The 278,268-nt window shown below is 41.0% G+C and overlaps 4 protein-coding genes and 2 long non-coding RNA genes across 12 annotated transcripts; 3 read left to right on the top strand and 3 right to left on the bottom strand.

The window, feature by feature from the left end:
* Positions 1-52,777: 52,777 nt before the first annotated feature.
* HHEX (hematopoietically expressed homeobox) lies at positions 52,778-58,948 on the bottom strand. Its single transcript, XM_082721971.1, has 4 exons — positions 58,431-58,948; positions 56,149-56,327; positions 55,887-55,937; positions 52,778-53,899 (listed from the first exon to the last, which is right to left on the bottom strand). The coding sequence occupies exons 1-4, from the start codon at positions 58,795-58,797 to the stop codon at positions 53,681-53,683; spliced, it is 816 nt and encodes a 271-aa protein (XP_082578097.1). The 5' UTR covers positions 58,798-58,948; the 3' UTR covers positions 52,778-53,680.
* A 1,603-nt stretch (positions 58,949-60,551) lies between these two features.
* Positions 60,552-78,469, top strand: LOC309860230. The gene is made up of 3 exons (XR_014309270.1): positions 60,552-60,736; positions 68,628-68,712; positions 78,308-78,469. It is a non-coding gene; the product is annotated as an uncharacterized lncRNA (long non-coding RNA).
* KIF11 (kinesin family member 11) lies at positions 75,165-120,619 on the bottom strand. Its single transcript, XM_082721932.1, has 22 exons — positions 120,210-120,619; positions 115,860-115,992; positions 115,058-115,155; positions 114,892-114,970; positions 113,358-113,543; positions 113,118-113,242; positions 109,671-109,761; positions 108,150-108,392; positions 106,291-106,386; positions 102,111-102,199; positions 101,139-101,226; positions 99,081-99,269; positions 98,245-98,452; positions 96,687-96,859; positions 94,727-94,852; positions 94,075-94,233; positions 90,995-91,101; positions 85,189-85,468; positions 82,443-82,665; positions 79,849-80,000; positions 78,476-78,592; positions 75,165-76,589 (listed from the first exon to the last, which is right to left on the bottom strand). Exons 1-22 carry the CDS (start codon positions 120,284-120,286, stop codon positions 76,458-76,460), a joined length of 3,171 nt encoding a protein of 1,056 aa, XP_082578058.1. The 5' UTR covers positions 120,287-120,619; the 3' UTR covers positions 75,165-76,457.
* A 24-nt stretch (positions 120,620-120,643) lies between these two features.
* On the top strand, positions 120,644-252,860 carry IDE (insulin degrading enzyme). Of its 4 annotated transcripts, none has more exons than XM_082721936.1 (25): positions 120,644-120,850; positions 170,191-170,375; positions 171,377-171,584; positions 176,056-176,225; positions 195,226-195,348; positions 200,761-200,873; positions 201,597-201,759; positions 202,608-202,700; positions 203,126-203,217; positions 204,813-204,893; positions 206,637-206,740; positions 215,180-215,282; positions 217,950-218,072; positions 225,117-225,199; positions 228,647-228,791; positions 231,306-231,416; positions 232,765-232,885; positions 236,001-236,092; positions 237,500-237,611; positions 240,825-240,992; positions 242,425-242,697; positions 243,724-243,785; positions 246,762-246,834; positions 247,723-247,790; positions 248,543-252,860. In XM_082721936.1, the coding sequence occupies exons 2-25, from the start codon at positions 170,216-170,218 to the stop codon at positions 248,636-248,638; spliced, it is 2,937 nt and encodes a 978-aa protein (XP_082578062.1). In that variant the 5' UTR covers positions 120,644-120,850; positions 170,191-170,215; the 3' UTR covers positions 248,639-252,860. The 4 variants fall into 4 exon arrangements, with proteins under 4 accessions (XP_082578062.1, XP_082578059.1, XP_082578060.1 ...); XM_082721933.1 differs by lacking the exon at positions 120,644-120,850 and adding an exon at positions 137,384-137,954; XM_082721934.1 differs by lacking the exons at positions 120,644-120,850; positions 228,647-228,791 and adding exons at positions 137,478-137,954; positions 229,293-229,437.
* Positions 252,861-264,362: 11,502 nt separating this feature from the next.
* Positions 264,363-268,858, bottom strand: LOC309858706. The gene is made up of 3 exons (XR_014308320.1): positions 268,556-268,858; positions 266,369-266,849; positions 264,363-264,570 (listed from the first exon to the last, which is right to left on the bottom strand). It is a non-coding gene; the product is annotated as an uncharacterized lncRNA (long non-coding RNA).
* On the top strand, positions 266,844-273,874 carry LOC309858705 (uncharacterized protein). Of its 4 annotated transcripts, XR_014308319.1 has the most exons (4): positions 267,441-268,476; positions 268,558-269,001; positions 269,982-270,451; positions 271,266-273,868. XR_014308319.1 is itself a non-coding variant. In XM_082719043.1 (3 exons), exons 1-3 carry the CDS (start codon positions 268,175-268,177, stop codon positions 271,345-271,347), a joined length of 828 nt encoding a protein of 275 aa, XP_082575169.1. In that variant the 5' UTR covers positions 267,441-268,174; the 3' UTR covers positions 271,348-273,868. The 4 variants fall into 4 exon arrangements, 2 of the variants coding, with proteins under 2 accessions (XP_082575169.1, XP_082575170.1); XR_014308318.1 differs by lacking the exon at positions 267,441-268,476 and adding an exon at positions 266,844-266,955 and having other exon boundaries at positions 268,558-270,451; positions 271,266-273,874; XM_082719043.1 differs by lacking the exon at positions 269,982-270,451.
* Positions 273,875-278,268: the final 4,394 nt, after the last annotated feature.

Below are 278,268 nucleotides of genomic sequence, written 5' to 3'. Positions count from 1 at the left end.
CATCCCTTTGGGTCATTAAAGAGGTTGATTGAGTCTGGATAAACACGTATCGGAAATGTTGCCAACCTACCAAAGAAGGACTAAATAAACTCTATCATATGTAAAGAGCCAGTAAGAGTTGACTGTGCTGGGAACTGAGTGCATTCATTCATTCATTCGCTAATTTGGCAAATACAAATTAGTGTGTGTGCTAGGAAATACAAGAGCAAAGAAAGAAAGAAAGAGCCCCTTCCCTCAAGGACTAGTTAGGGAGACAGATGTTAAAGTAAACACACAAATGCACGTAAATCACAAAGCATACTGACTGCTTTGAAGAGAAAAGGACAGGGTGGCCTGATTTTGGTTTTGGATGGGGTGGTCATTTCCCTGATGTGAGATTTGGGCCTGAGTCATCCAAAGAGACCGAGAGTGAGGGAAGAGATTTTCAGCAGAGAAAACAGGCCATATCAAGGTCTTGGGTTAGGAGAGAACAAGGTGCCCTCAGGAACTAAAGGAAGGTGGTGTGTCCAGAATAAATTGAGCAAGGAAGAGAGAAGCTTAGGACATAAGTCTAAAGTACAGAGGAGCCAGGTCAGGCAGGGGCCCTGCAGGCCATGGAAAGGAGTTTGGCTTTATTTTGAGCACATAGGATTGTTCCATAAACCACCGCTAAACCTCTCATATGTTTAGCTTCTAGATGGTTTTCTAGGCAAGGATCGCTAAGAAATGCAGCAACCCCAACATTCTTTGGGGGGAACTGTGAAATAAAATCTCTACAAGTAATTTAGAGCATCAAAGGTATTCCCCTCAGTTCAGCGAGTTCAGCCAAGCCACAAACTGGGATAAGAAAAAAAATCAGGGTGATAAAAAAATTAATGAATCCCACTTCATTTCATTATTTTTTAAAAAGATTTTATTTATTTGTCAGAGAGCGATACACAAGCAGGCAGAATGGCAGGCAGAGGCAGAAAGAGAAGCAGGTTTCCTGCTGGGCATGAAGCCCAATGCAAGACTCGATCCCAGGACCCTGGGATCATGTCCTGAGCTAAAGGCAACAGCTTAACTGACTCAGCCACCCAGGCATCCCTTATTTCATTATTTTAATATGATTACAGAGTAACATGGTAGCACCCTACCATGATAGATAGATTGGCCATTGGGACCAATCTTCTTGTTTTACAAGAGAAGAAAACAAGCCCAGAAACAGACTTGGGAAATTCCTTTGCAGCAGTCACTGGGATGCGAAAGTAGTCAATCTGCTGGTGCTGAGCGGCTCACCAGCCTATCACTGAAGACAATGGATCTGAAAAACTGGGCTTCTGACGTGCAACACCAGCTTCAAGTTTTCCCTCTTTAAGGCTTCTTAATGTGTTGGTTTTATTCCACAGTCAAGTGATTTAAAGAGCCTTAAAGCACAGGGTAATAAAGTCATGTTTTCCTTTTGTGTGTATTTCCAAGTGCAGACCCCCTCAGCTACCAGACCTGAACTCTAGGGGGTTTGAAGTACTGAGTATGAGGAGAGATTTCCTTTTCATTCTGAGGCTCTTGACAAGAGATCCTGGCTTCCTTCAAGTGAAGCTACAGAACTTACTGCTTTGAGATTTAATCATGTTATTAAAAAAAGGACTGACCCCTCCAGAACCAATGAGACATCACCTTTGCTATTCTGACAGCTTTCCACTTGAGCTCACTGAATCCCTGCTATGTGGTAGCTCTCTGACCTCAGTACAGTTTCACTTAGCTGACCTCAAATAAAACTCCCTACCTCTCTGGGCCTCTGCTTCTCTTCACATGATGTCTAAGATCCTTACATGCCCAACATGTTTGTGCCCAAGACAAATAAAAAAAAAAAATTAGAATCTTGACAGAAAATGACCTTAATACCATCACTTTAGGATGGAAGGAAGGAAGAAGGGAGGCAGGGGGGAGAAGGAGAAAGTGGGATAAGAGGAGAGGGAGGGAGGGGCAGAGGAAAGGGGGAAGGAAGGAAGGGAAGGTTAAAAAAGAAGGAAAAGTGGGAAGAAGTCATTAGTGAACAAACTAAGGAAGGAAAAGAGGGGAAAAGCTGTGCTTTCCAAACCTCTCTGCAACCTTAACAGAAATATGCTGGGCTTGAGTTGTGAATAAGTTATTGCTTATTTAGCCATCAAAACACAGCCCAGTGGAGTATGCCTAAGCACCGGTTACAGATTTTGACTCTGGATAACCTTATGCGTCAGCAACTTCTGTTTAAGAAAACAAATGAAGTTTCAAGAAAAAAATTGTTACAGAGGAGTAATGCTTTTTTAACTTTTAAATTTGAAATACTTTATATTGCAAAGATTTTGTGAATTGGTGATATCTATGAAAATCACTTAGCCCAGAGCCTAGCACTTAGTAAATGCTCAGTAATTGTTATATAATGCTTATACTATGGAGAACCCAGAAAGCCCAAAACCCAGACCTCTGAATTGCTATGTGACTTAAGCAGATGTCTCCATCTCTCTGAGTTTGTTTTCTAAATTTGTTAAGAGGAAAGGATTGGATTAAATTGAATGAGGTGGTATTTAGGGCTTTTCCAGATACTATTCTACAAGTCCATTTCTAATGTGTTAGGGCTCCTACATTTGAGATGAACATTCACATCATTTTAATGAATAATTTGGGGGCATCAGGGTGGCTCCATTGGTTAAGCACCTGACTCTTGATTTCGGCTCAGGTCATGATCTCCAGGTTGTGAAATTGAGCTCTGTGTGGGGTTCTGTCCTGGGAGTGGGGCCTGCTTGAGATTTTCTCTCTCTCTTTTTCCCTCTACCCTTCCTTGCCTCCCTCCCAAAAAATTGGAAAAAAAAAAAAAAAAACAATTTCTTTTTCACATCATAGTATATTTTTTAAACTTTTTTAAAAAAGATTTTATTTATTTGAGAGAGAGAACACAAGCAGGGAAGAGGGGCAGAGGATGAGTGAGAAGCAGACCCCCAGCTGAGCAAGGAGCCTGAATGCAGGGTTCAACGTGGAGCTTGACGTGGGGCTCGATGTGGGGCTCAATACGGGGCTCGATCCCAGGACCCTAAGATCATGAGGTGAGCCAAAGGCAGATGCTTAACCAACTGAGCAACCCCGGCGCCCCATCTTACATCATATTATAAAGCACCTACATAACTGTGCAGATTTTGGAGCATTAAAATTAAAGAGAAGTCAATGGGATTAACATTTGCTTAAAGCACCAATCGAAGGGGCAAATTCTGGGCAACTAATTTAAATGTAAATCCTCTTAAGAAATGTCAAGTTAGTGAGTCTGGTCCTAATACTGCATTGTGGTATTTGCCTCTCAGAATTTGCCCAAGCTCTGCTGGCTCTTAATTTAATCACAACTTCTGCTCAAGACTCAGGACTTCCTACAACTGGAATTTAAACACCCCTAGGAGACTGCCCTTTCCCTGAGGGCTGCTCTTCAAGTAAAAATGTTTTTGCCTCCCAAATTGAGTCAACACATCTGTTCCTACCTATCTTAAAAGCTTCATCAGTTCAATAACTGTCCAAAAGGAAGAGGGGAAAAAAAAAAACCTATTGTGTGATGAAAAATTTTGGCAAATCTTATGAAAACACATTCTTAAAACATCTCTCATTTCTGAGAAACAAAGTAAAATGTATGAATTGTTTTTTGTTTCATGACTAACAAAATGATTCATTGCTACAATGAGGTATTTTGACCATATCTACATAAAACAAGTACGAACATTCAATTGAAAAAATAAAAATAACTCAATTAGAAAAATAAACTTTGACTACCTCCTCTCTAAAAGGCATTGAACTTGGCCTCAAACAGTAGGCAAGCTGTCATGCTCAAGTTTAAGCTATTCAGGTGTTAGCTGTAGCTTCTACGCACTGAGAAGTTTCTTAACAACAACTCCTCTGTGCTGACACAGTAGCCACCAGCCACATGTGTCTACTCAGCATTTGAAATGTGGCTAGTCAGATTGAGATGTGTGGTAAGAGTAAAATACACACTAGATTTAGAAGACTTAAAACAAAAAGAGAAGGCAAATGTTTCGTTAATTTTATATCAATTATATATTGAAATAACACTATTTTGAATATGTTGTATTAAAAATATATTGTTGACTTAAATTCATCTGTTTTCCTGATTTTCTATTAGAAAATCAACATAACATATATAACTTGAATTTGGTTCACATTATATGTCTTTGGGGAGCTCCCAGCTTAGCCTCTTGGCTTATTATTTATTCTAAGGCTTAGAATCCACCTAGGAGTTCTTAGTCACAAACACCTTATTCTTATTTCAAGAAAGATTCTGTCTAGTGTCGACTTATATATTTGTAACTAGAAATCAAACTTGTAAAAGTACATCTGGAGTCCTGAATATTTATTTAAATGAAAAGATACTCATATTAAATTTGTTGGGAAAATAAAGGTTTAAGAACAGCATTTAATGAAGAAATACCCTCACTTGTTTTTTTAAAGATTTTATGTATTTATTGGTCACAGAGATAGACAGCACACAAAGGGGGAGCAGCAGGCAGAGGGAGAAGCAGGCTCCCCACTGAGCAGGGAGCCTGATACGGGGCTGGATCCCAGCACCCTGGGATCATAACCTGAGCTGAAGGCAGATACTTAACTGACTGAGACACCCAGGCGCCTCTCACCCTCACTTATAATTAAAGAAATATACCTAAGACAAAACAAGGCAAGTACTTAAAAATTTCGTAATAACTATTGTTAATGGTGATGATGGGAAACAGCATTTGCATATGCTATTTGTGAGACTATAAATTGGTACAAGCTCTTCGGAGGGCAATTTAGCAATAACTATTAATATTTGTAATGTACATACATGTCAATTCAGGGTTTCCATTTTAAGGATTTTACCCAACAGTGATATGGACACATTCATGCAAATTTTATAACAGCAAAAGACCACAAATGATCTAAAGGTCCATAAATAAGAAACAGTATATTCATATATTGGAATACTATAATGCCAATAAAAATGATGATAGTCTCAATATTAGTAGTATTAGTAGTAAGAATTATAATATTAAGGGGCGCCTGGGGTGGCTCAGCCATTAAGCAGCTGCCTTCAGCTCAGGTCATGATCCCAGGGTCCTGGGATCGAGCCCCGCCTAGGACTCAGTGGGAAGCCTGCTTCTCCCTCTCCCGCTGCCCCTGTTTGTGTTCCTTCTCTCTCTGTCAAATAAATAAGTAAAATCTTAAAAAAAAAAAAAAAGAATTATAATATTAAGAAACAATAAATTAAAAAGGCACAGTGCAAGAATTATTTACTCAGAATTATCTGAGATTATGTTTTCTGCCATCAGACAGAATGGAAGTTTCAAATAATGATTAAATTGAATTTTAGAAAAAAGTTACACTTTTCTTCACCAACTGAATTTAGGGGACTAAACATTTATTATACCTGCTACATGTGTGTTTGTAGAGGTCTTTCTGAAATCAGGACAGGCTAAAGAAGAGCAGGACTAGAAGGCATCTTATGTGAGGGTCTGGTACACGGTAAGCACTTTATAAATGCCTGTTGTCAGTATTTGGCATAATCGTTCAAGTTCAGAGAGACACAAACTAAACCAAGGTAACAATAGCACTGGAGGGTGGCGGCGGGGGGGGGGGAGCGAGCCATGTAATAGCTATAGAGAAAGCAGAATCGACAGGACCTCGTGACTGAAAGCAGGCAGGAGCTGGTAAGCTAGAGCAAAGCCTTCAGGATCATTTCAAAGGTGGGTGGGAGGAGCCAGGTGGATGATGGAGCCCATCTCTGAGTCAGGACACTCAGAAGAATGTGAAACTTTAAGGAAAAGATAAATTCAGTTTGAGACATTATAAATTTATTTTTTAAATATTTATTCATTTGAAATACAGAGAGCAGAGTGAGAGAGGGAGCAGGAGCAGAGGGGAGCGGCAGAAGGAGACTCCCCACTGAGCAGGGAGCCCCATGCACGGCTCCGTCCCAGGACCCTGAGATCATGACTTGAGCCAAAGGCAGACACTTAACCAACTGAGCCATCCAGGTGCCCCTAATTTTTTTTTTTTTTTTTTTAAGATTTCACTTATTTATTTGAGAGTGAGAGCACGAGCAGGGGCAGGAAGCACAGAGGGAGAAGCAGGCTTCCTTCGCTGAGCAGGGAGCCTGATATGGGGCTCGATCTCAGGACAATGGGTTCATGACCTGAGCTGAAGGCAGATGCTTAAACGACTGAGCCAGCCAGGTGCCCTGGGACATTATAAATTTAGAGTCCTATGAATCGCCAAACATAGTCCCTGAGTCACTGGATCCATCTCTCCAGAATTCAGTGGGAGAAGATTAAGTTACAGTATCTGTCCTCACTGTAGGAGCGGTGTGGAAGTTAAAGCTATGGGTTTGGATGAAGCTCCTCAGGGAGAGCTGAAAACAAGACCAAGGGAATACAATGCTTAGAAGTGTTGTGGGTTGAATTGTGTCCCCTTCCTCAGAGCCATATGTTGGAATTTAACCCCTAGTACCTTCGAATGTGATGTTATTTAGAATTAGGGTCATCACAGAGGTCATTAAGTTACAATGAGGTCTCTAGGGGTGGGGAGGCTAATCCAATATAACTGGTATCCTTATAAAAAGGGGAAACTTAGACACAGGGGCATGTTCACAAGGAGAACACCACAGACAATAAGGCAGACATCAGGGTGATGTTTTTACAAACCAAGAAACCAACCTTCCTAGCACCTTGATCTCTGACTTTAAGCCCCCATAACTGTGAGACAATGAACTGTTGTTCAAACAATTATGTAGTACGTTCTTATGACAGCCCCAGAGATACATACAAAAGATAAACAGAATGAAAATTGTACAAATGACATTTAGATGGTTGGGTCCAAGAAAGGAAGAAACCCAGAAAAGCATGTAACACCAAGCCAAGAACAGGAAAGAATTTCCAAAGGAGGTCATGACCAACAAAATCAGATGTTTCCAACAAGTGAAGCAGGAAGACAGAGAATGTGACCCCTGACAAAGCAACAGAGAGGTCATCATTGACCTTGAGAAGAGTATTGCCATGGGAGTGAAAGAGATGGAGGCTAGACCATAGTGGAGTAAATAAGATGTGAGAAGAAAAAATGGCTTTTCAGAAGTTTAGAGAAGGAAAGTAAAGGGTAGAAAGCAAGTTAAAGAGAGATCATTGGCTCACATATTTCTTTAATGAGGAAGACTTGGTACAGCTACCTGACAGGGGCAGTGAGCCAGTGGAGAGGGAAAGGTTGAAGAAGAAACAGAGTTAGAGATGATACAAATGGAGATAGAGACAGAGATGAGACATGGAAGATGGAGATGGAGACAGAGATGAGAGATGGAGATGACAAGTGGAGCTAGAGATGGAAATGGAGATGAGAGATGGAGATGAAACACGAAGATAGATGGACACAGACATGAGAGATGGAGATGAAGATGGAGAAGAGCGAGGAGATAGAGAAGTGGGGGGACAGGAAAGGGAAAAGGAGAGACGGGTATTATGGAGATAGAGAGATGATAAGGAGACAGACAGAGAAAGAGAAGGAGAAAAAAGAAGGAGGAGGAGGGGGGAGGAAAGTGAAAGAAGTAGAAGGGGATGAAGGGAAGGAGAAAGATCTTGAGGAGCCATTCTGATGGCCAGGTAAGTGTGGTCAGGGACAGCCACAACACATTTCCATCAAGAGCGACAACAAGGCCAGGGTCAGGGTCTGGGGTGCACCTCTGGGAATGAGAGTGACAGAGGCAATGAGGCCCACCAGTGATAGAGGGCGGCAGCAGCAGTGTCCTCATCACACTGATTTCAGCTATGGCCCTGGTTGCTGCCCTTGTTTCTGTTTTCTGAGCTACTTCTCTAGCCTCTCTAGGGATTCTGGGAGCTGCCCATCATTTTTTTGGTTCATTCTTTTTGTTTTGCTCTACCTGATAGCTTCTGTTGCTTACAACAAAGAATTTTGCCTATTTCAACCATGCAAGATGCTTAGCACTTTTTAATTCTCCCAGCAAATCTGAGAGGTGGATTTATATTATCATCTCCATCTTCTCAATGTGGAAACTGAGACATGAGGAGCTTAAGTCATGTGCCCAATGTCACAAAGCTAGCAGATAACACAGGCCAAACTCAAGCCCAGCCCTAGCTGCCCCCAGAGCGGTTGACAGCTACATATCCTCCTGTCCTTTACTTAAGCAAGTCCTGTGGTTATTAGAACCACACGCCCTCCACGCCACCCCTGTGTCCGCTCAGCTCCTTCATGATGCTGAGGTGGAGTTGGGAGTGCAGGAGGCTGAGAGAGGGAGGCAGCTGTGAAAGATAAAGGAGGGGGCTGGGCGCGGAGAGCCTCAGATCACAGATCTGACAAAATCTCAGCCAGGGCTTTGGTCTCAAAGTGGGGCTGTGGAGCACAAAGACTGCTCATTCGAGGAGTCCCACGTTAGAATGCTAGCCCTGCCCTCACTGTGCTCTGTTGCAGGCTGGGGCTGCCCAGGAAGAGCACAGCCGCCACTCCAAGCCCATGGTGGATGCGGTAATGCACGCTCCTCCCAGCTGAGACTCAGGTTCCTTGAAGGGAGAGCTGAGCGACACACATCCATTGCAGCCACACCTACCACTCCCCTTCCTTCCTCTTGGAATGCGAGGGACTTAAAAAACTCTTAGGGGGCGCCTCGGTGGCTCAGGAGGTTAAGCATCTGACTCTTGATTTTGGCTCAGGTCATGATCTCGGGGTTGTGGGATCCAGCCCCACGTCAAGCTTCCTGCTCATGAGGGAGTCTGCTTCGGTCTCTCTCTCTCTCTCCCTCTGACCCTCCCCCCTCCATGGGAGCACACATGAGTGTTCTCTTTCTCTCTCTCTCAAGTAAATAAATTTAAATCTTTATTAAAAAAAAAAACAAACCAACTTTTAGAGAAGCTCGTTCTGCTCTCCTTCCACCATGGTTTGTACGGAGGTTGGATTCCCACTGCACCTGCTCTGATCTACTTGGTCTTACACACATGGGTGACCCCACATCTTCAGAGAAATATAAAGTAGCTGCACCTCCAATAACAACACCACTTATACTAGAGATCTGCATCATAAATACTCATTTATAATTCTAATTCACTAGCAAAACTAAACTTTCACGTACCTCTGAGACTTCATATCTCTTTTTTCAGTTTTGCAACAAAACTTAAAGGAATCCTAGCAGTTCGTATGTTGTGTGAACGGCCAGGCAACTTCTCAAAATGGCCCAAACACTTGTTGATGGCACAACATTGCAGAAGACATTAAACCTGAGTGAAGCCTCAAATGTCCATTCCTTGGTGTAGACTGTTGGGGTCCGTTTCTCAGTGCTAGTGAATCCAAGTCTGGAGGAGAGAATAATCATTCTTTTCACAGAACTTTACTAAGCACCCACAATGTGTCAGATACTGAACCAGGGGCTGAAGTTATAGAGGTTGTAATGATTTTTAAATATGTCTGCAAATTCTTTTACAATTATTTTTTCAAATGATAGCGCTAATCCTCTTCCCTTGAGTGTGGGTCAGACTTAGTGACTTGCTTTTAACAAACAAAGTGTGGCAAAAGTGACACTATGACCTCTTAAACTAAGTCATGAAAGGCAATGTGGTTTCCTCCTTGATCTCTCTTGGATCACTCACTCTGGAGAAAACCAGCTGCCATGTCATGAGGATGCTCGAGTAGCTCTATGTAGAGGTCCATGTGGTGAGAAACAGAGCCCTTCCACCAACAACGAAATGAGGGAGCCATCTTGGAAGGGGATCATCCTGCTTCAGTCAAGCCTTCAGATGACTGCAACCCCAGCAACATTTTGATTCCAACTTTGCCATCTGGTCAAGCTTCTTCCAAATTTCTGACCCACAATATCTATTGTTGCTTTAAGCCAGGAAGTTTTGGGGTAATTCGTTACATAGCAATAGATACACTCGTAGATAAGACAAACATGGTTCCTTCTCTCATTCTGGGAGCAGGTAACAACCTATTGTTGCACAAATGTAGAAACAACGTGAGTCAAATCATGCCAACAAATCTGTGCAAATGCTATGGTGTTCCATCAATACAAAGGAGATTTGTTATATTACTTTATTGGTTGTGGCTAGGATTTCAATTTGGAGTCTGCTTTGTCACCCAAACGTAGAGCGAGTCTTCATGCCATGATCATTGTAGAGACGGTGGCAAATGATGGTGGGCTCTGGGGCTATAAGATCTGGTGAATTCAGGTCAGAAAAAAATGCCATGGCAACCCAAACCCAATGCAAATCTTGGTAAAGGGAGAGCAGAAGCCAAGAGCCTCACAGAGAAAACTGGTCTGCAAAGAATAAGCAAAGGCAAGAGACTATGTGTCTACAGGACACATAGTTCTAAGAAAAGCAAAGGCAAGAGACTATGTGTCTACAGGACACATAGTTCTAAGAAAAGCAAAGGCAAGAGACTATGTGTCTACAGGAAGAGAGATACATAAAGAGAGCCTGATGACCATCCATCTCCTATGAGCCAACAGGACTTCCAGGACTGCATTCTGTAAAGTATTCATTTTTTTAAAAAACTCATTTCCTTTTTACTTGTGCTAACTAGCTGAGTGGACTAAGTTGTGGCATTTAAACAATCTCAGAGATACTTCTCCGCAGCCTCCTACTTCTCTCCCTGGCTCTAGTTTTGATACTTTCCAATGTACTTCACATGGGAAACCAAAGGAGTCTTCTTCAATCATTGCTTCATTACATCACTTTCTCCTCCACATACACACAAATCTTACCTAGGTTCCCACTTGTATAGGTAAAGTATCTCAGCCTGGCATTTACAGCTCTCCTCGCTTTGGTTCCAATTCACTTTCTTATGACTCCCTTACTTATACCCCACCCCCATCTTTAGATAAACAAAAACCCTTGAAGTTTCCCCAATGTTCCTTGCTTTTCAGCTTTCAAACCTTTTGTCACATCTCAACCTGGAAGCCTATTCCTGCCCTCATCCACCTCACTTTATTCTAGCTATCCAACAGAAATGTTCTCAAATGCTTCTCCATGAAACAGTCTCTGATCCCCTTAGTTGGTATACTATTACTCTCTTCTGGATGCATCATTAATGGCATTGGTAGGATATAAGTCCTCTTCTGTCTATACTGTAATTACATACATATATATGTAGCTCATCACTTCTACCAAATTTCTTATAAGCTTCTTGAAGACGAGAACAAGGTTATTCATCTTTATATTAACTTGGTCCTAAACCTCCTTCTCTTTTCACTCTCTTCTCTCCTTAAATGATCCATGATATTAACTCCATCCATCATCCACACAATGATACCTCTAGCTCTGACCTCTGACCTCTACAAACACTTGCTATGTGATATACTCACATGGGTGTCTCAAGGCTCTTCACTGTCAAGATGTTCAGTGAAAACTCATTATAGTGTCCCCCCAACTCAGGACTCCTCCATGTTTCCTTTCTCAGTAGATGCCACCCAGCCCCCAACCAGCCTTCCAACTATACAAGGGAGAATCTAGGGGTCCTCCTCGAACCCTCCTACCTGTCAACCACTGTGTCTAATCCATCACCAAGTCTTCTTTTTTTTAAAGATTTTATTTATTTATTTGACAGGCAAAGATTATAAGCAGGCAGAAAGGCTGGCAGAGAGAGGGGGGAAGCAGGTTCTCCACTGAGCAGAGAGTCTGATGTGGGGTTCAATCCCAGGACCCTGAGATCATGACCTGAGCAGAAGGCAGAGGCTTTAACCCACTGAGCCACCCAGGTGCCCCTCCATCACCAAGTCTTACTGATTTTACTAAGTAGTATTCAAATCCCACAACTTTCCTCCATCTCCATTGCCATTCCCTGAATCCAACCTATCATCAGCTCCTATCTTCTACCATCTTCTGCCTGGTATTCTAGCCAGCCTCCCCACATCAACTCTAGCCTCAAATCTCCAAACCATTATAGGTTATATGGATGTAATGGCCTTTGGGTTTTAAAACTTAAATCTGGCCAGGTCATCGTTAAAGGCTTAAGATCTTCAATGACTTTCCATTGTTGTTAAGACAAATACCCAAGTCCTTAATATAAACTGACCACAGGGCCCTGCATCATCTGGCCCATTTACCTCTCTAGCCTAATTTTGTCCTCAATATTTCAGTCATAGCAGGCTATTTTCAGTTCCTCAAAAGTGTCCTGCTCTCTACAGTCTTGAGGTCTTTACACATGTTGTTTCTTCTCATGCCCTCTACCAATTTTGCCTAATCAACTCCTTTTTGTCCTTCTAGTCTTAGCTCAGACCTCAGCTCTTCAGAGAAACCTCCCCAGACCAGATCTGGTCCCTCATTTACAGGAAGTCAACAGATTCTCAGGTTCCGGGTGCCTGGTTGGCTCAGTGAGTTGGGCGTCAGCCTTCAGCTCAGGTCATGGTCTTGGGGTCCTAGGATCGAGTCCCACATTGGGCTCTCTGCTCAGCAGGGAGCTTGCTTCCTCCCCTCTCTCTGCCTGCCTCTCTGCCTACTTGTGATCTCTGTCAAATAAATAAATAAATAAAATATTAAAAAAAAAAATTCTCAGGCTCCTTCTAACTTCTTTCTCTGACACTCTTAATGCCTGACTTTCTTCCTCAAAATTAAAAGCTGGGCTGTCACCCCTACAATAAGGCATTCATACTCCAAACAGAAAGAAAAGGAAGGGTAACAGGCAAAATGCATGTGCCAACCGGACTCATCTCTTTTTATCAGAAAAACAAAAAATGGTTTTCCTGGAAGCCCCACATAGGAAACTTTTACCTGTATCTCTCTGGCGAGACTAGGGTTGTGGCCACTCTAGCTTCAAAGGTATGTGTTCTTAAAGAGACATACTGTCTTCAACACAACTGGAAGCCTGGTAGTGAGAAATAAAGGGATACTGGATATAGGGAGGCCACCCAAGAGTGTCTGTCACACTACTGTCACAAACAACCAGAATAACTGCATTTCAAGGTTCTGACTCAATCTAAGAAGCCTAGATGAAAGTGATCTTTTTCAAGTTGGAATTTTGAGCAAAGAAGTTCAGGCTATGCATGTATGGAGCTAAGTTATACAGATGAAAAGTGGAAAATTCTATCAAATACATGGTGGTTTTATCTATATAATACTAAATTTATCTGCTTAAACTGAACATATGGCATAATCTTCCCTCCTTGAAATGATATTTTTATCACTGTTTTTTGGTTTTTGAGAGAAAGTGACAGAGAGAGTGCACATGTGCATGCAGGAGCAGGGGATGGGGAAACCAAAAACAGAGGCAGAGAGAGAGACTCTTAAGCAGATTCCACATTCAGTGCAGAGCCCAACATGGGGCTCAATCTCATGCCCCTGAGATCATGCCCGAGCTCAAATCAAGGGCTGGATGCTAGACCCACTGAGCCATCCAGGCATGCCTTATCCCTATATATTCTTTTTCTTTTTTTTAAATTTATTTATTTGACAGAGAGAGATCACAAGTAGGCAGAGAGAGAGAGAGAGAGAGAGGGAAGCAGGCTCCCTGCTGAGCAAAGAGCCCGATGTGGGACTCGATCCCAGGACCCTGAGATCATGACCTGAGCTGAAGACAGCAGCTTAACCCACTGAGCCACCCAGGCGCCCTCCCTATATATTCTTAATTTAAAAATTAACTCTGAGGAAGTTGTCACTATCAAAGCTTAAGCCTGCAATTCAAGCCTGCTACCCTAGAGGTCACTCCTTTACTCATGCAGTTTCATTCTACCTTTCATTCAGGTATTTGTTCAGGTCCAGAGGGGGGAAATGGGACTCCGCCACACAACCATTACATTAAAAATATAGACTAAGCATGTAGCCAATTCAGCTGTAGTTAAAAACTAAGAAATCAGAAGGCTATGTAAGAAGAATTAAGAATGCAAGGGATCTATAGAGTGACTGAGCCCATTCTAGATAGAATGAGGGAAGCAGAGTGAACTGTGGGGAGAGGTTTCATCAATGAGGAAATGACAAGTTTGATAACTCAGAGCAAGAACAGGTGAAATATGGAACATAGGCAACAAGAATACAGCAAACAGGACATGCTTGCTTACTCTGCGGTAGAATCTGTTTTTCAGTTGGTATCATTGCCTTTAATTAGTTCAATTCAACTAACATTGACCATCACCCATGTGCCAGAAATTCTGGGAACAATTGGTATTCTTCCTTGCCCTGCTGGGAAGGGTAAAGAATACTATCGCTAGATGGAATTTTGGAGGGCACATATTCTTTCCTTTTTAAAGATAAGAATATTAAGACCTAGAAAAATTAAATGATTCTCCATTGTCACCAATTAGTTAACAGAAAGCCATGACAAAATCTAGGGTCTTCAGAATCTCATCCAGACAAAATCCTTACAACATAAAAAGAGGCAGTCTCTATGTCAGGGTAGTTCCTCACTTTCAGAGAAACTGGGGTTTTGTTGTTGTTGCTTTTATTTTGTTTCTTTCTTACAAACTATTTATCACATACAAAGACATGCCATTCAGAAATTCTCCCTGATTCTCAAAGTTGCCATGATACTTTTCTTCATCAGCATCAAGCAGTATCAGCAAGCTTGGGTGAACCCACCCAATGCTGACCACTCTACTCTCCCCCCCATTCTTCCCATACCTCTTCCTCTGCCTTCCTTCATCGCCTTCAATGCACATCCGCCAGTCTGACTGACACTTGTTAATTAATGGTTTCAAGATGCTCCAATGTTGTGTCAGAAGCTATCTCTCAATTTCCTTTGTAAGCTCCAGAAAAACAAACTTCTCAGGACCTCAAGGTCCAGAATGAGAAGAACGTGGATTACAAATAGAGCTCTGCCATTTTACTGTGTAGCCTTTGGAAAATTATTTAACATCATTAAACCTCAGGCTGTTTGTGTGTTTAGTGAGGAAAACCATATCGACTTTATAAGGGTTATGAAAGGATTTAATGAGGTACTGCTCCATGAGCACTGAGCGGCATGAAGTTACATGCCGGTATAAAATCGGGCCTCGATACATGTTCATCACTTTTTTATTTGTTCCCACCTTCTCTTCTCTCCAAGGAATACCTAACCTGTGTCATTGGTCAGACCTGGGTTCAAATCTTAGTTCTTTCACTGACCAGCTATACAATCTTGAACAATTCTCATTACCTCTCTGAGCCTCCTGGAACAAAGCCTGGCTTGTAGGTCATAGCCAGTATTTTCTGACTGAAAAAGATATAAATTCCTTATAAATAACACCGAGATAATAAATCTCACCTCACGTGATTGTTAAAGGAGTTAAATGAGATGTTGTAAGCAAAATACACCTGCTCTGTTCCCTCCTTTAGCTTACTTGATAAATGATTGCCTGGGAAGGGGGTGGATTTATTGGATCCTATATCAAGAGTCTTTAATTCATATGATATCTTTTTATTTTTTAAGATTTTATTTATTTATTTGACAGACAGAAATCACAAGAAGGCAGAGAGAGAGGAGGAAGCAGGCTTCCCGCTTAGTAGAGAGCCCAATGCGGGGCTCGATCCCAGGACCCTGGGATCATGACCTGAGCCGAAGGCAGAGGCTTTAACCCACTGAGCCACCCAGGCACCCCGATATCTTATTATTTACCCATATTTCTTTATTTGCCTCAGTAGTTCCTGGGGAAAGGTGTAATAAGGATACATAGTAGCTCTCTTCTCCATCTGAGTTGTAAATCAACTGAGAAAGAAGACAAAGGATAATCAGTAAGGTTCAAGGTATTCCCTCTATTAAGCTGCTGTGGAGACTGGGTTTATGTGAAGCAAGAGACAAGGTGGCACTGAACCTGTTAGGCAGCCTTAAATACCACCCAGGGCCTCCCCATCCTCACCCCACAGAGGAGACCTGCCCCTGAAGGAGCAGATCAAAGAATATGGTCTCTACAGGCAGAATGCAACCCAAAGAAGGACTGGGAGACGGAAGATAGCCATGCAGGCTCCAGTCCCCTCCCATTCAGGTAACACTCCATCTCCCCAGGGGAGAAGTGAAGGTGGGACAGAGGCCAACATGTTTGGGGAAAACCCCTAGTCTTGGAAACAAAAAGGTGGCAAGAAGCATTCCAAGCATTTGCAGCCTAATAAGCTCTACATGCAAAATGGATTGCCTAGGCATCCTTACTCCCTGCGCCCCCACCACAGGAATTCAGGAGTACAGGGAATAGAGGTTAAGAGCCCAGCCTAGAGGCAGGCTGCCTGGTTTTGAATCCAGGCTCTGCCCCTTACTAGCTCTGTTTCCTTGAGCAAGTTATTTACCCTTCCTGGGCCTCCCTCTTTTCTGTAAAACACAGGTACTGACAGGGTGTTTGTGAGGATTAAAGGACAGGTCTGCAATGTGCCCGAAACAATAAAGGGTAAGAGCAAAACGAAGGGGAGTCGTTATTACTGGTGAGTTTGTCTTATAAAAGCTATGGGCTCCTTGCCCACAGCATAGAGGAAAAGGCGAAACAAAATGCCATGCCACTCAAGAATGGCAAACCAATTATCTAACTCATCTCCCTTGAACCCAAAGCAAAAAATAATTACCATCAACTCCTGATCATACTTGTGATCTCAGGACCATGAAAGCCATCTCTCAGTGACACTAGCTCCTGCCCCACCCACTATTACATTCTTCATCCTTTTCAACTCCAGCCTCTTTTATCCCCTCCAAACAGAATTACACACAACTCTCTCATCTTAGTCCTTTCAAACTACTCACCTCCCTCATGGACATCGGTGAAGATAATGTCAAAGAGAAAAATCCTACAAGATTTTGTATATTCTTAGGTCAGAGCTTTGGCTGTGGTTGACACAGACAAAAGGCTGGGATTGGTTTGGGGTTTGTGACTTAACTGTGAGCCGGGGTTATGCTAAAAGAGAATGGTCTGTTGGCTGAAATCCCCAAGAAGGATTTCTGGCCATCAGTTATACATTACGAGGGCATCAGATATTTAAGGAAGGAAAGCTGAGAAAGACCTAAATTGGAGGAGACTGGAAATATTTCATGGAAGTCTGAAATCTGTGTGTGGGTACTCTGATCAGGATAGGGACCTGAAAGCTAACTGAATAGATCTCTTCTCCTAAAACAAGAGGAGCATAAGATGGTGGTGAGATGTGCAGGTTTGGGAGTCAAATAGACCAGGTTCAAGCCCCATTTTTAGCCACTTCTTTGTTCTAGGACCTTGAGTAATTCAAACGTCTGTGTCCCTGTGTACAAAACTGAGATAAGAACACCCTCTTGAAAGACCATGAAGAGAATTAAATAAAGCAATGAGTGTAACATTCTTAGTACAAGGCCCTGCATGTGTTTGTGTTCACTAAATTAAAGTTATTGATACTATTATACACAATAATAAAAACAAATAAGGGATTAATATCCAAAATATATAAAGAACATATGTAACTCAATAATAAAGAGACAATGAATTAAAAAGTGGGCAGAGGAATTAAACAGACTTTTTTCCCAAAGAAGACATCCAAATGCCCAACAGGTACTTGAAAAAATGCCCAATATCACTAATATTCAGGGAAATGTAAATCAAAACCACGATGAGATATTACTTCACACCTAATAGAACGACTATCATGAAGAAGACAAGAGATAACAAGTATTGGCAAGGATGAGGAGAAAAGAACGCTCGTGCACTGTTGGTGGGATTGTAAATTGGTACAGCCACCATGGAAACGGTATGGAGTTTCCTCGGAAAATTAAAAATAGAACTACCGTATGGTCCAGCAATTCCACTTCTGGAAATATATCAAAAGGAAACAAAAACAGTGTTGAAGAGTTACATGTAGTGTTATTCCAATAGTCAAGATACGGAAAAAGCCCAAATATCTGTCAAAGGATAAATGGATAAAGAAAAAGTGGTATACATATACGTGATGGAATATTACTCAGCCATGAGAAAGAAGGAAATCCTGCCATTTGTGACTATACGGACAGAACTTGACTATATTATGCTAAGTGAGATAAATCAGAAATACTGTATGGCATCATTTATATGCAGAATCCAAACAAGCCAAACTCCTAAAAACAGAGAATACAATGGCTGTCACCAGGCCCTGAGGAATGAGGAAATAGGAGAGATGTTGTTGAAGAATACAAGCTAGCACCTAGTAAATAAACAAGTCCTAGAGTTCTAACACACAATATAATGATTATAGAGAACAATACTGTAGCATAAACATCACACTTGCTAAGAGACTAGATCTTAATTATTCTTACCATAAGAAAAGAAATAATAATTACATGATGTCACAGAGGTTTTAGCTGACACTACAATGCCAACTACATTGCAATATATAAATATATCAAATTGACATGTATATCTTAAACTTACACAATATTACATTTCAATTAAAACCCAATTTTTTAATGGAAAATCTTTGGGTTAATTCATAAACAGCTTTGATATGTCTGGGGGGCTGAGTCACCCAAGCGTCTATCTGCCTTCGGCTCGGGTCATGATCCCAGGGTCCTAGAAACCCCAAGTCAGGCACCCTGCTCAGTGGGGAGCCTGCTTCTCCCTCTCCCTCTTCTATTTCCCCCACTTGAGCTCTCTGGCTCGCTGTGTGTGTGTGCGTGTGTGTGTGTGTGTGTCAAGTAAATAACATCTTTTACAAAATTCATAGATGGCTTGGTAATTATTATTTTCTTCATCATATTTTAAAGATTTTATTTATTTATTTGAGAGGCAGAAAAAGAAAGCATGAACGGGGGAGTGGGAGGGCAGAGGAGAGAGAGGGAGAAGCAGACTCCCCGCTGAGCAGAGAGCCGGGCACAGGACTTGATCCCAGGACCCTGAGATCACAACTTGAGCAGAAGGCAGATGCTTAGCCAACTGAGCCACCCAGGTGTCCCTACTGTCTTCATCATTATGATGAGATGATCTACTCAACTCTAGAAATTAAGTCTAAGAAAGGAACCAATAATTGAAAACTATTACTAATTCTTCCCGTTATTTCCAGTTACATGGCAGGAAGTTTCTTTTCTTTACTTTCTTTCTTTTTTTTTTTTTTTTTAAAGTAATCTCTACCCCCAATGTGGGGCTCCACAACCCTGAGATCAAGAGTCACATGTTCTACTGACTAAGCCAGTCAGACACCCCTGGCAGGGAGTTTCTTAAGCCATAATATATACCCTTTAAATGTTACGTTTTTAACCGTGATGCATTTTTCCTATGTTGAACCAATACTTGCATTCTTACAGCCATCAAAACCTTAAGGCCTTTGGGTGATAATCACATGTCAATGTAAGCTCATCAGTTGTAACAAATGGACCACTCTGGTGGGGGATGTCGATAATGTGGGGGCAAAGGGTATACATACATCTCTGTACCTTCAACTCTATTTTGCTGTGAACCTAAAACTGCTCTAAAATGGCCATGATCACAGCCGTAATCTCAGAATCATGAGATTGAGCCCCACCTCCAGCTCTGTGCTCAGCGCAGAGACTACTTGAAATCATCTCTCTCCCCTTCCCCTCCTGCCCTCCCCCCCCCCAACTCATGCTTTCTCTTTCCCTCTCTCCAAAATAAATAAATATTCTTTTTTTAAAAAGAAAAGAAAAGAAATGTCTATTAAAAAACAAACACCTGGGACACCTGGGTGGCTCAGTTGGTTAAGCGACTGCCTTTGGATCCTGGAGTCCCAGGATCGAGTACCATATCAGGCTCCCTGCTCAGCAGGGAGTCTGCTTCTCCTTCTGACCTTCCCACTTCTCGTGCTCACTCTCTCTTTCACACTCTCTCTCTCTCAAATAAATAAATAAAATCTTAAACAAACACCTGAAGTCCCTCCAGTGGGACTTCTCCTGAGTCAATGGGAGACATGAAGAACACAAATGGTAAATTTCACAAAACTTCAATGTGACAGGGCAGTTTTAACTCTCTCCCTTTCCATTCTTTTCCTAGCTCTACCAAGAGGGCCACGTCAGGCTATGTGATGCCTCTGTGGCTCTGCAGTGGGAAACCTGGGGGAAGAAGAGGGCACCCCTTCCTCAGGGATGTCCAGCCTTGGGCCAGAGTCTCAGTGCGGCAAGTGGGGCTCAGGCTGGATGCAGCTCCAACTGGCCTCCTCAACCAGGTGTCTTTGTGCAGTACACTAACTGCATAACAGTACAGAACAGCCCTGGTTAGCCATCACAGTAATTTTGAATTACAGATCTTTATCCTTCTTCTGCCCAATCAGAAATGAAAGCAGTACTGCTTCAGGTAGTCATGAAGCAGATGGGAAGAAAAAAGTTGATGAGGTCTCCTCCCACAGAGGAGACCTGTGAATAGTAGAGTCAACTCTTGTGAACCCTCTGTATCAGCTGTTTCATCTCATTTCTCCCAGTCGAAACCCACAGCCTCAGCTGAAAAACCAAGGGCATATTTACATAGGATGGATTCAATCACAAACTATCCGAATTAATGTTGGAGGATCTGGAACTTGACTCTGCTCCACTAGAGCAAGGACAGTATTTATTTTTTTTCTCGCTGTTGTTTTCCCAGCTCTCAACCCAGTGCTTGGTGAATAGAAAAAGGGCTCAATAAACATTTAGTGGCTGAGTTAGTGTTTTTATAGGAGAATAATAAAGCCAATTGCCTTGCTCTTTTCACAGACAGGAGAACATTTCCCTTACAGCTTAGGCACAATAAAAAGGCTTCAAACATTTTTCAAGTCTGTAAGGCATGAAGAAGGAGGACAAGTCAGAGAGATGTGTTCTTGATATGGTCTGCAGCAAGCACTCTGGTGGTTGAGAATCTGGACTTTGGAGTCAGAGACCTGGATTCTAATCCTAGCTTTTCCATCCACTGCACAGAGTGACACTTAAACTGTCTCCGTTTCCTCATCTCTAAGATGGGGATAATAATACACGTTTAGCAGGGTTGTTGAGAGGAATAAATAATACTACCCATTAGAAACACTTAACACAGTTATTAGCACAGAGTAAACACTCAGTAAACGGCAGCTATCATTCACATTCACATCTTCAGAAGGCTAGGAAAAGAAGTAAAGTAAAAGAGGGTAAAACTATACAAATGTGGCAAAATCTTGATCACTGGTGAATCAAGATAATGTATATTGGGGTTTGATGCATTGGTCCTACTTTTATGTACATTGAGGATTTTCCATAAATTTTTTTAAGTTAAAAATCAGAAAATACACACAAAAAACAACTGTCTCCCATTAACCAAATATTCAGTCAAGACTACCTTCTTCCCTCGGTAAATCAGTGCTGGACACCCCATGCCATCTGTGTGGGATGCTGAAGTCCCTGCCCTCAGAGAACGTCCAGGTTAGTTGAAGACAGACATTAAACAGAGTCACTCAAATAAACCTATAACCACAAGTTGAGAAGATGCTCCACAGGAAATGTGGTCAAAGAGACAGACTTCATTGAGAGAAGTCAGAAAGGCCCCTCTGAGGAAGCTGTATGAAACAAGGACCTGAGGAGCTAAGCTGGACCAGGGAAGGCGAGAGAGCTCTCGGGTGAAGGACACACCACGGATGGGCAAAGGTCCCGAGGTCAGGCCGGAGGGAAGGCCTGTGTGACTTGAACGCAAGGCAAGGAAAACTGTGGCTCAAAGGAAGACTGGACAGCTGGGCAGGGCTTTGGAGACCCTGCAGGAGCTCTGGGTCTTGGTCCCCTGTGTATTGGGAAGGCTCAAAAGTGACTGACAGATAGCTGTCTAGTCACTCAATAGCAGTGGCTGCCTCTGGGGAACGGAACTGGGAGATTAGATAAGAGAGGTTTAAGGAAAACCATCTTCACTATATATGCTCTTTTGTACTATTAATCGTTTTTTATTCTTTTTTTTTTTAATTTTTATTTGTTTGAGAGAAAGAGAGAGAGCATGAACAGGGTGTGGGGTGGTGGGAGAGGCAGAGGGAGAGGGAGACACAGACTCCCCGAGCTGTGAGCTCCACATGGGGCTTGGCTAGGTCCCAAGACCCTGAGATCATGACCCCAGCAGAAAGCAGACACTTAACCCACTGGGCCATCCAGGCACTGCCCACCCCCCACGCCAGCATTGATGGTTTTCTCTTAAAAACAAATCAAGGGGTGCCTGGGTGGCTCAGTCCATTAAACACTGGACTCTTGATTTCGGCTCAGGTCATGATCTCAAGGTCATAATATCGAGAGCCAGACCGGCTCTCTGCTGAGCACTGAGACTACTTAAGATTCTCCTTCTTCTTCTTCCCCACTACTCCCACACATTACCCCCCCCCACCATGTGCACACAAATTCTCTCTCTCTCTGTAACAAAAATAAACATATCAAACTATCAATTTAAGAGGGAAAACATCCACTACCCTCAAAGGAATAAATATCTAAGTCACACATGATGAGGGACACCTGGGTGGCTCAGTCAGCCTTGCGTCTGCCTTTGGCTCAAGTAATGATCTCAGGGTCCTGGGATGGAGTAGAGTCAGGTTCCGCACTCAGCAGGGAGTCTGCTTCTCCCTCTCCTTCAGCCCCTCCCCCTGCTTGCACTTTCTCTCTCTCAAATAAACAAATAAAATCTTTTTTAAAAAATCACACATGACGAAAATACACAACAGTGGGTTACACAACAGTACAGGAGAAGATAGTCTGACAATAGACTTCAGCCCCAACAAAAGCTTTCTCAATAATTGCTTGACTTCAGATTTCCTCATGTTTTCCAGGGATGCAGCCTTTCAGAAGGCCCAGGTGGGGTGGCTTCCAGAGAGAACGCAGAAGTTTTGAGAGCCCTATAAGGCTGTGGCTCATGGAGTGCTATCCAGGACAGAGCACCAGGAGAGCACGTTCAGGCACACAGGGCACGGCTGACTGGCTCTGGGATGGTTCTGAGGGGCGTGGGGTTGCAGGGTTTTCAAAAGCCCTTGAGGGGTGCCTGGGTGGCTCAGTTTTTAAGCGTTTCCCTTCGGCTCAGGTCATGATTGCAGGGTCCTGGGTTCCAGCCCTGCATCATCGGGATCCCTGCTCAGTGGGGTGCCTGCTTCTCCCTCTCCCACTCCCCGTGCTTGTGTTCCCTCTCTCACAGTCTCTCTGTCAAATAAATAAAATTTTAAAAAGAGACAGACACAGAGAGAAAGAAAAGAAAAGAAAGCCCTTGAGAGGCCTTGCTCCAGGTTCGGGGGAGGGCATTCAGAGCAAGGCAGAGATGATACCTATGGTCAGTGGTCAAGGAGGGGCCTCATGGTGCCCTGTCTTTGGGAACAGACATGCTGCTTCCTGTAAAAGTAGGAGCTTATTAACACGGTCAGACAGCGGCTAATACAAGGGTTGATCTGGCTAATTCTCGCCTCACCATGGCCTCTTCTTTCCGCCCCCCTTCTGATCTTGTTCAACCAATCATTTGATTACAATTCTCTTGAAGATTTTGTGACCTGCAAGAGTATGGTTCACAATATATAAATAGTTGGTTTCGCTCTGCAGTGGGATTGTCAGTTATATTGTTACTTTTTCTTTCTTATTTTTAATTCTTCTCCAGTAAACATGTTGACTTTGGTAGTACAGAAGGGCATGTGGAAATCTTCTCCAATGTCTGCATACAATTTTGCCACCAAGAAATTGGAAAACACACCTATCTCCTTGTGCTTTTGTATTAGAAATACAAAATGAACAAAAACAGGGTTTTTAGGACAGGTCCAGGGATAGATATCGCCAAGGCTTCGGACCCATCTGGGTCCATGTTTTTTTCCCTCCCACCTTCTTCAAGGATCAAAGGTTCCACTTATTTTTCGATTCCCCAGCCCTACGTTCCCCACCCCCACCCTATTCCCCTACCACCTGCAAGCTGGGGCACCCTCTTGAACCATATTCTTCACTTCAGCTGCCTTTACAAATGAACTTTCTAAACTAGGAAAGCAATACTCCACACCGCTAAGCAGAGGCAGTTTCACTAAGACAGATGGAAACAAGGAAACGGGACCACATTCGCTTAAAGATTTGCATACGCTCAGACACTGAAAGCTGGGGCCTCGAGAATTCAGCCGAATTGTTCTTACAACTCCTGAAAAGTCACCTCTCCCCTTGGTCCCCAGCCCTATCCAGTGATCTTCTCCCCCTTCAGGACTACAGCTGGAGGCATAAGGGCTGGGTGCCCTCCCCACGGTCAGATGGCCTGGGCTCAAATCCACACGCTGCCGGTTCAGCTCCGGGGACGTGAACAAATCACTTCACTAAACTTCTATTTCCTCATCTGTAAAATGTGGGTAACATCTGAATTAATTAAGATAATGGATGTGGTGTCAAGCAAGCGCTTAATGAATGTGGGCTTCTTTTTTTTTTTTTTTTCTTACCTATATTCCTTGTTTTACTTTTCATCTCCACAACTTAGGTATTTTCCAACTGGAAGGTTGTACCTCTCTCTTACACCTTTCACCTATTTCACCCATCCCCCTACCCTCTGGCAACCACCACTTTGTTCTCTGTATTTAAGAGTCTGTTTTTTGTTTTGCTTGTTCATTTGTTTTTCAGGTTTCACATATAAATGAAATCATATATTTGTTTTTCTCTGCTTGATTTCACTTATTCACTCATTACCCTCTAGGTCCATCCATGTTGTCACAAATGGCAAGATGTCATTTTTTATGGCTGAGTAATATCCAATTGTATATACACCACGTCTTCTTTACCCATATTCATCCACAGATGGACACGGGCTGCTTCAGTATCTTGGCTATTGTAAATAATGCTGCATAAATATAGGGGTGCTTCTACCTTTTCAAATTAGTGTTTTTGGGTTTTTTTTTTTTTTTTTATAGTAAATGCCCAGTAATGGACTTCCTGGATCATATGATATTTCTATTTTTATTTTTTTGAGGAACCTCCATGCTGGTTTCCACAATATGCACCAAGTTACATTCCCACCGACAGTACACAGGGTTCTCTTTTCTCCACAACCTTGCCAGTACTTATTATTTCTTGTCTTTTTGATACTAGCCATTCTGACAGGTGTGAGGTGATACCTCATTGTGGTTTTGATTTGCATTTCCCTGATGATGAGTGATACTGAGCATCTTTTCATGTGTCTGCCAGCCATCTGTATGTCTTCTTTGGAGAACTGTCTATTCAGTTCGTCAGCCCATAGAAGTGAGCTATTTTAAATTTCAGCAATTCTGCCACTTCTTGCTGCCTCTCAACCTATTTAACTTGCTATTATTTAGACATTTATTTTAAATTAAAGAATATTCATTTTCTCTCTGAATAGTTAGAGGGATTTTGTCTAAACTGCCTCTGAGGTGTCACAAACCCAAGGCAGAAAGAATTCCCTTTAGCAAACTGGAATTGACAAGCTGTTTAGTACAGTGTTCTGTGTAGAGGGAAGAGCAGGAGAAGAAGACAGTGTAGACTAAAGGTCTCTATGTAAAGAGATCAGGGAAGGAGCAGTCCAGGTGAGAAAGGGCCTGCTAGAACTAAATGTTTCATTTTGTCTTCAGTAATATGATGAAATCAGGTCAGTAGAAATATGATGAAATCGGGTCAGTAGAGAGTCATAATAGGTTATTTGAGATTTCAGAACTATACATCTAGAACAGTCATTCTCAGTTGGGCAATTTTGTCCCCCAGGGGACACTGGTGAATGTCTGAAGATCTTTTTGGTTGCCATAGAGGGTTCAGGGGACAGTGCCTGGCATTCTTCTAGATAGAGGCTAAACACCCTATAATACAGGGATAGCTCCCCACAAGAAATAAGTCCTCAATTCAAAACCTCAGTAGGGCCAAGGCTGAGAAGCCTGGATCTAGATTTCCACTTTTCTGACAGAAATGCATACTTACTTACCTTCCTTTGCCTTGAAAAGATGGGTATTCATTGAAGTTATTTATTAGTAGTATTTTCAAATACTTTTACCCTGACAATAAGACACTCTTTTCAGGTTCAGCTGCTAGCAGCATCCTCCTTTCCCTTCCCTGCTTCTGGCGCTCATCTTCCCTTAATTCCTGCCTTCATGCTACAAACACTTCCTTCATTTGAAGAAAGGAATCAGCATGCAGGGAAGCAGCATCCACATGTGTTAATGATTACATGATATCCCAATAAATTTCCAGGCCAGGTAGCCTTCTCATCAATGCCTCTTTAGATAAGTCAAGACAGCATGGGCTGCTGTCCAAGCAGATTAAATTAGAAGAGCTTGTAACACATGACAAAAAAAAAACTTATCAACATGATTAATCAGAAGGAGTTTTACTAGGTTTGTTAATGTGTTTCCACAATCCAACAACTGAGGAATGTGACTGCTAGCTGTTGACCCCAGTAACCCAACACCACTGCGCGGTGTTAAATTGATAAATTAGTTTAAAAGAATGTTTACCTCCCTTTACTGTACAACTCTCTGCTTGGTGGAGAGGCAGAGAGGATGAATCTGGCTTTCAGGAGCCCAGTTTCTTTGCCTTAGTCTAGTAAGTCTCACACAAAGAAAGTGAACTTGGGGCACCTGGGTAGCTCAGCGGGTTAAGGCCTCTGCCTTTGGCTCAGGTCATGATCCCAGAGTCCTGGGATAGAATCCTGGGATCGAGCCCTGCATCCAGCTCTCTTGCTCAGCAGGGAGCCTCTTCCTCCTCTCTCTCTGCCTGCCTCTCTGCCTACTTGTGATCTCTGTCTGTCAAATAAATAAATAAAATCTTAAAAAAAGAAAAAAAAGAACGTGAACTTACAATGAACATATACCCAATACACTGGAGACCTGGCCTCCCCAAAGCCCCTTCAGGGCTAAAGGCCGTGGGTCCCTTTTCAGAATCTGCCCCTCTGCTCATATCCACTAAGGGAGAAAAACAAAGGTCTCCTCAGGAAGCTATGAACCTCTCGGGTGGGAACACTAGGACATGCCCTCCAATCACACTTTTCTTCCAAACCACTTCACTTCGGTAGCTAATTCAGATCTGAGACGCACCGTTCAAACACAAATGGCATTCCAAACAATCAACCATCACTGACCAGGAATTTAAGTAAAACAATCGCTTATTGGCATTGGCAAGAGCCACCGAACGTGGGCAGCCAAGGCTAAGAGGGTGGCTTAAGAGCTGAGTGTTTCAAAGGAGCTGCTGCTGGGGTCAGGCCCAATGTCTTAATGACTAACGACAATTGCTACTGCTCATTGAGCTCTTATTATAGCTGTTGTACAAAGTATTCTCTCTCCATTGTATCATTTAATCCTTGCAGCCAGTATTATTATACTTCCTTGATTTGCAGATGAGGAAATGGAGCTTCTGAAAGACTGCAGTGTCAGCCTTCCTTGAAAGGATCTGGAGGTGGGGGTGGGGTTAGGAGACTGCTCCCTGGGCAAACTTTGCCTGTGAGCAGACTTGAATGAGTGGTGGGGAAGGCAAACCACAAAGGCCCAGAGACTTGTAGAAAAGCCCCGGGAGAGAATGTAAGACAGCCAAAGCTAACCTGGGAAGAGATGTCTTGGGCATTCAAGGTAAAGCCAAGGTAGAATCAGACAGTCTGGATTAGACAACCATCTGCAAGGTGCAGAGCTCCAAACTGTGGATACAACTACTGTGCATTAAATAACAATAAATCACTTCAAGAGACTTTTAGGTCTCTAGCTTTTCAGTTCAAGATTGGTTGTGTGAATTTAAATCAAAGGGGGAAAAATGTGATTTTGGTACTAACGTGTTTTTAAGTTGCTACTTCCTTTAGGGGAAAAAAAGGAGGGTGGTGCCTGGGTGGCTCACTCAGTTGAGCAACTGATTCTTGGTTTCTGCTCAGGTCGTGATCTCAGGGTTGTGAGATCGAGCCCCACATTTGGCTCTGTGCGTAGCTGGAGTGTGCTTGGGAGACTCTCCCTCTCCTTCTGCTCCTCCCCCATGCCTGCTTACTTGCTCTCTCTCTCTCTCTCAAATAAATAAATCTTGCGGGGGGGAAGACAAAACAAAGAAAATACAAGTCTTAGACTGAGATGCTTAATAGGAAATTCAGCTAAAATTTAAGAACATTGTTTTGTTTTCCATCGTATTTATTTTTATAGTTACCTTCCATTTAGGTCAAGTAATACTGGTTTTCTACTTACGGTAATAATTTAAAGCTCTCTCTGTGGGTGAGGGGATGGGGTGACTGGGTGATGGGCATTAAGGAAGGCACCTGATGGAATGAGCACTGGGTGCAATTGATGGATCCCATTAAACTCTACCTCTGAAACTAATATACTATATGTTAACTAACTGAATTTAAATAAAATATAAAAAAATAAGTAAAAGCTAAAAAAATTTTTAAAAGTTCTCTCTGATGATGATTTTATAAGCGACCTGATATAAAGAAGACTGGCTAAGTGATAGAAAGGATGATACATGGATATGGCTAAAAGTAGGAGACTGGTCTGGGAGTGACTGAGTTTAGGAAACACTACGGCTGAACAAGAAATATTTTACGCTTGGTATAGAATTAAGACCAGGAAATCAAAGGACTCATCAGGAGGACTGAAGGAAGAAGAGAAAGACTGAGTGTCAGATTAGATATTTATAGGAGAGAAAAGAAACAAAAGAAAGTCTCACTTTGAATTTGTATTTGTTTGGGTAATACACCTAAAAAGCAATTTAGCACAAGTTCTCTTTGTCTAAGGTTATACAACACAATAGTGACTAGTTAAAAAGGGAAAAATCTTCCAATAAACTGCTGTTTTATTTACATAAAGGCAACTGACAGCAAAGCACACAGCACACACCCAGATGCCTGAGGTGAGGAGCTGTTCTGGTATCATTCTAAATTGCTTTGTGCAGGAACAGAACACGAGAACACGGACACAAAACCGATCTTTTCCCTGCAACAAGGGAGGAGCTTTGCACATGGTGGAGTTTGAGGGGTAGTGTACAACCTTCATCTTCCAACAAAACATGCTCACCAGCTTTCCCACTCACATCCGCAGGTCTGATGCACATGCCATTTCGTTTATAAGCAGAAGCAGGAATTGAAATTAAGCTGCCATCAGCTGTTCATACCTCAGGTCGAACTAGTCACAAGATGAAACCAGGAACCCTGGAAAAATGAGTCAAGTCCTTGCAGAACGGAGGCCCTGGATAGCGGACGAACTTGAGAGGGAGGAGGATAGCTCTCCAAAGGAAGAAGGGTGCGGTCACACAGCCGGAGGGCCACTGAAGGCCATTTTGCCTGCTTCCCTATTTTGATCAGGGTCATGCCAGCTGGGATTAACATGAACCAATCAGCTGGCCTTTGTAAATGGTAGCTTAGTTTGTTGTTGCTGTTATCAAATATTCCCAAAATATAGGAACTCGAAGGAATATTCTAATAGTCATTTCTTTATTCATCACCCAGACTGAATAAATATGAACACTTTTTTAACCTTAGTCCATGAGCCATCATTGTAAAGAGTATTGGAAGTATGTTTCCTCAGGGGGGGTCTGGGGCAAATCTTGTAATGAGACCTTAGATATCACCCAAGGCCATCCCACTCTACAAATGGGGTGGGATGTAAAGAAGGCCAGGAGTGGTCCAGCGACTCACCAGAGGTCTGGGGTCTGCAGAGAACCAACCCCCCCGCCAGTGCTCCCCATGCCACCGGCAACCCACAATTCTCCAGCTCTCTGCCTGCACCTCCCTCTGCCTCTTTTGAATCCCCAAGCCTTCTCCTGAATCTAGCTACTCTCTTTTTTTCTTTTATTTCCTTTTTCCTTTTTAAGATTTTATTTATTTATTTGACACAGAGAGAGAGAACACAAACAGGGGGGAGCGGCAGGTAGAGGGAGAAGGAGAAGACAACCCCTCCAAGCAGAGAGCCCAGCGAGCGGGGCTCGATCCCAGGACCCCAGGATCATGACTTGAGCCGAAGGCAGATGCTCAACCCACAGAGCCATCCAGGTGTCCCTATTTACTTCCTTTTTTTTAAGTCAAATTAGGATTTACTACTGGCCTCCTCTCAGGAAGACTGTTTGGAATACGGCTAGCTCCTGGCACACAGATCAGAGAGCCATCGTGCTTCTTTAAAGTCATAACGACAACAGTGATGATGAGAATAACTAGCACGTATTCAACACTCACTGTGTGCAGAGCCCTCTGCCAGCTGCTCTGTGGGCACTGTCTATTGAATCTTCACATGAATACATGGGGGCCATCGCCATGATCCCCCCCACCCCGCCACGGTGAGGAGAAAACCAAGACTTTGAGATGTTAAGATGCACCCATGGACAGACCTAGAAAGCTCTGGAATGCCATGTACTGCTGACCCCACTGGGCATGCATGGAGCTAATGTCCTTTGCCAACAAGACTTCTCTAGTGTCCTCTATATCCCCGTGACCTGAACCAACAGGATCCCCCAAACCTGGCTATGCACAAAGAGCCCCTAGGGAGTTTATGAAAAATAAGATGCTCAGGGCCAGTGTGCACTTACGGAATCAGAGTGTTCTAGTCTACAGCCCACGAATCTGTCTTAAAACAACTTCTCCTGTGCTGCTAGTACACGCTGGGCTTGGGAACCTCTGTTGAAGGCTGTTGACTTTTCTGGGCGACTGGAGCCAAAGAGTCTAAACTTTGAGACCTCCTACCCTTCTCGTGCCTTCCAAGTGGACTGCTTCTGTAGTTCCATGAGAGCAAGGGTGCTGTGTTGGGGCTAGGGTCCTGGCAATGCCTGGTTGCTTAAGAAAATTCCGACTTCTGGGCCCACCTGCCACTTGCCTGAGGCCCAGAGAGAGAGTCCTTACATCCCAGTAGTGACCAGCTGGCCAGGAGACAGGGGAAGGCACAGCCACAGCTGGCTGCTCGCCCCTCTTTCTGAGGAGTCACTCAGACCCCTGTCAGGCAGCTGTCCTCCTGCCAGAAGAGAAACACTCTTCCATGTGTTCCATGTGTGGCCATCAGTGATTCTAGTCAGGTGGTGTCCCGCAGAGCTGGGGTCAGAAAGTCCCCAACAGCTTGGGCAGTAAGACTGAATTGACTTCACAGCATCTCGGGGGAGGCAGATTAGCCAGAGGAGGGCCTGAGAGTCCGCCTGGTCATGATAGCTGGGAAACTGAAGCCCAGAGGGGAAAACAGAAGGGAAGTACTGTATTTTGAGCTGTATTTATCTATGAGAAGATTCAGGCTCAGAGATGTTGAGAGGCTTACCCTGAATCAAATAGTGTCAAATAGGCAAGTAGGTTAGTTAGTTAGCTCTCTAAAACAGAATGGACCTCGGGTTTACCAAATTAGCTTTCGACACTACATGAACATCTCTCTCTGTCTTTCTGGTACATACTGATTAGATAGGTTTGGAAAATATGACACCTGTGTCAGTGCGTACAGAACTATTTGGAACTCATTCTCAGGAAGCATTACACATATTACCTGTACTTCTTTTTCTTTTTTTTTTTTAAGATTTTATTTATTTTGGGGCACCTGGGTGGTTCAGTGGGTTAAAGCCTCTGCCTTCAGCTCAGGTCATGATCCCAGGGTCCTAGGATCAAGCCCCACATCGGGCTCTCTGCTCCATGGGGAGCCTGCTTCCTCCTCTCTCTCTGTCTGCCTCTCTGCCTACTACTTGTGATCTCTGTCAGTCAAATAAATAAATAAAATCCTTTAAAAATATATATATTTTATTTATTTACTTGTGAGAGAGTGTGTGGGCACACACACAAGTGGGGGAAGGGACAGAGGGAGAAGCAGGCTCCCTGTGAGCTAGGAGCCGGATGCAGGACTCGATCTCAGAATCCTGGGATTGTGACCTGAGCCAAAGGCCTACACTTAACAACCGAGCCACCCAGGCAGCCCACTAATATATTTTTAAATTATAGACAAATCAAGTGCCACATAGTTTCTTGACTACCCTGTAAAATCTCCAGTTTTCAGGAAAATAATAGGCACTATTCGTTGAACATTTTCTACGTACCAGGCACTGTTCCAAGTATTATACATGCCTTATCTTATGGAACTTTTGCAACAACCTTTTGACGTAGGTACTATTATTATCCCTACTTTATATAGTAAGGAATCTGAAACTCAGAGAAGCTCTGTAACTTGCCTAAGGTCCTATGGCTGGGATTAAAACCTTAAAAAAGGTCTTACTCTGGGACCTACCTCCTTGACCATCATGTCCATCATGTCCCTCATAATTCTGGAAACAGGATTTGAGATATTGAGACCCATCTACCTTATAAAAATTTCAGTGAACATTTAGTGAGTGCTTTTAGTAGGGAAGGTGCTATAGTAAACACTATAGGAGATTTAAGAGATAGCCCTTCCTCTTACAGAGAGTCAAACATGTATTCAATTAATATAATAAAAGGCAGACAGTCCCTAAGGGCAACACTGGAGGTACTGATAAAGTGTGATAAAAACACATAAAAAGAATAGTCAACAAGCAAGCAATCAGCAATGACTTCCTGGAGGAGGCGGCAGAAGTAATTTTAAATGATGAATAACACGCTACTGGTAAAGATGAGGGAGTGCAGTACCTATCTTCCAGGCAGTATGGTATAGTGAGTGGGCTCAAATCCAGATGTCATCCTTAAACTACCGCTTCATCTCTGAGCCCTGGGTTCCTTATCAGGCCAAGTGGAGGTAGTCACATGGACCTTTCAGGGCTGTAGTGATTGTTGTGGGCATAATGCAGATGAAAATCTAGAACAGCACCCAGGAAGGCCTCACTAATGGGCTGTTCCCTTCTGGGTGCACTGAGTCATTTCAGAACCCACTGCTCTGGGGCCACTGTCCATCAAAGTCCAGTCTGCGTTCCTCTGAGAAAGCATTCTCGCCAAGACACCATTTCAGTCAATATTCAAAAGCAGACTACTTCAACTCACAGCAGAGTCTGTAAAGGAAATGAGCACTGAGGCTTAACTCCAGTGGCGTGGCAAGGAGCTACTGTAACAGAACAAATGGACTGTTTATCAGCTTTCTATCTGTCCCTAACAAAACCATGTGAAATGAGGCATTAAACTCCCAGGTTTCTTTAAAAAGATGACAAACACTGGTTAATTTACTGGAGTAGAACATAGTGAGCCGAATGTTTAGTTTTGCATTAAATCTATATCTAGCATTTTCATTAAAAGGGGTAAAATGTAGGCTTTATTGATGCTTCAGTGCCCATTTCAGATTAATGCCTCCCATTTAAAACCGTGCATGAAATTGCAAATGTATCAGCAAACACAGAAGAAGGGCCAGACTAAGTGCTGTGTGCTTATTCACAGCCAGCCATCTCCGAGGCTGCCGGCGTGTTATTGCGGGGTTATTTGCCCCACACTTGCCGCGGCTGTGAAGAGTTAATATCCCTGATTGCTTACTTAAATACCTTTTTAGACTGAGAGAGAGAGAGGACATGGAAGAAATAGGGATCATATAATTTTTGTGTAATGAACAATTAAGTCATGATATCCTTCTTGATTTATAGTTGATATTTCCAGGACAATGAGGGCAGTATCCTTCTGGAAAAAGGCTGTTAGCTTCCTTAATCGTTATTCATGGCCACAGTTTAGCCAAAGTAGCTAAGGAATAAAAAGGACTAAGGACCTTAGACTAAAAATAATTATTTTTCAAATAGAACCAAATTTTTGCCACCACCAAAACAAGAAGATGAAAACGTCCCTCATTATGAGATGAGAACTTTTTTAAAAATAACGTTGTTTTGGGGCGCCTGGGTGGCTCAGTGGGTTAAAGCCTCTGCCTTCAGCTCAGGTCCTGATCCCAGGGTCCTGGGATCAAGCCCCCGCATCGGGCTCTCTGCTCCGCAGGGAGCCTGCTTCCTCCTCTCTCTCTGTCTGCCTCTCTGCCTAGTTTCTCTCTGTCAAATAAATAAAATAAAATAAAAAATTATTTAAAAAAATAATAACGTTGTTGTGTTTCTCTGTAATAGAAGATATTTCACTACATAGAGTAATATAGAGTAAATGTTATCTAAACGAAAAGTGATACAATTTGGAACTGGAAAGCAAGCTTGTGTAATTTTTATGGAAGTAGGTTTTGATGTCAGACTCTGTGGGTTCAAATCCCAAATCTGGCAGCAATTACCAATTGGCAGGCCCACGTGAAGATGGTGGTGGAAGAAGAGAATATGGGGAGGAGGTGTCTCAAGATGAGAAACGAAAGAGATACAAGGAGGTAGAAATGTCAGATGTCCAGGCTACTTGTAGCTGAGGGATGGAGGATAGGGACAAAAGGTCCACTCCCAAATTCACAGGACAGGGCCTAGAAGCTAAAGAATTTAAAGTTGAGGCTGAAGATTCATTTCCTACTTACATGAGGAGCCACAGAATAGGTTCACATCCAGCCTTACTATACAACAGCAGCTCCATATTTGGGGTGGGCCCCAAACACTTCAAGGATAGTGACTACTAGACTTCAGAGCAAGTTTTATAAACAGAGCACCCAGGAAGAGATTTATGATTGATTTCAGAGAAAGAGGTGGGGCAGGTCAGAGCTGAGAGCCCGTGGAATGATCTACAGACTTCCAGACACTATTTTGACCTTGTATTTAATCTTGTATCTCATTCATTCAGGTGTTCTCTCTGAAGTCATAGCATACAAGATTACACACTAACTACTGACTGGGGCCATTGCCAAGGGCCTCAGCACCACCCAGCACGCCAAACCAATCTGTAGGATGGTTTCCTTCTTGCAATATCCACAGGGATTCTGATACTTTCTTGAGGGATCTCTGCTTTCTGTTTGGTTTCCAGGTCCCCCAGAGAATAAAGCATCAATATCTAGGCCTCTATTTTCCGAAAAGAATTCACAGAATAGTAGTTCTAAGGGAAATAATGGGTGCTACACAAGAGGGGTTCCATGGTCTTTTTTAAGTAATTTTTTTAAGTAATCTTTTTTACTTTACTTTTACTTTACTTCTTTACTTTAAAAAAGTAAACTTTTTAAAGTAATCTCTACACCCAACATGGAGCTCGAACTCACCACCTCCAGTCAAGAGTCAGATGCTCCCCAACCGAGTCATCCAGGAGCCCCTACACAAATTCTAAAGATACACTGTTAAAGTTAAATTTATTTCTCTATTCTGCAAGACTTCTCAGAGTCTTTAAGGTGTTAATGTTCCATGTAAATATCCAAAAGAGAATAAGATATGCTAAATCTCCAAGCTTATCTGACACAAGCGTCTTTTCCACAGACTAGTATTTTTCTAACAATGACTTTGAAAATTATTTTTCGAAGCTTCGAACTGGGAAATTCTACGTCCACCTAGGATGTAGAAAGCCTCAAGGGAATGCTACTCCCACACTAGCAACAAGAGAAAATATGGATAATCTGCAAAACTCTCACTTTGTTGAGCCCATTAGAGAACTGAGCTGCAAAGAACCAGGGAACTGAATTCTAAAAGATGATCAGCCATTCTGAGGAGAGACACGAGATGTGACAACTATTTTTCTTGTGGCAAAGAATGGGAAGAATAGGTCATTACCACAGAACTGGGTAAGAAGAAAATTTCTTTTTTTTTTTTTTTTTAAAGATTTTATTTATTTATTTGACAGAGAGAGATCACAAGCAGGCAGAGAGGCAGCAGAGAGAGAGAGAGGGAAGCAGGCTCCCTGCCGAGCAGAGAGCCCGATGCGGGACTCGATCCCAGGACCCTGAGATCACGACCTGAGCCAAAGGCAGCGGCTTAACCCACTGAGCCACTTAGGCACCCCAGAAGAAAATTTCTTAAAGGCCGAGTGAAGGTAGCACGACAGCTGAAAATCCCTGAGCACTCCAGACACAAGAGAAATGCCGTGCTGCTCACCATCTCATTTCCATCGGCTTCCACTTGGTATCCAAAAGAAAGACTATACGCAGGCAGTAGACCTAAGAGAGCCTTTCTCTCTGCTATAGTCCTGCAGTCGCTGCCGAGGTCTGGGGGTGCGGTGGAGTACCTGGGGAAGACTGTTCACACTCTGAGCCCGGTATGAGGACAAGGTGGCAGCTGTCCGCCCCCTTACAGGGCAAGAGAAACACCTGTGCCCAGGACTCAGTTCGGACACAAAATTGAGGTCTGCTGCTACTGGGTAAGGGGCAGGAAACCCCACTGGGCCCAGATCCAGCACCAATTCAAAGCAGGGTTTGATTTAGCTAAGGAGAGAACAGGACATCGCAGTGGATATTAGGGCGGACCCTGAAGTCACACGGACCTGGCTTGGGATCCAGGATCCACCACCCAAGAGCCAGTGACCTTAAGCACATTATTGGAGGCCCTGGCCTTAGCTTTCTTATGTAAAATAAGGACAAGAGTAATTGATCTGCCACAGAGAATGGCTAGGAAACCTGGAGTCCTGCAAAACACAGCACAGCCCCAGCACAAGGGAAGCAATGGAGAAAGGGCCGTTTTTGCTTTGATTCCAGCAGTTGTTGGAAACTGAGAAAGAGAGGTTGAGAATTAGTCAGATAGTGCCATCATAACAAAATATCTTAGCCACGGTGGCCCACACGACAAAAGATGTATTTTCTCACAATTTTGGAAGCCAAAAGTCTGAGCTAGGGTGGCAGCATGGCCAGGTCCTGGTGAGAGCTAATGACTCTAGTTTGCAGATGGCCACCTTCTCACTGTGTCCTCGAACAGCCCAGAGGGCAAAGAGACAGAGAGAGCTGGATCTTGGATGTCTTTCATTATGGGATCATTCATCCCCTCCGGAGGGACTCACTCTCATGATCTCCTCTAAATCCGATTATCTCCGAAAGGCCCCTGCTCAAAACACCATTAGAGGTTAGAGCTTCAAAAATACAAATTTGAGGAGGGGACACAATTTAATTCATAGCAAGTTACAAAGAGCACTTTCCCACTTGCAGTAAAAATTAGTTGCTTTTTGGACACCTGGGTGGCTCAGAGGGTTAAAGCCTCTGCCTTTGGCTCAGGTCATGATCTCAGGGTCCTGGGATCGAGCCCCGCATTGGGTTCTCTGCTCAGCAGGGAGCCTGCTTTCCCCTTTCTCTCTGCCTGCCTCTCTGCCTACCTGTGATCTCTGTCAAATAAATAAATAAAATATTAAAAAAAAATTAGTTGCTTTTACCTGACAATCTTTGGCTCCCCTTTTTTCTATTGACATCTGCCAATTTCTCTCCTAGAAATCCACTTACGCACTCTCAATTCACTTGTTTCAGGTGAGACTGACTCCTTCCATGTCTACCTTGAGGGGTGGGGACATGACCCAGGCCTGGCCAACAATCATATTCCATCTCCAGGCTAAAGTGATCAGTTCAGAGATAATGCATATTCGCCAAGGCAGTTCAATGAGAGAAAAGTCCTGTAACTTTTTTTTTTTTTTTTAAGATCTTATTTATTTATTTAAGAGAGAAAAAGAGAAAGAGTACAAGCAGGGGGAGCAGCCAAAGGAGAGGGAGAAGCAGGCTCCCTGCTGAGCAGGGACCCACATATGGGATTCAATCCCTGGACCTGGGATCATGACCTGAACTGAAGGCAGACACTTAACCGAATGAGCCACCCAGGTGCCCCCAAAATTCTGGAACTTTTGAAGTGACTATTGGGCAAGAGAAACTCCTCTTTCTCCTGAAGTTGCTATGTCTGGAGTATTTATTTATTTATTTATTTTAGACAGAGAGATTAAGAGAACAAGCACAAGGAGGCGCAGAGGGAGAAGCAGACTCCCCAGGGAGCAGGGAGACTGACATGGGACTTCATCCCAGGACCCTGGGATCATAACCCGAGCCAAAGCCAGATGCTTAACCCACTGAGCCACCCAGATGCCCCAAGGCTGGAGTTTCTAACTGTGAAGACAGACTCTGTCTGTGATGGAAGCCTGTGTTCTGAGGAAGGAAGAGCTGAGAGGTGATGATGAGGTCCTGAACACACTGAACGCTGGACCATCCAATAATTCAACTGAATTAACATCTTTATAACATGAAATGAACCCAAGCATTTTCTCTCAAACCAACTTGCTATTTGACCCAGTTCAACCTTTGCCGTTTCAAAACCACATCAAGAGAAAAATCTTTGTGACCTTGGATTGGGCCGAGTTCTTAGATACAACATCTAAAGCATGAGCCATTAAAGAAAAAATGAGTAAGCTGGACTTCAACAAAATTTTTAAATTCTGTTCTCTGAAAAACTGGTTAAGAGAATGAAAAGATAAGCCACAGTCTGGGAGAAAATATGTGCCAATCACCTACCTGACACAGGATTTATATCTAGAATGTAGAAAAGAACTTTCAAAATTCAATTAAAAAAAAATAAACCAAAAAGAAAAAAAAATGGGGGAAAGATTTGAACAGACACTTTACCAAAGAAGATATACAGGGGGCAAATAAGTACATGAGAAGATGTGCATCATTACCAGTCATTACAGAAATGCATATTCAAACTACAATCAGACACCACCACACACCTAATAGAATGGCTTAAAAAAAAAAAAAACCACAAAATTTGACAATAAGAAGTACTGATGGGAACTGGGAGCAACTGGAACTCTCACAAACTGCAGGGGGTAATGCGATATGGTTCAGCCCCTGAAGTGGACTGAATAAGTGTCCCCCTCAAAACTCTTGTCCACTCTGAACATCAGGATGTGACCTTTGGAACTAGAGTCTTTGCAGATATAATTAGTTAAGATGAGGACATCACTCATTAGGGTGGGCTCTAAATCCAATGACAGGTGTCCACAAAAGAAGAGGAAAGGACACAAACAGACGACGAGAGAAGACCATGTGAAGACTGAGACAGAGATTGAAGTAACACAGCTGCTAGCCAAGGAATGCAACAGATTGCCAGGAGCCACTAAAGGGAAGAAGAAGCGAAGAAAGATTCTCCCACAGAGCCTTTGAAGGGAGTGTAGCCCTGTCCATACCTCAACTCCAGACTTCTAGCCTCCACAACTGTGAGAGAATAAAGTACTGGGGTTTTTTGTTTTTTGTTTTTTTTTTTTCATTTTTAATTTAAATACAATTTAATCGACATATATTATTAATTTCAGAGGTAGAATTTAGTGATTCATCAGTTGCATAGAATGCCCAGTGCTCTTTCCATTTTTTTGTTGTTTTTATTTTTAAATTTTATTTATTTATTTGACAGACAGAGATCACAAGCAGGCAAAGAAGCAGGCAGAGAGAGACGGAGAAGCAGGCTCCCTGCTGAGCAGAGAGCCCGATGCAGGACTCGATCCCAGGACCCTGGGATCATGACCTGAGCTGAAGGCAGAGGCTTTAACCCATTGAGGCGCCCCTCAAGTGGCCTTCTTACTGTCTATCATTCAGTTACCCCATCCCCCCCCCCACTTCCCCGCCAGCAACCCTGTTTGATCCCTATAGTTAAGAGTCTCTCGTGCTTTGTCTCCCTCTCTGTTTCATCTAATTTTATTTTCCCTTCCATTCTTCTATGTTCATCTGTTTTGCTTCTTAAATTCCACAGATGAGGATACCAGGGTGGCTCAGTCAGTTACCTGTCTGCCTTCAGCTAAGGTCATGATCCCAGAGTCCTGGGATCCAGTCCCACATTGGGCTCCCTGAGCAGGGAGCCTGCTTCTTCCTCGCCCTCTCCCCCTCCTCCCTGTTCGTGCTCTCTCTCAAATAAATAAATAAATAAATAAAATCTTTTTAAAAATTCTGCATATGGGTGAAATCATATATTTGTCTTTCTCTGACTGACTTCTTTCACTTAGCATAGTACCTTCTAATTCCAAGGGTGCTATTATTTTAAGCCATAAGTTTGTATTAATCTGTTACTGTAGCTTTAAGAAATTGAAGAAAAAAAAAAACAGTTTGACAGTTTCTCAACAAATTAAACCTGAATTTATCCTGTAACTCAGAAATCCCACTCCTAGATATCTACCCAAGGGAAAACTTACATTCACACAAAAACTTTCACATGAACTGTTTATAGCAGCTTTATTTGTAACCACCAAAAACTGGAAACAACCCAAATGTCCTTCAAATGGTGAATGGGTAAACAAAGTATGGCACATGCATACTATGGAACAAAAAAGGAAGAAACACAAGAACATGGAGAAATATCAAATGTATTATGCTAAGTGAAAAAAGCCACACTCAAAGGGCAATACCATATGTTTCTCTTTATATAACATTCTAGAAAATGCAAAAAACTGTAGGGACAGAGAGCAGATTAATGATCAGGGACTGAGGGTCAAAAGAGGGACTGACTAGAGGGGGCAGCATGAGAAGGGAATTTCTCGAGGGGCAAAATTGTTCTTTGTCCCAAGGGTGGTAGTAGTTATACAACTCTATGCATTTGTCAAACCCACAGAAGTTTATACAGCAAAGAGTGAATTTTAACAAATGTAAATTATATAAATCAATCAATCCATCAATCAATCAATCTACATCAAAGATGTAGAAGCAGCTTGCCAGTATAAAATGTTTGTGTATTTGCTTTTAAAGTTATGCACTGTTGGGGCGCCTGGGTGGCTCAATGGGTTAAGCCACTGCCTTCGGCTCAGGTCGTGATCTCAGGGTCCTGGGATTGAGTCCTGCATCGGGCTCTCTGCTCAGCAGGGAGCCTGCTTCCTCCTCTCTCTCTCTGCCTGCCTCTCTGCCTACTTGTGATCTCTCTGTCAAATAAATAAATAAAATCTAAAAAAAAAAAAAAAAAAAGTTATGCACTGTTATGATGGCAAAATATTCATTTGCATATTTGTTTGATACACCTAAGGTCACCAAAATTTCCTTCAACAACAATTTAGTTGAAAACATCAAGCATCACCCCTACTCAATGGTTTCCTGTCCAGTGAAGGAGACTAATAGGAGCTCATAGTATTGACAGTGTGGAGGGCTTCAACAGGAACCACTCTTGAGCTGTTGTGATAATAAATCAGATTTGTGTAATTTTCTCAAAATAGAAAATAACCTCAAAACATCCATCTGAAAAAATAAGATCACAAAAAGAGGAAGGTGGAGGAGGATGCAAAACTGTCTGAATAGTAACAAACCTTAGAAAAATTAAGTACTAAATGTGAAAGGAAAAAATGGGTTTCAGTGTATCTATTACCAGATCAGTCTGACTGTGGGTTACCAACTGAGAAATGTTTGCTAGTACAGATTTCTAACCTTTTACCTAAAAGAGAACAGTGTTTTTAAGCTCCAATGACACCTGATCTTTGACAGAGACAGGCATATAGTTCTTGAGAAAATAGGATCTGGGGTTAGATAATCTTAGTTTTAATCTTAGATAAACTACCAGATTTGTAACCTTGGCCAAATCACTTAACCTGTAAAATGTGGATATTAATATCTATATTAGAGACTTGTCAAATGAATCATATAACATAACATGTAGTAGTATTTGGAAGACAGTAGTACTATCTGCAAGATAATAAACCTCAGTCAAAACAATCTTGAAAAAGAAAAGAGTTGGAAGACTCAAGTGTCACAATTTCAAAACTTACCACAGAGCTACCGTAACCAAAATAGCACAGGATTATCATAAAGATAGACACCTAGACCAGTGGAATAGAACTGAGAGACCAGAAACAAACCCTTGCATCAATGGCCAGTGCTCTTTGACAGGGATGCCAAGACTATTAGATGGGGGAATAAAGAAGCTCTTTAACAAATGGTGCTGAGACAATGTGATATCTGCCTGCAAAAGGATGAAGTTGGACCCCCACCTCATGCCAAATATAAAGACTAACTCAAAATTTATCAATGACCCAGATATAAGAGCTTAAATCATAAAACTCTTAGAAGAAAACATAGGGCTAAATCTTTATGACCACAGATCTGGTAGTACATTCTTAGATATGACACTGAAAGCATGAGCGACAAAAAAAAAATGCAGGTTGGGCTTCATCAACATTTAAAATTGTTGTATGTTCAAGGGCATTACCAAGAAAGTGAAAAGAACCTATGCTGTGGGAAAAAATAAGTACAAATCATATACCTGATAAAGATTGGTAAATGATATGATTAGCTTATCCAGAAAATGTAACGAACTCTTACAACTCAACAACAAAAAGGCAAACAACCCAATTTAAGAAGGATAAAAGACTTACACAGACACTTCTCCAAAGAAGAGATATAGATTGCAAATAAGCACATGGAAAAAATATTCAACATCATTAGCCACTAGAGAAATGCAAATCAAAACCACAATGAAATAGCGCTCACATCGACAAAGATGACTTAATTTGAAGAAAAAAAAAGGAATATAGCAAGTGTTGATGAGGTTGGAGAAATTGGAATCCTTTGACTTTGCTGGTGGGAATGTAAAATGGTATAGCTCCTATTCAAAACAGTCTGGCAGTTCCTCAAATTTTTAAACAAAGAACTACCATATGACCCAGCAATTCTACTCCTAGGGACACACCGAAAATAACTGAAAACAAGTACTCAAATACTTGTACACACATATTCATAGCAGCACTATTCACAATAGCCAAAAGGTGGAACCAATCCAAATATGTACCAACTGGTAAATGAATAAGCAAATTATATATACATACAATGGAACATCATTCGTCCACAAAAAAGAATGCTATATTGATATATGCTACAGTGCAGATGAACCTAAAAACTATGCTAATGTTCTAGAAGCTAGACCCAAAGAAGACCACACCTTGTATTATTCCATGTATGTGAAATATCCAAAAAAGATAAGCCCATAGAGAAGAAAGCAGATTGGTGGTTTCCAGGAACTGGACAAAAGAGGGAATGGGGAAGTGCCTGCTTATTGGGTACAGGATTTTATACTGGAAAAACAGAAATATTTGGAACAGAATAAAAGTGGTAGGGGCGCCTGGGTGGCTCAGTGGGTTAAGCCGCTGCCTTCGGCTCAGGTCATGATCTCGGAGTCCTGGGATCGAGTCCCACATCGGGCTCTCTGCTCAGCAGGGAGCCTGCTTCCTCCTCTCTGCCTGCCTCTCTGCCTGCTTTTGATCTCTCTCTGTCAAATAAATAAATAAAATCTTTAAAAAAAAAAAAAAGAATAAAAGTGGTAGTTGCAACAACATTGATTGCACTAAATGCCACTGAATTGTTTACTTTTAAGTAATTAATTTTTTTAAAGATTTTATTTATTTATTTGACAGAGAGAGATCACAAGTAAGTAGAGAGGCAGGCAGAGAGAAAGAAAGGGAAGCAGGCTCCCCGCTGAGCAGAGAGCCCAATGCCCAGCATGATGCCAGGACCCTGGCATCGACTTGAGCTGAAGGCAGAGGCTTTAACCCACTGAGCCACCCAGGCACCCCTTAAGTGATTAATTTTATATTATATGGATTTCACCTAAATAAACAAAAATTGTTAATTAGATCTAGAAAACATTTATCTTTACTATAAATATTAAGAGATTTGAAAAAATGGAAAAAATATAAGCCTCCAGTAAATTTGCTATTCTGTTAATCTGAGGTTTGCCCAATACATACACTTAAGTATTATAATTTAAAATATGGATGGACTGGAGGGGAGGACACGTGCTCTGCCATGTCAGATGATTCAGACAGGGAAGCACATAAAGTTTCCTAAATTTTGTGCTTCTTAAAGTCGGTGCTTTGGACATTCTGCTAGCCCCTTTATCTGTGTTATAAGAGTTATGAACAGGAAGACCCAGTTATGGTAGAATCTCATGTGAAGGCTAGCTCTTTACTCAAAAAGCTAACCCACACCTTGGGAGAAGGAGAAAGTTGATTATATGGAAGGATGACCAGGAGCTTTCCTTCTTGGGCTGCAGAAAACAAATTCTGGTCCTTACACTAAGCTACAGATGTATGAAATACAGAAACCAAATTGTAAGAGCATTAGAAGTTACCCAAACGCCAATATATTTTTAGACATTTAATATAGAAAAAGGACCATAAAGTAAGGATTACCAAATGAATGGGATACTCAGATATTTTAAGGAAATTTTTTATTTAGTTCTTCACTTCATACTGTGGGGCAAAATAAATTCCAGGTAGATTAAGAGTTAAATGTAGAGAGAGAAGGGGGATTGAGGAGAAGGAAGAGAGGTGGCCAACCACAGACCTGTCTGGGGTGGCAGAGTCACCTGTATGAAATGAGATGAGATGGCCGAGGCACAGCCTCTATGGGAAAGGAAGGACATGGTGAGGGAGAGATGACAGCTCTGCGGATGGGATGTCAGATAATGTCATTTGCTCAGGACACTGATTATTGTTCTAGCCACATGACACGGCGGGATGAAGCAGGCATATGAGGCCAAGGATGAAAATGAGGAAAGAAGAGGCCGCTGGGAGGTTATTCTATAAACAGGGCTGCCTTAGGTGATCATTTATAACTTTGGAATGTCCATGTGTCATTAAACATTTTGCTCTGGACTGTTTGGTTAAGAGCTTTTGTAAAGCCAAACTCAGAAACTGAAATGGTATGGAACCATTATGCAGCAAGAAAATCATAATTATACTTGGAACAGAAAAAGGTTTGTCTTTAAATATTGGAAATCCAAAGGATATTCCGCCCCCCCACCTCTGGTCTTCAAAGTCACACTACTGCATCTTACTCAAATTTATATACCCGTGCTTCTCAAAGTCCCCTGGCACATAGTAGGTACTCAGTAAATGTTTGTGGAGGGAATGGTTGAATTAATTTAATAATCTGGTAGAAGAACAGTAATCAACTGAGGATGCTTTCCTGAGAACTCTTCCCTAGGGTGAGCTGTGATAGGCTTTTCTAGAGACTGAGCTTTGACTCAACCCTAGAACTGAGAGCAAGTAGAAGAGGCAGGCCAGATCAGGAATTTACCAGAAGGCCCATGGAATGAGAGACTCCTTGCACCCTTCAACACCAAGTGTATAACCACTGAAATTTAAGATATTAATGTGTATTAACGTGTTATTTATGTATTTATTTATGTATTTGAGAGAGAGAGAGAGTGAGTGAGCACAAGCAACAGGGAGCAGCAGAGGGAGGGGAAAAGCAGGCTCCCGGGTGAGCAGGGAGCCTGATGCGGGGCTCGATCCCAGAACCTCCGGAACATGACCTGAGCCAAAGGCAGACGCTTAACCACCTGAGGCAGCCAGGCACCCCTGTGCATCTAGGACTCTTAGAATTACATACTGAGCATGACTTTTAAATAAATAAGCACCTGGTTACAATATGTGAACAGTGATATTATTTTTAAATGTTCATAAATTTTAGTACAGTTTTTTATGTTCAGATGCATTATTTAAGGTAGCATGAAAATTCATACAATCAACTACTGCACACAACAGCTGGAATGAACAAATAACATCACACAATAACACGGATGAATTTTACCAACAAAAAAAGCAAATGAAAAGAGCATCTGGGTGGCTCAGTCGTTAAAGCGTCTGCCTTCAGCTCAGGTCATGATCCCAGGGTCCTTGGGATAGAGCCCTTCATCGCATCGGGCTCCCTGCTTGGGGGGCGCGGGGGGAGCCTGCTTCTCCCTCTCCCACTCCCCCTGTTTGTGTTTCCTCTTTCACTGTCTCTCTCTCTGTCAAATAAATAAAATCTTTTTTAAAAAATAAATAAAAAAAAAATAAAAAAGTAAGTGAAGGAAGCCAGAGGCAAAAGAGAACATACTGCAGGATTCTATTTATATAAAGTTCAAAAATCAGCAGGTGAATCTATGCTGTTTAGAATCAGGATTGTGACAGGGCTCCTGGCTGGTTCAGTCAGTAGAACATACGACTCTTGATCTCAGGATTGTGAGTTTGAGACCCATGTTGGGTGTAGAGATTACTTGAAAAAATGAAATCTTGGGGCACCTGGGTGGGTCAGTCATTAAGTGTCTGCCTTCGGCTCAGGTCCTGATGCCAGGATTCTGGGATCAAGCCCCACAGGGGCTCCCTGCTCAGCAGGAACCCTGCTTCTTCTTCTTTCACTCCCCCTGCAAGTGTTCCCTCACTCTCTCTGTCAAATAAATAAAAATAAAATCTTTAAAAAATAAGTAAATAAATAATTAAATTAAAGCTTTAAAAAATAAGATTTTAAAAAACATTTAGGATCAGGATAGTGGTTTTCATTGGGATGGCCTTGGGAACAATGACCCAGAGAGCGGTAAAAAGGTGGCTTCTAGGTGCGCCTGGGTTGCTCAGTCGGTTAAGCATCTGCCTTGGGTTCAGGTCATGAACCTAGCTAGGGTCCTGGGATCAAGTCCTGCAACAGGCTCCCCGCTCCATGGGAAGCCTGCTTCTCCCTCTGCCTCTCCGTCTCTCATTAATAAATTTTAAAAAAGGGCGGGGTGCTTCTAGAGATCCAATAGTTCCATGTTCCGTATCATTATATGGATTCCAGTTATGTGGCAATCACTTTGTGAGCCATACACCCATGATTGTGAACTTCTTGAATGTAAGCTATACTCTTAACAAGAAGTTTCCTTAAAAATTGAAATAAAAATAAAATCAATAAAAATTGATTTCATTTGTTAAAAATACATATTTTGTAAACATGATACTTGAAAAAACTTTCTGAAAAGTAAAACCATACAAATGTAAAGAAATTTTAGTGTCTCATGTTCACACAGGACAGATAATACTGAATAATGGCTTAGATTCAGAACAGTATGTTCCAGAAATGGCAGGCTTATATTCCCTGGTTGCCATTAGCACTGTGCTTTTCTTAATGCCTGAAATAACATCTAAAGGAGGGGCACCTGCTTCAGGCAAAATGGCATTTGGGTGATTTTAAAGACCTTAATGAGGTCAGGTAATTGCTTAGTGAAGCCAAAAATGTTACTTTCAATTAACTAATTAACAGCACCATACATCATCATAACTATCTCACTCCCTTCCACCTACGTACCATAGAGTCATTATATGGGAGGCAGTTGTCTAAGAAACCACTTCCTCTGGACGTCTGAGCCTGCACTCAGGGGCCATTTTTTAAACATTTATTGAATTAGTCTGGTCTAATTTACAATTAATGTAAAGTCTGTAGTAATGCAGATTCCATAAGCAGCTAAGGAAGGCGAAAACTTTGAACCAGGTTGTGAAGCAAACACATTTTATGTTCCTTCTACAATTGTTTCTTTGCAATCCATGAAATACTTCAAGAAATCATTTTAAAACATTTGAGTTTTCCTGCTTCCAGCTGCTAAATGGATGATGTCAATAAAAATAGTAGTAATAACCACAAATGGTGTCAGTTTTCAGGAAAATAGGTGTATTCCAAACAAACCTCTTGATTGAAACTGAGAAGTGTGAATGTGAAATTGAATGAAATTGCCAAATCTGAAGGGAAAAACAACCAATACAAACCCACAAAAGCACTTCCTCTTCATATTCATGTCGGTAAAAAGAGGGGGAAGCTCATCTTCTTTTAGTGCTTGTAAGCTTAAATAGACTTAACACGTACCCCACCCCCCACCCCACCCCTGCTGCAGCCCAGCAGATTCTCCAGGGCTTGCAGGCCCTGTCCTGCTCTCTGCTGTGCTCCTGGAGCCATCCAGGAAAGCCGTGTTCCTGTGGCCAATGAGTAGGAAACATAACAACAGTGCACAACTCAGAAAAGGGGAGAAATGTCTCCCCTCTCCACTGGGGAAGGCAAATGGTTTTCACTCTTCATTCTGTGGTACAACATTTATTAAAAGCTTACCACATGCCAAACACAGTGCTAGATACAATGGATGCTACAGTAAGCCCTTGCGCTGTTCTGTGTTCAGAGAACCTTGTGGAAAATTCATCGGTGAGTCAGACGGGGAGTAAATGTAATAGTACTTAACACTGTATTTAATAAGAACACTGAACAACACAGACCAGTGGCAGAACTTTTTTTAACACCTTGAAAAGCATGAAGCATATTTTATAATGCTTGGGTCCTCAGAAAACTGGAATCGTGCTCCAGTTTATTGGTTTCCTGGCAAAATAGAATGATGGGCTACACAGACAAAAACTGCATATCTCCTATACTGTATTGCAAGTCCTTCCGGGTTTATTTTTTTTTTAACATTTTAAAAATTTTATTTATTGGGGCGCCTGGGTGGCTCAGTGGTTAAGCCTCTGCCTTTGACTCAGGTTATGATCTCAGGGTCCTGGGATCGAGCCCCGCATTGGGCTCTCTGCTAATAAATGAAAATTACAGTAAATGAAATAAAAGAAAGCAAATTGTGGGAGGGGAATGGGAAGAGGGGGTTGTGATTTTAGACAGTGATTTTAGGGTGGCGAGGGAAGTCCAAGCCTGGAGGACCTGAGAGTGCCAGCCCTCAGGTTTTCTGGGGGAACAGAATTCCAGAGGGAGGAAAGTGCAAATCTAAAAGCCAAGAGAGGGGCACCTGGGTGGCTCAGTGGGTTAAGCCTCTGCCTTCGGCTCAGGTCATGATCTCCAGGTCCTGGAATTGAGCCCCGCATTGAGCTCCCTGCCTGCCTCTCTGCCTGCTTCTGATCTCTGTCTGTCAAATAAATAAAATCTTTAAAAAAAAAAAAAAAGCCAAGAGATCTGCGTGACTGGAGGCGGACAATACCACTCCATAATCACTTCTTCAAAATTCTGGAGTCATAAACCTCTGAAGATTCTAGTCATACTTACTCCCTGCCTTCTTTCATCTCCAGCACACACACACACCCAACCCCAACCCACTCTCCTTCCCTACCCTCCCCCCCATCACGCCCATCACATCCCAACCCTACCCAGGGCTTAACTCCTAGAGGGATAAGTATTATTATTTTCTTAAATAGGCTCCAGGTGGGTCTTGAACTCAGGACCCTGAGCTCAAGACCTGATCTGAGATCAAGAGTGGAATGCTTAACCAGCTGAGCCACCCAGGCATTCCAGAGGGACAAATATCATTACTTTCACTATTATTACTTATCCTGGTCCAAAAGGCAGGGGTGGGGTGGGTGGGAGCTAAACTAAAGAACTGTCTTTGGAGGGATAAGGGTAGTGTATTAGGAGTCTAGCAACATCTTCCTCAAACCTAGAATTTCCATCTGAAAACTGAACATTTCTGTATATTTGAAGAAAATCTTGGCCCTAATTGTGACATCTAAAGAACTGAGACCAAGTCATTTTTAATTCTTAATGGGGAAATAAAACGAATGAGGAAGAGAAATCCTGAAAGGGGGCGGGGGTGCGATTAGGTGGAGTGGAGAAAGGAAATGATTAAAAAGAAACAAATAGGCAAGGAAGGATGAAGGGCAGAATTAAACTACAAAAGGAAAATATAAACAAGTTTCATGGAGACAAACTCAACAGGCATTTCTCTTCCTGCAAGTATCTTGGGAGGGTCGTACCGTTAACATTTTCCTGCAGTTGTCTTTGGAGGGTGATGAGATTTTTGAATAAGATTCTGAATGATACCAAACTTCCCTTTCAAATTAGAAAAAATTCTAACGATTAGAAAATATGCCTGCTTGCTTGCTTGCTTGCTTGCTTTCTTTCTTTCTTCTTCTTCTTCTTTTTCTTCTTCTTTTTTAAGTGAGAAGCCGTCTCATCGGCTTTCATCTGGAAAATCGCTTGAAATTGCCAATGACCTTCCCTCCCCTTTTCTTTTTTCTTTTCTTTTTTTTTTTAAGTAGCTACACGGAAAAGTGTTCAGCCCCCTCGAAAACCTCGCGGCAATCGCCGGATGTTCCAAAGTCAAGATCCTCCGCAGACAGGAAATGCCTTTGCCAGCTCCAAGGTCTCCTCCCCGCAGCCCTCTCCATTGTCTGCAGAGATTTGTGTACATCCGACTGAAGAGCTTTACCACCAATTACAACGAATCAAAGAGCTACCTTAAAAGAAGGGAGTCAGTGAGGGCTTTCTAGTTTTTCTAGCTAACACTTGGCGCCCACTGTATGTATCCCAGGGATCATGTTTGCTCTCAGGTGACAAGCTCACCTCTCTAGGAACTGCACTGAGAATTCACATTTCCCAAGGCCCCCATCCAGAATGGTTGGGAATGTAAGAATGGAAGAGCCATTCTTCCAGCCCAGCTCTTAGCCATTATGGTATAATTCCTGACATTGGGGTCCTCTCAGCCAGACCTGAAAGGGTAGCTGCAGTTTTGAACCTTGGATCTCAGATATTTTGGTGGGTGATAGGAATCTCCAAAATGCTTGTTTTTGGGATTTAACAACAATACCAAAAAATGATTCAAGGAACAGAATTCCATTAGACAAATACAGAGTCCAGCTGGAATTTCATGAAAACCAAAGTGAAGGAAGGGAAATGTTGGGACAACATCTGATTATTTTTACTACAAGATACCAGATTCCTAACCACTTAGAAACATCCTGGGTGACTGGTTCTCCACATTCTGTCCCATGTTGTCAAGAGTCACAAAAGTCTCACCTCCACTCACAGAGTTAAAAGATCATGGACTGTTAGATTTTAAAGAAAAATCGAAAGGGTGGGCTTTTGAACCTGAGTTCCACAAGGCCGTGTAACTGGAATGGGAATTTTGGTAAGGGCAGTCTATCCTCAACAAAGTGCACTTCCCCCAAGTCCAAATACATTTTCTTGAATCTCTGCCCTGCCTCCATTAAGTAAAATGAATATTCACAGCAATGAAACCACCAAAGGGGAAAAAAAAAAAAAGGTTGTCAGAAATGTTGAAAGAGAATAGGTACTTTCACTATCAGAGATGGTTTCCTCTTTTCCCACAAGATGTTTTATCAGCTTTCACCCTGAGAAAACCATAAAAAGTAAGAAAAAGAAACCTTATGCAATAGTTCTCTAAATAAAATACTACACAGCGGACTAGTCATCCCTAAAAGTGATGTTGTTTAAAGAGTCAAAGTACATCATCCAACAAAATCAATATCCTATTAAGTTAGAAAGGCTTCTGAATATCAAAGACCAACGAACTGAATAACTTAAAGTATAAGTACATGACCCAGGGGATTAATCACACACTGTCATGGTGAAATTAGGGCAATTCTTCCAATCATTAACGTTTTGCTTACAAAAATGTGCTTTTCTGTTTGTCTTTCTGCTAAATGATAACCGTTTTCAAGTTGAATCTCCTGATAAAAAGAGTTAAAAACAAGACAGGAGTTGTGCTGTAAAGGTCATACATGCTGCTTCAACATGAAATAGCCAAAAGACAAACAAATGGAAAAATGCCTGGACTGTAGGAAGAATTTGTAAATATCCATTGGCAATTTATAATGGGACATTTTGAAAACAGTTAATGCCAACCCGTACCCTAAGAATACGTACTTCTCTGGTGTACATACTCTTGATTCTTAAGACTATGTTTAGATTCAAAATATGAGCAACTGGAAGAAGGGTTAGGAATAACTTTAAGCTAGAAAACATCCTGGATTCAAGAAACTGTCTACTTTAAAACAGTATTACACCCTTCAACTTTTCTAGTGTCAATCAATACATTAACCTGTATTTCTCAGCCTCATCATCATGATACAGTTATTCTCAAGAATAAACATTAACCAGAGGTTATCTCCAAGAGCGAAACACACACGAACTGATTTCAGGATTGCTTTAATTCAATTAGTAGGCCACAGGCCTCCCATTCTCCAAAAGTCTGATAGACAGTCCCATTTTCCAACGAGACTGATTATGACCCTTGAAACCTAGAGGTAAATTGTCAGGAAGAATCTGAGAGTTTGGAGCCTCAGCTACTAGGTCTACTTTGGGCTCCAACACTGAGAAGACACAGAGAATAAAGAGCTTGAACTGAGTTGGGAATTTGGGGGCTGGAATGGATCACATAGGTCAACTAAACCATCTCCATTCCACAGAGGAGAGAACTGAGGCCAAGAACTGAAACTCCAACCCAAATTATTAAACTTCCAGGCCTATTCACACTTCTCTGCTTAAGGACCTGGTGCTAGTTTTCTCAGAAATTCAAATTTGCAGGCATTTCCAGGGACCTTCTTGGAATCTAAGAAGGCAGGCTGTAACAACTCCCTAAAAGCAATAACCTTTTCACTCTGTCTTCACTGGAGTGCCCATGTCTGGGGAACCATAGCCCTGGTCAGCCACGCCAGGGGCAGAGTCATTCCACCGGGGGCCCTCAGTCAGGAGGCACCCACTGCCACAAACAACTAGAGGCTTCCATGCAGGCCCAGACGAGAGGAAGAGATTTCTGGATCTCTCCCCCAACAGGCCTAGAATGGCATTTTCCTGGAATGTCAGGGACCTGAGGGCTCCACTAGGCAAGCAGCTGGGCCAGCCAGAAACCTCAGGCCATCCTTCCTCGCAGCCCCACACCCCCCCTTACCTGGCACTGCCATTCTCCCCTCTCACAGTAGCCCTTCCTCGGGCCTGCCAGGGTCCCACAGCCGACTCTGGCTCCCACCGGCCTAGACGCCCCGCCCCGCTTCCCTCTTTGTCCATTTCATTCCTCCCGGCCCCCTGCTCCTACCCTGGTTGGAGTTATTGGGAGAAGCGAAGCAGGTGGGAGGGGAGTGAGGGGTATGCGGGCCCACCTGCTTCAACTCGAGGAGCGCCTTAGAACGGCGGTTCTCAAAGCACCGTCCTCCTCCCAGCAGCTCTGACATCACCTGAGCACGTGCTGAAGTGCAAATTCCCGGTCCCACCCCAGACGTACCAAGTCAGAAACTCTGGCGACACGGTTGGCCAAGAGTTTCGAGAAGCTCTGCGGGCTCTTGTGACGCTCGCCTAAACTGGAGACCCGCGGTCTCCACACCAGCTACCGCCCCGCTCTCCCCCGGCAGGCTACCCCCCTCACCCCCTCCGCGGACCCCCCTACCCGGGCTTAGCCGCCAAGGGATGACGCAGTGTTGACTCACGCCGGTCAAGGACGGCGGCCCGGGCCAGCCTGGGAGCCGAGGCAAATCGATGGGGTTCGGCGGCCCCGCGCTCCCCCGCGCAGCCGGCCTCGGCCCGGGCTTTTCCAGCCACCTGGCGCGCCGGGGTCTCAGAACCGCCGCGCTCAGTGTCCGAAGCCGGGAACCTCCCCCTGCCGCGACGCACAGGCGTCGCACCCCTCCCCCGCCCCCAGCTCCCCCTCCCCTGGAAGGAAAGTTCCAAATCTACTTCCCCCGGCCCACCCGCCCGCTACCCTGCGCCCCCCCGTGCCCAGCCCAGCACGGCGCGGCACCCGGACCTGGGAGGCGCTGAAAGTTAAGGTGAGAGGTGTGCGTTTGTTTCACTAGAATGAGAGGCCCCTCGAGGTCAGACGTCCCATTGACGGGTTTATTTTATACACAAGTTACTCGTTTTAAAAAAACACCATTTTGGTCATTTTTTTTTACAGTGAACAATTATATATACACACATTATAAACAGTTTGATATAAAACACAGTATCTACAGTCTACTTACATTTAATTAACCTGCTACTTCCAGTTCATCTGTGATTAATTTTAGTCACCGACGAGTCAGTTTCTCTGCTTGAATTGCCCTGTACTATTCCCTTAACACCTTGGTCATACAAGGTACTAAGTGTTAGTGCAAAACAAGCATTTAAGATTCTTATCAACTATATCTCTCTGACAAAAAAACAAAAACAAAAACAAAAAACACACACACACATCCCCTAGACAGGAGCTCTGAGATCATATTGGATTTAAGGCAGTATAAGAATACAATATAAAAAGTAAAGGAAGTTCCTTTTAAAATATTCCAAGGCTGCCTGAAATGTGGGCCCCTTTACCAAGGCATACCTCTGGATCTGAGGTGCCCTTTTGCTTTTCCATTAAGTGGGAATGTAGATACAGATTAAAAAGTCATTCAAGAAGATCTTATTAAAATCTTTAGTTATAACTTAAAAATTTAACAAACTGTTCAAAATTGCTTTTTATAAATAGAAAAAAAATTTACTTCTTTAAAAGGGGGGAATTTAAACAGTGAAGAGTCCCTTCATCATATAACCTACAATCAGTACATAAACCATTTAAGTCAAAATTAAGGTTTCAGTGTAAGTTTGCTGCTTAGCCAGCCACTAAATATTTCAGATTTCCAGAATACCAGAAAATTATTCCCTTTCTCATAGCTTTTCAGTATGTCTATGGAGATTTTCTGTAGCAAACGTTGGTCCAAAGTCCAGTTTTCTGCATGTGCCAATGTCAGTGATCATCATCCAGCATTAAAATAGCCTTTATCGCCCTCAATGTCCACTTCCTGATCAGAATCCTCTGAAATCTCTGATTCAAGGTCTTCCTGGGAGGCAGGGGAGGGTGAACATTGAGAGCTATCCAAAGCACCTTTATTCTGCTCACTGGGCAAGTCTTGCCTCTGATCACAGGGATTGTCCAAACTTTCCAGTTCTTCTTTTTTATTGCTTTGAGGGTTCTCCTGAATGAAAGGAATGAAAGTGGAAATTGGTAGGCTTGTGAAATATGAAGACATAAGAGACATAAATCAAAATGTGTTTTCATTCTCTATCACCTTTAAAATCTTTAGTTTATCTATTGCTTTCACCTATATTCTTTATTCAGAAAATACATACTTGTGCTTTTTTGTCATTTTGGAAGAAAAGTGCCTGTCATATCAAAGAAAGATCATTCTCTTGCCAGATAAGAACAACCAGTCACAAATATAACTAACTGTATTGTGTCAAATGTACAGTTAGCTCCAGCCCATCCTCATGGTCTCACAATTCTTAAAAGTTTAGAGGAAGGAGAGATTAGATCACTACAAGTACACACTATCTTCATTCTTCAAGTATTTTTAAACCTTGCAGGTTAACAGGGTCTTCCAGACATTTAAAAAATATGAATGCTAAGTAGTGAATTAAGGGAAAGTTTCAAAATTACTAAATTGAATCCTTTATCATCCATTTTCTGGAGTAAATTTATAAACTTAAAAATACGCTTAACGAGTTACAAAATCATGGCAAAGGTAAAAATGCAGAACTGGAAGAATGCTGCCAACTGCAAAGGGAGGAAATTAACTACAATTAACTTAAAATCCAGGGGATATTTCTGGAAACTATATTGCCATATTACAAAGGAACAACTTTTTTTTTTTTTTTTAAAGACTAGATAAAGAGCACAAGCACTGGAGAGAAGGAGAAACAGGCTGTCTGCTGAGCAGGGAGCCCAACGTGGGGCCCCATCCCAGGACCCTGGGATCATGACCTGAGCCGAAGGCAGACACTTCAACAATTGAGCCACCCAGGTGCCCCAGGAACCACTAGTTTAAAAATCCCTGGTAAACTGCAGTCAAGACTTTGACCAAGAACTGAATAAGTGAGTGAATTTTTAATTGTTTGTCTAAAATAGACATAAACACTACAAAGAAATATTCCCAAAGGGTTTTTTATAGCAAGACTGTAGAATAATATATTCACCAGGCTTGCAACTAAGTAACAAATAGATGTACAAGGTCAGATTGAGAGGGAATCTACAGATTTTTAAATCATGTTAAAATAATGAAATTATGGGAAATTTATTTTCTGTCTCAAAGTGCTCTTTGTGATATCATCTTATTTCTAATGAAAAAGTTATGATCACCAAATTTAAAAATGCACACTGCTTTCAATTTCCCCACTCGTATTATGGTTTTCAAAAATATTTTATTCTAATCTCTATATACACTAGCAAATGAACAATTAAAGCAATTGTCAAATAACTTTAGAGAAGACACCCACATTGGAACATCAAAAGCAGATCTTTAGATTTAAGTCAATTGAGGTTTTTCAAAAACTGAATTAGCCTTTACTTTTTATCACATCTTGCGTAACAAGGTCATTGGAAAAAAGACTGTTAGTAACTTTAAACTACTTTCCAAATAGGCTTGTATATTCTCTTGTGGGTCTAATACTCATTTTAAGAGCTGGAATTAGATGGGAAATAATTTTAAACTCTTTGATATTTAATTCTTCTTAAAAAAAAAAAACAGTGCAAACAAGACTTAGAGGTGTTTATTTCCTTATATTTACCCTTGAGCTCTGCCTGGTTTTATTATGGCTGTGTAAATAAAAGAAACAATTTTCTCCCAAAGATAACTGCTTAAGTCATTTACTGTCAATTACTTTATCTTTCCTGCGTTAATTAGATAAACAACATATGGGGTTTATAAAACAATTAGCCCGGAGTTTTACCAGCCAGTGTGTGAAAACCCAAGCATAATTGATATAGCAACTGCATTAGGTGCTTTTAGCATTACTGCCACCTGAGCAACTCATCCTGAATTTCAGCAGGGCTATTTGCCTTTTTAATCAAGGTGAAGAGGTTAAATAGTCTCTCAAATGACTTTTGCATACAACCCATAACAGGCCCCGCATTGAGATAACATGATAAAAATATTTATTTCCCTAGAAACAGAGCCATGTCGATACCTGTTTCAGTCTTCTCCATTTAGCGCGTCGATTCTGAAACCAGGTTTTAACCTACAGGAGAGAGAGAGAAAAAATACTTGCCACGAACCCACGCGACATGGGGCGTCACGTTGAAGCTGCTGAGCCACTGTCGAGCCGGCCGGAGCTCCGGGCATTGGACAGCGCGACGCCGCACGCCCGAGCGCACGGATGGCGACACGTCGGTCTTCCGCCCCCGACCCCCTCCCCAGGCCTCTGCCCTGAGCCCCGCAGGCGCGCTCACCTGTCTCTCGCTGAGCTGCAGCATCTTGGCCAGACGCTTCCTCTCGGGCGGAGAGAGGTATTTCTGGGTCTCAAACTTCTTCTCCAACTCAATGGTCTGGTCGTTGGAGAACCTGACCTGGCCGCCTTTCCTTTTATGCAGAGGCCTCTGCAAGAAAGGGCTCCAGAGCAGGGGTTTGCCTGCGGGCAGCGAGAGCAGCGGTTAGGGACAGCCCTGGAGCGGCCAGGCTCTGGAGGTGACAAAGGGGAGTAGGGGACGCAGAAGGACACTCAGCCAGACTTGTTCGCATACACCCACCCACAAGGACCCAATACGTTCGCACCAAGACACATGCACACCCAAGAACCCGTAGGCACACACACCGACACAGCACAGGCACGTAGACCGCCTTGTTCACTCACAGACGCACACAAACAGCCATCACACCCACTGCTGATTTCAAACGCACAAATCTTTGGAGCTCCAAGATAACAGCCACTATAAACCGAGCCTAAAATACCACGACACTCTTCAAGAAGTCACTCTCGAGTTTCTACAGAACTTTTTGCACCTCCAGGCGCTCTCCCTGGTGAGCCGCACTTTCCAAAGACCTGAGTGCGTGTCTTGGGGAGGACCCGGGCTGTTCCACTCCCCAAGGCGTCCCGACCAGGCGCCGCCCAAGGGACCCTGCTCGGGAGGCCCTCAGGCCCGAGCGCCGACGTGAGGCCGCTCGCGGAGCTTCCAATCCTGGTCCCAGCGCTCTGCGGCCTCCTCTGATTTCACACCCGGCGGCGGGGGCGGCCAGTTAAAGCTACCCCGTGGGCTATGGCAACATTTCCGTCAATGTGTTTCCTGTTGGTCTATCTCGAAAAGCCCTTTGCTTCCTCCAGCGCGGTCCCAGCAGTAACCCAAGGAAACGCAGGGCGCGCTCTGTGAAAACGTTCGCCCCAGGCCCGGCCCCGCTGAGGGTCCCGCTCCCGCCCCAGCAGGCCCAAAGAGCCACGCCGGGGCCACCGCACCGAACCCTCGAAGCTGGAACCAAATAGACAGTCACTTTAACAAGGAAAAAAAAAAAAGGGCTAAAATATAATCCCCTTCAAATCTTAACGATGAGGAAGGAGGTTAGAGGGCTGAACTAGAGGCCGCGTCATTAACACGAAGGCATTAAAATGTTAGTTTGTCTCTAGGGTCCCCACGGAAGCTGCCAACAGCAGAGAGTAAATTTAAAACCCTGGGGGCCCAAAGGAAAAGGAGCCCCGTTTCTTTATCTCCCCCCACCCAGGAGGGCTTCAGATGCCAGAGCCGCCAAGGGCCACCCAGAGTGCGGATCACCGTTGGCTTATTTCTTAGGATGATCGTTGAGAGGGCAAGCCTCGCGAATACCATATGCCCTAGGTGTCCTGGCTGCCTTTCCTACTTCAAAGACAAGTCTGTCAGTCCGTCGGTCCGTCGGTCTGCAGGCCTGCCCCCAAACACTTTGAAAGCTGGCATTGTTGTTTTTTTTTTCCCAGATTTTGCTTACGTCAGGCTTCAGACTAGTGCAAAACAGCTTCGGGGAGGGGGGGAAAAAAAGGAAGCAACTGGTTATTTTAGCTGCCATAAAGTCACATCCCACACAGAGGAAATGAACAATATCAGAAAAACGGATCCCGGCTATCAGAAGTCGAGTGTTTCCTGAATTTGTCTGTATTGAGGATGTCGATAAAATAATCAGCAGCGTGCACTACTCCGGGGGAAGGGTCTGCTTCATGCAGCCAGGAAAACACTTAACAGCTTCTGAAACCAGATTTACTCCTATCGAGAACTCAAGATTTCCTGTATGAACGGAAAGGGTCAGGCTCTTTCACTGCACAAGCTTGTTGAACCAGGTCCAGCCTTGTAACCACCGGGGTCCAGCAGCTATCCCTACCCCGCAGAGCTGGTCCGGGGCGCCTTGGCACTCCCTTCCCGGTCCCTCCAGCTAAGAGGACCCCACCCCGAGCGACTCGCGCGCCCGGGGCTGCCTTCGGCCGCCAACCTCCGGGGCCGTGCCAGAGGTCTCGCCCGGGCCCGCGCGCCCCGACGCCTGCAAGGTGCAGGAAAACCAATCTGAGTCATGGTGCGGTCAGCCCCGGCCGCGCGCCACTGGGGCCCGCGCCTCCTGTCCCCGCGCGCGCCCGAGAGCCGCTTTTCGATCGCTTTTGCCACAACTTTCTATTGCCTCCCCCTCCGCCCCCGCCGCCTCCTGGACGCTGCCACCTGCCGGGTGGCGCCTTCCTCGCCGCCGCCGCGGCTCGGCCCCGCCATGACCCCGGCCGCCTTACCCAGGGGGTCGTGGCGGAGCAGGGCGTGCGTGTAGTCGTTCACCGTCCGCGGGAAGGGGTACAGAGGGCCCCCGAAGCCGCCGGGTCCGTAGGCGGCGGCCAGCGCGGCGGCGGAGTGGTGCGAGAAGGCGGGGTGGATCGGCGTGGGCTCGTACACCGGGGTCCGGTAGGAGGACACGAGGCTGGTGAAGGAGGAGTTGGGGGAAGGCAGCGTGGGGGCGGGGGTGGGCGCGGCGGGCCCGCGGCCCAGGATGTCCTCGATGTAGAACGGCGTCGGGTGCGCCGGCTGCAGCAGCGGCGTGGGCGCGTACAGCGGCACCCCCACGGCGCCCGCCGCCGCCGCCGGCCCGGGGTGTGGGTACTGCATGGCTCCGCTGCGCTCCGGCCCCTCGGAGAGCTGGAGGCCCGCGCAGCGGCGCTACATTTATCCGCGCTCCGCGCTCCCGGCGATAGGCTCTGCTGGCCACGGGGTGGGGCCGCGCTCTCTGGCCCCTTCCTGCCGCCGGTCCCTGCGGCCAATGGCGCGGGGCCCCGGGAGCCGCCTCCCGCCCCCACCCTCGGCCCGCCCCCGCCGGCCGAGCTCCCGCCCCCCGGGACGCGCTCGCTTTAGGCTCCAGGGACCCTGCGCCTCTGTGCCCGGCTGTCGCCGCCGTCGCTCCGGGCGCCAGGCACCCTGGCCAGGAAAGCCCTCGAAGGAAGCCTAAGGCCGCGTGCGTCGTGGGGAGACAGGAAGAAAGTAGCGCCTGGAACACGGACTCAAGTAGTCCCAGCTCCTGCCGGGAGGCAACTCTGCCGAAACTCGGGGGGCACTCGTCCGGGCCCGGGCCCAGGCTGGCAGTAGCCGGCCCCAGGCTCGGGGCAGCTAGGCTTGAGCCGGACAGGCGGAGAGGCCACCGGCAGAGTCGCCCCTTCGCCGGCCTGAAAGTATTCTCCCTGTCGGCGCGCTCCCTGGAGTAACGGTGGCACTGGCTGTTGCCTGGGTCATCTCCGGAGCTCGTAGCGGGAGAGTGCCCTGAGTTTCTGGGGCGGCTCCAAAGAGAGAGCTCTAGCCCTTAGCTACGTCCCAGTTGGCGTAAGGACGACGAGACTTCGGGTGCCCCGGGCTCGTGGCCGCTCCAGCCCATTGCATTTGTGGGCTCCCCGCACTCGGCCACTTCCATGAGGTCGCTGGCAGAAGCCGCTTTGGGAAGGAATCAGGGGGAAAGCCTGGGTCTTACAATGCCAGGCAGAAGTTGTGCAGCCTTCTCCGCCCCAATGGGAGTTGCTCTGTGTCCCCTATCCCCGAGTCCTGCGGGTCGCAGCTGCGCGCAGCACCGCTTTCCAGTTTTGCACGTGTTTTCTATTGAATCCGTGGCTCTACGCCTTGTGGCCTCGGCTCTGTGCAGCTCCACTCGCCTGAGGGCCAAGGGGGCATTTTCTTGATTGACGCCCTCCTGCGGTAGTCACACCTCGCGGTGAGCAGTTTCTGCTAAGGTCCTCCATTAATCATGGAAATACACATTTCCCAGCTTTTCCTATTGAGATGTTTTATTTACATCTTGGAACAATTTCACCAACTAAAGCGGGGTCGCCGTCGAAAGAAGAGTGAACTGGAAGCCGGCTGGCCCGCGTTCGAGTTTCACTGCGCACATTTCTGTTGAGCAACTACTATGTGGCAGCAGTGAACAAGACAGATGTAGTTCCGTTCCTCACGGAGGCAGGAAACAAATTTTAATGCTGTGACTTATGTGTGTGCTAGGAAGGAGAAGTACATAATGATCCGAAACCTAATAACCAGGGACGTCACCTAGTTGGGGGAGGGGGCGTGTTAAGGAACGGAAAGTACTCTCCAAGGAAGTGATGTTTGAAAAATGAGAAGTTGTCAAAGAACCTAGAGAGGGACGAATATTCAAGGAATAGCATGTGAGCGTTGTCAGTGCAGCTTTGGTCAATCATCCTCCCTGAACTTTCTGAAAATCTGAAACTTAGCCTAAAGTCTCCTAGTCTTTTGGGGTTGGAGTCATAGGCATCTTTCCGAGTCTGATGACAGACGAACACAGTGAGTGTAATGTGCTATCACTTGAGGTAAAATGTTAGGAAAGAGTCGGGGTATTTATCTGTGCCTTTGTTCTATTAGGTAAACTCTATCTGGAAGAGGACACAAAAAACTAGTAACATTGGCTGTCCGTGAAGAGAGAGGTGGAGTTGAAGGAAGAACTTGCTGTATACTTTATGAATATTTGGAGAATTGAACCATGTGGATGGGTGACCTACTCATAGCATAAGTAGGTCCTGGAAGAAGTGGCTGATTCTAGGTCTGGGGCATGGTAAGTACAAGGTGAGCTCAAGGCATCTTGTGCTAGAAACCACAGAATGAAGACAGACCCACCCTGATGAGTCTTCCATTGGCCAAATTTGAGGTACGTTAAGTATCAAAAGCACATTTTGGATTATAACACATTGAATGTAACAGTTCATAGTCTCACTCTCCATAGCGATGCTCAGAGAGAGAGGGATGGTGGATGGTAAAGCTGGAAGGATGCCAGCTAACAAATTAAAAACTTTGATAAAATTTTTTAAATGTAATAATTCAACCATCAAGTGAGTGGTGTCTGAGTGGCTCAGTTGATTAAGCGTCTGCCTCCTGCTCAGGTCATGATCTCAGGGTCCTGGGATCGAGCCCCACATGGGCTCCCTGCTCAGTGGGGAGTCTGCTTCTCCCTCTCACCCTCCCTCTGTGTTCTCTCTCTCAAATGAATAAATAAAATTTAAAAACAAAAAACAAAAAAAGGACTATCAAGTGAAACATTGTTGAGGATGAGGATTTTTGAAACCTCTCATAATATCACACCAACCGATTAGATTCTGGATTTTTAAAAAGAAAGCCATGAAAGACAATTGGGAAGCTAAAAGGGTAAAACTGAAAATGAATTGTAAGTTAGATGACATAAATATTGTGAGTAAAATGTCCTCATTTTGGGGACGTGTGGACTGAAGTAGGGGTGAAGGTCTTGACATCCGTAACTTTCATATAGTTCAATACATACACACAACATATATATACACAAACCATTATACACACATGTACAGATAAGGAGATAAAACAAATTAGAAAATTATTCATTGGTGAATTTAGGTGAAGAGTATACTGATATGCATTGTACTAGTCAGCTTCTTTGTAGACTTGAAATTTTCCAGTATAAAAAATTTTTAAAGTATGATTTTAGATATTAAAAAAATGAAAGCAGTCTCATTTTTTTAAGGTAAAAATTATTTGAATTATTTGTGAAATCTGCGTACAAGTTCGGGTAGTACATTGTCCAGCCATCATGGAGGCCTGTTTACAAATCATAGGTCCCTCTGTGGTCCGGTCTGATGTTGTGCCCATTCCACCAGTTATTAATTCTCATCCCTGGGCCTGATGGAGAAGTCAGCCAGGTGCTGGAATACTGTGAAAGCCAAGTGTGTTCTGTGTACCAAGGACAGAGACATGATCTGGGGACAAAGAAAGGACAATTATTATCCAAAGCTAATAGGAACCTTCAGAAGTTATGTTTGGCTCTTCAGTGAACTAACCAGGTGACTGATTATTGTTTTCTTCACAAAATGTCTTTCCCTCATCTTTGTTTTTCTTCTTTTCTTGCCCCTTCCACCTACCAAGCAATTGAGGGGATCAGTTCGTATAATGTCCTTATAATAAATCACTAGCCGTTAAGTTCCATCTTCAAAAATAGTATGGGTTTGTAGCTTATTCTGTGCATGACTCAGCCACCAGGCAAAAAAAGAAAAAAAAAATCTAAATCTACAAACCTTCCAAAAATAAATATTAAAGTGCTAGGAAAATAAACACTATTATAGGAAAAGGAAGCATCATCCCTTTCTTTAATTGCCACAGACCCTGGGAGTTAGATGGAGATCTTAAAAGGCATTGATAGAACATTCCAGCTCTGCTACATAACGCTCACCAGCAAGTTGAAGCACTTAATTCTGTTAAGCTATATAACACCATCTCTTCTAAATCCAGTCATCAGATCCATGTTCATTTTACTATAGTTAAAAAAAAAAATTACAACCACATTTGTGAATGTCACATTTATTGAACGACATAATTTTTAATATCACTTGTGTAGGTTTTATAGTTTGTTTTATTGTTTTAAAAGTCATTTGGGGCTCTAAAAGAACTAGGTTTTTCCGAAGTTGTCCTTATAATTTTTTTTCACACAGTCAGAACTAATAAAACAAAACTGTTGTAGCTATTTAATTCAAAATCTCTTGGAGTTTCAATATTTTTTCTCTGCTGGATACTAAAACCAATAAAGCTACATGAGATTTTAATTATATTCTGAATTAAACAAGACTCTGTCCAAAAATTTGGCACCATTTATTTTAGTCACTGCTACTATAAAAGAAACTAACCTTTGTAGGGAGAGAAGGTGAGTCTTACCTCTAATTTATCTAACTTTGGTAATTGTTTTGAAACTTTTTTTTTTTTTTTTTTGGTAGCAGATGAACAGTATGTTCATTAAATGCATCAGGACAAATAAACTTTACAAATAGACAAATCAACTTATTTTCAATAATTAAATATACATAGAGGTAAAACTTCAAATTAGCTAAAGCTTGAAAGCATCAGGGCGCCTGGGTGGCTCAGTCAGTTAAGCGTGTGCCTTTGGCTCAGATCATGATCCCAGGGTTCTGGGATCAAGTCTGGTATCTTCAAGGTCCCTGCTCAGCTTGAAGGCTGCTTCTCCCTCTCCCTCTGCCTCTACTCCCATCTCCCGCCCCCTCATTCCCCACTTGTGCTCTCTGTCTCACTCTGCTCTCTCTCTGTAAGTAAAAAATCTTTTTTAAAAAGTTCTCATCACAATTGGGGTGCCTGGGTGTCTCAGTGGGTTAAGCCACTGCCTTCAGCTCAGATCATGATCTCAGCGTCATGGGATCAAGCCCCACATCGGGCTTCTTGCTCAGTGGGGAGCCTGCTTCTCTCTCTGCCTCTGCCTGCCTCTCTGCCTGCTTGTGATCTCTGTCTCTCTCTCTCTCTCTCTGTCAAATAAATAAAATCTTAAAAAAAAAAAAAGTTCTCATCACAAGAAAAAAATTTTTTAAAAAAACATCAGTGGGGGGCACCTGGGTGGCTCAGTGGGTTAAAGCCTCTGCCTTCAGCTTGGGTCATGATCCCAGGGTCCTGGGATTGAGTCCCGCATCGGGCTCTCTGCTCAGCTAGGAGCCTGCTTCCCCCTCTCTCTCTGCCTACCTCTCTGCCTACTTGGGATCTCTTTCTCTGTGTCAAATAAGTAAATAAAATCTTTAAAAAAAAAAAGCATCAGTGGATTTTATTATAGCAATTTGGTTCTATTTTTACTTACAGTAAAAGTTTTATTACCCTCAAATATTGGGATGACTAAATCACTTATGTCACATATCAAATCATTGTATTACATTTAACTTAAAACTTGACAAAATCTAATTCATGTTTTAGGGCTTTACTAACTTGCAAAATGCTAATGAGATTAGATAGAAATGTCTCACCTGCGTCATGGCTGGGATCAGAGCTCTGGAACACATGGGTAATAATCACCATGACATCGCTTTCATAATGTCTGCATTTCACATACTATGAAATACTTACTCTAACATACTTAGCACCATAATGTAGGTGTATTGATAATGAAAGGTTTGGTGAAACTTATACTATTTATTTGTCTAATTAGAAAAGTAAGGAACCCTAATAAAAAGAGAACCCAATTTTTTTAATGGCAAAAGATCTGAATAGACATTTCTCCAAAGACGACATACAAACAGATGGAATGCCTGGATGGTTCAGTCAGTTAAGCGTGAGACTTTAGGTTTCTGCTAGGGTCATGATCTCAAGGTCGTGGATTGAAACACCCCCACTGTGTTGGGCTCCACACTCAGTGCAGAGTTTGGTCGAGAATCTCTCCCTCTCCTTCTCCCTTCCCTGCCATGTTCTCCTTCTCTCTCAAGTAGATAAATAAATAAATAAAATCTTCAAAAAACAAATGGCCAATAAGCACATGAAAAGATGTACTATGTCACTACATATGAGGGAAATGCAAATCAAAACCACAATAAGGTACTACTTCCTACCCACTAGCAGAGCTATAATATATATATATTTTTTAATCAGGAAATAACAAATGTTGGTAAGGTTGTAGAGATTTGGAATTTCCATCCATTGCTGGTGGCAACATAAAATGAAGCAGCTGCTCCAGAAAACAAACTGACAGTTCCTGAAAAGTTTAAACATGGAGTCACCACATGACCCAGTCGTTCCACTTCTAGGTACGTACCCCCCAAAATGAAAATAAATGTCCATACAAAAACTTGTACACAAATGTTCATAGTAGAATTATAATTCCCAAAAAGTGGAAACAACCCAAAAGTCCTTCAACCAATAAATAGATAAATAAAATGTGGGGCATCCTAGCAATGGAATGGATTTTGTACCTCTTAACCATATTCCTTCAATTCCCCACCCTTGACCCCCTACCTCTGGTAGCCACATTTTTATTTCTTTCTCATAGAGGTGTTTTGTTTTGTTTTGCTTGGATTCCACATGTAAGTGAGATTATATAGTATTTGCCTTTTCTTGTCTGACTTTTTTCTCTTGGTATAATGCCTTCAGGGTCCATTCATGCTATCACGAAACTAAGATTTCCTTAATTGTTGTGGCTGCATAATATTCCCTATGTTTATCCACTCATCCACTGACGGACACTTAAGTTGTTTCCATGTCTTGGTTCTTGTAAATAATGCTGCTATGAACATCATGATGGTGCAGATATCCTGTTGAGGTAGGGTTTTATTGTCTTTGGATAAAGTCCCAGAAAAGGAATTGCTGGATCATATAGTGGTTTTATTTTAAATTTTGTGAGGATCCTTCATACTGTTTTCCACAGTGGCCATACCAGTTTATGATCCCACCAACAATACACAAGCATTCCCTTTTCTCCATATCTGCACCAGCTTTTTTATTGTCTCTTCTCTTCTTTAAGATGGTCATTTTAACAGGCAGGAGGTAATAGCTCATTGTGGTTTGAATTTGCATTCATTCCCCTGACTAATGATGTTGAGAATCTTTTCATGTACCTGTTAGCCTTTCATAAATCTTTTTTGTAGAAATGTCTGTTCAGGTTCTTTGCTCGCTTTTAAAGGGGCAAGCATATGTTTTTTATTATTAAATCATATGAATTTGTTATATGTTTTGGATATTAACCCTAGTCAGATATATAATTTGCAAACTTTTTTTCCCATTCTACAGATTGTTCATTCACTTTGTTGATGATTTATTTTGCTGTGCAGAAGCTTTTTCGTTTGATGTTGTCCCACTTGTTTATTTTTTATTTTGTTTCTGCTATGTGAACACTTTGCTATGTGAAGGAAGCCAGAAAAAAATATCCCTGATGAACACAGATGCAAGAATCCTCAATAAAGGGCACCTCCATGGCTCAGTTAAGCGTCTAACTCTCGATTTTGGCTCAGGTCATAATCTTGGGGTTGTGAGATCAAGCCCAGCATTAGGCTCACCACTGGGTGTGGAGTCTGCTTAAGATTCGTTCCCTCTCCCTCTCCCCCTCCTACACCCTCCACCTCTATCTCTTAAAAAAAATCTTCAATAAAATACTAGCAAACCAAATAAAATAATATATTTTAAAAATCATTCACCACAATCAATTGATTGATTGATTGATTGATTCCTGTGTTGCAAGTCTGATTCAATATTTGCAAATGAATCAACATGCTACATCACATGAATAAGAGAAAGGATAAGAATTATATGATCATTTTTTTAAAAGATTTTATTTATTTATTTGACAGAGAGAAATCACAAGTAGATGGAGAGGCAGGCAGAGAGAGAGAGAGAGGGAAGCAGGCTCCCCGTCGAGCAGAGAGCCCGATGCAGGACTTGATCCCAGGACCCTGAGATCATGACCTGAGTCGAAGGCAGCAGCTCAAACCACTGAGCCACCCAGGCGCCCCTATATGATCATTTTAAGTGATACAAAAAAAAAAAAAACATTTTACGGGGGTGTCTGGGTGGCTCAGTGGGTTAAGCCTCTGCCTTCGGCTCAGGTCATGATCTCAGGGTCCTGGGATTGAGTCCCGCATCAGGCTCTCTGCTCAGCAGGGAGCCTGCTTCCCTTCCTCTCTCTCTGCCTGCCTCTCTGCCTACTTGTGATCTCTCTCTCTCTGTCAAATAAATAAATAAATCTTTAAAAAAAAAAACATTTTACAAAGTACAACATCCATTCATGATTTAGAAAAATAAAAAAGCCCTCAACAAAATAGGTTTAGAAGGAACATACTTCAACATAATAAGAGCCATATATAAAAAACCCACAGCTAACATCATCCTCAGTGGGGAAATCTGAGAGTTTTCCCTTAAGATCAGAAACAAGACAAGGATGTCTCTTATCACTTTTATTCAAATTGTACTGGAAGTCCTAGCCACTGAAGACAACAAAAAGAAATAAAAGAACTCCAGGTCAGTAAGGAAGAAGTAAAACTTTCACTATTTGCAGGTGACATGATACTATATATAGAAAATCCAAAGAACTCCACCAAGATAAACAAATTCAATGAAGTTACAGGATACAAAAATTAATGTACAAAAATCTGTTGCATTTCTATACACCAATAATGAAACAGCAGAAAGAGAAATTAAGAAAACAATTTGGGGGGCAGGGAGATGTTGGCTGGTTCAGTTGATAGAGCATGCAACTCTTGATTTTGGACTTGTGGGTTTGAGCCCCATGTTGGGTGTGGAGATTGCTTATAAATAAATCTTAAAAGGTTCCTAGGTGGCTCAGGTGCTTAGATGTCCAGCTCTTGATTTGGGCTCAGGTTGTGATCTCAGGATCATGGGATTGAGCCCCAAGTCAGGCTCCACACTCAGCTCAGAGTCCGCTTGTCCCTCTCCCTCTCCCTCTTTTTGTCCCCCAACTTCTGCATGTTCTCTTTCTTTAAAATAAATAAACCTTTTTTAAAAAATAAAAAAAAAATCCTTAAAAAGAAAATAATCCCATTTACAATTGCACCCAAAATAATAAGATACCTAGGAATAAACCTAACCAAAAAGGTGAAAGACCTATACTCTGAAAACTATAAAACACTGAGTAAGGAAATTGAAGATGACACAAAGAAATGGAAAGACATTCCATGCTCATGGACTAGAAGACCAAATATTGTTAAAATATCTATTACTCAAAGCAGTCTATAGATTTAATGCAATCCCTATCAAATACCACAAGCATTTTTCACAGAACTAGAACAAACAATGCTAAAATTTGTACGGAACCACAAAAGACCCCAATAGCCTAAGCAATCTTGAAAAAGAAGAACAAAACTGGAGATATCACAATCCCAGATTTCCAGATATACTACCAAGCTATAGTAATCAAAACAGTGTGGTTCTGACACAAAAACAGACACATAGATCAATAGAACAGAATAGAAAACCCAGAAATAAATGCACAACTATATGGTCAGTTAATCTTTGACAAAGCAGGAAAGAATATCTAATGGTCTCCCATCCAAGTACTAACCAGGCCCGACCCTGCTTAGCTTCCGAGATCAGACGAGATCGGGCGCGTTCAGGGTGGTATGGCCGTAGACAAGAATATCTAATGGTAAAAAAAAAGTTCTCTCCCCTCTTCTTTTTTTCTTTTTATTTACTTGATACAGAGAGAGTGCACAAGTAGGGGGAGCACCAGGCAGGGGAGGGAGAAGCTGGCTCAGTGGAGCCAGACGTAAGGCTTGAACCCAGGACCATGATCTGAGCCGAAAACAGACACCTAATGACTGAGCCACCCAGGTGCCCCTATTTCCATTTTTTAAAATTTTATTAACTTTTTAATTTTAATTCTTGTATAGTTAATACACAGTGTTATATGAGTTTCAGGCATATAATATAATGATTCTGCAATTCCTTTTTTTTTTTTTTTTTAAGATTTTATATATTTGAAAGAGAGAATGAGCAGTGGGGAAGGGCAAGTGAGAGGAAGAGAGAGAAGCAGACTCCTCGCTGAGGCAGGAGCAGGATGCCAGACTAGATCCCAGGACCACAAGATCATGACCTGAACTGAAGGTAGACTCTCAACCTACTGAGCCACTCAGGCGCCCCTAAAATAACATTTTTAACAGAATGTATCTATGAAGTGGTCTTTGCCAGTTTCTCTTCTTTCTCTTTCTCTTTAGGGGAAAATGTCCCAAGTGAGATCTGCTACCATTGTTCCTGCTCAACCAAAGCCATTTACTTCATCAGATACTATGCTGAGCCCAGGTAAAGCAACAAGATCTTCAGCTTCCTTCAAAACAAAAGCTTTCGAATAAAGAGGTTAGAGTAAATCTAAGGCAATATCAGATCAAATTTTTATTTTCCTAGGTCTCTTCAAGTACACATTGGGGAAGTATCTTAAAGGCATAAAGGGTGACCAGATAGACTGGGAAAGACTCTTGACTGGCAAGGGGCAGAAGAAATGGAAGTAAGCATATGATTATTTTGTTTAAGACGAGTAGAATAGGAACAAAATAAGTACACATTTGAAAAGGAAATCACTCTTGAACTCACTTCCACTATTTGTCTGACAAGTTAGACAATGTTAATGTGAGATTACACTGAGTCTGCTCCCACCGGGGAGATAGCTCTACAAAAAATAAATAAATAAATAAATTTTAAAAAATGAGATAAACCACATAACTTCTCTTGAACACACCCAAGAGCTAAGGTTTCAGTTCAGCCAAATACTCTCAGGAGAGACAGACCTTCCGAAGGAGACACAGGGAAGAGCCGTAGCTGACCTGTGGCAGAGCCTGGCAGGAGGAGACACCAGATACCATGTATACCTGTAAGAATTCAGGTAGATTTTTAATATTAACTGCTAACGGCTTACCGTGAGGTAACAAGAAGTGTAGAATCCCTGAAAGTGCAGACACAATGGGAATTTATACCCACTAGCAGGCTCTTCTCAGAATTCACCAGGTGCTTCAGAGAGACCAGAGGCAGAGATGCAGGCTTGGAAAGGGAGCAGCCATCACTACAAGAAAGACATGGAGCTCTGCCCAGACCCTACTTCCTTAGAGTCAAAAGCCCTAGGGAGAAGGGCAACACCCTTGCAGGGAACAGGCGAAGACCACAGAAGACCACGGTGATTGAGATAAAGGTAAAAAAACTTCTACTCCTAGGGGAAGGGCAGGACACTCTTCCCTGCAAAGAACCTGCAAAAGATGTGGGCGATTTGGCTACCCTCAGGATCACGGAGAAGACCCAACTCCCCCAAGACTTGGGGCGTAGGGCCCGCTTAGGAGTAGGGCTGGACCTGCACAGTAGAAAACCTTCCTCAACCTCCACACCTCAATCCTCCACCCACCAGGAAACCCCAAGAATCAAGGAATAGCATCCTTCCATGGTAGAAAGACCCTTCAAGGGCTCAGGACCACAGGGAAGGCTGCACAGACAGGTGGGCCTAATTATTTTTCCTATGAAAATCATATCTTTTTTTTCTCTAGTTACTTAAAAGATTTTTTTCTTTATTGTTGGCGTTTAGCACTTTAACTGTGGTGTACCTCGGTATGACCTGATATTCATCCTGCTTGAGATTTACAGAGGTTCAGTCATTCTCTCTCCTTTCTTTGGAGGCTCTAATTATATGTCTGTTAGACCTTTTCACCAGACCATTTTTTTTGTTTCTTGTCCATTTGTCTTGTTATGCTGAAGGTAACTATTTTCTTGTAACCTGTCATCCATTTTTTAATACTCCCTTTAGCTGTTCAGCAAACTAAGCCCATTTTGTTTATAATTTGTTGAATTTTTCAGTTCTAGAATTTCCATCTGATTTTTTAATAATTTCCAGTTATCACCCAAAATATTTCATGTCTTTAAATTCTTTAAATGGCTGATTTTGAAAGATCTCGTTTTATAGCTCCATTCGCTGAAGTTTCTGTGATTTGTTTCCATTATCTTTCTTCTTTTGGTCCAGGTCTATCTCTTTGTATACAAAGTTATTTTTCAAAGGACTATTACATAGCTGTGCTTTATGAGCATACGTGGTACACATTTTTATTTTCAATTTATTTATTTTTTTGAGAGAGACAGAGAGCATGTGAGTGGGGGTGGGGTAGGGGCTGAGGGAGAGGGAGAGAGAAAATCTTTTTTTTTTATTTTAAAGATTTTATGTATTTATTTGACAGAGAGAAATCAGAAGTAGATGGAGAGGCAGGCAGAGAGAGAGAGGGAAGCAGGTTCCCTGCCGAGCAGAGAGCCCGATGCGGGACTCGATCCCAGGACCCGAGCCAAAGGCAGCGAGCGGCTTAACCCACTGAGCCACCCAGGCGCCCAGGGGAGAGAGAAAATCTTAAGCAGGTTCTGTGTTTGGCACAGAGCCCAACACAGGGCTCAATCTCATGACCCTGAGATCATGACTGAGCTGAAATCAAGTTGGATGTTTAACTGACTGAACCACCTAGGCATGCCTACACATTTTCAATTTTTGATATATTTTTAAAAGATTTTTATTTATTCATTTAGCAGAGAGAGAGAGAGAGAGAGAGAAGCAGGGGGAACAGTAGAGGGGGACCATTGTGGAGCTCAATCCCAGGACCCTGGAATCATGACCCAAGCCAAAGGCAGATGCTTAACCAGCTGAGCCACCCATGTGCCCCTTTCATGTTTAAACTGTAGCATTTGTTTAAGAACTTTTTTTCTATCTGCTAATTAAGTCTACCAACAATTAATGCCACTATGATTCAGCTACATCACCTTGAGTCAATAGAAATATTTTGAATGGATATTTAGGTCAAAATCACATAACAAGGGTGCCTGGGTGGCTCAGTGGGATAAAGCCTCTGCCTTCGGCTCGGGTCATGATCCCAGGGTCCTGGGATTGAACCCCGCATCAGGTTCTCTGCTTAACAGAGAGCCTGCTTCCTCCTCTCTCTCTCTCTGCCTGCCTTTCTGCCTGCTTGTGATCTCTGTCTGTCAAATAAATAAATAAAAATATTTAAAAAAAAAAAATCACATAACAAAAAATGAATCATTTTAAGACTTATTGTGGTCAGGGCGCCTGGGTGGCTCAGTGGGTTAAAGCCTCTGTCTTCAGCTCAGGTCATGATCCCAGAGTCCTGGGATCAAGCCCCACACCGGGCTCTCTGCTCAGCGGGGAGCCTGCTTCCTCCTCTCTCTCTCTGCCTGCCTCTCTGCCTACTTGTGATCTCTGTCAAATAAATAAATAAAATCTTTAAAAAAAAAAACAGACTTACTGTAGTCATTTCTCAATGAATAATTATGTTGTATACCTGAAACTGTTACATGCCAGTACCTTAATTACAAAATAAAGAGTTTTAGGTACTTTATTTTTTTAAAGACTTTAAAAGAGAGAGACACAGCGAGAGAAGGAACACAAGCAAGGAGTGGGAGAGGGAGAAGCAGGCTTCCTGTTGAGCAGGGAGCCGGATGTGGGGCTCAATCCCAGGAGCCTGGGATCATGACCTGAGCTGAAGGCAGACGCTTAACAACTGAGCCACCCAGGTGCCCCTAGGGAATTAAAGTACATAATTAATTAGCATTTACTCTAGTCACAATATTATTTTTTGCCTTGCAATTTCTCTTTTTAAGACTTTATTTGAGAGAGAGAGCAGGAACAGGGGGAAGAGGGAGAGGGAGAAGCAGACTCCCCACAGAGTGGGGAGCCTGATGTGGGGCTCGATCCCAGGACGCTGGGATCATGGAAGACAGACCCTTAACTGAGTCCTATATTCACAATATTATATGATTATCATATCTATCTAGTTCCAATAAATTTCCAACATCCTAAAAGAAAACTCCATATTTAGTAAGTAGTCACTCCTCTTTCCCCTCTCAACCAACCGTGGCAATCGCAAATCTGTTTCTATGAACTTAGCTCTTTTGAATACTTTGTATAAAAGGAATCATACAATATACAATATATGAACTTCTGCATCTGACTTCTTTCACTTAGAACTATATTTTGGGGGCACCATCTGGCTATTGTGATAATGTTTCTGTGGACATTTGCATCCACATTTTTTTCCCCAAGATTTTATTTATTTATTTGACAGAGATCACAAATAGGCAGACAGGCAGGCAGAGAGAGAGAGAGAGAGAGAGAGAGAGAGGAGGAAGCAGGCTCTCCGTTGAGCAAAGAGCCCGATGTGGGGCTCGATCCCAGGACCTTGGGATCATGACCTGAGCCAAAGGCAGAGGCTTTAACCCACTGAGCCACCCAGGTGCCCCTGCATCCACATTTTTTGAGTGGATTTTTTTTTTTAGAGGGTTTTTTTTGTTTGTTTGTTTTAGATTTATTTGAGAGAGTGAGTGTGACATCTCACCAATACATGTTCTTTTCTGTTTTTACTCTAGCTCTCCTTGTAGATATGAACTGGTACCTCGGTGTGGTTTTGCTTTGCATTTCCTTGAAGACTACACTCATTGCTTTCATGATTCTGTCTTCAACTTTTGACAGTTTGAATATATAATGTGTCTTGTTGTGGGTCTCTTTGAGTTTCTCCTGTTTGGATTTATTGAGTTTTTGAATATAAAGATTCAACTGTTGTGAAGAATTTGATAAGTTTTCAGCTTTTTTTTTTTTTAAAGATTTTTTTGGTCAGAGACAGAGAGAGCACAAGCAGTCAGAGTGGCAGGCAGACGCAGAGGGAGAAGCAGACTCCCTGCAGGACAAGGAGCCCAATGAGGAACTCGATCCCAGGACACTGGGATCATGACCCGAGAGCCAAACGAAGGCAGCCGCTTAATTGACTTAGGCACCCAGGTGTCCCTCAGCTATTATTTCTTCAAGTATGCTTTCTGCCCATTTCTCTCTTCAGGTACTCCCATTTTGAGAATGTTGGTATGATTCATTGTGCTCCACAGGTCTCTTAAGCTGTGTTCATTTTCCTTCATTCTTTTTTCTTTCTGCACTTTGCATTAGACAATTCAATAACAGCTTCAAGTTCACTGGTTCTTTCTACTACCTGTTCACATCTGCTATTGGAAGCTTCTAGTGTTGTGTGTGTTATCATTTCATTTTATTATTTTTCAGCTCAAAATGGCTGAAAAATATCAAACTGATATGGCTTTTTTAGTTTACCAAGTCTCTATTTGTTGAAACATTGTCCTCCTGAATTCCTTTAGCTCTATGAGGATATTTGAGACAGCTCATTTCAAGTCCAATGTTTACTTCAAAAGGGGTGGTTTGTGTTAATTTTTTTTTAAGTGGGCCATACTTTGTTTCTTTGCATACTTCTTAGTTTTTTGTTAGAAATTTTTAGTATTAGGCCACCTGGGTGGCTCAGTGTTCAACTCTTGGTTTCAGCTCAGGTCATGATCTCAGGATTGTGGGGATCAAGCCCAGCATTAGCTTTGCTGTGGCTCCAATCGCTTGCTACTTTTCTAAACGGTTTTCAACTCTCAATTCTTTGACTTTGGTAGTCTCTTTTTGCTCGCATTCAGCTAGTATTACTGCTGACAGATTTCCTGGAATGCCAATAACCAAATAATAAAACAAAAATTAAAAAAAAGAAAAGAAAAAAATCCGTCTTTGCAGACTGTTGGAGCACAACTTCAGGGCTTAGCTAGGCCATTTAAAATCAGCCTTAGCTTTCACTTTCTGCTTGTGCTGAACGTAGGGATCAGTCAGCAGTAGCAAAAGCTACTTTAAGTAGCTTTCTTTAAGTTTATAAACTGGCCTGGACATGAGTGGCTTTCTCAATTCCCCGATATACATTGTCTTTGAATGGCCTAATTTCCTTAAGAAATTCTCTCCTGTCTTTTCCCTCTCAGGTTTTAGGCACTCCTTTATCTTACCTCAACTATCTTTTGCTGCAGGTAGTAGCCTGTTGTTCATTTGCCTTATCATAGTTTTGAGAAATGCTTGCTACTTTTCCACCTTGAGTTGTGAATTAGATGAAAACAAAGGCAAGTGCCTTGCTTCAGGCCTTCAGATTGCCCAGAGTAATTTTTTGAGATGAAAAGATCCTCTTCGCCCTCAGGACGAGTGAACAGGGTTGCCCTGCTCTGAGAATGCGGGTTGCTGTCTTTAAGATCACCACGGAGCTGGGAAGGGGGTTGGAGCAAGGGCAAGTAAAACACCAAAAAAATGTTAGTTTTTAGCTTGCCTTCTCTTGACCGAGCACTAGGTTGCTATAAACCTAGCTCTGACAAAGTTGTTTCTGAATGTTTTGCCTCAGGAAGAATAAGTCCTTGAAGCTACCTACCTACTCTATTTTTGCTGATGGTTATTTTTTGAGTGCTTGATATTGTATACCAAAAATTGTAGAGCTAATTTAAGGTGTAGGATGTTAAAATTCTCCAGTGATTTGGGGTGCCTGGCTGGCTCAGTCAGTGGAGCTTGTGACTCTTCATCTCGGGGTTGTGAATTTGAGACCCACACTGGGTATGGAACTTCCTTAAAATAAAAAAATTCTCCAATGATTTGTTTTTCCTTGTCAGTTGCATTAGCATTCCTAGATAATTTCAAAACGTCAGGAAACGGATGACTTAAAGCTGGACATCAGGCCCTGTGAGGACCAATCTCTTTCTCACTAATCTTATACTAAGGTGTAGTCCCTTAGAGTACGACTGAAGGAGCCTGGGATGTTTACCAAGGTGCTTTGTCCTAGATGGTATCTGTGTTAAAGTGTATTTTAGGAATTTTGGAACAACTTGCTAAACTCTGTAAAGATACCCATTGCCAAATAAGAAATAATAGGGCAAACAAGTCAATGTAGAAACTAAATTTATTAATGGATTTACTGAAGGCAGTTTATTTTGTTAGATATTATCCATAGCTTATGTTGACATCTGATTTTGCAGAGAAATTGTATCATTATTTTTATTAAGGTGATTAATACTTCTGCAAGGTAAATTTAGTTCCTTAAAGTAGCACATTTTCTAATTCTCCAATTGGGCTTGGCTTTACTTAGCTACCATAGTCAAAGTCAAATGTCTCTAAATTTATATACTTAACTTGACGAAGGCATAAAATTTTTTCTTTGCCTCTATTCCTTCTAAGTGTGCTTGCTCTTCAATGCTGAAAAATCTCAACTTCCAGAAATTTGGCTGCTAGATCAAAATTGTCAGGAACCTTCCAAGCGTTAAGATTTCACTAAAGAAAAATATACATATACATGTTTTATTATATACAAAGTACAAAGTTTCATCAGATAAGCAAAAGAATATAAATTATAGTCATAATTAAGTTTCAAACGGCCCTTAAATCACTGGGACCTTCTGCATAACATATAGGCCACACAGCCATTAATCAGAGTTCTTGGTGGTTCTCCCATAAGAGTAATCTATATTCTAGAGAAGCTGGCTATTTAGAAACTCTGTGGGGGTTAATGGGTTGGGCCTCATAAAGGAATACTTTTACATCTGGGAGAAACAAACTAAAAATACTGAAGGAAGGACTACTTCTAGAGTTTATTGTTGACAATAATTTTAGAACCACAGAAAGTGTTAAAGACTTCTAAGTAAAATTCACACTATCTCATAATAAGAATGGATACCATTTTGTAGCTCTACAAATGGTTTGGTCACAAATGAAAAAGGAAAAAGAGCTAAGAATGCAGAATGGAAAAGTCTAGGGAAGGAGGCAAGCAGATACACATAATTCAATCATAGCAAGAAAAGTACAAAGGTGGTCCTTCCCAAGACTGAGTTGGCAATATTTACCTACATAAGTCAAAGCCTAGAAGGAGAGTACAACTTATATGTGTGTTACCTAGTGATATACAAGAAAAATATTTTTCCTTTTTTAGGAAAGGGCTATTTTATATCAAAAGCTAAAAATACATATTTACTCAATGCAAGTCCCAAATAAAACCCAAATTAATACACAGTGAACTACAGGCATGACAGAAAAATGAGTAGACATAGTAAATCCAACTAATTTACAGTATAGCCTTGATATTGTCCATTTGTTTTTCATCTGTACATAAGGCTCAAATCCTGGAGTTATAGGTTTTATTTTTCATTTTTCTTAAAAACAGAATCACCGATCCTCAAGGTAACTAAAGATTTATCTGATTTCGTAGAGGTAGTCTGCTCCGTGTAACAGAATGCTCTGTAGTTTCTTCCACTTTAGACCTCTCCACTGAATTAATGCCTCTGTTTTCTTTGTCTTTTCCATGTGATTTTTTATGCTATAGACATAAGGGGAGAAATTAAGTCAATATAAAGTAACATTTGATACATACTAGCTACACTCTATTTTCAAAGTCCTCTGGGTTATAGGCAAGAAATTAAGTGTGGAAAAGGTATGGCACAAATCGGAGCCAAAAATTTGTTCAGTAGGTAGAAATGAATGTCTTCTTCATCTTACCATTAATGGAAGGAGTGAGGTGAATGAATTACTAATTTTCTGCATGATTTTCCAAGGCATAATTATAGACTTTACTGTAGGGCAATGGTTCTCAACAGGGAGCGATTTACCCCCTTCCTCCAGGAAGGTATCTGGTAATATCTGGAGACATTTTTGGTTGTTAAAACTAGGAGGCGCTACTGGCTTCTAGTGCGTAGGAGTCAAGGATGCTGCCAAACCTCATATAATAAAAAGACAGTCCACCACAACAAAGGATCACCCAGCTCAAAATGTCAATAGTGCTGCTATGAGAAAGCCTGCTCTAGGAAAACAAACATTTAGTATCTTGCGAAAAAGGCAATTCTATATTAAGCAGAGAATCTGATATATGGCTACCTCAAGACATTTTTTTTAACTGTGTTTTACCTTTTCTTTTAAACTGATTTCATATTTCTCATTTAGGAATTATATTTCATTGGAATTCTCATATTTGCCCATAGAGAGCTTTAGGAGACTAATGACATTCATTGCAAAAATCATCATCATCATCATCATCACCATCATCATCCATGCTGAGAAAAATCATAAACCAACTTCAGAATTTCAAACCCAGAAAATTTCCCCACATGAAACTGCTGCAGGGAGAAAATCATTTCAGACTTCAGCTGAAGGTTTAAAATCCAATTCCAAATCTTTTCTGGTACTGTAGGGACTTTCCTGCCCCAGCTGAACCAGTAAGCCTAGCCTTTAAAATGTCCTAAATGATAGTAAGGAAAGGATTCCAGCCAGGGGATTAAGTAGTCACAAGGGTTTTCTTTTCCTAATTTTTCTTCTTTCCTTAACTTTAAAGATAGCAGAGAGTGTTGGAAAATGAAAAGAAATATATTTAGTAAAGAATAAAGCAAAAAGTAGGAAGGATTTGGGGATAAAATTACCTTGAGGGAAAGAGAGAACAGTTTAACAGAAATTAAGGTAGAAGTTTTAACAGCTTAAATCGCAGATGGAGGGTCTTTAGGCCTTGGTGGGAAAACCTGCAAGTCTACGAGGTTACAAGAACATAAACTTATCACAAGCAACATTTCAACTATAAAATGTAGACATCAGTGTCTTATGTGAGAAGATCATTTCATCATAGACTGTGTCTAGGCTCATGTCTTCAAAATAAAGGGAAAGATGCCGGGCAGTTTAAAGTGCGGTGCTCCTAAGAGTGTTGAAAAGGAGTTAGAAAAGGTCACAGGATTTAACTGCACAAGATCAAGGCAGGTGAGGAGGCTCAGGAAACATGAGAGAATCCTTAACAAGAGAAAAGCCTCAGGTAGGAGAAACTAATATAAACTGAGAGGCCTTCAGTCTCTGTCTTTTAAACCTCTTAGCTTTCAAAGTCTGAGTATGAGCAGACACAGACTCCAGGACTTCTGTGTCAAAGGTGGAGGGAAGAGAGAAACTGCTCTCAGAATCCACGGTGCGCATACAGGAAGTGGTAGGGACTTACTGTAATAGCTAAAGAGTGCTATCTGAGGATGGAGATTAAATTAAGCTTTGCCTTTAATGTTCCTACAGAAAACCCCTCATCAATTATAATATTCGTGTAAATAATATAAATCAGACAAGCTCAAAAGCTATCCCAAAGGAATGACAAAATACTTTGCTGATGTCTTCCCATTCAGCAGCCAACGGCAGACGTCTGTCAGATGTGGAAAGCGGACGTGACAGGACAGAACCACATACCTGGAAGAATGGAATCCCACCACGTGATGAACAATCCACACCAGCATCTACAGATGGTTCCTGACTTGGAGGCTCTTCAACAGAGTGCCCTAGAACTGACCTTTCTTCATCCACGGCCTAAAATGAGAAGGCAGATGAGTGATTAAGTCCAAGGACTTAAAAATCTTCACAAAAGGGGGCGCCTGGGTGGCTCAGTGGGTTAAGCCTCTGCCTTCGGCTCAGGTCATGATCTCAGGGTCCTGGGATCGAGTCCCACATCAGGCTCTCTGCTCAGCGGGGAGCCTGTTTCCTCCTCTCTCTCTCTCTGCCTGCCTCTTTACCTGCTTGTGATCTCTGTCTGTCAAATAAATAAATATAATCTTTAAAACAAAAACAAAAACAAAAAAACTTCACAAAAGGAAGTGCAGCTTTCTTCTTTGAAAATAACACAATGTCCATTGTGTAAAAGTTAAACCTCAACCAAATAAGTAGGAAGTCTATAAAATAATGAGGATGCCTAGCTGGCTCAGTGGTGAGAGTATGGGACTCTTGATCTCAGAGTCTTAAGTTCGAGCCCCATGTTGGGTGTAGTGGTTACTTAAAGAAAAAAACTCTGAAAATTAAAAAAGAAAGAAAGATAAAGAATCCCAAATATATTTTCTCATAGAGACATACCTATAATAAAATGTTAAAAGTAGTAATCTCAGTATAATGGGGTTACAGGTTATTTTTTATCTTCTATTTCCCAACTTGTCTATAATTACTACAGTTAAGAGCAGACTGGAGATCTTCTAGGTTCTGATTCCAGCTCCATCCTGTGACTTGGGACCAAGTAATTCTGTTTCCTCACCTCTACAATGAGAACAGTACTAGCATCCACTTCATAGGGCCACTGAGTGTTAACTGAGTAAATATGCATGTAAAGGGCTTAGCACAGCCTCTGGCACATAATAAGCACAACATTAATATTGGTTATTGTTATTACTTTGATAATAAAAAATGGCCAGATTAAAAGCAGCAGGCTGGGGTACCTGGGTGGCTCAGAGGGTTAAGCCTCTGCCTTCAGCTCAGGATATGATCTCAGGGCCCTAGGATCAAGCCCCGCATCAGGCTGTCTGCTCAGCGGGGAGCCTGCTCCCTGCCCTCTTTCTGCCTGCCTCTCTGCCTACTTGTGATCTCTGTCAAATAAATAAATAAATAATCTTCTTTTTAAATAGATAGATAGATAGATAGATAAAATAAAAGCAGCAGGCTTAGGCTTAAGGATCAGATAACTACCATTAATGCAACAGAGTAAGATTTAAAGGCAAAGAATAAAATTCTTCATACAAAGCTAATGACATAAGGACTTTATGTGAGAGTCCTAACTAAAATTATGAAGTTTTAGATTTTACCTGACTGAGCTCTTCCTTGTTGTTTTCTGAACAGTTTAGCATCATTAACAGTTCAGGCTGCTTCCTTTTCAGCTGATCAAGGAGCTGTTCACGTGGTTCAGTTCTCACCAGTGTCGACGGGTAGACGTAATTTTTCCTCTGTGGTGTTGTACCTTTAGTGGACATTATATAAATGGGAAAAGACTGAAGTGTGGGATAGGAGTAAGATTTTTTTTTAAGTTAGGCTGTATACTTCCCCATGAGTCTCTATCTTCCAAAGACATAACTATTGCCACACATGGGAATTATCCTGTTACTCATCAGGTACAGATTGCTTTACAACTACTATTTCCTAACTTGACAAATGATCTTAAATGGACTCAATTATTTTCAGGATTCAACCTACCCCCAAACATGAAATTATCCATCTCTGAGGATGCACAAAAGATGTGCTGTAGGCTCTAAAAGGAATCAGAGTGTTCTGAGAAATGGCAGGATTCCTGGAATAAGTAGTTTTCCCCCAACAAGATCTTTGATAGGATGATCATTTCACTGTAAATTTGGTAGTAGCTAAATATTAATGAGTTACATCTTTTTTTTTTTAAAGATTTTATTTATTTGAGAGAAAGAGAGAGAGAGAGAATGAGGAGAGGGAGGGGCAGAGCCACAAGCAGACTCCCCACTAAGCACAAAGCCTGACACGGGGCTCATTCCCAGGACGCTGAGATCATGACCTGAACTGAAGTCAGATACTCAACCTACTGAGACACCAAGGTGCCCCGCAATTATATTTCTTTATAATGAACTCATGCTCTCATATTTTCCACAAGCACTTCTTTGTCTTTTTGCTTAGCACTTATATTCCTAATTTCATTGAAAAGTGGAAACAGGGGTGCCTGGGTGGCTCAGAGGGTTAAGCCTCTGCCTTCGGCTTTGGTCATGATCCCAGCGTCCCGGGAACAAGCCCCATACTGGGCTCCCTGCTCAGCGGGAAACCTGCTTCTCCCTCTCCCACTCCATGCTTTTATTCCCTCTCTCTGTCAAATAAATAAATAAAATCTTAAAAAAAAAAAAAAAAAGTGGAAACAAATATTACAGGGCTCTTAAGGAGAAAATAAACTAACATTCTCTAGCATCGCCTCTTTTCATAATTGCTTTAAAAAAAATCTTTGAAGTATAATTTACATACCATAAAATCTATTCAGTGATTTTTAGTATTTATGGGGTATGCAACCCTAAATGCAATCCAAATAATCGTTCGATTACTCATCCTGTTAAATAGTTTGCATATCTTCTTCCATGAAGGCTTTTCTAAATCATCATAGCCTAAAATAATCTTTGCCATCTCTGATAAAATGAGAGGTACACGTAAGAGAATGCACAATATGATAAGCTTTTTCCATTAAACTAGATTTATGTAATTACATTCCTCTACTATTTCTGGTATTAAAATGCCTTTTTACAAACTGTGCTAGATAGATGGTTGTTGGATTTTTTTTATTTGCTTTTAAAAGATCTTCTCTTTGGGCCACCTGGGTGACTCAGTTGGTTAAGTGTCTGCCTTCGGCTCAGGTCAAGATCCTGGTTACCCTGGTCGGGCTCCTTGCTTGGCAGGGAGCCTGCTTTTCCCTCTCCCTCTGCATGGTGCTCCCCCTGCTTTTGTTCATGCTCTGTCAAATAAATAAAATCTTAAAAATAAGTAAATAACTAAAGGGGTGCCTGCCTGGGTGGCTCAGTTGGTAAAGCTTCTGATTCTTGATTTTGGCTCAGATTGTGATCTCAAGCCCCCCTTGGGCTCTGTTCAGCCTGAAGTTGGCTAGTCCCTCTCCCTCCCCCTCTGTTCCCACCCTGCTTGCACACACTCTAAAATAAAATCTTAAAAATAAAAGTAAATAGGGCGCCTGGGTGGCTCAGTGGGTTAAGCCACTGCCTTCGGCTCAGGTCATGATCTCAGGGTCCTGGGATCGAGTCCCACATTGGGCTCTCTGCTCGGCAGGGAGCCTGCTTCCTCCTCTTTCTCTCTGCCTGCCTCTCTGCCTCCTTGTGATATCTGTCTGTCAAATAAATAAATAAAATCTTTAATAAATAAATAAATAAATAAATAAATGTAAATAAAAATCTTCTCTAAACAAAACCAGTGCCTTAAATATTTATAAAATCTTATTGATTCTAATGCCCAAGTTTTATTACAAGTTTTATGCCCAGTACATGTCACCTATATCATGACATCTAATCTTGATTAAAAATACTTTAGGGTTGGGGCGCCTGGGTGGCTCAGTGGGTTAAAGCCTCTGCCTTCGGCTCAGGTCATGATCTCAGGGTCCTGAGATTGAGCCCCGCATCGGGCTCTCTGCTCAGCAGGGAGCCTGCTTTCCTTCCTCTCTCTCTGCCTGCCTCTCTGTCTACCTGTGATCTCTGTCTGTCAAATAAATTTAAAAAAAAAAATTTTTTTTAAAAAAAATACTTTAGGGTTCCATTTTTTCCATTTGAGATGACTGCAGTGAGATGGCAAATTCCTATCAGGCAATGGTAGGATCTGGTTTTTCTGAACATCTGGCACAGTACAAGGTTGACTTCAACTTCAAAAATGTTAATTCTTTTTCCCTTTAAAGTACCTGTTGGGATATCCAGCTTCAGATCCTGTTGTAGAAAGCAATTAAGCTTAGTCAAACCAATTTTTATGGTTTCATTAAGTTCTAGACTTTGTGCCATTAACTTTTCTTCATCAGTAGTTATCTGATCAAAAAAAATGTTACGCTGGTTCTCATTAACTGCTTTATGTTCATTTAATTTTTCAGTGATCTCTGATCTGGCAGCCTCACAACCTTGGTTTATAACCTGTAAATGATGCAAATGAGCTTTCATTATTAAAATCAAAGTTGTCAGCATTTTATTCAACATATTATTTCCTTACCTTGAAATTTTCCATAGTAAAAACTTTGAAGAACATATGCAAGAGAAGAGAGAAGAGTAGAATTCCCCCTTGTATTGACCACCCAGTTTCAACATTTATCAAACAAGATTAGCCACTTGGGGTATATAGATCAAACAAGATTAACCACTCCTCCTCCTCCTCCCATAGAATTATTTTAAAGCATATCCTGTATCATTTCATCCACTTACTTCAGCATACATCTCTAAGAGTTAAGAACTTTTTTAAGACCACTCTCACATGTAAAAAACTTAGCACTGACTTCTTTTTATCAAATGTCTAGTCAGCATGCAAATTTTACCAATTATCTCAAATGTTTTTCACAATTTATTTAAATTTATCATTAAATTTGGTTGATCTGTCTTAAGTAGATGACCATATAATTTATCACCTAAACTGGGATACTTTTCAGAGTGAAAAGGGCCCTTCTTAATAACAATTACCTCCAAACAACAGATGTAAACAAGGACTATCCCAGGCAAACCAGCTCTTAAGATGCTCTGGGTATTTTTTAAGATTTTATTTATTTATTTGACAGACAGAGATCACAAGTAGGCAGAGAGGCAGGCAGAGATAGAGGAGGAAGCAGGCTCCCTGCGGAGCAGAGAGCCCGACGTGGGGCTCAATCCCAGGACTCTGGGATCATGACCTAAGTCGAAGGTAGAGGCTTTAACCCACTGAGCCACCCAGGCGCCCCAAGACCCTCTGGTCTTAACTCTCTTTTAATATAGGATACCTTACCTCATACCTTTTTAATTGTTTGGCAAGAATATTTTGTAGGTGGTGCTAAAAGCACATATACCTGGTTCCATCTCTCATGTTAAGATTAATCCATTGGGGCACCTTGGTGGTTCAATCGGTTAAGCGGCTGCCTTTGGCTCAGGTCATGATCCCACATTCCTAGGATCAAGCCCCACATCGGGCTCCCACATTAGCAGGGAGCCTGCTTCTCCCTCTCCCCCTGCCTGCCACTCCCCTGCTTGTGCTCTCTGTCTCTCAGTCAAATAAATAAAATCTTAAAAAAAAAAAAAGATTAATCAGTTGAGGCACCTGGCTGGCTCAGTTGGTAGAGCATGCAGCTCTTGATCTCAGGTTTGTGAGTTCAGGGATGGGAGTAGAGTGTACTTAAAAAAAAATAAATAAAATTTTTAAAAAGGAAAGAAAGAAAAAAAAAGATTAATTAGTGAGTTCCCATGTCATCACCCTATTAATTATAAAGCTCACAATCAAGGGGTGCCTGCCTTCTCAGTCAGAATGGCTCAGTCAGAAGAGCATGAGACTCTTGATCTCAGGGTCATGAGCTTGAGCCCCATGTTGGGTGTAGAGATTACAAAAAACAAAAACCAAAACCAAAACCCACAAAACTTGAAAAAAAAAAAAAAAGAAAGAAAAATTCTCCATCAGTTTTTATCAAATAGTTTGGACAGTAACTAATATCCACAGGGGTTATCTCACTAGGATTGCAAATGGTGGTTTTCAAATTCTTTCATTTCTTCTGCATTAGTTGGGATTCTTCTATGAAACACTTTTCTTCATCCACTATCCTGCTAATCCATGATAGAATTCTTTTGGCAAAGACACATGGTTGCTCAACTGTTTCCCTTTATTTACCAGTTTTCAAAATAATGCACTGTTTCCCTAACATGATCCAAAAAAGACCTATGAAATTTTTATGAATTCATAAGCTTTATTATATTTAATTGATTTTAATCTATTAAAGCAATTATTCCTTTTGATACTCAAATTATACTATCTTTAAACAAAGGAATGTCATCAGGGGCGCCTATGTATTTTTGATACAACCCCACTAATCTTTAATAGCTCTCTTACTTTTTGGTATGACAGGACCTCTAGGCTTATCTGGTATAATTTTCTGTTTCAACCTGAAATCAGCTATTTCTCCATTAACCTTGGTTCCTTTTGGTAAAAATAATAGCTTATGTACAGCTTAAAATACTTACTTTTTAAAAAAAACTTAAATTCTTTTACCTAGTTCCTGAGAATATTAGTAAAATCCTTTTATAGCACAGAGAGAAAAACCAAGCCACAAAGGCCTCATGCAAGTGTTCAGTTCAAGTAAACACACAAACCTATCAAGTATCCTTTGAGCAATAAGAACAATATCCTAAATATTTAAAGCAGTAACAGGTTTGAATTATATTAAAAAAAACAGGGTGCTCTTAACTGAAAGCATTAATGAGTCAAAAACCAAGGATACAGGACAGATCAGACACAGGAGTTAAATAATTTCAAACTCTAGGAGACAGGTACATAATAAACTAGATCATGTAATACTAACTATTATGCTTAAAATTTTAATTCATGATTTAAAACATCATCTGTTTTGAAACCAATTCTTAGCCAAGAGTATTTAATTTTCTGATGATCACTATTCTCTCCAAAGTAGGTTCCAATTACAAAGTTATTACCTTCAATAAGTTCTGAAGTTCTTCTTCCCTTTTACTTAAACAAGATACCCACTGTTCAGAAAAAGAAAGCGTGCTTGTGCTCAGGGCCTCACATCTCTGTTCAGTCTCTTGAGATACTACTTCAAGGCTGTTACCAAGTTTATCACAGTGTTGCATAGACTCTTCAACCAATTTTGTACCTTCTTGATTAAAGTGTCTGAGTTCCTGTGATAAGCCATCACAATCAGCACAAAATTGTGCATTATAAGAGGTTGTTTTGCTGATTATATTCTTGGATTTCCTATAGAAAAAAAGAACACTATTGTTAAAACAGAAAACTTAGACTCAAAAGGCCTATAGCTTGCCCAAAATCACCCAGTCCAAAAATGGTGTATTTGAACCCAGGCAGTCTGGCTCTAGAGCCCGTGTTCTTAATGACTCTTTTATGTTGAGAATGGATGCTTTGGCCAGTGTCTCTTCATAGCAGACTGACATCATATCTGTCATTAAATGACCATTATAAATGTCTTTTCTCATAAAACCTTTCCCAGCTCTCCTCCAGATATGAAGCCTTACTTTGTACCTCTTAGAGTAATGACTATACAGTTACTAAAATAAAATCTGCCATGTGTTTTATTCCTCCTACTAGGTTATGTTACTTAAGGGCATCACCTGTGGTCTCTAGTCTAGTCCCTAAACTGTCCACAATCAGTCTGTCATTCTGTTCTTCAGCAGTTTTACCTTGCCTATGACCTTAAATAAATGGTAAAAATTATAAATGTTATAAAACAAAGTCAACTATAAAGCTTTCTACTAAGAAAGAAGATTATATTGGGGTGTGACAAACTATACACCTAGTGTACATAGTACAATGCAACATAACCCTGAAAGAAAAGCAAAGTCCTCTGAAGACTTCAGAGTTGAACTTTGGTGAATGAAAGTTACCCTCTATTACCACTAGATGGTACACCATGTGAGGAAACCAAATGAGGAAGCAAACAGGTTGAAAACCGAAGTTCAGCTGCAGGTTAAATGGAAATGATTGAAAAAGGAAAAGAAATTCAAGTGAAAAGCTTGGAGACTATCAACATAAATCTAGTCCCTCAAGGAATCACAACCTAGTAGGAAGATGGAATTTATTCATGAGTGACTACCATCCATGACATTAAGTGCTACGGGCAGTGGATCTCGAACTTTAGTATATATTAACCTCCCCGAAGTTCCTGGGCCCTACACAGGACTTACACAGTCCCTGGACCACACTTTGGAAACCATTGGTATAGTCAATAAATGTCAGGTAGATAGGGAAAATGGCTTGCAGAGAGCTTAAAAAGAGTGTTCCCCAGCCATTTCAATCCTATTCTACTATTCCCTTCAGAGCTATTGAAAAAGCCAGAAATCCTTAAGTCTAGACACTAGAAAAAAAAAGTGGGGAAATGCTTTCTGGACTCAGAGTCTAGAAAAAAAGAGTTCAGAATGGAGCATGGTATAATGAACAGGATCAACAACAGAACTGGAAAATCAATGACAGGAGTTAGGTAGTAAAAGAGGTGATAGCTAGAATTCTAGAATAGCACTATTCAATAGAATATAATATGAGCCATATAATTAAAAAATTTCTAAAAGCAAAAAAAAAAAAAAAAAAAAAAAAAAATTTCTAGTAGCCACATCAAAGAAGGAAATAAAGGAGTGCCTGGGTGGCTCAGAGGGTTAAAAGCCTCTGTCTTCCACTCAGATCATGATCCCAGAATCCTGAGATCGGGCCCCGCATTGGGCTCTCTGCTAGGCGGGAAGCCTGCTTCCCTCTCTCTCTCTCTCTCTCTGCCTGCTTCTCTGCTGCCTACTTGTGATCTGTCTGTCAAATAAATAAATAGAATTGGAAAAAAAAAAAAAAAAAAAAAAAGGAAATAAAGTGATCAGAGTAACACTGCCCTGGGTGTATACAACATACGCAAAAGCAAAATATATGAAAACAATGCATAAGAGACGGGAGGAAGAAATCAGGAACATATTGTTATAAGTTCCTTTTATCACACATGAAACAGCAAATTACTTAAAAGTGTATTAACATTATTTAAAAATGTGTATCATTAATCCTAGAAAAACTACTTTAAAAAGGTAATTTTTTTTTAAAGATTTTATTTATTTATTTGATAGAGAGAAATCACAAGTAGGCAGAGAGGCAGGCAGAGAGAGAGAGAGGAGGAAGCAGGCTCCCTGCTGAGCAGAGAGCCCGATGCGGGACTCGATCCCAGTACCCTGAGATCATAACCTGAGCGGAAGGCAGCGGCTTAACCACTGAGCCACCCAGGCGCCCTAAAAAGGTAATTTAAAAGCATAAACAATAAGACTTGCCTCGGTAGCTCAGTTGGTAAAGTGTCTAACTCTTGATTTCAGCTCAGGTCATGATCTTGGAGCCTGCTTAGGATTCTCTCCCTCTGCCCAGCCTCCACCCCCCACCACCACTCTCATGTGCACTCTTTCTTTTCTTTTTTTTTTTTTTTTAAAGATTTTATTTATTTATCAGAGAGAGAAAGGGGGAGAGACCGAGCACAGGCAGACAGAATGGCAGGCAGAGGCAGAGGGAGAAGCAGGCTCCCTGCTGAGCAAGGAGCCCGATGTGGGACTCGATCCCAAGACGCTGGGATCATGACCTGAGCCGAAGGCAGCCGCTTAACCAACTGAGCCACCCAGGCGTCCCATGTGCACTCTTTCTTAAAAAAAAAAAAAGTATACTGGGACGCCTGGATGGCTCAGCTGGTTAAAGCCTCTGCCTTTGGCTCGGGTCACGATCCCAGGGTCTTGGGATCGAGCCCCGCATCGGGCTCTCTGCTCAGCGGAGAGCCTGCTTCCTCCTCTCTCTGCCTGCTTCTCTGCCTACTTGTGATCTCTGTCAAATAAATAAATAAAATCTTTAAAAAGAAAAGTATAAATGATAAATCAATGAAGAGATAAAATGAAAACATAAAAACACTCAACTTAATTAGGAAAAGAATAAAGGAAACAAAGCACAGAATAGGCAACAAATAGAAAACAGCATCATGGTAGATTTTATTTCAACTATCCCAATACTTCAAATGAAAATGTACCAGTTAAAAGAGGTACATTGTTAAACATAATGAAAAAGCAAGGTGATATCTGCAAGAAATTCATTTTAAATATAAAGATATAAAGACGCAGGCCAAAAGTGAAAGGATAGGAATACATTACATGTAAATAGCAACCAAAGAAAAGCTAAGTACTTATATTAGTTTCAGACAAAGTAGATTTCAGGACAAGGAAGATTATCAGGGATAAAATGGGACATTACATGATGGTGTAAAGCAGTCAGTTCTCTAAGACATATCAACCCTAAATGTGTACGCATCTAACAATAGAACATCACATATATGCATCTAAAACTGATAAAACTGATGAGAAACAGACAAATCTAAAATTATAACTAGAGATTTCAATACCCCACTCTTAATACTTGATAGAACAAATAGGTAGAAATTCAGTAAAGGGATGCCTGGGTGGCTCAGTGGGTTAAGCCTCTGCCTACAGCTCATGTCATGATCTCAGGGTCCTGTAATCGAGCCCGGCATTGCTCCCCCCCCCCCGACCCCGCCTGCTTCTCTGCCTGCTTGTGATCTCTCCCTCTCTGTCAAATAAATAAATAAAATCTTAAAAAAAAAAAAAAAAAAAGAAAGAAACTCAGTAAGGATACAGATATACAAATAACACTATCAATCAACTAGACTTAACTGACCTATATAGAACATTTCATCCATCAAAAGCAAAATACAAATTTTTTCATATGGGTAGCACCAAATAATACCAGAATGCAAGGGTTCTGAAAACAAAACTGTCTTTGGAACCAAAGCTCACAAAACTGGGCCAGGACTTTCATATTAAACTTAAAAGTGAATGCCTGCCAAAAAAGACTTAAGTTGGATTCTGAATCTCTTAACATAACCAAAATGTTCAAGATACAGTCAAAACCATTCCAGAAAATCACAACTTCAATGAGACAAGACAACAGGTGCCAAAACAGATAATTCCAATGCTGGAATAATGTGTCAAGGATTTTAAAGCAGCCATATAAAAATATTTCAGTGGAAAAAAAAAATTTCAGTGAACAATTAAAACACTTTTGGAAAAAATAAAACCTTGGCAAAGAAACAGAAGAGATGAAAAAAAGAATGAAGTGAAAATTATAAAACTGAAAAACCCAATAACTGAAATATATAAAATACCTCTTTGAATGGGTTCTACAGTAGGTTAAAGATGACAAAGGAACACAAAGACAGTTCATAAAATGCCCTCAATCTGAGGTGGCTCAGCTGGTTAAGCCACTGCCTTCAGCTCAGGTCATGATCCCAGAGTCCTGGGATCGAGTCCTGCGTCGGGTTCCCAGCTCTGTGAGCAATCTTCTTCTCCCTCTGACCTTCTCCCCTCTCATCCTCTCTCTCATTTTCTCTCTCAAATAAATAAATAAAATCTTTTTTTTTTTTTTTAAAGATTTTATTTATTTATTTGACAGACAGAGACCACAAGTAGGGAGAGAGGCAGGCAGAGAGAGAGGAGGAAGCAGGCTCCCCGCTGAGCAGAGAGCCAGATGCGGGGCTCGATCCCAGGACCCTGGGATCATGACCCGAGCCGAAGGCAGAGGCCTAACCACTGAGCCACCCAGGTGCCCCAAATAAATAAAATCTTAAAAAAAATTTTTTTTTACTCAATCTGAACAACAAAGAGAAAATAATCTATCTATAGCCTCAGAGACCTATGGAACCACAACAAAAAATCTAACATGGGTATCATCAAAACCCTAGAAGCAGAGGAGAAAGTATATGGAGCTGAAAAACACTAAAATAATGGATGAAAATTTCCACAACTGGTGACAAGCATAAGTGTACAGATTCAAAAAGCTGAGTAAATCCAAATAGGATAACCTCAAAGAAATATATAAGACGACACAATATAAACAAACCTCCAAAAACTAAAGGCAAAGAAAAATATCTTGTGGGGCGCCTGGGTGGCTCAGTGGATTAAGCCGCTGCCTTCGGCTCAGGTCATGATCTCAGTGTCCTGGGATCGAGCCCCGCATCGGGCTCTTTGCTCAGCGGGAGCCTGCTTCCTCCTCTCTCTCTGCCTGACTCTCCGCCTACTTGTGATCTTTCTCTCTGTCAAATAAATTAATAAAATCTTAAAAAAAAAAAAAAAAAAAAGAAAAATATCTTGAAAGGAGCTACAGAGAAATTCCAATTAATCATGAAGGCCAATCCCAACTGAGGGACACTGTACTAAAAAAATATTCTATGCTGTTGAAAAGAAAAGGTCATAAAAGACAAACACTATGAAACTACTCCAGATTAAAGGAGATTCAAGAGACATGACAACAAAATGTAATGTGTGATCCTAGATTAAATCCTAGACCAGGAGGACAATTTTTTTCTTTTCCTATAAAGAACATCAGTGAGATAACTGGCAAAATTTGAATCGCGTCTGTAATACTAGATAACAGGAGTTACCAATACTGATTTTCTGATTTATAATAATTATAGTAATATAAGAGATTATCCTTATTTTTAGGAAATATAGACTGAAGTATTTAGGGAAAGTGAACATTATGTCTGCAATGTATACATAGCTAGTTCAGAAAAGATACCTAGACATAAAATATTAGAGGGGGCTGGGAAGAAAGAAAGGGAATGAGAATGAGAAAGTAAACATAATAAAATGTTAAAAGAGAAATTGAGTTGATAGTATTTGTACTGTTTGAAACCTTCTATTCTGAAATAACTTCAGGCAGGAGGAAAGTTAAAGAAAACTAAAAACTGCTTACTGTTCTGTATTTTCTTGGATGCTACCTAGTGGTTTCTGGATGTTTTCACACTTTTCCTCCAAGGCACAGAATCTCTCTGCCCAAAGATTGATTAACTGGCAAAGTTCCTGTAAGAAAGATATAGAAGTCATAGATGAGAATTATACAAATTCTTGACAAGAGAACTTTAATTTCACTTTCCTCTATGTCACCCACTCTATGGGTGACATAGAGGAAAGCTGTGTAACTGATATTAAAAGGATAATATGATTGGAATTTTTCAAAAAGTAAACAATTAGCAAACTTTGCTACTTCAACTATCAATTAGTAACAAATTACTTTCAGTGTACCTCAAAACTAAGGAAATACACCACCATGTCCCCTTATGCTCTAAGAACCACTCTGACAGGGATACAGCACCAGCTGCTTCTTAACTGATAACATTACTATGAGAGAAAAATACTGAAAATCTGATGGGCCCAGCAAGCCAAAAATAGTAATCATTACTTAAATTAAAGCATTTTACAGAATTTAGCTAGGTCATTTTAATAAAATCTAATTTTACCTTTGCTCGTCCTAGGCATCTTTAAAAACAAGTTCTTCTAAGGCACACAACATGATAGGAATTTAAACTTACAAAATAAAGCAGCTACACTAAAGGCCATGGAAGTGCTGAACAGCATTCTTGTTCACTGTTCAGTCCATCAGTTGACCAACATCTCTGAAATACACATCAGCTGACAGTACATATCCAAGACTGCTTACAAATAATGTCTGTATTTTTATAGTCTCAAAGTAGAGGAAAATGAAGGTATTATCCGATTTATCTACATGTAGGTAGGTGTTCAGAGTTTTACATAACTGTTTTGTTAGTGCTGACTTCAAGTTCTAGAATATCTGAGAAACAGCTCACATAATAAATTTAACTTCCATAGGGGCGCCTGGGGGGCTCAGTGGGTTAAAGCCTCTGCTTTCGGCTCAGGTCATGATCCCAGGGTCCTGGGATCAAGCCCCACATCGGGCTCTCTGCTCAGCAGGGAGCCTGCTTCCTCCTCTCTCTCTGCCTGCCTCTCTGCCTACTTGTGATCTCTGTCTGTCAAATAAATAAATAAAATATTAAATAAATAAATAAATAGATTTAACTTCCATAAAGCCAGGGAAGTAAAATCATTCATGTTAAAAATACTTTCTGGATCACAGGTGTTCTTGTTTTTAAATAGCTGCTTATCAGTTTTAAACATTTCAAAACAGCTCATATATAAAAAGCCGATCTATCTTAGAACATATACCTAAAAAGATAAGGAAGGGTTGATGGAGAGGGATGAGAAACTGCTACAATTTCAAATTGCAAGAATATGTTCTAGAAACAGAGCCACTCAAAAGGGGATGCCTTTCAGGCACTATACTTACCATAATGACTCTCAGAGGATCTAAACTCTCACATGCTTTCGAGGCCTTGGTTTCCTCATGAGGAAACTATGCTAGTAATAGCATGTGTATCTACACTGATGACAGGAATAAGCACATACTGAGGGACTCAGGAAATGTTAACTATTATTTTTACTAATGTGATGTTAATCTTTTCTCCAAAGAGTTTCCTGCTTATCAATTAGGGAAACGAATACTCTGACTTCAAACCTGTTTTAACTCTTGCCTAAAAATCTGGGATTTATTTCCTTTTTCGTTTTGGATGACATGGATATGAAATCCCTTTCCCTTACTTCCAAAGAAAAAGAAAACTCTATTACTCACTGAATCATGTCAATAGTTTTATTGACCAAAGAGTTCTGTCATGTAATAATTAGCCTCATTTAGTAAAATTTTACACACTCATTACTCAGGCCTTAGGAATACCAGGTGTTATTTTCCATATATGTCATCTTACAGATTATGACTTACCTAGTTTGTAGTTTTGGTTTTGGTTTAAAGCCTAATGCATGCAGTGAAGAACAGCTTACATGGAGGAAGGTAAGTCATAAATCACATTTACAATCAATAAAAATTAAGAATCATATTAATTGGATGCCTCGGTGGCTTAGTCAGTTAAGTGTCCAACTCTTGGTTTCAGCGCGCAGGTCATGATTTCAGGGTCATAAGATTGAACCCTGCATGGAGCCCAGTGTGGAGCCTCTTAAGATTCTCTGTCTCCCTCTGCCCTTGCCCCCACCACGAGCGCCCATGAACTCTCTCCTGCTTTCTCTCAAAAAAAAATTATATTAATTTGCTACAATTCAAATGTCTGACATCAATGATACAGAAATAATAACAGGATACAGTTTATGAAAGAAAATAACTATCTATGTTACCCTAGAAAAAACCAATTTATCAAATTATACTATAGATACATATTCATTGTAAATACTTCTAATTGCACCCCCAGAGGTTTATTTCTCTAGCTGCATCCTGGTGTGATGAAAGATAATCTTATTGGTCTTTTTATTTATTTTTTTTTTTTTTTAAGATTTTACTTATTGTTTATGTGAGAGTGAGAGTGTGTGTGAGCAGGAGGAGGTGTGGAGGGGGAGGGAGAGGCAGAGAATCTCAAGCAGACTCCCCTGAGTGTGATGCAGGCTCAATCACACAACCCCGAGATCATGACTTGAGCTGAAATCCAGAGCTGAACGCTTAGCAGACTGAGCCACCCAAGCACCCCCCTCTTGTTTGTCTTATAGATCTTTAGCATAGGGTTCTAAATGTAGCAAATCCTAAAATATTAACTGGTCAAGAAAAGCATTCTTAAGTATTTTTTATTAATTATAAAAATAAGCCAGAGTGGCTATGACATCTTCAGGTTTCTAAATTAGTTTTACAGCATTCAGATTACATAACAGGGATTATCAAGTTAAAGATTATAAAACTTTCAGGGGCACCTGGGTAGCTCAGTGGGTTAAAGCCTCTGCCTTCAGCTCAGGTCGTGATCCCAGGGTCCTGGGATCGAGTCCCACATCAGGCTCTCTGCTCAGCAGGGAGCCTGCTTCCCCCTCTCTCTGCCTGCCTCTGTGCCTTCTTGTGACCTCTGTATAATAAATAAATAAAATCTTTTTTAAAAAAAGATTATAAAACTTCCTTTTTATGCTCCCCAAATCACCTAAATGAGATACCTGTGAATGGATTTTTTTAATTGTCTTCAGGTCTTCAGTTAAGTTTTCACATAGCTTCTGAGATTCAGCCAAGGAAGAAATTGTATTTTCTTTTAATTCGTGTAGATTGTTACACAGTGTACTGAGAAAGCCATCCATTTCCTTTTTCTGATCTTCTATCTTTGAAGGAAAAGGTTTCTTTTAATTAAAAAAACTCTTTTTTGTTGAACACTTGTGAAACAGAACACATATAAAATGGAATACATACAAGCTAAAAAACAGTATGTAAAGTCTTGCCTTTCCAGCCGCTGAAACCCCAGTTCCACACTCACCTTCAAGAGACCATTGCTATAATTTTAAAATACTTCCAGAGATATTTTATGCATATTTAGGCAGATATGCAGACATATGCATGTATACATGAATATGCACATCTTCCCTGACCCAGGACAGCATGCTATATATGCTCCTACATAAATGCACTATTGTGAAGATCATTCTCCCATTTTTCTTAGCCATGATTCTGTTGATCACATCAGTGGCAGCAAGCATCTTATTTCCTCCCAACTCACAACTTATGGCTTTTGCATGTATACAGATGTGGCCACACAGATAGTTAGAATTCCTTTCTTAAACAATTTGATTTTGAGAAATGAAGAACAGTATTTGTTACCTTACTGGCCACTGTCAATGAAGTCTTGAAAATATGCTTTAGTTGACTGTTTATTTCCAGTATAGATGCCATCGCAGGGGATAAAACTGTTTTCAGTGAAGTTAGAAGGTCAGTCTTAAGTACATCCTGGTTAAAAAGAATATTTTCCCTTCCATAAGCGTGGCTGGTTAAATGACAGTATCTTAAATACTTTGTTAACACATGCATAGTGAAATCCTAAATTCCCATTCTCTAATCTTTATAGCCTATAGAGCTTATTTGTTTCTAGAATTTATATTCATCTTAAGTTACTTAATCCTACTTAACAGTAATTAAGAAAATGTTAATGTAGTGTATGATAGACTCCTAACAGTCTAATGGAATAGAAGTCCAAATAATTCAGAAGAGGGGAAAATGACAATCATTTGATAAGATCTCAGCATTGCAAATAAAGGAAATTTTTTAAAAAACTGCACAAGTACATTTTAACAAAATAAATTTCAATAAGTTTAGGTTACTAGTCAAAAAGGCTGAGACTGAATAGCCTTCAAAGGTAGTTTTTGAGCTAGAGGTATTTAACTTTGAAGAACTGGTGACTTATATCCTATTGTATCTGAAGAACTTGTCAAGGTTCTTGTGCTTGTCAGGTAAATACGAACTTGAGAATGTAGATTGGGCTTTTTTTTTTTTAGATTGGTAATTTTCACAAAAAAGGAAAAAACTCCAACCTTAAGTTCCCTTCACTTGGGCAGGGTGAGGAACTATAACAGAAACAATTAGTGAAGAGTGAAAGGAAAAGGCTACTGGCACTCTTTAGGAAAGAAAAGCTATCATTTCAACTCCTGCTGTGGGAGCAGCAGTCATCTTGCAATCATCTGACTCCAGCAGTGTTTCCAAGGTGGTATATAACTTGGTAGGAAGACACCAATAAATACAGTCTTGCATTTAGTGCATGAATCAATTTCCTAAAAGTTAGTACCAACTAAGCATCTTTTAACTTCGTCAAATTTGGGTGTCATATAAGGACTGAATCCGGGCAGTGTCAACTAATACTTGTAGTTATTTACTTGGAAAATGTTCAACAGATATTGTTAGAATCAAAAGGGGAGGCAGAGAGCCTACCTAAAGAAGAAAACAAGAAATATGGTCAAGGACTTCCTAGGCAAATCTTACAATTACAAAATAAAGAGTATTATTCAAATCAGCTATGAAGGAGGTAATATTAATGTAATTGGATGAGTGGCTTCTACAGAACTATGAAAAAAATCTTTAGTTAAGGGCTTGATCACAGAGATCTGGCTCCATAAATTGTCATATGTGTTCCTAGAATTCTAGCAGTTCTTTTTCTTGCACTTTTCTGTATTACCATTACTTTAAAATCAACCATCTAACATCCTCCCTGGCTGGGTCAACTGCAACATCAACATAACCAATCCAGAACCCTTGAGGAAAAGGAAATTTACCAATTTCTAAGCCAACTAACAACTGATGGGTCCCCTGAATTCATCTAGTGGTGCCAAAACTGCCCTTTCTAGTTATTAGGCTTGTTAACTCCTACTCTTAATGTTACAAGATGTAAGTGAAAAGGGTTTCAAAGGTTTGTTGGCACTTGGAAGTTAATCTTTCTAGAAAAAAAAAAGCAGAGATTTGCTTTTAAAAATATAAATCTGGGGGTTGCCTGGGTGGCCTTCTCTGTTAAGCATCTGCCTTTGGCTCAGGTCATGATCCCAGAGTCCCAAGACTGAACCTCGCATAGGACTCCCCACTCAGCAGGGAGTCTGCTTCTCCCTCTGCCCTTCACCCAGCTCATGCTCTCTCTCACTCACGCTCAAATAAATAAAGCCTTAAAAAATATATAGGAGTCTACTCTTAAAGCGGTATTTATAACTGTCTGTAAAACTTAAAATGAAAGAGCAATTAACATTGTTTTCAAAGGCTTATCAAAGTAACACTTGAAAAATACTTTAAGAGATTTACTAACAATCAATGTCTGAAGTACAGTTTTACTTTCTGCTGCTAATGATTGTTCTTTCAATATCATATTAGAAATCTGAGAAACACGTATAGACACATTTTCTGGAACAGATGTGAGAGATCCAAGTGCTGTTGTAGTAATTGTGTCTAATGCAGAGACACTGGAAGACAGCAGGTTACCTATACCAAAAAGAAAAAAGACACAAACTTTGACATAAATATATTAATACAGTTAGAAGTACTCTAAAGAGGTTGAGAAAATTATATCCTTGTGAAAATTTATAATAACAAGCTTAAAATAACTGGTTCATTGTATCAGCTAAAAAATATTTCAAATATAAATTATGTTCTAGAGTATTCTGCAAGTTTATTAGACCCATCACTATGTTCGCAGTAAACCAAGAATCATTGTGATCTCCAGCTAATAGTAATTACAGTATTGTAGTAGGTAAAAGAGATTATAAAAAACTAATAATTAAGGACGCCTGGGTGGCTCAGTGGGTTAAAGCCTCTGCCTTCGGCTCAGATCATGATCCCAGGGTCCTGGGATCGAGCCCTGCATTGGGTTCTCAGCTTGGTGGGAAGCCTGCTTCCCCCTCTCTCTGCCTGCCTCTCTGCCTACTTGTGATCTCTGTCCGTCAAATAAATAAAACCTTTAAAATAAACAACAACAACAAAACCTAAAACTTAGGGGTGCCTGGGTGGCTCAGTGGGGTAAGCCTCTGCTTTTGGCTCAGGTCATGATCTCAGTGTCCTGGGATCGAGTCCTATATCAGGCTCTCTGCCGGGCAGGGAGCCTGCTTCCTCCTCTCTCTGCCTGCCTCTCCACCTACTTGCAATCTCTCTCTGTCAAATAAATAAAATCTTAAAAACAAAACAACAAAAAAACCCCTAATACTTAAAAAGTTTTTCCCCCGGGTACCTGGGTGGCTCAGTGGGTTACAAAAAGCCTCTGCCTTCCGCTCAGGTCATGATCCCAGGTTCCTGGGATCAAGCCCTGAATCGGGCTCTCTGCTCTGCAGGGAGCTTGCTTCCCACCCCCACCCCTGCCCACGCTCTCTCTGCCTGCCTCTCTGCCTACTTACGATCTCTGTCAAATAAATAAAATTAATAAAAAAAAAAAAAAGTTTTTTCTCTGGGCGCCTAGGTGGTTCAACTGGTTAAGCCTCTGCCTTCCTAGGATTGAGCCCTGCGTCAGACTCCCTGCTCAGCAGTGAGTCTGCTTCTCCCTCTCCCCTGCACCGCCACCTGCTTGTGCTTGCTCCTGCTCTCTCAAATAAATAAATAAAATCTTAAAAAAAAAAAAAAAGTTTTTTTTTTTTCCTAAATGAAGATAACAATGGGTATGATTAAAATTTGCTTTATAGAAAACAGGAAAAAAAAGAAAAAACCCAAGTAAGATTTGTTTCAATTAAAAGGCAGTAAAAGCATTAATCCCTAGTCTGAACAGAAAGTGTATGCATTGTAGGAGACTTGTGACATGGACACCTCAGTGTTCTAAAATATTAAATGGTGAATTTTGAAATTAATCTCAGACTAGAATAATTAGAAATGCTTGAACTTACCAAACAAAGTCTTGTGAGCTTCCAGCATGGCCTTCTGTTTTGAGCTGCTATCCTTAATTAATTCTTCCATACTACTAAACAGACTATTCAGGTTTTTGCCAAAAATATCCTGAGCTTCTGCATTGTGCTGATCAATTGCCTTCTTGCGATCCAGTTTGGAATGGAGACTAGATACATCTTTTGTAGTTTCTTCAACTGTAGTAAGCAACTATATGTGATTTTAAAAAATGTTGATAAGATGGGTATGATGAAAACATTTTCTAATGAAAATATCTATGCTACCTAAGGATTTCTCCTCATGAGAAGTAATAAATTTTAAATGTTGTATCAGAACACATTTTTAATTCATGCCTATTTATACAGTTGCCCAGGAATTTCCCCTCATCTAGCAATTTTGGAAGGGAAGGAATTTTGCCAAACTAATATAGTAATTATGCTTCCTCACAAATTTTTCTATTATGTGTTACTATTTCCTCTAACATGCACCGAATAAACAATTCTTTCAACATCTCACATCACTAGAAGGTGCTAAATTCTGTAGGACTGATTAGTTCAATCATGACTAAAGGGGAAAGTACTGCATCATTGTTCTCAATGTCCCCAAAGTACATTAAAATCATTTTCTATTTCTAAAACTTTAGGCACTTTTTTTCTTAAGTTGGAAACTCTAGTGAGGAAAATTCAGGTAAAATAGTAAAATAATGTTCTTTAAATTGGCAGAAATACCATTTGCAGTGGATAGATAGAATTTCACAGTTAACACTTAAGCAAAGGAAAGTTATTTCTATCCATTCTCTAATTTCTTTAATGCAAGTGCAAATCAAAACAAGACATACCCTGCTGGCAGCATCATGAAGTTTCTCCTCAGTACTTTCCAAAACTGATGTAATATACTCTTCTTCAACAAGCTGTAATTTAGTTTCTTGTAAATGTTTTTGAGTGGTTTCAAGTTCTTGTGTCTTATTTTGCAGGTCAGATTTACACTGGTCAAGTTCATTTTTATTGTCCATAAATAGCTCTGTAACCTAAATATAACATTTAAACATTTTTTTTAAGAATTACAAAATGCTGAACTGGTTGGTGAAACATCTGGCTAGTTCATAAAATAATAGAAGAATCACACAAATCATTTCCATGCAAAAGTTGTGACAAGCTGTAACAAGTTACCAGATAGGTTAGCACGTTTTATATAGTACCTGGTCTCTTCCTGTAACTTCATTAAAAACTTTGAGATTAAATAACAGGTCTAGGGTAGTGGCATTAGTCCTTCAGTTTCCTTTCAACACTGACAACGTGAGGGTGGCACAGAAAGGTCATGTCTTGTCCACCTTATTCAACATCTGGCTTCCCCTAACATCTGCATTCCTTCATCTGATACACACAATAATGAAAATGTCTCAGCATTCATTATTTAGCTTTAACAATAAAGCCGCACGATTCTGTTAATTTCTTAGAATGCTGCCTTAATGTGTCAAAAGAGACAGTAAAATTATGATACAACTTAATTTTAATATGAGTCAGCAAGAAAAAAAAAATCTTAAACAAAAAATATTGGCAGGAGAGGCTCCTAGCTGGCTCAGTCAGTAGGGCATGCCACTCTTGATCTCAGGGTTGTGAGTTCAAGCCCCACATTGAGCATGAGTCTATTAAAAAAAAAAAAAAAAAGTGGCTTGTCTGAACTGAGATATACAGATGAAGCACAGATGGTATTTCAAAGACTTAGTACAAATCAAAAGAATGTTTAAAAAAAAAAAAAAAAAAAGGATGTTGGTGTCTGGCTGGCTCACTCACTAGAGCCTGAGACTCTCGATCTCAGGGTTTTCGAGGATGTTAAGTCTAAGCCCTGCCTTGGGTGTAGACATCACTTAAAAATAAAGAACTTCACGGGGCGCCTAGGTGGCTCAGTAGGTTAAAGCCTCTGCCTTCGGCTCAGGTCATGATCCCAGGGTCCTGGAATCAAGCACCACATCAAGCTCTGCTCAGCAGGGAGCCTGCTTCCTCCTCTTTCTACCTGCCTCTCTGCCTACTTGTAATCTCTGCCTGTCAAATAAAATAAATAAAAATCTAAAATAATAATAATAATAAAAAACTTTAAAACTTCAAGAAAACTTTAAAAATAATAAATTTAAAAAATATTTTTAAAAAATCACATCCCTCAAGTTCTGAAATGTTTTTAATATTTGCTTTTCATGTAACACATAATACTGTTTTGTTTTTTCATTCAATACTATTTTTTTAGAATTTTTTTTTTTTTTTTTTTTTTTTTTAAGATTTTTATTTATTTATTTGACAGAGAGAGATCACAAGTAGGCAGAGAGGCAGGCAGAGAGAGAGGAGGAAGCAGGCTCCCTGCTGAGCAGAGAGTCCGATGCGGGACTCGATCCCAGGACCCTGAGATCATGACCTGAGCCGAAGGCAGCGGCTTAACCCACTGAGCCACCCAGGTGCCCCTATTTTTTTAGAATTTTTAAAAGATTTTATTTATTGGGGCGCCTGGGTGGCTCAGTGGTTTAAGCCTCTGCCTTCAGCTCAGGTCATGATCTCAGGGTCCTGGGATCGAGCCCCACATCGGGCTCTCTGCTCAGCGGGGAGCCTGCTTCCCCCTCTCTCTCTGCCTGCCTCTCTGCCTACTTGTGATCTCTACCAAATAAATAAATAAAAATCTTAAAAAAAAAAAATGTTTTTTAATTATTTACTTGACAGAGAGAAACACACAGCCAGAGAGGGAACACAAGCAGGAAGTCTAGGAGAAGGACAGCAGGCGTCCTGCCAAGCAGGGAGCCTGACATGGGGCTCAATCCCAGGATGCTGGGATCATGACCTGAGCCGAAGGTAGACACCCAATGGCTGAGCCACCCAGGCACCCTTCAACCAATACTGTTTTAAATGCTTACCCTACTTAGCTCCTCTTCAACTGCGCCAATTTTTTCAATCAATTCTACAATCTGTTCTTCTTGAACAGTTAGTTTTCCACTCATGGCTCTAAAATAAAGTTAATATGAATTTAACAGTTAATATTTTTTAATTCCTTTAAGACTCATTCTAACAAAACTGTGGCAGTTGCACATCTCTACCATTTATCACTATAATAATGATGCCTAAGTGTCAATAAGAAATGAACACAAATTTCAAAAAACTAATGTATCCTTGTCCTTGTTTTATAAATGTAATATTCTTCTTGTGACCTCCATTTTGAAACCGAGAATCCCTACTTATGAGGGGAAAAAAGCATGTGTATGTATAAAATTTAAGAAGCTACAAAGCTGACAAATAGTCCTTTGTCATAATTCACATAAAATAGAGATGGGGAGGGATACAAACTAAGTGTCTATAATCAGGAATATGGAGGATAAATAGGACCCACAGAATCTATGAGAGGCTTGGGACTTGAAGGCATCTGGTATCACAGAAAGAAGGGGAGGAGTCAGGGACTAAAGTTGGATAAGTGAGTTAAAGTATATATACAAAACAATTATACCTCCTGCCTCCTGCATACCCCAGTACCCTCCTGCATACCCCATACCCTCCTGCATACCCCAGTACATACCCTAACACACACCACCACTGAGGTTTTACTAAAGTTATGTGAGAAGTAATGAATGGGGAAAACAAGTGAAAAATACATGCGCCCTCTTTGTATTTTTCTTGCAACCTCATGTGAATCTATAGTTATCTAAAAATTAAAGTTATATATATAAAAAATTTTTAACTGATAACTACTTGTTAATATCAGAAAAAGGAGCATTTATAGGAAGCACTAGATACAAAGATCTTAGTTACTGTCACAAAAGTAAATTTTATTTCAAATACCTTGTTATCAGAAAATTATTATTCTTGGAAATTAATTTCCATAGTCAAGGTCTTACCTAAAATTTTCTTCAGAAATGTATACCCCATTTTTCTCACGGGCTGCAGCAAGATCTCGTTTCAGACGCTCTATCTCTTCTGTGTATTCCTTCACAAGAAGAATATTGTAGGTATCAATTTAGCATTTAACTGTTTTTTCATTCATTTTGGGGAGGATATATAATAAATAAAACATGTACTTAGTCCTTTCATGTTTTTTAAGGCATGAAAAAGAATAAATACTTTTAATTCAATATTTGTTTAGTCAGAGTCTTTCAACAGCTTAAATACTTTTTTTTTTTTAAAGATTTTATTTATTTATTTGACAGAGATCACAAGTAGGCAGAGAGCAAGGAGGAAGCAGGCTCCCCGCTGAGCAGGGAGCCAGATGTGGGGCTCAATCCCAGGACCCTGGGATCATGACCTGAGCTGAAGGCAGAGGTTTTAATCCACTAAGCCACCCAGGCGCCCCTAAATAAATAAATTCTTAAAAAATAGGGGGGGGGACACGTGGGTGGCTCAGTGGGTTAAAGCCTCTGCCTTCGGCTCAGGTCATGATCCCAGGGTCCTGGGAACGAGCCCTGCATTGGGCTCTCTGCTCTGCAGAGAGCCTGCTTCCTCCTCTCTCTTCCTGCCTGCCTCTCTGCCTGTTTGTGATCTGTCTGTCAAATAAATAAATAAAATCTTAAAAAAAAAAAAAAAAAGGCCGGGACGCCTGGGTAGGTCAGTGGATTAAGACTCTGCCTTCAGCTCAGGTCACGATCCCAGGGTCCTGGGATAGAGCCCTGCATCGGGCTCTCTGCTATGCAGGGAGCCTGCTTCCTCCTCTCTCTTCCGGCCTGCCTCTCTGCCTGCTTGTGATCTGTCTGTCAAATAAATGAATAAAAATCTTTAAAAAAAAAAAAGGGCATGGTGTGCTTAGGTGGCTCAGTGGGTTAAAGCCTCTGCCTTCGGCTCAGGTCTTGATCCCAGGGTCCTGAAATCAAGCCCCACATCTTGCTCTCTGCTCAGCAGGGAGCCTGCTTCCTCCTCTCTCTCTCTACCTACCTCTCTGCCTATTTGTGATCTCTCTGCCAAATAAATAAAATATTTTAAATAAATAAATAAATAAAAATACAAGGCCATATAAAGAAGATAAACTACAGACTGGGAGAAAATGAATATAAACCATTTTTGTGACAGAGGACTAAGAACTTCCAAAACGACAATAATTTTTAAAAACCAATTAGTAGAAGCCTGGTTGGTTCAGCCAGAAGAGCATGTGATTCTTGATCGCTGGGTTGCGGGTTCAAGCCCCACGTTGGGTGTAAATCACTTAAAAATAAATAAATAAATAAATAAATAAATAAAATATATTTTATATTTATTACATATATGTATATATATATAAATATATACATACATTAAAATTTTTAAATATATAAAACTAAAAATATATATATACATAGATATATTTATTATATGTCTATGTACATATATATATATTTTTTAAGGCAGGAGGCAGAGGGAAAGAGAGAGAAAGATCTTAAACAGGCTCCACACCCAGCTCTGAGCCTGATGCAGGGCTCAATCATGAGACTGAGATCATGATCTGAGCCAAAATTAAGTCAAATGGCCAACCAACTGAGCCACCCGGATGGCTCCCCCTAATTTTTCTTAAAGATTTATTTATTTATTTGAGAGAGAGAGTCAGAGAGTACACAGAGGGAAAGGGAGACAAGCAGTACTACATGGGTCTCAATCCCAGGATGCTGAGATCATGACCTGAGCCTTAATCAAGAGTTAGATGCTTAACCCACTGAGCCACCCCAGTGTCCCCCCAATTTTTTTTAATAAAAAAATTAAAAACCCAGGGGCCTGGGTGGCTCAGTGGGTGAAGCCTCTGCCTTCAGCTCAGGTCATGATCCCAGGGTCCTGGGATGGAGTCCCACATCAGGCTCTCTGCTCAGCAGGGAGCCCGCTTCCCCCTCCCTCTGCCTGCCTCTCTGCCTATTTGTGATCTCTCTCTCTCTCTCTGTCAAATAAATAAAATCTTAAAAAAAAAAAAAAAATTAAAAACCCTATTAGAAAATGGGCCTAAAAACAGGAATAGACTTTTCACCAAACAGGATATGCAAATACCAAATAAGCACATGAAAAGACGCTTAACACCAGGAGCCATTAGAGAAATGCAAGTTAAAACCACATTGAGAGAGTGCCTGGGTGGCTCAGTTGGTTAAGCAGGTCAGGCTCAGGTCATGATCCTGACTGGTCCCAGGACTGAGTCCCCTGTTGGGCTCCCTGCTCAGGAGGGAGTCTGCTTCTCCCTCTCACCCTCCCTTGTCTTATGCTCTCTCTTTCATTCTCTCTCTCAAATAAATAAATAAAATCTTTTTTAAAAAACCCACAAAAACACAGTGAGATATTTAGCGCCTCTTATACTCATCAGAACAACTAAAATAAAAATAGCTATAATACCAAATGCTGATGAATATGTGGAATAATTAGATCACTCTTACATTGCTAGTGGGAATATAAACTGATACAGCCACTCTGGAAAATAGCTTGGCAGTTCTTTAACTGATAAATAAAATCTTAAAAAACAAAAACAAAACAAAACTTAACCAACTAAAAATTGGGCAAAGAATTTGGATAGATCTTTCACAAAAAAAGATATACAAATGTATAAGAAGCATACGAAAAGATGCTCATTATCATTATTCACCAGGGGAACTCTAATTAAAACCATGCTGAGGGTAAAATCATACCCTTATTAGAATGGCTAACATTAAAAAGATTATAACATGTGTTGGGGAGGATGTGGAGAAACTGCAACCCTCATGCATTTGCTGCTAATGAAAATTTAAAGTGGTACAGCCACTTCGGAAAAGAGTTTCTTTTTTTTTTTTTTTTAAGATTTTATTTCTTTATTTGACAGACAGAGATCACAAGTAGGCAAAAAGGCAGGCAGAGAGAGAGAGGAGGAAGCAGGCACCCCTGGAAAACAGTTTCTTAAAAAGTTAAACATAAACTTACTGTGCAGCACAGAAATTAAACTTCTAGGTAACTACCTGAAAGGACTGCAAATACATCAACACAAAGATTTCTTTTTTTTTTTTTTTTTAAAGATTTTATTTATTTATTTGACAGAGAGAGATCACAAGTAGATAGAGAGGCAGGCAGAGAGAGAGACAGGGAAGCAGGCTCCCTGCTGAGCAGAGAGCCCGATGTGGGACTCGATCCCAGGACCCTGAGATCATGACCTGAGCTGAAGGCAGCGGCTTAACCCACTGAGCCACCCAGGCGCCCAACACAAAGATTTCTATACTAATATTCATAGCAGCACTACAGGAAATGATCCAAATTTCCATCGGCTGATGAATGGATAAACACAATGTGTTATTAACCATTTAATGGAATACCATTCAGCAAATTAGTCTACTGATACATCTACAACATAGATGAAGCCCTAGTGTTATGCTAAGTGAAAGAAGCCAGATGCAAAAGATTAAATACTACATGATTGCATTTAAGAAATGGCTGGAAAAGGGGCACCTGGGTGGCTCAGTGGGTTAAAGCCTCTGCCTTCGACTTGGGTCATGATCCCAGAGTCCTGGGATTGAGCCTCACGTCGGGCTCTTTGCTCCACGGGGAGCCTGCTTCCTGCTCTCTCTCTGCCTGCCTCTCTGCCTACATGTGATCTTTCTCTCTGTCAAATAAATAAATAAAATCTTTAAAAAAAAATAAAAAAGAAATGGCTGGAAAGGGCAAATCTACAGACAAAAAGTATATTAGTTGTTGATTGTAAAGGGGAACTTTACAGTGATAGAAATTTCCAAAGTAGACTGTAGTGATGTTGCACAACTCTGTAAATGTACTAAAAATCATTGCATTATAGGATTACAATGGAAGAGTGTTATGGAAATTATACCTTAATGTGTGGTAATAATACCATATTAATGTATGGTGATTGTACCTTAAAGCTAGAAATAAATAAATTTTGTAAATGTAAATAACTGCAAATTTTGCTGGCTTGATAGAGCTGATAAAGTCACCGTATTTGCATTAGAAAAAACATTTCAATATATTAGGTAGTTAATTAAAATCATTAGATGAAATGCCTTACCACACGTAATTGAATAAATCTTAACAATTATCTATTTCAGGTCCTCAAGTTAACATTTGTCAAACAAAACATTCCTCCACAAAATCCACAATTACCTTAATAAGAGCTCTTTTGGTGAGTTTCTGGTTAACTTCAGGCTTATTTAGTATGTTCTTTGCTCTATGAGCATATTCCAATGTACTCAGAGTTTCCTGTAAAGAAAAGAAAATGCCAATTACTAAAGATTCTATAAGAACAATGTAGTTCTGTTATCAAAAGATTATAAAATAAGTTACAAGAAAAAAATAATTTACAAGAAATAACTTACGGTTATATCTAACCTAAAAATCTATCATCCACTAGGACCACTATTCTAAATCTTTACAAGGAAATTTGTTCAAAACAGCCTTTTCTTCCCTTCTTTCTAATTTAAAATGTCATCTTCTTTATGATAATTTGCCTAAGAATTTTTTACTTTGGTCTTCACACTCAATGAACCCCCTCACCTGATGAATAAGCAAAACATTCTATATCCATACAATGGAAAATTACTCACCTACAAAAACAAATGAAGCATGGATACATGTGAACCACATGGATGAACACTGAAAACATGCTAAATGCAAGAAGGCAGTCACAGAAGAACACTTAGTGCATGATTCCATTTACACACAATGTCCAGATTAGGTAAATCTATAGATTACAAAAGTAGGTTGGGGCACCTGGCTGTCTCAGTTGGTTAAGCGTCTGCCTTCGGCTCAGGTCATAATCTTAGAGTCCTGGGATCAAGCCCCACATTGGGCTCTCTGTTTACTGGGGAGTCAGCTACTCCCTCTCTCTCCCTTTGCCTCCAACTTGTGCTCTAATAAAGAAATAAAATCTTTTTAAAAAGTGGCGGGAGGAGGCTCCTGGGTACCTTCGGCTCGGGTCGTGATCCCAGAGTCCTGGGATGGAGCCCCACATCAGGCTCCTTGCTCATCAGAAGCCTGCTACTCCCTCTCCCACTCCCCCTGTTTGTGTTCCCTCTCTCGCTGTGTTTCTCTCTGTCAAATAAATAAAACAAAATCTTTAAAAAAAGAAAAAGAAAAAGAAAAGAAAAAAATTTTGAAGTAGGTTAGTCGTGACCTAGAGCTGGGAATGTGGGCAAATGGAGAGTGATTCCTAATGGGTTACAAGGTTTCTTTCTAAGGTAATGACAATGCTCTAAATAGACTTTAGTGATGGTTGCACAGCTCAGCAAATATATTAAAATCATCAAATTACATACTTTTAATAGGTGATTTAATGGCATGTGAATTACATCTCAGTAAAGATGTGTTTTAAAATGAAAGGGGAATTAGAGACCTTATAAATCCTTTTCTAACTCCGTTTAAAGGAAACAATCACAATAAAATAAGAGATTTTGCCATCTTTTTTTGCTCCTCTTGGTTTTACCACCTGTTCTCACATATCCAATCCCATCTTCAGTGCCCTCTAAGAACCTCTACAACACTAGCATTCAATTAACTCACTTTTAAGTCCCCTATTAGATCTCCATACCCTGGCCCCAATCAGGGTCCCTGCTCAGCAGGGAGTCTGATTCTTCCTCTCCCTCTACCCACCCATCCACCTCCTCATTCTCTCTCAAATAAATAAATAAAATCTTTTTAAAAATCTCTATACCACATGTAACCATCCACTGCTAATGACCACAGCAATTTCTTTTGAAGACTGTGTGGGAAAAACCATTAAGTAATTGGCTTTTTAAGATTAAAAACTCTGCCAGGAAGTAGAAAAACAATTTTTTCAGTGTTGTCCTCCTATGTCCCTGTGCAATATCCAGATTCTTTTACTCTTGCTTAGAATGAATGAAGCCAATTAATGAACTTTTAAAATATATGATAAAAAAATAAAAACAAAAACGTAAAATAAAGTAAGTGATAGCTAAATAAGAATTACAGCTACTACACTTGCAGATGCCTATTAAAGGGCTTACCTCAAGATTGAGAGATGCAGGAGAAATTGTTGCAATTATGGATGTTCTTGTACGTCCCCCAAGAGAATCCTGGAGGATTCTAGTTAGTTTAGATTCTCGATAAGGAACATGAGGTGTTCTTTCTACAAGAGCAGTAATGACCCTTCCCAAAGTCAAAAGGGATTGATTGATATTTCCAGCCTCCCGAGCTCTCTTGTCAACTGCTCCAGAACGGCCAATGTTCTCACTTCCCGCAAGATCAACCTTGAATTTCAAAAATAAAAACTGTTAGTTTCCATGGATTTGGACACAAAGACTTTCATTCCCTAGTATAATGTATCAACTACCCACCAAGATAATTTTTTTATAATTAACAATACACTACAAAGCTAATTACCTAGGAACTTCAAAAATATTGTCTAGAAGTACAGAATTTCAAGCTGCTCTGTGGTGGTCAAGAATGAAACAGATGAAGGGTCCCTGAGTGGCTCAGAGCCTTAATCGTCCAACTTTTTTTTTTTTTAGATTTTATTATTTATTTGACAGAAAGAGAGGTCACAAGTAGGCAGAGAGGGGGAAGTAGACTCCCCGCTGAGCAGAGAGCCCGATGCGGTCCTTGATCCCAGGAGCCTGAGATCATGACCTGAGCTGAAGGCAGAGGCTTAATAACTGAACCACCCAGGTGCCTTAAGCATCCAGCCCGTAATTTTGGCTCAGGTCATGATCTCAGGGGCGTGAAATCCCCATATTGGGCTCCTCACTCAGCTGGGATCCTGCTTGAGATTCTCTCTCCCTCTCTTCCCTCTAAAATAAATAAATCTTAAAAAAAAAAGAATGAAATAGTGGTTTGACCCAGCAATCCCACTTCTATGTATATTATCCAAGGAAAATAAAATCAGTATCTTAAAGAGATAACCTGCATTCCCATGTTCAATGAATTATTCACAATAGCCACGATATAGAAACAGTGATGAATGAATAGAAAAGATATGGTATGCATGTACAATGGAATACATTTACTTAGCCATGAGAAAGAAGGAAATCCTGCATTTTGTAACAACATGGATGAACCTAGTACAATGCAAAGTGAAATAAGCCAGACAGAGAAGGACAAATACTGTATGATCTCCCTTATATGTAGAATTGAGGGGGTGTGGGGAAGAAAGTTAGTTCATGGAAATGGAGAGTAGAATGACGGTTACCAAGAGTAGGAGAATGGGGGAGAAGCAGGTGCTTGTCAAAGCGTATAAGCCTTCAATTATAAGATGAATAAACTCTGGGGATGTAATGTACACCATGGTAATGACAGCTGAAACCTGATAAGAGTAGACCTAAGCATTCTTACCCCTCCCAAAAAAGTGACTATGTGAGGTGAAGGATATGTTAATTAACCTGATTATGGTAATCATTTCACAAAGCATACATATATCAAATCATCACTTTTTTTTACACTTTAAATATATAATTTTATTTGTCAATTACACTTTAATAATGCTGGAGAAAAAAAAAGAATGAAACAGTGGTATTAAGGTAGACACTTACCAAGTTCAACTTTCCAATTTTAACAAGCTCCTCTCCATCAATCGTAGTTTCTTTCATATGTATTGTAACAGAGAAAACTGAGTGGGAACGACTACAAAACAAGATCAGGTCGTCCAGTCATTGTAACAAAACATTATTTGCTTTCTATAAAATATTAAAAAGAGTAAAGAAAGACCAAATGCCACAAAGTAGAGAAAGATAGTATCAGACAAGAGACATCAATAAGATTTTGGAAGACAGAGGGTAGATAGTATAATGCTTAGGTTTTTGCTTTCTTGTACCTGCTGCCTGCAGAGGGGATCCCAATAAGAAACTATCTGTAAACACCCTAAAAGACTTAGGAACTAGAATCCTCAGACCTCTAAAAACTGGATGTGGGGTCGGTTTTGGACAGTTGCCTGGTATGTCAGAGGAGAAGGCTTGAAATCAGTCTTCCTATTTATAAGAATCTCTTGAAATATGTCATTACCATAAATTCAAACAGTACCACACAAATAATCAAATTACTTGATTTCAATGTCAGCTGTTGTAAAAATATATTGTTCTGCATTGAGAATATCAGAAATAGTTAATACCCTCTCCTGAAAAGCAAATAGTAAATAAGAGTGATTACCGAAATACTACAAGACAATCACCATGACCATAAAGTGTTCCAAAGTCTAACTTATGTACTGACATTCAGCTTTTATCTGAGGGATACAAAAGCTATATAGACAACAAAAGACCTCTTACTCTGTATCAATGACATTTGGTGAACAACCTTGTTTGTTAATTTCATTGATGATTAGTGAGGAATATGGTAATTTTTAATTTTCTCTTTTGTACTTTTCATGTTGCTTGGAAAATTTTACATTAAGAATCATATTTTATTATTTTAAATTACAGAAAAGGGGAAGGGCACAGGAAAAGTATAAAGAAACTATAAATCTGGGGTGCCTGGGTGGCTTAGTCATTAACCATGTGTCTTCGGCTCAGGTCATGATCCTAGGGTCCTGGGATTGAGCCCTACAGCAGGCTCTCTGCTCAGCAGGTAGCCGAAGTGCTTCCGCCCCCCCACCCCCGTCTCTCTGCTTGTCTCTCTGCCTACTTGTGATCTGTGTGTGTGTCAAATAAATAAATAAAATCTTAAAAAAATAAATAAATAAAAAGAAAAGAAAATTCAATATGTATTTCATATTTTCTACCATTTTTTACCCATTCCTAATTCAAGATTATGGAATTAATGCAATCAAGCATAGACCTCAACTCTGATTTTGGAAAATTGAATGTTTTCCTTCACTTTATCACATACATTCATAAAAAAACCTTTACACAAGTCTACATATAAAAAAATGAGTCCTAGGGATGCCTGGGTGGCTCAGTTGGTTAAGCAGCTGCCTTCGGCTCAGGTCATGATCCCAGCGTCCTGGGATCGAGTCCCACATCGGGCTCCTTGCTCAGCAGGGAGCCTGCTTCTCCCTCTGCCTCTGCCTCCCATTCTGTCTGCCTGTGCTTGCTCTCTCCCCCTCTCTCTCTCTGATAAATAAATAAAATCTTTAAAAAAAAAAAATGAGTCCTAGAGGGCATCTGGATGGCTCAGTTCATTAAGTATCTGCCTTTGGCTCAGGTCATGATCCCAAAGTCTTGGGATCAATCAAATCCAGAGTCAGGCTCCTTGCTCAGGGAGTCTGCTTCTCCCTGACCCTCTGCATCCCTCCCAACCCCCACTCATGCTCTTTCTCTAAAATAATTAAAATCTTTAAAAAAAGAAATCCTAGGGGCGTCTGGGTGGCTCAGTGGGTTAAGCCACTGCCTTCGGCTCAGGTCATGATCTCAGGGTCCTGGGATCAAGTCCCGCATTGGGCTCTCTGCTCAGTAGGGAGCCTGCTTCCTCCTCTCTCTCTCTCTCTGCCTACTTGTGTTCTCTCTCTGTCAAATAAATAAATAAAATCTTTAAAAAAAAAAAAAAAGAAATCCTAAATTATACAAATTTATGAAAAAGCAGGAATTTATTTAAAAGAAAGGTATTTAGAGAAAAGAAATATTACCTAGTCTTAAACTCATTCCTCCAAATTCTACATAATTTTTTCTAATGGAAAGCTATTATAGGAAAATTTAATTAAAATCATAAAATCACCCATAATTTCATGATTTTCATTACTTTCATGGTTTTTTTTTTTTGTTCTTTAAAGGCATGTGTAACTTTTCAAAGAGTTGTAGAAATTTCCAATTTTAAGGGAGCAAAGAAGTAAGACATTTAATTTTTTAGGGTTTTTTTTTAATTAATTTTTTTTTTAGGTTTTGTTTATTTAAGTAATCTCTACACCCAACATGGGGCTCGAATTCACAACCCTGAGATCAAGAGTCACATGCTCTTCTGACTGAGCCAGTCAGGCACCCTGAGATCTATTTCTTTCTTTCTTTCTTTTTTTTTTTAAGATTTATTTATTTATTTGACAGACAGATCACAAGTAGACAGAGGCAGGCAGAGAGACAGAGGAAGGGAAGCAGGCTCCCCGCTGAGCAGAGAGCATCATGTTGGGCTCGATCCCAGGACCCTGGGATCATGACCTGAGCCAAAAGCAGAGGCTTTAACCCACTGAGCCACCCAGGCGCCCCCTGAGATCTATTTCTAATAATTACTTTGTAGGTCAGGGAAACATATTCAGAGAAGTTCACTTATTTACCTGAAGTCACATGTTTGGTTAACTGTAAATATCTAACTCCCTATGTATAGCTTTTTTAATTACACTCTAATGCGACACTACACAGAGCAGTAGAAAAAAATATCACCTGACTTGGTAAACTGCTTTTCTAGAATTTGGGATTCTTTTCATAGGGGGTGCTAACCAAATATGCCCCTTTCTACCCTGGAAAGCCAGTGTTAGTGACCATGTCTTCCTATATACAATGAAGCCATCTAAAAAAAGTTTAAATCATCTTGTACAACCCAATATACGTAATTTTTGTCGGTCATACTGCAATAAAGCCAGGGGAAAAATTAAATGAAGCTATTTGACTTTCTTCTAATCCTTACTTAAACCATGGGCTTTTAAACTTTGTTCTAGGTATCCACAGAGGCCCCCAAAAAGTGCTCAGGGAAAATCTACAGGAGGCTGAGCAGTTAAGCCTCTCAGCATCCCACCCTCAAATAAGATTTCATCCCACCCTCAAATCAACTACAGCAGGCACAGATTAATCTAGGCTCCTGCGTACGATTTCATTTGAGAAAGAAACAGTCTGCTTTAAAAAGATTAATACTTCTCTAATTTGACTTGTCTTTGTTCTCCTTCCAACGTTCTTCCAATACTGGTGCTTGCCTCTAAATCTCAAGCCAATTTACTAAAGCATGAAATCAAGCATACATATAATCTAGGTATGGGACTCACATACTTTGATTCACCTCAATTTGACTTCCCACGTTAAAAAGAAAACGGAGCAGTGGGGGGAGGACACTGGCTTTCTTACCTAGAGTATGCATTCATCAGAGTTGCTGCAGTTGTCCGTTTTGCTGCTCCCTTCTCCAAAATCTGATAGACTTCATCCTTGTTGTGTACTGTAATTTCTTCTAAACCTTTGATTATCACTCCCCTCTGAGCAAATATCAAAAGATCATCCATGAGGTTGGTAAAAAATATATATATACTGACTTCTCACAGCATCACACATTAAAATCCAGAGACATTTCATTCTTAAAGACTGAGTTACCTTGTTACGGGGATCGTCAAACATCTGCAGTCTCTCAGAAACATCAGAAGATGGATTAAGAAGATCAAAAAGTTCTTCATTATAGATTTCCAACAGAGACACTTTGACTGAAAATTCAGTACCATTATCAGTAAGTTTCTCAAAAATTTGATGAAGGGTACGTGGAATTATACCAGCCAAGGGATCCTGAAATTATAGTATTAGTTAGGACTAAAATAAGGGAAGAATGTCATTTACTATGGCTGTTTAAACACTTTCATGATGTATCTATGATATATATTTAAACACAAATATGACATAGGATATATTTATGATATATTTAAACACAAATATGAGGGGCATCTAAGTGTCTCAGTTGTTTAGGCATCCAACTCTTGGTTTCAACTCAGGTCATGATCTCTGAGTCATGGGATCAAGCCCCAAGTAGGGTTCCGCCCTTAGCATGAGGTCTGGGTTGAGCTTCTTTCCTTCCTCCTCTCCCTCCCCCTCTGTTCCTCCCACCATTCACTGCGCTCTCAATCTCTCTCTCTGAAGTCAATAAAATCTTTAAACATAAATATTTCAAAACAGTTAAAAAAAACTAACCAAATATTAGAGCAGCCAAGTCATTTATGAGTTTATGCAACAGTAATTATTTTTCTTCATACCTTCCACAAGTCTGTCCTATCCATCAGCCACATCATGTCTAAAGATTACATAGAAACCAACTGAACTAAACTACTTAGAAAGCCACATTTAATAATTCTTTCTAACTTGGCTCATGAGAACATTAGTAATACAACCATGTTAACAGAAATAGGCCCATCTAACAGGATATTCCCTAATTCTAACATAAACAAGTTGTTTCTCAAATATCCAAGCATCTGTAATAAAATTATTATGAATCTTTAAATTTTGAAACTGTGCTTTAAGTCTACTCCTTATTTCCTATGGTTATAATTCCATAACTTTATTATCCATGCTTAAAGTTATTAATGCCTCAACTATGTAACCACTAGAAAAAAGGATCAACATAAATGTTAACAAGTTAGAAAATTAACTTAGTCATTAAACTGACTTAAACATACTTGATAGAAATCTTTGTAAAACCTAGTATGTGCTTTCTACACTATCTAGTAATACAGTAATCTTAATTTCTTAAATACTGAAGGTCATTGTTGATACCATGCTGCCTCTTGCTATGTTAACTTTACAACAAACTCACTCCCACACTGCAAAGTCTTCCCTTTAAAGCCATAATCACATGCCACTTTTCCACAATATTCTGCTCCAACTATTCTGTCCCAAACAGACCTCTCTCTTATCATTTAACTGTGTCATATGTATTGGTCCTTTCTCTCCTAATGATACCATGTTTCTTAAACAGGAATCATAACACATACTTTAATTTTACTAAAACAGTAGTTTATACTATATTCATGTTTGACATGGGTATACTGATCTTCTCTATTTCACGAGCCCTTCAACCAATTTTTTTTATTCAATCATAGTTCAGCCACTTTAGAGACAAAAATCTATTATAAACCATAAATACCTCCTCCCAAGTGTACTCTTCATTAGGCGACCTCTCACCTTCCATTGTAAAGGTTTTTCCAGTGCCTGTTTGGCCATATCTGTTAAAATTAACCAAAGTGGTAAACAGAAAATAAATACATGCTTCTAAATCTTTTCAGCACTTTGAAAAACAGTGTTTTACTCACGCAAAAATAGTGCAATTATAACCCATAATAACTTCATCCAGAATTGGACAAACAACACTTCGGTAAACATCAATTTGTTTAGTAGAAGCTCCAAAAACCTATCAAAAAAAAAAAAAAAAGAAAGAAAGAAAGAAAGAAAAGAAAAAGCAATTCTTCAGGAAAAAAGTACTTCAAAATTACTCATTTAAAAAATTTTGTTTTTAATCTATTAACTCATTCAGCCCACTAGAAACCACTTGAAAACTCAGAGTCGGGACGCCTGGGTGGCTGAGAGGGTTAAGACTCTGCCTTTGGCTCAGGTCAAGATCTGAGGGTCCTGGCATCGGGCTCTCGGCTCAGCAGGGAGCCTGCTTCCCTGTCTCTATGCCTGCCTCTCTGTCTACTTATGGGATTTCTCTCTCTCTCTCTCAAAAAAAAAAATAAATCTTAAAAAAAAAAAAGGAAAAAAGAAAACTCAGAGTCAACTCAAACTTGGAACTGTATACTAGAACCTAGAGGAAATATGTATACAAGAATTACTTTACATAGCAAATAACAAAGGAATAGCAGCATTTTAAGAAATAGGTACTGGGGGACCTGGGTGGCTCAGCCGGTTGGGCATCTGACTCTTGGATTTTTGGCTTAGGTTATGATCTTGGGGTAATGAGACTGAGCCCCATGTGTCAGGCTCTGTCTGCCCTTAGAAGAGTCTGCTTATTCCTCTTTCTCTACTCCAACCCCACTCCTTCACATGCTCTCTGATAAATAAATCTTGAAAAAAAAAAAAAAAAAGAAAGAAAGAAAGAAAGAAAGAAATAGGTACCATATCAAAAGTGTATGTTTTCCTTGAGCTCTTGTCGGCCAAGCCTCCAGTTCGTACACTAACTTCTTTACGTACATGATCACATTCTACTACAGAATGGGCATTAGCTTTCCGTTCCGCCAAATTAAATGGTCTATAAAAAGAAATATACAAAGGTATTTAAAAAACTCTTAGTTATCAGGTTACAGATGACATTATCATTAATACCTTACACAATAACAAAGTGAAGTTTTTTGACACTATTGGTGACAGGGATTAAATGGGGGACTAAATGATACTGGTAAAGCAGACAGAAGAATTTTTAGTTTCAACTCCCAGAAACAAAAAAATAGGTTTTTTACTTTTCAAAGACATGTAAAACATGACAATTCTGACAGCTTCCTGGACTAGATGTAAACAGAATTAACTCGTTAAAAAAAGGCCAAACTTATTATTCAGAATTCTATTTCCCTTATAGTCTAAAAATATTAGGTTATAACGTACAAGAAAGAACATGCCAGGTTTGTTTCAAAATACTAACCTGTCAGCAGATAACTCGCACTCACACACATGCCTCCCCCCACACCAAAAGAAAAGAAAAAAGAAATCCTATTTAGTTTAGTTTCCCAGTGGCTACTACTATAGTTGGCACACATCCTAATATCTGTTAAACTATATAGCTTAATAAATGCCATCCTAAGAGGAGTGATGGAAGAGCTGAAAAGAACCCTAGTCCACATAGTAGCATCATTCAGATATATATACACTTAACACACATCTGGGCCAAAGAAAGATAAGTACTTTTGACCTGAGTTCATTTTTCCCATTCAGATTCACATATTATGAAAGGAGCAACTACTAGATAAACCAAGTTGCTATTTATTTTAAAAATGATACAACATCCTCCATTCCTAGTATATTTTTGACAGGCAGAAAATCAAATTTGTGATCCTGGGAAATTTAACTCACCAACTTGCAGGTAACACATAATAATGCTATCGATTGTCAAATGTAATGAAACCTACACAATGTACATAACCCATGGCATGAAATATTATTAAAAGTTCAACAAACTTAAGTCAAAACCAACTTATACTGAGGTAGGCCAAGAGTTGTAAGTACAATGAATTCTCTCACATGGTTAAAGCCTTTTCAATTAGTTTATAATTCTTAGCATCTCTCAACTAATCTCTTTGCCATTATGTGTGATGACATTAACCAAATGAATACCATTCAAATTGTCACAACCAAGTACTAGATATTCACACAGATCACACGTTTCTAAAAGTTATCAAGACTCCCACTGATGAGCTTAAAGAACTATTTGTACTACCATAAAAAGTACTCCCAAAAAGTACTCTAGGGAACAATGGAGTTCACAGTGCATTGTTTTATATAATACTTAAATCTCTGTTAATTATCATTAAAAAAATCTCCCTGGTGGCTCAGAGGCTATATTCCTAACCAAACTTCTCTAATTAGAAATTGTAAGGTTTCTATTAATGACGTTAACAAGCCAACCAATTCGTTGGCCTCACTACAGTTATATTACATTCATTTGTTCATTCCATAAATATTCATCGAGTACTTATTATTTGATTGATATTTGTCTAGGACCTGAGGGTATACCAGTGAACAAAACCAAGTTCGAAAAAACCCAAAACACCCAAATTCCTATTCTCAGGGAGCTTTTATCCTAGTGTTATAGATATATCAGGTGCTGATAAATTAGAAATCAAAGTAAATAAAACAGACTAAGTGTGATTGGAATTGATGACGTGGGAAAATGGACAGTTGCTATTACTATTTTAGGGTGGTCTGGGAAGGCTTTTTTCTCTGATATTTAATGATATTTAAGCAGAATCTAAAAAGTGAGGGAGCCAGTCATGTAGCTATTTTGGTGGGAAAGCTTTCTAGGCAGAGTGAAATTGCAAAGGCCCTGAGGTAGAGGTTGGTAGATGTGTGTGGTGGGGCGGCAGGGGAGTTATGTAGGGTATAATAAAGATAACCAGTAGCTAGATCAATGTGAGGGGTCTATAACCTTCAAACTGTGAGCCAAATCTTGCCCTTGTCTTACCAGAGCCCTAGAATGATTTCTATAATTTTGAAGTTTATTAAAAAAAAAAAAAAATCAGATGCTGCATTGGTAGCAGTTCTTTGGCAGATTCATTCCAGCACTTAAATCTGAAAACAACGGACCACACAGTCTTACTGATTTCAGGTAAAAGATGTCCAACAAAACAGCAAGCACCAACAAACATAGCCCAGGTAAGAACTGTGCAGCAGTTGAGATCAGAAGCCTCCACAAATGAACAAAGGTTTCAACGGCATTGTCGGACCTCAAGTTCTACTGTGAGGAGCATGCCAGGAGCAACTCTGTGCTGATAGGGATACCAACTTCAGAAAATGTTCTCCAAAAAAAAAAAAAAAAAGAAAGAAAGAAAGAAAATCTTCTCAAGAATAATAAAAAAAAAAACTTGCATCATCTTATACTGTCTCTTCTCAACAAAGCAACAAGCAGTTCCTTAACTGGGATTAAATGGGATACTAAATGATACTGGTAAAGCAGACAGCAGAATTTTTAGTTTCAACTCCCAGAAACAAAAAAATAGGTTTTTTACTTTTCAAAGACACATAAAACATGACTATTCTGACAGCTTCCTGGACTAGATGTAAACAGAATTAACTTGAAAAAAAAAAAAAAAAAAGAAAGAAAGAAAGAATGAATGAAAAGAAAAACATTTAAAAAAAAGAAAAAAAACATTTCTTTATACAAAAATTATTGTAAATAATTAGACACAACCTAAGCACTTTTCATTAGTGACAATGTAAAAGAAATATCTTTTTAGGTAAGAAATGTATGTGGATAACAAACATGAATAATGTTTAATTCTTGGGGTAGAGGAAGGGAGCAGGAGAGGGATACAATAGGGTTCCAAATGTAATGATTGTTTCGTTTCTAATTAGGTCATGGATAACACAGATGTTTGTTACTTTTTTCTCTATAACTTTTTATAGGTCTGACAGATTTTGTAATTAACAATAAAAAAGAAATTTAAAGAAAATAAAACCATCCAGAAAAAGCAATATTGTCTGGCATTATGAAATGATCAAAATAATCTAAAAATTTGTATTTGTGGGGCGCCTGGTTGGCTCAGTAGGTAGAGCATGGTACTCTTATCTCCGGATTGTGAATTTTGGAGTCTCACTACGGGTGTAGAGATTGCTTAAAAATAAAATCTTTAAAAATTAAATAAATAAAAAATTTGCAATGTATTACAGGCTATTTTTATTCAGTCTTCAAAACAAGTAACTATTAACAGAAGCTCCAGACTACAACTAGTAAGTGGTGGCACTTAAGGTTACCATCAAATTTCCTCTCTAACACCTAGTTCAGAAAGTTAGCTATTATCTTTGACAACTACAATTCAAGATATCAAAGTGGAGGAAGCAATAATTTAAGTTTGTTCACACATTTTAATAAGGACCTTTATTTTTAAATTTTAGAACTTCTGAATTTACAGAAAAGCTGCTAAATGGTAGAATTTGTAAAGCAACAGCAACAAAAACAAACACGAAGCACACACAGACCAGTAAACCGTGGAGGGCTTTTAAAAAACTTAATAAATCAATCTTAATAAAGCAACAGTTTGCATAACGAGTATATTCCTCCTCTACTGGCTAATTTTAAAATGGGGGAGTTATTTGGAAATTAATCCGGGGAGAATCTGAACCCTCCACCCACTCACCGCGAAGAAACTATCTCCCTTGGTCTACGGAAGACCAAGTTGCAGTACAATCAGAAAGCTATACTGGCTTAAGATGCGTCCTTTTAAAAACAAACTACTCTAGCAGTTAGCCTTTAAAATATAAATACAATGATGTCTCCTTGTTTGGCGGGGATTAAGAAAATATTGCAACTAGAAGAAAGAGAACAAGTCATCGATTATTCTTTTAGAGGATGATGGAGAGGACGGTAAAGCCAACATAAGTACGAAAACACCTGCAAAGTAGGTATGCGGTCTTATTTAGAAACTGAGAAACTTCAAGGATTGGCATCTCTCCAACAATAGTTTTTTTTAAAAGAACGCACTTTTCCCTAAAAACCGGCGATCAAAGTCTCCTTCTGAATACCAGTTTAAACTGTAACCTCTCACACAAATGCCCTTTCTTCTGAAACAAGACACTAATTTACTCCTCACAGAACTCTGGCGTCGTTTGTATCGACCGAATGCGGAGAACTACGAAACAGGAAAGTTTGCTCCCCGCAGAAACTGAAAACTAAATTCCTCTCTCCGGACAGCGCAGACGGGAGCCCTGCACCAAAGCCAGCAAAGCCCGGCACTCCCAGTCCTGCCGGGTTCGCCCTACCTGCATCTCACCACCACCTGGATGTTCTTTCCCTTCTCCTCTTTCTTCTTTGCGGAGGAATTCGGCTGGGACGCCATGACGATCCCTGCCCGAAGGTGAAGGCCTGGCTGCGGACTCCGACGCTGTGGAGCGCCGCGGGTCCCTGCGGCGGGCGCGGCCCGGATGCCCACCTCCCCGGCCGGGTATTGGGGTGGCCAGGGGAAGCCACGCAAGCAAGCTCGACGTCTCGGCTCTCCACCAGGGTTCTAACTGACCGAGGTGTCTGTCCCGCGCTAGCGGGAGCCTCGGAGTCACCAATTTCTTCTCCGCCCGAAACCTCGGAAACCGAGCAACGACTCGGCGCCTCAATTTGAAAAAGGAGCCGAGACGCCGAGCCAATAGCAGTGTCGGCGCGCGAGGCACCATGGGACACGGTGTCGTCACTAGAGCGCCGCCCTCGGGGCGTGGCCCGCGGGAAAGCAAAGAGCTGGTCTGTCCGTGCCAGTCTGGAACTCGCAGTGCGGCAGGAGAGGCGAAGGAGTGAACGGTGTGAGTCTTCGGTGTGACCTTGCCCAGGTTACATAACGTCTGTCCGCCAAGATTTCCTCATCTTCAAAATGGAAGTAATAGCGACCATTTCAGAGGGCTCGGTGAAAACTGAGGTAACGCGGACAAATAGCTTAGCCTAGAACACGTAGGGTCAGGAAAGCTTGCCACGATTACAAGTATTATTAGAGAATTGTATGGCAGTGTTATGGAAGCATTGGCGGGGGGAGATGTCCAAAGAGAGACTCTTTCTCAGAGGCAGCGTCCAGAACAGCCTTGAGTAACTGGGAAATGTTAAGAAATAAGGTTACGACGAGTACCAAGTTAAATGTCATTTTCGGGACTCTGAATTTATCCTTTAACTGGTGAGAAGATGTCGCCGTTAAATGATTCCAAGCATAAGGCAGTACTGAACTTGCCTCTTCTGACTAGCGTTTCCGAATGACTGACGCAGGCTCGGGGTGCGCTTCGCTCCCTCTACGTGGCGCCGCAACCCCGCTCCCCCGAGCAGTCTTGAGGAGCTCGAGCCCACGCCTGCGCCGTCAGCCTACAAATCCCAGCAGGCAGCGCTCCCTAGGCCCCGCCTCCGCTGCGTTGCTCCGGCTTTCCGTAGACGTCCAGCAAGCGTCCTGGCAGTGTTTAGGGTGGCTGGAGGGCGTTAGGTGTGCGGCCCAGCCTCAGGAAATACTGAAGCTCTGGGCTGTGCGGTGGTGGGCTCACGGACCTGAGCGGTCACACTTAGCCTTCAGGAACCTAGGTGTTTTTTGTTTTGTTTTGTTTTGTTTTTTTAAAGTAAGGCCCAGATGGAATGGAAGACTCTCGGGGGCCCTTTGTGTTCCTCCACTTATTAACCTCCTGTATTCCCCCAAGGAGAAGTCTCAGTGTACAGCTCCGATCGCTGGTCATCTTCATTATGCATAGCCAGATGTCAACTGATACCTATGACGACTCGTCAGCATCGCCAAATGGACCTGTACAGCACGGAACTCTTTATTCCCCCTACCGGCTCCCTAATCCTTTCTGTACCCAGGACACTAACCAGACCTTTGATTCCTTTGTTCTCCACCACATCCAGTGGACTCCTGTTGGGTTTACCGCCTCTGCCGTCACTCTAGGCCGTCTCTCTCTCTTTATTTAATTTAAATTCAATTAATGAACATGTGTATTATTAGTTTTAGAGGTAGAGTTCAGTAATCCATCAGTCTTATATAATACCCAGTGCTCATTACATCACATGCCCTCCTAAAAGTCTGTCACCCATTACCCCATCCCCCATCAACCTCCCCTTAAGCAACCCTGTTTGTTTCCTATAATTAAGGGTCTTTTATGGTTTGTCTCCCTCTATGATGTTCTCTTGTTTTATTTTTCCCTCCATTCCAATGATCCTCTTGTTTTTTAAAATGCACATGAGTGAAATCATATGGTATTTGTCTTTCTCTGATTGGTTTCGCTTAGCATAATAACCTCTAAGTGATCCTCCTTGTTGCAAATGGCAAGATTTCATATTTTTTGATGACTGAGCAGTATTCCCTGTGTGTGTGTGTGTGTGTGACATCTTCTTTATCCATTTATCTGTTGATGGACATCTGGGCCCTTTCCATAGTTTGGCTATTGTGGACATGGATGCTATAAACACTGGGGTACACATGCCCCTTTGGATCTCTACATTTGTGTCTTTGGGGTAAATACCCAGTAATGCAATTGCTGGTCATAGGATAGCTCTGTTTTCAACTTTTTGAGGAACCTCCATACTGTTTTCCAGAGTGGCCGCACCAACTTGCATTCTTACTTGCATTCTTACCAGCAGTAGGAGAGGGTTCCCCTTTCTCTGCATTCTCACATCTGTCATCTCCCATGTTGTTGATTTTAACCATTCTGACCTGTGGGAGGGTGTATCCCATTGTGGTTTTGATTCATATTTCCCTGATACTGAGTGATGTTGAGCATTTTTTCATGTGTCTGTTGGCCATTTCTATGTCGTCTTTGGATAATTATCTGTTTGTGTCTTCTGCCCATTTCTTGATTAGATTATTTGTTCTTTGGGTGTTGAGTTTGATAAGTTCTTTATAGATTTTAGATATTAGCCCTTTATCTGATAAAACATTTGCAAATATCTTCTCTCATTCTGTCAGCTGTAGGTCAAGTCTCTTTCACCTCTTCTCTGAAATACTGTCCTTAACAAGTCTCCATACTTCTGCTCTTTTCTCTTCTCTCCAGTGCATTCACTCAGCAAAGGGAAGGATCCCTAAAAGAATCAGATCATGCCCTTCATTTACTTTTTAACCTCACAAGAGCTTCTCATTGAACTTACCATAAAATCCAAACTCCTGACCATGTCCTGTGAGGCCTTCATTATACCACCTTTGCCTGTAACCAACATCAACTCCAGGTACAAACCACATAGATCACTAACATGCTCCCAAGCTTCTAAGTGCTCTCTTGCAGCCAGGCCTTTGCATTTGCTATATCCTTTGCCTGTATCTCTTTTAGTTTGGTTCTTTGCATGACTTACTCATTCTTTTTTTTTTTTAAAGATTATTTATTTATTTGACATCACAAGTAGGCAGAGAGACAGGCAGAGAGAGGAAGGGAAGCAGGCTCCCTGCTGAGCAGAGAGCCCAATGCGGGGCTTGATCCCAGGACTCTGGGATCATGACCTGAGCTGAAGGCAGAGGCTTAACCCACTGAGCCACCCAGGCACCCTGACTTACTCATTCTTATCCTTCAAAACTCAGCTCCACTTTCTCTTTTAAAAGGCTTTTCCTGGCTACCCTATCTAAAGTAAATTACGCCTGTTTCAAGACCCTGTTTATTTCCTTCATAGTGTATTAGTGTCTGTGATTACTTGTCAATGTATTGTCTCCCTACTCTGCTAGAATGTAGAATTTCATTAAGAACTGTGGATTGTCTAATTCAGTGTTGTTTTCTTAGTTTTCTTGAACACAGCCTTATACAAAGTAGTCACTCAATAAATATATGAGGACTGGAAGGAAATTAACCTTTCTCTACCTTAGTTTCCTTACCCATAAAATGGAGATAATAATGATTACTATTAGAGTGAAGATTAAAATAATAGGGTCGCCTGGGTGGCTCAGTGGGTTAAGCCGCTGCCTTCGGCTCAGGTCATGATCTCAGGGTCTTGGGATCGAGGCCCGCATCGGGCTCTCTGCTCAGCGGGGAGCCTGCTTCCTCCTCTCTCTCTCCGCCTGCCTCTCTGCCTACTTGTAATCTCTGTCTGTCAAATAAAAAAATAAAAATAAAAAATCTTTAAAATAAAATAAAATAAAATAAAATAATAATATGTATAAAGTGGCTAGAACATAGTAAACCAAAAAAAGCTAATTTCTTCTTTTTTCCTCAGAAAATACCTAAACAGTGTTTATATTAATGGTCATTTGGGTCAATGCAAGAAATTCAAGGGTTTCCACTCTGTAAGAGTTATAGCTTCCATTTATCTAGAGCTACAATGTGTCCGACTCTATGAGAGGTTTTGTATGCATAGTCTCATTTAATCTTCACAACAATTCTCTGAAATAGGAACTATTATTTCTCACTATTTTATCAATACATAGGTCAAGTAGGTTTATTGTTTGTACTCGTACAGCTAATAGTGACAAGGAACTCAGGATTCTTTCTGGTTCCAAATCACAGGTCGTTCATTAACTGCTATCTCCCCCACCTATCTTTTCTTATTCTCAGTGCACATGCATTCACTTTCATCACACCCTGTTGGGTGTTTGACTATGGTCCAGGCAGTGAAAAGATAGGCTGTATTACAGTTCCTGACCTCAAGACCAAGTCTAATGGAGACAGCCAGGGTCTAATAGACCTTTGTTAAGTTTTGTTACACCATACAGGTGGCTTTCTCTAATATGGTATTTTATACTGCCCCTACTATACTATACTGCCCAAAATAGTCAAGCTAATCAGCACTTCTATCTTGAAAGTCTGTTTATGATTAGAAATTATTTTTTAGGGCGCCTGGGTGGCTCAGTGGGTTAAAGCCTCTGCCTTCAGCTCAGGTCATGATCCCAGTGTCCTGGGATCGAGCCCTGCATCGGGCTCTCTGGTCGGTGGGGAGCCTGCTTCTCCATATCTCTCTTTCTGCCTCTCTGCCTATTTGTGATCTCTGTCTGTCAAATAAATAAGTAAAATCGTTTAAAAATAAAAATTTAAAAAAATTATTTTTTATATTCTAAGAATAGTTAATCTGGATTTCACCAAAGCAACATCAGTGCCCTTGTGTTTGGTCTGGCATTTAATTTTCAATAGTGTGTGTACTTCTTATATATAAATTAATTGATTTTATTTTTCTTAAAAAAAAAACATGGACATTGTTTTGAGAGTTAAATAGTAATAATTGGGGGTGTGTGGGTGGCTCAGTCGGGTGAGCATCTGCCTTTGGCTCGGGTCATGATCCCAAGGTCCTGGGATCAAGTCTCATGTTGGGCTCTCTGCTCAGCTGGGAGTCTGCTTCTCCTTCTTGCTCTCTCTCAGCCTGCAGTTCTCCTTGTTTGTGCTCTCTCTCTCTCTCTCTCTGTAAATAAATAAATATTCTTTTTTTTTTTTTTAAAGATTTTATTTTATTTGACAGAGAGAGAGATCACAAGTAGGCAGAGAGGCAGGCAGAGAGAGGAGGAAGCAGGCTCCCTGCTGAGCAGAGAGCCTGATGTGGGACTCGATCCCAGGACCCTGAGATCATGACCTGAGCCGAGGGCAGCGGCTTAATCCACTGAGCCACCCAGGCGCCCCGAATATTCTTTTTTTAATAGTAATAATTGACTTACAACAAAAAGGTATTTTCTGTGCCTTATCCCACCCCAATCCCTCAGGATCAATACTCCAGAAGCAACAACTTTCAATTTGATTTAGCTATTTTTTCTATTATTTACATATTTCCATTTTTGTAAGGAATTTGTATCTACTGTTATCCTTTGATTACTCAACTTTAGACTTTATTTACTGACTTCCTGTTATGGAAGATAAGGATTTAGTTATCAAATGTTATGATCCCCTCTGCTTTCCCTCCCCCATACATCCAATATTTACAATGCTTGTTAAATCAAAAATCTATACTTAGGTTATTATGCATGTTCGTAGCTGAGCATTTCAGACTAGTAGGATTATGTTTTATTTTTGTCTATCCTCAAGTTAATAACTGCCTAGTTTTGTTTGCTTTTCTTTGTACATTTCCAAATTCTTCTTACAACTCTCAATAGACTCTCACTAAAATTATGTGCCAATTCAACACATCAGAAATTTATTAGTTTCTTTTAAGATTTTACTTATTCATTGGTCAGAGATAGATAGAGAAAGAGTATGAGCAGGGGGAGGGACAAAGGGAGAAGCAGACTTCCCGCCAAACAGGGAGTCTGACATGGGACTCGATCCCAGGACCCCAAGATCATGACCTGAGCTGAAGGCAGACACTCAACCAACTGAGCCACCCAGCCCCATCAGGAGCCCTCAAGTTGTTTCTAATTGGATTGCTTACTCTAGAGTTGCAGCCCAGTTGCCATCCCTGGGTTTCCTTCTTTTTTTTATCCCAAGAATTCCTTGGGATAAGGAATTTTGCCTTTTGCCTTTTTCCTGGGTTGGATATGTTTTCTGGATTTCATTTGTGTATTTTTTCTTAGGTTATTCCCTTATTTAGGTGGAGCACATTCTGAAAAAGAGTACCTAGGAGATAAATTGCTTGAGAACTTGCTTGTTTTTATTCTACCCTGATATTTGTTTGCTAGGCAGATTATATGGAGAATTCTAGAATCTAAGTATTTTTACTTCACATTTTTTTCAGAGGGTGTGTGTATTGGTTTCCTATGGCTGCTATAATAAATCGCCACAAACTTGGTGGTTTCAAACAACAAATTTATTTTTTCTTTCAGTTTATTCTTTCACAATTCTAGAGGCCAGAAGTCTAAAATTGACTGCAAAACAGTCTGGCAGCTCCTAGACTTACCACATGACCCAGCAATTCCACTCCTAGATATACACACAGTAGAGATGAAAAAAAAAAATGTCACATAAAAGTCGGTATACAAATGTTCAATCACAGTATTATTCATTAGGCAAAAAATAGATAAAACCCAAATATCACTTCTTTCACAGTTCTGGAGGCCAGAAGCCTGAAATCAAATTCACAGGGTCAAAATCAAGATATCAGCAGGGCTGGGCTCCTCTGGAAGTTCTAGGGGAGAATCCGTTCCTCATGCCTTCCAGCTTCTGGTGACTGCTAGCATTCATTGGCTTATGGCACATCACTGCAGTCTCTGCCTCAATGTCTTTTAGTTCTGTGTCCAATCTCCCTCTGACTCTCTCTCATAAGGATACATGTGATTACATTTAGGGTTTACCTGGGTAATCAGGGATAATCTTCCCATATCAAGATTCTTTTGGGGGGGGGCGCCTGGGTGGCTCAGTGGGTTGAGCCACTGCCTTTGGCTCGGGTCATGGTCTCAGGGTCCTGGGATCAAGCCCCACATCGGGCTCTCTGCTCAGCGGGGAGCCTGCTTCCTCCTCTCTCTCTGCCTGCCTCTCTGCCTACTTGTGATCTCTCTCTCTCTGTCAAATAAATAAATAAATAATCTTTTTTTTTTAAAAAAAGATTCTTTTTTAAAAACATTTTATTTATTTATTCGAGAGAGAGAGAGAGACAGTGAGAGCATGAACGAGGAGAAGGTCAGAGAGAGAAGCAGACTCCCTGTGGAGCTGGGACCCCGATGTGGGACTCGATCCCAGGACTCCAGGATCATGACCTGAGCTGAAGGCAGTCACTTAACCAACTGAGTCACCCAGGCACCCTCAAGATTCTTAATCATATCTTCAATATCCTTTTCTGCTGTATAAGGTAACATTCACAAGGATTAGGAAGTTGATGTCTTTTGGGGAGCCATTCAACCTACCATAGGAAAGAGGTCATAAAAATATTTAGTCATTTACTGTGCTATTAAATGTCTTAGTCTGTGCTGACTAAGGATCCTGGGTTTATATTCTAGTGGATCAAAAAAAAAAAAAGGCTTTCATTAGTAATGAAAAAAGCTAAAGCAAAAATCCCAAGTAAGTCTAAATGTAGTTATATTCTGTTCTCTTATCAAAAGTGAAAAATTTTCTTTCCATATGCTGTCATTCTGGATGTCTAGCTGTAGGTGGTTTTATTATAGATTCTGTTCTTAAACATCAGAAATATAATCTTCTGATACTTATATAATTGTCAGGGTTATATAATTTTTTAAAAAGATTTTATTTGTTTATTTGACAGAGAGCTCCTGCACACAAATGGGGAGTGGCAGGCAGAGGGAGAGGGAAAAGCAGGCTCCCCACTGAACAGGGAGCCCAGAGTGGGTATCAATCCCAGGACCCTGGGATCATGACCTGAGCTGAAGGCAGATGCTTAACCAACTGAGCCACCCAGGCACCCCAGGGTTATATAATTGATTTAGATACTTATGGGAAATCATAAAACAAGGCTAGTGTCGGAGATAGTGATGCTCCATTAATTGCACTCATTAATCACTTCAGAAATAACTGAATTTTGAACTTTGAAAAGCTCTTTACTGATTAAAATAATCATAAAATAATTGTCCCCCAATTAATATTTATTCTACAACCTATAATTTATAATCATTAATTGTTCCAAAAATACTTTTAAAATCTCAATGTGGAGATACTGCCTCACATTCACTAGTATATTAAAAGCAAAAACAAAAAACAACAGATAATAACAAGTGTTGTGAGGATGTAGAGAAATTGAAATCCTCCCACATTGCTGTTAGGAATGCAAAATGGCATAGCCACTTTGCAAAACAGCCTGGCTGTTCCTAGACTTACCATCTGACCTAGCAATTCCACTACTAGGTAGTCACTCAGTAGAAATTAAAACAAATACCCACATAAAAATTTCTATGCAGGGGCACCTGGGTGGCTCTGTCAGTTAAGCACCCAACTCTTGATTTTGGCTCATGTCATGAGCTCAGGGTTGTGAGATTGAGACCCGTGTGACTCTATGCTGGGCTCTGGGCTAGGTGTAGAGCCTGCTTAAAAGTCTCTCTCTCTCTCTAAAATAAATAAATCTTATTAAAAATAAATATAAAAGGTGCTTTTGGCAAAAAAAAAAATTAATCTAGACACAAACCTTACACCTTTTATAAAAATTAACTCAAAATTCACTGCATAAACATAAAACATAAAACTATAAAACTCCTAGAAGGCAATATAGAAAAGTATCTAGATGGCCTTGGATTTGGTGATGACTCTTTTTTTTAAAAGATTATTTATTTATTTGACAGACAGAGATCACAAGGTAGAGAGAGAGGAAGGGAAGTAGACTCCCTGCTGAGTATTGAGCTCGATGCGGGGCTCAATCTCAGGACCCTGGAACTATGACTTGAACCAAAGGCAGAGGCTTTAACCTCTGCCTTTGGTTCAACCATCCAGGCATCCCTGGTGATGATTTTTTAAATACAACATCAAAGGTACAATCCATGAAAGAAATAATCAGTAAGCTGGATTTCATTAAAATTAAAATTTTCTGCTCTGTGAAAGATATCAAGAGAATGAAAAGACAAGCCACATACTGGAGAAAATATTAGCAAAAGATATAAAGAATACAAAAACACAAAGAAAATTCAAAACTCAAAAATAAGAAAACGCAGTTATAAAATGGGCCCATGTCAATAGGAGGACTCTTTTCACGATATATACATACATACATGACCACATTGCATGTGTGTGCTATCTCTCCCTCTCTCTCAAAAATCTTAAAATTGAAAATTTTGTAGTATATGAATTATATCTCAATAAGAAAAATTCAATATGATTTTTGGGTTTTTTTTTTTAGATTAAAAAAAAGTTTTATTTATTTGAGAGAGAGAGAGAAAGAGAATACAAGCCTGAGTGGAGAAGGGGCAGAGGGAGAGGGAGAAGCAGACTCTCCACTGAGCACAAAGCCTAACATGGGTCTCCACCAAGATCATGACCAGAGGTGAAGTCAGATGCCTAACCAACTGATTAGTGCCACCCAGGCACCCCAATTTTAAGATTTTATTTTTAAGTGATCTCTACATCCAGCAAGGGTTTGAACTCACAATCCTGAGATCAAGTGTCACATGCTCCATCTACTGAGCCAGCCCCAACTGCTGCCACATTGGACACTTTACATATAATTTGGTCAATTACACCTCAGTAAAGCTGGGGAGAGGGCTGGCAAACAGTCTAAAGACCTTAACGGAGACCTGAGCAAAGAAGATATACAGAGGCCAAATAAGCATATGAAAATATGCTCCATGTCATGTCATCAGGGAAATGCACATTGAAGGCACACTGAAACAATAATGAGATACCCTGCGTATAGGGTATCTATACAAAGGTGTAAGAGAATCTTACGCAGGCTCCACACCCAGCACAGAGCCCAATGTGGGGCTAGATCTCACAACTTTGAGCCCAAATCAAGAGTTGGCCACTTAACTGACTGAGCTACCCAAGAATCCCTAGCATAGAGGATTTTTAGGGAAGTGAAAATGCTACGTACTATACTATAATGGTGAATGTATGTCATTATACATTTGTCCAAAACCATAGACTGTACAATACTGGAGCCCTGTACAATCCTAGATCAGGCTTTTGATCAGCAGGGAGTCTGCTTGAGAGTCTCTTTCTCCCTCTTCTTCTGACCCTCCCCCCAACTCTCTTGCTCTCAAATAAATAAATAAAACATTAAAAAAAAGAAAAAGAAAAAAAGAACGTACAATACCAAGAGTGAGCCCTAATGTAAACTAAGGACTTTGGGTGATAATGATGTGTCAATGTAGGTTCATCCATTGTAATAAATTGATGGTGTTTGAATATTGATAATAGGGGAGACTATGCATGTGTGGGACCAGGAATATGTGGGATATCTATATTCCTTCCCTCATCTTTTTGGTTAATCTGAAACTGCTCAAAAACAAACAAACGAACGAAGAAATAAACCAGTGGTGCTTGGCTGGCTCAGCCTGTGGAGTATATGACTCTTGGTTTTGGGATTATGAGTCTGAGCTCCATTTTAGGTGTGGAGATTACTTAAAAATAAAATCTTGGGGGCGCCTGGGTGGCTCAATGGATTAAAGCCTCTGCCTTCAGCTCAGGTCATGATCCCAGGGTCCTGGGATCGAGTCCCGTATCGGGCTTGTGCTTGGCGGGAAGCCTGCTTCCTCCTCTTTCTCTGCCTACTTTGCTGCCTGCTTGTGATCTGTCAAATGAATAAATAAAATCTTTATAAAAAAATAAAATAAAATCTTGGGTGCCTGGCTGGCTCAGTGGGTTAAGCCTCTGCCTTTGGCTTGGATCATGATCTCAGGGTCCTGGGATGGAGCCCCACATCCCTCTCTCTCCACCTGCCTCTCTGCCTACTTGTGATTTCTCTCTCTGTCAAATAAGATCTTAAAAAATAATAATAAAATAAAAATAAAATCTTTATAATGTTTTAAAAATAAAAATAAAGGCTTTGATCCCTTGGGGAAAAAGGATTCTAATCATTTCACAGAGCTTTATTCTTACCTTGACAACAAAGAAAATTATTTTTAATAGGCATCCTACTATCTTAGTACAGAACTACATTTTATTGAAATATGAATTTGTGTTTTGTTCTCCCTGTATTTTCTTCTAAGCAGATAGGGAGGTCTTTCTGAATTGAAGGATAACAAATGTTTGCTACTGTCTTGGACTTTCTATTTGCAGCTTTTTGGAAAGTACTAGTAATCTGGAGAAATGAGTGTTTTACATAACCCACCAATTCATTAGCATTTTTATCATCAAAGATACTAGTTTATACCTGTGATTATTACTGCAACTTTATGTTTTTAAAATTTACCCTATTAATTATTATAGTAGATATGATTTTACAAACATGGGTGGTTTGTATAAGAAATATCATATTAAATATGACTCTGAAAAAAAATATGACCCCGAGTTCTTCCACCTGGAAAAATCAGTCTTGATTACCATTGCAAATCCCTTCCACATTCACACTCTGGGATATGAAGAAGTCCAGGGGTTTCACACAGGGAAAAACGTGTGGAGAACCTTCTGGGCTTTGATTTATACAGATTACTTCTGAGATGCTGATTTATACAACTGCAAGTAGTTCCTTAAGACTGGGAGCTCTGTGGCCTTTGTGTCACCATTAGTGCAAGGGCATTTTTGCCCCAGAATTTTGAAGACAGAGTTTCCCAGTTTTTGCTACTGCTAAGAAGTCCAAAGCCATTCCAATTCCTGATCATTTGTGTGTGTCCTCTTTTTCCTCCCACCTCCTCTCTCTGTGGAACTTTAAACAGTCTGCTCTTTCCCTTCAGTGTGTTGAAATTCTGTAATGACATGTCTTGATCTGTGTCTGATTTCACCTGTTGGGCTGAGCATTTGGTGAATCTTTCAGTCTGGTGACTCATTTCCTTCAGTTGTGGGAAATATTTTTAAATTATTCATTGAGGGCACCTGAATGGCTCAGCGGGTTAAGGGTCTGATTTTGGCTCATGTCATGGTCTCCAGCTCTGGGAATCAAGCCCCAAATTGGGCTTCCCGCTCAGCAGGTAGTCTGCTTGTCCCTCCACCTCTCTCCCAGCTAATGCTCTTTGTCAAATAAATAAATAAAATCTTTTTTAAAATAAATAAATTATTTGTCAAACATTTCTACTTGTTTTCTCTGTTTTTCCTTTCTGGAATTCCTATGTGTGGATAGTAGACTTCCACCACCTAGTGATTACCAATAGTAGTATTTTGATGTATTTCTTTCCAATTATCTATATGTATATTTTTCATAATTGAGATTATAATTAAATATGTAGTTTAGCACCTTGAATTTTTATTTATCATAAGCATTCTTCCAAGCCCTTGAAAGTTCTTCATAAATATTTTTAGTTGTATGATCTTTTAAGGCTCTTAAGCAACATGTATGCAAATCTTTAGTAAACAATTGAGGAGCACTTAACTTTAGCTATCTTTTTCCATAGTTGCCAGAGTCATGTTAGGTTCTATGGTTATGAATGCCAAAGAGAACAGACAGTGTGTCTGCATGTCCTTATAAACTGAGGAAAAAAACACAGTTTATGAACTGTTTATAAGCCTATTAAAAAAAATCCCAAAATGCTTACATGTAGAGTTCCCCAAATCCAAATCTGGGTTGCTGTGGTGTCCTAATAGTAGAATCTCAGTAGCAAAGGTTAGCTGTGAGATAACAGGGAAGAAGAGGTTTTCAGTTCTCTGACCTTCTGGCAGATGCCAGATTATGGCAGACTCTCTCTTCTCCCAAACCATTGCAACTGATATTTCCCCACTGTCTGGAATCTTTCCCTTACCTGTTCCTATAATTGGCTCCCTCTTACCTTTCAAGTTACAACTTAAAGTTTGCTTCCTCAGAGGAAACGCCTCCTTCCCCAAACAATCTATCTGAAGTAGCCCCCAGACCTCTTTCATGAAACGTAATTTCTTTTTCCACATAGCAAAAGATGTTGAAATTGTATTCTTCAGTTTTTTTTTTCTTTGTCATACCTCAGAACCCTTTCCTAGAGACCAAAGACGTCCAAGTGAATTAGGATTCTTACAGCAGGAAAGCAAAGAGAAAAGGCAATATTCAGTGTTTGCAACTTTCAAACTAGGCTTTTAAGGGAAAGTTCTGAGAAGAGTCCTAAGTAAGACAATGACATAAGAAGAAGCAGATGACTGCCCCTCCACAACTTTCAAACTCGAGAAACTCCTGGCTGGAACATTAGATGGGATAAAAGGGATTTGGGAAAAAGATGTTGGAGAATAGGAACTGGAGAGAGAAAGAAATCCTAGGAGAGGTTCTGGTGGTGGTGGTGGGGCGCGGAAGGTTAACCCATAAGAAGGGCTTCAGAAGCTGGCTCTCCATTGACAGCTGCCTATGCAGCCCATTGAACCCTATGCTCTAGGTTTTTGCTGATCTCCCATCTAGACAGCTTCCTTAATACAGCTGGTGAGAACTTGCCCCCTCCCCCTCCCCATGGACAGTAGTGACAATAGAGGGAAAGTCCCAGAAGTGCTACTTGGGTGAAGTTAGCATAAAACCCCCCTGGTTACCTTTATTATTATTTTAAAGATTTATTTATTTAATTATTTGAGAGAGAGAAAGAGGGAATGCATGAACAGGAGGGGTAGAGGGAGAGGGAGAATCTAAAACAGATTCCATGCTGAGCGGGGAGTCCATCACAGTCTTGATCCCAGGACCCTGATATCATGACCTGAGCCAAAACCAAGAGTCAGATGCTTTAATCTATTGTGCCACCTAGACGCCCCACCCTAATATTATTTTAATTATATTATGTAATTATCTTACATAATTATTAGTTTACTTGTTTCTTTCTCTTGGATAATGTAAAACCCACAAATAGAGAAAAGTGGTTGCTCTTTCTTCTGGTGTATCCTCAACATATAAAAAAAGGGGTGGGCCCATATTTGTTGAGTGGGTGAATTGAGTCGTTGTAACTGTGGAAAATACGAGTTACAGATTTTTGCATTAATATTTCAAGTATTGTCCATAAAGTGATTCAGACTTACCTTCAAGGACTAGCAAGTAAGTCATTTAGAAAAAGTCTTAAAGAACAAATTTATAATTAATAAAACACTAATATAAACATCTTTAAAAATTCATGTTGCTCTTAGGTAATTTATTACCATAGTACTGTATTTAAAACTACCATACATTATAAAACCTTTAAGTAGATTCCATGCCGAGTGCGGGGCTTGAACTCATGACCCAGAGATTAAGAGCCACATGCTCTACTGACTGAGTCAGCCAGCCACCCCATAAAACTTTTGGTCATGGAAAACTTCAAACAGACACAAAGGCAAAGAGAATAGTATAATGTCCCCCCCATCCCAGCATTCATTATCCAGCTTCAGCTATCATCAGTTCATGGCCAGTAATATTGTTTTATCTGTATATTCCCCTCCTCCCTGATCCTCCACTGAATTATCTGAATTGAATCCCAGGCATTGCATTATTTATTATTATTTATAGTATATTTAGTATAGTATATACTATAGTATAGTATAGTATAGTATACTATATATACTATATACTATGTATAGTATATTTAGTATACATCTCAAAGAACTCTAAAAAGAAAAATCCACAGCCATTAACACACTATCAGAAGTAACATGATTATTTAATATCATCAAATATCTACTCTTCTTATAGAGTACTCTTCAAATATCTACTATTCTTACTTTTCTAAATCTCTCATAAATATTCCTTTTTCATAACAGGTCTGCTCAAACTAGGATTCAAATAAAAACCAAACATACAATTCAATTAATGTATTTATTTTTTATTTTTTAAATTTTAAGTAGCCTCCCCACCCAATGTGGGGCTTGAACTCACAACCCCTGAGATCCAGTGCCACATGCTCTACCAACTAAGCCAGCCAGATGTCCCCCTGTTTTGCATTTTTATTTTTATTTTTTTAATCTTTTAAAAAATATTTTATTTATTTATTTGGCAGACAGAGATCACAAGTAGGCAGAAAGGCAGGCAGATAGAGAGGGGGAAGCAGGCTCCCTGCTGAATGGAGAGCCCAACGTGGGGCTAGATCCCAGGACCCTGGGATCATGACCCGAGCCAAAGGCAGAGGCTTTCACCCACTGAGCCACCCAGGCTTCCCTGTTTTGCATTTTTAAATATTATCTTTTGAAGGTGTTACTGAAGTGCTCCAAGCAGAAAAGTAAATAAATCATGTGTGCAGCTCAATTTATTTTAAAAAACGGAATACAACCACTTAAAACATACCCCCCCAAACCCCCTTTGTTCTCCTTAACCACTAATCTGACTATACTGCAGATTAGTTTGGCCTGATTTTCAACTTTATGTAAATGGACTTATAAATACTCTTTTGGGTCTGGCTTCTTTCACCATGTTTGTGAGAGATGTCCATATTTTAACACTTTATGAACAACTTGTAATAACTTGTCTATTCTAAGTCTCCTTCAAAGCATAGGTTTCTCCTTCCTTTCTTATTTTGCAATTCAGTCACTTTTCCTGTAGGGTTCCAAACATTCTAAATTTAGCTGATTGTATTATTATGGTGTGATTTAACATGCTTATACCCTGTATTTCCTCTGAAAATACACCTACAGGCTTAATTACATTCAGCAAAAACGCAGTTGACAAGTGTTAACTAAGCACTGTGCTTACTGCCAGGTGAGATAAAAAAATGTCCAAGACATCATTCACAATCTACTGCTTCTTACAAGCATGGAAGGTTAAAAATTAAATAAATGCCTTTGGAGAGAGGCAAACTTCTCAGGCAGCTCAGATCAGAGAGCAGTTACTTCCAATAAGTTATGTGAGGAAAGAAGTGAGGGAAAGTTTTGTTAAGGCAACACTATTTCAACTGGGCTTGAAAGTTGCTAGAGATCTGACAAGTTACTATTGCTATAAGCATTAATTTGTTGTGACAGCTGTGTGAATTGCTGTTAGTAGAGGGTGGGGATAGACGCTGGAAATGTGGGGTACTGAGTTGAGTGGTGGCCCCTAAAGTACTGTCCATGTCCTAATCCCAGGAACCTGTATTACATTGTTTGGAAAAAGTATCTTTGCAGATGCAATCACGTTAAGGATATGATGAGATAATCCTGGATTATGTGATTGTACCCTAAATCCAATGACAAATGTCCTTGCAAAAGACCAAAGAAAAGATACACTGAGGAGAAAGCAATGTGAAGATGGAGGCGGAGACTGGAGTGATGTGGCCATAAGCCAAGGAAACTGGCATCCAAAAGAACTGAAAGTAGCAAAGAACGGATTCTCCCCTAAGATCCTCCGTAGGGAGTGCCGCCCTGACAATACCTTGATTTTGGACTTCTGGCCAGACTGTGAGAGGATACATTTCTCTTGTTTAAGGTACTAAATTTGTGATAATTTGTTACGGCAACTACAGGATACTAGAGGTGGATTGGGCTAGAATGTAATACTGCGAATTTTACCCTACATTGCACTTGGAGTGGTTCCTCATCTTCAGCACCTCAGTTTCCACCCATCCAACGTTTGCCTTTAGCTGAAACTGTATTTAAAAAAAAAAAAAGAAAAGAAAAAAATCCCTGTAGCTCTTTAATGAAGTGTCCATTTAATTAAGGGAACCTCCTCCTAAATTCCTATTTGAAGCGATAAGGGGATTCAAAGTATTGGTTATGACTGCAGCCTTAGGTCCGCCACAACGGAAACCTAAAGGTACTCAAAGTTAGGAAGTCGCTATCCCTAACTGCACTTTGCCCTAAAAACCCTCATAAAATGCAAATGTAATCGAAAGTCAGATCCCTAACAACTATTAGGTTGTTTTTGGATGCACGCCACCATAAAGCCATCAGGGAAAAGATTCTTGTGTTATAAATAATGATTAAAGTACACTGACAAAAGTATTAGTACTATGTATGTGTGGTGTTTTAATACGGCAGTAGTACGGAGTAGGAGTTTCTACTCTCGATTTGAAAGTCCACCGAAGCCTTTCTTTGCCGTGGCCAGTCCCATCTCCCCCGGGCTCCGTGAGGGGCTGCTAAATTCCCCCAGAGTCCTCGCCTCCCTCTGGTGCCCCCACTCCTAGCCCCAATCTAAATCCCCCCGGGTCCCACGTCCATTGCGCTCTAGAGGGAGCCCGCGGGCCGCGCTCCCACAGCGGAGTCGTTCGCGTGAGGCCGCTTAGTCCTCGGATTTCGTTCCAACACCTGCACCGCCCAGGGCGACAGCCAATGGGGGCGACTCCGCAAACAGGGCCCCTTGCGCTCTCACAGTATTCGTGAGACTCTGCTGCCCCCGGCCCCCATGCTCTTAGCCAGGTACACCTCGCCGCCCTCCCATGTGCGCCCCGCGTGACCCGGCCGGTAACCCCCAGCCTGGGAAAGCCGGGTTGCTGGGCTCCCGCCGCTCCCCGGCCAGACTCCGTCCAGCTCGCTGGCTGGGGCTCGGGACGCCTGCCGCCCCCACCCTGTCGGGTTCCCGGCAAAACCCGGAGCGCCGGCTGCTCAGCAGCTCCCGGGAGGCGGCGCGGCAAGGCGGACTGAGCATGCGCAGTGGGCAAGGCCGGCTCCCGGCACAAGAAGGAAGCGTCCGCGGTGCTCCCGGCGGCTGCGCTGGGGTATGCGGTACGGGCTAGCGTGGCTGCTGCACTCGGCGCGGCCCAGCACCTTCCGCTCTGTCCTCGGCGCTCGTCTGCTGTCCCCGGAGCGCCTCTGTGGGTAAGCGGAGCGGAGCGCCCGGGCCCTCGGGGCCCGCGGGTCACGGTGGTTTGGAGCTCGGGTTGCAAAGTGGTGATTCAGCACTTAAAGCCGCCGCCGCCGCCCCTCACGCCGCCAGTCCCGCCGGCCTGGGGCCCGGACGCCCGCGCAGAGGCCGCCCTGGGGCCCGGAAGGGCGGCCGGCCGGGCGGGAGCGCGGGGCCTTGCCGGGAGAGGAGGGCGCCCCTCGGGCCGGGGAGGGCGGACGGGGACTGTGACCCAGGGTCACGGGGCGTGTGTCACAAGTGCGGGGTGCGCGGGCGCGGACGGACTGACTCCGGCCGGCTCCCGGGAGCCTTGCCGTGCCACTCTCCTGGGAGTCCGCCGGTGAGGGGCCGGCAACCCGAGTCCGAACACCCGTGGCCATGGGTAAAGGAATCCGCGTCCAGGGAGACCGCTTCTCAACCTCCACTTAGCCCTGCTTTTTTCCATGGGGACGGAGTTTCCACTACTATATGGAAATGCCTGCGTTGGGAACCGTAAAAGTTTGCCTGCCCGCGCCTTAGTGAGTAGACTAGTGTTGGGTTTCCTGTCCCGGGGAATTCGGGAACCGAAGAATACCTTGGGATCCATCAAAGCAGCTCCCTTGTTTTACACCAGAGACAGCCGAGGCCCAGAGAGATTGTGTGATTTACCAATTGCAGGGCTTGTGGCAAAAACCAGGATGGGGACGCGGGTTTTTTTTTGCCATCCGGTGGCGTGCTCTCTCTACTCGCTGCTCAGTGTATACTAGAAATACAGAGGCGTGTAGCGAACGCTGAATGTCCTTTACTGTGAATAGAGAGGACTTGGCAGAGATGGGCAGTATGCTTTTGCCCTACTTAGATGTGTCATTTGAACCCCTCCTCTGATTTTAGTAATATCTAGAAATATCTAGAAAGCGCAGGGCACCGTGATGGACCCTTTATATAAGTATGTGGTCTGCCTTCCAAGAACTTTGACTTCATTTAAGCGGATTAGGATGCCAAGAGAGTATAGCCAGCTAAAAATGATGTGTTTGACTAGGGTCAGAAGATGGGTAGTATGGGCAGTGCGTGCTTTGGGAGCACAATTTAGGGCAGAGATAGATAGGGGAGGGGGTCTGGGCTGGGCTGGCCTTTAAAGGAAAAGGAGAAAGTGGGTGAGAGGATGAACAGTGGTGGGTGTAATCCAGCCCAGGCATGCAGGGTTTTCGGGTCGGGGACGGGCAGTGACCAGATTAGTCTAGTTGGAGCCTTAGAGAATTTGTGGGGGAATTAGGAGGAAACAAATCGTGTACTATAAAAGTAGGATAATGCTAGCCTGGGCTTTGAATGTTAGTTGGGTTTTTCCAGTGCATATTACTGGGAGCTGTTAAGAGTTTTTGAGGTGGGGGCGCCTGGGTGGCTCAGTGGGTTAAAGCCTCTGCCTTCGGCTCAGGTCATGATCCCAGGACCCTGGGATCGAGCCCCGCATCGGGCTGTCTGCTCCGCGGAGAGCCTGCTTCCTCCTCTCTCTCTCTCTCTGCCTGCCTCTCTGCCTACTTATGATCTCTATCTGTCAAATAAATAAATAAAATCTTTAAAAAAAAAAAAAAGAGTTTTTGAGGTGGGGAGTGATCTAATGAAACTGGTAATTTAGGAAATTAGTTTGATGGCTGTGCACAGGTTTTAAGGGAGTGGAGAGACCTGAAGCAGAGAAATTGGTTGGGACTTAGTCTTTCCTGACTGAACTAGGATGGTAGTAATTATGGTGCTAAAAAGGCCAAATGCAAATGAAAAAAATTGTTTTCCCTTTCCCCCACTCTATGCAAAATCCACTACCACATGGAAAAGATCCCTGAGTTTAGATAAAGAAGCGGGAGTGGTGAGCATGGGCAGGTTACCTTTGTGGGCCTCCTTCAGGTCAGAATTTTTTTTTTGTACTGGGGGTCCTTGGTGGCTTGGGTTAAAGCCTCTGCCTTTGGCTCAAGTCATGATTCCAGGGTCGTGGGATGGAGCCCCACATCGGGCTCTCTGCTCAGTAGGGAGCCTGCTTCCCCCTGTCTTTCTGCCTGCCTCTCTGCCTACTTGTGATCTGTCAAATAAATAAATAAAATCTTAAAAAAAATTTTTTTTTGGTACTTAATTTGTTGCTAATAGGCTGTGCTTAGCTCCATATTGTCTCCAGTGTACAGAATTTGGAATTTTATTTTTATTTTTATTTTTTTTTATTAAAGATTTTATTTTTAAGTAATCGCTGCACCCGTTGTGGGGCTCAGACTCACAGCCTTGTTATCAAGAGTCGTGTGCTCTACTAACAGAGCTAGTCAGGCATCCCAGAATTTGGGATTTTTCTTTTTAAGATTTTGTTGATTTGACAGAGGGAGAGAGAGCACCAAGTAGGTAGAGCACCAGGTAGAGGGAGAGGGAGAAGTAGGCTCTCCGCTGAGCCAGGAGCTGGATGTGGGGCTCGATCCCAGGACTCTGGGATCATGACCTGAGCCGAAGGCAGCTGCTTAATCAGCTGAGCCACCCAGACATCCCAGAATTTGGGATTTTAAAGAAAGCACCAGTTTTATACAACAGAGAGGTTTGTATGTTCTACCTACAATCCAGCTTTCTCTGCTTTTGTCCCATCGCTCTTTACTTTCACTGATAAAGTTCAGGGCATGGGTTGTTGAACAGCTAGCGTTTCAACATACTGTTGTTCTCAAAGAAGGAAATTCAGAAGATTCAAAGATAATGAGATTGACCATCTAGAAAGCTCTACATTAAAAATTAGTTGTTGAGGCTATTAGGAAAAATACAGTTCCAATCAAAGGGATCAAGGTATAGTTATAGGAAGGAAAGCTACCATCTGAAGCTACCCCATAGTCAAATCTTAAGGAAGGTAATACTACTGTACAAAGTATGTGTGTGTGTGTGTGTATACACACATACATACATATATATATATATATTTTAAGATTTTATTTATTAGAGAGAGTGTGAGTGAGCAGGGGGAGCTGCAGGCTGCCTGATGTGGGACTCAATTCCAGGACTCTGGGATCATGACCTGAGCGAAAGGCAGATACTTAACCGACTGAGCCACCTAGGCATCCCAAAGTAGCGAGATGTAGTAACAGAGGTGGTTACAGGGCTGTTTACTGGGAGAGTTGAGATTTAACCCATGTCTGTCTGGAGCCAGAGCCTGAGCTCTTAACTGCAATACTACTTTGGCCAGTGTTGAGGCATTCACTCCTGTTCTAACTTTTTGAGAAAGAGATGTTCTTAAAGCATTTTCATAAGATTTATTCTTTTAAAAATCACCTTCATTGTCCTCTTTTTAGCTATATTGGATAAGTTGGGGCTGTAATTATCTGAACTATTGGGGGAACCTAGAGGTTATAGCCCAGTCACAGGCAACTACTTGGAACACCTGTGCATCGGTCTTCTCACTTTGCAGGCAGCTCTCTTTTGCATTTCTCTGTTCTCTGGGTGTAGGTAACAGTGATATGGCAAATGGAGTAACTATTAAGATCTAGGTTTTTAAATTACTTTTTTTAATGGTACAAGCACTATGTATGTATGTATGTATGTATGTATGTAAGCAAGCAAGCTCTACACCCACTGTAGGACTTGAACTACTGACCCTGAGATCAAGTGTCCCATGCTCTACTGAGCCAGCCAGGTGCCACCAGGCTTTTAAATTACTTTTAATCCGAAAAATATCTTTTAATGATCTAAAAGGAAAAAATGCCCATGAGTATCTTTAATTAGCATTAGCCCAAACCATACAAAGTAAAAAATTACATTCTGCCTTGCTGCCTTTAAGGTTAGGGTTGGGGATAATCTTACCAGGGCGTAGTGTGGGGAGCAGAATTTCAATGTATGTTTTCATAAGAATTGATTTCCTTTCTGTTTTTCCATTGGTATTTTAGATTTCCTAAAGAGGTAACCAGATAATCAGCCTGCCTTTCAGCCAGGGTGACAGGGGTAGATCTTCCAGGCATGCTGGGTGGAGGCTCGGGTAGGGCATTCCTACTTTGTTTTTCTTGAGTCAACCCTCACTCTTCTCTGTTCCTTTAGCCATCATTTGAATATTTATTTTGTCGAGATCATTCACTACAGTGTACTGGGGGCGGATGCAAAGAGTCAGTGATAAATTCTGTCCTCAAGGTACTTTCAGTTAAAGAGTGATTCCACGCCTTTACTCAGGATCTTTTACTGAACAGCCTCACTTTTGCATTGTTGCCTCTTTCAGTTTATTTTGAAAAGCAGCTCAGTATATTATTACAGTACTCTTTATTTTATTTATTTATTTTTTAAAGATTTTATTTATTTATTTGACAGAGAGAGATCACAAGTAGGCAGAGAGGCAGGCAGAGAGAGAGGAGGAAGCAGGCTCCCTGCTGAGCAGAGAGCCCGATGCGGGACTCGATCCCAGGACCCTGAGATCATGACCTGAGCTGAAGGCAGAGGCTTAACCCACTGAGCCACTAGCCCCTACTCTTTCTTTTAAAAGTGGGACTTAGAAATTGTTGTTGCATTAAAAGCTACAAAAGCTTTTATTTCCTGCAAAGAACTATGTAGTTTCTCTTTGTCTATTAAAAATGTGTAACTGGGGGCACCTGGGTTGCTCAGTAGGTTAAAGCCTCTGCCTTCGGCTCAGGTCATGATCCCAGAGTCCTGGGATCGAGCCCCGCATCGGCTCGATGCTCAGCAGGGAGCCTGCTTCCTCCTCTCTCTCTCTCCCTGCCTCTCTGCCTACTTGTGAGCTCTGTCTGTCAAATAAATAAAATCTTAAAAAAAAAAAAATTGTAACTATTTAAAAAAAAAAAAAAAGGTGGGACCCACAAGCTGTTCCCTGAGGGGAAGGTATCACACTCTGCCTGGCATATTTATTACATAAATTAATGAATGGTCTTTTTTCAAAACCAGTTTTCTTTGTGATTTCCCTAGTTTTGCAAATATTGCAGTTAATCATTTTCTCAGGTTAGCTTCAAAATTGGAGTAATCTTTGCATCTCTTTTTCTCTCTCTGTCTATTCTGAAGACCAAACTCTTGAGTCTTTCATCCTGAAGTTTTTTGGAGTAAACTTAATCTTCCCATTATCCTCCTAGTTTAGACTATGATTATCTTCCCTGACATCTCACATCTATAAGTTCTGTATGTACATATATTTTAACTCTAGTATAATTAACATAAAGTGTTCTATTAGTTTCAAGTGTACATTATAGTGACTTAATAATTCTATATGTTGCTCAGTGCTCATAGTGATAAATGTACTTTTAAGCCCCTTCACCTATTTCACCCATTCTCCTCCCTCCTCCCCTCTGGCAACCACCAGTTCTTTCGATTTAAGAGTCTGTTTCTGGGTGCCTGGGTGGCTCAGTGGGTTAAGCTGCTGCCTTCGGCTCAGGTCATGATCTCAAGGTCCTGGGATTGAGTCCCGCATCGGGCTCTCTGATCGGCGGGGAGTCTGCTTCCTCCTCTCTCTCTCTCTCTCTGCCTGCCTCCCTGCCTACTTGTGATCTCTGTCAAATAAATAAAATTAAAAAAAAAAAAAAAAAGAGTCTGTTTCTTTGGTTGTCTCTTTTTTTCCTTCATTTGTTTTCTTAAATTCCACGAATGAGTGAAATTATATGGTATTTGCCTTATTTCACTTAGCATTATAATCTCTAGATATATCTATTATTGCTTATGGCAAGATTTCATTCTTTTTTATGGCTGAGTAATATTCCATTGTATGTATATACATGTATAAACCTTCTTTATCCATTCATCTGTGGATGGACACTTGAGTTGCTTCCGTATCTTGGCTATTGGAAACAATGCTGCAATAAACATAGTGGTACATATATCACTGTAACTGATTTTTCTAGGTTCCTGTCTCCCTACTAGTTGATCCTTATCATCTGATTAATTCTAATATACCACTTTCCCCATGCCATTGTCTTGGGTTCTGCACTATTTAAAGATCAGGTCCAAACTTCTGGACCCAGCATTTAAGCATCTCATAAGCTGGCCCTAGCCTAACTTTTCAATCTAACTTTCCTCTTCTCAGTCATGTCCGTCAGTTTCTGATCTCTTGTACATGAGCTGTTCATTCCCAATTCTCAAATGCCCTCTGTCTTTTCTTTTAAATGACTAAATCTGTCATTCCTTTTTAGACCTTATTTAGGTCATTCAGTTGTATTTTCTTTTTCTAAACTTAAAGATTTATTTGAGATTTTGAAACATCCATTTGACATTTAACTGTATATTATGTCATATGTATATATATTTTTAAAGGTTTTATTTATTTATTTGACAGAGAGAGAGCAGAAGCAGGGGGAGTTGGAGAGGGAGGAGCAGAAGCAGGGGGAGTGGGAGAGGGAGAAGCAGAAGCAGGCTCCCAGGGAGCTGAGTGCAGGCCTTGTTCCCAGGACCCTGGGATCATGACCTGAGCTGATGGCAGATGCTTAACCAACTGAGCCACCCTGATGGTCCCTCATATATTTTTTTTTTTACTCTTAATATCATACATGGCAGAGTATATAGGATAAAGAAGAATAGCAAACACTTAGGTTAAGAAATAAACTTTTTATTAATTTATTAAAAAAAATTTTTTTTTTAATTTTTAAGTAGGGGGCTTGAACTTACAACCCTGAGATCAAGACCTGAATTGAGGTCAAAATTCGGACCCTTAACCAACTGAGCCACCCGGGTGCCCAGGAAATAGAACATTTCCAGTAACTTTGAAGCTCTCTGTGTTCACCTCCCCAATTGCAACCTTCTCCCTCTTCTGGAGAGGTGGTGTTATCCTATATTTGGATAATAATCCCCTTGGTGTTCTTTATACTTTATCAATCTGAGTATATTTTTTTCTTTCATGAAGGTGAAAGTGTTTTTATTTTTAAATTTTTAATTTAAATTCAGTTAAGTTAGCATATACTGTATTATTAGTATCAGGGGTAGGATTTAGTGATTCATCAGTTGCATATAACACCCAGTGCTCATTACCTCAGGTGCCCTCCTTATTGCTTATCACCCAGTTACCTCATCCTCCTACCCACCTCCCCTCTAGTAACCCTCAGTTTGTTTCCTAGAGTTAAGAGTCTCTTACGGTTTGCTTCCCTCTCTGTTTCCATCTTATTTTATTTTTCCTTCCCTTTCCTTATGTTCATCTGTTTTATTTCTTAAATTGCACATGAGTAAAATCCTATGATATTTGTCTTTATCTTATTGACTTATTTTGCTTAGCATAATACCCACTAGTTCTATCCATGTCTTTGCATGGCAAGATTTCATTCTTTTTGATAGCTGAGTAATTTTCCATTGTATAAATATGCCACATCTTCTATGTCCATTCTTCTGTTGATGGACATCTGGGCTCTCTCCATATTTTGGCTATTGTGGACATTGCTATAAACATTGGGGGTGCATATGCCCCCTGGAATCAGTATGTTTGTATCCTTTGGATGGATAACTAGTAGTGCAATTGTTGGATTGTAGGGTAGTTCTTTTCTTTTCTTTTTTTTTTTTTAAGATTTTAATTATTTATTTGACAGAGATCAGAAGTAGGCAGAGAGGCAGGCAGATAGAGAGGGAGAAGCAGGCTCCCCCCCAAGCAGAGAGCCCGAGGTGGGACTCGATCCCAGGACCCTGAGATCATGACCTGAGCCAAAGGCAGAGGCTTAACCCACTGAGCCACCCAGGCGTCCCTCTTTTTAACTTTGAGGAACCGCCATACTGTTTTCCACAATGGCTGCACCAGTTTGAATTCCCACCAATAGTGTGAGAGGGTTCCCCTTTCTCTGCATCCTCACCAACACCTGTCGTTTCCCGCCTTGTTGATTTTAGCCTTTCTGACAGGTTTGAGGTGGTACGTCATTGTGTTTTTGATTTGTACTTCCCTAATGGCGGTGATGTTGAGCATATTTCCATTTGTCTGTTGGCCATTTGTATGTCGTCTTTGGAGAAGTATCTGCTTATGTCGTCTTCCCATTTCTTTCTTTTTTTTTTAAATATTTTTATTTATTTATTTGACAGAGAGAGAGATCACAAGCAGGCAGAGAGGCAGGCAGAGAGAAAGAGGGGGAAGCAGGCTCCCTGCTGAGCAGAGAGCCCGATGCGGGACTCGATCCCAGGACCCTGAGATCATGACCCGAGCTGAAGGCAGCGGCCCAACCCACTGAGCCACCCAGGCGCCCTCCGTCTTCCCATTTCTTGACTGGAATTTTGCTTTTTGGGTGTTGAGCTTGATAAGTTCTTTATAGATTCTGGATGCTAGCCCTTTAGCTGATAAGTCATTTGCAAATACCTTCTCCCATTCCATAGGTTGCCTTTTAGTTTTGTTAACTGTTTCCTTTGCTGTGCTGAAGCTTTTTATCCTGATGAAGTCCCAATAGTTTATTTTTCTTTTTGTTTCCCTTGCCTTTGGAGACATGTCTAGAAAGAAGTTGCTGCAGCCAAGGTCAGAGAGGTTGCTGCCTGTGTTCTTCTCCAGGATTTTTATGGTTTCCTGTCTCATGTTTAGATCTTTCATCCATTTTGAATTTATTTTTGTGTATGGTTTAAGAAAGTGGTCCAGCTTCATTCTTTTGCATGTTGCTGTTCAGTTTTCCCAGCACCATTTGTTGAAGAAACTGTCTTTTCTCCACTGGATTTTCTTTCCTGCTTTGTCAAAGATTAGTTGACCATAGAGTTGACATCCATTTCTGGATTTTCTATTCTGTTCCATTGACCTATGTGTCTGTTTTGTGCCAGTACCCTACTGTCTTATTGATTATAGCTTTGTAATACAGCTTGAACCCTGGAATTGTGATGCCTCCAGCTTTGGGTTTTTTTTGGTCAACGTTACTTAGGCTATTCAGTATCTTTTATGGTTCCATACAAATTTTAGGATTATTTGTTCCAGTTCTGTGAAAAATGCGGATAGTATTTTGATAGGGATTGCACTGAATATGTAGATTGCTGTATTTTGTCATATGCTTTTTTCTGCATCTTTGAGAGGATCATATAGTTCTTGTCCTTTCTTTTATTAATGTGGTGTAACACACCGATTGATTTGCAGTTGTTGAACCACCCCTGCAGCCCAGGAATAAATCATGCTTGCTTGTGGTGAATAATCCTTTAATGTACTGTTGGATCCTATTAGCTGATATCTTGGTGAGAATTTTTGCATCCATATTCAACAGGGATATTGGTCTGTAATTCTCCTTTTTAATGGGGTCTTTGTCTGGTGTGGGATCAAGGTGATGATGGCTTCATAGAATGAGCTTGGAAATTTCCCTTCCATTGCTATTTTTGGGAACAATTTTAGAAGAATAGTTGTTAATTCTTCTTTAAATGTTTAGTAGAATTCCCTTGGGAAACCATCTGACCCTGGACTTTTGTTTGTTGGGAGATTTTTGATTACTGTTTCAATTTCTTTGCTGGTTATGGGTCTGTTCAGGTTTTCTGTTTTTTCCTGTTTCAGTTTTGATCATTGATACGTTCCTAGGAATTTATGCATTTCTTCCAGATTACCTAATTTGTTGGCATATGCTTGCTTACAATAATCTCATATAATTTTATTTCTTTGGTGTTAGTTGTGATGTCTCCTTTTTCATTCATGATTTTATTTGTTTGGGTCCTTTCTCTTTTCTTTTTCTAAGTCTGGCTAGGGATTTATCAATCTTAAAGAACGGATTCCTAGTTCCATTGATGTGATTTACTGCATTTATGATTTCTATGTTGTTGATTTCTGCTCTCATCTTTATTATTCTCTTCTGCTGCTGGATTTAGGCTTTATTTGCTGTTCTTTTTCCAGCTCCTTTAGGTCTTTAGGTGTAAGATTAGCTTGTGCGTTTGAGACTTCTTGTTTCTTGAGGAAGTGAATAAGTACCCCCCCCCCCCGCCCCTTCCCAGCTGAAAGTTGTTATATTTATTACTTAACCAACCTCCAGGTGTAGAGGTGTAGTGACAGAAAAATCATTTCCCTGATAAAACATATCTGTTGGCCAGGTAGGAAGGATGTTTACAGGAGTAATAGGATAGGAACACATGACTTTCATCCCCCTTAAATATGTGTGCCAATTACATGTGTCATCTCATGATGTGTGATACCTTATGGATCCAACTTGGTTCTTCTCTACCACCTCCTCTTGGCTATGTACCTGATTTTATTACCAGTTTTCATCTGAATCCGCTGGGGAAATGGGATGATTCTGCTTTTGTTTCTTGGCCAGAAATCGCTTGATTCTGAAAGTCTTGTGAGAAGACATGGTGAGGAACGGTCAGCCACACACCCAGGATGGTGGCAAAAAGGAGCAAAAATAGAAGTGAATATATTCTTAAACAGTGTACTTTTTAGTTTTTTCTGCTTTTGATCTTCATGGAAATTTTCTTCTCTGAGTTACTTTTTTTTTCACTTAGCCTTGTTTTGGAACTCACATAGATATATGCGTTCACTGCTGAATGGCAGTCTTAATTTTCTGTTTTATTGTTGATGGAGATTTGGATTGTTTCACCTTTTTTTTTTTTTTCTCCTATCACAAATAATCCATGTTGTTGGCTTGCCCTAGTACCCACTCTTAGGACATCTTCTCTGCCTACACTCAAGTAGGGTTCTCATTCAATCACATTGCTTTAAATATTATTTATATATGCTTTGTCCATTCTGTAGCCATGAGGTTCTTATTTAAATGTAAATTAATGAAAATTAAAAATTCAGTTTTTCCATCACCCTAGCTGCATTTCAAGTCACATGTAGCTCATGGCTATCATATGAGGCAGAGCAATTACAGAGCAATTATCATCACTAATGTTTTGTGAAACCCACCTGATCTATATTCCAATAGTTCCCAAATGTACCTCTCTCCCCTGAATTTCAGATTTGGGTAATAAATTTCCTACTTATAATTTCCTTTGGATGACCAATATATATCTTAAACTTATCATGTTCAAAACCTGCTCCTCCCACCATCTTCTCCCCCATCTCAGTGATTAATATCACTATTCTTACACTTGTTTAGGTTAAAAACTTGGAGTCATCCATAACTCCTTTTTTGTTTTCATATCCTTCATTAGTCAGCATATGCATTCAGATTTGGACCGCTTCTGCCTGCCACCACCCTAGTTCTAATCACACTCTTACCAAAATACTGTAATAGCCTCTTAATCAGTTTCCTTGCTTCTGCACTTGCCCCTGTCTGTGTAGCTTTCTTTTCTCACCATAGGTAGCATGATCTTTTTGAAATCCAAATCCTATATCTTTGCTAGTGAATGCTTAAAACCTTGTGGTTGATCCCCATTTTGCTCATATTTAAAGACAAAATCCTTATAATAGCCAGGAAGGCCCTGTGGGACCTGGCCTCACCTCACCTCTCTGATCTTGATTCCAAAATAATCACTCTCACCCCATTCTAGTCACACTGGTCTATTTACTTGACTCAGTCTTAGATTATTTGCACTGGTTTCCCTCTGCTCAGAATGCTCTTTTACCAGTGATTTATAGAGAGTGTTTCACAGAGAGCATAGGGTTTGAGCAAATGTCTTTGAAGGAAATAAAAAATTTGGATGAGCAGAGAAGGGGAAGAGAGGATATTTTAGAAGGAATAGTGTTAGCAAAAGCTCAGAAGTAGGAAAATTTGCAATATAATCAAGGGACAGTAGATTTTAACCTATAGGAAGTAGAGAATCTCTGATTCTCTTTTGAGCAGTACAGTTACATATGAAAACTGTTTTTTTTTTTTTATGATATATCTAGCTGTTTTTCGGAAGCACAGTTAAATGCAGGCAGAGACAAAGAATAAAGAAGTTTATATAACAAGAACAGTGTTTGCAGAGGGTGTCTGTGAAAGAAGATTTCAGCAGCTTTGATTGAGTATGGGGGGAGATGGAAGAATCCAAGAGGCCTAAGGTCTTGGTCCTGAGTGACTTTCAGATGAGTGCCGAGATGAGATGTGACTAGGAGGGCCACCAGGGTAGGGAAGGCTCTTGAGATTCACCTTCAGGCAGAGGAAAGAAGTCCAGTTATGTGAGATGTTGGCCTTGGCAGGTGGGGGGCTGGTGTTCTAAAGTCATTCCAAGAACAGGTTGGTCAGGTGCAGTGGTGGGGCAGTCTTGTAGACACTGTTAACCATCTTGTAGTTAGCTGTTAACCATCAGGAAGGCAGGTGACTCAGGGTCCCTCAGGGCATTGGACAAGACTGAGCAGTCCTTAAATACTCAGAACCAAAATGGTGATCCAGCTTGCAGATTGTAGTTAAGGAAAGAATTTAGTTTAAAGTTCAGAGCCTGGTTGATGAGTCTTGAACAGGACTGTCTAAAATTTCCACTGTTTAAGGATAGGAAATGGGTCCAGAACCTAGAACAAGACTAAGCTGCAGTGAAGGCTAAGTAGACTCAGCTGTGAGGTTCTTGGTGTTGCTGTTAATGTGAACCATAAAAGATGTAGTAGCTCACATTTATTGAATACCTATTGTGTGTTTTGCCTTATATTTGGAGTTTCCCCTATGTTTTTACCTCTGAGAGAGGTATTGTGGTTCTTTTCTTCATTTCAGATGAGGAGAATGAGTCTCAAAGAGGTCAGCTTGCTCAGGTATACACTAGTGAGTGACTTAGCCAGAAGTGAATCCAAACGGGCTCACTCAAGAACTTTATTTTATTTTATTTATTTAAGATTTTATTTATGTATTTGACAGACAGAAGTCACAAGTAGGCAGACAGGGAAGCAGAGAGAGAAGGGGAAGCAGGCTCCCTGCTGAGCAGAGAGCCTGATGCGGGGCTCAATCCTAGGACCCTGGGATCATGACCTGAGCCGAAGGCAGAGGCCTTAACCCACTGAGCCACCCAGGCAACCCAAGAACTTTATATTTTTTACCTCCTTAGAGATAGCTTGGCATCTGTAGTGGAGATGGTGAAGTCAGAACAAGGAGGCTTTGGAAGGGATAGATGTGGTGTATGGTGAGTTGGTAATAGTGAATCTGGAGCTATTGCTGAGTAGCTAATGGAAAGCTTGAAGCATTTGAAATACGGCTGGACCTTGACAAAAAGGTCTGAGCTGATTTCCTACATCAGATAGTTGTGTGTAGAGATGATAGTCGAAGACACTGAGATGGGTTGGTATCTGGGAAATACCTGTGTAGACATACAGAGGGCCCAAGTTACACCCTGAGGAATGCTGACATTTAAGGATGTCAAGACTTGGCGAGGTTGGGGGTTAGAGAGGAAGAAGATAATATCAGAAGCAGAATGATTAGAAGTGTCCAGCCAAAGAGGTTTGTTTTGTTTTGTTTTAAGATTTTATTTATTTATGGGGTGCCTGTATGGCTCAGTCAGTTGAGTGTCTGCCTTTGGCTCTGGTCATGATCCCAGGGTCCTCCTTGCTCAGTGGGAAGCTTCCTTGTCCCTCTGCCTCCTGCTCCCCCTGCTTGTACTCCCTCTCTCTCATAAATAAAATCTTAAGAAAAAAAGTTTTGAGAGAGAAATAGAAGCAGGAGCGGTACAGTGGTGGGATGGGGAGGAGGAGGAGAAGCAGACTCCCCACTGGGCAAGGAGCCCGACTTGGGGCTCCATACCAGAACCTAGAGATCATGAGCTGAAGGCAGATGCCCAACTACTGAGACACCTAGGTTCCCCCAGCCAGAGAGGTTTTAAGCAGACTGGGGCCTTGGGAAAGACGAGAGACGATTTCATTGGTAACCTGCAAATAAAGGGGAAGGAATAGAAGTCAAGTTTCATGGGGCCCTAGAGAGTGACTTTGAAAAAATGTTGGTATTGAGTTGGAGAAAATAGGTAGTAGCTGGAAAGAGCAGGGTTGAGCAGAAGTATGGAAGCCACCTTAGTACTGGTGGCTAAGAGGAAGAAGCTAGTGAAGGAGAATAATTCTGAAGGGAAGGCCTGGAGAAAGTGGGTTTGAAGATATAGGTGAAGAGGGTAACATTGGAAGAATAAAGATTTATTTAAGATAGGTATTGATTTAAAAGGGCAGTTGCTTATAAAGAGTTTAAAAAAGGTAAGTGATCCTTAAAACTCAGGGCCTCAGTTTCCTCATTTGAAGAAGGGACCTTCTAGCTCTAAGTTTTCACATTTTTCTTTATGCTGTTAATACCAGCAGCTGAAAAAAAAAAAAAAAGTTTGGATTTTTAAGGAATGCTCCCAGGGTCTAGTATGGAGAATGGGTTCCAGTTCATTTAACATGGTGATTCTTTGCCCAACTCTACAGGCTATTTTAGGATCTCTAGAGTTCTATTTGTAGCCAGAACCTCTGAAGAAGGGTCCCCTATAGTGGTATTGCTGGCACCTAGCACAGTGTCTGGCACATAGTAAGAGTTTAATGTTTGTTGGATGAATTTGTCCAGAGACATGGACTCCTGGAAGTAGTGAGAGCCCTAGTCATAAACTCGATTTAGTTTTTGTTCACAGTTTGTCAGTGTAGCTAGTAAGTAGTATTGTGTGTCTGTTCCTATTATAAGGATATTAGGGGGTAGGAATGTGTTTGAAAGATTTCTTGTGTTTCTGAGTTATTCTTAGGAGCTAAGGCAGTTTGAAAAGGGATCAGACATAAAGGAAAGGACAGTGTGGTGGAAAAGAGCTCTTCATTACAAAGGCTTACTTCTACTGGATTCTAGTCTTGTTTTTATTTTCACAGAAAATTGTTTTTATTTAACATTTTGGAAATCCCACTGTGATTACTTTTATTACTATTCACTTAGCGTTAGTTTTCATTTTATTTGTGTTTAATTAGAAATGGATTTTTTTTAAAGATTTTATTTATTTGACAGAGAGAGATTAGCAGAGGGAGAAGTAGATTCCCCACTGGGCAGAGAGCCCAATGTGGGACTTGATCCCAGGACCCTGGGATCATGACCTGAGCCAAAGGCAGACTCCTAGCTGACTGAGCCACCCAGGCATTCCAAGATCTACTTTTACATGAATTATAAATCAAAAGTAAAAATTACTGTTCAACTAGTATGTGTCAGCATTAATTTAAGTGCTGTGGATATAAGAATAAACAAGAGACAAAAATCCCCATCCTTCTAGTGGGGAAGACAGATGATCAGATAAGTAAAGCAAATGTTTATTTGTTTTAAAGTAACATGGAATTGAGTGCATTTAAAATCCTGATAGTTAATTTTATAGAATTGAAGAGCTTTAGATTTAGTAAACTCTGGAGTAAAGCAGTAGCTTACTCCTAGCATTATAAAGAAATAAAGCATTTCATATAAGTGAAACCATGTGTAAGTGTAAGAGTCATTTGCTGTATATTCTACATTTTTTAAATGTTTGAGGTGAAGTTTTAAAATTTATTATGTATAGTTTTAGACTTTGAATCAGAGTATAATAGTATGCTAGAGTATAACGTTATAATTTAACATTTTATTATTCAAATCTTTTTTTAGGTATGGTTGACCCACCATGTTACATTAGTTTCAGTTGTACAACACAGCGATTGGACAAGTCTATACCTTATACTTTGCTAACCATAGTGTTGCTACTGTCTGTCACTGTACGACACAATGCTATACCATTGACTATATTCCCTTTCATCTCCGTGACTTGTTCATTCCATAGCTGGAAGTCTGTTTCCCCTACTCTCCTTCACCCATTTTGCCCATCACCTGACATGCCTTCCCTCTGGCAGTCATCAGTTCTCTATATTTATGGGTCTGTTTCTGCTGGCTGTTTGTTTTTAGATACCACATATAAATGAAATCATATATTTGTTTTTCTCTGACTTATTTTCACTTAGCATAATACAATCAGGGTCTATTCATGTTGTTGCAAATGGCAAAATCTTATTCTTTTTTATGGTTGAGTAATATTTCATTAAATTCCACATATATATACACACATCATCTTTTGATTGTTTCCATAACTTGGCTATTGTAAATAATGCTGCAATGAACATGGGAGTATTTATATCTTTTTTTGGTGTGGGGTGTGTATATGTGTTTATCTTTTTATTATTCTCTTTGAGTAACTAACCAGTACTAGAATTACTGAATCATATGGTATTTCTATTTTTTTTAAAGATTTTATTTATTTATTTGACAGAGAGAGATCACAAGTAGGCAGAGAGGCAGGCAGAGAGAGAGGAAGGGAAGCAAACTCCCTGCTGAGCAGAGAGCCTGATGCGGGGCTTGATCCCAGGACTCTGCGATCATGACCTGAGCTGAAGGCAGAGGCTTTACCCACTGAGCCACCCAGGCGTCCCGGTATTTCTATTTTTAATTTTTTGAGGAAACTTACATACTGTTTTCCACAGTGGCTGCACTGATTTACATTCCTAACAACAGTGCATGAGGGTTCCTTTTTCTCTACATCCTCACCAACACTTAATTCATTTTTTTGAACACTTAATTCTTTTTGATTATAGACATTCTTTTTTTTTTTTAATATTTTATTTATTTATTTACTTGAGCGAGAAACAGTGAGAGAGAGCATGAGTGAGGAGAAGGGCAGAGAGAGAAGCAGACTCCCCGTGGAGCTATGAGCCCGATGCGGGACTCGATCCCAGGACTCCGGGATCAGGACCTGAGCTGAAGGCAGTTGTCCCACCAACTGAGCCACCCAGGCGTCCCTTGATTTTAGGCATTCTGACAGATCTGAGATGCTGTCCCATTGTGGGTTTTTTATTTTATTTATTTTTATTTTTATTTTAAAGATTTTTATTTATTTATTTGACAGAGAGATCACAAGTAAGCAGAGAGGCAGGCAGAGAGAGAAGGGGGAAGGAGGCTCCCCACTGAGTAGAGAACCCAATGTGGTACTCAAATCCAGGACCCCGGGATCATGACCTGAGCCGAAGGCAGAGGCTTTAACCCACTGAGACACCCAGGTGCCCACATTGTGGGTTTTTAAAAATTTAATTTAACTTAAGATTTTATTTAATTATTTGACAGACAGCGAGAGAGGGAACACAAGGAGTGGGAGTGGGAGAGGGAGAAGCAGACTTACCACTGAGTAGGCAGCCAGATGCAGGGCTTGATCCCAGGACCCTGAGATCATGACCTGAGCTGAAGGCAGATGCTTAACGACTGAGCCACCCAGGCCCCCCTCCCCTTTCTTTTTTTATTTTAGAGAGAAGGAGAGACAGCAGGGAAAGGGGCAGAGGAAGAGAAAGAATCTCCAGCAGACTCCCTGCTGAGCACATAGTTGATGTGGGGGTTGATCATGACATGAGCTGAAATCAAAAGCCAGATGCTTAACTGACTGTGCCCCCCAGGCACCCCTTACTGTGGATTTTTTAAAAGATTATTTGTTTATTTGAGAGAGAGAGAGAGAGAGAGAGAGAGAACATGCACAAGAGGGAAAAGCAGACTCTCCGTTGAACAGGGAGCCTGATGCAGGGCTTGATCCCAGTACTCTGGGATCATGACCTGAGCCAAAGGCAGATACTTACCAACTGAGCCACTGAGGCACCCCCTAATTGTGGTTTTTGATTTTCATTTCTTTGCTGGTTAGTAATGTTGAGACTCTTTTCATCTGTTATGTCTCCTTTGGAAAAATGTCTGCTTAGTTCTCTGCCCATCTTTAAATTGTGTATTTGGTTTTTTGGTGTTGAGTTGTATAACTTCATATTTTGTGTATATATATATATATATATTTTTTTTTTTTTTTTTAATTTTTGTTTGTTTGTCAGAGAGAGAGCACAAGCAAGGGGAGTGGCAGCCAGGAGAAGTAGGCTCCCTACTGAGCAAGGAGCCCGATGTGGGACTCCATTCCAGGACCCTGGGATAATGACCTGAACCAAAGGCAAGGGCTTAATCAACTGAGCTACCCAGGCATCCCTATATTTTGCATATTAACTCTTTATTGGACATATCATCTGTGAATATCTTCTCTTCAATAGGTTGCCTTATATTTTATTTATAGTTTCCTTTGCTCTGCAAAGGTTTTTATTTCGGGGTAGTTCTAATAGTTTATTTTTGCTTTTATTGCCTTTGCTTGAGGAGACATAGCTAGAAAAACATTGCTAAGGCCAATGTTCATGAGATTATTCCCTATATTTTCTTCTAGGAGTTTCATGGTTTCAGGTCACACATTTAGGTTTTTAACTCACTTTGAGTTTATTTTTGTGTGTGGTGTAAGACAGTGGTCCACTTTCATTCTTTTGCATGTAGCTGTCCAGTTTTCCCAACACCGTTTGTTGAAGAGACTGTCTTTTCCCTGTTGTATATTCTTGCCTCTTTTGTTGTAGATTAATTGACCATTGTAAGTAAGCATAGGTTTACTTCCGGGCTCTCTCTTCTGCCCCATTGATCTGTGTGTGTGTTATTGTGCCAGTACTATACTGTTTTGATTGTTACAACTTTGTAGTATATCTTGAGATCTGGAATTGTGATACCACCAGCTTTTTCTTTCTCAAGATTGCTTTGCTGTTTTGGGTCTTTTGTGGTTCCATATGAATTTTAATATTATCTGTTCTGGTTCTGTGAAAAATACTATTGGTATTTTCATGGGTTTACATTGAATTTGTGGACTGTTCTCTTTCTGTCATCTCATTATTAGTGTTGCTGTGTCTAGGACTTTTGGTACTAATTGAATAAAAGAGGCAAAAGTGGACATTCTAGTCTTATTCCTGATCTTAGAGGAAAAGCTCAGTTTTTCACCATTGTATATGATGTTAGCTGAGGGCTTTTCATATATGGCCTTTATTATGTTGAGGTATCTTCCTACTAAGTCCACTTTGTTGAGAGTTTTTATTATAAATAGGCTGAATTTTTGTCAAGTGCTTTTTCTGCATCCATTGATTGAGATGATCATATGGTTTTTATTCTTTGTTTTGTTGGTGTGGTATATCATGTTGAGTGATTTGCAAATATTGAACCATCTTAAAATTTGTAAAGACCCTGAATAGCCAAAGCAACCCTGAAAGAGAAAAGCAAACCTAAAAGCATCATGATTCCGGACTTCTATTACAAATCTGTAATTACCAAGACAGTATGGCACTGGCACAAAAACACATAGGTCAGTGAACAGAATAGAAAATCCAGAAATGGGCTGTCAACTCTGTGGTCAACTAATTGTCCACAAAACAGGAATGAATTTCCGGAGTGGGACGCTTAACCAACTGAACCATTCAGGTACCCTGGGAGAGTATAAGTGAGCTAGACTTCTGGTTCTCTATTTTTTTTTTTTTTTTAAGATTTTAATTATTTATTTGACAGAGACACAGCAAGAGAGGGAACACACGGAGAGGAAGAGGGAGAAGCAGGCTTCCCACCAAGCAGGGAGCCCGATGTGGGGCTTGATTCCAGGACCTTGGAATCATAACCTGAACCTAAGGCAGACACTTAAGGACTGAGCCACCCAGGCACCTCTAGATTTCTGGTTCTGAGTTTGTACTCCAGACTGCCATCTGGTGACAGAATGTCTTATTTGCGCTGTAATTCTGTTCTGGGGGTGGGGGGCGCGTGTAGTATAGTGGAATAGTCACTCTGTCTAGCGGTCATAAGGTCTGAGGTAAAGCCCTCTTTGGCACAGATTGACTTTGTTATCTTGAATGGGTCACTTTGCATGGGACTCTTTACTAGACATCAAACTAAGTAGCTTCAAAATCCCCATTAGTGCTAATAAATTTTGATTTCTGAGCAACATTGTCTTCTACTGGTGTTTGGTTCCTTTTCTTTCCTTGTGCTAAAATGTCAATACCTTCTCAACTTTGTGTAGTTTTTTAAAGATTTTACTTATTTATTTGAGAGGATGAGAGCACCTGTGAGCATGAGCAGTGGGGAGGGGAGCATAGGGAGAGGGAGAGAGACTCTTCAAGCGGACTCCCCACTGAGCACAGAGCCTGAGGCAGGCTGGATTCCAGGACCCTGAGAACATGACCTGAGACAGAATCAAGAGCTGGACCCCTAACTGCTGAGCCACCCAGGGGCCCCAGCTTTCTTTGTTTTGATGAGGCTATCTCCTGGTTTTATTTTAAGTGGATTGAATTGGTTGCAGTGGTTCTCATTATTTTTGGATGATAAATTCAGAACTATAAACTAGTGTCTTCCACCCTTGGCCCTGTTGACATTTGGGGCTGGATAATTCTTTGTTGTGGGGACTGTGCTGTGCACTGCAGCATCCCTGGCCTTTGCTCACTACTGACCAGTTTCACCCTTCAGTTGTGATAATTCAGTTGTGACACATTGCCACATGTCCCACAAAATTGTCACCTGTTGAGAACCACAGCCATAAACAGTGGATTGCCTATGGCAATTATAAAGGGATAATTATTTACCTGTTTTTCTGATAGTCTTATAAAGTACCATGCTATTACCAGCCTGTCCAGTGAATGTTTTGACCTCTAGAGATGACAACATTCCACTGTAATTTGCATGAGTGTGTAATAAGAACGCTGGTAATAACATGGTGGTTATCAAGGTGGGTCTGTTTGCATGTCACCCCTGAGAGACCATAATGATGATGATTATACCATTTGTGAGTGCCTCATATGTACCAGACACTGTGCCTTGATGAAGTTTGTTTCATTTTGTTTTATACCTATTTTACAGGAGAAATGCTATAAAAGCTGCTCAAGTCTGTTGGAATTTTAGTTACCTCTGTCAAGTTTAACAGACTCACATGAACACTTCACATTACTTTTTTTTTTTTTTTAAAGATTATATGAGAGAGAGGGAGGGAGGGCACAGGGAGAGGGATAGAGAGAGAGAGGGAGAGAATCTCAAGCCCACTCTCTGCTGGGTACAGAGTCCAGTGTGGAGCTTGATTTCATGACCCTGAGATCATGACCAAAGCCAAAACCAAGAGTTGTATACCCAACTGACTGACTGAGCCACCTGGGCACCCCACCTCACATAACTTTTTTTTAAAAATTTCAAAAAATTTTTATTTATTTATTTATTTTTAAAGATTTTATTTATTTATTTGACAGAGAGAGATCACAAGTAAGCAGAGAGGCAGGCAGAGAGAGAGAGAGAGGAAGGAAGCAGGCTCCCCACTGAGTAGAGAACCTGATGTGGGGCTCAATCCCAGGACCCTGAGATCATGACCTGAGCCGAAGGCAGAGGCTTTAACCCACTGAGCCACCTAGGCGCCCCCCCCCCCTTTTTAAAAATAATTATTTATTCATTTGAGAGGGAGAGATTGAGTAGGGGGAGGGGCAGAAGGAGAGTATCCAAGCAGGCTCCCCTTTGAGCAGGGAACCTGACTTGGGGCTTGATCTCATGGCCTGTGAGATCATGACCTGAGCTGAAACCAAGAGTCTAACATTTAACCCACTGAGCCACCCATCTGCCCAAGGAATTTTAACTTTATATAGTATTCTTTTTGTTTTGTTTTAAAATAAAGAACCAGTCTAATTCTCCTGAGTTAGAAATTGTTTGATTGTAAATGTTGAAAATTGCTGAGGGGAACATTTATTTAAAGTTTGATCATTTTAAAAATTTGGATTATATTCATTGCTTGCACTCTTGGTTGCTGGGAGTATCAGGTTTTATTTTTAAATCTTAACTGTGATCTACATAAGTAATTACTCCAAAGCTAGTTTTCATATCATACTTAGTGACTAAAGACTTGAGTTAAAATATTTAACATCATACTTTATTATTGATTTAGTTAAATTGACTCATGCTGTACTTATATGGGCCTCCTATTTCTTCTGGCCAAGATGACATCAACACAAATAGTTGTCTCAAGACACACCTGAGAAGGGTTAGATAATTATCATGTTAATTGGACTATTGTTTCTTAGTGAGCCTTCCTACCTTAGCACTTGTTTGATCTGGAGAGCTACTTCTCAGTTTCCATGTGGCACCATTTCCAAGATGACTTTTTGTGCATGATGATATTAGCCTTGAGTAATTCATGTATCTGCTTCCTCCTTTATTTTATTATATTTGATGTTTTTATTATTTTATTTTTATTTATTTATTTCTTATTTACTTGACAGACACAGTGAGAAAGGGAATACAAGCAGGGGGAGTGGGAGAGGGAGAAGCAGGCTTCCTATGGAGCAGGGAGCCCAATGTGGGGCTTGATCCTAGTACCCTGGGATCATGACCTGAGTAGAAGGCAGATGCTTAATGACTGAGCCACCCAGGTGCCCCATGTTTGATTTTTTTTTTTAAGATTTTATTTATTTATTTGACAGAGAGAGATCACAAGTAGACAGAGAGGTAGGCAGAAAGAGGGAGGGAAGCAGGCTCCCCGCGGAGCAGAGAGCCCGATGTGGGACTCGATCCCAGGACCCTGGGATCATGACCTGAGCTGAAGGCAGCGGCTTAACCCACTGAGCCACCCAGGCGCCCCCATGTTTGATATTTTTAAGAGCTCTATTTTTTTTTTTTTAAATATTTTATTTATTTATTTGACAGAGGGAGATCACAAGTAGGCAGAGAGGCAGGCAGAGAGAGAGAGGAGGAAGCAGGCTCCCTGCTGAGCAGAGAGCCCGATGCGGGACTCGATCCCAGGACCCTGAGATCACGACCCGAGCCGAAGGCAGCGGCCCAACCCACTGAGCCACCCAGGCGCCCCTTAAGAGCTCTATTTTAGGGGTGCCTGAGTGGCTCAGTGGGTTAAGCCTCTGCCTTCAGCTCGGGTCGTGATCTCAGGGTCCTGGGATCGAGCCCTGCATCAGGCTCTGTGCTCGGCGGGGAGCCTGCCCACCTGCCCCCCCCACCCCGCCTGACTCTGCCTGCATGTGATCTCTCTCTCCCTCTGTAAGATAAATAAAATCTTTTTTTTTTTTTAAGTTTTATTTATTTATTTGACAGAGATCACAGGTAGTCAGAGAGGCAGGCAGAGAGAGAGCAGTGGAAGCAGGCTCCCGCTGAGCAGAGAGCCAGAAATGGGGCTGAATCCCAGGACCCTGAGATCATGACCTGAGCCGAAGGCAGAGGCTTAACCACTGAGCCACCCAGGTGCCCCTAAATAAAACCTTTAAAAGAAATTTAAAAGCTCTATTTTAAAAAACTGAAATATTTTTCTTTCTTTCTTTATTTGACAGACAGAGATCACAAGTAGGCAGAGAGGCAGGGAGAGAAAGAAGAGGAAGCAGCCTCCGCTGAGCAGAGAACCTGATGCGGGGCTTGATCCCAGAACGCTGGGATCATGACCTGAGCTGAAGGCAGAGGCTTTAACCCACTGAGCCACTCAGGCACCCCTGTTTGAAAAAAAAACCTTTAATTGAAATATATCATAAGTGTTCAAGTTGATAATTTTCACAAACTGAACATACCTGTATAATCCAACATGTGACCAGTGTCCCAGAAGCCTCCCTCATGCTTACTTCTAATCTAATCACTGCTCTCTGACCCCAGGGGAAACCACTATCTTGACAAAAGGCTTAGCTTGATTTTACTTGTTCTTGCACTTTATATAAGTGGGAGGACACAGTGTTTGCATAAAGCTTCTTTCACTCAACCTTACGTTAGTGAGATTCATCTTTATTGAGCCTTGTTCTAGGCTTTTCATTTTGTATATTTCATGTTGTATATTACTTCATTGTGTGAATATATCACAGCATGTCTTTTCACTATTAATGGAAATTTGATCATTTCTAGTTTTGGCTATTGTACATCATATTGCTGTAACATAAATACACTTATTTCAGGTATATATCTAATTTATGAATTTTTATGTCATATTGTCAGTTTCTTTTAAAGATTTTATTTATTTGTTTAAGAAATAGTGCACCCGTGTGGGAGGAGGGGTAAAGGGAAAAGGAGGGAGAAACCCAAGTGGACTTGTGCTAAATGTGGAATCTGATGCCAGGCTCAATCTTACGACCCTGAGATCAGACCTGAGCCAAACCCAAGAGTTGGATGCTTAACTGATGGCACCACCCAGGTGCCCCTAGACTGCCAGTTTTAAGAAAATGGATGTACCAATTTCTGTTCTCACCAGCAATATATGAGAATTTGGGTTACCCTATAAGTTCTGTAACACTTGGTATTTTCCATCTTTTTCATTTTAGCCATTCTGGTGGATATGTAGTGATAGCTCAGAAAATCTGTGACAAAAATCAGCTGTGGATTTGGGGCATCTTGAGCCTATAATCTGTCACACTTAACTCATGCACCCACCAAAGCCTTGATTATCTTCCCTGATTATAGTCCTCCTTCTTAGGCCAAGTGTGATCTTCAGTCTGCATTCAAAATTAGCAAATGCACCCAGAGAAGAAGACTGGAGATGGTTGTCAAGCCCACCCCAGAGGGCTTGACTGTCTCTGGATTTGCGTCCATCCAATCCTCATTTCTTCTACAACTCTCCAATATCTTTGAAAATGTGATTTTCTAATTCATCATGGCCTTTTCTGTTTATTGAAGCTGAATGTGGTTGCCATGACCTATTATTAACCATCCAGAAATGGAAGTTGTCAGAGATTCTTGGGGTTTTCTGTGTACATGTTAGGGAGGAAAAATTTTCTTCTATCCTTCAGAGGCTCTTCTAGCTGGTCTAAGAATTGACATGAGACAGAGTAACAGAAAATAAAATTTAATTTTGTGTATATAGGAACCATACACAGATGAGAGAGAGGTTCAAAAACAGAAAGGTGAAATTGCCATCCCGAGCTAAGGAGTGGAGTGAGGCCTGGGGCCTCAAAGGGGAGGAGGGCAGTTCACAGGGCGGTAAGAACAACAGATGTTTGATAACTAAGTGTTTGGCCCCCATACATATGAGTCATTCAAATAAAATTTATCTCTGGTAATAACTCCACTTCTGGGGAAGACCCCCAATTTAGATTATTTTTTTTTAAAGATTTTATTTATTTATTTGATAGAGATCACAAGTAGGCAGAGAGGCAGGCAGAGACAGGGGGAAGCAGGCTCCCTGCCAAGCAGAGAGCCCTCTGCGGGGCTTGATCCCAGGACCCTGAGATCATGACCTGAGCCGAAGGCAGAGGCTTAACCCACTGAGCCACCCAGGTGCCCCCCAATATAGATTCTTCTAGGTAGTTACAGGAGGGACCATAATTTCTCTAGAGGCTGCAGGATCTTTTTTTTTTTTTTTAAGATTTTTTATTTTTTTAAAGATTATTTATTTATTTGACAGACAGAGATCACAAGTGGGCAGAGAGGCAGGCAGAGACAAGAGAGAGGGGGAAGCCCGCTCCCCGCTGAGCAGAGAGCCCGATGCTGGGCTCCATCCCAGGACCCTGGGATCATGACCTGAGCTGAAGGCAGAGGCTTGAACCCACTGAGCCACCCAGGTGCCCTGAGCCTGCAGGGTCTTAATTGCCTTCAGCTCAAAATAATCCACATGCCAAAGAGACACAATGTGGGGACACTTGCCCAGAACCCCTTCATACACAGTCATGTCTCATGTCACCTACAAATAATGTTAGTTGCTTTTCCCCTTTCTTTCTCATGTTTTTCTGATTTTTTTTTTTTCTTTTGTTATTGGACTGGTCAGAATCATCAGCCCATTGTTGAATAGAAGAGAGGATAGTGACATCCTGTTTGTGGGGAGGGGGGTTGTGGGTGTTTGCATTATTTTACCATTGCGTATGATGATTGCTGTAGTTTTTGTGAATATTTTTTCAGATGAAGGAATTTTCTTCTATTTCTAGTTCGCAGACTTAAAAAAATAAATTGTTGAGTTTAGTTACTTTTTCTGCATCTACTCAGATGATTGTTATTTTTCTCCTTTTTGTTTGTTCATGTGGCTTACTCTATGCTTCTGAAAAATAAGTTAGCAATAGCCCTACTGTATCTACCGCAGTCATTATTATTGTATTCCCTTTCATGCATGAAACAATTATACACTCTTCTCTCTCTTTGAACTTTCCACGCATTTAATCCTGCCATACGTTTTCCTTTTTATTTTTGCATTATCGAAGTACCATGAGATAGTATGGTTCTCCTCCCAGGAGTCTGGCAGATTAGAAGCATTCTTCCAGGCTCCTTCCACTACCTATCTCTATTTTCTATGGGGAGAAAGGAGTAAAAGAACTGGAGCATTTATTTTGACCTATTTTAATTTTTGTTTCCTTGTTTTTGTTATTTGGGATTGTAAGGCAGGGGAATTGGGTCAAGGAAGGGCTGTGGGAGCTGAGGAAGAAAGCCATATATGATTTTCTTAAGTACCACCTTCTGCTCCTCCCCTTCCCACGCTTCCTCTTTCTCTATAGTTCCAGCTCTGCCACGAATCAATTGTGTAAATGCCCTTGGGCAAGTCACTTAATCACTGAGCTTTTGTTTCCTCTTCTGGGTTTGAGGAGAATGACCATCAACAGCTGCTGTGACCTGTCACTTAGGGAGAATGGGAAAATTAAATGAGCAGTTTATAAAGCATAGGACACTTTAAAAATGAGAGTAATTGTTAGTCTTGGTTTTGTACTGTGGCATCTTAAATTTTCTAACAGCCTGAAGGCTACCTATAGAAGGAAGAAGGTGTGAAACACCTTCAGTCCCCAAACTACAACTGTAAGAAAATCATAATTAAGTAACTGTGTGGCAAGAGGTATAAAATGAAGGTTTTTCTAGTTTGCTTCAACCTCCATAAGGCCCCTATAAAGGGTTCCATGTTAAACTTGTCACTTTTGAAATGAATAGCCAGTGATACGTAGTCACCAAAGCTAAAAATTTGCAAAAGCACTTATCTCTAAAATGCCACTATAGGATTCCTTTGTTTATTTTTCAAAATTTTATTTATTTCAGAGAGAGAGAGAGAGAGAGCGCACACAGCACCACAGGGGGAGGGGCAGAGGGAGAGAGAATCTCGAGCAGACAGGGCACTGAGTGGGGAGCTGCTGCCACAGGACTCCATCTCACAACTTTGAAATCTTGACCTGAGCTGAAATCAAGAATCAGATGCTTAACCAACTGAGCCACCCAGGTGCCGCTGTAGGAGTCCTTTAACTTGCAACCACCCTTATTCATTTAAAGTTCATTTTTTCATGGTAAACTTCTTCCAGAGGCTGCAAAGTTAGAACAGCTGACATTCTGCTTGGAACAAAGAAAGGCAAACATCTCATCACAGGAAAATAAGATTTAATTGACAAGATTTTAGTTTATACTCACCTTTATGATCTAGCTGGTGTATAAAGTGAGGTATACTGGTTCGTATAACTGAAGAACCATGGGTATTTGCTTCCCTGAGAGACGTTGTGATTTTTTAGGTCAAATAACATGAATAGTATTTGAGAATATGTCATCTTATACTGAAGCATCCTAGAGCTCATACTACCACTACCTTGATATTCTCTCTTACCTCTGTCTTCCTCAGGGAGGAAAGGACGTTTATTGTGTGGTTCTGATTTCGGGCATTTTTCTCTCTGGCTGCCTCCCCCACATTTAGGAGCGTGGTAGGCATGCTCAGCTTCTGCCCATGGTTTTAGGAGTGGGTGGATGGATTCCACAGAAGGGAGGTTTTGATTTATAATTTTGCTATTAGCATGGTCACTCACCTGTTCAGGTTTATAGGTCATGCATTTAGAAATTAGAAATAGATGAGGTCTACCTTTAAATATGTCTGGGGCTATGGGGGTGGGTAAAGAGCAAATGCAAAGTAAAATTTCTCAGTCTCCTGTTACATAGGCTGGGAGACACCTTTTAAAGAGATAGGAGAGGGGCGCCTGGGTGGCTCAGTAGGTTAAGCCTCTGCCTTCGGCTCAGGTCATGATCTCAGGGCCCTGGGATGAGCCTTGCATTGGGCTCTCTGCTCAGCGGGGAGCCTTCTTTCCCCTTTCTCTCTGCCTGCCTACTTGTGATCTCTCTCTCTCTCTCTCTGTCAAATAAATAAATTAAATCTTTAGAAAAAAAAGGGAGAAAAAGACTTCAGAAGGTCATTTGAATAAAAGATTATTTGTATAAAAAATTTCCTCTTGGTATGGGAATTTGGAAATGACCTGTGTGGGAATTTGATTTTGCACACCTGCAGTTTAGGTCTTTACTTGTCTAGATAAAAATTAATGATCTTTCAGGGAGTGTTCTGGTTGTAGTTCTATTAACTCCAAGCTCTTGTTTTTCTCCTTTATGCCTCTTTTTTTTCTCACCACCAGTCCTTTGCTCAGGTATGTCCTTCCTTTTATTTGGCATTCTTCCACTTCCTCTTTCCCCTCTCTCCGCTCTTAGAGTTATGTCCCCATTTCATTATTCCCCCTTGCCCATTTCATTATTCTCAAAGTGGCCCGGGAACAACTTTGTCACCACACTTAAAAGATAATGACCTGTTTTCCCTTCACTAGTCCTGGTTCCTTCAGAGCAAGGGCTCTGGGGCACGCATCTTTATAGCTAACATATGTGATGTAGTGTCTGCACATTAATAGGCCTCCTTTTTTTTTTTAAGATTTTATTTATTTATTTGACAGAGAGATCACAGGTAGGCAGAGAGGCAGGCAGAGAGAGGGGGAAGCAGGCTCCCCACTGAGCAGAGAGCCCGATGTGATGCAGGGCTCTATCCCAGGACGCTGAGATCATAACCTGAGCCGAAGGCAGAGGCTTAACCCACTGAGCCACCCAGGTGCCCCTTTAATAGGCATCTTTAAATGTTCTTTTGGCTCTGGGGGAGCTGGGGTGGACACAGGACTGGAAGTTAAAAGTTGAGTTCTAATTGTAACCTTTTGCTGTATGATCCTGGACAAGGAATTTAAATTCCCTGACCTTCAGTTTCCATATAAGTAAGATGAGACTAGCCCATTTAGGGATCTTGTTCAAATGCAGATTCTGGCTCAGTGGGTCTTTCAGTGGTTTCTGATATTTCGCATTATTAACCGGCCCTCTGGAACGACCAGTGCTGCCAGTCCCCATACTGCAAACGACTAGATAATCTGTGATGACTCTTCCAGCTTTTACCTAATGTGATTTTAGGCATTGTTTTAAATTCTGAATGGAACTACAAAATACGCTGTAATTACTCGATCTCTCTCAAGTTTATCAGAATGCTGAACACTGACAATGTTGTGCTTTACAAAGTTTCCAATGTATGATAAGGTTGCTAAAATGGAAAGTAGTTTTATTGCTCCTAAGATTTTGACTTAGGGTAAAAATATCAAATAAATAAGTGTCTGGGAAAGCACTTGAGTTAGCATCAGCCTGTCATCTGAAAGTCAGAATTACTCCTGAAGGCTTTATGCTAATGAGGGAGCTGGGATATGATCTCATGAGTATAAATACAGAGACAGACAAGCTGTTGATGAATTCATCATCAGAGGAGTTCCCGATCATTTCCTTCAGTTCTCCAGAAGGTGAGAATCGAATTGTTGTTGATGTGCTGATATAGCCAGGCTGCAGGGATCCAGACTATGCCTACTGAATATAGATTGCTGGGGATGGGTCTTGTTTGAAGATGTTGCTACTGTTTCTCTTGGCTTTTACTTCCTCAATATTTGATTTGGTAGCATTGCCAGCATAGAAATTTATAGTTGTCCTTGATCTCTTGTACAAATGTCTAGAAGTCATTGGACTAATTTTTATATTTGACTTAGAGAATAAATCCATCTCCTTGTGCTCAGCCACACCAAGGATATCAATCAGGCAGGCCTTCACTATCTCGGTGAGTTCTGTACATGCCCGTGATGAACTGTGATGACACATATTTTTTTTTTTCCTTTGAAAAAATGGAAATCTGGATAAGGAGAATATAGCCTGTAGTGGAGGGTGGTTATCTTCTGATGAATTTTTCACCTCCCACAGAATAAGACCATTCGTCCTAGGAAAGTAAGCTGTATTTTATTTCCCCACCACAGCTGGCGATTGGACAGACTTTTTAGAGCTCCATTATCATTGTCATTACATTTTAGTCATTTGTAGCCCTTGGTTCTCCTAGGCCAGACTAACTGGGGCAAGCACAGTAGAGGGAGTTAGGTGAAGGCAATGGCATATTGAAATCAAAAATAGTCCTTGGATTTTGCTCCTGCTTGGTGAAACCCATTACAAGAATCCCCCCTGCCCACCCAGTAGAGCCTTGTAGGAAGGAGCATGGGCTCTTCTCTGTGGTACACACTGAGCTTCCCTATTTTCTTTTAATGCTGCCCTTCTTCTTGGGGGTCTTAATGGAGGGTGCCTCATGGTTTATTTCATCTTCACCCAGATTAAAGTCCTTGAAATCAGCTACATACTGAAGGCAACAGATTGTCCTTGGGAAATGTCTTAACCAGGATTGTTATCTTGTGCCCCTCTTTGGGGGCTCAGGTAGATCATTTTCTCTTACCCTGAGATTTTTTTTTTTTAACTGCAAAACACCTTTTCTAAGACTTTGCATTCAGATATTTTCTTTTCTTTTTTTTTTTTTTTAAGATTTTATTTATTTACTTGAGAGAGAGACAGTGAGAGAGAGCATTAACGAGGAGAAAGTCAGAGAGAGAAGCAGACTCCCCATGGAGCTGGGAGCCCGATGCGGGACTCGATCCCAGGACTCCAGCATCATGACCTGAGCCGAAGGCAGTCGTACAACCAACTGAGCCACCCAGGCGTCCCTGCATTCAGATATTTTCATCTGTCTTGAGCATCAAACTTCAGTGGCTTATGACTAATGAAATAGAAAGGAGTTGTTAATAATACCTTATAACTTCCAAATTGCTTTTGTATTTTCCAGTGGTGATCTTATATATTCCAAAAATGTTAGCACTATATTTTATGCTTTATTTTTCTTTCTTTTTTTTTAATTTATTTTTTTAAAGATTTTTATTTATTTATTTGACAGAGAGAGATCACAAGTAGGCAGAGAGGCAGACGACAGAGAGATAGAGAGGAGGAAGCAGGCTCCCCGCTGAGCAGAGCCCGATGTGGGACTCGATCCCAGGACCCTGAGATCATGACCCGAGCTGAAGGTAGAGGCTTTAACCCACTGAGCCACCCAGGCGCCCTTATGCTTTATTTTTCAAGAAATAGTTTTACTATAAATAGGGCATGATTATTAGCACTATCTATATATTACTATGTGATTTTAAAAAAAAAACAGCATTATATTTTTGGTATGACTTATACTGTTTTAAAATTCTGAAGAGTCTTCCCAAAAGGAGATCTAGATGACAGTCTTTTTTTTTTTTTTTTTTTTTTTTTAAGATTTTATTTATCTGAGAGAGAGTGAGACAGAGAGAGATCACGAGCAGGGAGAGGAGCAGAGGGAGAAACAGACTCCCCGCAGAGAAGGGAGCCCTATCCCTGGACCCTGAGATCATGACCTGAGCCAAAGGCAGACACTTAACTGATGAGCCACCCAGGTGCCTAGATGACAATCTTAATAGGAGCAGACCTCTTTGTTTTATCAGTTGTTACTCAGAAGAATAGTTAGACAATTTCAGAGAGGAAGGTATTATGATAAAAGCAGGCCAGATTTTTTCCCTCCCCAATTTCCAGGTATTTTAATGCAAAAAATAAAGGTTTTATTGAAGATAATAGTAATGCCTATTTATGCCCCTTCTGATTTATCTTTAAATCTGAACGTCTGTCAGTCTTTAAGGAGCAGACAGATCTACTTCTTTTGTCTTTCAGGTAAGAAGAAAATATGCTAGCATAGGGTCATTTTTCCTCTCTAGTGTCAGATGTTTTGGGCTTTACCTGATTATTAGCCTGTTGATAATAACAGGCTCATTTTTCTCTCTTAGATGATTCCCAACATAGACCAAAAAACATGCATAATCCCAGACTCTGGAACATGCCTTTTCTGCGCTAATACCAGACAATACTCCTTCAGAATTCTGTGTGTTAACAGCCTTTTCCCATCTTAGTAATTCAGCTTTCCTAGAGAGGACAGGAGAGGACTACTTCACCAAATTGTAAAAATTACTTGGGATCCTTCCCATTTTTTGTTTGTAAGACCTTCCTTCTTTTCTTCCTTCCTCCCTTTCTTTCTTTCCTTTTTCTTGCTTTCATAGTGTAACCCAGGTCTCTTATTTGTATCAGGACTTAACAGGTTTTTTTTTCTCGTGGGGGGTTGTCCTCTATGTTATGAGCATGTGTGTATCAGACCTGTGAGTTCTAGCTCTGTCCTGTCTTTGAATATCATCAGGTTGAGCAATGTTTTGGTTGGTCCAATAATAATCTTTACACAATCTCTCATCTTACTTTAGTAAATATTTCTGAAATATGTGGAAAGCAGTTATTGATAATTAAGAATCCATTGTAGGTCAGCACAGCTGACCAGCTATCCTGTCTCAAATCCTCATCCCAGGTGCTCTCCTAGATTAAATAGGGCTCCACAAAAACAATATTGTTAGCATTTCTCTAACAAAAGAATGAGGGGTAAGAGGGAAGAGAGAAATGATTATACTCTGTTGATGAGCTATAAAAAAATTCCTCCAATTATTTTTTTATCTGATGATATATTATGTGGGTTTGCTTGATACTATTCTTTATTCGTTAAAAAAAATTAAGCCATAATGCAACAATTAAAACTTTTTTTTCTTTTCAGTTTCCAAGAGAAAACTTACAGCAAGATGAATAATCCAGCTATCAAGAGACTAGGAAATCACATTATCAAATCTCCCGAAGACAAGCGAGAATACCGTGGGCTAGAGCTGGCCAATGGTATCAAAGTACTTCTCATCAGTGATCCGACCACGGATAAGTCATCAGCAGCACTTGATGTGCACATAGGTACAGTTTAAAATTGTGAATTAAGCTTGGTTCTATTTTCTTCATCTAATGTTGACATTTATTAGAACTCTCCTTATATGTGCAAATGAAGACCTCCTAGTTACTGGTTTGATGTACCTTACTTCCTGCAGTAGCCCTATACAGCTATTGGCAATCTCCATTTGTCAAAATCAAATAATCTTACATTTATTTACCAAGACATTTTGTCAGGTTCTCAGTTAAGGTGACCTAGCGGTAAGGAAATCAAGTCCCATCCTTTACAGTAGCAATGGTAATGCTTTCACTTTTGTATACTTTTGGTACACTAGGGAATACCATGTTTTCTATATTCTTGTGTGCTCATTTCCTTTTAATTTAATGTAGTTTTCATCCGGTTGTTTCTCACCTATCTGTACATAGGTGTGTTTCTTTTTTTCCTCTCTGAAAAGCTTTTATTTAACTCAATAGCATTTTAAAATTGAGGAAACAAGGTAATAACCATCATGTAGTGAACAAATAATTATTGCCAAGTATGACATAGTGTACTTTGCAGCTCTCATTTGATTTGTGTTTGCACAGCTCTCTAGATTAGGTATGTATAGAAAAAGCAACTGAGGCCAGATAAAGTATTGTGCTCACAATTTCGCAGTCAGCAGAGCTGGTAACCCTCAACTTATGCTCTTACCACTACACTGTATTATCTCCTGCAATAAAATGCCAGAACTAGAAAGTTCTAGCTCTTAATAAAAGAGTCAGTTCAACTCTTTCTTTCCCTCCAGTGTGATGTGTGAGGAACCTAATGTCCAGAGAGGCTGAGTAATCTGTCTCCAGTTACCAGCTAATTACTATCAGAAGCTGAGGCTCGAATCTACACAATACCATTTTAGAGCAGACTGTGCCTAACTTTCTCTGGCTCTATGGTTGGAGTTGTCATATTAACAGAAGTTCCAGATCATTTGCAATCCATCTGTATTTTATAACTTTCAACATAAAAAAAGATGTGTTTTTTTCTTCTCTTTCAGGTTCATTGTCAGATCCTCCAAATATTGCTGGCTTAAGTCATTTTTGTGAACATATGCTATTTTTGGGAACAAAGAAATACCCTAAAGAAAATGAATACAGCCAGTTTCTCAGTGAGCATGCAGGAAGTTCAAATGCTTTTACTAGTGGAGAACATACCAATTACTATTTTGATGTTTCCCACGAACACCTAGAGGGTGCCCTGGACAGGTAATGCCAAATACCCTATGAATTATCCAGTTTTGTGTACTTTATACATTAACAGTTACTGTTTTTACAAAGATGTCTCCATAGCTTTATAGCTTATCAAAAAGTATTTTAACTAGTATTTTCCCGTATGTTTTATAAACAAGAAGAAAAATAATGGATGATATTACGTATTTACCTTGTGGTAGAGGAAAAATAATGGCATGACTTTATTATTATTATTATTATTATTTTTTTTTTTTAAAGATTCCATTTATTTATTTGACAGACAGAGATCACATGTAGGCAGAGAGGCAGGCAGAGAGAAAGGAGTAAGCAGGCTCCCCAATGAGCAGAGAGCCCGATGCGGGGCTCGATCCCAGGACCCCGAGATCATGACCTGAGCCGAAGGCAGAGGCTTTAACCCACTGAGCCACCCAGGTGCCCCGGCATGACTTTAAACCAGTCTTCAGCCCTACATAATATTTTACTGACATACAGAATTCTCACTAGCTCTTCCTGTTCTTACTGGTATCCCATATGAAGCATGTCATGAAGAATAAACTGTAATAGTGTCATGGATTTCTTTTCAAACGTGCTCCTATTCCAGAATGCTAGAACTTAAACATTCTGTTCTCCTTTAGTTACTCTAGTCTCAGGGATACTTAGTGCTTATGGAATTTTTTTTTTTAATTGGAGTTTAGTTGACATTGTAGCAGTTTCAGGTATACAACATAATGATTCAATATTTGTGTACATTACAAAATGATCACCATTGTAGGTCTAGTTACCATCTGTCATCATACAAAGTTACAAAACATTTTTTTTCTTATGATGAGAACTTTTAGGATTTACCCTTCTGCAACATTCAAGTTTGCAATGCTGTATTATTGACTATAGTTACCATGCTGCACGTTATATCCCCATGAATTTTACAACTGGAAGTTTGTATCTCTTGACTTCTTTTACTCACTTCCTAAATCCCCTTTCTTCTGACAACTGCCAATCTGTTTTCTGTATTTATGAGTTTTGTTTTTCACATTCTACAAAATGTGAGATTGTATTTGTCTTTCTCTGTCTGACCTATTTCACTTAGCATAATACCTCTAGGTCTATCTGTGTTGCAAATGGTTAAGATTGCTTTCTTTTTTTTTTTTTTTTTAACAGCTGAGTAGTATTCCATTGTGTATATACATTACATTTTCTTTATCCATTTGTCCATCCATGGATACTTAGGTTGTTTCCATATCTTGGCTATTGTAAATAATGCTGCAGTGAACATCAGGATGCTTATATGTTTTCAAATTAGTGTTTTTTTCCCTTTGGATATACACCCAGAAGTGGAATTGCTGGATCATATGATTGTTCTATTTTTAAATTTTTGAATGTTGTTGTCCACAGTGGCAGTGGCAATTTACATTCCCATCAACATAGGGGTTCCTTTTTCTCCACATTCTTGCCAACACTTGTTGTTTCTTGTCTTTTTGATAATAATCATTCTGGCTGGTGTGAGGTGATATCTTATTGTGTGACACAGAATGTTTCGACCAGCTGTTTCAACCCTGGGGACATTTTGTAAAGGTATTTTCTGGACCAAGCTCCATTAGGCCAGTTTAATTTCTTTTTTCCTTCCTTCCTTCTTTCTTTCTTCTTTCTTTTTTTTTTTTTTTAAAGATTTTATTTATTTGACAGAGATCACAAGTAGGCAGAGAGGCAGGCAGAGAGAGGAGGAAGCAGGCCTCCCGCCAAGCAGAGAGCCTGATGCAGGACTCGATCCCAGGACCTGAGATTATGACCTGAGCCGAGGGCAGAGGCTTTAACCCACTGAGCCACCCAGGCACCCCTAGGCCAGTTTAATTTCTTGGTCAGTTTTCTACACAGCTAACAATTTCTAATTTTTTGTCATACTAGTGATTTGATTCGTTATCCAAAGTGTAATTTTTTCTTGGTAACTTTTCATAGTTTTCTGTATTGCTAAGGAAGTGTAATTCTGCAACTTTTTGATGGGTCTATAATGAATTTTGACTTAGCAGTTAGTACTAGCTTTATACGCTTCCTTATATTAATAAGTCATCATATTTTTTAAAAACTTAGTAGTTTGAATTTATTCCTTAGTGGAAAGAACATAAACAGGGAAGAGACATGGGTTTGGAATATGTGTCTGGGTCATAGTAGCCTGTTTCTTACTCATTCTAGATTATGTTTCAGTCTTTAGGCAGCAGCTTTGAGGTGTAATCATTTTTTGTATGTATTCCCAGAAGATTTCCATTAATGAGTTCCCTGGGATCATACACTGAATTTAATTTCCTGCTTTATGAATGCTACAGCAGATGTTCATATAATCTCTGTATGATGGAGGATATCTGTTACTTGACTCAGAGGATTAAAAAAAAAAAAAGCAAAAACACTTGTATCAGAGCTTTTTTTTTAAGGCTTTATTTTAGAGAGAGAACATGTGTGTGTGGGGAGGGTAGGGGCAGAGGGAAAGGAAGAGAGAATCTTAAGCAGACTCTGCACTGAGCGCAGGGACAGTCACAGGGCTCCATCTCACGACCCTGAGATCATGACCTGAGCCGAAACCAAGAGTCTGACACTCAGTGGGCTGTGCCACCTAGGCACCTTATGAGAGGATCTTTTAAAAATATTGATTATGTTGTGTCTTTTTTAGAAAAATAGCAGTCTCTTTGACAACTAAACTGTGAAGTGCAGTTGCTGAGATATCTATAGATCCGGGAGTCTGTTAGGCCCTATTCCTACAGCCTCTGCTTTGTGACTTCATCTGATTTCTGGATCTTGTTTTTATAAGATGGGGTCTAAAGTTTCTTAAGATTTACTTTGTGAAATCATGCTTTAAATTGCAACCTGACGCAGGAGAATTAATTTATAACTAAAGTTACTTTATTTTTTAAAAAAGATTTTATTTATTTGGTAGAGAGAATGAGTAGGGGTGTGGGTGTGGAGGGAGAAGCAGACTCCCTGCCGATCAGGACCCTGGGATCATGACCTGAGCTGAGCCACCCAGGTCTCCCACTTGTTATTTTAGTTTAAACTTTGGTACTACTACTAAAGGATAGCCTCAAGAGAAGCATTTGGTTACTTATGTTGGAGTTAAATGCCATCTGATTTGTTGAATCACTGGTTATTAAAATTTTTAAATTCTCTTAATATTTTATAAAAGCCCATAATTGTGTCTTGGTCAAACTACTGTGTTGTAGGATTTTCATTCCGTTATTCTTTCCCCACTAGTTAAAGGTGGTTTGTTTTTCTCCATAAGAAGAAAAGATACTCAAACAGAACTTTTAAAAAAGTGGGTCACTTGAAGTGCCTGGGTGGCTCAGTTGGTTAAGTGTTTGACTTTTGATCTCGGCTCGGGTCTTGATCTCACGGTCGTGAGTTTGAGCCCCATGTTGGACTCCATGCCCAGTGTGGAGACTACTTAAAAAGAAATTTTAAAAAGTAGGTCACTTAGTTTGTCCTGAAATGTCTGAGTCTTAGTGCATTTGCACCTAAAACTATAAATTTAAGATTGATTTGCCCAAGAACTGTCACCTGCATTTTCCTTTTTTTGGAGAATTAGCCATACATAACAAGGATTTTCATGACTTGTCAAATTGCATATTTTAAATGGATTGCTACTGTCTTCAAAGTCTGCCTGACTTTTTGCTGTTGTTGATTTATAATAAGAAATATATATTTGGTCTTTCTCCCTATTCCTGGCCAAAACCTCCTAAAACCCTTAGGATTTCCAAAGGGATTGAGAGTGTTAAAGGTGTCTTTTGGTATGTTATTAAGGCGACTTTGGGAAGCCCTTAGGTAACCTGATGGGGGGCTGGTTTCCAGTGCCCTATGATTGGAAGGTTGGAACTTTCACTCTTATCCCTAGACCTTCCAGGACGGGGAGGAGGGGCTGGAGTTCAGTCACTAATGGCCTATGGTTTAATCAGTCGTGCTTATGTAATCAAGCCTCCATAAAAAACCAAGAGGGCAGGATTTGCAGAACTTCCTAGTTGGTGAAATTCTGGAGCTTGGGGAGAGTGGCCTCCATGCCTTTTTCTGTGTACTTTGCCCTGTGCATAGTTTCCATCTTGCTATTCCTGAATTATATATCCTTTTATCATAAACTGGTAATCTAGTAACTAAAAGGTTTCTCTGAGTCCTGTGAGCTGCTGTAGCAAATTAATTGAACCAGAGGAGGTGATGAGAACCTCTGACCTGTAGGCAGTTAGTTAGAAGCCCAGGTACAAGGTGAACTAGGGATTGGCATCTGAAGTGTGTCTATGGAGTATATTTTCACTGATATCTGGGGTAGATTGGTTCCTCTGAATTTACACATGTCCAGTATTTTTCTTCTGTTACTTGGAACTTATTTCACATTTTTTTTTCCTTAGTAGCAATGGCAGTTTTTTCTTATCTGTTAAGTTTCAAACTTATTTTTTAAAGGCCATTCTTTTAAAATAACAGCTTTCAAATTGTTAATTGTGTTTCACACCCTTAGGTTTGCACAATTTTTCTTGTGCCCTTTATTTGATGAGAGTTGCAAAGACAGAGAGGTGAATGCGGTTGACTCAGAACATGAGAAGAATGTGATGAACGATGCCTGGAGACTCTTCCAGTTGGAAAAAGCGACGGGAAATCCCAAACACCCCTTCAGCAAATTTGGGACAGGTTTGTCAAACAGCGGCTTTCATGCATTAGTTCTCTCTGACTTCATTTAAACCCATGGCCTCTTTTCACAGTATTGTATTTTACAGTTCAGGTTAGAGGATTTTAGAACTCCCCATTCCTAGTACCTTGTTTTTTTTATAAACTGGCAGTCCTGAGAAGATGTTGTTATATTGTTGCTACTCCCTGTTATTACTTACCATACCCCTACGCTTTGTTATCTGTCTGGTCCCTGTGTGGGCACTCATATTTGTGGCTTGTGACCTGTAATGAGGCTGAAGCTTAGTTGTAAGAGATGCATGGAGAAAGTGATGGGTTATTAAGAACAGTGATCAAATATGAAGCAAGTTTGTTGGATAAGAAGATACAGAATGTATTCAGAGTTCAGCAACAGTAAAAATGAAGTCACTCTAATAGGTGACTAGCATTTTAGCTGGTAGTTCAAAAAGATGTCAGATGTCAGATGGGCAGTGGACTTCATACATAAAACTTGGGATGATATACTCAAAGTGATGGTGATAATGATGTAAACAATTACTTTGCCCTCTAGGACATGTACTCTGGCTGTCATTCAAACAGGGAGGGGTCTGGATGTTTAAGGAGCACAGCAGTTAGAGGTGTGAATAGATGTTAAGTAGCATTTCAAAGAATGTATTCTGAAGTCTACCTTCCAAATAGGAGTGCTTTTTTAAATGCTCACTTCAAAGCTTGTTGAATTGTCTTCCTCCCATTGCCTCCACCTCTACTCCCTACACAGGCCTAGCATCCCTCCTAGGGATGGCTGTGGGAGCTCGAACACTCTGGAAGACACACCAGGCCCTTGCTGTCAGGGTGCTGCAATCTCCTGGAAAGAGATTAGAGGTGGGGCTAACAGGGAATAGAATACAAGAAATGTGGAGATTCTTGATTTCATAATTGTACTGTTTTTCTTTATTCAATTTTTCATTAAAAAGTGTGTTTAATTTAAATATTTAAACAGTGCAAAAGTATTTTTTTAAAAAAGGAAAAACAAAAACTCTCTTTTCCTCATCTACTTCTGCCAATCCCACTCACCAGATGTAATTGTTAACAGGTTGCTATGATTAAAATACTGCTTTGGGGATTATAAAATGGCATAAAAATAATAGATTGTTCAGTGCACTTACAAATTTATGCATCTTATATAACTTAATTTGGGAACATTTTTTAAGACTATAAAGACAGCTTTCTTTCAGTTTGGATACCATTCCAGTATATCCCAACAGCAGCCAGGGAATTAGCATAGCTTTGCAGAATTAGAAGGAGTTTTTTTTAAAGTTTATTTATTTATTTTTTTGGTAATTGCTACACTCAGTGTGCTCAAACTCATGACCCCAAGATTAAGAGTCACATGCTCTCCTGACTGAGCCCACCAGGTGCCCTGAATTAGGAGTTTTTATTTGTTTAGTTAATTTATTTTTCAAAAAATATTTATTACTTTTTTTTTTTTTAAGATTATATTTATTTGACAGGGAGAGACACAGTGAGAGAGGAAACACAAGCAGGGGGAGTGGGAGAGGGAAAAGCAGGCTTCCCACTGAGCAGGGATCCTGATATGTGGGTTGATCCCAGGACTCTGGGATCATGACCTGAGCCACCGAGGTGCCCCAAAAAAGACTTATTATTTTAGAGAGAGAGAGAAAACTAGAGAACAAGCAGGGGAGGGGCAGAGAGAGAAAAGAGAATTATAAGAGTTTTGTGATTAGAAGCAGTGATATTCTTTAGATTTTTATCTCTAGTACTTGGCAGTCAGTGTCAATATCATGGCTAAGATGAATACTGTGGTCCCTAAAATGTCTCTGTAGCTCTGAGTTGTTAGAAAAGTGCCTTCTGGGTACACCTAAGTGGCTTAGTCAATTTAGTGTCCGACTCTTGATTTTGGCTCAGGTCATGATCTCAGGGTTGTGAGAGATTGAGCCCCGTGGGGCTCTGTGCTAGGTGCAGAGGCTACTTAAGATTCTCTCTGCTCCTCTTCCTGTGTGTCTCCCCCCATAAGAAAAAAAAAAAAAAAAGAAAGGTGGCTTTGGTAGAGAATGTGAGCATGTGTGGTATATCAAGAAGGGGATATGAGTTGTAAAAACAATAACAAAAACAACACATTTCAAAATCATTCCATCCAAACTGTTGTACTTTAAGTCATCTCTCTGGTAGGTTACTTACACCAACAATGCTGCTTTTGTGTAGAACATGTTAGAGCTCATCTTTGAGAGTTGCTTTCTTTTAAATAGCCTCACTGGTGACAAATCATAATCAGCATAATCAGGAAGCAGCCCTAAGTCTTCCAGAAATAAATCCGGTGAATAAGGCCGGTGATATTACTTCTGGTCACAAGCAAGGAACAGTCTTAAAATGTTCTGGAGGAAGGTTTTAGGAGTAATGGGTGAAGAGAAACATTGAATGGTCATTTATGTATGGATGGATTCTGAGGGCATGCTTGTTTTTAATAAACCCCTGACAAGGCTAGGCAGTTAGTAAAGTATGAGGTAAGAGGAACAGTTAAGAGATGACTGAGCCATACTCAGCACAGAAATACAGAAAATGTGATAGATGTAATGCAAATGTCCAGTTACCTTCTTATTTTAGAAGTATAAACTAGGGACGCCTGGGTGGTTCAGTCAATTAAGTGTCCGACTCTGTTTGGGCTTGGGTCCTGATCTCAGGGTCGTGGATCGAGCCTTGCACTGGGCTCCATGTTCAGCAAAGAGATTATTGGAGATATTCTGCCTCTGCCTCTCCCCATACTCATGCAGGCATGCGCGCTAGTATGCGTGCTCTCTCTTTCTAAAATAATATTTTCAAAAAATTGTTTTTAGGGGCGCCTGGGTGGCTCAGTGGATTAAGCCGCTGCCTTTGGCTCAGGTCATGATCTCAGGGTCCTGGGATCGAGCCCCGCATCGGGCTCTTTGCTCAGCGGGAGCCTGCTTCTCTCTCTCTCTCTCTCTGCCTGACTCTCCGCCTACTTGTGATCTTTCTCTCTGTCAAATAAATAAATAAAAAATCTTTAAAAAAAAAATTGTTTTTAAAAGAAGTATAACCTAACACTGAACTTTTTGGAGTAGAGGTTCTGTCCATTTTTAAGGTCACAGATATGTTTGAAAACATGATGGAAGCTGTATACTCTTACTCTAGAAATTACACATATAACATTTTACAGAAGTGATCCTTGAAAAAGAATCCTTTTCAGAAATTCATACTTAGTTTACTTCTTTTCCTTTTATTGACTTCAAATGTTTCTGTGAATGTGGGTCATTTTCTCCATCAAGGGATTAGGACTTATTACATTAATAATAATAATAATATTTAAAATATTAAAATATATTTAAAACTCTTTTAAGGATTTTATTTGACAGAGAGCAAGAGGGAACACAGTCAGGGAGAGTGAGGGAGGAAGAAGCAGGCTTCCCGCTGAGCAGGGAGCCTCATGCAGGCTCGATCCCAGGATTCTGGGATAACGACCTGAGCTGAGGGCAGACGCTTAACAAGTGAGCCACCCATGTGCCCCTAAAACGTTATTATTTAGATAAAGATAACAGGAAAAGCTGACTATTTTTCAAGGAAAAAAGCCAAGCATTGTGTTATTTATTTTTAAGAAAACCTTACAGTAAGATGTTTGTCCTTCATAGTGGTTTTTCATGCTTCAAAATAATATAGATCAGTTGCTTTCAAACTTTTTTGTATACAGCCCACTGTAGAAGCATGTTTTACTTAATAATTCAGAGCATATAGATGAGCGATTATGTAAGCAGCCAAATGAAAGTTTTACCAAATAGTATCTATCTAGTATCTTGGTCCCTCTGTTATATTCTTTATTTTTTTTAAGATTTTATTTATTTATTTGACAGATGGAGATCACAAGTAGGCAGAGAAGCAGGCAGAGAGAGAGGAGGAAGCAGGCTCCCCGCTGAGCAGAGAGCCAGATGTGGGGCTCGATCCCAGGACCCTGAGATCATGACCTGAGCCGAAGGCAGAGGCTTTAACCCACTGAGCCACCCAGGCGCCCCCCTCTGTTATATTCTTTCTTTAAAAAAAAAATTCTGGTCTGTCAGTACATTAAATTTATTTCATCATGGGGCACCTGAGTGGCTCAGTGGGTTAAGCTCTGCCTTCGGCTCAGGTCATGATCTCAGGGTCCTGAGATCAAGCCCCACATTGGGCTCTCTGCTCAGCGGGGAGCGTGCTTCCCCCCTCTTTCTCTGCCTACTTGTGATATCTGTCAAATAAATAAAATCTTCTAAAATTTTTTTATTTCATCATAATAAGTCTCAAACCAAGTGTTATTAGGCATTTTGGTAGACTCAGAAAAAGCATTTGTTAAAGCTCAGCATTTGTTCATGGATAAGAACAGCAAGAGAGTGCATGGGTGGCTCAGTTGATAAAGTATTCTGACTCTTGATTTTTGAATCAGGTCATGATCTCAGGATAATGAGATCAAGACCCACCTTGGGCTCTGCACTGGGTGTGGAGTCTGCTTAAGATTCTCTCTCTCTCAGGTGGCTCAGTGGGTTAAGCCTCTGCCTTCGGCTCAGGTAATGATCTCAGGGTCCTGGGATCGAGTCCCACATTGGACTCTCTGCTCACCAGGGAGCCTGCTTCCTCCTCTCTCTCTCTCTGCCTGCCTCTCTGCCTACTTGTGATCCCTCTCTCTGTCAAATAAATAAATAAAGTCTTTAAAAAAAAAAAAAAGATTCTCTCTCTCTTCCTCTCCCTCTGCCCTCCCTCCCCAGCTTGCGCACATGCGTGTGTGTGTACATGTGTACACATGTGTTCTCTCCAAAACAACAACAGTACTCTTGAGCTGATAAAAACCTGTGTCAAACATAATTAATGATAGCGTTTCAGAAGGATTTCCATTGAAAGGCAAAAACAAAACAGGAATACTGTGTGCTTACTTTTTTGTTTTTTTGTTCAGCTACTATACTATTGTTACTAATTGTTGAAATAAGGGAAGGCATTGTGATATGTAAGAGGTAGAAAGGAAGCAAAAGAAAACTTATTTCGGGGCTACCTGGGTGGCTCAGTGGGTTAAAGCCTCTGCCTTCAGCTCAGGTCATGATCCCAGGGTCCTGGGATCGAGCCCCGCATCGGGCTTTCTGCTCGGCAGGAAGCCTGCTTTATCCTCTCTGTCTCTGCCTGCCTCTCTGCCTACTTGTGATCTCTGTCTGTCAAATACATAAATAAAATCTTTAAAAAAAAAAAAAAAAAAAAAAAAAAAGAAAACTTATTTCATGATTGTTTGCATAAAAGTATTCAAGAAAATCTTCATTTTTTAAAAAAAAGATTTTATTTATTTATTTGACACAGAGAGAGAGAGATCACAAATAGGCAGAGAGGCGGGCAGAGAGAGAGAGTGGGGAAGCAGGCTCCTTGCTGAGCAGAGAGCCCAATGCGGGGCTCGATCCCAGGACCCTGAGACCATGACATGAGATGAAGGCAGAAGCTTAACACAGTGAGCCACCCAGGCACTCCCAAGAAAATCTTTACATCAACCATTAAAAGTAAGATAATTTGTCAAGGTTGCCAAAAGACAAGAAACACTAAAATTGCTTTCTTGTATTATTAGTAATCAGTTAGAAGAATGTTACAGGAAAAGTGGTTTTACTTAGTATAAAAATATCTATAAGGTATTTAAAAATAAATCTAACAAGAGGTGCAAGAAATATATAGTGCTTATGAAAGAATACCTTAGTAAATGGGAAAACAAACCATGTTCATGAATGGGTAAACTCAGTATCACACGGATTTGTGTGAGTTCACCACAAATTTATCTTAATCCAGTGCAGTGCCAGTTGAAAGTCCTAGTTTTGTCTTGTTTTGATTATCTGTTTGAGGAATCTGATAATCTGATTATAAAATTAGTAAGAAAGAGGGGTGCTTGGGTGTGGGAGCTTGGGTCATCATCTCAAGGTTGTGAGATTGAGCCCAATGTCAGGTTCCCCATTTAGCGGGGAATCTGAGATTCTTTATCTCCCTCTCTCTCTGCCCCTTTTGCGGGTGCACATACTCTCTCTCTAAAATAAATAAATCTTAAAAAAAAAAAAAATTAGAGTAAAGGGCCAAGAATAGCAAAGATGCTTTTGAAGAACAACAAAGAAAATCCTAATTCTACCAGATACCAACACTTATTATAAAGTTCTAGTTGTTACCGTAGTGGAATTGGTGCAAGAATACAGAAAAATAACAGATTATAGACCCTAGAAATATACCTATACATATATGGAAATTTGACCCAAGACAGAGGTACATTACAAAAAGATGAAGAAAAGGGAAATTACCTGTATAGAAATAAGTAAAATTAGGTGCTTGTCTCATACCATACACAAAGATAAATTGCAGGTCAATTAGACCTAATTATAGAAAGAAAACTTTACAACTTCTAGAGAAAAATACAGATTTTTTTTTTCATCTTAAGAAAAGTGTTCTTAAAGGGGGAGAAAAAAAGAGAGAGATAAATCAAAAAACAGACAAACTATAGAGAACAAACTGAAGCTGATGGTTATCAGGGGGGAGGTGGGTGGGGATAGGTGAAATAGGTGAAGATGAAGTATACACTTACGAAGAACACTGACTAGTGTACAGAATTATCAAACCACCATACTGTATACCTGAAACTAATACCCTTTATCTTAACAATGCTGGAATTAAAATTTTTTGACGTGTTATTATACACACAAACACAAATCATATCTTCTAGAGATAAAGATAAATTACTTGTTTAAAGATAAATTTGACTTCAGTAAAATTTTAAATTTCTGTTCAGTAGACCTAAAAGCAAAAGATAATCCACATATCCAGTGAAGATATTTGCAAAGCACATAACAGAAAAACTTCTGTAAGTAAATAAGTAAAAGGTAAAAGGGCTCATTAGGGAAATAGCCATGGAATATGAATATGGAGTTAAAAGAAGAGGGTAGTCGAGTAAACTTTAAAAAGATGTTCAAATCAGGGATGCTTGGGTGGCTCAGTGGGTTAAAGCCTCTGCCTTCGGCTCAAGTCATGATCCCAGGATCCTGGGATCGAGCCTTGCATCGGGATCTCTGCTCGGCAGGGAGCCTGCTTCCTCCTTTCTCTCTCTGCCTACTTGTGATCGCTGTCTGTCAAAAGAATAAATAAAATTTAAAAAAAATGTTCAAATCATTAAAATCAGGAAAAAATAAAATAAAAAAATAAAAAATGAAATAAAGAGGGGCCTCTGGGCTGTTGATTTCAGCTCAGGTCTTGACCTCGGGGTTGAGAGTTCAAGCCCTGAGTTGGGCTCCATGCTGGGCATGGAGCCTACTTTAAAAATTAAAAAAAATAAATAGTGTGATACCATTTCACATCTATCAGGTTGGCAACAATAAAAAGTCAGGCAAAACTGAGAATTGTGTTGGTTAGGATATAGAAAAACAGAAACTCATATGCTGTTTTTGGGGAAATAAATTGGTTCATCCATGTCATAAAGCAGTTTAGCAGTATCTAATGAAGTGGTGCCCATGCCCTTTGACCCAAGGAACCCATTTCTTGACATGTACCCTAGAGAAAAACAAGTTTAGTTGTTGTGCACAGGGAAATGTACACAAGAATGGTCAAGAAGCATTTTTTTGAACTAGTAAAAAAGTAGGAAATGACTTAAAATGACTGTCAACAGTTGAATACATTAATACATTTTTGTCTGCAGTGGAATATTCTAGAAAAGTTAAAACGAGTGAAGTAGAGCTCATGTATCGAAACCAAGTAAAGAACAAAATATTTTGAGCAAAATTCAACTTGCAGATTGTGTTTTGTGGGATAGCTTTCTATAAAATCTGAAAACAGGCAGAACAGTACTGCATCTTGTTAATGTCCTTATGTTTATATAATATAGTATAAAATATGCATGTGAATGATTAAACACCAAATTCTTTTTAGTATCTCTGAGAGTGGGGAGAGAGAGACAGGAGGAGAGGCGAGGCAAGACTTCATCTCTGGGAGGAATAATTTTATGACAAAATATAGCAAAACGTGAAGAGTGATAAAACTGGGTAGTAAGTACATAGGTATAAATGGTGTAATTCTGGATGCTTAAGTGTTTATAAATATTTCACAATTTTAAGATTAAAAGAGAAATGAAATATTTCTTTTACCCATTTATCTAACGAAAAGGGGAAAATGAAAGGCTGAGAGGGTAGCACTTCTTAAGATGAGTGGGAGAAAGCCCACTTTTGTGTGTGAAGACTGTTTGTATGTTTACGACTTAAGCTTGTCTGTGTTGAAAGAAATCTGCAGATTACCTGTTTTGTTCTGCTAAGCATTTGGTCTTGTAAACCTTTGTCTAAGCAAGTGGGACAAGCCCTTAAACTGTTGTCCTTTTTCTTGTGTCTTGGGTTCCCATGCTCAGTTCTCACATTCTCAAGATGACATCTGGCAAGTATTTTTCTGTTTGAAGTCAGTTAATCTGTTTGAAAGTTGTTTTCATAGCTACTGTGTGTTAAATCTGTCTCCACACATATGTCTTCATTGAATCCCTGTGTGACTTTCCTAGCCTCAGACTTCAGCCAAGAATCCCACCTCCAACTAGCATATTCCTAGGTGATTTTAAGTTTGGCTTCCAAAGTTGGGCAGTACTCAAGGTAAATATTTCCTCTACCACTGGGCAGCTCAGAGACTCTGGGCAAGTTTCTTACCTTCTGTAAGCCTCAGTTTCCTCCCATATTGGGTTGACATGAGAATTAAATGAAGCTATACATGTAAAGTGGCTAGCAAAATGTCTGGGGACTGTAATAATTTTAAATAAATAACAGTAGTCTTCACAATAATTATATCATAGCTGTGAGAGAGGTCCAAAGTTTGAAAAGGACCTTGCCATGAAAGGTAAGTTGGTCAGCCAGGAGCGACTCCAGAGTAGGTTTGGTGAACTGACTTTCAGGTATTGTGTTCTTTGAGGAATGTTGTTCTCTTGGTGTCCACATGAGCTTTTTACTTCATGTATCGTTACCTGTGCCTTTAGTTTGAGTTCCATGGTTCCTGATAAATTGGATGCCATTTATGGATTTATTCATTCATTTTGCCTCTTCCTGGAATAAAAGCAGGAGCAATTGGATTTTTTAAAGTAGTTTAGAAAAGGAAAGAGAAAACCTTAGTTCTGTGTGTGTGTGGTTTTTTTTTTAAAGATTTATCTATTTATTTATTTGAGAGACAGAGATTACAAATAGGCAGAGAGGCAGGCAGAGAGAGAGGGAGAAGCACACTCCCTGCTAAGCATAGAGCCCGATGTGGGGCTCGATCCCATGACTTGAGCTGAAGGCAGAGGCTTAACCCACTGAGCCACCCATGAGCCCCTAGTTCTCGTTATTTTTCAGTGATCTCTTTCTCTGAACATAACACCACACTCACTGTGCGAACAACTGGATTTATCAGCAGGAAAGGAAATAAAAGAAGGAAATCAAGGAGTGGATGAGGGAAACAAAACAGGCCCTCCTCGTTGTACAGGTGGAGTGAAAGACAAAGTAGGAGGGCACGTGGAAACAGAGGGTGGGGTAGCGCTGTATTTTAGGGATAGGTGCTATTTTTCTTACTTAATTGTTGTTTACTTGAGTACGCTTTGTAGTATGTGCCACAGGATTATAAGAATTTGAGTAGAGTGTTATAAGTTAGCCCAGATGATGTCTGTCTCCCTTAGTTGACAAGTAATTCTTCTCTAACCCCCCTACATGTAAAGTACATTAGAATATGCGAAGAAATGTAGCCAATATCTTTGCACTCAAGGTACTTAGAGTTGAGTTGGAAACTTACGGCAAATCCAGGATTTCACTGGAGAATAATGTTGGGTTTGATTTTCCAGGATCAATATCACTTTTTTCTCTTCCTCTGCACTAAATTTTATTGAGCACTGTGCAAAGTATTTTAAATGGATTATTTAACTTAATTCTTAAAATATCCTTTGTAGATAACGTGGTTATTATTTTCACTTTATAGATGAGTAAACTAACACTTGAGAGGTCAATAAATTGCTTCGTGTCACTCAACTTTTAAGTGCTGGAGCTGTGATACGAACCCAGTGATTAAAAACCCAGCTTTTAATCACTGTTCTATTCTACCTGCTTAGGGTTCCCTGGAATTAAATTTTCCAGGACCTTAGAGGAAATGCAAACTGAATTCTTCTGAAGGGTAGGTAGGATTTTCTTAAGCAGAAGGAAGAGCCATTCAAGAGGAAAAAGAACTAATATTTATTGTATGAGTATTAAATGCCACACACTGGGTGGGCGTTCTGCCTAATATGATTTTACTTAACCTTCACCACCAATACTGAAATTTCCTCATGCCCTTTGACAGAGGCTGAACCGAACTAAGAGAGGGCATGCAGGGAGAGGGGGGGTAGGATGACAATAGAAGTTTGTGTAGGTTACAAGTTTCCATACCAAGTCAGTCTTAAAGCCTGTGTACTCTACCATAATGTTAGCTTGGCCTCCAAAACTGTGACAAGAAGAAAAAACTGTGACTGAGGAATGAACCCAGTATCTTGTAGAGCACAAGACTCAGAATAATTTAGTTATAACAAAAGGCACTTTTCCATAGGAAGAGGAACAGAGCAAGGAAATAGATTAGAATTGAAAAGTATGAAATATAAACCCGAAGGTAATTGACTTCTGATCTTGGGATGATGATAATGACCCAGAATGGGACCCCGATAACAGTTAGTTTTTTACCATTTCTCCCATCTCTCCATCCCTTTCTCCTTTTTATTTTTTTTTTTTTTTAAGATTTTATTTATTTATTTGTCAGAGAGAGAGTGAGCGAGAGCGAGCACAGGCAGATAGAGTGGAAGGCAGAGTCAGAGGGAGAAGCAGGCTCCCTGCAGAGCAAGGAGCCCGATGTGGGACTCGATCCCAGGACGCTGGGATCATGACCTGAGCCGAAGGCAGCTGCCCAACCAACTGAGCCACCCAGGCGTCCCCCTTTCTCCTTTTTAAATGAAGACTTTAAAACCTACAATAGTAGACAGATACTGTAATAAACCCTATGTACGTATCACTCTGCCCCTGGCCAGTCCTGGCTAATCCACATTCCCATTTACCCTCTTGTATTATTTTGAAGAGATCCTAAACATCATATCCTTTTACTCACAAATATTTCAATATATGTCTCTAAAAGATAATGACTCTTTTAACAACAACAAAAATAACACTATCACTAATCTCCAATATCTAGTTTTCAAATTTCTAGTTGTCTCATAAAAATCTATAACTTTTAAAAGTTTATTTGGATTAGGGTCCACATAATGTTGAAATGTTAGTAATTGATAGGGCTTTAAATATCTTTTGGTTTGTAGGTATAGGTTCATCCTTCAACTCCCTCCTCTTAACCCCCTAGAATTTAGTTAATGAAAGATTAAGTTGGTTGCTGTATAGAACTTTTCATAGCCCAGATTTTCCTGCGTGCATCCCAATGATGTAGTTTAACATATTCCTCTGACCTTTGTCACAATTTCCACAAATTGGTAGTTGGGGTGTTTTTGGACAAGAGTTTATAGGTGGTGGTGTGTTCTTCCATCAAGGGGCATATAAAGTCTAGTTGTCTCTCTATTTGTAGTGTCGCAATCATTGATTCTCAGTGCTTCGCCTCCCTAATTCTAATTCGGTTATTTCTCCTCCTATTTGAATAGTAGTTATTATAGGAAAGGCACCCCAACAAATGCTTGATTCATTCCCTTCATTTACAGTTTTCAAAATAATGAGTTGGTTCCCTAGCATCCTTGGATGATGACTATTTGTTTGGACATTACAAATATTTGATATGTTTCAGCCCACTTAGTCATTTAATATTCCCTAAGTTTTTCCAGGATGTTTTTACTGTTTTGTTTTTTTTCCTTGCTAGGATATGTATCTATGGAAAACTAGAAATTTACGGGAATCCAGAACTGGATTAATCAAGTGAACAGGTGCTTTATTAGGGCACTTGTGAGGTTTTCACTTCTAGTCCTGTCTCATAATTTTCATCCTGTACTTGTATGTACTAACCCAGGGGCAGAAGTGCCCTTTTTAATTTTATAGGAAAATTCACATGTGTCTCAAAAGGCCCTAGTCTCTTCCAGGATTTTTAGAAGATTGTTACAGCAGGAAGAAAGAGCTTTTTTAGAAAAAAAGATTTATAATACATTCAATCCTTGAACAGTGTGGGAGTTGCACAGTCCTCTGTCTGAGCCAGCCAGGTGCCCCTCTTGTGTAACTTTTGACTTCCCAAAATCTTATGTGGACCAGAAGCCTTACCAATAACATGAACAATCAGTTAACATGGATTTTATATATTCTATGTGTTGTATACTGTATTCTTAAAGTAAGCCAGAGAAAAGAGAATGTTAAAATCATAAGAAAAAGTACATTTATAGTATTTATTTAATTGTTATTCATTTATACATGTACTGTATTTATTGAAAAAAAGTCTGCATAGGACTGGATCTACGAAGTTCAAACTCATATTCAAGGGTCAAATGTAATTTCAAGTAACTAGCTATAGATAATACTGACTTTTAGAATCTTGGGTTAACAGAGTACATTTAAGATTTTCATGGTTATTACTGTCAACTTGATCTTTCCTTGGAACACCTTATCAGACATGGTTGAAGACAGCTTTAGATTCTAAAACAGATTTCTAAAACTTCAAACTCAGTCTTTCCTATAATGTAAGGAATATATTCCTGGCCCCAGAATTTTCTAGAAAAATAAATTCAGTATTTGTATCTATTAGTTCTGAGTTTGTAAGTTTTTCTCTTTTTAATAGTGTTTAAAGTAGTTGTAGCAGTGAAAGTAGAAGATCATATTTACTGAGCTTTATAGTTTATAAAACCTTTTTCATCTCCATTTTCACTTTTCATCATCTTCATGACAATCCAGGTTAATATTTAATAGTTCTTATCTGACAGAGGCTATTCATTCAATCCTTGAAATCCCGTGAGTTTGGTTCTCTTACTATTCTTAGTTACAAATAAGGAAACTGGGCCTAGTGAGGTTAAGAGACTTGCCTGTGTCTCGCGGCTGGGAGACAGAGGAGTCAGGGATTGAGCCCCAGCTCTTAACAACTGGGCATGTATCCATATTGCCCCTATTTTCCAGATCAAATAAATGACCCCTTGGAGATATTGAGAGACTTTTCCAAGGTTGCTTAATTGATACATGATGGAGTCAGGACAAGAAACCCTGAGTCTCCCATCTGCCAAGCCAGTGCTCTCTTCAGCCCAGAGTGGAAGTGTCCCAGTCAGCAACCCTGATGTCCTCAGTCCACTGCTGGAACTCCCTGGAATGGTAACAGAGCCAGAAAGGTAGGAGTCAGGATTTTGGTAGCAGCATTTCAGTTTGATAGGAATGACCTCACTGAGTTAGCACCAAGTTAGGGCAGTATGTGTCTAGAGATTGAACTGCTTGGTATTTGGTATCCCAGCCATATTCACATTGTTCTCTATGAATTGATTCTTAGATAGAGGAAAGTCATCTAGACCATTTCCTGAGCTTTCTTCTCTACTTCAGTGCCATGGTTTCTATGATATTCTCAGAAACCAGGAGTCCTTCCTACAGTTGACAGCATAACTGTAGCTGCTGTTTATTGTGTGTTTATTTTGTTATACATCAGTTATTCTCCTGAATATGTTAACATTTTTACAGATTCGTTATGTCATAAAAGAGATAAGATCAGAAGCATTTGGCAGGTCATTCTCTACATAGTACTTAAAGATGCAGAGCATTACAAATACAGTGTGAACATCTGATGTTTTTTTCTCCAGTTGCCTTTTCCTCCCTGCTTCTGGGACATAACCACTATCTTAAGTTTGGTGACTGTCAGGTCTCATGTTTTAAAAAAAAAAAAAAAAATCACTAGTAATGTATTTACCTCTAAACATGATGTTTAGAGGTAAACTAAACTAATATAGTCTTTAGTTTTACAAAAATGGTATTTTATTCTGAACAATCTCTGCCACTTGTATTTTTCATTCACCATTATATTTGTAAGTTGGTGAATGTACCTCTGGTGAGTTTTTAAATTTTCATTGCTGCTATTTGACAAATTGATTGTGTCTCTGTTTATGTTTTCCTGTTAATGGAATAGTGCTGCTGTGAGTATTCTCAGATATGTGTCCTTTTGCAGAGTTCTGTAGGGAATTACCGTGTCTTAGGGTATGCCCATCCTCACATTTGGTACATCTGCCAAACTGGTGCTTATAGCAGTTGATTCAGTTCATACTTTCCCTTGCGGTGGCTGAGTTCTTGTTCCCGGGCATCCCTAAATCACAGCTGCTGTCATCAGACTTTCATATTTTTGCTATTTATTGAATGTAAATATTATTCTTAAGCTTTTTTACACGGATTTTTTTTTTTTTCTAATTTGGTATAAACCTACCAATGTCAGAATGGAGACTGAACCTAAGGGGAGTAAAGTAATTTGCTTAAGGTCATGCAACGGAAGCTGGCTGAGGCTGGATGAGATGAGAGCTCTGTGAGCACCAAAGCTGGTACCTGTTTCTCTGCAGTTCTCTGCCTAAGGGTCTTGCCACCAACACTAGCAGAACCCAGTTGATTTAAGGACTAATTACGGAGTTCTGTGCTTTAGGTCCTGCTTGTCCTTTCATTTTCTTGTCTCATTGTTTCTTGAGAAATTCCATCAGCTAGCCTTCCTGTTTTTAGTAAACTCTTTTAAAGGATTTGTTATAAAAGGATTAATAAACTTAACAGTGAGCCTGATTCTTTGGCCCATTTGTTTTTTTGGATTTTTAAAATTATTACAGGCATACCTGGGTGGCTCAGTCTGTTAAGCATCTGCCTTCGGCTCAGGTAGTGATCTCAGGGTCCGGGGATCGAGCCTGTGTTGTGCTCCCTGCTTAGTGGGGTGTCTGCTTCTCCCTCTCCCTCTTTGTTCACTCTCTCTCTCAAGTAAATAAATAAAAAGATTTCTAAAATTATTATTATAAAACAGTACCCATTTATTAGCTCCTAGTTTTGTAGGTCTGAAGTCTGGCATGGCATGGGATGGAATTCTCTGCTCAGGGTATCACAAGGCTGAAATCAAGATATTGACTACATAAAATGCCCACCTGGGAGAAACATCTTCCAAGGTTATTCTTAACCATAGGCAAAATTCAGTACCTTTTAGCCATAAGACTGAGATCACCATTTCCATGCTGGCTGTCAACCAGGGGCTGCTCTGAGCTCCTAAATGTCACCTGTATTCCTTGCTACACGGTCCTGTAGCCATGATGGTATGCTGGTCAGTTCTTTCTTATTCTTTGAATCTTTGACTTCTTCCTGTGCCACTTGCCAAGAAAAATGCTTTGTATGTATGTATTGATTTATTATTTAAAGAATTTTTTTGGTTGGCTCATCATACCTAGTATCCATGTTTCTCTGTCAATGGATTGAGAGCTGACTATCCTGATCCCGAGATAGTTATAGTGGAGAACCCCTTCCTCTTTCTGATTCAGGTACCTCGGAGGACATGGAGCTGCCATGCTGGGCTGTGTTCCCAAGTGGACTGTAATTTCCTTCTGTCATCGTGTAATAGGAAAGATGAAAACATCTAGGCAGCAAAGAATATGTAGATTGATGGAATAGTTATCTATTTATGGCTTAAAAGCCATTTTTCAGAGCAAATGTGACTGAGCTTCTCTTCAGCAGTTTGGCCAGAGGTCCCATATCATTAGATATAGGACCTCAGGTGAGCTACATTGTTGTTGACAATGATTCCTTTGGCTCTTTGTTCCTTTTAACTTCGTGTTGTAAAGTATAGCAAATATGCATAAGCCTGTGTGTGGTTCTGATCAATTATTCTTGTTATTCTTACTTTTGTTGCTATTTGAAGAATCAAGTAAATGAATGTTCTGCTGTTATTTATATATGAATCACTGAATTTTCAAAAACTGAGCACACCATGGAACAAGTGAAGAAACAGAGCATTACCTGCACCTCCCTAGTCCTCTTTGTGCCCTTTTGTAGTCACTGTCCATCCCCTAAGGGTAACCTCTGTCTGACTTCTAGTAACCCAGGTTAGTTTTGCCTGTTTTTATGCTTTATATAAATGAAATGAAAAACTGTATTCTTTTTTTTTTTTAAAGATTTTATTAATTTATTTGACAGAGAGAAAGATCATAAGTAGGCGGAGAGTCAGACAGAGAGAGAGGAGGAAGCAGGCTCCCGCTGAGCAAAGAGCCTGATGCGGGGCTCGATCCCAGGACACTGAGATCATGACCTGAGCCGAAGGCAGCGGCTTAATCCACTGAGCCACCCAGGCGCCCCGAAAAACTGTATTCTTTTGTGTTTGACTTCTCCCACTCTACCTTGAGGTTGTGAACTTTGTTCACACTGTTGCATAGAAACAGTGGATTATTCATTCTCTTTGCTAGTCTCGTATTCTGTCGCAGTTCTTTTGCTCATTTTAATACAGCACCGTCAGTGTTTTGCCATAATCTGTGGTCTAGTGTGTTTGGCGTATGTTCCTACTGTATCTCTATTTTTATTTATATTTATTTATTTATTGAGATTTATTTATTTTAGAAAGAGTATGAGCATGTGAGCAGGCACATGTGGGCACAGGGGGAGGGGCAGAGGCAGAGGGAAAGAAGCAAATTCCCTACCGAGCACAGAGCCACAACCCCAAGACTGTGACCAGAGCTGAAACCAAGAGTCAGATGCTCAGTTGACTGACCCATCCAGGTGCCCCATCTCTTATTATTATTATTATTTTTAAAGATTTTATTTATTTGACAGAGAGAGATCACAGGTAGGCAGAGAGGCGGGCGGAAGGGAAGCAGGCTCCCTGCTGAGCAGAGAGCCTGATGCAGGACTCGATCCCAGGACCCTGAGATCATGACCTGAGCTGAAGACAGCCTTAACCCACTGAGCCACCCAGGCGCCCCCCATCTCTTATTTTTAAAATGGCCTAAAGATGAAAGAATAGGGACTAGAATGGTAGGATATTCAGGTACATTGAAGTTAAAGTCGGATGTTCTAGAGCTGGCTAACCTGATGGAACTTTTATGTTCTAGATGGAGGGAGGCCATGATCTTGGTCTTCATAAGCTTTGATCTGAGGGTTGTTTTTTTTAAACCGAGAATATTGACATGATTGTGAGTAGGCAGATCAGATCACATTTAGACTAAAATTCTGGTTTTGATCTCACACTATGACATTTATAGTCTGATGAAATAAAACTTAATTTCTCCAAACTTGAGTGTCCCGGTATCATTTAGTTCACATATTATAGAAATCTGAGCTTCACAGTCTAAATGACTAAGGAAACTGTAATGACTAGTACCCTCTGGAATTGAGGCTTTTGCATCTTCGGTTAGTAGAAAAGGAAGACACCATCAGTATGCAAGTTTTACCTTAATATGAGAGAACTTCAGATCATTACCCAGCAAAAAGTGCTTTTTCTTCTAGGTACTTTTTTTTTAAAGATCATATTTATTTATTTGTGAGAGAGAGTGAGAACAAGAAGGGGGCAGAGGTATAGAGAGAGGGAGAAGCCGGCTCTCCACAGAGCAGGGAGCCCAGTGTGGGACTGGGTCCCAGGACCCTGGGATTATGACCTGAGCTGAAGGCAGATGCTTAACCGATGGAGCCACCCAGGCGCCCCTCTTCTGGATACTTTTAAGAGCACTTGAGTCCCTCAGATAGAGTGAGGGGATGTCTCAGGACCCCAAGTAGAGCAAATCTGGAATTGAATTTAAGTAATTTCTTAAATAAGAAACTGAAAGGACTGGTTAAGAACCTGAAAACTTGACTAAAAAGCTACTGCTAGTGAATATTGAGTACATTTGATTGCTTTGTGACTAGAAAAAGTTTAATAAGCACATTGTTAGACTGTTGCTTGCACACACTCTCCTCTAGATCTGTGGATTCAAACATTGAGGCATGGCACCTTGGCTCAGGACTATGCAGCCATACAGCGCTAAAGACTGGATATAAGAGCGCCATCTGGTGTTTCTCTGTAGATACCCAAGTTAATGAAAGGGACTCTTCCAATGCCAGTTCAGCATAGCCATTATAATGGCCCAAGGAAAGAAAATATATAAAGAATGTTTTTTTTTTTAAGGATTTTATTTATTTATTTGACAAAGGGATAGCACAAGTAGGCAGAGTGGCAAGGAGAGGGAGAAGCTGAGCAGGGAGCCAATCCCAGGACCCTGGATGACCTAAGCTGCAGACAGACACTTAACTGACTGAGCCACCCAGGCGCCCCAAGAATGTGTTCTCTGCAGATGAAAGCAGCCCATTTAGTAGTGTAAGAAGGAACAACAATTAAAGTTGTTATACAAAAATTTTAGGATATTTCTAGTCAAGATGCTATTTTGGGGGAGACTCCAATCACTAGAATTCTCTGAGTTCCTAAATGTCAGGATTTTTATTAGAAATGTAGTACTTAGAGATTGTGACCATTTGCTTTTGACTTGCCTAGTTCACTGTAATTGAGTTATTACATGTTGTAAGAGATCTCCGTGGTTCATATATATATATGCACATTGCTTGAGACTTATAAAAATAGCATTGCATCCTATTTTTACCAGTCTAGATCAAATCCATGAGAATTCACATCACAAATTTAATGTTACAGCCAAGAATAGTACATTTCTTTCCACAAGTAACTTGGCAAGTTCCAAAAAGATCCCTTAGTGACTTTCTTCAATTAATTATGAAGCACATAGGGAATTGGAAATTAAAGTAAGTGTGAATGGAGGCCATGTAGATCTCATTTTGTCCTTTAAGTGCTCATAATACCTACTATCTCATAGGGATTTTAAGGTGTATAATTTTCATAAAGCCCTTTAAGTTCCTAAGGGGACACTCTCTGTGGTTTAAAATGTTATTAATTTGTATTCTTCTTTCCTGTGTATCCAGCTTACATTCAGACATATTAACTAATCATTATGTGTGTTAGTTAGATCTCTGTTTTTTAAGTTTACTTTATAGCAATGTCCATAACAATCCCATAACTTTAAAGTTCACATATTTTTCTTTTTCTAAAAAATGTTTTTCTTCCTTTTCAGGTAACAAATATACTTTAGAGACTAGACCAAACCAAGAAGGCATTGATGTCAGACAGGAGCTACTGAAATTCCATTCTACTTATTATTCATCCAACTTAATGGCTATTTGTGTGTTAGGTCGAGGTAAGAATCCTTAAAATTTTCCATAGAATTGGATAATCTTAGTTTTCCATTTGACTCTTTCAAAGTATTGGGAAAAGAATATACAGCCTTTATCTACAGAGAGGCTTTTGAAAATGATCTTGTTGGAGAATATGTGGAGGGGAATTTTGTTTTTAACTCTGTATTCTAAAAAGGAGTATAGATGCTTTAAAATGGAGACCTGAGAAAAATATATAGTAGGCCCTATATATAAAAAAAAATAGTAGGTTCTATAAACATATAAAAGCAAAGAAAGGAAGTATAAACAGATTAATAGATTTGACCTTGTAGCAATTCAGAAAACTAGGAATAGGATTAAAAGGCAGGTATATGTGCTGCGGAAGCGAGCACGATTAAAAGGCAGGTAAAGGGTGGGGGGAATCAGATGATGGTACACTGGAAAAATGATTTGGAATATAAATAAAGGTTTAAAGGTTTGACTATTTTCTTATTTTTTAATTTTATTTTTTTAAGATTTAATTTTAATTCCAGTTGGTTAATATACAGTGTTATATTAGTTTCAGGTGTACAATATACTGATTCAACAATTCTGTACATTACCCAGTGCTCATCATGACAAAAGTGTGTTCCATAATCCCCATCACCTATTCCATCCATCCCCTCAATTTACCCTCTGGTAACCATCAGTGTGTGTTTCTTTGTCTCTCTCCTTCCCTGCCCCCTTGTTTTGTTTCTTAAATTCCACATAAGAATGAAAAACAATCAGAGGGGTTTGAAGTGGTGGGGGATGGGAGGTTGGGGGGACCAGGTGGTGGGTATTAGAGAGGGCACGGATTGCAGGGAGCACTGGGTGTGGTGCAAAAATAATGAATACTGTTAACGCTGAAAAAAAAAAAAGAATGAAATCATATAGTATTGGTCTTTCTCTGACTGACTTATTTCCCTTAGCATTATGCTGTCTAGCTCTGTCAGTGTTGTTGCAGATGGTAAGATTTCATTCTTTTTTATGGATAAGTAATATAATCCATTTTCTCTCTCTCTGTTTCTCTCTCTCTATATCACATCTTTATTCATTCATTTGTTTGTGGATACTTTGGTACTTCCACATAAAGGTTTGACTTTTTAAATGCAAATTAAGTAAAACAATGTACTGTTTCCTCCTGTTAAATTACCATAATTTTGTTTTTGTTTTAAGTAATACTCATTATGGAGGAGCAGTGCCCTTTTTGTATTGGTGATGGTGTATACAATTTATGCAGTTGTTCTAGACTTTCTGGAGAACAGATTAACAAGGTGTATCACCCTTAAAAAGTTTGTTTTTACTTCTAGAAATGCAGTCTAAGGAAATAACCAGAGTTGTTCAAAAAGTGGATGTACTAGGATATTTCTGTCAGTATAGTATTAGTGAAAAGTTAGAAATGATCTGATTGTTCAACTAATGGAAGATAGGTTAAATAATGATGTTATAGCTATGTAATATGGCATCTTATAGAAAACTGTATGTCTTCTCCCTCTTTCTGTTCTCCTTCCTGCTTTATTTTTCTTTACAACATTTATTATCACTGAAATATTAAATATTTCTTTATCATTGTCCACCATACCAGAAAGTAATGTACTTGAGAATAGAAGCTATTCTGTTCACTGCTTTGTCCCCAGTGCCTGAGTTAGTGCTTTACACATTATAGGCACATGTTAAATATATACTGAATGAATAAATAATATTATGACAGTGTTTCAATAACATGGGAAAATATTCTTAATATGTCCAATAGAAAGCAAAAGCACTCTATAAAAACAATGTGCTATATGGTCTTTTTGGGGATTTATAAAAACTTATAATAGACATATATAGTATAGACATAAGACAAAATAGAAAAACATATACTAGAAATGTAATGTGATATAGTAGTTGGGAATCATGCTCTAGACTCCTCCAACTTGAGTTTGAATTCCAGATATACCACCTACTTAGCTGTGCAGCCTTGAGCTAACAGACTTTTCAGATCTCTGAACTCTAGTTTTTACATTTTTAAAATGGAGGTGTGCTACCTCACAAGCTGTTATGAGGTTTAATCAGGGTAACGCGGAAGTATTTAGCATGGTGCGTGGCACACAGCAAATGCTCCATAAACGGTAGCTGCTTTTAGCATCCTGTAATCCTGAGATTATGAGCAACTTTTGTTTCCTTCCTTTTGCATTTGTTGTTCGTTTTCTACTTTTGGCAAATGTTACATTTGTAAGTAGAAAATAAACAACTATATATATTTTAAGTTGGTAATAGGAACCAGGATATAAAATGGGTCCAAGGAGTGAAGGCAATAAAATAAAAGGAGTCTGTAACTCTGTGTGCTTGCTAACAGTAGCTAGTTCTAGAATGTTAAATAACCCTGGGTATTTAGAGCCTAGTCCTGGGAATATTTTTATCTGTGTTGTGTTGAAATAAAAAACACTTGATTTCAGTAAGCACTTACTGGGCAAGTGATAATGACAACAGATGAATCATCCAGGAGGCCTGCCTTCCTTGTTCCCTGTTTATTGGAAGTGACAGAGCAAGTGTCTAAAAGAAACAGATGTTTCAGTTTCCTGATTGCATACACACCACTCTCCTAGTGGGACTGACCTGCGCTCAGTTCAGTATACTTGATGAGGGCCTGGGAGAGGTGTCCTTGCAGTACAAGAGGTGTGAGGAGGAAACAGGAATTCTCAGGTTTAATAGAAAATCCGCTCTTTCTTTAGGATGAGGGGAAGAGAAAGAGTAACCATGTGGAAGGATCTCTATCACAAAGGGACAGAAAGGTTTTTCTCTGTTCTCCCACGGGACCATCCTTCTAGTTGTGACAGCACTAATTACCTGGAAGCTTGGCAAATAGGTAACTATCAAGTACAGACCCTGGGATTGCCAAGTCCTCTTGATGTCACGATGAAAGGGACTTGCTTCGATGTCCCGTAGTGCACTGCAGAGGGGAAAAGACAGACTGCGGTATCATAGAGCTGCTTTACCTTTAAAAAGCTACACTGTGAACTTAACGCTTTCAGGGTAGAAATACCTGAAAGGCTCACCAGGGAGAACCTTGCCCTAAAGAGCCTCGCTCTTGCCAGCCCCTCAGGCTGGTAAAGCTTTGTATACTGCCCACCTTGTTCCAAGTCACATGTTCCATCTGTGCATAAAGATACGCCTGCTGTCTCTTGCTCCAGATACACTTACTCCATTCCTGAGCTTCCTTGTCATATAACGAGTAGCCGCTGGTCTGCCTTGTACTGGGTTCTGGACAATTTGAGGTCCTGTGTACATGTCAGGAAAAATAGAAGTAAAGGGGCACCTGGGTGGCTCAGTGGGTTAAAGCCTCTGCCTTCGGCTCAGGTCTTGATCCCAGGGTCCTGGGATCGAGCCCTGCATTGGGCTCTCTGCTCCACGGGGAGCCTGCTTCCTCCTCTCTCTCTGCCTGCCTCTCTCTGCCTACTTGTGATCTCTGTCTAATAAATAAATAAAATCTTAAAAAAAAAAGAAGTAAAAATATGTACATTTAATATGTGAAGTACAAATGCTCATATTCATAAGCCTAAAGGAGAATTTCATACTATATAAAGGCAAATCTCAAGTAGTGATTAAGTGTTCTCTTAAAAAGTTCATGGAAAAGTTCAAAATGGGTTACAGAATACTGAGGGAAATTTCTCTCTTGATCCAGATGCTTCCTGACAGTAACAGGTGATTTGAATATTTATACCATATATAAATACCCTCTTCTTGAGGAGACAGAATCAAGGTGAGTGGTTATCTTGTTTATTAAAAGATAACCTTTTAGGCACCTGGCTGGCTCAGTCAGAGCATGTCACTCTTGATCTCAGGTTCCATGAGTTCAAGCCCCATGTTGGACATACAGATTACTTAAAAAGAAAACAACAACAACAAAAAACCCAGTCCTTTTTCTACTTTTTAATTTTTTGAATGATAGAAATACGTATACGCAGAAAAAAATTTACTCCATGTAGAAAGATATAAAGTAGAAATCAAGTTTTTCTCTTTCCTCCCATCCTGTGATAACAGTGCCCTCTTCTCAAAAATCTCACCTTAAGTCATTTTTGTTATACTTCCAAAAGTGGGATTTTGTTAATATACTCAACACGTAAGTATGCCTGTTAAAAAAAATTGAGATTGCCTGCCATTTTCACTTAATAGAGCTTTAAGATATTTTTGTACCAGCCCATAGAGATCTCTCCCTTATTAATGACTGCATAAAATTCTAATGTATAGGCATTTAATAATATTCACATACTCATAGATGTTAAGGTCATCTCTAGTTTTTGTTATAAAAAAATGCTGCAGTGAACATATCATACATCTCTATAAACTTTTCAAGTATAACTCTTTATAAAAGAATATAGGTAAGTGATAACAGAATAACTTCAAGTGGCCATTTCATTCTAACAGTAATTACAAACCTTTGAATGGGTTTGGCACATTATGATACAGAACCATATAATGTTAGACCTCGGAAGAGACTTGTGATCATCTCCCCCAGTGTTCTCATTTTATAGAGCCTGAAGTGGTTAACCAGGGTTGTCCAGGTAGTCAGTTGATATGGTTGGTGAAGCCAGGGTTAGGATCCAAGTTGTCTAGTCTCCCCACCCAGGACTCTTTTCACTATTTTGTACTCTTTCCCACAGAATCACTCACAAGCTCTAAAATTTTTTTTTTTAAAGATTTTATTTATTTATTTGACAGAGAGAGAGATTATAAGTCAGCGGAGAGTCAGGCAGAGAGAGAGAGAGAGAGAGAGAGAAGCAGGCTCCCGCTGAGCAAAGAGCCCGATGCGGGGCTCGATCCCAGGACACTGAGATCATGACCTGAGCCAAAGGCAGCGGCCCAATCCACTGAGCCACCCAGGCGCCCCACAAGCTCTAAAATTTGACTTTTAACAATGGACTTAGACTGTGTCTGTTTATAAAGTGTATGCTACCACCTATCAGCTAATGGTTTAGTATGTGCCTGTTGGCAGTTGTAGATCAAATAATTTTCCAAATGCAGACAACTCTTCTTTTACTGTTTTAATACACGTTTTAAATTTATTGCAAGACAACATTTGTAAAACAGTTTTTAAACCGTAAAAGAGCTAGACATGTGTGAGGTATAGTTATCGGTATGGCTCAGCTTTAGAAGTCGCACAGGCACTGACGGGATTGAGCAGAGTGCTTCAATTTCATCAGGTGCAGCTTTAAAAAAAATCGTAGGTTTTCTTTTTAATAGTCTGGAGGTTTTTCAGGAGATCTTAAGGTTTTGTTTAGCTTTACTGAGATATGATTGACATGTAACATTGGATAAGTTTAAGGTATACAATATAGTAATTTTATATATGTATAAAAGATCCTATGGTTTTAAATACTGCCTGTCATGTTACGAGTAGTTTAAGTTCTATTTTCATTATTTTCTTACAGAATCTTTAGACGACCTAACTGATCTGGTGGTAAAGTTATTTTCTGAAGTTGAGAACAAAAATGTCCCACTGCCAGAATTTCCTGAACACCCTTTCCAAGAGGAACATCTTAAAGTAAGTGCATGTATTTCTGTTATTTTTTCTTTTTAAATTCAGGATCATAATATATGCCAGTTTACTAAAGAGTAGATGAACAATTTTGGAAGTTTTATTTATTCAGATTTTTTTCATCCTTTTTTTTTTTAAGGATTTAATTAATCTATTTTGAGAGAGAGAGAAAATGAGTGGTGGGGAAAGGCGGACAGGGAGAGAGAGAGAAGCAGACTCCCCACTGAGCAGAAAGACCAATGTGGGGTTCGATCCCAGGACCCAGAGACCATGACCCGAGTTGAAGGCAGACACCCAACTGACTGAACCACTAAGGCACCCCTTTTTATACAGTTTTTAATATTTGTTTTGATAATTGAATCAGTTTCACATTTATTAAGGATATGTATCACCAAAGAGATCTCGATATAAATCCGATCTTTGCATACTAAAAGTAGTTTTGGTAGTTAGAGCCTTGCTAAATTGTAGAGGCTGTTCTCCAGTGACAGAGGCAAGCATATTGAGCCGCATGGCCGAGGGGACCAGACATGGGCTGTATACCAACTGTAATGAAAGTCCATTTAGAAAGAGCCCAAGCCAATTACTGTTTGTGGTCAGTACAGTTTTCTGTGGGGCAATTGGTTCTCTTGAATTTGGGATTTTTCCATGAAAATCTGTATTCTTCATAGTTCATAAATATTTTATTCAGTAGGAGTTGATATTGCTAATCTTTCTTGATTTTTTTTCTAGCAACTTTACAAAATAGTACCCATTAAGGACATTAGGAATCTTTACGTGACTTTTCCCATACCTGACCTTCAGAAATACTACAAATCAAATCCTGGCCATTATCTTGGTCATCTCATTGGTCATGAAGGTCCTGGAAGTCTGTTATCAGAACTTAAATCTAAAGGTAAGTCTTTTGAGTACCAGCTTCTGAGGGTAGTACCCCACATCCTTTTACTCTGGCTCTCATTTTCTCCTAGATTTTTTTGTGTGAAGGAACATATTTGGATGAGACAGTTTTGGGTTTATGGAAGAGTGAGGTGGGGTTGCTAGTGTGCTTTTGATTTTTTGCTCTGGGTTCTCCCCCTGCCGCCATAATTTGTTTTACTCTTCAGTATTGTGCAGCGAGGTTTAGACTTTTCAAGAGATTGTGCTACATGTTTTAAATAACAGACAGGTTTGGGGGGCCTGGGTGGCTCAGGGGGTTAAGCTTCTGCCTTTGGCTCAGGTCATGATCCCAGGGTCCTGGGATCGAGCCCCACATCGGGCTCCCTACTTAGCAGGGAGCCTCCTTCCCCCCTCTCTCTCTGCCTGCCTCTCTGCCTACTTGTGATCTCTGTTTGTCAAATAAATAAATAAGTAAAATCTTAAAAAAGTTTCAAAAGTAAAAGCTCACGTTGGTATTGTTTATCATCTCTGTGGAATAACAGTACACATTATTTATTGGCCTGCTCTTAACCCATCAGACCAGAGGTTGTACAAGGATCTAATTAGTAGGTGATTTCCACGGCCCCTCTCAGCTCAGGCTCTTCTTTTATGACTTGAAGAGTCCTGAGGAAACCTCCCAACCCAAAAAAATCCCTTCAGTCTTCCACAGTGTCCGAAACAGTTTTTCTGAACCAATTTTTTCTGCTCTTTTGTGCAAATGGTCCATTCTAATATCTTGGGAACTTATAGTATAAATTAAAAAAAAATTCTTTATCTTAAAGGAAGCCACACATACAAGCCTGTTTTGATTTCCTTTGAATTTTACAGGCTGGGTAAATACTCTTGTTGGTGGACAGAAGGAAGGAGCCCGAGGTTTTATGTTTTTTATCATTAATGTGGACCTGACTGAGGAAGGATTATGTAAGTATTGACCTGTTTTTTAATGAAAATTGACTTCTTATGATAAATTCTTAAAGATTTCTTAATGCTGTGGATCTGTTTTATGTAGTAAAGCCGTAAAGCCTTTAATTCATACAATTCATCCATTGTATTTTTCATGTGCAGCTTGGCCTTCATTTCATGGATGCTTTTTTCCTCCTTAACAACCTGTCATTATGTTACATTTATGAAATGTGTCCTTGGCCTTTCGTCGGCTCATTAACTTCCCCAAAGTCCCTTCTTTCCCATGTCCTAGAGCCTGGAGGGCCATGTGTGTGGAACCCTAAAACCAGTGTCAGGGAGGTGAGGACTCCATTTCTACCTACCTGACTTTACCTTAGGAGTGCGCTCACTGCTTTGAAGGATACAAGGACTGAATGGTTTTTAAGTGTGCCCCTTTCTTCCAGTACACGTTGAAGATATAATTTTGCACATGTTTCAGTACATTCAGAAGTTACGTGCAGAAGGACCTCAAGAATGGGTTTTCCAAGAGTGCAAGGTAATTTTGTTTCACCAAAATTTTTCTTAAGGAAATTTTTTCAGGAAACGTATATATGTGAATTAATTTAAATTTAAAGCCCAATGAAACTTTTAAAGTTTTTGGGTTTTTTGTTGTTGTTTTTGTTGTTGTTATTTAAACTCTAAAATCTTGCAATGCATAATAGCTTTAGTTAAAGCTTAGTTGTACTACTCTGATTGGCTACCTGGGGCACAATTAGGGCTAAGGCATCAAGTAACTTTTTTTCGGAGGGAAAAAGGGACAGAACTTTTGTTCTGTCCCTCAGAACAAAACCAGCAGTTTCAGGGCATACCTTAGTGTATGCCAAAAGCTTCATGAGCCTCTGTCATTTTCAGATCTGCTGATAAAAATCTACAGTGAACTTTCAAAGAAATTGTGAATTTTTTTTATATGATTATGTTCTTAAAAGTGCTTTTTTTGTTGTATGTTTGGAAAAGCCTGGCTATCTCTTACTATTTTTTAATAAAGCAGATGTTCTCTTTCAGAATTTTACTATTATTACTTTATTTTTAAAGTTCAATTTATTTGAGAGAGAGTGTGCACAGGGCAGAGGGACAGCGGGAAGGGCAGTGTTGAAGCAGACACAGGGCTCGATCCCACAACCCTGAGACATGACCTGAGCCAAGACCAGGAGTTGGACATTCAACCACCCGTGCCACCCAGGTGTCCCTGTCAGAATTTTAAAGCCTTCTTTAAAATGTTTTTTAGAAATATGTGCTTTATATTTAAGACTTATTGAGATTCTGAAATGTAATTTTTAAGATGAGAGAAACTGGGCGCCTAGGTGGCTCGGTGGATTAAGCCTCTACCTTCGACTCAGGTCATGATCTCGAGTCCCGCATTAGGCTCTCTGCTCAGCGAGGAGCCTGCTTCCCCCTCTCCCTCTGTCTGCCTCTCTACTTACTTGTGATCTCTCTCTCTCTCTCTTTCTGTCAAATTAAAAAAATGAATAAACAAAAAGAGAGAAATCCTGTTTTTGTGTGTGTGTGTGTGTGTGTTTTTCAAGATTTTCTTTATTTGAGAGAGAGAGTGAGTGAGAGCACAAGTGGGGGAGCAGCAGGCAGAGGGAGAAGCAGGATCCCCGCTGAGCAGGGAGCCTGTATGTGGGACTCGATCCCAGGACTCTGGGATCATAACCTGAGCCAAAGGCAGCCGCTTAACCAACTGAGCCACCCAGGTGCCCAAAAGAAATCCTTTTTACTTAGGTTAAACTTTAAAGGGATACTCTGCTTGTGGATCTTAGGATAGGAGCTTCTAACCTGGGTGCAATTCTCTAAATGGATCAACGAAATGATCATCTGTGTAACTGTTGATCTTGCAAAGTTCTTGCACAATTTTCCTAAATTCTTTGACTAATAGTTTCAGTATTTTAGGCTAAACAATCATAGTCTGTTTTGGTTATTTTCATTTGTGTTCTGTACATTTCTAAATCAAGCATAGCTGATTTTTCCTGATAAAGTTAAATATGGAGTAGAAAGTCTGGAGTGCAAGCTAGACACTAAAAAAAGAACTTTTTAAAACTATTTCTAAGTAGTAGTTGACTTAAGTGTAATTGGATTAATTTTCCATTTTAGGACTTGAATGCTGTTGCATTTAGGTTTAAAGATAAAGAGAGGCCACGGGGCTATACCTCTAAGATTGCAGGAATATTGCATGTAAGTTTGTTATTTTATGTATACATTAGTATATAGAGTATTTTTGTGATCCTGCATATATTACCTTCAGTACTACATGAATGATAAAATGGGAACTGTAGTATAAAATTTCAGATGTTGTGGCAACCTGGCAAACTTTGATGTCAAACCATGCTTAAAATATTAATTTTCATCATCCTAAAAATTATCATCTATAATATTTTTCATTACAGAGGGATTTTGTTTCTTGGATTTAAATATTTTAAATATTTTTCAATTCCACAATGAATCAGTTGCTGATTGTGTGAAAGCTATATAGATCATCTACTGGTCTCTATTTCTGTCGCTACTACCCTAGTCTGAGCTACCATCATTTCTTGCCTGGACTACCATTATAATCTCTTACCTGGGATCTCTGTTTTCCCTCTTGTTTCACACTATAGTTTATTTTTTCAGCCTCAGTAATATTTTGAAAACCAAAATCAGATTGTTTGTCTTCTCTGTGTAATCCTTCAGTAGTTTCCTATCAGAATAAAATCCAAAATGTCATGTTGGATTACAAAGTGATCTGCCTGACTCTCTAACCATGTTCTATATGACTCCCCAACCCATCTCCCTGTTCTCTTTCCCCTCCAGCTGTACTGGCTGTCTGCTTGCCTAATCTTCAAGTGTTAAGTTTATTCTCCCTCGTGGAACCTTTTACATTAGCTGTTTTGTCTACCTAGAACTCTTCTCTCTCTTGTCTTTGCATGGCTTGGTTCTTATTTGGGCTTCCACCTAAGTGTGTCTTCCTCACAGAGACCTTCCCTGACCTCTCAGTCATGTCCCACCCCTTTGCATTTCATAGCACCTATCACTATAACAACACAATTTGTTTATTGTCTGCCTCCCTCCTAATTAGAATATAAGCTCCTTGGGTCCAGTAAGTGAAGGGGATTAAGAGTGCATTTACCTTGATGAACACTGAGCAATAATATAGAATTGTTGAATTACTGTACATCTGAAACTAATGCAACACTCTATGTTAACCAAACTGGAATAAAAAAAACCAAAACCTTAAAACTCTGGTCACTCCCTCTCCTAACTTACATGTTCATTGTTCTGTATTTTAGTTCAGCCTTGAGTCTTAATCCCCAAATTAATTATTGTTATTATTAACTGCATTATTTTATACCAAAATAAATAAAAGGAATATAAGCTCATTAGGGAGCAGCGACATCATCTGTCTTGCCTGGCACAGAGTAGATGTTTGTTAAGTATTTGTTGAACAAGTGACTCAGTCTGTCTCAGAATATTGGAAGTTGCTCTTACTAATAAAACGCCACTCCTCCCCCAGCACCTTTCTAAATGCTTCTCTAATTTCATTCATAGAAATTTGAGAGGAAATTCTATTTGTAAAAATGTATGTACCTTATGGTAAGAATCCTACAGGTGTTAGCATTTCATTATCAAATTTTCTTCATTAACAAGGATTCAGTTTTTAGCCAGAAATATTACACTTTTCCCCCCAAAAATTGTGATTTTGCTCTCAATAATGTAAATGTATTTGGGGATTAACTGCAAAATCATCCTGCAATAGGAAACTGCTTCAAGTGTGGTAAGAAAGAAGGAAATTTTTCCAGCTGAGTAAAATTTAGTTGAAGGAGGATGGGGGGGAATGTAAAATAATGGGTTTAAGTATTAGAGATTTGTTTGCTTTTAATAAGTTAAACTCTGTAGTAGCCTTGCACATTTCATTTATCTATTTATTTTCCTTTTAATAAGTATTATCCCCTAGAAGAAGTGCTCACAGCTGAATATTTACTGGAAGAATTTAGACCTGACTTAATAGAGATGGTTCTCGACAAACTCAGACCAGAAAATGTCCGGTGAGTCACTCTATAGATTTTACTGCTATGGATTATATTTTCAATAATGGTTAGAAGCTGAGAATTTGGAACTGTGAATAAATCACTTTTAAACTTGTTATGGAGCATGATTAAAGTAGAAAGAATAGTATAGTGAAGCAATACCAAACATCAGCAAATCGAAACATGACCAGCCTTTGTTATCTTCAAACACTGCTCCTCACTCATTTTTCCTCCACTCTAGATTATTTTTAGGAAGGACCTCTAAAACATGAAGATTTTTTATTTATTTATTTTAAAGATTTTATTTACTTATTTGACAAAGGGATCACAAGTTGGCAGGTGGGGGGCGGGTGGGGAAGCAGGCTCTTCGCTAAGCAGAGAGCCGGATGTGGGGCTCCGTCCCAGGACCCTGAGATCATGACCTGAGCCGAAGGCAGAGGCTTAACCCACTGAGCCACCCAGGCGCCCCAAAACCATGAAGAATTTTTTTTTGAAAAAATGAAGCAAGGGGTGCCTGGGTAGCTCAGTCGGTTGGGCTTCTGACTCCTGATTTTGGCTCAGGTTCTGACCTCAGGGTCCTGGGATTGAGCCTGCATCAGGCTTCATGCACAGAAGGGAGTCTGTTGAGGATTCTTCCCCATCTCTCTCTCTTTCTCATTCTCCCACTCATTCCCTCTCTCTCAAATAAATAAGTATTTTTTTAAAAAACCATAATCATAATTTCATTATCATGATTAAAATGTAGTAATAGATCATCTTAACCTGACTTCATCCCAACTCAAATCACTGTACATATCTGGCTTCATAAACAAGTGAGGACACCCTCTTTTTTCTTAAGTGGAAGTAAGGATTACAGTCTCAAAAGCCGCCTCACTGACCAGTGATTAACCAGGAGATGAAAAGTTGGAGGAGCTCTCACAGTAACAAAGGTGTTCTTATTAGAGGAGGTTCAGCCCTACAGAGCTTATGAACTATCCTATGATATTTCTGCCTCAAAATTGAATTTCATCCATGTTTTCCAAAGTGAAATAATACCAGAAATATATTTAAGTGGCACATATTTTGCATTTTTTATTTTTCTCCTCTGTTAAGCACGTATTTCCAAAATTCTCCTGGGAACATGGAGATTGAGTAAATATGTTTTTTGGAACAGTCATTTTATGAATAAAATCAACAATCTGGCTGAAGATTTTGAAGAAGAAAAATCCTTCTGATTGAACTGTTCCATCAATGTCTTTTTCCTAGTTACCATTGTTTGCATTTTTCCAGACATGTACTGGCAACAAACGATGGGAAAATTAAAAGAAATATTATTGGTGGGGTTCCTGGGTGGCTCAGTGGGTTAAGCCTCTGCCTTCAGCTCAGGTCATGATCCCAGGGTCCTGGGATTGAGCCCCACATCGGGCTCTCTGCTCACCAGGGAGTCTGCTTCCCCCCCCCCTCTCTCTGCTTGCCTCTCTGCCTACTTGTAATCTCCATCTGTCAAATAAATAAATAAAATCTTAAAAAAAAAAAAGAAATATTATTGGTAGTTGTATAATGTGATAAATATGATAAAATGACATAGAACTCATTCTGTATACACATTCTATCAAATACAGTTTTCCTAGTTTGGGTATTTTACTCTAATTAATGTAAGATGTAACTATTGAGGGAACTGGGTGAAGAGTACATGGAACCTCCCTGTATTATTTTTGTAACTTCTGTGAATTTGTAATTATTTCAGACTTGAAAGAAAAAGTATTTACAATAGCAACAAAAATGTAAAATAACTAGGAATGAATTTAATCAAAGATAAGCAAGACTTCATCATACAAAACTACGAAACAGTGCTGAAAGAAGTTAAAGACCTTGTTAGGAGACTTGCTATTAAATTTTTTCCACTCTGATTCAGAAGCTCTGTGTAATCACAATAAAAATCCTAGTAGCCTTTTCTCCTTTCAGTAATTGGTAAATTGATTCCAAAATACCTATGGGCATACAAAGGACCTGGATTATCCATACACCCCTTTTTTTTTTTTTTTAAAGATTTATTTATTTTAGATTGAGAGCAGATGTGGGGCAGGGGGAAGGGCATGAGGAGAGAGACGGGGAGCCCAATTGGGGACCTGAACCCAGGATCCTGAGATAATGACTTGAGCTGAAACCAAAAGTCAGATGCTGAACCAACTGAGACACCTATGTGCCCAGCCCTAACATCCTTGAACATAGAAACAAAAGTTGGAGAACTCAAGCTACTGGATTTGAAGGCTAACTATAAAGCTATGTTAATTAAGACATTGTGCATTGGCCTGAGGATCAAAAAGAAATCATTAGCATAGAACAGAGTCCAGAAATAGGCCCACACATACATGCTCAGAGGATTTTTGTTGTTGTTGTGGTAAACACATGAAATTTACAGTTTTAACCATTTCTAGGTTTACAATTCAGTATTATGTTCATATTGTTAAATATATTCATATTGTGCAGCAGCTCTCCAGAACTTTTTCACCTTGTAAAACTGAAACTGTGCCCATTGACCAACAAGTCCTCTTTTCTCCCTCCTACCGTCTCCTGGTAACACCATTCTGTTTTGTTTTCATGAATTTGACTACTTATTACATAATATCAGTGAACTCATACAATATATCTTTGTTTCACTTAACATAATGTCTATTAGATTCATCTGTGTTGTACTATGTGACAGAATTTTCGTTTTTTTTTTTTTTTAAGTTTTTATTTATTTATTTGACAGACAGATCACAAGCAGGCAAGGGAGGTAGGCGGCAGAGAGAGAGGAGGAAGCAGGCTCCCCGCTGAGCAGGGAGCCCGATGCGGGGCTCAATCCCAGGACCCTGGGATCATGACCTGAGCCGAAGGCAGAGGCTTAACCCACTGAGCCACCCAGGCACCCCCAGGATTTCTGTTTTGCCAAATTAAATCTATAAATATGGCTATAAGGTCTTGGTTACATGCCCTGCTTAAATCATAAGTAAATCTTTGCTTAGGAGTTCTTGCTGAATCCATGCAGGTCCTAGGATACTGTGTTCTTGTCTAAATGTTTGGTAGCCTGATAGTTCACTAGAATTTTATGAGAGGTCAGTGCCTATGGCTTATGCTTTTTTAGGCTCCACTCCTTTCCCTTTCTGAAAGTTAGAACATTTGTCCATCTCTATCTTCTGCCTCTTCTTTCATCCTACGGTATTTCTTTTCTTTCTTTCTTTTTTTTTTTTAAGATTTTATTTATTTGTCAGAGAAAGACATAGTGAGAGAGGGAACACAAGCAGGGGAGTGGGAGAGGGAGAAGCAGGCTCCTTGCTGAGCAGGGAGCCCGATGCAGGGCTTGATTCTAGGACCCTGGGATCATGACCCGAGCCAAAGGCAGATGCTTAACGACTGAATCAACTCAGGTGCCTCACCTCCAGTATTTTTAAAAGGTGGTGGGCAGTGATTCTTCTGGGATTTGTTAGTTGCCTAAGTATCAGAGATCTGCACTGGAGATGTGAATTCATTTGAATTACTTGGCTGGCTCACTCATTAATCCTGGCCCGAGTTTTGACCACCTTTTTTCTGTTGTTTGGTCCACCTTTGCAGTTTAAAGACCCATGTTTTTTCTTTTTTCTTAAAGATTTTATTTATTTATTTGAGGGAGAGAGTGTGCACAAGCAGCAGGAGGGGCAGAGAGAGAGGGTGAAGCAGGCTCCTCTCTGAGCAGAGAGCCCAACGTGGGCCTCAGTCCCAGTACCTGGGATCATGACCTGAGCTGAAGGCAATTGCTTAATGGACTGAGCCACGCAGGCACCCCGGCCCATGTGTTTTCTAAAAACAATATAAATAAGATGTTATTAGTCCTGTCATCTGCCAGCCTAAGACCAGTGTATCACATTTTGCTTTAGGTCTTATGTCCTGTTGGATTATGAGGTCCTTCCAGGTAAGAACTGTGTTTTTTTCAGATTCAAGTTACCAAGGGTTCAAAAAAAAGGTGGTTGACTTCTCTAAGCCTTTAGCCTAACCTTTCTTGATTCCTTCTTTCTTTAAGAAACCCCTTTAAAAAGTGTTTTTTTAGCATGTTTCACGAACCTCAATTTCTTCAGCACTGTAGCCTTCCTATTACAATTCTTTAAGGCTTTGGGTCTCATCAATAAATTTTTTTTTGTACTTTTTTTCTTCTTTGAGGCATGTTTTTTGGAAATAGGATTTGATATCATGATACAGTAGAATTCTTCCGGTGGAAGGATAGAATTCATCTACTTAGAATCCTTATTTAAAAAGTAATGAAACCGAAGCTCAGAGGCTTGCCTAATTTAGATCTTAACTGTGATTTTGGCAAGATCTCAAAGAAAATGAGTCAGAGTATTGACCAGAATCCAAGTTTCTGATGGCCAGATCTGTACTTTCTGTACTAATTCTGTTTGAATTCATCACAGTTACCTGTGAAGCCTCTCCTCATTCTTGGATGTCTTTCTTTGCTCTCTCAGGAATTATTTGCCAAAGTCTCATGAGAATCATGTCTGGGGAGCCATATTCCTGATTGTCTATAGTCAGGATGTTTCTTGTTTCTGTAAGAGTCCTGTCCAGCCATAACAGCTGTTCATTTCCTCTGAACATTTCTGAATGGCTGACTTGAAGTTGGTAGTGGGCATTCATTCTAGCCCACTGCTGTAAGTTTCACTGTAAGTTCACTGCTGTAAGTTTCAGTTTGAAAAGAAAAGTTCTTTTCTCTCCTTTTTCTAAGGACCATATAGTACCATATCAGCAGCCAATTCTTTGTGGATAGAATTAAAGAATAGCCTGGGTGGCTCAGTGGGTTAAGCCTCTGCCTTCCACTCAGGTCACGGTCTCGGGGTCCTGGGATTGAGCCCCGTGTTGGGCTCTCTGCTCAGCAGGGGGCCTGCTCCCTCTCCCTGCCTGCCTCTCTGTCCACTTGTGATCCCTCTCTTTCCCTGTCAAATAAATAAGTAAAATCTTAAAAAAAAAAAAAAGCATTGTCACATACACACACTTAAAAAACTCGTCAAGACTATTTTTTTTTTTTTTTTTTTTTTAAAGGTTTTTTTTTTATTTATTTGATAGACAGAGATGACAAGTAGGCAGAGAGACAGGCAGAGAGACAGGAGGAAGCAGGCTCTCCACGGAGCAGAGAGCCCGATGCGGGGCTTGATCCCAGGACCCTGGGATCATGACCTGAGCCGAAGGCAGAGGCTTTAACCCACTGAGCCACCCAGGCGCCCCAAGACTATTTTTTTAATAATTTTTTTGTCAAGACTATTTTTAAGCATAATTACATTTCCAGCAGATAGTCTAAGGATGCAGCAGTCTCTGTGCTAGTTTCTCTCAGCTGCCTGCAGTTAAATATTTTGCAGCTGTCCATGGCATACTTAGATTACTGTGCTTTCTCTTCTTTTTCTCCTAACTTAAGTCTCTTACACTTTTATACTCTGGTTTGTAGATTTTGGTGTAAGTTTGATAAGTATATGCTGTTTCTCTTTTGTTATTCCTCTTGCTTACCTTTATTTATTTATTTAAGATTTTTTTATTTATTTACTTGACACAGAGAGAGAGGTCACAAGTAGGCAGAGAAGCAGGCAAAGGGGAATGGGGAAGCAGGCTCCCTGCTGAGCAGAGAGCCCGATGCGGGGCTTGATCCCAGGACCCTGAGATCATGACCTGAGCCAAAGGCAGAGGCTTAACCGACTGAGCCACCCAGGCACCCCTATTACTTACTTACTTATTTATTTATTTATTTATATTAACATATAATGTATTATTAGCCCCAGGGGTACAGGTCTGCGCCCTGTAATTTATTTTTACATTGTCTTTCACTGTATGTTTCAGTTCTAAATTCTTCAGTGGTACACTAATTCTTGTTTTGCAAACATATCCCTCTTTGTTAGGCCAGTATTTGATGTTTGCCTTGTTTGAGGGAACTGTTCATCTATTTCATACTTACTTGCTTAGAGTAACATTTCAAATGTTACCCATCCACTTTACTTTGGCAGACAGCTGTCTAAATCCCTTAGGATTGTACCTGACCAGTTCCCCTTTATGTCCCCCTTTGTAACCTGGGCATTACTGCGCAGCTGCCAGTGTCTGTTGCATTTTGTGTCAGAAGTCATCCTCCAAAGCCTCTGGCAGTTGTCCCCGAGCTTTTTCACTTTCTCTCAGGTCAGAGTTGAAAGTGCTCTTGTTGCAGGGGCTGTGTCCACTCCCAAATGAATGCTTCATGAATGTTTATGAGTTGTCATCAATCTCTTGTACATTGTTCTGATGCGTGGGCTGTCATTCAGGGAGTCCAAAGCCACCAGTATAACAAGCTTGTCCAAAATCGGGCACCTTGTGGAAGAGAATATGGTAATACCATCTATCTACCAAGTTATTTTACTTCCTAACACAATTTTCAGAGTTCTCCTTGAGACTTAGCGCATTCATTTTTTTAGGAAGTCAGCAAGAGTAGAAGCACTTTCTTGGGCTGAGTCTTAGCAGGTTCTCCCATGTATTGAAAGAAAGTCCTTAACAAACATTACGTGTCCTTCATGTGGCCATGTGAGTTCTATATGCACCCTTTGTATACCCCTCAAAAGGAATTCTCAAAATGCCAACATGAACACTTCTTCTGGACACAGTAACAGAACTCTTCCATCCATTAAGCCCTATGATTCCTCCCTGGGTATGGAATATATTCTTATTCAGCATGTTTTTTTTTTTTTTAAAGATTTTATTTATTTATTTGTCAGAGAGAGAGAGAGCAAGAGCGAGCACAGGCAGAGTGGCAGGCAGAGTCAGAGGGAGAAGCAGCCTCCCTGCAGAGCAAGGAGCCCGATGTGGGACTCGATCCCAGGACGCTGGGATCATGACCTGAGCCGAAGGCAGCTGCTTATCCAACTGAGCCACCCAGGCGTCCCAGCATGTTTTTTTTTTTTTTTTAAATTTTTAAAAGATTATTTATTTATTTGACAGAGATCCCAAGTAGGCAGAGGGGCAGGAAGAGAGAGAGAGGGAGAAGCAGGCTCCCTGCTGAGCAGAGAACATGATGTGGGGCTCGATCCCAGAACCTGGGATCATGACCTGAGCTGAAGGCAGGGGCTTTAACCCACTGAGCCACCCAGGAGCCCCTCAGCACGTTTTTCGAACTGGTAGTGGTCAGAGGCAGCTAGGCCAGATCAGGAATACCATCAGCTGGGAGATCTGTCAGCCATACTCACAGAGAGGTTAGTCAGATTGCTTTTATCTACCCTACAACAGGCAGTAGGACTAAGTCCAGCTAGCCAGGTAGAGTATTTTGTCTAGAATAAATAAGAAATAGACAGTGGTTCTGATGGTCAGCACTGAAGTTGTGAAGGTCCAGTGAGGAGTAGGAACACATTGAAAATGGATGGGTATTCAGTAAAGGGGAGTTTTCATTGCAAGTAGTGGGCTTTCAGCTGCAAGACGGACATTCAGAGGCTAGAATCAAACCTCTGAGAGGATGGGTCAGAACAAGTGGGAGAAGATACAGGCCTTGTTACTTGAATTGTGATGTAAGGGAGAAGTGGGATCAGGGACAGGACTGACCTCAGGGCAAGGCATCAAGCTATTGGCCTAAAGCTTCTTTATCCACAAGATTCAAATAAGATTGGTCCCAGGCTGGCACTGAGTCTGCTGAGAGGATGGCAGTGATTCCCACTTTGATAATTACGAGGCAACAGAGGCAGAAATGTCCCTGATGATGCTGCAGGGGGAGGGGTTCTGCTGTGGTACTGAGCTGCTTTTGCTATGCTTCTCGTAATCTTCTGTTCACATATCTTTTGACATCATCGTATCTCTACCCTCTCTCCCTGAACTTATTTTTCCTTCTGACTTTTTTTCTGGGCTGTTTCTGTCTTGCCCTCAATGAAAGATTTTAATAAACCAGAGCACAAGTGTTTCTTGGTCTTGTTTTCTTTACCTCTAGAAGCAAGAAGGCCAATGTACATGTACTAGATGCAGTTGATGGTAGTCTCTGGCAGGAAAAAAAACCACAGAGCACAAACTTAGCAAATAATAATAAAAGTATGTTTTTGTTTTTTGGATCTCTGGATAAGCCAATAAGGGTGGGTTTTTTTTTTTTTTTCCCCTCTTACCGTTTTTGTTAACCCTGGGCCTCAGCTGTTCCTGGGAAGGAGTACTTTGTTTTGCTTTTTTAAAGACTATTTTTCAACTGACTTGGTTCCATTTTTTCCCTAGCTACTCTTCTTTTAAAATTTTAGTCAGTAGCATTACCCACAAGATTCCTGCATGCAGTTTTTCACATTAAAAACGAAGGGCTCTAGCCAAAGGGTAATAGAGACCGTGATCAGAAGCCTCTATACTTGATTGCCTGTTTTGATTAAGCATTATTGGATTTACTGGGTCTTAGCATGCTCTTGGATATTATGTAGGTTTTCATGATTCAGGTTTTATAAATGCATATATATAACATGGGTTTATAGTGTTTGTTTGTTTGTTTCTACTTACCTTTAGGGTTGCAATAGTTTCCAAGTCCTTTGAAGGAAAAACTGACCGCACAGAAGAGTGGTACGGAACCCAGTACAAGCAAGAAGCTATACCAGATGAAGTCATTAAGGTAGGGTTCGCTCATCTGTGAATAAACTTGATGTGTGAGGGACACACAAGAGCATGAGCTTTCCACATCAGCCAACTCACAGCCCAGAGTATGGAGAGTGATGGCCCACGGCTCTCTGTACTGTCCTGAGCAAAATGAACAAGGAGATGGAGAACTAGAGCTGAGATTTTTGCATTAAGAAATGGCACTATGGCCACCTTCTCTTGTGTCTGTTAGATCAGCAGGGCTGAAAGCAGACTCCCAGCTTCATGCACTCAGAGATCACTGAAGTCCAAAGTACACAGAGGAGGAAAACAGGCAAGAAGAGATGAAGGAGAGAGCATGAAAGACAGATAACAAGGGCTCCAGAGGCCTTATGGTCATTCTGTGTATACAGGTGGGAACGGACTCTGGATTCACACTGTCTTCACTTTAGGAGATGCTATATTGTATGCTATATGTATTTAGGAGATGCTATATTGTTGTCTTGTTGCTCTTTTTTCTATGTAAGGGAGTTAAAATTTGCTTCAAACAGGCGTGTTTAGATAGTATGTTCCCCATTCGTCAGTAGTCCAGATTTTGTTTTTGAGTCTTTTCTACTTGTCTAGTGTTTTTTTTCTGGTTTTCATTGTCATTGTATCTTTGAGATTGTGTCCTTTATTCATGGGAAGACACCAGAAAGCCTTGCTCTGACTAGATTCTAGTTAAACTTGAGTAATGAACATTTCTTTTTCTTTTTTAAATGATTTTATTTATTTATTTGGCAGAGAGAGATATCACAAGTAGGCAGAGAGGCAGGCAGAGGGGGAGGGGGAAGCAGGCTCCCTGCTAAGCAGGGAGCCTGATGTGGGGCTACATCCCAAGACCCTGGGATCATGACCGGAGCTGAGGGCAGAGGCTCAACCCACTGAGCCACCCAGGTGCCCAGTAATGGACATTTCTTAAGTGTACCTGTGTAATACAGAAAAAAAAAAAAATAGTTTAAGAAAGTCATTGCTGGGGGCGCCTGGGTGGCTCAGTGGGTTAAAGCCTCTGCCTTCTGCTCAAGTCATGATCCCAGCCTCCTGGGATTGAGCCCCGAATCCGGCTCTCTGCTCAGCAGGGAGCCTGCTTCCTCCTCCCTCTCTCTCTGCCTGCCTCTCTGCCTGCCTCTCTGCCTACTTAGGATCTCTATCTGTCAAATAAGATAAATAAAATCTTTAAAAAAAAAAAAAAGAAAATCATTACTGGTACTTCTCTGACATGTTCACAACATAGGATGAGATCACTGGAGCCACTTTGTGTGGAAAAATACTCATTTAGCTAAACAATGAGGAATGCTGATCTCCCATGAATTAATCCATAAAACAGAAGAGAACCTCTAGTCACCAAACTCTGATAACATACGTACCTCAAATTTTTAAAAAAGGATTTTGTTTATTTATTTATTTATTTATTTGAGAGTGTGCAAGTGGAGTGAGGGGCAAGGAGAGGGGAGGGAAAGAACATGACATGGGTTCGATCTCTTGACCCTGAGATCATGACCTGAGTCTAAACCCAAGAGTTGGATGCTTAACTGACTGAGCCACCCAGGCTGCCTGAATGGGAATTTTTTAAAAACAAATTTACCTGGGGGATGCCTGGCTGGCTCAGTTGGTAGAGCCCAAGATTTTTTATCGCAGGGTCGTGAGTTCAAGCCCCATGTTGGGTGTAGAGCTTACTTAATTTTAAAAACAAAACAACCCAAATTTGTCTGGGAGTTTAGCAGTGAAGCGATTTACTACATGTTTCCCAGCCCCCACTGATTCAGCCATTTGGGAGATTTAAGCTGCTGCTCATAAACAATATGGCCAACATCCCCACCATCTTAGTGCCAAAAAACATAAACTCAGGGACCAAAATAGAACTGCAGAAACTACAAGGCTGTGCTAGTTCATCTGGAGAACAAATTACTGAACCCAGGATTATTGGCACTTGGTGGCTTTTTTTTTTTTTTTTTTAATAATGAAGTCTTATAATAAGAGTCCAACAATCACTAACCTGTGATCTGTCCCATTGAGCTTTCAGAACTAGCCCGTTGAGCATATCCAACCTACAGGTTGTATCCACCCTGTTGCACAATCCAGGCTTAAGACTCCGCCTTGTTCTTGACCTTGTGCTTGAATTACTGGTTCACTTGGAAGTTCACATGGTCATCTAAGAACAGTTGTGGACCAGGCCCTAAGGAGCAGTACTGAAACTTAGTAGTTTTCAGGCTACACATAAAAATAACCTAGTGCAGCTGGAAGTTTTATTCTTCTGTAAATGACCTATTGTCTACCAATTGCAGGAATATATCCCTATACAATTATTCTTCCTTCTTTAAAGAGCTAGAGCCAATGTGATCTTCATATGGACTAAGTAGTCTCTCATCTTTCTGTAGCCAACAGATTGCCCCTTAACCTCAGCCAGTCATTTTGGAAATATGTAAAGAAGAAAGATTACTAAGTACAAAATCTTGATTAATAGAGAGAACAGCTCAAGTTTCATGAAGAGCCATCAGTGGATCTTAGGAGTAGAAAAGAAAAGCTGTGTGACATTTAACCCCTTAATACTTGATATTAAGTGTGACATTTATCCCCTTAATACTAGATATTAAGCAAAAGGACTGTTTTAAACTTTTGAATCCAACTTTAATTGCTTTTGTGTGTTTTTTCATTATTCATCCAGAAATGGCAAAATGCTGACTTGAATGGTAAATTTAAACTTCCAACGAAGAATGAATTTATTCCTACGAATTTTGAGATTTTATCATTAGAAAAAGAAGCGACACCGTACCCATCTCTTATTAAGGTAACATGTTGGAATGGGTGATTTTTAAATTTAGGCAATATACCTGTTACCTGGAAGAGACCGGAGAGATGATTTCTTGCATTTGGTACTATGTTGGTTTTGGGGGCTCACATCCTAAGAGCTACTGAAAGTTGTAGAAAGAATAATTGCAAGGAATATTTAAGAGGCTAGAGGTGTTAAAGCATACAAACTACTAAACAATTTAGAATCTAGGGTATTGTTTTCTTTGCAGAAAAAAAGTTAAGTCTGGACTACAATCACAATTTTTGTTTCAAGATTTTATTTATTTATGACAGATAGCGAGAGAGGGAACACAAGCATGGGGTAGTTGGAGAGAGAGAAGCAGTCTTCCCACTGAGCAGGGAGACCTATATGGGGCTCCATCTCAGGATGCTGGAATCATGACCTGAGCCAAAGTCAGATGCTTAATGACTGAGCCACCCAGGCACCTTGTACAACCACAAATCTACTGAAAGTTATTGGCCTACTTTCCATATTCACTGAGGACCGAGTCAGGAAATTGATATGTGCTGCATCATGAAAGTTAGAGATAAAGAGAATTTCTAAACCCTGGAAGAGAGCATATCTAAGGGAAGCTGTTGGATTTCCGGCCCTTAAAATTAACTCTCAATTTTTTAGAGTGGCTTTAGGAAGTTGATAAGAACAATGAACTTAGGAAATTAGTAAGTCAGTGAGAGCAGTGATTGAGAAATGGGGTTTTTTTTTTTTTTTTTTTTTTTTTTCTTCAGAATTTTCTCTTTTCATTATTTCATACCTTGAATAGATTTTGTAGAAAAATGGATCAAATTATTACTGCACATCTTCTTTCCTAAATTCTCTTTCTAAGCTCACCACCAAAGACATACATCTTTTTCTTTTCTTGAAAGCATCTAACATTCAGATCAACTCAATGAAATAAGAATTAGTGTTTAGAAACTTGAAATTTATCACAAGCATCTAGATTATTAACTAGACAATCATTTTTCCTTAAGAAAGGGAGGAGTTCAGATGGCAGAGGAGTAGGGGAATCTAAGCTTGCCTTGTCCCTTGAACACATCTAGATAAATATCAAATCATTCTGATCACCCAAGAAATCAATTTGAGGACTGCAAGAACAGTGGAAGGTAGAGGCTATGGAGAGTGGATTTGGGGGAGTTAAGAACTGTGGAAGCTGCGGAGGGGAGGGACCCCTACTTAGGAAGACTACTGCAGGGTATTATAAGCATCGGACCACAAAATCTGAAGTTTTAGAAGTCTCCTGCCACCAGGATCATGCCTGCCTTAGTGGTGCTCCTGTGGGGGAAAGAGGGCAGATACTACAACGTAGTCTGAGGATCCCCTGGGTCGCAGGGGGAAACAGTTCCCTTCTTTGGAGTACATTTCAGAGTGACAGCAAGGCCTCTCCATGGCCAGAAGAAAGGGTGGCACCAATGTGCTGCGCTGTTCCCAGGCACTGGAGCAGAGACACCAGCTGAGGGCAGGGAGACACCAGGCTTTTGGCTCTGCTTTACTATAAACTCTGAACTGCTTCTCAGTCCTGCAACTGCCTTCCTGGGACTGGCTGCAAACAGCAAAAGTGAGGAGACATCCTTCCCCAGAGGATCAGTACGAAGTGGTGCTGCGGGAGTCCCTAAAATTTGGAGTTTAGAAGCCTAGCTGTGCCCTGAGATAAAACAGCTTGGACACAGAGAGGGAGAAGGCAGGGATTTGACAGAAGCTAGGGCACAAGAGGGGTGATTGTTTGCTCTTCTGTGAGGGCTTCCTGAAGAGTGGTGGGCACGAGCTATACGCTGCATAGATGAGAGCAGAGCGGAGCCATATCCCCTGTTCTTCCCATCCCCCACCGCATCAACACTGACTGACCTCAGTGAGCTAAACCACACAATCAAGCAGAGATCAGAGCCATTATACCCCCCTCCACCATGCAGGCGCATTTCTACAAGGGCAAATAGGCCTGAGAATCAGTGCAGCAGGCCCTTCCCCCAGAAGACTAGCACAAACCCCTTGCATGTACCAATTCTACAGATGATAAAGTGCTACAGAGCTTCAGCTCTAGGGGCAGTAGGATCTAGCTTCTTTTGATAGGCAGACCAAAACACACCTAGGATCTAGTTTGTTGTTGTTGTGTTTTTGTTTTTGTTTTTCTGGACAAAATGACAAGATGGAATTCACCCCAAAAGAAAGAGCAGGAAATAAAAGTAGCAGCGAGGGATTTAACCAATACAGATATAAATGAGATGTTCGAACTAGAATTTATTTACTTTAATTTATTTATTTTTAAATTTTCTTTATTTGAGAAGGAGAGAGAGCACGTGAGCAGGGGGTTGGGGTGGAGGGAGAGCAAACTCCCTGCTGAGCAGGGAGCTGGATGTAGGGCTCGATCCTGGGACTCCAGGATTATGACCTGAGTCGAAGGCAGAAGCCCAACCAACTGAGCCACCCAGGCACCTCTGCACTAGAATTTAAAACAGCAATTATAGGAATACTACTTGGGCTTGAAAAAAGCATAGAAGACACTAAAGAATTCCTTACTGTAGAGATAAAAGAACGAGAATCTAGTCAGGCCGAAATTAAAATGGTATAACTGAGACGCAAACCCGAATGGATGCCATAACAATAAGAATGAATGAAGCAGAGGAATGAATCAGTGATATAGAATATAGAATTATGGAAAATAATGAAGCTGAAAGAAGAGGGAAAGGTATTGGATCATGAAGGTAGACTTAGGGAACTCAGAAGCTTCTTAAAATGTAATAACATTCCTATCATAAGAGCCCCAGAGATGATGCGAGAGAAAAGGGGGCAGAAAGTTTACTTGAACAAATTAACTAAAAACTTTCCTAATCCAGGGAAGGATACAAATATTGAAATCCAAGAAGCTCAGAGAACTCCCATTAAATTCAACAAAGGCCAGGCATCACCTATATAAATCATAGTCAAATTCACAAAATACACAGACAAGGAAAGAATTCTAAAAGGAGCAATGGAAAAAAAGTCCTTAACCTACAAATCAGATTTGCAACCGATCTGTCCACAGAAACTTGGCAGACCAGAAGAGAACGGCAGGATATATTCAATGTACTGAATGGGAAAAATATGCAGCTAAGAATACTTTATCCAGCAAGGCTGTCATTCAGAACAGAAGGAGAGGTAAAGAGTTTCCCAGACACACAAAAACTAAAGGAGTTCCAGCACTGCAAGGAATATTAAAGGGACCCTTTGAGAAGGAAAGAGAGACCAAAAGTAACAAAGACTAGAAAGGAACAGAAAATCTACAGGAACAATGACCTTACAGGTAATACAATGGTACTAAATTCATAGCTTTTAATGATTACTCTGAATGTAAACAGACTAAATGCTCCAATCACAAGACATAGGGTATCAGAATGGATTAAAAAAAAAAAAAAAGACAAGATGCATCCAAATGCTGCCTACAAGAGACTCATTTTATTTATTATTACTATTTTTTAAAGATTTTAATTATTTATTTGATAGAGAGACAGCGAGAGAGTGAACACAAGCAGGGGAAGTGGGAGAGAGAGAAGCAGGCTTTCCACTGAGCAGGGAGCCCAATGTGGGGCTTGATCCCAGGGCCCTGAGATCATGAACTGAGCCACCCAGGCACTCCACAAGAGACTCATTTTATACCTAAAGACAACAGCAGATTGAAAGTGAGTGGTTGGAGAACCACTTCTCAGGTTAATTTATGTCAGAAGAAAGCCAGAGTATCCATGCTTATGTCAGACAAACTAGATTTTAAAACAAGGACTTAAGAAGGGATGAAGGGCATTATATCTTAATGAATCTATCCATCAATAAGATTTAACAGTTGTACATACTTATGCCCCCAGTTTAGGGGCATCCAAATATATAAATCAATTAATAACAAATATAAAGTCATTGATAATGAAACAACGATAGTAGGGGACTGTAACGTCCCACTTATAGAGCAGTGGACAGATCATCTAAGCAGAAAATCAAGGAAATAATGGTTTTGAATGACACATTGGACCTGACAGACTTAACATATATTCAGAACATTTCATCCTCAAACATAGAATACACATTGTTTTCTAGTGTATGTGGAACATTCTTTAGAATAGATCGTATACTGGATCACACACAAATTGGCCCTTAAGAAGTATAAAATGATCAAGGTCATTCCATGCATATTTTCAGAGCACAATGCTTTAAACTTGAAGTCAACCATGAAAACATTTGGAAAGACCACAAATACATGGAGGTTAAAGAACATCCGGCTAAAAGAATGAATGGGTTAACCAGAAAATTAAAGAAGAAATAAAAAAGTACATGGAAGCAACTGAAAATGAAAATATCCTAGTCTGAAGGAAAAAATGAAACAAGATGGGATCGGGAGGGAGACAAACCATAAGAGACTCTTAATCTCTCAAAACAAACTGAGGGCTGCTGGGAGGAATGAGGGTATGGAGAGGGTAGTTGGGTTATGGACATTGGGGAGGGTATGTGCTATGGTAAGTGCTGTGAAATGTGTAAGCCTGATGATTCACAGACTTGTACCCCTAGGGTAAATAATACATTATGTATCAATAAAAATAATCAAAAAGAAAAAAAATACCATAGTCCAAGATTTTTAGGTTGCAGCAAAGGCAGTCCTAAGAGGAAAACATATTGCAATACAGACCTTCCTCAAGAAGCAGGAAAAGTCTAAAAAAAAAGAAGAAGCAGCAGGAAGAGTCTCAAATGAACAAGCTAACCTTACCCCTAAAGGAGCTAGAAAAGGAGCAGCAGATAAAGCCTGAAGCCAATAGAAGAAGGGAAATAGCAAAGATTAGAGCAGAAATAAATGATATAGAAACAAACAAAAAAAATCAGAATGGATCAACAAAACTAAGAGCTTGTTCTTTGAAAGAATCAATAAAGTTGATAAACCCATAGTCAGACTTATGAAAAAGAAAAGAGAAAGGACCCAAATAAATTTAAACGATGAAGAAAGAGATGATAACTGGCACCACAGAAACACAGATAATCAGAATATTATGAAAAGTTATATGCCAACAAACTGGACAATCTGGATGGAATGGATAAATTCTCAGAAATATACAAATTACCAAAACTGAAATAGGAAGAAATAGAAAATCTGAACAGACCCATAATTGGCAAAGAAATTATATCAGTAATCAAAAATCTCCCAACAAACAAAAGTCCAGGGCCAGATGGCTTTCTAGGGGAATTCTACTCTTCTTTAAAAGAAGAGTTCATACCTATTCTCAAACTGTTCCAAAAAATAGAATGGAAGGAAAACTCCCAAACTCCTTCTACAAAGCTAGCCCTTGATCCCAAAACCAGACAAAGAGAAGAATTATATGCCATTAAAAAGGAGAATTATATGCCATTATCCCTGACGAACACGGATGCAAAAATTCTCAAGATACTAGCAAATTGAATCCAACAGTACATTTAAAGAATCATTCACTGCCATCCAGCAATTGCTCTACTAGGTATTTACCCAAAGGTTACAAAAATATAGGTTCAAAAGGATACATGCACCATGATACTTATAGTAGCATTTCAGCACTAGCCAAACTATGAAGAGAGCTCAAATACCCATTGATTGATGAATGGATAAAGATGTGGCATATATATACAATGAAACATTACTTGGCCATCAACAAGAATGAAATCTTGTCATTTGTAATGGTGTGGATGGAACCGGAGTGTATTATGCTAAGAGAAAGAAGTTAGACAGATACCATATGATATCAGTCACATGTGGAATTTAAGAAGCAAAACAGATGAACATATGGGGGGATGGAGAAGAAAAAAAGAGAGGGAAACAAACCATAAGAGACTCTTAGAGAACAAACAGGATTAACAGAGGGAGGTGGGTATTAAGGAGGGCACTTGTTATGATGAGCACTGACTGGGTGTTGTATGTAAGTGATGAATCTCTGAATTTTCCTGAAACTAATATTGCACTATACGTTAACTAACTAGAATTTAAATTAAGAGCTTGAAGAGAAAAAAAAAAAAAACCTTTTAATGAGTCATAGGTTAGGTTATTCAAGGAGAAATCTTATTTACTTACCTCTCCTATTATTTGTTGTTTGTTTTAAATAGGTCTTCTCAAACTAAACTAAGGAGAACATTTCTACTCTTGTAAGAGTTTCAAGAGTTTTTAATACAGTATGGGTGAAATAGAGAATTAAAGTAGTGGCTTATTTGTTCATCTTTGGTTGTGTTATGTATTACTACATAACAAATTCCTCCAAAAGTTAGGAACTTAAAACATTTATCTCCATGTGGTTTTTGAGTGTCAGGAATCTGGAAGTGACTTAGTTGGGTAATTTTGGCCCAGGGTGTCTTATTAGGTTATAGTCAAACTGTTGGCTGGGCCTTCAGCCTCTTAAAGCTCAATAAAGGCTGAAGGATTTTCTTCTAAATTCAGTTGTGTGGTTGTTGGCAGGCCTTTAGTTCTTTACCACATGGGCCTCTCAGTAGAGTTGCTTGACCTGGAAGCTGGCTTCCTCCAAAGTGAGTGATTCAGGAGAGAAAAGTGGGCGAACAAGATGGAGGCCACAACGTCTTTTAGAGCCTAATCTCAGAGGTACCATGCCATCGCTTCTGTCCTAGTCTGTGCTCACATAGACCAGTCCTGCCTGGTTCATTGTGGGAGAGATGACTTTACAGGAAGGTAAATGCCCTTAGGCAGGAGTTGCTGTGGCCTACCTTGGAGGCTGGCAGCCGCACCCTGCTAGGGACTCCTGCATCTGCCTCCCAGTGTTCAGAAAGGCAAGAATAGGATAGTTGGTATTGGCTTCTCCAGTCTGTCTCTTCCTCTGCTATGTCCCTCTTTCCCTCACCAAGCGGGGATGGAAGGGTGATTTCTCTCTGCTGCTAGAATCGGCAGTTTTCTCTCTACACCTTCCCACCTGGTGACCCTCTGAGTATGCTTCAAGGCCATGAAACTCAACATTGCCTCTATCCTATTCTTGAAGAGTAGTTTGAGCTTTTTGCCGAATATGCCCATATTTTTTTATTAACCAAATTGTTTCTCCATCACAGGATACAGCTATGAGCAAACTCTGGTTCAAACAAGATGATAAGTTTTTCTTGCCAAAGGCTTGTCTCAACTTTGAATTTTTCAGGTATGTTAAATGAATCTAGCTACACAGTTTCTTATAAAAATCAACAATCTCATTCCTAAAAGTTTTCTTTGCTTCCGGGAGGACCCATGTGTAGAAATAGAAGGAACTAGAGTTACATAACCTGGACCAGGGAGGGCTGCTGCTGGTAAGGGATATTGTAAAAGTCAAGGTTGTCAAGTCTTCCTTTGCACTGGTGAGCATACCCTTTAACTGACATGATTTATGTTAGCCACCTTGAGGACCTTCCTAGCCTTCAAAACTTTGGATCCTGGGAAAGTTGTAGACTCACCCAGAAATGTCATTCAGGAAAGGTTAAATAATTGAGGGTGTTTTCTGTTGTAGCTTCAGTTTTGTATTTCTGAAACTTGCCCAGAGGAGGAGGTGGTAGTTACTAAACCGTTTGGAGTCCTTTCCAGCCTTTACATGTTTGGAGCCCTTAGATACTGTTTTCTCTGTTCTTGGCATGGCCACTTAAAAATGATTTAATTAAAAAGGAAGAACATGTTTAGTAACATTTATGAATACTACTGTTGGAATGATTTCACAATATAAATCTGCAGCTCATCTCTGTCTCCTTTTATTTATTTGTATAGTACAGTGTACCATCCAGTTCAAATTTTACTTTGTGAGTTTATACTTAATTTTTTATTTAAAATTCAGTGGTGTGTGTTTATGAAATCTGTCATCACATAATAATGTTCATTAATTTTTATTTGATCTACTTGACTTGAAATTAAAACTAAATGCATTTTTAAATGTTTTGGAATAGGGAAAAAGAAACTCTAAATAGAAAATTAGTATTTCACCAACATGTACAGCTGAACTTGCAGGTGGATGTAAACATTGTATTTTATAGCAGAAGATTCATGGACTTAGTCTGGAACTTCCTGAGAAACTTCTCACACTAAACTTGAGCTGTCTGGCTATGGCTTGGTGTTGATAGAGAGTATTACAAAACTCGTTTTATTTTTTGATATTCAGAGTGATATTTGTAGCACTCCAAGCAGCTTGTCACCACTTTCCCATTTGACTTATATGATTATGAATTTTTTTACCTTTTGAGAGACCATTTGATTGTTTTGCTTCCCGAAATTTTCTCTCTCCGTGTTCTGCTCTTCCTGGAGTTCACACTGTTAAGTTTCTTATGTATTCTTCAAGACATTTTCTGTGTGTGTACACCTTTTAGTATTTTCAGAAACTGGGTTATATTATCCATTCTTAGATACAGTTTTAAAAACTCTGAGCATACAGCACCTGAATACAAAATAATACTATTTTTTAATTAACAAGTGAACCAGAGTTTGAACATTGCTATTGAATCATGTTCTCTTAGAGCTCACCAGCGCAGCTGCTGTGCATGCAGCATTTTAGGACACTTTTTGCAATTGCGTTCTAAGCTTGAGCCATATGGCTCTAAGCTCCCAGACTTGGCTTTTTCTGGCTTTTCACTTCCACCTGAGATTGGCGCATAGATGCCTGTGGGTCTGAGTCCTTCCTATATTCTCTTTTATTTGATAATTTTGCTTTTGTGAATTGTGCTCTGAGTTTCTGAGCTGTTGTTTGCCTAAAGAAGGAAGTGTGTCATGTATATAATACAGTACTTTAATTGTACTATATACAGTACTGTAATTGTCATGTATATAATACAGTACTTTAAAAACAGTGACAGAGCATCCATTTAGATTTTCCAGATGGAGAATGTTTATGTAGTTACAGAATTTTCTCTTTGATTTTAGTTCTTAGTGGCTAAGCTTCTTCTATTTTTGCTTCATTATCTGGTTTGACAAAATTGTTGCCTTTTCCATCAGTATATTGGCTATATTTACTGTGCTACAGATAGAGTGAAACTTTAATTTGCTGCCAAACAAGCCAAGCAGGCACCTTGGGCTCAGGTCCTTTGCACTGGCTGTTTCCTCAACCAGACACACCCAACCAGATATAACCAGAGCGTGTTCCTTTGCTTCCTTCAGGTCTAGGCCCAGGTGTCACCTTATGAGAGAGGCATTGATTATCTTTTTTTTTTTTTTTTAAAGATTTTATTTATTTATTTGACAGACAGAGATCACAAGTAGGCAGAGAGGCAGGCAGAGAGAGAGGGAGGAAGCAGGCTCCCTGCTGAGCAGAGAGCCCAATGCGGGGCTCGATCCCAGGACCCTGAGACCATGACCCGAGCCGAAGGCAGAGGCTTTAACCCACTGAGCCACCCGGGCGCCCCGGCATTGATTATCTTATGTAAATTAGCAATCATCCCACCTTACTACCACCGCCCTTCAATCCTATTCCTCTTACCCTGCTTAAATTTTTCATAACACTATCCCCACTTCATATATTAAGATTTATTCTCTCCTCCAACTAGACTATTAAACTGTCAGGTCAGTGGCTTTGCCTGATTTTATTCCCAGTACCTAGAGAAAGGTCTAGCAGTAGGCTCTTCTGAGTCATACCTGCTTCCATGTATTACAGTAGTAAGCATGTGCTACACATTTGTTGAGAGAATGACTTTTATTTGTCATAAAGGTAAGCAGTGTCATATAATCAAATGACTTTGTCACTTGACTTGCATTTGAATCCTAATTTTGCCACTACCAGCCAAGGCGACATGCAGAAAGCTATGTTTCTTATTTGGGAAATGATTTAAGTTAGGGGATCACTGTGGTCCTGTTTAGCTTTTGCACTCTCTGATTGTTTCCTCATGTTGGTTGCTCTTCTTCATTTAAGTTTTTTTTTTTTAATTTTAATATTTTTTCCTAGCTCTGTCTGTAGTTATATGGTGGGAATTATCAATTATTTTACTCACAGTGCTGTAGCTTTATTGGTTTGTGGGGGAACTCAGATATGAGCTAACATTTCACAGGTATTCGTTTTTCCTGTTTAAGTTCAAAAATCACAGCACACAAACTTCTCAGTCTCATACTCATGTCCACCCAGAGTATGGCTTGCTTAAAGGGAGGAGGACATTAAATGCCAGATGAGCTCTGTTGGCCATGCCTCCTTTGTTTTTGTTTTGTTTTTTTAATTTATTTTTTCATTTTAAGTAGCCAGTGTGGGACTGGAGTTCACGACCCCAAGATCAGGAATCATGTGACTTCTAACTGAGTCAGCCAGGCACCCCAGCATGCCTTGCCCTTTCATCCTCAACACAGGCATGCCTTTTGGCCTGTCCCCATTCCTTACCTGAATTTCTAATTTGTCAGTCTGACACCACACCATCTGGGGCAAACAATCGCTTCTCCCTCCTCGGCACCACCAGAACACATGGCATACTTCAGGCTTCTTTTTCAGACATCTTGTATTTTTTTGGCTCCCAAGAAGAACAGACTCAAGAATTCAAACCATATCTTCAGGAAATGATATTAACTGATGTTCAGTTTCTTGATCCATCTCGAAAGGCCCCATCACATTGGGAAGTAATAAATCAGCTATTTTACTGTCAACATTTTCTTCCAGCCCATTTGCTTATGTGGACCCCTTGCACTGTAACATGGCCTATTTGTACCTTGAGCTTCTCAAAGACTCACTCAACGAGTATGCATATGCAGCAGAGCTAGCAGGCTTGAGCTATGACCTCCAAAATACCATCTATGGGATGTATGTAAGTACCCACGTCTTAGAGCCTTCCACTCATCAACATTTTTTTATATTGATTTGATGGAAGCGTTTTTGATTGAGGGTATGAGTTTAATTTCTTTTAAAAAAATATTTATGGCTAATCATATTTTCTCATCATTTAATTTTTCAGTTAGCTCTTATTCTAAGTATTCAGTGATTTCATTCACATTATGCAAATTTTCCTTGATTTCTGTTTTTGTTTTTGGTTTTTTTTAACATCTTTCATCAGATCATCGTATTTTTCTCCTCAAACAAAATGGGACCCTGATTGAGGTTTAGATCTCACCCATTCTCTATGTGAAAACTCGGTCTTTCACAACAGAATAATGTCTTCCTGCCATTGTAAAACATAAGGTTGGCTGATTCTGTTTCCCTAGACATTCAGATCATGAGGCTGCATATCCATACTCTTCCGTCATGTTTCTTCATTACCATGCCACTGCCTGAGGTATCAAAGCATTTCTTTTGTTTTTCTTTTTGTTAGTCGCTACATTTATGCTGATCCTCTCCATTGCAACATGACATACCTGTTTATCAGGTTATTGAAGGATGATTTAAAAGAGTATACATATGCAGCACGCCTCTCAGGTTTGAGCTATGGCATTGCATCAGGGATGAATGCAATACTTGTAAGTAAAATGAAAACCAAAGAAAAGGCGCCACACCGTTTAAGCGTTATGTTGAGCTTGGGAAAACTATTAACTTCTGCATTTTTAAACAAGAAGATTGATGGTTTTTTCCTTGCACCTTTTTAATGATTGAAGAACTCAAATTAGTAATAGTTCCACTAATGAATGATTCAGTAGAGTTTAGTGCAATTTGTGAACATGTATGTGTGCTACATTTATTTGCATGTTCCTCTGCTTGAAATGTTTAACATATTAATTCTGAAAGCATGTTGTTCTTCCCATGTGCTTGTGTGTATTAACATCCATAAGTGAAAGATACCTGTAGTTACTGTTGTGGTGCTTGAATTTTACTCCTATATAAGCTTCTTTTATTTTTGCTGACAGCAATAGAAAGCTCCTGTGTTCAAATACATTTGATGTTTTCATTTAATTTATTTTGTAGTGTGCACCATTAACTACGTTTAAGTGTGTTTTAAAATAATCATTATTAAAAACATCCCAAAATATAACTTGATTTTTTTCCCTGAAACTATTTCTGATGTGTTTCAACTTCTTTCTCATTTCCAAATTAACATTCCTTCCATGGCACACATTCATCTTCACTGTTATTGAAAAAATATTGTACGTTTTAGTAACAGCTAAAATGAGAGCATGTGCTGTGTACTCTGTACTCCTCTTTATCGATTCTTATACAAAAGGTTTTAGGGTTTTAAAATTTTTATTTTGCAGTGCTTCCCCCCCCACAAGTAAAATTTCTGGTAGCTTTCATTTAATGTGTAAGTATGTACATAACTAACCATTTTCAGAGTCTAGGGAAATTTGAAGCTCAGAGATCAAAAATTCCAAATAGAAAAGTAATAATCTATTGTTTATTTTTTGCTCTTGAGTTTTAGTAGCATATTACCATTAAAATGGATCATTTGTAATTCATGATAATATGAGCTTTCTGCTCATTGTAAATCTAGTTCCACATGAGGTGGCCTCCATAGTCAATAATAGCCTTCACTCCTGCGATTCTTGCCTATCATTCTGTGTAAGGTGTAGAGGCTTTCATAGTTCTTCAGTTGCAGTAGGTCCTCTATTGCTGTGGGTGCCACCGTGTGGAAGTACAATAGGTAGCCCCTGCTTTTCCAGTGTTAGCTTTTGAAGACTATTAAAATAAAATGTCCCAAGGCAAAAATCCTAATGGTACAGACAGTGTGTCTTCATAGTACATCTGTTTTGCCATTGGCTTTTGATACATCAGGAGAGCTCATCAAACAAGCAGGTGGTGAGACATACAGATCCTTTTTAGGCAACACTGAATGACAAAAATGGCAAAATGCCCACACACAAAATTGGGGCTGTCTGATTTCACCAAAGATGATTTTAAAAAAATATTTAAATATAAACAATTTTGAGACATTCCTAACAGTTCACTAGATGATAACTACTGGTGATTTTTACCTTCTTACCACGTCTCTAAAACTCACGTTAAGCCTGGCATTCCTTAGAAGTTATTTTTGAAGATTAAACTTAAAACACATTTTGCAGTTAATTTTGATTTAATGAGAACTTGAATTTTGATGATGTGGTATGTTCTGCTGTAATCTTGCATCAGGTGAGTTTTCCAATTATTGCCTTTGTTTAAGAATAACAAAATTAGGCTTTTGGGTTATTAGTAAATAAAGATGTAAATAAAGATGTTCTCTTCCTAAGTTAAATTATATTTATGAGAAGATAAATTAGTTGAATTTCTTTTTCACTTTTATTTTAATATACCTGGCTTTGGATTTTCTCAGTGTTTAAAAATCAAGCTTAAAGTGTTTATTTGGAAGGTTTTTTTGTGATATTTTTAGACTTCTAATACTCTGAACTCTTTTTTGTAGCTCTCGGTGAAAGGTTACAATGACAAGCAGCCGATTTTGCTAAAGAAGATTATTGAGAAAATGGCTACTTTTGAGATTGATGAGAAAAGATTTGAAATTATCAAAGAGGCAGTAAGTTTTCTGAACTCACTTTTGTAATCTTGTTGTTCATAAGGTGGTAATTTCACCTTATTTCGAACATTTTTAAGAGGAGAGGAGGGAAAGCACTGCTAACCCTATGGCAGTCCTCTCACTCTGTCTTTGCTAAGTCCTTTCCTCTACCCAGAAGTGACCCCTGATGACTCGGGGACACCTGACCCTCAAGAGCTGGGGATGTTGTGGCACTGACCTTCAGAGAGAAGCCTGAGGTAGACCTAGTAGCAGTGAGAGACCCCTTGAAACTTTCATCCCCCCTCCACTTCAGAAGGACGCATGATTCTTCAGACTGAGGTCTACTTGTCATGAGAACCTTGTCACATGAGTGCAGACTACTTAGGCTCAAGGTGTCTTCCAGTTAAACTCAACTCATAGTTGGCCTGATAATGGAAACATGGGATAGATAACAGTTTTAAAAGCCAAACTGTGACCTTAATTGTACACCAAAAGAAAAATCACCATTTGGGGCGCCTGGGTGGCTCCGTGGGTTAACCATCTGCCTTCGGCTCAGGTCATGATCCCAGGGTCCTGGAATTGAGCCCCGCATTGGGCTCTCTGCTTGGCGGGGAGCCTGCTTCCCCCATCTTGCTGCCTGCCTCTCTGCCTACTTGTGATCTCTGTCTTTCAAATAAATTAATTTAAAAAAAAGAAAGAAAGAAAAGAAAAATCACCATTTTCAAATGTAGTTTTTGGATGAAGATGCAATATTTTGCATATGTAGGTGGACTTGCTGCTTGCTTATACAGACTTTTGGAATGTCCTTATGGTACAGAATCCAAGGACACCAAGAGATGCAGGCCCTGAAAACTGGGGATGACTTTCTGAGGGTTGAAAGATGTCCCACAGGGAGAACACTTAGAATACGTGTCAGATGCTGTGGATAAAGCAGCAGCCCAGATAAAGAAAAAGCATGCCCTTAAATTAAAGGTTCAGAGAATATTTGAGTAAGCCCCATTCTAAATTCCCTCACTTCAAAAAGGAGAAAGAAGCAAATACTCCTATATTCCAGTAACACAGGATTTATGCAGAATAAAGTTTGATTATAGTTGATTTGGGACGCCTGGGTGGCTCAGTTGGTTAAGCAGCTGCCTTCGGCTCAGGTCATGATCCCAGCGTCCTGGGATCGAATCCCACATCAGGCTCCTTGCTCCTGCTTCTCCCTCTGCCTCTGCCTGCCATTCTGTCTCCCTGTGCTCGCTCTCTCCCCCTCTCTCCCTCTGATAAATAAATAAAATCTTTAAAAAAAAAAAAGATTATAGTTGATCTTTTCAAATGATTTTAAAAGGACTTATAAAATTAATGAACCTGTGTCTTCCTTCACTAGTATATGCGATCACTTAACAATTTCCGAGCTGAGCAGCCTCACCAGCACGCCATGTACTACCTCCGCCTGCTGATGACTGAAGTGGCCTGGACTAAAGATGAATTAAAGGAAGCCCTGGATGGTGAGACTTTTTCTGCTTATAAGCCTCTTTATTTTTTTCTAAAATATTTTGATTTATCCTGATATCTAGTGTTTATGTTTCTAATAATTTCTAGTTTTATTAAAGCCAGCTGTGCATATACTTTTTTTTTTTTTTAAATAAAAACAGTGTTGCCCTTCGAAGTGGCTTTCATATTCAGGCTGTGTTGCCACATTTGCCTCTTTCTTTTTTTTTAAAGATTTTATTTATTTATTTGACAGAGATCACAAGTAGGCAGAGAGGCAGGCAGAGAGAGAGAGAGGGAAGCAGGCTCCCTGCTGAGCAGAGAGCCCGATGCGGGACTCGATCCTAGGACCCTGAGATCATGACCTGAGCTGAAGGCAGCGGCTTAACCCACTGAGCCACCCAGGCGCCCCATTTGCCTCTTTCAATCTGGACCCATAGCAGCTAGTTATTGCTGTTCATAGATTTCTGCAGGTGACTAAAGGTTTTGACCAAAATACTTACCCTTATTAATACTAAAGTTTTCAGAAGAGGATAAAAGGGCTGAGGTTGAAAGTCTTGTCACGTAGGAATTGTGCTCAGACATCTGTAGCTCTGTTAGTTAAACACAGAAAAATGTGTAAAGCCTAAAGAGTCGTCCTTTGTTGCTTTTTTTCTAAAATCTCAAATCTAGTTTTCAGAGATTTCATTTGAAAGTCCTAAATTCCTTGAGGGCAGTGATTATGCTTTCCTTTACCCTCTTTATTTGGAATCCAGTGCCAAGTATGTCCTCAGTATGCATGTACTGAATGGAATGAGATTACTTCAGGATTGTTTCATTCTGAAGAATGAAGACTGATAGTGCCCTTTATTGTTTTATCTGTCTCGCTTCTCAGCATTACTTTACCAACTCATCTTTTCCCCCACATGCTCAGCAGTAAAAGAATACTGTTGAATTTTTAATGACCTTGTATGACAAGTCCTTACTTAAACTTATTATGTAAGTATAATGCTTTTGATGTCTTCAGTGACAAATCAAGAGCACAGTATTGACAGTCATTTTAGTGGTTGCCTCAGTCATTGGGTAGGCATATAGATTATAAAATTCATTAACTAGAACTAATGCATTTTTAATTTGGACAGTTAAAATCCTTCACAAAATGTTTGAGTCATGTCTAGTTAATAGCAAGAGTTTTACCTTAAAAAAAAAAAAAGCCACATGGGGCACCTGGGTGGCTCAGTGGGTTAAAGCCTCTGCCTTCAGCTCGGGTCATGATCTCAGGGTCCTGGGATCGGGCCCCGTATCGGGCTCTCTGCTCCACAGGGAGCCTGCTTCCTCCTCTCTCTCTCTCTCTGCCTGCCTCTCTGTCTACTGGTGATCTCTGTCTGTCAAATAAATAAATAAAATCTTAAAAAAAAAAAAAAGCCACATAATTGATTGTAAAACTATTTTGAAACTTGAACCTGTACTCATAATCAGAAAGCAAAAGTGTTGGGTTTTTTCCTCCCTTTGTTAGATTCTGGGTCATATGGTATATTAATTTTAAGCCGAATAAGCTCTAAAATATATCATAGGAATATGAAACCTAAAATGTGTTTTTTATAGAGAAAGTGCTTTTTTGGTTGACACTCTCTGCTCAAAAAATAATCCTTCTGTTGTGGCATATGTATATACTCATACAGTCATCCAGGAATGTTGACGTTTCAATGTGAGAGGTTGGCTCCCTCATGACTGTCAGTCAGTCAGCCGTGTAGGTGCTGGGGTAGCAGGAACCTCAGAGTTCAGTTCATTCCCACAACACTTACCGACTGCCTGCTGTGCACCAGGCCCTAGACTTCAAGTGCTTGAGATAAACAATGATCAGTTATAGTTGGGGTTTCTTGGTTCAGGGACTTCCAGTCTAGTGGCCAAGCCGGAACGTAAACAGATCATTTCAGTATAGGTGGAGAGAGTAGGTGTTGTGATAGTGATCTGCAGAGAAGTGCTCCCAGCGTCTGGAGAACAAGCATGTGCTTCAAGATGAGTAAAGCCAGGGGTTACATGCCGGCTCTACAGCTTACTAGCTTGATGCCTTTGGAAAGAAACTTAAATTATCTTCCCTTGGGTTCTCTCACCTTTAAAACAGGAGTAGTAGTGTATACTTTGAGCTTTATAAGATAACACATATAAAATGACCCATAGTAAGCACTGGCTAATTCCCTTCCTGTGTCTCTGAATTTTAGTCACTGTTTTTAGCATCCACTGCAGCAGTTACTAATAGGATGTCCTAATGGAGAGGGGACAACTCTTTCTTATTGAAGAAATAAATCAATGCATGGAAAAGGAATGAGGGGAAAATCACTGTTATGATGCCATGGCAGTAATTGACACAGGCAGTGTGCACCAATGGATGCTAAAATTAGTGAGTAAGGGGAAACAGGGTGTTACTTGTATAGTCTCAAAGTACATTTCTCCCCAAATAAATATTTGTTAATCACAATGGGAAAAGTTAGCGTTGATGGGCACATGGCTTAACCTAATTGCTTGTAGAACATGCATGGGTTACTCTGTTTTAACTGAAAATGAAACAGTGCACTTACAGTAAAGACATCTGGCAGACAGCACTGTAAGCAAGTGGTCAGTGTTAACATCACCAGGATGACAGCACACCAACATCCTGTTCCCCTGTTATGATACATCGGTAAGGATGCATTACCTCTGTGGTTCTCTTCCTAGTAGTTGAGTGTTTAAGCTCAGTTTAATCATGGGAAAACACTAGTCAGATTCAAAGGACATTCTATAAAGTAACTGAACAGTACTTTCAACAATCTAAGGATCATAAAAGTCAAGGAAAGACAGGAATTGTCCTAGATTAGAAGAGACCTACAGCACTAAGGACATGTTATTAAAATGCAAGGTGGAATCATGGGTTGTATCACAGAACAGAAAAAGAATATTGGGAAAAACTGAACTCAAATATAGACTCCATTGGTGATTAGTATTGGAGCAGGGTTAATTTCTTAGTTTTGACCATTGTGCCATGGAAAGCTTGGGTAGAGCGCATATGGAACTCTGTACTGTTTTTGTAGCTCTTCTGTAAGTCTTCAGTTAGCTCAGAGTCATTTCTTTTGCAACCTCATAGGTAGAGCTCACTATTTTTTTACACCTTTACAGATGTCACCCTTCCTCGCCTTAAGGCCTTCATACCTCAACTTCTGTCACGGCTGCACATCGAAGCCCTTCTCCATGGAAATATAACAAAGCAAGTGAGTGGTTGAGGTTCTGGCAGACTTGTGGGGATCAGTGTAAGAGATTTTCTTTACCCTGGCCTAAGACTGTTCACCACCACAGTGTGAATATAAGCACATTAGTGTTGACTTCTCTGCTCTATGGAGGAAGATAGAACAGCATATGAGGGGGTAGAATGATGGTGGTCAATTGTGGACCTACTTTCATGGCTGCCTCCTCCACTCTTGCCGTCTTGTGCAGTCACAGGAGGAAATGGAAATAATAATCCTTACTCTGTGTAGGACAGCAGGACTGTGTAGTGCATAAGAGCACATGGTGTGCAGTCAGCCTGCATTCAAATCCTGACTGCCACATACTAGGTACTTATTCTTCCAGAATAAGTACTGTTTTTTTCATCTGTAAATTAGAGCTTAAAGATTAAATTAAATGGTACATGCCAAAGGTTTAGCACATGGAAGGCTTTTTGGAATTCCCATTCTGGAATTCTGGCAGCCTCTCTCAAGACCCCACACTTTCAGGATGCCTGAGTGGCTCAGTGAGTTAAGTGTCTGCCTTTGGCTTAGGTAGTGATCCCAGGGTCCTGGGATCGAGTCCTGTATCAGGCTCCTTGCTCAGTGGGGAGCCTGCTTGTCCCTCTGTCTGCCACTCTCCCTGCTTGTGCTTGCTTGCTTTCTCTCTCTGTCTCTGACAAATAAATAAATAAAATCTTAAAAAAAAAACAAAAAAGACCCCACACATTTCCTACTACTCTGCTATACTGTCTCCAAAACAGTGTGCCTGAGGTCAGATGCTAATAAGTGGCAAAGACAGGATTTTTTACTAAAGTCAGATTTATTTATTAAAGATTTTATTTATTTTTAGAGAGAGAGAGAGTATACACGATTGGGGGTGGGGCATAGGTAGAGGGAGAGAATCTCAAACAGAATCTCCACTGAACACCAAGCCCAACGCAGGGCGGGGTTCGATCTTAGAACCCTGAGATCGTGACCTGATGTTGAAACCAAGAGTCAGGCGCTTAATCGACTGAGCCCCCTAGGTACCCCAGTTGTATTTCTTAAAAAGCCTTATGCTCACTCACTTCCTTTGCTTTGTGTCTGTGGTTAGGGTCATTCACTTGGGACCAACTTTCCATCACCAGTACCTCTCCAGCTTTGGCGGTTCCTTTTCCCACAGCACTGAGGTCATTGTCGATGCTGGTCTGGGTCTGTTTTTCTTCATCTCTGCCACACTGATTGTATTACCGATTGACAAATTCAGTTTTTACCCATTTGAGTTAGGGTCAAATATATTTAAGGTTTAAAAATCCATTTTTATGATATTTGGTTTATATTGTTTTCATATTGCATGGGCCACCACCCAGTATGCCATTTTTATTCTCAGATGACATCTGTGGTTTTGTAATGTGCTATGCTCTTTTCCCACAGGCTGCACTAGGAATTATGCAGATGGTTGAAGACACCCTCATTGAACATGCTCATACAAAACCTCTCCTTCCAAGTCAGCTGGTTCGGTATAGAGAAGTTCAGCTCCCCGACGGTAAGTTGGATATCTTAACTTTGGTACCGGACTGCCTTGACGTAATGTTGTGGCTGATTACAGGTGGGTTGAAGTCACTTGGATAATAATGTTAAGTTTTATGGTGAAGATCTACTGGCTTCTCTACTATTCATGGAAGTATGGTTAAAGAGAATTAATTCTGCCGGAAAATTCTCTACAGTAAAGCCAAAGAGGTGAAATTGGAGGTAGGCAGTAATTTTAAGAGAATGACATCAGAATTGACTGGCAGTTGAATGTAGAAGAGTTAGGAAGTAAGAAAGGTACAAAGCTGAAGAAGTGTTGACTGTGAAGCATGAAATAAAATCTATTTATGAAAAATGGAAACTAGAGTCATAATACTGAATTGGAGGCCCATAGGAGTCTTTGGCAGAAATAGTTTTAGGAAACTCACAGGTGCAGACAACAGCATGTATTCATTACATGCATATTTCATAAGGAATTAGCATAAAAGAACAGGTAATAATTAATACACTGGAGTTTGCAGTGTTGGATTACTTTTGTATTAACAATGGTTTCTTTTCATAGAAAAACTCATTAAGCATTATTTTCACTTATTGTTCAAAATTCTGTAATAGGTAACAATTAGACCAAGGATGAGAAGCATTGATTTTTTTTTTATGTGTTCTTTTTGTTTTTAGCTAAATGTGATGTTGGCTATTCCCCATGCATGCGTGGTCTGTGCTCGAAGCCAGGCACCCCCCCACACACATATACTGTTTTATCTGCCTGAGATAGTGCTCCCTTTCCTTCTCTCTTTTTTATAGACATCTGTACCCTATTCTTCCTTCCAGGCCCCATCTTACAAGCCACCCATTCCACTAAAATTTTCCTCAAACTCCCAGCTGGAAGTAGTCCTCCTCTTCCGACCTCCCAGCACAGGTTTTCTGAAGCTTTCTTTGTTGAAGATGCTGAGCCCTTCTTCTCTTGCATTGGGATTGAGTGCATCTCCATCCCGTTGCTGGACTGTACAGTGTTTAAGGTCGGGCTCTGTTTCTGACTCCTCTGAGAAGCTGCTGAAGCTACTCCAGCACAGTGTTCCCTCACCGTGATACCTCACGGTGTTCCTGTTGTTGAACGCTCGCAGACACCTTCACAGAGCTCTTGCTCTTTTGCATCATCATAGGCCTGGCGATGGTTCATGTCAAACTGGCGCTGTCTGTCCCCGCCATGGGGCAGAGAGAAGGAATCAGGATATGCCAGTCAGACACCACAGCACAGCATTTGGGCGTCAGGCAAAGGGAGGCCAGTCCAGAAACAGATTTTCAAAGTGAAATCAGTTTTTCACACCTCTTTTCTCACACCTCCTGCTTTCTCTCTCCTCTCCTAGGGCCTTCTCTCTCTCCAAGTGCACTGGCCAGATGTTCCAAGCTCAGAAACAGGTCACTTCATATCCCAGTCTCCAAATGCTGGGAGTTAGGGAGTCATTCTGACTTAGCCAGTTGACTAGGTGTGAATGTCTTACACAGTCCTTCAGTTAACTCTCCAGAAGACAGTATTAACAATTTAAAAAGGAAATGTTCAGGCCTTGTGAAGGAGACAGTTTGGGATATATGTGAAAAGGCTAGAAGTTGGGAGAGGGGAAGTCATAGGAGCTCCAGACCGTGTTCCCCTTCCTCTTGTGATAAGAGGAAATTTTGAGCCACCAGTACACAATCAGAAGGTGTGACTGTTGGTCAAACTTGGATCTGGTCAGAAAAATGAAATAGGTGAAATACAACTCCAGCTTGTGTGTCTCCCTTCACTGTTCACTGTTGATATCTAAATCACCATCTGTAAGTGAACACAACGTATCATTACTACTCTGAGAAATCTTCTTGGGAAGTCTTATACTAAGCCCTAAACACTATATATACTCAGTCACATAGATGACTCATGAAGTAAAGTTATTAAATCATGAAGCGTGATCATCTCTGAGTAACTCTGATGAGGTATTTGTCCACTATTTCAATGTGGTGTCCTTAGAAAAGTCCCCCCACTTCTCAGGGCCCTAGCTTCCTCATCTCTACAGTGAGGAGTTAGGCTAAGTTATCTCCAAGCATTGTACACATTTCTGTAAATTTGTGAAATGATCTTTGGTGTGGGTATTGATATTAAAAATGAAATGTTAAATAGAAATCCAAGATAATAAAGTCAAAACTAGTAATTTTTTTTTTAAGATTTTACTTATTTATTTGACACACACAGAGAGAAAGACAAAGAAAGAGGGAACACAAGCAGGGGGAGTGGGAAAGGGAGAAGCAGGCTTCCCCCTAAGCAGGGATCTTGATGCGGGGCTCCATCCCAGGACTCTGGGATCATGACCTGAGCCAAAGGCAGATGTTTAACTGACTAAGCTGAGCAGGTGCCCCAACAACTAGTAATGAGTCTGGCTCCAGCCCGGCTGGGGTAGCCCGCCATCCAGCTGTGGCTTGATTCTTTTCACGACCGAAGTGAAGGCTGATAGGCAAATAAATAAATAAATAAATAAATAAAATAAAACTAAAAACACGGTGGCCAAAAGTTGACATCCAAAAGGATTCTTGGATCAAAATCCCTTTGTGAGTACTGTTATTCTACCCTCCTTCTAACGGTAACCACTTCCCACATGAGCCCCAATAAGGCAACCTTGCAGCCCACAAAAGAGATAGAAATATGACCACACTTCCCTCTTATAAACAGGTGATGGTAAATATCTGAGACCACTGGTCCACAGCCGTGGTTAAACAAAGGGCTGGGGGTACCCTGGGATGGCAGTCGGGCCCTCCACAAAAAAAAAAAAAAAAGAATTCTTTTGTATGTTTATTAAAACACAAGTGGTATTTCTGTTGAGAGTCTTATCTGTATTAGCTAGTTCTAAGCTAGTACATGCACTAACTTGTACATTGTATTAACTGTGGGTTTTACTTAGCATTAATACTTAGCCATAAAATGGGTCTTTTATAAATTCTTTGCCCTTTAAATTTGATGAATGTTTATTGAGGGCCTGTCAAGTTCAAATTGCTATATTCAGCAAAGGCTTCCCTTAGGTAAGTTAGTTGAGTTTCACATTCTTTTTTTTTTTTTTGAGTTTCACATTCTTAATAAATTAATTGCAGTTTGGAATTGCCGAAAAACACCAACCAGATAAAACAACTTTAAAAAGCCAGACAAAACATTGGCTTTATTAAACCCTAAATAAGATTTTGAACCTGTTCTTTTTTTGAAACTTCCTAGGAGGATGGTTTGTGTATCAGCAGAGGAATGAAGTTCACAATAACTGTGGCATCGAGATATACTACCAGACAGACATGCAGAGCACCTCAGAGAATATGTTTCTAGAGCTCTTCTGTCAAATCATCTCTGAACCTTGCTTCAACACCCTGCGCACCAAGGAGCAGCTGGGTGAGAGGGAAGTGGGGAGTAGCAGGATACCATAGACTTTGAGCAACCCTTATGCTCAGGAAGCATTCTCCACATGTACCGTCCACTTGCATGGTGCTACGGCCTTGCTGCATTGAGAAAGGCTGTGAAAACTCGCCCATAGGCAAAGTTATGGGGAATCCACTTTAAAAATTAAGCAGTTAACATCGTGTGGACATTAAAGCACTTCTTAGGAGAAGGCCATGTGTTTACAGTACATACATGTCAATAAGGGACATTTTGGGTAGGGGGAGAGGATGCAAACAGAAGATTATTTATTATGGAAGGCAAGATGGAAAGCAAGCCGTGCAGAGAAGTTTAGATTCATGAAACTTTGGGTTCCCTGAGAGCAGGTATTATTTCTTACCCATCTTTGCATTCCAGGCCTGGGGCATACAGAAAGTGTTGAGAAAATGTTTCAGGCAGCGTTTTAGGCACTATTTAAAGTCCTGGAGTTCCTGGCAGGTTTAATCAATGAGAAAAGAAAGAAGCCCCAGTAATGACTGGGAAGAACCAATGAAAGAGGATTTGGGTGAATCTTTCCAAGTATTTTCATTTTTTAAACCACCGCTACGCTTGACGCTCATCACGGAAAAGGGATAAATGGTCCATCCCGTCAGGTGCTCACTGTCTGATCGGAGGTGAACAGAAGAGAAGTCCCTGCCCTCTTTGAGCTGATGTTATGGTCGGGAAGACAGACCATAAACAAACTATAAGGGAATAGTTACCATGCAACGTGGTAAATGTGGCTGAGAGACTTCACTGCAACTAAAGGTCACGCTGAAGATAGTGACTTCCTCGGAAGTGGGACCCAAAGACACCACAGCTGTCAGAGATGTGGTTCAGGGAAGAGCAGCTGCAGGACGCAAGCACAGCTCAGTTTGAACAAGATGTGGAAGGGTGGTTGTACATGAGCTCACAAGGTGACAGCAGAAGTGTGACCTTCTGTTACTTGGTCTCTCGAGATTTTTAGTCTGAATAGAGTCGGTCTAGGAATGGATTCATATAGGGAACTTGGATGTGAAAGGAATCAGCGGTGGAATCATGGTAAGGGGTTGAAAATGAGTTCAGTCTGTCCTAGGAATGGGAATGACTTTAACATAGATGGAGGATGATTAACTTGCAGACAGGGAGCAGTTGTGGGATGTACGACTGAATAATGAAAAGGGTTTTTTCCTTTTTTTTTTTTTCCAAGCAAAAGAATTATCTCCCAACTTTTTAACTGTTCTTCAGAGAGCTCTTTTGCTCTATCCTTAGGGACTTAGGATATCCTAGTTATTCATATTTCTTCAGAGGTGAATAATACAAAGCCTATAAGTAGATTTTACTGCTCTGATAGGATAAGTTTTGAAGGATTAAAAATGACCCAAGGCTCAGATGCCCGAGTTCTGACTGGCTGATGTTCGTGTTTCAGGCTATATCGTCTTTAGCGGGCCGCGTCGAGCCAACGGCATACAGGGTTTACGATTCATCATCCAGTCAGAAAAGCCGCCTCACTACCTAGAGAGCAGAGTGGAAGCTTTCCTAATCACCATGGAGAAGTCCATAGAGGACATGACAGAAGAAGCTTTTCAAAAACACATTCAAGCATTAGCGATTCGTCGACTAGACAAACCAAAGAAACTGTCCGCAGAGTGTGCTAAATATTGGGGGGAAATCATCTCTCAGCAATACAATTTTGACAGAGGTAAGGCAAAATGAGGGCCCCGACATTTACGACACATGAGTGTAATGTGTGAGGACACGGAGGCCATTCTACAAAATGGTACTCCTCTTGTAGGTGATGTTCTGGTGCTAATTTGGTTGGGGTGTGAAGCATAGCACTTCTGAAGAACCATATTTTAACATCATAACAGTTTTTATTAAAAAACTTTATCTTTTTTTCTTCTCTAAAACTAGAGCTGGCTCTTCCTGTATCTCATAATAATGCAGTAATAATAAATCTAATTTCACTTTTTTGTGTTCAGTTAGTGTGCCTCTGAGGTGCTGAGCACAGATGATGTACTTATCTATGGCTCATAATACCAAAAAAAGAAAAAGGAAAATGTGCAGATTGAACTCTCCTGAGATAAGCCTGCCCTGAGGCACAGGGGTTTAAACTTTTGCCTGCAGGGATCTCCAAGAATGTGTCGGTGCCGGTGCCATTACATTTGGGACGATTGTGCTCCCTGAAGTCGCCTGCTCAGTGGCTTCCTTCTTCTACAGCGGAGAGTCACAGGGCAGGGCTCCACGCTGGAAGTCAGGGACTTGTGTTCTCATTCTGACACCAACAAGCTGAAGATCTTAGCCAAGACGCCTTTGTCTGGGGCTCCCGTTTTCTTACCTGTCATTTTTTAGCCATTGGCAGTGGTGCCTACCATTTCTTGAGCATTTGCCATGTGGGTAGTAGCGTGTGACTGTCACTCATCATTTTCCTTAGTTCTCACAGCAGCCCCTTTAAGTAGTTATTACCCCCAATTTCCAGATGAGGAAACTGAGGCTCAGAAAAGCTGATGTGACTGGACTGCCGATCCAGTAGCTCCTAAGTAGAAAGCCAGGATGTCTTCAGGCGCTTTACTTGATATTTATCCCCTGACTACTTGCAAGAGCAGATGATCACTTAAAAATAGGGATACCTAAGAGCATTAGAACAAAGTATATGGTCATTTACTATAGTATTCTGGGCTACATAAGATGGAAATATTAGTAAATTACTGTTTGATTGCTGTTTCAGACAATACAGAAGTTGCATATTTAAAGACACTTACCAAGGAAGATATCATCAAATTCTACAAGGTAATTGAACTTACATGTTGAGATTTTGACTCCTAAGCAGATCTTATTTGTGCCGTGTTGTATGTTACTGCTTTGGATCTTCTGCAGCCTCGGTCAGCTATCCTGCTCGGAAGGGTCTTTTACCTGTGAAGCAGGAGCAGGACCGTGCATGGCTTCTGAATGAAGACCCCAGGGACTAGAGCTTCTGGACCTCAGTTTTCTTATTTATACAATAGAGATTAATAGGAGTATGAATTGAGGTGAGGTGTGCAAAGTCATTGGCACTTAGCATTTAATAAATGGTATCTGTTGCTGTTACCTCTTCCGTAATAATTCTCAGCCTCAGAGTTTTTTAAATGTTTTTAATCAGAATGCTTTGAATCAGAATATGTTTTCCTTGTTGATACTACAAAGTAAGTTTCAGTTGTGTCTATTTATTGCTTCAGACTATTTACTTTGTGAGGTTACGTCTTTGTTCCCAGGGCTTACAAGAAAGGGTGATCATGTTCAGCTCTTTCTGGCTTCTAACGCATTATTAGTTGTGAGTGTTTAAGAGAAGTGATGTCCCAATATAACTTACTCTTGTGTTTCCACAAGCAGGATTTTTTTTCTTCCCCTCCACAAATTCTATTACTCATTTGAAATTATAAGTAGAACCTAATTACTGAATTTGTAAGAATAGCAGTTTATAAGACTGAGTCTTGTCTTAAAAAATAAGAGTTTTATTACCAAGCTTAAGCTAAGTCTAGAGCATCTTTTTCCTAGCTGTGTTCCATGGTACACTATTGTTCCACAAGATATTAGTAGGGGAATTTATAAGAAAGGGTTTCATGACCATGCAAGTTTGGGAAAGACTACACTCTTCATTCTTGTTTTTGGAGAATCAACAGTGTGTTAGCATTTTAGAAGTTCTGAGAAACCCCACAGTAAAAATTTCTTTAGCCTAGCATTTAATTTTGACTAATAAAACTTCATTTTTTTAAAAGATCCTATTTATTTATTGAAGAGAGAGAGAGAGAGCATGAGCAGGGAGGGGGCAGAGAGAGAGAAAGAGAATCCCTAGCAGACTGAGTGAGCACAGGGCCCTGAGCCCATGTGCTCCTAGATCATGACCTGAGCCAAAACCCAAGAATCAGACACTTAACCAACTGAGCCACCCAGGTGCCCAGACTAACGAAACTTCCTAAAGTGATTCAGCGTGCATCCTTTTTTCTTTTTTCCTCCTCACAAAATATAAGTATCTCCTGGGACTCCAGTGTTCCTTAGAGTACGGTTTGCAAGAAAATGCAATTTTCTTATTGGTTCGTTTGTTTAGAAAGATGGAGATTGGGGCACCTGGGTGGCTCAGTCAGTTAAGCATCTGCCTTCTCTTCAGGTCGGGGTCCCGGGTCCTGGGATTGAGTCCCGCATCGAGCGCCCTGCTCAGTGGGAGTCTGCTTCTCCCTCTGCCTTTTCCCCCTAGTGGTGCTCTCTCTCAACTACATAAATAAATAAAAACTTTTTTAAAAGGGGGGGGGGGGGAGGAAGAAAGGGGAGAAAAGGAAGAAAAAAGAAAAGGAAAGAAAGGGGAGAAAAGGTGGGCGGGAGGGAAGGCAATTGTCCAGAGCTGGTCAGGAAATGGAGACTAGTCTGAAGCTGAAGAGGGTGTTACCCTCTACTGATAAAGATTGATAAGAGGGCAATGAAGAGTTGGGTAAAAAGCGATAATGAATAGATCTTTGGAAGCAAATTTTTTCTCAGTAAGTGAGACAGTCTCAAGTGAGGTACTTTGTGTTACTGGAGGCAGACCTGGGCCGAGCTCCTGAAAGAGGCTGGAGGGCCTGAGAGGAGGCTTGTGGGCAAACCTGGGCTGTCCTGGCAACTGGCAGAGCTGTGGTCGCCTTAGTGGTGCAGCATCAGTGGGGTTCACGTTGCAGCTGCACAAGACCTGCCTTATCATAACTGCTCCGTAAATACTTAGTGAGCTGATGTGGCTTTGGCAGCAGTCTCTCACTCTGAGGGTGTAATCAGGGGCAGCTTCCACACAACTTGTGTTTTCCCCTTGGAAAAGACAATAGTGGTCCAGCATTAAGGAAAAGGTCAAGAGTCACTTTCCCACAGGATCTATCAACTCATCGGGCCTAGTGTTCATGGTATGACCTAGGGAAGTCCTTCAAAGGAGCCTGGTGGAGTGAAGAGAACCAACTTGTTTCTCTCATACCATCACTGTAGCTGTGTGACTTCAGCAAGTCATCATACCTCTCTGTGTCTCTAAAATCAGACCATCACGGGGTGCCTGGGTTGCTCAGTGGGTTGAAGCCTCTGCCTTCGGCTCAGGTCATGATCCCAGGGTCCTGAGATCGAGCCCTGTATCAGGCTCTTCCCTCAGCGGGGAGTCTGCTTCCTCCTCTCTCTCTGCCTACCTCTCTGCCTGCTTGTGATCTTCGTCTGTCAAATAAATAAATAAAATCAGACCATCATGACACTTAGCTTACAGAGACTCAAGTCTGCTGATGCAGGAGAGTGCCTGATATAAGGGGACACTGGAGAAATGTTAGTTTCCTTTCTCTTTCAGTAGATGAGGAACCATGGTAGTGCCCTGGTGCAGAAGCTAAGAAGGTTCTTAGAGGAGCAGGTTGTGCTCAACCCTTGACTAAGCTCCGGCCATCGCCTCTGGAGTTATTAAAGGTTACTAGGTTAGGTCCTGCCTCACACCCCAGTGAGTCCTAGGCTAGGTTTCCAATCCCACCCAGGGACTTATTAACTGTAGGAGTTTGAGTATATCACTTCATCTCTGTGGACTCCATTTTCTCATTTGTAAAATGGGGTTAATAATAATTCTTGGCTACCTTACCTAATCTTGGTAGAGTTTAAAGGAAACACTCTTAAGTAAGGGGAAACCTCTTTTTTGTTTCTGGCTACGTGAGTGCTAATTCTTCACATTTGTAAAAGAGTACTTCATTTTAAGTTCCTAAGTGGCGCAGAAGGGTGACCCTGCTGTTTGTTCTTTCTCCCTAGGAAATGTTGGCAGTAGATGCCCCAAGGAGACATAAGGTATCCGTCCATGTTCTTGCCAGAGAAATGGATTCTTGTAAGTATTAAATATTGACCTTTTTTTTTAAAGTGTATTTTTAGGCACCTGATGGTCGTCTCTTGCCCTAGGAGCATCCCTTCATTGGGTACCAGAGAGTAAAGAGAGGAGGGGACGAAATGGAGGCAGGGTCTGCTTTATCAAAGCAAAAATAAGGAGCAAAGGGAAATGAGGCCGGGGAGGAGAGCGCGCCAGCATTAGCTGCCACGGTGCCAAGCTGGTCACAACTTTTCAAGGAGACACAGCTAGTTAGGACATCTTTAGAGAAGCTGTGCGAGGGACCACTGCATACAGTTCATCTGCTCAGTCCTTCCCATCTTCTGTCTCTGAGGGGCCAAGGTTTACCTCCCAACCGTTAGCTCCCCTGACCTTCTGGGTTATTTTACTGGATCCTTCCTGGTTGGTCAGAGCCTCAGGGTCCAGTGAGGCCAGGCATGGGCATCAAAGTTGCTGTGGGCCAGGCTTTATAGCCACAGTAACGTTGTGAACCATCACTGGCAACATTCCGGATAGGAGGTAGGACCAGCAGTTGAGGTGTTGGGGAGCAGGCAGCCTGGGGGAGGGGACACAGGCCTGGTACAGTTTCTGCATGGGCCAAGTCCAGTTTCAGTTTCTATTTTTTTTTTTTTTTAAGATTTTATTTATTCATTTGACAGACAGATCACAAGTAGGCAGAGAGGCAGGCAGAGAGAGAAGGGAAAGCAGGCTTCCTGCTGAGCAGAGAGCCAGATGTGGGATTCCATCCCAGGACCCTGGGATCATGACCTGAGCCGAAAGCAGAGGCTTTAACCCACTGAGCCACCCAGGCCCCCTCAGTTTCTATTTTTTAAGTTGCTCTTGTAGGCCAGTATTTATTATGTCAGTAGTAAACCTTTTATTTTCTTCTAGGTCCTGTGGTTGGAGAGTTCCCATGTCAAAATGATATAAATTTGTCACAAGCACCAGCCTTGCCGCAAGTAAGAAATGCAAATGTCATGTTAGAGCGCATGGTTAGAGGACTTCCTTCGTGGAAGGAGCTTGTTCATCAGGACACATAAGGCTAGAGGTTTCAGGTCACCAGGTGTTTGAGCCTCTACTTTACGTTCCCCTTAAAGTCTGGTTCGCCATTCTGACAGCTCCCAGGGGTCATGCCCTTTCATCAGCAGAAAGACTTGGCCTCTGACCTCGTTTGCCTTTGCTTCTAGTTTGAAGAATTATGTTGCTCTGCAGTGAGTTACCTTCAGCCATGTCTTTTTACCTGGCCCCTTTCATGGTGCAAGCATGTTTTAATCGTCTGGAAGGGTTGGCCTTTACTGGCAGGAGGAGGGAATTGGCAGTGTGCTCAGGCCCCTGCCGAGGAGGCACAACAGCCTCTGCATCCTGCTGGAGACTTGTGTGCCTGCTCTTGTGCCCTCACCCTTGTATGCCCAGAGGGAAGCTAGGTGTCTTCTTTATGGCCCTGGGTCCCACTCAGACACTCACCACAGGTTTGCATAGACAGTCCAGCCCTACCGAGCCAGGAAGATTAGATGGTAATAAGTGGGGTAGAAACTAGTGTGTGTGGGAGGGGGGGAGGAGGGGAGGGAGGGAAGGAAGGAAAGAGAAAGAAGGGAAAGAAAAAAAGAAAAGGAAGGAAGAGGGGAGGAGAGGGAGGGAGGGAAAGAAAAGTCAGCGTTCTCGTCAGTCTGGTTTTTTAGACTATAAACACTAAGAACTTTTTTCTTTGCAGCCTGAAGTGATTCAGAACATGACTGAGTTCAAGCGTGGTTTGCCGCTGTTTCCCCTTGTGAAACCACATATTAACTTCATGGCTGCAAAACTCTGAAGATCCCTCCAGGGTGGGAGCGTGCAGGGGGCTGCGTCCCTGAGGCTTCCAGGGGTGGGAAAGCCTCTGCCACTTCAGTAGTTTCTGGCTCACGATTAGAGAGACAAACAGAAAAAAGAGGGGTTTGTCAAATGTCATTATGTAGAAATATTAAAAATCCAAAGTAATTAAATTACGAAATCTTATAGATGTAGAATATTTTTTAAATACATGCCTCTTAAATATTTTAAAATTTTTCTTTCATTACTAAGAGAAATTGCCCTCTATAACAGTACTTAAAATGATGAATGATATTCCTATAGAATCATACCTTCCCTGTTCTGTAAAATAGTCACTTGTCAGAAGACAATATGTTAGTCACTTTTTTTTTCCTAAAAGCCTCCTAGGTTGACAGAAAAGGCTTTAAAACCTTTAGAAAGGTATTACCTTTTTAAAAACTGATTCTCAAATTTGCTTTCTATTTGGTGGTTTCATGTAAATCAATGAAGAACATTAACATTTGGCAGATAATGAACAAAGTGAAATAATTTTCTTTTATTAGTAAAATTGCTGATTATATAAAGCATGGTTTTAATCTTTTTATAAAATTTGAACATGTTTTTTATTCAAACTAGCAAAATGCTGGAAAACCCTAGAACACCCTACTTATTTACAATGCTAGAAATACAGACTGACCTTACATCAATTTTGTCCCAAACTGAATTTCTCAGGATTACTGTGATGTTTCTTTCCGATTGAATTATATTGACGTTTTTGTTCATAGTTGGTTTGCCGTGTTCCATCAGTTTTACCTTTTCCCATCAATAACATTTATTGTATTTATTTGATGAGTACAAATAGGGTCAACTTCAGATCCCACTGAGTGTGTGACATGCTTTTCCAACATCAGCTATTAAAAATACTTGTAACTTTTTGCTGCCATGATATTGCAGTCAGTATATGAACCAAAATATTTGCCCCATTATGAATTTAAAAGACAGCAAGTACAAAGCCACCTTTTTGAAGGTACAAAAAATAAAGCCTTGATTCTTAAGTAGTGTGATCTCCAGAAGACTCTAAAATCCCTTTTTGCTACCAGTCTAATATTGCCTTAAGTGTTAAGTTATTTTTTGAATATATAAATATAAACATAGAAACACAGATGTAGACTGGAGTGGACTTTTAAAAAACTATTTTTTTCATGAGATACTATTTTAGATGAAATTGTTACTGTAGATTTAACAGCTGTTTTGAAATATTTACTGTTATTAAAACTTGCTTTAGGAGAAATTATGAATATCCTTCCACACACAGGCCCTAGTAATAGTACGTGGCCCCGTTGTCCACTAACTCAGGCAAAGTATAGGATGACATTCTCTGATGACATCTTACCTCTACGTGAGTGACTGGCCAGGACTTCTTTCTGTAGAGTCATGTCTTTTCACACCTTCGGTTTTCACATTTGCCATTTCCCAGATAATCTACATTTGGGACAAGAGTGATATAATCACAGCTGTGGAGTCTGCTTTCAAAAGTGGCCTCCAGTCTCCTGTCAGATAAATGTGGTGCTGTACCCGTCTTTTTACCCCTACCTGCAGGAGCTTCCTCGTGGGAAGCCTGTCTGTCCCTCAGAAGGTGGGTGAGCCATCACTTCCTTCTGGTTTTATGCATTTGTAGACTATGCAGCTTTTCATCAAACTGCAGATATACACAAGAAGGATTGAAAATTAGCCCTGAGTGTTTAAATCCACCGCTGGAAGAGTAAATACTCCACCTACCTTTTCTGCGGAAAATTATGTGCTATTGAGTAATTTTTAGCTCTTAAAAAAAAAAAATGGGTGAAATTTAACAGTGTCATTTTTGTGAGAAAGTTACATGAAATCTGAAGGGAGTCTCGTGTAGTCTTCCAGGAACCTGGGGTTGCACGCAGGGTGTGCCAGCACTGTCCGGTTTCCAGACTGGATCTCCGGCTGCTGTTGGATCGCCCGGACGTTCTAATGGATTCATTGAAATGGGTCCAAGCCACAGTCCATGAGCAATAACAGACCACCTTGGATACTGCTGTTTACTCAGCGCATAGTAAATGAGATTTGTGGGAAACAGACTAAGTTATTAGTTACGACTTTTTAAAAAAGTCTTCTTTTCGCCTAGGTGATGTGGAAGGGAGAGCATGTGACACAGCCAGTATGGTGGAGTGCTAGGGTAATCCTGTTTACAATAAATTGCCTGAATTTAACCTCCGGCGTTTGCATTTGTATTATTTTTACAGTTTTAGTGGGCAGCCTACCTCTTAACATCCCAATTTGACGTTATTTCTTGCTTTCATTATTCCTAATGCAGAAAACAGTGAATTGGTTTTTTTAGGGAAAAATTTTTTTTTGAGTGTATCTGGGTGACAGTGATTTAGTCAAATAAATGGGTCAATTTCACACTCAAAGAGTAGATCGCTTTTGTGAAAGGAATCTTGGTGGGGGGCTGAGCTCCTTGCTATGCATATTGTCACTGACCCCAAACCCAGAAAGATTTGTCCTTGGCATTACAGGGAGAGTAATAAAAAGGGTAGAAAAGCCAAATATTTCCTCAGCAGCTAGTTTTGCTTCTTGTTGCCACATCTCCAGCAGCAGGTTAGGCAGATTTCTTGTCCAATCCCTGGCTTCTGATGCCCTGCCAAGGTAATCTTCCTACTAGTGTGGTTGCCAGCTGGCTCACATGGCCACTTCGGGAGGAAATGTGCTTATTCTTGTGTTTGCAGCCTAGACTGTGGTGCAAGTCCACACAGTCAGCACCGTGCTCAGGGATGCTGCAGGAGCCCTCTCCGGGGGCCCAACGCAGCCCCAGGTTTTATGGCTTGGGGCAGTTTTTCCCTCTCATGGTGCATTGGGGGGATCACGTGAGCTCCTTAACCATATTCTCTAATACAGCTTCATAGGATGTTTAAGTCTGTGGTGAAAACCAAGAATTCTGACATACTCACCTCCCCTTTCTAGGGGTGGTTCCTGCCCTCCTAATCCTTCCCTGGCAGGGCCTCTGACCAGTCGGCTCCTGGATCCCAGGTATTCTGTGCTGCCTGTCAAATGAAGTTGAGTTTCCTTGTCAACCTGGACATTGTCTACCCCGAGATTTCATGTGGCAGTGCCCATTGGTGCACTGAAATGCTGCTGTTCTCACCCAAGGCCAGGTCTTCACAGATATGACAGCATTTTGGACCACTCATGCCCTAAAAGAACAGTAACCTCACAAAGTACTTTATAGATTATAGACCGCCCTCACAGACCTCTTCCGCAATAATCTTTGACACAGAAGGACAGGGATTAAAATTATCTTCATCATACCAGTTTTTCAGAGATGGGAATAGGCTCAGAAAGGCTAAACGGGTAGCCCAGGACCATGTAGGAAGCACATATTGAAATCTCCATTCTGATCTTTAAACTTTGAAACCTCATTGTCCCATGTGGATTTCCTATAATAAGAGCTACCAAGTCCATGAATGTACCTGTGGAACAAATTAGAAAAGCATTTGCTTTTGCATTTGTATGAAATGTTACCATTTTTACATGTACCGTTTTAGTCTCCCAACCTTTGCCTGTCTCGGAGGGAGTGGTGGTGGTGTCCACTCCACTGTGGTGTCCACTCCACTGGGCTGTCTTGTGGCCTGCCGTATCTCCGTGTTCAGCTTAATTCAGACCCATGCCTCTCGGCCTGCTACACCCTTAAATCAATGCAGGCCCTCCTTTCTGGTGCCCCTGAAGTGATGAGAGTCTCTGGGATCCTTCAAGAAACTGAGAAAAGGAGTACAAGGAAGATTCCAGTTCTCCTGTGACCCCAGCACTCAGAGACAACCACATTTAGATCACGGGGTTTTTTTGCATTCTTTTTCCTATGCATATAGGATGGGGTCATATATTCAGTGTTGCAACTTTTTCTTTCAATGGTCTGTACTGAAATTTTCCCACATAGATACGCTTGAGGAAAAAAAAAATGTAATTTTGTTTTTGTTGTTGGGTGTTTGGTGTCATGTACTATTACTTGTTTATCGAATCCTCTTTGTAGGATGTTTAGGTTGTTTTCGGACTTTGATGCGTGATAAAGCTCCTTGTGTTGAATATGTGTGTGATTTTCTGGTTATTTCTTTAAATTTCTGGGTTATAGAATATGAATAGATCATTTAATCTTTTTCAAAAGTTTTACATCTATAGAGAAGTTGTAAAAATAGTATAATAAATTTCCATATGTCTTCACCGGTTTTATGTCTGCTACATATTGCTCTCTCTTTTAAGTAGGTCGCAGACATCATGACTCCTTTACCCCTAAGTTCATCATCAAGTCTCTCCTGATGGCAAAGGCAATGTAAAGAATTTGGCCTCACCCAAAGGAAGGACCAGCCTTTGTCCCCTTTGTCTTTCTTTAGATACAGTGTACTGGTTACTTTGACAAATGAGATAGATAAATTTCTTGAAAGACACAAATTACCAAAACAGACATGAAATAGAGAGTTTGAAAATTCTGTATCTGTTTAAGAAATTGAATTACTATTCTTCCCACAAAGAAGGTTCTACACCCAGTTGGCTTCACTGATAAATTCTATCATACATTTAAGTATGAAATTATACTATCTTATGTAATATTTTAGAAAACAGGAGGGAACTCTGTTAACAAAATGTCAACAATTTGAATCCAGCGATGTATAAAAAGGAATTTTTGTACAGTTGACTTTCAAATACTACACAAACCTTACTTGATGACAAAGTGGGGTTTTCTCAGGAATGCAAGGTTGGTATAATATTTGAAAATAATTAGTATTATTTACCATAATAACAATTGAGAAACCATGTGACCACTTTACAAAGTTCAGTAAAAACATTTTATAAGGTTCATAAAAACTCTTAGCAAATGACTAGAAGGGAACTTTTTCAACCGTACATACAAAACTCAACAAAGATTTAAACAAAAACTAAACATACAAAATTTCTAGGGGGAAATATAGAAGAAAATATTTTTGAAATTTGGTAGACAAAAGTTTCTTAGAGTGCAAAAGGCACTAACCATCAAAGAAATTTTTCAAGTTTAAAAATGTCTATTGTTTAAAAGATACCCATTAGGGGCTCCTGGGTGGCTCATTTGGTTAAGCCGTCTTCCTTCAACTCAGGTCATGATCTCAGGGTCCTGGGACTGAGCCCTGCATCGGGCTCCCTGCTCAGTGCGGAGTCTCTTTCTCCCTCTCCCTCTCCCTCTGCTGCTTCCCCTGCTTGTGTTCTGTCTGTCTAAATAAATTAAATCTTAAAAAAATTAAAAGATAACCTTAAAGAAAAAAAGCTGCTGACTTGGAGAAAGTATCTGCAACACTTAAATCAGAATACCCAAGAGGGGTGCCAGGCTAGCTCTAACACTACTCTGGAACAAGATAAAAAGCAGCTTAGCTATTTGATCTCTGCCTACTGCGATCGTAATAATTGGCAGTTTTAATCAAGATGGCCATTTCCTAGGGCGCCTGGGTGGCTCGGTTGGTTTAGCATCAGACTCTTGATTTCTGTTCGGGTCACGATCTCCGGGTTGTGAGATCAAGTCCCCGTGAAGCTCTGTGCTGGGCATGGAGCCTGCTCGAGATTCTCTACCTTCCTCTCCCGGCCCACCCCTCCCCCAAACAAGATGGTCATTTCTCTTCCTCTCTGCATATTGTTTTTAGCATGGGAGGGAAGGAGAAAGAGAATACCATGCAGGCTCCAAGAAAGAGAATACCATGCCCAGGGTGGAGCCCTGCTAGAGATCATGACCTGAGCCAAAAATCAGAACTCAGACGCTTAACCAGCTGAGTGTATTTTGTAAGGTACAGAGATGTCAGTATATCACCCTTGGCCAGATCCCCAAAAGTGACCAGAATGGTGACTGGATGAATTTTACTGGCTAATCTGATTCTTCAAAGCCTTTAATTTATTGTGGGTGACTAGCACCAGTTTTGAACTGGTATCTGAACTCTGTTTCACACACACACAGTAAAGTCCCTAATTTCCCAAAACGAACTCATTAAGGAAATTCAGGTTTGCTTAGACTTGTTTCATGGCCATAAAGGCTAAACTTCCCTTAATGTGAGCCTTCATTATGGCTTTCTGAACCCAAGGCTTGAGCTAGCATAGCCTAACCTAGTTAATAGTTAAAAGCTTGGTCAGTTTGGTTCTTTGTTTCTAAAAATCTTTTTTATTTTATATGTAGGCGGGGTCTCTGGCTGACTCAGGTAGGACACGTGACTCGATCTCATCATCGTGAGTTCAGTTCCACATTGCTTGGAGAGATTAGCCTACTTAAAAATAAAGTCTAAAAAAAATAATGAGATGTAGGTACTTTCAATGTGCAACTAAAGTTACGAGCAAGAGAAGCAATAAAAATTAAAGCTGTGGCGCGCGCACTTTGCACACCCTTCAGAACGGCCCAGATTGAAAGACTAACACCACCAAGGGATGGTCAGCAACTGCATCTCTCATAGGAAAGCGTAAGTTGTGCAACCACTTCGGAGAACGGTTTAGCAGTATCTCCCAAAGTGGTCTGTCCCCCCTGATGATTACACCTATTAATTCAAAACATTACTATTTGTGGAAAATGTTTTGGGAGGCACTGCCCTAGGTCCTTGCTACTCAAAGTATGGGCATCACCTGGGAAACTGCTAAAAATGCAAGGATCTTGGGCTCTTCCCCAGAATCCTGGAGCAAGTCTGCCTCTTAACAAGAAGCCCAGGTGAGTCACATATACAGTGAAGTCTGAGGCGCACTGCCAGTTACCTCTCACCAATTAAAACTCTTCTTTGAAGGTGAAAAATACAAGGGAGACTTAATTTTTACAAAACTGGTTTTGAATATTCTGTTTTGTTTTAACTTTTTTATTAAATTGCACAAAATGGTATATAGTTCAATGAGTTATCACATAGTGAACACAGACCTATGTAATGACAAAATCAGGGCAAGAAATAAATCATTATCCCTTCTTTACCCTTTGCAGTCACAAACTCCCCTTTGCTAAAGTAACAACTGTCTTGACTTCTAACAGCATGAATCAGTTTTGCTTGCTTTGAGCTTTACATAAAAAGATTTTAAATATGCACTGTTAAAGTCTGACTTGGACAGCATTGCATTGGTCAGGTTTATGCATTTATTATGTGTAACCATCATTCTCCTCCACTTTTATTGTTATATAGTATTCCATTGTATGAATATATCATAATTTACTTACCCTTCTATTGAAGGACATTTAGGTTTCCAGTTTGGGATTACTTCTAAATAACATGGCTACAAACATTCTTAAACATGTGTTTGGGTACACACTTGTATGCATTTCTATAGGTATACCTAGGAGTGAAATTGCATTATCATAGATGCAATCTAAATGATCAAATAGCTTGATCAAATAAAATCAAGAAGTGGTTACTACAGGCTGGAAGATACCATAAAAGCATTTAAAGGTTGTTTCCTAGTGTGCTAGAAACTTCTCTCAATTAGGGACCAAGAATCAGATATGCCTTAGAAGGCACAACACATGGGGGGTAACTTGGGCCAAGTGTGCTCCCCTTGATCTCAGAGGGAGCAACTCTCCTCAAATAGGCTTAAGACCTTGAATGATGGGCTACAATGGCCATCAACTCTGGATCACATCTGAATGACCTGTTACATACATCCCAGTCTTTACAAATGGGGTCCAGGGGACGGCATTTGTAAAGATCTCACAGTGATTCAGCAAAGCTGGGTATTAGACACATTGTATCTTTAAGAAGAGAACTTGGGACTCATTTAGTCCAGGACTTCTCAAACTTGCCTGTTCCTAAGAATCACTGGGAAGAGCCAGCCAAATTCCCCCAGAACTTTGTCATTTTAATAACTGGATTTTAGATCAGTAATGCTTGTAGCATGATGAAGGCTGAGCCATTGTCAGTGGGGATTAGTTTCAGAAGCTTTTTAAAGATCGCAAGCTGAAAAGGAAGCTGATTCTGGCAATGTAAGATTTAAGCAAAAAGATGAAAAGTAGGGTCTGAGGGGGCACCTAGGATCCTCTAGGGCTCTGTGTTGTCAGGGGGGTGTTATCACTTGCGGGAAGTAAAGTGACTCATCTCAACCAGTAATTGAGAGAATGAAATGAGAAAATAAAGTTTTCGGCAAATACATAACATCAAAATCAGATTGCAGCTACCAGGGACCAGTCTGATTGTGTGTGTGTGTGTGTGTGTGTGTGTGTGTGTGTGTGTGTGTGTACACACGCCTCAGGAAGATTACAGAATTTACCTGAATAGATTGTCTTCCTTCATGGGAATCTTACAGGAGGAATAATTATCCAAAATTCACCAATTTAGGGATTCTCTTGCTCTTTAGTTGCACATTGAAAGTACCTAGATATCGTTATTTGTTTTTTAAGGTTCTTTTAAAAGGATTTTATTTATTTGAAAGAGAGAGAGTGAGTGAGAGAAAGCATGAACAGGGGGAGGGAGAGAAGCAGACTCCCCTGCTGAGCGGGGAGCCTGATTTGGGGCTTGATTCCAGGACCCTGAGATCATGACCCCAGCCAAACGCAGTCATTAACCAACTGAGCCACCCAGGTGCCCCAGATTTTATTTTTAAGTGTTCTAATCTACACCCAATGTGGAACTCATGACCCTGAGATGAAGAATCCAGTGCTCTATCTACTGAGCCAGCCAGAGCCACCACCTACATATCTTTAAAAGATACTGAAGTCCTGAGTTCTTTCCCAGACTTGAATGAAATGGTCTGGGGAAGGTCCTGGGGACCCAGATTATTTGCAAGCATCACGGGATCCTGAGGTGTCGCCGGACCTGAGAACCACTGCTGACATTGCAAAGACGAGGTTGTCCACCAGATGGAGATAAAGCACTTCTCTGCAAAAAAGTCTCCACACACACAAAATCCATTCTCTGACTTTACATCTGTACCAACTCCAATTTATGTCATGTACCAAGCAAGGCAAACATGTGAGAAGATAGGTAAAATTATCCATGGTACTGTTGCTTGCCAACCAAGATATTCTTGCCACCACTGGGGATAATTCCAGGAACCAATTTAAAAAATAACATGGCTAAAAATATATCTTATTCCCCCAACTACCTGAGCTAGCATCTAGAAATACTTTCTATCCTTTCTGAGTTCACTTTAATAAAATAGACCACAGAACCGACATCAAGACTGAAAATAAAAAAGGACGGGAATATAATAGAGCAGACATTTTGGAAATATGATCACACCAAAAACTATGTAGGGGCGCCTGGGTGGCTCAGTGGTTTAAGGCCTCTGCCTTCGGCTCGGGTCATGGTCTCAGGGTCCTGGGATCGAGCCCCGCATCAGGCTCTCTGCTCAGCGGGGAGCCTGTTTCCTCTCTCTCTGCCTGCTTCTCTGCCTGCTTGTGATCTCTGTCTGTCAAATAAATAAATAAAATCTTAAAAAAAAAAAACTATGTAAATAGAAATTGACATCAATATGAGCAAATTAGCTTAAGATACGCGCACAAGATTTTAGGAAATATACAGGTATAATAATGTAACTTACATTTATTCCCAAGTCTGCAATACTTGATTGGCAGTTTTCAGATTTCATCTCTCCCGTCTCTAAGCTCTATCATAGCAGCTGTAAAAACTACAGGCTTATCTCTGGCCTCTTGGAGCTGCAGGTGGTCTTTGAGATGAAGGTAAAAAAATCACTGGGGAGGGCTTCCCATCCAGAATAAAATGGCAAAGATATTGTACAAGAACTTTTCTCCTTGTTTCCTTTTCCTCCTGCCAACAGGCAGGAGGAGCCTGGATCCTTCCTTGAAGAGCATTATCTGAGCTTCTAAATGCATAGTTTGACAAATCACTGGTTATAGGGTGATTTCAACAGACTGATGTGGAATGTCCAGGATGTCCTGTCACCCTGCTTGACACAGCCTGTGGTTTCCTCAGGGTACACCCTAGGTCACTGATGTGTTTCTGAGTTGTGTCATATGTCAGCTCCGAGAGCAGACCAGGGACTGAGGACAATGCACTTCTAGAAGGCAAAGGTAATGGACTATGAAGTAGGAGTAAGTTAATCCCTTTATTTTTTTTTTTTAATTTTTTTTTTAGAGAGAGAGAGAACGCACTTGGTGGGGGCAGTTAGGGGAGAGGAAGAGGGAGAGAGAATCTGAAGCAGGCTCCATGCCCAGCGTGGGGCTTGATGCAGGGCTCTGTCTCATGAACCTGAGACCATGACCTGAGCCAAAAGTCAAGAGTGGGACACTTGACTGAGCTACCCAGGTGCTCCCCTAAATTCTTTTAAATGTTGAATTTCATTAGGGTTTGCTCCTGATGCCCTTCTCGCTTTCATGCTTCTTTTTTTTTTTCAAGACTTTATTTGAGAGGGAGCAAGAATAAGCAGGGGGAGGGGCAGAGGGAGAGGGAGAAGTGTCCAGCAAAGTCCACAAAGAGCTTGATCTCAGCACCCTGAGACCATGACCTGAGCTGAAGTCAGATGCTTAACTAACTAGCCACCCAGGCGCCCCCTCATTTCTATGCTTTTATCACTTGCTGGAGACTCCTACATCTTTATTTCCAAACCTTTTCTGCTCCCCCACAACGATTCCTGCTGCCTCCTTATTATCTACACCTGGGTTTTGTGCAGTCATTTCAGACTCACTGTGTGCAGAAGGGAACTCATTAAATTGGTGTCTTCTTCCCTTCACATTCCCTTTCTTATTCTCTCTTTATATTTTGACAACTATTTATTGCACGCTGACTGGGCACCAGCACCGGTGATGCGAGGGCCTGGGCACCTGACATGGTTCTGCCCCTGCGTTCTCAGAGGGGCAGGCTGCCCTGGGATGAAGACATGACAAGAACATATTTCGTTCTGTGAGGACAAAGGGATGGACACAGGGTGTTATCTGAGATTAGGGGAACTTTCTGTCTCCTTCAACAGAAATTTTACCCACCAGGTCACCCAGGCTAGAAAACTGGGCTTGGTTCTGTCCTTTCCCTCTGACCATTCATTCACAACCAGCCACATCTCACCTGTTTGGCCTTATATTTCTCAGCCCAGATCCTCTCCCTTCCTTGTTAGCCTCGTGAGACCGTCTCCATCTTCCATGTGGTCCATGCATTACTCGTTGATGCCAGCCTTTGTTCAGTGTCCCCCTTGCCCTGCCCTCCACCCCATCTCTTCCCAACCGGCCTCCAGTCAGCTTCCTCCAAAACCTCTACCAGACTGTGCTGCTTTTCTGCCTCAAGCTTCTCTACAGGGTTCCCTACTTATGTCAAAAACCAACGTACTTCTTAAAAAAATTAACTGATCTTAATTGGGAGGAGTAGTTTTAGGTTCACAGAAAAACTAGGCAGCAAGTACGGATTCCAAAATATCCCATTTCCCCCACTAGCCCCCCAACAGAATTTACTTTATTATTAACTTCTCACATGAGTGTGGTACATTTGTTATAACTGATGAATCAATATTGATTATTATAAACAGAAGTCTATGGTTAACATTAGGGCTCACTCTTTTGTGTTGTATATCCTTTGTACAAAGAGTTTTTGTACAAACACATGTGTCCATCAGTACAGAACCAATCAGAGTAGTTTCCCTACCCTAAAAATCCTATTCCACCTATTCATCTCTCCCTCCCCCAAAACCTCTGTCAACCATCGATCATTTTCTATCTCTACAGGTTTGTCTTTTCCAGAGTGTCACAGTAAGAATGCTACAGTACGTGGTCTTCAGAATGGCTTCTTCCAGCTAACAACATACATTTATATTTCTTCCAAGTCTTTTTTTAGCTTGATGGATCATTTCTTTCTATTGCTGAGTAATATTCCATTGTTGGATATAACACGGTTTATCTATTCATCTACTGAAGGACATCTCTGCTGCTTCGAAATGTGGGGAATTATGAGTAAGACTGATCTACCTGGGCACGTGCAAGGTTTTGTATGGAAAGAGTTTTCACTGGAGGAACTACCAAGGAGTATGATAGCAGGGCCATGTGGTAAAACTATGCTCAGCTCTGTAAGTAACTACCAGTCTATCTTCCAAAGGGACTGTACTATTTTACATTCACCCCAGCAATGAATGAGAGATGCTTTGGCTCTAATTTCAGGCCAGCATTTGGTATGGTCAGTGTTTGGATTTTAGTCATCCTAATAGATGCATAGTGGTATCTCATTGTTTTAATTTGCAATTCCCTAATGACATTTAATGTTGAGCATATTTTGATCTGCTATTTGCCATCTTTGGTATCTGTTCAAGTGTTTTGTCCACTTTTTAATAGGGTTGTTTCCCTATTATGGAATTTTAAGTGTTCTTTGTATAATTTGGTTACAGGTTCTTTACCAGATGAGTGTTTTGCAACTATATTCTTCCAGCCTATAGACTGTCATTTCATTCTCTTAATGGTGTATTTCACAGAACAGAGGTCTTTAATTTTTTAAGATTTATTTATTTATTTGAGAGAGAGACAGAGAGCACATATGTGAGAGAGCCGCAGTACAGGGCAAGGGGGAAGAAGAGGGGGAGGGCAGAGAGAGAGGGAGAAACAGGCTCCCTGCTGAGCCGGAAGCCTGGCACAGGGCTTGATCCCAGGACCTTTCAGAATAATTGTTGATATTCACAAGGTAACTTGTTAGGATTCTGATTTGGATTGTGATGAATCTATGGTTTAAGTTGGGAAGAACTGATATCTTAACAATGTGAGTCTTCTTGTCCGTGAATATGAATTATCTTTCCATTTATTTAGAACTTCTTTGATTTCTTTCATAAAAGTGTTGTGGTTTTCCTCAGGTAAATTTTGTACATATTTTTATAATATGTATAATCCAACCCTATGTTTTCTACAAGAGACTTATTTTAGATTCAAAGACACAAAGAGGATGACAGTTAATGGATGAAAAATATATTCCATGCAAATAATAACCAAAAAAGAGATGGGTTTACTATTTTATTATAAGACAAAATTGGTTATAAGTTAAAAAAGATTATAAGAGACAAAAAAGAATATTATTCACTTATAAATGCTTTAATTCATTAAAGGTATATAACAATTTTTTTTTTTAAAGATTTTATTTATTTATTTGACAGAGAGAAATCACAAGTAGATGGAGAGGCAGGCAGAGAGAGAGAGGGAAGCAGGCTCTCCGCTGAGCAGAGAGCCCGATGCGGGACTCGATCCCAGGACTCCGAGATCATGACCTGAGCCGAAGGCAGCGGCTTAACCCACTGAGCCACCCAGGCGCCCAGGTATATAACAATTTTAAACATATACACATCTAATAGCATAGCCCCAAAATATGTGAAGTAAAAATGGACTGAACTGAAGGGGAATATCCAACTACAATGACAATTGGTTATTTTAATATCCCATTTCAATAATGGATAGAACAACCAGAAGGAGATCAATAAGGAAAGAGAGAACTATAAACCAATTAGATCTAAGGGACATAGAACATTTTACCCAACAATAGCAGAATATACATTTGTCTCAAGTACAAATAGAACATTCTCCAGAATAGACCATGTATTAGTTCAAAGATCAAATCTTAATAAATTTTAAAAGGATGAGATCATACAGAATATCTTTTCTGATCACAATGGAATGAAATTGAAAATCAGTAACAGAAGAAGAAGTGGTAAACTCACAAATATGTGGAAATTGAACAACATAGGCTTAAGCAACCAATGGGTTGAAAAAGAAATCACAATGGGAAATCAGAAAATATAATGAGACAAATGAAAATGAAAATACAATATACCCCAAATTATGAGACACAGCACAACAATGCTGGGGCGGCATAGATTAATAGCTGTAAATGCATATATTAACAGAGAAGAAAGATCTTAAATCAATCCTCTAACTATACACCTTAAACAATTAGAAAAATAAGAACTAAACCCAAAGATAACAGAAAGAAGGAAATAATAAAGATTACAGAGGAGATAAGTGAAATGGGAATAGAAAAATAGAAATAAATTAACAGATCCAAAATTTGGTCCTTTAAAAAGATCAATAAGATTTGTGGGCACAGAGTTGTTCGTAATATTCCTCTGTTATCATTTTAATGTCTGTGGGGTCAGTAGTAATGGCTTCTTTTTCATTTCAATTAGTCATTTCTGTCCTCTCTCTTTCTTGGAAAAGAGCCAGTAGCTAGGCTAGAGTTTATTGATTTTATAGATCATTTCAAAGAACCAGCTTTTGGTTTCCTTGATTTTCTGCATTAATCTCCTGTCTTCAATTACACTGAAGAAACAGAGAAATCTCTGGCTCCAATTTTTAAAAATTTATTTTCTTCCATTTACTTGGGATTTAATTTGCTCTTTTCTAGTTTATTAAGATAGGACTTTGATGATAGGTTCTAGATCTTTTTTTCTTTTCTAAACTATGCGTTCGATGTTATAAATGTCCCTCCAAGCACTGCTTTTGGGCATCCCACAGATATTAGTAAGTCGTATTTTCATTTTCATTTAGCTCAAAACATTTTTAAATTTCTTTTGAGACCTCTTCTTTCACCCATGTATTATTTAGAAGTATGTTGCTTAAGTTTTTACTCTTTGGGGGTTTTCTCTCTGTTACTGGTTTCCAGTTTAATTCTATTGTGTTCTGAGAGCACACTGTCTGGTTTCTATTCTTAGAAATCTGCTGAGGTGTGTTTTATGCCCAAGAATGTGGTCTGTTTGGAGAATGTTCCACATGAGCTTGAGAACAATGTGTATTCTGCACTGGTTGGATGAAGTATTCTATAAATGTCCACAGATCCCCGTTGGTTGATAGTGCTGTTTAGTTTAACTCCACCCTCACTGCTTTTCTGCCTGCTGGATCTGTCCATGCCTGATAGAGGTGTGTTGGAGTCTCCACTCCACAGTGAATTGGCTTTTCTCCTGCAGTTCTATCAAATCTTGGCTCAGATAGGTTGGTGCTCTGTTGTTAGGGTCACTCACATTAAAAATGGTTACGTCTTCTTAGCGAATTGACTCCCTTTTCCTAATGTAATGCCCCTCTCTATAAACCTGATCATTTTCCTCGCCCTGCACTGGGCCACGGCAGGCTCGGGCCTCGGAAGGCTCTCCAACCCTTTGTGAAGGGTTGAAACAACCTCTCTGAGGTTGTTTTAGATGACCTGCTGTCATCGACAGAGGAACAGCCAGGGACCAGCCATGAAATGCCAAGCATCAGTCTCAGAATTCTGGGCCTTCCCCGCGTGCACAACCACTCCCACAGTGGTCTTCGGCCTTGGCTTATACTCTTTACTTTCTACAACGACCGCCTGCTGTTCTGCCCAGAGTCTATGGTCTTTTCACCCTCAGCGGTAACTTGCAAATAAATTTTTCGTCGTTCGAAGTCTCTCCTGGTGCTTCAAGACCTCTTACAGCTTGGCTGCCCTGCGTTCCCGGTCCCCGGAGCTGGGGCTCAGAGCTGCGACCGCGAGGTCATCCACATCCGGGCTCGGCGGGGTGCGCGGAGGGGAGGACCCGGCCTCGCGCGCGTCGTGGCGGTTAAGGACATCGTAATACGTTACGAAACCGCCATTTAGAAAGTCAGTTACTCTGTGGATTTCCATCAGGAATCATTCAATTACTGCAGGACTGGATCTTATTTTGGGTACCTATCTCGCAATTTATTTAATATTGGGGAAAGAGGTTGAATTTTTTAATTGTATTCTTTTTATTAGAAAATTAAGAATAACTAATTACCATTAATTTGTCTGCTAGTCCAGATTTGTGGGTGGCACCTGATGTGATTTGCAGAGGCACTGAGGTCTTAAGGTGCTGGACGTGGGCTTAGACTTTGGAGCCAGACAGTCGGGTTTGAATTCTGGTCAGACATTATTTGAGCTATCCTTAATGCCAGTTTCTTCCTCTTTCAAGAACTGCTGTCTATGCAAAGGGCTGATAGATCTTGGTGAATAATAGTGATTATCAAGCTAATCAGATGGTCACTCCAATTGAGCTGTTGCTCCAGATGTCCTTTCACTGTTGAAACAAATGGACACATTCTTTGGTGCCTGGTATATCTAAGTTGGAAATAATTCACCTCCTGAATGTTTACTAATATAAATAATACATGTCCTTGTGAAGAATTCAAAACATAAATATAATCAGAAAGAAGAAAGAAAAGGTAGTCTGAAGCAGTCTGAAAGCAGCACCCTAAATTAGCCAGAGGGTTCGGGGAGCCCAGTGGACCAGGGAGCCAGGGGGTCCTACTGTCTGGTGGGCAGACCCTCACTTGATCCCCTGTTTTTCAGTACAGCTTACTCCCTGCATGGGGGGCCTGGGGCCCAGAAATCCAGAGTTTCTGTGGATGAACATCTCCAGAGAGTAAAGCTCCAGTCTCTGCCAGTGGGAGTGGAAAGGGGCTTCTCACCGCTCTTCAATCTCCCTTACTGCTTTCCTCTCATATAATGTAGTTAAGTTTATTCTTTCACACATTGACATAAAATCTACGTCAAAGCTTGTTTCTTTCCAGGAACAAATAGAACCTGCCTTGCCTGGAACTTAAAATGTTTTCAGAAGAAAGTAGGACCTCTTCTTTTGCTAAACACTGGTTTGTCCCACTTTAAGAAAAGTGAGACACTTTTTTTTTGGGGGGGGTTTGTCCTGCCAGTGGCTGGGGCGCCTGGGTGGCTCAGTGGGTTAAAGCCTCTGCCTTCGGCTCAGGTCGTGGTCCCAGGGTCCTGGGATCGAGTCTGCTTCCCCCTTTCTCTCTGCCTGCCTCTCTGCCTACCTGTGATCTCTATCAAATAAATAAATAGAATCTTAAAAAAAAAAAGCTAAACCTTAAAAACTAAGAAAAAATTGTAAAGAAAATAAAATTTACCAAAGTTCTCACAGATGGTTACAAAAATAAATCTATAATCATTTTTATTTTTATTCCCCATTTCCTTCTGATAGGACTTAAAAGTACGTAAGTCCATTTATGTCTATAGACCAAATAGAATCAACCAATGTTAAGTATCAATTGTATTCAAATATAGTTGTTTATACCAGATTCTCTTGGGTATAAGTAACAGAAACTTATCTCAAACTAGCTAGAATTGAAAAGGTAATTTGCTTGAATATCTGTGAATTCTAAGGGTTAAGTCAACTCTAGAGAGAGCTGGATCTAGATGGGGGTGTCAAATGGTATCGTCAGGATTTGAGTGTTTGTGCTATCACCAATATTGTTTTATGAAATTTTATATGCTGTTGACAATAATATTGAAACAAATATCTGAACAAGTGTTTTCATTTAAGGTAGTTCCCTCAAAGTAATTTTGCTCTTGGATTCTCCTTCTGGTAGTATGGATTAGAGCCACAGAAGGAAATCAGTCTGGGAATTTTAAAATCCTAGAACATTTTCTGATCCCCATCTGATATCTTTTTTCTTTTTTTTTTTAATAATTTTTTTTAAAGATTTTATTTATCTGACAGAGAGAGATCACAAACAGGCAGAGAGGCAGGCAGAGAGAGAGAGGAGGAAGCAGGCCCCCTGCCGAGCAGAGAGCCTGATGTGGGGCTCGATCCCAGCACTCTGGGATCACGACCTGAGCCGAAGGCAGAGGCCCCAACCCACTGAGCCACCCAGGTGCCCCTGATATCTTTTTTCTTATGGACATTTTTGTGTGTCTTCCTTAGTCTGCTTAGCATCTGCAGTCCCTTGTATGTTTGGTATGTCCCCTGCCTTACTGGTCATAGTGGGATGCAGAGGCTGCCCCCCCCCCCAACGGGGAGATGACAATGACTAACAGTTGGTTCCCCAGATTCCCTTGTAGCTATCCCATGGTTAAGTGACTCAATGGACCTGGAAGAAGGAGCCCGTGACTCAGAGAAGTGGGGACTGGGAACCTCCACTTGGATTGAGTTCCTAGAGCAGTGGTGACAGCAGGGCTGGGGTGGGACAGATGCAGGGTGCAGGGCTGGAGAGCTGGATGGAGCAAGCTGTAGAGCCTTTAGCTCGCTGCTGGAGGTGGGGCTGCCCGCCCTCGAAGAGCTGGGTCAGCTGGTCATGGGCACCGACCCTGGGCTCCATGGAACCTCGCTTTCCATGCACATTGGCAAGGTGGCAATCTACCCAAGATCATTATCATAAATTCCTTTCCTGTTGAGATCAATCCGAGTTGGTTTCTATTGCTTACAGCAGAGACCGTGAACTGAGGGCCTTCTCTTCCTCTGTGTTACCTCGCCTTTCACTCTGTACTTCTTACTTTGCATTTTAGATGACTTCTTTTGGCTTCTGCTACTTGGATCTTCCAATATTAGCTGAAAGAGGGGGTCTGAGAGAAGAGATAGAAGAGGACAGAAGGTCACACTGGGCCTGGGGAGGCAGAGAGCCAGGCCGGAGGCCCGTCGGAAATCACACCCTGCCGGCTAATCCCACAGGTACAAGCTGCCAGCCACAGGGATGCCCTCCTCCTCACCTTTCCCCACATCACCCTGGTGCTGTCCACCCTCACCACACCCCTTGATGATGGCAGTATTTCCTGGTTTTTCCCTACTTCCCTCCTGGTCCCCTAAACACTTTCCCAACACAGGGATCCTGTTAAAACGTCAGTTAGCTTGGAGCACCTGGGTGGCTCAGTCGGTTAAGCGAAAGACTCTTGATTTCAGCTCAGGTTATGATCTCAGGGTTGTGAGTTCGAGCCCCACATCAGGCTCTGCACTGGGCCTGGAGCCTGCTTAAGATTCTCTCTCTCCCTCTGCCTCTCCCCTGCCCCCTTGAAAAAACCCAGCAACAGATCAGTCAGCTAATGTCAATTCTTTGTGAAAATTCCAATGTCTCCCCATTCCTCTCAAAGTCTTACAGAGGTTTAAAGTTTCCCTTCCCCCCACCCTAACATTCTTTTTACTATGTGTTTGATCCTGAAGAAAAATAAAGTGCAGGAGGGATGCTAGGGTGGGTGGGTGGGGGGGCTAGCTGAGGTACCCCTGGTCCCACCCCCTTCAGGAGCCATGCCATGCCCTCCTGGACCCATTGGAGCATCTGGATAGTTCCACAGGGCAGGAATAGTCAGTAGAGGGAAGAGGAGCCCAAGAGCTGAGCCTTATTTCTCAAGAACAGAACCCTAGAGAAATAAATTGAGGGATGCAGCAGCCAACACCAGCCAACACCCATAACCAACCATTCCTACACCAGCACTGAGGCCGACAGACAGGGGCCACTTTGCCCTGCTTGTCCCCCAGCCCAAGGATGGACCACGTTTTCAGGAAGGGCCAGCCAGGGAGACAGACTGATTAGGCAGGAGGGTGGGGCCAGACGAGGTCACTGTGGTGGTACTAGAGAGCGTCCTTATCAGTGCAAACCAAGGGGAAGAGGGTGATGGGCAGCGGATGCTTCCAGACAAAGTCTGAGCTATTGCGGAGAATGCTCAGTGTTCCTGTTAGGAGGGAGACAGCCCAGTGGACCCCAGCGGAGCCCTGCAGTCTGTCCCCTCAGCACTCAAGCCCTGGAGGGCTGTGGGGGAAGTGATGGCACAGGCTGGAGGAAGGGGACAAGTACCCCTCTCACAGCGCCGTGTGGAGAAGTGTCCGGCTCTGGGGAAGGAGGGGGGGCAGAGGGCTGGGGGTGGAAGGTGGCCCCAGCGCCCCAGCCACACCTCTAATGCCCCAGAGCCGGACCAGCCCACCCGCCCAGGGGCCTGAGGTCAGGGCAGGACCGGCTTCTGGTTTGCCAGGAGGGAAGACGCGGAGAAAGGGTAGGAGTGGAAGTCGGCCTGCGGAGGCCCTGAGAGGGCTCAGCGCCGGCCACCGGCAGGAGCCCCGCAGCTCGTGGTGGAGCAGGGAGGAAAGTGGCCGCTGGCCCGACAGCCTCCAGCCCGCACCCGGGAGCCTTCCCTGTGCCCCGGGAAGCTTCCCTTCCCCCCACCCGCCCGGCCTTGGCTGCTGGAGCCCCTGCCTAACGCGGTGAGCTTGGCGACGGGGCGGCCCAGCTGGGCTCGCGCCGCCTCGTGTGCTCTCCCTGGCACTGTGTCTGTCCCCTTACAGGGCCGGCGGGAGCAGCGTCGCCGGCGGCGGTGTGGCCGTCCTCTCTCGTTCCCGGAATGTCGCGGAGGCACGGGCCGCTGTTGGGTGGAGCGGCGGCCGCCTCCAGCAGCAGCGCGGGGACCCGCGGAGCTGTCACCTCCGTCCTCCACCTTCCACGCGTCCGCAGGCAGTTCCTCCCCTCGGTGGCCCCGGGGCGCGGGTGCCGTCCCTCGGCCTCTGCCCTCAGGGTCATACAGGCTCCTCCTGGCGACCGTGGGACAGAGATTCCGCCTGTGGCTGTGAACTGGAACTGCCCGAAGACGCTCCCGGGGACGCTGTAGGCAGCGCCCTGGCCGCAGGGAGCGCCCAGTCTCGCCAAGCGAGGAATCGCAGGGTCTGGCAGCCGCCGGGCTGCCGACAGGGGGCGCTCCCGGTGCACACGAGGGGCTCCGCCGCCCGCACAGGGTGGGTGTAAAGGGGAGGCCCCAGGGCCCTGCGGTGGGTCGAGGTTTGTGCCCGGCCGCCGTGGCTCCTCACAAGGGCTCTGCTGGGCGCCGCGCAGAGTCCTGAGCGGCCTTGGGTCTCTGGTTCAGGGGCCCGGGGTCGCTGGCAGAAGGATGCCCGGCTGGCTTAGGCTGCCTTTGCCCTTCTGCCTGGAGGCCTGGCCGAGGCTGGCTCTCCCTCACAGTGAGGGATTCCTGCCCGGATCTGTGCTGCTGGAAAGGCTGGTGATGGCAGTGGGGACAGCAGGGCCTTCCCCTCAGGCCGGCAGGGGCCTGGCGGGCACAGGGGCTCTGCGGTCCCCCGGGTCTCCTCGGGAGCTGCGCGGCTCTTCTGAGCTGCCCTGGAATAGCAGTTCGGGTGGGAAGGGCTTGTGATTGGCGGAGACCCGGTGCCACCCGGTGCCACCCGGGGAGGGGAGCTACGGGGGGGTGGGTCAGCGGAAGGTCCAGGCTTCAGGGGAGTGCCGCGCCCTCGGGTCTCTTAGAACGCAGGAGCAGGTGTGTGGCCTGTGAGTCCTGGATCTCTCCTTCCACGTGTGACCAGCCCCCCCGCCCTGCACGCAGTCTGCCCAGGGTCCTTGTAGTCGCAGACTGGCCTTCGGGTCCTCGGGGTCATGACCCGCAGCAATCCACGGAGCCTTCTCAGCATCCTCAACCTGCCTCTCTTGCTGGGGTGGGAATGCGCACTTCCCACGCAGATTTCCACGTTCTGTGGGTGAGGAGGGACTGGGCGATATTCTGCTTGGTACCGGGCCCCGCAGCTCCTGGACTGTCTGTCCCTCAAAAGGCAGAGTGTGGACTCCCCCCTCCGGTTCTCCCCCTGGGAGAGCTGGGGGCAGCCCAATGGCACCGCCGCAGACAGTGTCGGGCTTGTTGGAAAAGGCGAATTTGTCGTTGAAGCCAGTTTGCAATCGTGATGTTCCCGCCAGCTTCCAATTGCAGGTTTTCTGCCTTCAAGTCCGGATGGGCAGCACGCCTCTGCTGACGATTTGCACAGAGGACACCGTCTGATGGAACTTGCCTCAGTCTCTTCCCTTTCCTGCCGCCGGGAGCCACTAGGTACTCGGCGCCCCCCCTCTGCCAGCGCCCTTCCTCGTGAGGCCGGGAGCTTCCTCAGCCTCGGCTCCTCCAGCATTTCCCTGTGTTGGGATCATCCTTCAGCGTCTTCATGATTCCTCTTTGGGTGGAAGTCTCTGGAGGCAGGAGGAGCTCTGTGGCGTCTCATCAGTGACCTTCATGGCCACCACTTCCCGGGGCAGGAGGTGCTGGGCCAGCCTCCCCACAGCTGAGCCATGCTTGCCAGTGGCCTCCAGACCATTGTCAGTACCAGTGAGTCTGTCCTCAGCAGAGGTGGCTGAGATCCCCGCAGCCTCGTGGCCTCCCCGCTGCACTTGGAGTCAAGGTGACCTAAGGTCAGCTTACATTTGGGAAAAGCTGGGGAGAGGCTTGGTCCAAATCACCTCAAAAGAAAATCAGTTCAAAGTTCACCCAAGGAACTGATCTAATGGAATCAAAATACAGTGCTAGACAAAAAGCAAATATCAACAAACTAAAATATAATTGAGAAACAATAAAAAATGATTAAAGTAAAAAGAAAAGAAAAAAGAAAAGGGGAAAAACAACCCAACAACCAAAATAGACCAAAGTGCCAAGGAGGAAACAAGCTAACCTTGGTCAAAGTCCTTCAGGTCACTGAAAAGCAGCTTCCTGAGCTTGAAGGAATGGCATCCTAGGCGCAGCTATATATAACCAATTCCATTGGTTGTTGGAGTTCTAGAACAATAGCTCTGTATGAGGTCATAGGAAGAAACAGACCTATCAACAGGTTGGGTGAGGATTTTCCACAGTGGTCTTAGCACTTTCTGGTCCCAAGTGACACCCTTTACTCTCTCAAAATTGAGACCCCCAAGAGCTTTTTGTTTATATGGGTTATAGCTACCGATATTTATCTTATTAGAAATTAAAACCTGCAGGATGCTTCAGTGCCTTTTAATTTCTAGACTGAAAAACTGGACTAATTTTGGCTCTTAAAGAGCTTATAATGTCTATGTTGAAAATACTCAATCCTTTTTTTCTTTAAATGATCTCAAAATGATGCCACAACTTGCTGGCATCATGATCCTCTGTAAGAATGTTCTGTTGGATAAGATACAATAAGTCTCCTTATCAACATTCGTGATGCTGAGGGGAAGAGACTGTCCTCATATTTTCATTTCTTGATTACAGTTTTGCCCTGTTTCTTTGGAGTAGAGCCTCACCCAAGGAGCCAGAGAACTCACCATGCCAGTTTCAGCGTCTGGAACCCTAGAGGTTGCAGCTGTGAGCTGAGAAGGCACGTCTTCTTTCTTTTTCAGGCAACAATCTCCATGCTTGGTGTTGCTCTCATTCAGTGTGGGATGGGGGAGAGACAAGTCGGTGTGGAGGACCTATCATGGCTCACCAGGAGGAGGGGGGAACCAAGATGCCCCTGAGTGATCTTTAAAAATCATTTTACTGAAGCATAATACACAGAAAAGTGCACACATCATCAGCGTGCGGCCCGGTGGCTGTCCACACATCAAACACATGGACTTAACTAGCATCCAGGTCAGGAAACAGGACGTCACCAGTCCGTCCTTAACCCCCAACCTCCTATCCAGTTCCTTTCTCCGCAGTTGTGACCCATGATCTGTCTTCTGACATCATAGATTAGTTTTGCCTGTTTTTGAACTTTACATAAAGGGAATCACAGTATTCTTTGTGTCTGCTTCCTTTGTTCACTGTTTTTGTGAGATTCATCTACCTAGTTGACTTTGTCATTCTAAATGTGGTGGAGTTGCCCCTGGTTTCTCCCATTTTGCTGTTCCTGGGCGTTTGGGTCGTCCGCAGTTGTCGGGTGTTAAGAATGGTGCTGCTCTGAACATTCTCGTTCCAGTCTTTGGTGAACATTTACATGGTTTTCTGTTGGATAGTACCTAGAAATGGGACTGATTGCCTAAAAGGTAGGTGTACCTTCAGTTTCAGTACACACCGCGATTTGTACCAATTTACACTCGCATCAGTACTAACTCCTTTTAATTTTAACCTTTCTGTGGGTGTGTGGTGGTGTAGCATTGTGGTTTTAATTTGCATTTCCCTGATGATTAATGAAGCAGAGCACCTTTGCATATGCTCACTGGCCATTTTCTTTTCTGTGAAGTGCTAGTTCAAGTCCTCTGCCCATTTTCCTATTGGGTTGCCTGCATTTTTCTTACTGGTTTCTAAGTATTCTTATATAGTTTGGGTATAGATTCTTTGTCAGATATGGTCTTGTATGCAGCTCCTTTCCTCCCCACTCATCCCTGTTACTCTCTGATGCCATCTCCTGCTGTTTTACCCATTGATCATCCCTTTCCTGCCATTGACTTCTTGTTCTTTGAACATGCTCTGCCAGGCACACTCTCACTTTACACTAGTATCCACTTCTGCCTGGAATGTTCTTTCCCAGAAACCCACATGGATCTCTTCCCCATCTCCTTCAAGTCTTCGCTCCACTGTCCCCTTCTTGGTGAAGCCTTCTCTGACTTACATATTTGGTCTCACAATACCCTTCATACATTGTATCTGCCACCTTTATCCAATCACTTTAAAAAACTTTCTACCAACAAACTTTTCAAACATACACAAAATTAGAATAGTATAAAGGCTTTTCCTCATGTATCTATTATTCAGCATCAATAATTAGCATCATTTTTACAATCTTATTTTGTCCATAAATACATCAGTCTGCATCTTTAATAAATAAGTACTTTTCTGGGGAGCAGTCACCACATCATTATCAAATTCAACAAAATTAATAGTATCATACAATGTTAGCCCATAATCAAATTTCTCAGTTGTCTCAGAAATGTCTTATTCTAGTTGATATGTTTGAATTAAGGTCCAAAATACGTACATTGCTTTAAACTGTTTCCATGGCAATATCACCAACCGAAGTACTATACATTTTACATATTTATTTGCTCATTGTCTATTTCTCCCAACTGAACATCAGCTTTAAGAGAGTAGGATTTTTGTTTTCTTCTTTGCTAATCTTTAGCACCTTGTAGGCTTGAATAAATGTGGAATGAACGAATGAACAAAGTTGGCAGCATGGGCTCAATAGCCCAAAGAGTATGCTTTGTCACCTTGGTCAGATCTGTAACTTTCCAGCTCTAAAACTGGACAACTTCATGTACTTCAATTTTCTTATCTGTGAAATGGGCCCAATACCAACTTCACAGAATTGTTACGGCAATTAGACAAAGTATATGTACAGGGTCTGGCACCCAGTATGCTCTCAGTAAAGGTATTACATTAACTGTAACTGCCTTTATAGGGCACAAGCAGGTGATGGATATGTATAAGGAATTTGGCCTTGGCCAAAGAGGTCTGGCTTTTGTTCCTGGTTCCTGGGAGATAAACTTAAAACCCTTTGGGATTTCCCAAGGGTTATTCATGGAAGGCTGTGTACCCCACCCCTGATAGATTATGCTGAGGTGACTCACAGTAGGCTGCTTAGGCCAGGTGTAATGAACCTGACCTCCCTGGAGTGGGGTGGGGTGGGAATCTGAGCTCATATCTTATGGGCAATTAGTCACGCATATTTATGTAATAAGCTCCCAACAGAAAGTCTAGACACTGAAGCGTGTCTGAGCTTCCCTGGTTGGCCAGACTCTGTGCATATGGCCACACACTGATAGCCATACCAGGAAGGTAATGCATTCTGAGGACAATGGAAGCTTCACACCTGGAACCTCTCAGACTCTACCCTATGTGTCTCTTTTATTGTATAATTTTGATCTGTGTCTGTTCCCTCAAATAAACTGTAACTATGAATGAGTTCTGTGTTTCAATGAGTTCTGTGTTTCCTTCAAGCAATTCTTCAACTTGAGGCTGGTTCTGGAAACCTGAACCCATAGTTGGTATCAAGGGAAGCAGGACACGTAGGTTCTAGTCCAGGCCCACGGATAGGCTGAACTAGGACGAGCCATTTGGCCTCAGTGGCCTCAGTTTGCTCATCGGTCACATGAGGAGGGTAAACCAAACAGTCCGTTGGTTCCTTTTAGCTTTGTTGTTAAATGAAATTCTTCTCAGGGAATCTATGTCTCTGTCTCTCACGCACAAACACACATAGTTGTGCAGAAACCAAGTTAAGTGAGAGGCCACCACCCCTTCACTGTTAGGTGAAGACAACAAAAGACCATCTTCCTGGAGTAGTTGAGCTGATCTGATGAATTAACGAATGGCTTCCTCCCTGTTCCTGGAGAGAGTCAGCTGTGTTCACCTCCAGGGCTGGCAAAGGTTTGCAGATGCTGGGGCTGCCGGGCCAGCGTGACTTGAATCTTCAAGTGCCTCCTGAGGCCCTGCACAGAGGATAGCTCCACGCTGACCCTCCCCGCTCCGCCCCCTTATCTTCTCTCTCCCAGGCTCCTGCTCTTGTTCCACATCTCGCTTACAGCCTGGAGGGAAGGAGGGCACCCAGGGCTTCCCTGGGATCCCCCACTGCTCCAGAGCCAGGCAGTAAGTCTTTCATATTCTAACACCTGCTATCAGTCCTTGAGCACTTGTTATGGGCCAGGGAGAGTCTTTTCATAGTTCACATCATTTCATATTCAGAGCCCTGAGGGAGAGAGATTATTATCCTCATTTTACTGATGAGGAACCTAAGGCCAAAGTGGTTAAGAAACTTGCCCAAACACAGACACACAAGTAGATGTGAATTCAAGTCTGGTGCATCCCAATGTCTTAATCACTCATTCTGCTGTTTTTGGGGGGCCTCTTTGACAATGAGGTAGCAGACTCGAAGTTGGGGCTGGCATGGTATGGTAGATTGATTATGGCCCCAATGTTTCACCTCTCTGTATCCACATTTTGGGTAGCAACCTTCCATAATGACTTCCATAATGAGTTTGGCCTCCCCAAGTTGCTTTGGCCAATAGAGTGTGGTGGAAGTCACAGGTATGTCGATGTCACGCCTGTGTCTGCAGAGCTGTCAGGTTCGCGCGTGCTCTCTCAGGTGTCTCCCACCTCCTCCCAGAGAGGATAATGGAGCACATGGGAGGCAGCCCATCCTAAACCAATGTAAACCAGCTGCAAGGCTCGTGATCCATCCTAAACCAGCCTGCAAACCTGCCCAAAGTTGGGAAGAAACACAGCCACAATCAGCAGATCTCACAGCTGATAACGGTTGCAGAAATGAGCCCCATCAAAAACAAAAGAACCACCCAAATGACCTCGGACTTCTGGGCAGTGATAAACTCGCTATTTTAAGCCACGGAGTTGGGGTGATTGCTGAGCACCGAGTCTGCTTTGAATTCTCTCTTCCTCTCCCTTTCCCCCGCTGCTCATGCTCTCTCTCTCAAATATATCTTTAAGGAAAAAAAAGCCCACGGTATTTCTTTTTAAGACAGAATAATAGACGACTGTATGTATATGCCATATTTTCTTTATTCCTCTGCTGATAGACATTTAAATGGACTCCATACATTGGCTGTTGGGAATAGTGCTGCAACGAATATGGGAGCACAGAAACCCCTTTGAAAGTCCACAGATGAGCCTGTGGACATTATGCTACGTGAAATGAACCAGTCACGTGCCCAGCTCAGTCAGTAGAGCACGTGACTCTCAATCTCAGGCTCATAAGTTCAAGCCCACATTTGGCATGGAGCCTACCTAAGAAAATAAATAAAAACTATTACTTAAAAACAAAACAAAACAAAACAACAACAACAACAACAAAACACCAGTCACAGCACAAATCTTGAATGACTCCACTTACTGAGGTATCTAAAAAGTAGTAATAGAATCTGAGAGTGCGGGGGCGCTTACCAGAGGCTGGGACGGGCAGTGTACGGAATGAGGAGTTTTCGTTCAGTCAGTAATAATGTTTCACTTCTGCAAGCGGAATTAGTTCCAGAGCTGGGACATAGAGCTTGCCGTGTTACACACTTACAAATTTGTTAAGAGGGTAGATCCTGTGTTAAGAGTTCTTATCACAAAAGCAAAACAAAAGGACACAAGGTGATGGTATGTCTATTACTTTGTGGTGACAGTGTTGTGGGTGTCCCCATATGCCCGCACTCATCAAGTTGTATATTAAATGTGAGCCACTTTTTTATATGTCAAATGCACCTCAATGGAGCTGTTACCAAAAAAAAAAAAAAAGTAGAAGCAGCAATGGCAAAACAGGTGAAGCCAGTCGTTTGGGCAGGACTGCATGCTGTGGGCTTTGATTAAATTGGCCTGTTGGTTCATAGGAGACTGGTGAAGCTGGTTTCCCGTTCTCTCCTCTTCCGTGTTGGGGAGAGAAGGGCAGCTGCTGCTGAGGATACCGGAGATGGAGGAGCAGAAGCTTCAGAAGAAAGGTAAGTCCGTCGCTCCCTCCTGGCCTTTAAGTCTGTGCTGTGGTTCAGGTCAGGCCTCTGGAGGCCTGGGGGAAGTAAGTACTGCTCTCGGGCAGGGAAAGTGGCCGGTGACCTAGGCCTCTGGCTCAAGCCCTGCTTCCTCCCTGGACTGGTAGTCTCTCCCTTTCCTTCTGGGTCAAGGAACCACCATGGCCTTGGGAGGCACCTTGGCCACAGGTTCCAGAACTGTTGAACTGTTTTTTTTCTGAGAACTTTGAGCCCAAGCAGACAGTGACATCACATTTTAATAGGCGCCCTCTGGTTGCCGGTCTGCGAGGGAGCAGGGGCACAGCAGCGAGGCCGGTCAGGAGGCCCAAGATGATGGCGCCTTAGATTGGACTTGAGCCAGGTGGGGCCGGCAGGGTGGTGAGATGGGGTTGGATTCTGGATGGAAGAGATGTATTCGGGGAGGAGAGCCAGAGGGATTTGCTGATGATAAGCTGTGGGAACTAAAAGAAAAAAGCTTCAAGATTTGGAGACTGAGCCACTGGAAAGGCAGAGATTAACAATGCTGGGAGCGGGGGCGGGGGGCGGGGCGGGGAGCGCAGACCAGGCGCTCCAACCGCTGCACTGGGAATCCAGAAATCAAAGTCCTGCTCCCAGTTTTGCCCCACGGGAGGCACAGCTCTTACTAATCATGCATGGATACCAGCCCTCGTCTAAGCACTTGACACACATCCTCCCCTTCTCAACACTGCAGCCCGAGAAGGCAGATTTCATCCCTGTCTTGCAGATGAACAGGAAATGGGCTCAAAGAGGTTAAGTGATACGTTGCCTGGGGGCACATAGCCCGAACTGCCAGAACTCAAACCCAGTGCGTCTCACTCCTAAGCCCGCGCTCCCGAGCTGCATAACCTGCTGGGCTCTAATCAAGGGGGCTAGAGGTGAAGATTGTCCTATCCTGACTCTGTCAGTGCATGTAATGGGAGCCTACGCCTCTTGCTCTGAATGAGGACATGCAGTGCTGGCGCTTAGCGCACTGGCTCGGGCAAGCAAAGCTGCAGAGAAAAGCAGGGCAAGGAAAATGCCCAGATGACCCACATTCTTAGTCTAAGAATATTGTGATGTATTATGAATGGGTGCTTCTGAAGTATGGTTTGAACACATAGCTCAATAATTCATTCTCTGATAGGCGTTTTGAAAGCTAGGCTCTAATGGAATAATATTATTTCTTGTGAATTGGGACATTCCATGAAATAGGACATTACATTCTTTTCTGCCATCTCTAGCTTTTTCCTTGGGAAAAAAGCAATCCTGAATTTCTCCGGAAAGCAGAGGTTCCCAAGTACCCTCATAGGGGTTTCTTTTTGTCCTTCATAAGCCAGTCTTACTGGGAATAGTAGGAAAAACAGAATCTTGTTATGGGATCTTCACTTGCATGTTAAGACCTGACCCTCCTTAGGGAACCAAAGTGCTCAGGGCTCTGGTCTCTGGGCTGGGCGAGACCTCTGTGTGAGTCCCCAGATCAACGGCTCACTGGCCAAGGAAATTGTTACACACACAGTGACCCTTAAAGAAAGGTTTCCTTTGTGAGTTATTTAAAAGCACATTGTTTAATTTCCAACTATCTGTGGAATGGCTACATTTTCTATCGTGTTACCTTTTTGACTTCGTACTGCTGTGGTCGAAAAACCTGATTACTGTGATTTCAATCCTTTTGTATTTATTGAGGTTTGCTTTTTTTTATACTGTTTTTCTCCTGGAGGTTGTTCTAACTGTGCTTGAAACGAATGTATATTCTGCTGTCGTTGGGTGGAGTATTCTGTAATTGTCAGTTGGAGCTGGAATGGGCTGTGTATCCTTCCTGACATCCTGTCTAGTTGTTC

The sequence above is a fragment of the Mustela nivalis genome, assembly GCF_964662115.1.
Source record: "Mustela nivalis genome assembly, chromosome: 2".
NCBI lineage: Eukaryota > Metazoa > Chordata > Mammalia > Carnivora > Mustelidae > Mustela > Mustela nivalis.
The sequence above is the reverse complement of the archived record's forward strand: the minus strand, read 5'-3'. Positions and strand labels throughout refer to the sequence as shown.

Excerpts from the sequence above, each read along its gene's own strand:
- HHEX (XM_082721971.1), bottom strand. The coding sequence starts at position 58,797 with ATGCAGTACCCACACCCCGGGCCGGCGGCGGCGGCGGGCGCCGTGGGG. Across the intron at positions 55,938-56,148 it reads TGCAGCTCAGCGAGAGACAG|GTTAAAACCTGGTTTCAGAA; the intron begins GTGAGCGCGCCT and ends TCTCTCCTGTAG. Across the intron at positions 53,900-55,886 it reads AATGGAGAAGACTGAAACAG|GAGAACCCTCAAAGCAATAA; the intron begins GTATCGACATGG and ends CCTTTCATTCAG.
- KIF11 (XM_082721932.1), bottom strand. The coding sequence starts at position 120,286 with ATGGCGTCCCAGCCGAATTCCTCCGCAAAGAAGAAAGAGGAGAAGGGA. Across the intron at positions 113,544-114,891 it reads AAGAGTACACTTGGGAGGAG|GATCCCTTGGCTGGTATAAT; the intron begins GTATTTATGGTT and ends CTATAATTTCAG. Across the intron at positions 80,001-82,442 it reads GAAGCTGGATATCCCAACAG|GTACAACACCACAGAGGAAA; the intron begins GTACTTTAAAGG and ends TGTCCACTAAAG.
- IDE (XM_082721933.1), top strand. The coding sequence starts at position 137,857 with ATGCGGTACGGGCTAGCGTGGCTGCTGCACTCGGCGCGGCCCAGCACC. Across the intron at positions 201,760-202,607 it reads ATCAGAACTTAAATCTAAAG|GCTGGGTAAATACTCTTGTT; the intron begins GTAAGTCTTTTG and ends TGAATTTTACAG. Across the intron at positions 232,886-236,000 it reads ATTAAAGGAAGCCCTGGATG|ATGTCACCCTTCCTCGCCTT; the intron begins GTGAGACTTTTT and ends ACACCTTTACAG.
- LOC309858705 (XM_082719043.1), top strand. The coding sequence starts at position 268,175 with ATGCCCCAGAGCCGGACCAGCCCACCCGCCCAGGGGCCTGAGGTCAGG. Across the intron at positions 268,477-268,557 it reads TGGAGCCCCTGCCTAACGCG|GGCCGGCGGGAGCAGCGTCG; the intron begins GTGAGCTTGGCG and ends GTCCCCTTACAG. Across the intron at positions 269,002-271,265 it reads GGCTCCGCCGCCCGCACAGG|TTTTGCCCTGTTTCTTTGGA; the intron begins GTGGGTGTAAAG and ends TCTTGATTACAG.